This window comes from Sus scrofa, chromosome 13 (assembly GCF_054392235.1).
Source record: "Sus scrofa isolate SSC_HxYL_T2T_F1_AM1 chromosome 13, Sscrofa_HxYL_maternal_Yorkshire_Landrace_v2.0, whole genome shotgun sequence".
NCBI classification, from domain to species: domain Eukaryota; kingdom Metazoa; phylum Chordata; class Mammalia; order Artiodactyla; family Suidae; genus Sus; species Sus scrofa.
In genome coordinates, this window is record NC_139395.1 from 13,348,348 (window position 1) to 13,636,705 (window position 288,358).

Consider the following 288,358-nt stretch of genomic DNA (forward strand, 5'->3'; position numbering starts at 1 on the left):
CAGTGCATTCAGTCACACTGCATGGAATCCATTGCATTGAATCTGTATCAATTACATCAAGCGGCATCGAATACATTTCAATAATCGAGATACATTGCACCACTCTGCATAGAATCCACTGCATTCAATAATGCTGCATGGGATCCCCTGCATTCAATCAGGTACCTTTGGGCCACATTGCGTGAATCCTCTGCATTCCATCGGGATCCATTGCACAATGCTGCATGGAATATACGGCATTCAATTGGGATACATTCGCCACACTGCATGGAATCAACTGCATTCAATCACGCTGCATGGATTCCACTTCATTCACTCGGGATGCATTTCACAACGCTGCATCGGATCCAGTGCATTCAATCATGCTGCATGGTATCCACTGCATTCAATCGGAATCCATTGGGCCACACTGCGAGGAATCCACTGCATTCACTCTGGATGCATTTCACACTGCTTCATTGAATCCACTGCATTGAATCTTGATGCATGGATTGGTATCAATTACACCAAGCTGCATGGAATCCGCTTCATTCAATGGAGATACATTGCACCACTCTGATTAGAATCCACTGCATTCAATCACGCTGCATGGAATCCACTGCATTCAATCGGGATCCATTTCACAATGCTGCATTGAATCCACTGCATTGAATCTTGATGCATGGAATCCACTGCTCAATTGGTATCAATTACACAATGCTGCAGGGAATCCAATGCATTCAATCGGTATCCATTGCAGCATGCTGCATGGATTCCACTGCATCCAACCTGGATACACTGCCCCAGGCTGCATGCAATCCACTGCATTCACGCGTGATGCATTTCACAACGCAGCATGGAATCGACTGCATTCAATCATTCCGCATGGAATCCAGTGCATTCAATCAGGATCCATTGGGCCATGCTGCATGGAGGCCACTGCATTAAATCGAGATACAATGCACCACTCTGCATAGAATCCACTGCATTAAATCATGCTTCATGGAATCCCCTGCATTCAATCGGGATCCGTTGGGCCACACTGCATGGAATCCACGGCATTCACTCAGTATCCATTGCAGCATGCTGCATGGATTCCACTGCATCCAACCTGGATACATTGCCCCACGCTGCATGCAATCCACTGCGTTCACTCGGGATGCATTTCACAACGCTGCATGGAATCCAGTGCATTCAATCATGCCACATGGAATCCACAGCATTAAAACAGGATCCATTGGGCCAAGCTGCATGCAATCCACTGTATTCACTCTGGATGCATTTCACACTGCTGCATGGAATCCAGTGCATTCAGTCACACTGCATGGAATCCATTCCATTGAATCGGTATCAATTACATCAAGCGGCATCGCATACATTTCAATAATCGAGATACATTGCACCACTCTGCATAGAATCCACTGCATTCAATAATGCTGCATGGGATCCCCTGCATTCAATCAGGTACCTTTGGGCCACATTGCGTGAATCCTCTGCATTCCATCGGGATCCATTGCACAATGCTGCATGGAATATACGGCATTCAATTGGGATACATTCGCCACACTGCATGGAATCAACTGCATTCAATCACGCTGCATGGATTCCACTTCATTCACTCGGGATGCATTTCACAACGCTGCATCAGATCCAGTGCATTCAATCATGCTTCATGGAATCCACTGCATTCAATCGGGATCCATTGGGCCACACTGCAAGGTATCCACTGCATTCACTCTGGATGCATTTCACACTGCTTCATTGAATCCACTGCATTGAATCTTGATGCATGGATTGGTATCAATTACACCAAGCTGCATGGAATCCGCTTCATTCAATGGAGATACATTGCACCACTCTGATTAGAATCCACTGCATTCAATCACGCTGCATGGAATCCACTGCATTCAATCGGGATCCATTGGGCCACACTGCATGGAATCCAATGCATTCACTCGGGATCCATTTCACAACGCTGCATGGAATCCACTGCATTGAATCTTGATGCATGGAATCCACTGCTCAATTGGTATCAATTACACAATTCTGCAGGGAATCCACTGCATTCAATCGGTATCCATTGCCGCATGCTGCATGGATTCCACTGCATGCAACCTGGATACATTGCCCCACGCTGCATGCAATCCACTGCATTCACTCTGGATGTATTTCACAACGCTGCATGCAATCCACTGCATTCACTCTGGATGTATTTCACAACGCTGCATGGAATCCAGTGCATTCAATCATTCCGCATGTAATTCAGTGCATCAATCAAGACCAATTGGGCCATGCTGCATGGAATCCACTGCATTCAATCAGGATCCATTGGGCCATGCTGCATGGAAGCCACTGCATTCAATCGGGATCCATTGGGCTACACTGCATGGAATCCACTGCATTCAATCAGGATCCATTGTGCCAAGCTGCATGCAATCCACTGCATTCACTCCGGATGCATTTCACACTGCTGCATGGAGTCCAGTGCATTCAATCACACTGCATGGAATCCACTGCATTCAATCGGTATCAATTACACCAAGCTGCATGGAATCCACTTCATTCAATCGAGGTACATTGCACCACTCTGCATAGAATCCACTGCATTCAATCACACTGCATGGAATCCACTCCATTCAATCGGGATCCATTGGGCCACACTGCATGGACTCCACTGCATTCACTCGGGATCCATTTCACAACGCTGGATGGAAACCACTGCATTGAATCTTGATGCATGGAATCCACGGCCTTAAATTGTTATCAATTACACAATGCTGCATGGATTCCACTGCATGCAACCTGGTATCCATTGCAGCATGCTGCATGGATTCCACTGCATGCAACCTGGATACATTACCCCCTGCTGCATGCAATCCAGTGCATTCAATCTGGATCCATTGTGCTACGCTGCAATGAATCCACTGCATTCCATCGGGATCCATTTGGCCAAGCTGCATGTAATCCACTGCATTCACTCTGGATGAATTTCGCAATGCTGCATAGAATACAGTGCATTCAATCACACTGCATGGAATCCATGCATTCAATCGATATCAATTACACCAAGCTGCATGGAATCCACTTCATTCAATCTAGATACAATGCACCACTCTGCATTGAATCCACTACATTCAATCATGCTTCATGGAATCCACTCCATTCAATCGGGATCCATTGGGCCACACTGCATTGAATCCACTGCATTCACTCGGGATCCATTTCACAACGCTGCATTGAATCCACAGCATTGAATCTTGATGCATGGAATCCACTTCTTCCAATTGGTATCAATTACACAATGCTGCAGGGAATCCAATGCATTCAATCGGTATCCATTGCAGCATGCTGCATGGATTCCACTGCATCCAACCTGGATACACTGCCCCAGGCTGCATGCAATCCACTGCATTCACGCGTGATGCATTTCACAACGCAGCATGGAATCGACTGCATTCAATCATTCCGCATGGAATCCAGTGCATTCAATCAGGATCTATTAGGCCATGCTGCATGGAAGCCACTGCATTCAATCGTGTCCATTGTGGTACGCTGCATAGATTCCACTGCATTCAATCGGGATCTATTGGGCCAAGCTGCATGCAATCCACTGCAGTCACTCTGGATGCATTTCACACTGCTGAATGGAATCCAGTGCATTCAATCATACTGCATGGATCCCACTGCATTCAATCGGTATCAATTACACCAAGCTGCATTAATCCACTTCATTCAATCGAGATACAATGCACCACTCTGCATTGAATACACTGCATTGAAACACGCAGCATGGAATCCACTGAATTCAATCTGGTTCCATTGGGCCACACTGCATGGGATCCACTGCATTCAATCAGGTACCATTGGGCCACGTTGCATGGAACCCACAGCATTCCATTGGGATCCATTGCACCATGCTGCATGGAATATACCCCATTCAAGACGGATACATTTGCCAAAATTCATGGAATCCACTACATTCACTCGAGATGCATTTCACATCACTGCATTGAATCCACTGCATTCAATCGGGATCTATTACCCCACGCCTCATGCAATCCACTGCATTCACTCTGGATGCATTTCACACTGCTTCATTGAATCCACTGCATTGAATCTTGATGCATGGATTGGTATCAATTACACCAAGCTGCATGGAATCCGCTTCATTCAATGGAGATACATTGCACCACTCTGATTAGAATCCACTGCATTCAATCACGCTGCATGGAATCCACTGCATTCAATCGGGATCCATTGGGCCACACTGCATGGAATCCACTGCATTCACTCGGGATCCATTTCACAACGCTGCATGGAATCCACTGCATTGAATCTTGATGCATGGAATCCACTGCTCAATTGGTATCAATTACACAATTCTGCAGGGAATCCACTGCATTCAATCGGTATCCATTGCCACATGCTGCATGGATTCCACTGCATGCAACCTGGATACATTGCCCCACGCTGCATGCAATCCACTGCATTCACTCTGGATGTATTTCACAACGCTGCATGGAATCCAGTGCATTCAATCATTCCGCATGTAATTCAGTGCATCAATCAAGACCAATTGGGCCATGCTGCATGGAATCCACTGCATTCAATCTGGATCCATTGGGCCATGCTGCATGGAAGCAACTGCATTCAATCAGGATACATTGCACTACGCTGCATGGAATCCACTGCATTCAATCTGGGTCCATTGGGCCAAGCTGCATGCAATCCACTGCATTCACTCCGGATGCATTTCACACTGCTTCATGGAATCCAGTGCATTCAATCACACTGCATGAAATCCATTGCATTCAATCGGTATCAATTACACCAAGCTGCATGGAATCCACCTCATTCAACTGAGATATACTACAGCACTCTGCATAGAATCCACTGCATTCAATCGTGCTTCATGGAATCCCCTGCATTCAATCGGTATCCGTTGGGCCACACTGCATGGAATCCACGGCATTCACTCAGTATCCATTGCAGCATGCTGCATGGATTCCACTGCATCCAACCTGGATACATTGCCCCACGCTGCATGCAATCCACTGCGTTCACTCGGGATGCATTGCACAACGCTGCATGGAATCCAGTGCATTCAATCATGCCACATGGAATCCACAGCATTAAAACAGGATCCATTGGGCCAAGCTGCATGCAATCCACTGTATTCACTCTGGATGCATTTCACACTGCTGCATGGAATCCAGTGCATTCAGTCACACTGCATGGAATCCATTGCATTGAATCGGTATCAATTACATCAAGCGGCATCGCATACATTTCAATAATCGAGATACATTGCACCACTCTGCATAGAATCCACTGCATTCAATAATGCTGCATGGGATCCCCTGCATTCAATCAGGTACCTTTGGGCCACATTGCGTGAATCCTCTGCATTCCATCGGGATCCATTGCACAATGCTGCATGGAATATACGGCATTCAATTGGGATACATTCGCCACACTGCATGGAATCAACTGCATTCAATCACGCTGCATGGATTCCACTTCATTCACTCGGGATGCATTTCACAACGCTGCATCGGATCCAGTGCATTCAATCATGCTTCATGGAATCCACTGCATTCAATCGGGATCCATTGGGCCACACTGCAAGGAATCCACTGCATTCACTCTGGATGCATTTCACACTGCTTCATTGAATCCACTGCATTGAATCTTGATGCATGGAATCCACTGCATTCAATTGGTATCAATTACACCAAGCTGCATGGAATCCGCTTCATTCAATGGAGATACATTGCACCACTCTGATTAGAATCCACTGCATTCAATCACGCTGCATGGAATCCACTGCATTCAATCGGGATCCATTTCACAATGCTGCATTGAATCCACTGCATTGAATCTTGATGCATGGAATCCACTGCTCAATTGGTATCAATTACACAATTCTGCAGGGAATCCACTGCATTCAATCGGTATCTGTTGCAGCATGCTGCATGGATTCCACTGCATGCAACCTGGATACATTGCCCCACGCTGCATGCAATCCACTGCATTCACTCTGGATGTATTTCACAACGCTGCATGCAATCCACTGCATTCTCTCTGGATGTATTTCACAACGCTGCATGGAATCCAGTGCATTCAATCATTCCGCATGTAATTCAGTGCATCAATCAAGACCAATTGGGCCATGCTGCATGGAATCCACTGCATTCAATAAGGATCCATTGCGCCATGCTGCATGGAAGCCACTGCATTCAATCGGGATCCATTGGGCTACACTGCATGGAATCCACTGCATTCAATCAGGATCCATTGTGCCAAGCTGCATGCAATCCACTGCATTCACTCCGGATGCATTTCACACTGCTGCATGGAGTCCAGTGCATTCAATCACACTGCATGGAATCCACTGCATTCAATCGGGATCCATTTCACAATGCTGCATTGAATCCACTTCATTCAATCGAGATACATTGCACCACTCTGCATAGAATCCACTGCATTCAATCACACTGCATGGAATCCACTCCATTCAATCGGGATCCATTGGGCCACACTGCATGGACTCCACTGCATTCACTCGGGATCCATTTCACAACGCTGGATGGAAACCACTGCATTGAATCTTGATGCATGGAATCCACGGCCTTAAATTGTTATCAATTACACAATGCTGCATGGATTCCACTGCATGCAACCTGGTATCCATTGCAGCATGCTGCATGGATTCCACTGCATGCAACCTGGATACATTACCCCCCGCTGCATGCAATCCAGTGCATTCAATCTGGATCCATTGTGCTACGCTGCAATGAATCCACTGCATTCCATCGGGATCCATTTGGCCAAGCTGCATGTAATCCACTGCATTCACTCTGGATGCATTTTGCAATGCTGCATGGAATCCAGTGCATTCAATCACACTGCATGGAATCCATGCATTCAATCGATATCAATTACACCAAGCTGCATGGAATCCACTTCATTCAATCGAGATACAATGCACCACTCTGCATTGAATCCACTACATTCAATCATGCTTCATGGAATCCACTCCATTCAATCGGGATCCATTGGGCCACACTGCATGGACTCCACTGCATTCACTCGGGATCCATTTCACAACGCTGCATTGAATCCACAGCATTGATTCTTGATGCATGGAATCCACTTCTTCCAATTGGTATCAATTACACAATGCTGCAGGGAATCCAATGCATTCAATCGGTATCCATTGCAGCATGCTGCATGGATTCCACTGCATCCAACCTGGATACACTGCCCCAGGCTGCATGCAATCCACTGCATTCACGCGTGATGCATTTCACAACGCAGCATGGAATCGACTGCATTCAATCATTCCGCATGGAATCCAGTGCATTCAATCAGGATCCATTGGGCCATGCTGCATGGAGGCCACTGCATTAAATCGAGATACAATGCACCACTCTGCATAGAATCCACTGCATTAAATCATGCTTCATGGAATCCCCTGCATTCAATCGGGATCCGTTGGGCCACACTGCATGGAATCCACGGCATTCACTCAGTATCCATTGCAGCATGCTGCATGGATTCCACTGCATCCAACCTGGATACATTGCCCCACGCTGCATGCAATCCACTGCGTTCACTCGGGATGCATTTCACAACGCTGCATGGAATCCAGTGCATTCAATCATGCCACATGGAATCCACAGCATTAAAACAGGATCCATTGGGCCAAGCTGCATGCAATCCACTGTATTCACTCTGGATGCATTTCACACTGCTGCATGGAATCCAGTGCATTCAGTCACACTGCATGGAATCCATTGCATTGAATCTGTATCAATTACATCAAGCGGCATCGAATACATTTCAATAATCGAGATACATTGCACCACTCTGCATAGAATCCACTGCATTCAATAATGCTGCATGGGATCCCCTGCATTCAATCAGGTACCTTTGGGCCACATTGCGTGAATCCTCTGCATTCCATCGGGATCCATTGCACAATGCTGCATGGAATATACGGCATTCAATTGGGATACATTCGCCACACTGCATGGAATCAACTGCATTCAATCACGCTGCATGGATTCCACTTCATTCACTCGGGATGCATTTCACAACGCTGCATCGGATCCAGTGCATTCAATCATGCTGCATGGAATCCACTGCATTCAATCGGAATCCATTGGGCCACACTGCGAGGAATCCACTGCATTCACTCTGGATGCATTTCACACTGCTTCATTGAATCCACTGCATTGAATCTTGATGCATGGATTGGTATCAATTACACCAAGCTGCATGGAATCCGCTTCATTCAATGGAGATACATTGCACCACTCTGATTAGAATCCACTGCATTCAATCACGCTGCATGGAATCCACTGCATTCAATCGGGATCCATTTCACAATGCTGCATTGAATCCACTGCATTGAATCTTGATGCATGGAATCCACTGCTCAATTGGTATCAATTACACAATTCTGTAGGGAATCCACTGCATTCACGCGTGATGCATTTCACAACGCAGCATGGAATCGACTGCATTCAATCATTCCGCATGGAATCCAGTGCATTCAATCAGGATCCATTGGGCCATGCTGCATGGAGGCCACTGCATTAAATCGAGATACAATGCACCACTCTGCATAGAATCCACTGCATTAAATCATGCTTCATGGAATCCCCTGCATTCAATCGGGATCCGTTGGGCCACACTGCATGGAATCCACGGCATTCACTCAGTATCCATTGCAGCATGCTGCATGGATTCCACTGCATCCAACCTGGATACATTGCCCCACGCTGCATGCAATCCACTGCGTTCACTCGGGATGCATTTCACAACGCTGCATGGAATCCAGTGCATTCAATCATGCCACATGGAATCCACAGCATTAAAACAGGATCCATTGGGCCAAGCTGCATGCAATCCACTGTATTCACTCTGGATGCATTTCACACTGCTGCATGGAATCCAGTGCATTCAGTCACACTGCATGGAATCCATTGCATTGAATCTGTATCAATTACATCAAGCGGCATCGAATACATTTCAATAATCGAGATACATTGCACCACTCTGCATAGAATCCACTGCATTCAATAATGCTGCATGGGATCCCCTGCATTCAATCAGGTACCTTTGGGCCACATTGCGTGAATCCTCTGCATTCCATCGGGATCCATTGCACAATGCTGCATGGAATATACGGCATTCAATTGGGATACATTCGCCACACTGCATGGAATCAACTGCATTCAATCACGCTGCATGGATTCCACTTCATTCACTCGGGATGCATTTCACAACGCTGCATCGGATCCAGTGCATTCAATCATGCTGCATGGAATCCACTGCATTCAATCGGAATCCATTGGGCCACACTGCGAGGAATCCACTGCATTCACTCTGGATGCATTTCACACTGCTTCATTGAATCCACTGCATTGAATCTTGATGCATGGATTGGTATCAATTACACCAAGCTGCATGGAATCCGCTTCATTCAATGGAGATACATTGCACCACTCTGATTAGAATCCACTGCATTCAATCACGCTGCATGGAATCCACTGCATTCAATCGGGATCCATTTCACAATGCTGCATTGAATCCACTGCATTGAATCTTGATGCATGGAATCCACTGCTCAATTGGTATCAATTACACAATTCTGTAGGGAATCCACTGCATTCACGCGTGATGCATTTCACAACGCAGCATGGAATCGACTGCATTCAATCATTCCGCATGGAATCCAGTGCATTCAATCAGGATCCATTGGGCCATGCTGCATGGAGGCCACTGCATTAAATCGAGATACAATGCACCACTCTGCATAGAATCCACTGCATTAAATCATGCTTCATGGAATCCCCTGCATTCAATCGGGATCCGTTGGGCCACACTGCATGGAATCCACGGCATTCACTCAGTATCCATTGCAGCATGCTGCATGGATTCCACTGCATCCAACCTGGATACATTGCCCCACGCTGCATGCAATCCACTGCGTTCACTCGGAATGCATTGCACAACGCTGCATGGAATCCAGTGCATTCAATCATGCCACATGGAATCCACAGCATTAAAACAGGATCCATTGGGCCAAGCTGCATGCAATCCACTGTATTCACTCTGGATGCATTTCACACTGCTGCATGGAATCCAGTGCATTCAGTCACACTGCATGGAATCCATTCCATTGAATCGGTATCAATTACATCAAGCGGCATCGCATACATTTCAATAATCGAGATACATTGCACCACTCTGCATAGAATCCACTGCATTCAATAATGCTGCATGGGATCCCCTGCATTCAATCAGGTACCTTTGGGCCACATTGCGTGAATCCTCTGCATTCCATCGGGATCCATTGCACAATGCTGCATGGAATATACGGCATTCAATTGGGATACATTCGCCACACTGCATGGAATCAACTGCATTCAATCACGCTGCATGGATTCCACTTCATTCACTCGGGATGCATTTCACAACGCTGCATCGGATCCAGTGCATTCAATCATGCTTCATGGAATCCACTGCATTCAATCGGGATCCATTGGGCCACACTGCAAGGAATCCACTGCATTCACTCTGGATGCATTTCACACTGCTTCATTGAATCCACTGCATTGAATCTTGATGCATGGAATCCACTGCATTCAATTGGTATCAATTACACCAAGCTGCATGGAATCCGCTTCATTCAATGGAGATATATTGCACCACTCTGATTAGAATCCACTGCATTCAATCACGCTGCATGGAATCCACTGCATTCAATCGGGATCCATTTCACAATGCTGCATTGAATCCACTGCATTGAATCTTGATGCATGGAATCCACTGCTCAATTGGTATCAATTACACAATTCTGCAGGGAATCCACTGCATTCAATCGGTATCTGTTGCAGCATGCTGCATGGATTCCACTGCATGCAACCTGGATACATTGCCCCACGCTGCATGCAATCCACTGCATTCACTCTGGATGTATTTCACAACGCTGCATGCAATCCACTGCATTCTCTCTTTATGTATTTCACAACGCTGCATGGAATCCAGTGCATTCAATCATTCCGCATGTAATTCAGTGCATCAATCAAGACCAATTGGGCCATGCTGCATGGAATCCACTGCATTCAATCAGGATCCATTGCGCCATGCTGCATGGAAGCCACTGCATTCAATCGGGATCCATTGGGCTACACTGCATGGAATCCACTGCATTCAATCAGGATCCATTGTGCCAAGCTGCATGCAATCCACTGCATTCACTCCGGATGCATTTCACACTGCTGCATGGAGTCCAGTGCATTCAATCACACTGCATGGAATCCACTGCATTCAATCGGTATCAATTACACCAAGCTGCATGGAATCCACTTCATTCAATCGAGATACATTGCACCACTCTGCATAGAATCCACTGCATTCAATCACACTGCATGGAATCCACTCCATTCAATCGGGATCCATTGGGCCACACTGCATGGACTCCACTGCATTCACTCGGGATCCATTTCACAACGCTGGATGGAAACCACTGCATTGAATCTTGATGCATGGAATCCACGGCCTTAAATTGTTATCAATTACACAATGCTGCATGGATTCCACTGCATGCAACCTGGTATCCATTGCAGCATGCTGCATGGATTCCACTGCATGCAACCTGGATACATTACCCCCCGCTGCATGCAATCCAGTGCATTCAATCTGGATCCATTGTGCTACGCTGCAATGAATCCACTGCATTCCATCGGGATCCATTTGGCCAAGCTGCATGTAATCCACTGCATTCACTCTGGATGCATTTTGCAATGCTGCATGGAATCCAGTGCATTCAATCACACTGCATGGAATCCATGCATTCAATCGATATCAATTACACCAAGCTGCATGGAATCCACTTCATTCAATCGAGATACAATGCACCACTCTGCATTGAATCCACTACATTCAATCATGCTTCATGGAATCCACTCCATTCAATCGGGATCCATTGGGCCACACTGCATGGACTCCACTGCATTCACTCGGGATCCATTTCACAACGCTGCATTGAATCCACAGCATTGATTCTTGATGCATGGAATCCACTTCTTCCAATTGGTATCAATTACACAATGCTGCAGGGAATCCAATGCATTCAATCGGTATCCATTGCAGCATGCTGCATGGATTCCACTGCATCCAACCTGGATACACTGCCCCAGGCTGCATGCAATCCACTGCATTCACGCGTGATGCATTTCACAACGCAGCATGGAATCGACTGCATTCAATCATTCCGCATGGAATCCAGTGCATTCAATCAGGATCCATTGGGCCATGCTGCATGGAGGCCACTGCATTAAATCGAGATACAATGCACCACTCTGCATAGAATCCACTGCATTAAATCATGCTTCATGGAATCCCCTGCATTCAATCGGGATCCGTTGGGCCACACTGCATGGAATCCACGGCATTCACTCAGTATCCATTGCAGCATGCTGCATGGATTCCACTGCATCCAACCTGGATACATTGCCCCATGCTGCATGCAATCCACTGCGTTCACTCGGGATGCATTTCACAACGCTGCATGGAATCCAGTGCATTCAATCATGCCACATGGAATCCACAGCATTAAAACAGGATCCATTGGGCCAAGCTGCATGCAATCCACTGTATTCACTCTGGATGCATTTCACACTGCTGCATGGAATCCAGTGCATTCAGTCACACTGCATGGAATCCATTGCATTGAATCTGTATCAATTACATCAAGCGGCATCGAATACATTTCAATAATCGAGATACATTGCACCACTCTGCATAGAATCCACTGCATTCAATAATGCTGCATGGGATCCCCTGCATTCAATCAGGTACCTTTGGGCCACATTGCGTGAATCCTCTGCATTCCATCGGGATCCATTGCACAATGCTGCATGGAATATACGGCATTCAATTGGGATACATTCGCCACACTGCATGGAATCAACTGCATTCAATCACGCTGCATGGATTCCACTTCATTCACTCGGGATGCATTTCACAACGCTGCATCGGATCCAGTGCATTCAATCATGCTGCATGGAATCCACTGCATTCAATCGGAATCCATTGGGCCACACTGCGAGGAATCCACTGCATTCACTCTGGATGCATTTCACACTGCTTCATTGAATCCACTGCATTGAATCTTGATGCATGGATTGGTATCAATTACACCAAGCTGCATGGAATCCGCTTCATTCAATGGAGATACATTGCACCACTCTGATTAGAATCCACTGCATTCAATCACGCTGCATGGAATCCACTGCATTCAATCGGGATCCATTTCACAATGCTGCATTGAATCCACTGCATTGAATCTTGATGCATGGAATCCACTGCTCAATTGGTATCAATTACACAATTCTGTAGGGAATCCACTGCATTCACGCGTGATGCATTTCACAACGCAGCATGGAATCGACTGCATTCAATCATTCCGCATGGAATCCAGTGCATTCAATCAGGATCCATTGGGCCATGCTGCATGGAGGCCACTGCATTAAATCGAGATACAATGCACCACTCTGCATAGAATCCACTGCATTAAATCATGCTTCATGGAATCCCCTGCATTCAATCGGGATCCGTTGGGCCACACTGCATGGAATCCACGGCATTCACTCAGTATCCATTGCAGCATGCTGCATGGATTCCACTGCATCCAACCTGGATACATTGCCCCACGCTGCATGCAATCCACTGCGTTCACTCGGAATGCATTGCACAACGCTGCATGGAATCCAGTGCATTCAATCATGCCACATGGAATCCACAGCATTAAAACAGGATCCATTGGGCCAAGCTGCATGCAATCCACTGTATTCACTCTGGATGCATTTCACACTGCTGCATGGAATCCAGTGCATTCAGTCACACTGCATGGAATCCATTCCATTGAATCGGTATCAATTACATCAAGCGGCATCGAATACATTTCAATAATCGAGATACATTGCACCACTCTGCATAGAATCCACTGCATTCAATAATGCTGCATGGGATCCCCTGCATTCAATCAGGTACCTTTGGGCCACATTGCGTGAATCCTCTGCATTCCATCGGGATCCATTGCACAATGCTGCATGGAATATACGGCATTCAATTGGGATACATTCGCCACACTGCATGGAATCAACTGCATTCAATCACGCTGCATGGATTCCACTTCATTCACTCGGGATGCATTTCACAACGCTGCATCGGATCCAGTGCATTCAATCATGCTTCATGGAATCCACTGCATTCAATCGGGATCCATTGGGCCACACTGCAAGGAATCCACTGCATTCACTCTGGATGCATTTCACACTGCTTCATTGAATCCACTGCATTGAATCTTGATGCATGGAATCCACTGCATTCAATTGGTATCAATTACACCAAGCTGCATGGAATCCGCTTCATTCAATGGAGATACATTGCACCACTCTGATTAGAATCCACTGCATTCAATCACGCTGCATGGAATCCACTGCATTCAATCGGGATCCATTTCACAATGCTGCATTGAATCCACTGCATTGAATCTTGATTCATGGAATACACTGCTCAATTGGTATCAATTACACAATTCTGCAGGGAATCCACTGCATTCAATCGGTATCTGTTGCAGCATGCTGCATGGATTCCACTGCATGCAACCTGGATACATTGCCCCACGCTGCATGCAATCCACTGCATTCACTCTGGATGTATTTCACAACGCTGCATGCAATCCACTGCATTCTCTCTGGATGTATTTCACAACGCTGCATGGAATCCAGTGCATTCAATCATTCCGCATGTAATTCAGTGCATCAATCAAGACCAATTGGGCCATGCTGCATGGAATCCACTGCATTCAATCAGGATCCATTGCGCCATGCTGCATGGAATCCACTGCATTCAATCAGGATCCATTGCGCCATGCTGCATGGAATCCACTTCATTCAATCTAGATACAATGCACCACTCTGCATTGAATCCACTACATTCAATCATGCTTCATGGAATCCACTCCATTCAATCGGGATCCATTGGGCCACACTGCATTGAATCCACTGCATTCACTCGGGATCCATTTCACAACGCTGCATTGAATCCACAGCATTGATTCTTGATGCATGGAATCCACTTCTTCCAATTGGTATCAATTACACAATGCTGCAGGGAATCCAATGCATTCAATCGGTATCCATTGCAGCATGCTGCATGGATTCCACTGCATCCAACCTGGATACACTGCCCCAGGCTGCATGCAATCCACTGCATTCACGCGTGATGCATTTCACAACGCAGCATGGAATCGACTGCATTCAATCATTCCGCATGGAATCCAGTGCATTCAATCAGGATCCATTGGGCCATGCTGCATGGAGGCCACTGCATTAAATCGAGATACAATGCACCACTCTGCATAGAATCCACTGCATTAAATCATGCTTCATGGAATCCCCTGCATTCAATCGGGATCCGTTGGGCCACACTGCATGGAATCCACGGCATTCACTCAGTATCCATTGCAGCATGCTGCATGGATTCCACTGCATCCAACCTGGATACATTGCCCCACGCTGCATGCAATCCACTGCGTTCACTCGGAATGCATTGCACAACGCTGCATGGAATCCAGTGCATTCAATCATGCCACATGGAATCCACAGCATTAAAACAGGATCCATTGGGCCAAGCTGCATGCAATCCACTGTATTCACTCTGGATGCATTTCACACTGCTGCATGGAATCCAGTGCATTCAGTCACACGGCATGGAATCCATTCCATTGAATCGGTATCAATTACATCAAGCGGCATCGCATACATTTCAATAATCGAGATACATTGCACCACTCTGCATAGAATCCACTGCATTCAATAATGCTGCATGGGATCCCCTGCATTCAATCAGGTACCTTTGGGCCACATTGCGTGAATCCTCTGCATTCCATCGGGATCCATTGCACAATGCTGCATGGAATATACGGCATTCAATTGGGATACATTCGCCACACTGCATGGAATCAACTGCATTCAATCACGCTGCATGGATTCCACTTCATTCACTCGGGATGCATTTCACAACGCTGCATCGGATCCAGTGCATTCAATCATGCTTCATGGAATCCACTGCATTCAATCGGGATCCATTGGGCCACACTGCAAGGAATCCACTGCATTCACTCTGGATGCATTTCACACTGCTTCATTGAATCCACTGCATTGAATCTTGATGCATGGAATCCACTGCATTCAATTGGTATCAATTACACCAAGCTGCATGGAATCCGCTTCATTCAATGGAGATACATTGCACCACTCTGATTAGAATCCACTGCATTCAATCACGCTGCATGGAATCCACTGCATTCAATCGGGATCCATTTCACAATGCTGCATTGAATCCACTGCATTGAATCTTGATTCATGGAATACACTGCTCAATTGGTATCAATTACACAATTCTGCAGGGAATCCACTGCATTCAATCGGTATCTGTTGCAGCATGCTGCATGGATTCCACTGCATGCAACCTGGATACATTGCCCCACGCTGCATGCAATCCACTGCATTCACTCTGGATGTATTTCACAACGCTGCATGCAATCCACTGCATTCTCTCTGGATGTATTTCACAACGCTGCATGGAATCCAGTGCATTCAATCATTCCGCATGTAATTCAGTGCATCAATCAAGACCAATTGGGCCATGCTGCATGGAATCCACTGCATTCAATCAGGATCCATTGCGCCATGCTGCATGGAATCCACTGCATTCAATCAGGATCCATTGCGCCATGCTGCATGGAATCCACTTCATTCAATCTAGATACAATGCACCACTCTGCATTGAATCCACTACATTCAATCATGCTTCATGGAATCCACTCCATTCAATCGGGATCCATTGGGCCACACTGCATTGAATCCACTGCATTCACTCGGGATCCATTTCACAACGCTGCATTGAATCCACAGCATTGATTCTTGATGCATGGAATCCACTTCTTCCAATTGGTATCAATTACACAATGCTGCAGGGAATCCAATGCATTCAATCGGTATCCATTGCAGCATGCTGCATGGATTCCACTGCATCCAACCTGGATACACTGCCCCAGGCTGCATGCAATCCACTGCATTCACGCGTGATGCATTTCACAACGCAGCATGGAATCGACTGCATTCAATCATTCCGCATGGAATCCAGTGCATTCAATCAGGATCCATTGGGCCATGCTGCATGGAGGCCACTGCATTAAATCGAGATACAATGCACCACTCTGCATAGAATCCACTGCATTAAATCATGCTTCATGGAATCCCCTGCATTCAATCGGGATCCGTTGGGCCACACTGCATGGAATCCACGGCATTCACTCAGTATCCATTGCAGCATGCTGCATGGATTCCACTGCATCCAACCTGGATACATTGCCCCACGCTGCATGCAATCCACTGCGTTCACTCGGAATGCATTGCACAACGCTGCATGGAATCCAGTGCATTCAATCATGCCACATGGAATCCACAGCATTAAAACAGGATCCATTGGGCCAAGCTGCATGCAATCCACTGTATTCACTCTGGATGCATTTCACACTGCTGCATGGAATCCAGTGCATTCAGTCACACTGCATGGAATCCATTGCATTGAATCGGTATCAATTACATCAAGCGGCATCGCATACATTTCAATAATCGAGATACATTGCACCACTCTGCATAGAATCCACTGCATTCAATAATGCTGCATGGGATCCCCTGCATTCAATCAGGTACCTTTGGGCCACATTGCGTGAATCCTCTGCATTCCATCGGGATCCATTGCACAATGCTGCATGGAATATACGGCATTCAATTGGGATACATTCGCCACACTGCATGGAATCAACTGCATTCAATCACGCTGCATGGATTCCACTTCATTCACTCGGGATGCATTTCACAACGCTGCATCAGATCCAGTGCATTCAATCATGCTGCATGGAATCCACTGCATTCAATCGGGATCCATTGGGCCACACTGCAAGGAATCCACTGCATTCACTCTGGATGCATTTCACACTGCTTCATTGAATCCACTGCATTGAATCTTGATGCATGGATTGGTATCAATTACACCAAGCTGCATGGAATCCGCTTCATTCAATGGAGATACATTGCACCACTCTGATTAGAATCCACTGCATTCAATCACGCTGCATGGAATCCACTGCATTCAATCGGGATCCATTGGGCCACACTGCATGGAATCCACTGCATTCACTCGGGATCCATTTCACAACGCTGCATGGAATCCACTGCATTGAATCTTGATGCATGGAATCCACTGCTCAATTGGTATCAATTACACAATTCTGCAGGGAATCCACTGCATTCAATCGGTATTCATTGCCACATGCTGCATGGATTCCACTGCATGCAACCTGGATACATTGCCCCACGCTGCATGCAATCCACTGCATTCACTCTGGATGTATTTCACAACGCTGCATGGAATCCAGTGCATTCAATCATTCCGCATGTAATTCAGTGCATCAATCAAGACCAATTGGGCCATGCTGCATGGAATCCACTGCATTCAATCAGGATCCATTGCGCCATGCTGCATGGAAGCCACTGCATTCAATCGGGATCCATTGGGCTACACTGCATGGAATCCACTGCATTCAATCAGGATCCATTGTGCCAAGCTGCATGCAATCCACTGCATTCACTCCGGATGCATTTCACACTGCTGCATGGAGTCCAGTGCATTCAATCACACTGCATGGAATCCACTGCATTCAATCGGTATCAATTACACCAAGCTGCATGGAATCCACTTCATTCAATCGAGATACATTGCACCACTCTGCATAGAATCCACTGCATTCAATAATGCTGCATGGGATCCCCTGCATTCAATCAGGTACCTTTGGGCCACATTGCGTGAATCCTCTGCATTCCATCGGGATCCATTGCACAATGCTGCATGGAATATACAGCATTCAATTGGGATACATTCGCCACACTGCATGGAATCAACTGCATTCAATCACGCTGCATGGATTCCACTTCATTCACTCGGGATGCATTTCACAACGCTGCATCGGATCCAGTGCATTCAATCATGCTTCATGGAATCCACTGCATTCAATCGGGATCCATTGGGCCACACTGCAAGGAATCCACTGCATTCACTCTGGATGCATTTCACACTGCTTCATTGAATCCACTGCATTGAATCTTGATGCATGGAATCCACTGCATTCAATTGGTATCAATTACACCAAGCTGCATGGAATCCGCTTCATTCAATGGAGATACATTGCACCACTCTGATTAGAATCCACTGCATTCAATCACGCTGCATGGAATCCACTGCATTCAATCGGGATCCATTTCACAATGCTGCATTGAATCCACTGCATTGAATCTTGATGCATGGAATCCACTGCTCAATTGGTATCAATTACACAATTCTGCAGGGAATCCACTGCATTCAATCGGTATCTGTTGCAGCATGCTGCATGGATTCCACTGCATGCAACCTGGATACATTGCCCCACGCTGCATGCAATCCACTGCATTCACTCTGGATGTATTTCACAACGCTGCATGCAATCCACTGCATTCTCTCTTTATGTATTTCACAACGCTGCATGGAATCCAGTGCATTCAATCATTCCGCATGTAATTCAGTGCATCAATCAAGACCAATTGGGCCATGCTGCATGGAATCCACTGCATTCAATCAGGATCCATTGCGCCATGCTGCATGGAAGCCACTGCATTCAATCGGGATCCATTGGGCTACACTGCATGGAATCCACTGCATTCAATCAGGATCCATTGTGCCAAGCTGCATGCAATCCACTGCATTCACTCCGGATGCATTTCACACTGCTGCATGGAGTCCAGTGCATTCAATCACACTGCATGGAATCCACTGCATTCAATCGGTATCAATTACACCAAGCTGCATGGAATCCACTTCATTCAATCGAGATACATTGCACCACTCTGCATAGAATCCACTGCATTCAATCACACTGCATGGAATCCACTCCATTCAATCGGGATCCATTGGGCCACACTGCATGGACTCCACTGCATTCACTCGGGATCCATTTCACAACGCTGGATGGAAACCACTGCATTGAATCTTGATGCATGGAATCCACGGCCTTAAATTGTTATCAATTACACAATGCTGCATGGATTCCACTGCATGCAACCTGGTATCCATTGCAGCATGCTGCATGGATTCCACTGCATGCAACCTGGATACATTACCCCCCGCTGCATGCAATCCAGTGCATTCAATCTGGATCCATTGTGCTACGCTGCAATGAATCCACTGCATTCCATCGGGATCCATTTGGCCAAGCTGCATGTAATCCACTGCATTCACTCTGGATGCATTTTGCAATGCTGCATGGAATCCAGTGCATTCAATCACACTGCATGGAATCCATGCATTCAATCGATATCAATTACACCAAGCTGCATGGAATCCACTTCATTCAATCGAGATACAATGCACCACTCTGCATTGAATCCACTACATTCAATCATGCTTCATGGAATCCACTCCATTCAATCGGGATCCATTGGGCCACACTGCATGGACTCCACTGCATTCACTCGGGATCCATTTCACAACGCTGCATTGAATCCACAGCATTGATTCTTGATGCATGGAATCCACTTCTTCCAATTGGTATCAATTACACAATGCTGCAGGGAATCCAATGCATTCAATCGGTATCCATTGCAGCATGCTGCATGGATTCCACTGCATCCAACCTGGATACACTGCCCCAGGCTGCATGCAATCCACTGCATTCACGCGTGATGCATTTCACAACGCAGCATGGAATCGACTGCATTCAATCATTCCGCATGGAATCCAGTGCATTCAATCAGGATCCATTGGGCCATGCTGCATGGAGGCCACTGCATTAAATCGAGATACAATGCACCACTCTGCATAGAATCCACTGCATTAAATCATGCTTCATGGAATCCCCTGCATTCAATCGGGATCCGTTGGGCCACACTGCATGGAATCCACGGCATTCACTCAGTATCCATTGCAGCATGCTGCATGGATTCCACTGCATCCAACCTGGATACATTGCCCCACGCTGCATGCAATCCACTGCGTTCACTCGGAATGCATTTCACAACGCTGCATGGAATCCAGTGCATTCAATCATGCCACATGGAATCCACAGCATTAAAACAGGATCCATTGGGCCAAGCTGCATGCAATCCACTGTATTCACTCTGGATGCATTTCACACTGCTGCATGGAATCCAGTGCATTCAGTCACACTGCATGGAATCCATTGCATTGAATCTGTATCAATTACATCAAGCGGCATCGAATACATTTCAATAATCGAGATACATTGCACCACTCTGCATAGAATCCACTGCATTCAATAATGCTGCATGGGATCCCCTGCATTCAATCAGGTACCTTTGGGCCACATTGCGTGAATCCTCTGCATTCCATCGGGATCCATTGCACAATGCTGCATGTAATATACGGCATTCAATTGGGATACATTCGCCACACTGCATGGAATCAACTGCATTCAATCACGCTGCATGGATTCCACTTCATTCACTCGGGATGCATTTCACAACGCTGCATCGGATCCAGTGCATTCAATCATGCTGCATGGAATCCACTGCATTCAATCGGAATCCATTGGGCCACACTGCGAGGAATCCACTGCATTCACTCTGGATGCATTTCACACTGCTTCATTGAATCCACTGCATTGAATCTTGATGCATGGATTGGTATCAATTACACCAAGCTGCATGGAATCCGCTTCATTCAATGGAGATACATTGCACCACTCTGATTAGAATCCACTGCATTCAATCACGCTGCATGGAATCCACTGCATTCAATCGGGATCCATTTCACAATGCTGCATTGAATCCACTGCATTGAATCTTGATGCATGGAATCCACTGCTCAATTGGTATCAATTACACAATTCTGTAGGGAATCCACTGCATTCACGCGTGATGCATTTCACAACGCAGCATGGAATCGACTGCATTCAATCATTCCGCATGGAATCCAGTGCATTCAATCAGGATCCATTGGGCCATGCTGCATGGAGGCCACTGCATTAAATCGAGATACAATGCACCACTCTGCATAGAATCCACTGCATTAAATCATGCTTCATGGAATCCCCTGCATTCAATCGGGATCCGTTGGGCCACACTGCATGGAATCCACGGCATTCACTCAGTATCCATTGCAGCATGCTGCATGGATTCCACTGCATCCAACCTGGATACATTGCCCCACGCTGCATGCAATCCACTGCGTTCACTCGGAATGCATTGCACAACGCTGCATGGAATCCAGTGCATTCAATCATGCCACATGGAATCCACAGCATTAAAACAGGATCCATTGGGCCAAGCTGCATGCAATCCACTGTATTCACTCTGGATGCATTTCACACTGCTGCATGGAATCCAGTGCATTCAGTCACACTGCATGGAATCCATTGCATTGAATCGGTATCAATTACATCAAGCGGCATCGCATACATTTCAATAATCGAGATACATTGCACCACTCTGCATAGAATCCACTGCATTCAATAATGCTGCATGGGATCCCCTGCATTCAATCAGGTACCTTTGGGCCACATTGCGTGAATCCTCTGCATTCCATCGGGATCCATTGCACAATGCTGCATGGAATATACGGCATTCAATTGGGATACATTCGCCACACTGCATGGAATCAACTGCATTCAATCACGCTGCATGGATTCCACTTCATTCACTCGGGATGCATTTCACAACGCTGCATCGGATCCAGTGCATTCAATCATGCTTCATGGAATCCACTGCATTCAATCGGGATCCATTGGGCCACACTGCAAGGAATCCACTGCATTCACTCTGGATGCATTTCACACTGCTTCATTGAATCCACTGCATTGAATCTTGATGCATGGAATCCACTGCATTCAATTGGTATCAATTACACCAAGCTGCATGGAATCCGCTTCATTCAATGGAGATACATTGCACCACTCTGATTAGAATCCACTGCATTCAATCACGCTGCATGGAATCCACTGCATTCAATCGGGATCCATTTCACAATGCTGCATTGAATCCACTGCATTGAATCTTGATTCATGGAATACACTGCTCAATTGGTATCAATTACACAATTCTGCAGGGAATCCACTGCATTCAATCGGTATCTGTTGCAGCATGCTGCATGGATTCCACTGCATGCAACCTGGATACATTGCCCCACGCTGCATGCAATCCACTGCATTCACTCTGGATGTATTTCACAACGCTGCATGCAATCCACTGCATTCTCTCTGGATGTATTTCACAACGCTGCATGGAATCCAGTGCATTCAATCATTCCGCATGTAATTCAGTGCATCAATCAAGACCAATTGGGCCATGCTGCATGGAATCCACTGCATTCAATCAGGATCCATTGCGCCATGCTGCATGGAATCCACTGCATTCAATCAGGATCCATTGCGCCATGCTGCATGGAATCCACTTCATTCAATCTAGATACAATGCACCACTCTGCATTGAATCCACTACATTCAATCATGCTTCATGGAATCCACTCCATTCAATCGGGATCCATTGGGCCACACTGCATTGAATCCACTGCATTCACTCGGGATCCATTTCACAACGCTGCATTGAATCCACAGCATTGATTCTTGATGCATGGAATCCACTTCTTCCAATTGGTATCAATTACACAATGCTGCAGGGAATCCAATGCATTCAATCGGTATCCATTGCAGCATGCTGCATGGATTCCACTGCATCCAACCTGGATACACTGCCCCAGGCTGCATGCAATCCACTGCATTCACGCGTGATGCATTTCACAACGCAGCATGGAATCGACTGCATTCAATCATTCCGCATGGAATCCAGTGCATTCAATCAGGATCCATTGGGCCATGCTGCATGGAGGCCACTGCATTAAATCGAGATACAATGCACCACTCTGCATAGAATCCACTGCATTAAATCATGCTTCATGGAATCCCCTGCATTCAATCGGGATCCGTTGGGCCACACTGCATGGAATCCACGGCATTCACTCAGTATCCATTGCAGCATGCTGCATGGATTCCACTGCATCCAACCTGGATACATTGCCCCACGCTGCATGCAATCCACTGCGTTCACTCGGGATGCATTTCACAACGCTGCATGGAATCCAGTGCATTCAATCATGCCACATGGAATCCACAGCATTAAAACAGGATCCATTGGGCCAAGCTGCATGCAATCCACTGTATTCACTCTGGATGCATTTCACACTGCTGCATGGAATCCAGTGCATTCAGTCACACTGCATGGAATCCATTGCATTGAATCGGTATCAATTACATCAAGCGGCATCGCATACATTTCAATAATCGAGATACATTGCACCACTCTGCATAGAATCCACTGCATTCAATAATGCTGCATGGGATCCCCTGCATTCAATCAGGTACCTTTGGGCCACATTGCGTGAATCCTCTGCATTCCATCGGGATCCATTGCACAATGCTGCATGGAATATACGGCATTCAATTGGGATACATTCGCCACACTGCATGGAATCAACTGCATTCAATCACGCTGCATGGATTCCACTTCATTCACTCGGGATGCATTTCACAACGCTGCATCGGATCCAGTGCATTCAATCATGCTTCATGGAATCCACTGCATTCAATCGGGATCCATTGGGCCACACTGCAAGGAATCCACTGCATTCACTCTGGATGCATTTCACACTGCTTCATTGAATCCACTGCATTGAATCTTGATGCATGGAATCCACTGCATTCAATTGGTATCAATTACACCAAGCTGCATGGAATCCGCTTCATTCAATGGAGATACATTGCACCACTCTGATTAGAATCCACTGCATTCAATCACGCTGCATGGAATCCACTGCATTCAATCGGGATCCATTTCACAATGCTGCATTGACTCCACTGCATTGAATCTTGATTCATGGAATACACTGCTCAATTGGTATCAATTACACAATTCTGCAGGGAATCCACTGCATTCAATCGGTATCTGTTGCAGCATGCTGCATGGATTCCACTGCATGCAACCTGGATACATTGCCCCACGCTGCATGCAATCCACTGCATTCACTCTGGATGTATTTCACAACGCTGCATGCAATCCACTGCATTCTCTCTGGATGTATTTCACAACGCTGCATGGAATCCAGTGCATTCAATCATTCCGCATGTAATTCAGTGCATCAATCAAGACCAATTGGGCCATGCTGCATGGAATCCACTGCATTCAATCAGGATCCATTGCGCCATGCTGCATGGAAGCCACTGCATTCAATCGGGATCCATTGGGCTACACTGCATGGAATCCACTGCATTCAATCAGGATCCATTGTGCCAAGCTGCATGCAATCCACTGCATTCACTCCGGATGCATTTCACACTGCTGCATGGAGTCCAGTGCATTCAATCACACTGCATGGAATCCACTGCATTCAATCGGTATCAATTACACCAAGCTGCATGGAATCCACTTCATTCAATCGAGATACATTGCACCACTCTGCATAGAATCCACTGCATTCAATCACACTGCATGGAATCCACTCCATTCAATCGGGATCCATTGGGCCACACTGCATGGACTCCACTGCATTCACTCGGGATCCATTTCACAACGCTGGATGGAAACCACTGCATTGAATCTTGATGCATGGAATCCACGGCCTTAAATTGTTATCAATTACACAATGCTGCATGGATTCCACTGCATGCAACCTGGTATCCATTGCAGCATGCTGCATGGATTCCACTGCATGCAACCTGGATACATTACCCCCCGCTGCATGCAATCCAGTGCATTCAATCTGGATCCATTGTGCTACGCTGCAATGAATCCACTGCATTCCATCGGGATCCATTTGGCCAAGCTGCATGTAATCCACTGCATTCACTCTGGATGCATTTTGCAATGCTGCATGGAATCCAGTGCATTCAATCACACTGCATGGAATCCATGCATTCAATCGATATCAATTACACCAAGCTGCATGGAATCCACTTCATTCAATCGAGATACAATGCACCACTCTGCATTGAATCCACTACATTCAATCATGCTTCATGGAATCCACTCCATTCAATCGGGATCCATTGGGCCACACTGCATGGACTCCACTGCATTCACTCGGGATCCATTTCACAACGCTGCATTGAATCCACAGCATTGATTCTTGATGCATGGAATCCACTTCTTCCAATTGGTATCAATTACACAATGCTGCAGGGAATCCAATGCATTCAATCGGTATCCATTGCAGCATGCTGCATGGATTCCACTGCATCCAACCTGGATACACTGCCCCAGGCTGCATGCAATCCACTGCATTCACGCGTGATGCATTTCACAACGCAGCATGGAATCGACTGCATTCAATCATTCCGCATGGAATCCAGTGCATTCAATCAGGATCCATTGGGCCATGCTGCATGGAGGCCACTGCATTAAATCGAGATACAATGCACCACTCTGCATAGAATCCACTGCATTAAATCATGCTTCATGGAATCCCCTGCATTCAATCGGGATCCGTTGGGCCACACTGCATGGAATCCACGGCATTCACTCAGTATCCATTGCAGCATGCTGCATGGATTCCACTGCATCCAACCTGGATACATTGCCCCACGCTGCATGCAATCCACTGCGTTCACTCGGAATGCATTTCACAACGCTGCATGGAATCCAGTGCATTCAATCATGCCACATGGAATCCACAGCATTAAAACAGGATCCATTGGGCCAAGCTGCATGCAATCCACTGTATTCACTCTGGATGCATTTCACACTGCTGCATGGAATCCAGTGCATTCAGTCACACTGCATGGAATCCATTGCATTGAATCTGTATCAATTACATCAAGCGGCATCGAATACATTTCAATAATCGAGATACATTGCACCACTCTGCATAGAATCCACTGCATTCAATAATGCTGCATGGGATCCCCTGCATTCAATCAGGTACCTTTGGGCCACATTGCGTGAATCCTCTGCATTCCATCGGGATCCATTGCACAATGCTGCATGGAATATACGGCATTCAATTGGGATACATTCGCCACACTGCATGGAATCAACTGCATTCAATCACGCTGCATGGATTCCACTTCATTCACTCGGGATGCATTTCACAACGCTGCATCGGATCCAGTGCATTCAATCATGCTGCATGGAATCCACTGCATTCAATCGGAATCCATTGGGCCACACTGCGAGGAATCCACTGCATTCACTCTGGATGCATTTCACACTGCTTCATTGAATCCACTGCATTGAATCTTGATGCATGGATTGGTATCAATTACACCAAGCTGCATGGAATCCGCTTCATTCAATGGAGATACATTGCACCACTCTGATTAGAATCCACTGCATTCAATCACGCTGCATGGAATCCACTGCATTCAATCGGGATCCATTTCACAATGCTGCATTGAATCCACTGCATTGAATCTTGATGCATGGAATCCACTGCTCAATTGGTATCAATTACACAATTCTGTAGGGAATCCACTGCATTCACGCGTGATGCATTTCACAACGCAGCATGGAATCGACTGCATTCAATCATTCCGCATGGAATCCAGTGCATTCAATCAGGATCCATTGGGCCATGCTGCATGGAGGCCACTGCATTAAATCGAGATACAATGCACCACTCTGCATAGAATCCACTGCATTAAATCATGCTTCATGGAATCCCCTGCATTCAATCGGGATCCGTTGGGCCACACTGCATGGAATCCACGGCATTCACTCAGTATCCATTGCAGCATGCTGCATGGATTCCACTGCATCCAACCTGGATACATTGCCCCACGCTGCATGCAATCCACTGCGTTCACTCGGAATGCATTGCACAACGCTGCATGGAATCCAGTGCATTCAATCATGCCACATGGAATCCACAGCATTAAAACAGGATCCATTGGGCCAAGCTGCATGCAATCCACTGTATTCACTCTGGATGCATTTCACACTGCTGCATGGAATCCAGTGCATTCAGTCACACTGCATGGAATCCATTGCATTGAATCGGTATCAATTACATCAAGCGGCATCGCATACATTTCAATAATCGAGATACATTGCACCACTCTGCATAGAATCCACTGCATTCAATAATGCTGCATGGGATCCCCTGCATTCAATCAGGTACCTTTGGGCCACATTGCGTGAATCCTCTGCATTCCATCGGGATCCATTGCACAATGCTGCATGGAATATACGGCATTCAATTGGGATACATTCGCCACACTGCATGGAATCAACTGCATTCAATCACGCTGCATGGATTCCACTTCATTCACTCGGGATGCATTTCACAACGCTGCATCGGATCCAGTGCATTCAATCATGCTTCATGGAATCCACTGCATTCAATCGGGATCCATTGGGCCACACTGCAAGGAATCCACTGCATTCACTCTGGATGCATTTCACACTGCTTCATTGAATCCACTGCATTGAATCTTGATGCATGGAATCCACTGCATTCAATTGGTATCAATTACACCAAGCTGCATGGAATCCGCTTCATTCAATGGAGATACATTGCACCACTCTGATTAGAATCCACTGCATTCAATCACGCTGCATGGAATCCACTGCATTCAATCGGGATCCATTTCACAATGCTGCATTGAATCCACTGCATTGAATCTTGATTCATGGAATACACTGCTCAATTGGTATCAATTACACAATTCTGCAGGGAATCCACTGCATTCAATCGGTATCTGTTGCAGCATGCTGCATGGATTCCACTGCATGCAACCTGGATACATTGCCCCACGCTGCATGCAATCCACTGCATTCACTCTGGATGTATTTCACAACGCTGCATGCAATCCACTGCATTCTCTCTGGATGTATTTCACAACGCTGCATGGAATCCAGTGCATTCAATCATTCCGCATGTAATTCAGTGCATCAATCAAGACCAATTGGGCCATGCTGCATGGAATCCACTGCATTCAATCAGGATCCATTGCGCCATGCTGCATGGAATCCACTGCATTCAATCAGGATCCATTGCGCCATGCTGCATGGAATCCACTTCATTCAATCTAGATACAATGCACCACTCTGCATTGAATCCACTACATTCAATCATGCTTCATGGAATCCACTCCATTCAATCGGGATCCATTGGGCCACACTGCATTGAATCCACTGCATTCACTCGGGATCCATTTCACAACGCTGCATTGAATCCACAGCATTGATTCTTGATGCATGGAATCCACTTCTTCCAATTGGTATCAATTACACAATGCTGCAGGGAATCCAATGCATTCAATCGGTATCCATTGCAGCATGCTGCATGGATTCCACTGCATCCAACCTGGATACACTGCCCCAGGCTGCATGCAATCCACTGCATTCACGCGTGATGCATTTCACAACGCAGCATGGAATCGACTGCATTCAATCATTCCGCATGGAATCCAGTGCATTCAATCAGGATCCATTGGGCCATGCTGCATGGAGGCCACTGCATTAAATCGAGATACAATGCACCACTCTGCATAGAATCCACTGCATTAAATCATGCTTCATGGAATCCCCTGCATTCAATCGGGATCCGTTGGGCCACACTGCATGGAATCCACGGCATTCACTCAGTATCCATTGCAGCATGCTGCATGGATTCCACTGCATCCAACCTGGATACATTGCCCCACGCTGCATGCAATCCACTGCGTTCACTCGGGATGCATTTCACAACGCTGCATGGAATCCAGTGCATTCAATCATGCCACATGGAATCCACAGCATTAAAACAGGATCCATTGGGCCAAGCTGCATGCAATCCACTGTATTCACTCTGGATGCATTTCACACTGCTGCATGGAATCCAGTGCATTCAGTCACACTGCATGGAATCCATTGCATTGAATCGGTATCAATTACATCAAGCGGCATCGCATACATTTCAATAATCGAGATACATTGCACCACTCTGCATAGAATCCACTGCATTCAATAATGCTGCATGGGATCCCCTGCATTCAATCAGGTACCTTTGGGCCACATTGCGTGAATCCTCTGCATTCCATCGGGATCCATTGCACAATGCTGCATGGAATATACGGCATTCAATTGGGATACATTCGCCACACTGCATGGAATCAACTGCATTCAATCACGCTGCATGGATTCCACTTCATTCACTCGGGATGCATTTCACAACGCTGCATCGGATCCAGTGCATTCAATCATGCTTCATGGAATCCACTGCATTCAATCGGGATCCATTGGGCCACACTGCAAGGAATCCACTGCATTCACTCTGGATGCATTTCACACTGCTTCATTGAATCCACTGCATTGAATCTTGATGCATGGAATCCACTGCATTCAATTGGTATCAATTACACCAAGCTGCATGGAATCCGCTTCATTCAATGGAGATACATTGCACCACTCTGATTAGAATCCACTGCATTCAATCACGCTGCATGGAATCCACTGCATTCAATCGGGATCCATTTCACAATGCTGCATTGACTCCACTGCATTGAATCTTGATTCATGGAATACACTGCTCAATTGGTATCAATTACACAATTCTGCAGGGAATCCACTGCATTCAATCGGTATCTGTTGCAGCATGCTGCATGGATTCCACTGCATGCAACCTGGATACATTGCCCCACGCTGCATGCAATCCACTGCATTCACTCTGGATGTATTTCACAACGCTGCATGGAATCCAGTGCATTCAATCATTCCGCATGTAATTCAGTGCATCAATCAAGACCAATTGGGCCATGCTGCATGGAATCCACTGCATTCAATCAGGATCCATTGCGCCATGCTGCATGGAATCCACTGCATTCAATCAGGATCCATTGCGCCATGCTGCATGGAATCCACTTCATTCAATCGAGATACAATGCACCACTCTGCATTGAATCCACTACATTCAATCATGCTTCATGGAATCCACTCCATTCAATCGGGATCCATTGGGCCACACTGCATTGAATCCACTGCATTCACTCGGGATCCATTTCACAACGCTGCATTGAATCCACAGCATTGATTCTTGATGCATGGAATCCACTTCTTCCAATTGGTATCAATTACACAATGCTGCAGGGAATCCAATGCATTCAATCGGTATCCATTGCAGCATGCTGCATGGATTCCACTGCATCCAACCTGGATACACTGCCCCAGGCTGCATGCAATCCACTGCATTCACGCGTGATGCATTTCACAACGCAGCATGGAATCGACTGCATTCAATCATTCCGCATGGAATCCAGTGCATTCAATCAGGATCCATTGGGCCATGCTGCATGGAGGCCACTGCATTAAATCGAGATACAATGCACCACTCTGCATAGAATCCACTGCATTAAATCATGCTTCATGGAATCCCCTGCATTCAATCGGGATCCGTTGGGCCACACTGCATGGAATCCACGGCATTCACTCAGTATCCATTGCAGCATGCTGCATGGATTCCACTGCATCCAACCTGGATACATTGCCCCACGCTGCATGCAATCCACTGCGTTCACTCGGGATGCATTTCACAACGCTGCATGGAATCCAGTGCATTCAATCATGCCACATGGAATCCACAGCATTAAAACAGGATCCATTGGGCCAAGCTGCATGCAATCCACTGTATTCACTCTGGATGCATTTCACACTGCTGCATGGAATCCAGTGCATTCAGTCACACTGCATGGAATCCATTCCATTGAATCGGTATCAATTACATCAAGCGGCATCGCATACATTTCAATAATCGAGATACATTGCACCACTCTGCATAGAATCCACTGCATTCAATAATGCTGCATGGGATCCCCTGCATTCAATCAGGTACCTTTGGGCCACATTGCGTGAATCCTCTGCATTCCATCGGGATCCATTGCACAATGCTGCATGGAATATACGGCATTCAATTGGGATACATTCGCCACACTGCATGGAATCAACTGCATTCAATCACGCTGCATGGATTCCACTTCATTCACTCGGGATGCATTTCACAACGCTGCATCGGATCCAGTGCATTCAATCATGCTTCATGGAATCCACTGCATTCAATCGGGATCCATTGGGCCACACTGCAAGGAATCCACTGCATTCACTCTGGATGCATTTCACACTGCTTCATTGAATCCACTGCATTGAATCTTGATGCATGGAATCCACTGCATTCAATTGGTATCAATTACACCAAGCTGCATGGAATCCGCTTCATTCAATGGAGATACATTGCACCACTCTGATTAGAATCCACTGCATTCAATCACGCTGCATGGAATCCACTGCATTCAATCGGGATCCATTTCACAATGCTGCATTGAATCCACTGCATTGAATCTTGATTCATGGAATACACTGCTCAATTGGTATCAATTACACAATTCTGCAGGGAATCCACTGCATTCAATCGGTATCTGTTGCAGCATGCTGCATGGATTCCACTGCATGCAACCTGGATACATTGCCCCACGCTGCATGCAATCCACTGCATTCACTCTGGATGTATTTCACAACGCTGCATGGAATCCAGTGCATTCAATCATTCCGCATGTAATTCAGTGCATCAATCAAGACCAATTGGGCCATGCTGCATGGAATCCACTGCATTCAATCAGGATCCATTGCGCCATGCTGCATGGAATCCACTGCATTCAATCAGGATCCATTGCGCCATGCTGCATGGAATCCACTTCATTCAATCTAGATACAATGCACCACTCTGCATTGAATCCACTACATTCAATCATGCTTCATGGAATCCACTCCATTCAATCGGGATCCATTGGGCCACACTGCATTGAATCCACTGCATTCACTCGGGATCCATTTCACAACGCTGCATTGAATCCACAGCATTGATTCTTGATGCATGGAATCCACTTCTTCCAATTGGTATCAATTACACAATGCTGCAGGGAATCCAATGCATTCAATCGGTATCCATTGCAGCATGCTGCATGGATTCCACTGCATCCAACCTGGATACACTGCCCCAGGCTGCATGCAATCCACTGCATTCACGCGTGATGCATTTCACAACGCAGCATGGAATCGACTGCATTCAATCATTCCGCATGGAATCCAGTGCATTCAATCAGGATCCATTGGGCCATGCTGCATGGAGGCCACTGCATTAAATCGAGATACAATGCACCACTCTGCATAGAATCCACTGCATTAAATCATGCTTCATGGAATCCCCTGCATTCAATCGGGATCCGTTGGGCCACACTGCATGGAATCCACGGCATTCACTCAGTATCCATTGCAGCATGCTGCATGGATTCCACTGCATCCAACCTGGATACATTGCCCCACGCTGCATGCAATCCACTGCGTTCACTCGGAATGCATTGCACAACGCTGCATGGAATCCAGTGCATTCAATCATGCCACATGGAATCCACAGCATTAAAACAGGATCCATTGGGCCAAGCTGCATGCAATCCACTGTATTCACTCTGGATGCATTTCACACTGCTGCATGGAATCCAGTGCATTCAGTCACACTGCATGGAATCCATTCCATTGAATCGGTATCAATTACATCAAGCGGCATCGCATACATTTCAATAATCGAGATACATTGCACCACTCTGCATAGAATCCACTGCATTCAATAATGCTGCATGGGATCCCCTGCATTCAATCAGGTACCTTTGGGCCACATTGCGTGAATCCTCTGCATTCCATCGGGATCCATTGCACAATGCTGCATGGAATATACGGCATTCAATTGGGATACATTCGCCACACTGCATGGAATCAACTGCATTCAATCACGCTGCATGGATTCCACTTCATTCACTCGGGATGCATTTCACAACGCTGCATCAGATCCAGTGCATTCAATCATGCTTCATGGAATCCACTGCATTCAATCGGGATCCATTGGGCCACACTGCAAGGTATCCACTGCATTCACTCTGGATGCATTTCACACTGCTTCATTGAATCCACTGCATTGAATCTTGATGCATGGATTGGTATCAATTACACCAAGCTGCATGGAATCCGCTTCATTCAATGGAGATACATTGCACCACTCTGATTAGAATCCACTGCATTCAATCACGCTGCATGGAATCCACTGCATTCAATCGGGATCCATTGGGCCACACTGCATGGAATCCACTGCATTCACTCGGGATCCATTTCACAACGCTGCATGGAATCCACTGCATTGAATCTTGATGCATGGAATCCACTGCTCAATTGGTATCAATTACACAATTCTGCAGGGAATCCACTGCATTCAATCGGTATTCATTGCCACATGCTGCATGGATTCCACTGCATGCAACCTGGATACATTGCCCCACGCTGCATGCAATCCACTGCATTCACTCTGGATGTATTTCACAACGCTGCATGGAATCCAGTGCATTCAATCATTCCGCATGTAATTCAGTGCATCAATCAAGACCAATTGGGCCATGCTGCATGGAATCCACTGCATTCAATCAGGATCCATTGGGCCATGCTGCATGGAAGCCACTGCATTCAATCGGGATCCATTGGGCTACACTGCATGGAATCCACTGCATTCAATCAGGATCCATTGTGCCAAGCTGCATGCAATCCACTGCATTCACTCCGGATGCATTTCACACTGCTGCATGGAGTCCAGTGCATTCAATCACACTGCATGGAATCCACTGCATTCAATCGGTATCAATTACACCAAGCTGCATGGAATCCACTTCATTCAATCGAGATACATTGCACCACTCTGCATAGAATCCACTGCATTCAATCACACTGCATGGAATCCACTCCATTCAATCGGGATCCATTGGGCCACACTGCATGGACTCCACTGCATTCACTCGGGATCCATTTCACAACGCTGGATGGAAACCACTGCATTGAATCTTGATGCATGGAATCCACGGCCTTAAATTGTTATCAATTACACAATGCTGCATGGATTCCACTGCATGCAACCTGGTATCCATTGCAGCATGCTGCATGGATTCCACTGCATGCAACCTGGATACATTACCCCCTGCTGCATGCAATCCAGTGCATTCAATCTGGATCTATTGTGCTACGCTGCAATGAATCCACTGCATTCCATCGGGATACATTTGGCCAAGCTGCATGTAATCCACTGCATTCACTCTGGATGAATTTCGCAATGCTGCATAGAATACAGTGCATTCAATCACACTGCATGGAATCCATGCATTCAATCGATATCAATTACACCAAGCTGCATGGAATCCACTTCATTCAATCGAGATACAATGCACCACTCTGCATTGAATCCACTACATTCAATCATGCTTCATGGAATCCACTCCATTCAATCGGGATCCATTTGGCCACACTGCATTGAATCCACTGCATTCACTCGGGATCCATTTCACAACGCTGCATTGAATCCACAGCATTGATTCTTGATGCATGGAATCCACTTCTTCCAATTGGTATCAATTACACAATGCTGCAGGGAATCCAATGCATTCAATCGGTATCCATTGCAGCATGCTGCATGGATTCCACTGCATCCAACCTGGATACACTGCCCCAGGCTGCATGCAATCCACTGCATTCACGCATGATGCATTTCACAACGCAGCATGGAATCGACTGCATTCAATCATGCCACATGGAATCCAGTGCATTCAATCAGGATCTATTAGGCCATGCTGCATGGAAGCCACTGCATTCAATCGTGTCCATTGTGGTACGCTGCATAGATTCCACTGCATTCAATCGGGATCTATTGGGCCAAGCTGCATGCAATCCACTGCAGTCACTCTGGATGCATTTCACACTGCTGAATGGAATCCAGTGCATTCAATCATACTGCATGGATCCCACTGCATTCAATCGGTATCAATTACACCAAGCTGCATTAATCCACTTCATTCAATCGAGATACAATGCACCACTCTGCATTGAATCCACTGCATTGAAACACGCAGCATGGAATCCACTGAATTCAATCTGGTTCCATTGGGCCACACTGCATGGGATCCACTGCATTCAATCAGGTACCATTGGGCCACGTTGCATGGAACCCACAGCATTCCATTGGGATCCATTGCACCATGCTGCATGGAATATACCCCATTCAAGACGGATACATTTGCCAAAATTCATGGAATCCACTACATTCACTCGAGATGCATTTCACATCACTGCATTGAATCCACTGCATTCAATCGGGATCTATTACCCCACGCCTCATGCAATCCACTGCATTCACTCTGGATGCATTTCACACTGCTTCATTGAATCCACTGCATTGAATCTTGATGCATGGATTGGTATCAATTACACCAAGCTGCATGGAATCCGCTTCATTCAATCGGGATCCATTGGGCCACACTGCATGGAATCCACTGCATTCACTCGGGATCCATTTCACAACGCTGCATGGAATCCACGGCATTGAATCTTGATGCATGGAATCCACTGCTCAATTGGTATCAATTACACAATTCTGCAGGGAATCCACTGCATTCAATCGGTATCCATTGCCACATGCTGCATGGATTCCACTGCATGCAACCTGGATACATTGCCCCACGCTGCATGCAATCCACTGCATTCACTCTGGATGTATTTCACAACGCTGCATGGAATCCAGTGCATTCAATCATTCCGCATGTAATTCAGTGCATCAATCAAGACCAATTGGGCCATGCTGCATGGAATCCACTGCATTCAATCTGGATCCATTGGGCCATGCTGCATGGAAGCAACTGCATTCAATCGGGATACATTGCACTACGCTGCATGGAATCCACTGCATTCAATCTGGGTCCATTGGGCCAAGCTGCATGCAATCCACTGCATTCACTCCGGATGCATTTCACACTGCTGCATGGAATCCAGTGCATTCAATCACACTGCATGAAATCCATTGCATTCAATCGGTATCAATTACACCAAGCTGCATGGAATCCACCTCATTCAACTGAGATATACTACAGCACTCTGCATAGAATCCACTGCATTCAATCGTGCTTCATGGAATCCCCTGCATTCAATCGGTATCCGTTGGGCCACACTGCATGGAATCCACGGCATTCACTCAGTATCCATTGCAGCATGCTGCATGGATTCCACTGCATCCAACCTGGATACATTGCCCCACGCTGCATGCAATCCACTGCGTTCACTCGGGATGCATTGCACAACGCTGCATGGAATCCAGTGCATTCAATCATGCCACATGGAATCCACAGCATTAAAACAGGATCCATTGGGCCAAGCTGCATGCAATCCACTCTATTCACTCTGGATGCATTTCACACTGCTGCATGGAATCCAGTGCATTCAGTCACACTGCATGGAATCCATTGCATTGAATCGGTATCAATTACATCAAGCGGCATTGAATACATTTCAATAATCGAGATACATTGCACCACTCTGCATAGAATCCACTGCATTCAATAATGCTGCATGGGATCCCCTGCATTCAATCAGGTACCTTTGGGCCACATTGCGTGAATCCTCTGCATTCCATCGGGATCCATTGCACAATGCTGCATGGAATATACGGCATTCAATTGGGATACATTCGCCACACTGCATGGAATCAACTGCATTCAATCACGCTGCATGGATTCCACTTCATTCACTCGGGATGCATTTCACAACGCTGCATCGGATCCAGTGCATTCAATCATGCTTCATGGAATCCACTGCATTCAATCGGGATCCATTGGGCCACACTGCAAGGAATCCACTGCATTCACTCTGGATGCATTTCACACTGCTTCATTGAATCCACTGCATTGAATCTTGATGCATGGAATCCACTGCATTCAATTGGTATCAATTACACCAAGCTGCATGGAATCCGCTTCATTCAATGGAGATACATTGCACCACTCTGATTAGAATCCACTGCATTCAATCACGCTGCATGGAATCCACTGCATTCAATCGGGATCCATTTCACAATGCTGCATTGAATCCACTGCATTGAATCTTGATGCATGGAATCCACTGCTCAATTGGTATCAATTACACAATTCTGCAGGGAATCCACTGCATTCAATCGGTATCTGTTGCAGCATGCTGCATGGATTCCACTGCATGCAACCTGGATACATTGCCCCACGCTGCATGCAATCCACTGCATTCACTCTGGATGTATTTCACAACGCTGCATGCAATCCACTGCATTCTCTCTTTATGTATTTCACAACGCTGCATGGAATCCAGTGCATTCAATCATTCCGCATGTAATTCAGTGCATCAATCAAGACCAATTGGGCCATGCTGCATGGAATCCACTGCATTCAATCAGGATCCATTGCGCCATGCTGCATGGAAGCCACTGCATTCAATCGGGATCCATTGGGCTACACTGCATGGAATCCACTGCATTCAATCAGGATCCATTGTGCCAAGCTGCATGCAATCCACTGCATTCACTCCGGATGCATTTCACACTGCTGCATGGAGTCCAGTGCATTCAATCACACTGCATGGAATCCACTGCATTCAATCGGTATCAATTACACCAAGCTGCATGGAATCCACTTCATTCAATCGAGATACATTGCACCACTCTGCATAGAATCCACTGCATTCAATCACACTGCATGGAATCCACTCCATTCAATCGGGATCCATTGGGCCACACTGCATGGACTCCACTGCATTCACTCGGGATCCATTTCACAACGCTGGATGGAAACCACTGCATTGAATCTTGATGCATGGAATCCACGGCCTTAAATTGTTATCAATTACACAATGCTGCATGGATTCCACTGCATGCAACCTGGTATCCATTGCAGCATGCTGCATGGATTCCACTGCATGCAACCTGGATACATTACCCCCCGCTGCATGCAATCCAGTGCATTCAATCTGGATCCATTGTGCTACGCTGCAATGAATCCACTGCATTCCATCGGGATCCATTTGGCCAAGCTGCATGTAATCCACTGCATTCACTCTGGATGCATTTTGCAACGCTGCATGGGATCCAGTGCATTCAATCACACTGCATGGAATCCATGCATTCAATCGATATCAATTACACCAAGCTGCATGGAATCCACTTCATTCAATCGAGATACAATGCACCACTCTGCATTGAATCCACTACATTCAATCATGCTTCATGGAATCCACTCCATTCAATCGGGATCCATTGGGCCACACTGCATGGACTCCACTGCATTCACTCGGGATCCATTTCACAACGCTGCATTGAATCCACAGCATTGATTCTTGATGCATGGAATCCACTTCTTCCAATTGGTATCAATTACACAATGCTGCAGGGAATCCAATGCATTCAATCGGTATCCATTGCAGCATGCTGCATGGATTCCACTGCATCCAACCTGGATACACTGCCCCAGGCTGCATGCAATCCACTGCATTCACGCGTGATGCATTTCACAACGCAGCATGGAATCGACTGCATTCAATCATTCCGCATGGAATCCAGTGCATTCAATCAGGATCCATTGGGCCATGCTGCATGGAGGCCACTGCATTAAATCGAGATACAATGCACCACTCTGCATAGAATCCACTGCATTAAATCATGCTTCATGGAATCCCCTGCATTCAATCGGGATCCGTTGGGCCACACTGCATGGAATCCACGGCATTCACTCAGTATCCATTGCAGCATGCTGCATGGATTCCACTGCATCCAACCTGGATACATTGCCCAACGCTGCATGCAATCCACTGCGTTCACTCGGAATGCATTTCACAACGCTGCATGGAATCCACAGCATTGATTCTTGATGCATGGAATCCACTTCTTCCAATTGGTATCAATTACACAATGCTGCAGGGAATCCAATGCATTCAATCGGTATCCATTGCAGCATGCTGCATGGATTCCACTGCATCCAACCTGGATACACTGCCCCAGGCTGCATGCAATCCACTGCATTCACGCGTGATGCATTTCACAACGCAGCATGGAATCGACTGCATTCAATCATGCCACATGGAATCCAGTGCATTCAATCAGGGTTCATTGGGCCATGCTGCATGGAATCCAGTGCATTCAATCAGGATCTATTAGGCCATGCTGCATGGAAGCCACTGCATTCAATCGTGTCCATTGTGGTACGCTGCATAGATTCCACTGCATTCAATCGGGATCTATTGGGCCAAGCTGCATGCAATCCACTGCAGTCACTCTGGATGCATTTCACACTGCTGAATGGAATCCAGTGCATTCAATCATACTGCATGGATCCCACTGCATTCAATCGGTATCAATTACACCAAGCTGCATTAATCCACTTCATTCAATCGAGATACAATGCACCACTCTGCATTGAATCCACTGCATTGAAACACGCAGCATGGAATCCACTGAATTCAATCTGGTTCCATTGGGCCACACTGCATGGGATCCACTGCATTCAATCAGGTACCATTGGGCCACGTTGCATGGAACCCACAGCATTCCATTGGGATCCATTGCACCATGCTGCATGGAATATACCCCATTCAAGACGGATACATTTGCCAAAATTCATGGAATCCACTACATTCACTCGAGATGCATTTCACATCACTGCATTGAATCCACTGCATTCAATCGGGATCTATTACCCCACGCCTCATGCAATCCACTGCATTCACTCTGGATGCATTTCACACTGCTTCATTGAATCCACTGCATTGAATCTTGATGCATGGATTGGTATCAATTACACCAAGCTGCATGGAATCCGCTTCATTCAATGGAGATACATTGCACCACTCTGATTAGAATCCACTGCATTCAATCACGCTGCATGGAATCCACTGCATTCAATCGGGATCCATTGGGCCACACTGCATGGAATCCACTGCATTCACTCGGGATCCATTTCACAACGCTGCATGGAATCCACGGCATTGAATCTTGATGCATGGAATCCACTGCTCAATTGGTATCAATTACACAATTCTGCAGGGAATCCACTGCATTCAATCGGTATCCATTGCCACATGCTGCATGGATTCCACTGCATGCAACCTGGATACATTGCCCCACGCTGCATGCAATCCACTGCATTCACTCTGGATGTATTTCACAACGCTGCATGGAATCCAGTGCATTCAATCATTCCGCATGTAATTCAGTGCATCAATCAAGACCAATTGGGCCATGCTGCATGGACTCCACTGCATTCAATCTGGATCCATTGGGCCATGCTGCATGGAAGCAACTGCATTCAATCGGGATACATTGCACTACGCTGCATGGAATCCACTGCATTCAATCTGGGTCCATTGGGCCAAGCTGCATGCAATCCACTGCATTCACTCCGGATGCATTTCACACTGCTGCATGGAATCCAGTGCATTCAATCACACTGCATGAAATCCATTGCATTCAATCGGTATCAATTACACCAAGCTGCATGGAATCCACCTCATTCAACTGAGATATACTACAGCACTCTGCATAGAATCCACTGCATTCAATCGTGCTTCATGGAATCCCCTGCATTCAATCGGGATCCGTTGGGCCACACTGCATGGAATCCACGGCATTCACTCAGTATCCATTGCAGCATGCTGCATGGATTCCACTGCATCCAACCTGGATACATTGCCCCACGCTGCATGCAATCCACTGCGTTCACTCGGGATGCATTGCACAACGCTGCATGGAATCCAGTGCATTCAATCATGCCACATGGAATCCACAGCATTAAAACAGGATCCATTGGGCCAAGCTGCATGCAATCCACTGTATTCACTCTGGATGCATTTCACACTGCTGCATGGAATCCAGTGCATTCAGTCACACTGCATGGAATCCATTGCATTGAATCGGTATCAATTACATCAAGCGGCATTGAATACATTTCAATAATCGAGATACATTGCACCACTCTGCATAGAATCCACTGCATTCAATAATGCTGCATGGGATCCCCTGCATTCAATCAGGTACCTTTGGGCCACATTGCGTGAATCCTCTGCATTCCATCGGGATCCATTGCACAATGCTGCATGGAATATACGGCATTCAATTGGGATACATTCGCCACACTGCATGGAATCAACTGCATTCAATCACGCTGCATGGATTCCACTTCATTCACTCGGGATGCATTTCACAACGCTGCATCGGATCCAGTGCATTCAATCATGCTGCATGGAATCCACTGCATTCAATCGGGATCCATTGGGCCACACTGCAAGGAATCCACTGCATTCACTCTGGATGCATTTCACACTGCTTCATTGAATCCACTGCATTGAATCTTGATGCATGGAATCCACTGCATTCAATTGGTATCAATTACACCAAGCTGCATGGAATCCGCTTCATTCAATGGAGATACATTGCACCACTCTGATTAGAATCCACTGCATTCAATCACGCTGCATGGAATCCACTGCATTCAATCGGGATCCATTTCACAATGCTGCATTGAATCCACTGCATTGAATCTTGATTCATGGAATCCACTGCTCAATTGGTATCAATTACACAATTCTGCAGGGAATCCACTGCATTCAATCGGTATCTGTTGCAGCATGCTGCATGGATTCCACTGCATGCAACCTGGATACATTGCCCCACGCTGCATGCAATCCACTGCATTCACTCTGGATGTATTTCACAACGCTGCATGCAATCCACTGCATTCTCTCTGGATGTATTTCACAACGCTGCATGGAATCCAGTGCATTCAATCATTCCGCATGTAATTCAGTGCATCAATCAAGACCAATTGGGCCATGCTGCATGGAATCCACTGCATTCAATCAGGATCCATTGCGCCATGCTGCATGGAAGCCACTGCATTCAATCGGGATCCATTGGGCTACACTGCATGGAATCCACTGCATTCAATCAGGATCCATTGTGCCAAGCTGCATGCAATCCACTGCATTCACTCCGGATGCATTTCACACTGCTGCATGGAGTCCAGTGCATTCAATCACACTGCATGGAATCCACTGCATTCAATCGGTATCAATTACACCAAGCTGCATGGAATCCACTTCATTCAATCGAGATACATTGCACCACTCTGCATAGAATCCACTGCATTCAATCACACTGCATGGAATCCACTCCATTCAATCGGGATCCATTGGGCCACACTGCATGGACTCCACTGCATTCACTCGGGATCCATTTCACAACGCTGGATGGAAACCACTGCATTGAATCTTGATGCATGGAATCCACGGCCTTAAATTGTTATCAATTACACAATGCTGCATGGATTCCACTGCATGCAACCTGGTATCCATTGCAGCATGCTGCATGGATTCCACTGCATGCAACCTGGATACATTACCCCCCGCTGCATGCAATCCAGTGCATTCAATCTGGATCCATTGTGCTACGCTGCAATGAATCCACTGCATTCCATCGGGATCCATTTGGCCAAGCTGCATGTAATCCACTGCATTCACTCTGGATGCATTTTGCAACGCTGCATGGGATCCAGTGCATTCAATCACACTGCATGGAATCCATGCATTCAATCGATATCAATTACACCAAGCTGCATGGAATCCACTTCATTCAATCGAGATACAATGCACCACTCTGCATTGAATCCACTACATTCAATCATGCTTCATGGAATCCACTCCATTCAATCGGGATCCATTGGGCCACACTGCATGGACTCCACTGCATTCACTCGGGATCCATTTCACAACGCTGCATTGAATCCACAGCATTGATTCTTGATGCATGGAATCCACTTCTTCCAATTGGTATCAATTACACAATGCTGCAGGGAATCCAATGCATTCAATCGGTATCCATTGCAGCATGCTGCATGGATTCCACTGCATCCAACCTGGATACACTGCCCCAGGCTGCATGCAATCCACTGCATTCACGCGTGATGCATTTCACAACGCAGCATGGAATCGACTGCATTCAATCATTCCGCATGGAATCCAGTGCATTCAATCAGGATCCATTGGGCCATGCTGCATGGAGGCCACTGCATTAAATCGAGATACAATGCACCACTCTGCATAGAATCCACTGCATTAAATCATGCTTCATGGAATCCCCTGCATTCAATCGGGATCCGTTGGGCCACACTGCATGGAATCCACGGCATTCACTCAGTATCCATTGCAGCATGCTGCATGGATTCCACTGCATCCAACCTGGATACATTGCCCAAAGCTGCATGCAATCCACTGCGTTCACTCGGAATGCATTTCACAACGCTGCATGGAATCCACAGCATTGATTCTTGATGCATGGAATCCACTTCTTCCAATTGGTATCAATTACACAATGCTGCAGGGAATCCAATGCATTCAATCGGTATCCATTGCAGCATGCTGCATGGATTCCACTGCATCCAACCTGGATACACTGCCCCAGGCTGCATGCAATCCACTGCATTCACGCGTGATGCATTTCACAACGCAGCATGGAATCGACTGCATTCAATCATGCCACATGGAATCCAGTGCATTCAATCAGGGTCCATTGGGCCATGCTGCATGGAATCCAGTGCATTCAATCAGGATCTATTAGGCCATGCTGCATGGAAGCCACTGCATTCAATCGTGTCCATTGTGGTACGCTGCATAGATTCCACTGCATTCAATCGGGATCTATTGGGCCAAGCTGCATGCAATCCACTGCAGTCACTCTGGATGCATTTCACACTGCTGAATGGAATCCAGTGCATTCAATCATACTGCATGGATCCCACTGCATTCAATCGGTATCAATTACACCAAGCTGCATTAATCCACTTCATTCAATCGAGATACAATGCACCACTCTGCATTGAATCCACTGCATTGAAACACGCAGCATGGAATCCACTGAATTCAATCTGGTTCCATTGGGCCACACTGCATGGGATCCACTGCATTCAATCAGGTACCATTGGGCCACGTTGCATGGAACCCACAGCATTCCATTGGGATCCATTGCACCATGCTGCATGGAATATACCCCATTCAAGACGGATACATTTGCCAAAATTCATGGAATCCACTACATTCACTCGAGATGCATTTCACATCACTGCATTGAATCCACTGCATTCAATCGGGATCTATTACCCCACGCCTCATGCAACCCACTGCATTCACTCTGGATGCATTTCACACTGCTTCATTGAATCCACTGCATTGAATCTTGATGCATGGATTGGTATCAATTACACCAAGCTGCATGGACTCCGCTTCATTCAATGGAGATACATTGCACCACTCTGATTAGAATCCACTGCATTCAATCACGCTGCATGGAATCCACTGCATTCAATCGGTATCCATTGGGCCACACTGCATGGAATCCACTGCATTCACTCGGGATCCATTTCACAACGCTGCATGGAATCCACGGCATTGAATCTTGATGCATGGAATCCACTGCTCAATTGGTATCAATTACACAATTCTGCAGGGAATCCACTGCATTCAATCGGTATCCATTGCCACATGCTGCATGGATTCCACTGCATGCAACCTGGATACATTGCCCCACGCTGCATGCAATCCACTGCATTCACTCTGGATGTATTTCACAATGCTGCATGGAATCCAGTGCATTCAATCATTCCGCATGTAATTCAGTGCATCAATCAAGACCAATTGGGCCATGCTGCATGGACTCCACTGCATTCAATCTGGATCCATTGGGCCATGCTGCATGGAAGCAACTGCATTCAATCGGGATACATTGCACTACGCTGCATGGAATCCACTGCATTCAATCTGGGTCCATTGGGCCAAGCTGCATGCAATCCACTGCATTCACTCCGGATGCATTTCACACTGCTGCATGGAATCCAGTGCATTCAATCACACTGCATGAAATCCATTGCATTCAATCGGTATCAATTACACCAAGCTGCATGGAATCCACCTCATTCAACTGAGATATACTACAGCACTCTGCATAGAATCCACTGCATTCAATCGTGCTTCATGGAATCCCCTGCATTCAATCGGGATCCGTTGGGCCACACTGCATGGAATCCACGGCATTCACTCAGTATCCATTGCAGCATGCTGCATGGATTCCACTGCATCCAACCTGGATACATTGCCCCACGCTGCATGCAATCCACTGCGTTCACTCGGGATGCATTGCACAACGCTGCATGGAATCCAGTGCATTCAATCATGCCACATGGAATCCACAGCATTAAAACAGGATCCATTGGGCCAAGCTGCATGCAATCCACTGTATTCACTCTGGATGCATTTCACACTGCTGCATGGAATCCAGTGCATTCAGTCACACTGCATGGAATCCATTGCATTGAATCGGTATCAATTACATCAAGCGGCATTGAATACATTTCAATAATCGAGATACATTGCACCACTCTGCATAGAATCCACTGCATTCAATAATGCTGCATGGGATCCCCTGCATTCAATCAGGTACCTTTGGGCCACATTGCGTGAATCCTCTGCATTCCATCGGGATCCATTGCACAATGCTGCATGGAATATACGGCATTCAATTGGGATACATTCGCCACACTGCATGGAATCAACTGCATTCAATCACGCTGCATGGATTCCACTTCATTCACTCGGGATGCATTTCACAACGCTGCATCGGATCCAGTGCATTCAATCATGCTGCATGGAATCCACTGCATTCAATCGGGATCCATTGGGCCACACTGCAAGGAATCCACTGCATTCACTCTGGATGCATTTCACACTGCTTCATTGAATCCACTGCATTGAATCTTGATGCATGGAATCCACTGCATTCAATTGGTATCAATTACACCAAGCTGCATGGAATCCGCTTCATTCAGTGGAGATACATTGCACCACTCTGATTAGAATCCACTGCATTCAATCACGCTGCATGGAATCCACTGCATTCAATCGGGATCCATTTCACAATGCTGCATTGAATCCACTGCATTGAATCTTGATGCATGGAATCCACTGCTCAATTGGTATCAATTACACAATTCTGCAGGGAATCCACTGCATTCAATCGGTATCTGTTGCAGCATGCTGCATGGATTCCACTGCATGCAACCTGGATACATTGCCCCACGCTGCATGCAATCCACTGCATTCACTCTGGATGTATTTCACAACGCTGCATGCAATCCACTGCATTCTCTCTTTATGTATTTCACAACGCTGCATGGAATCCAGTGCATTCAATCATTCCGCATGTAATTCAGTGCATCAATCAAGACCAATTGGGCCATGCTGCATGGAATCCACTGCATTCAATCAGGATCCATTGCACCATGCTGCATGGAAGCCACTGCATTCAATCGGGATCCATTGGGCTACACTGCATGGAATCCACTGCATTCAATCAGGATCCATTGTGCCAAGCTGCATGCAATCCACTGCATTCACTCCGGATGCATTTCACACTGCTGCATGGAGTCCAGTGCATTCAATCACACTGCATGGAATCCACTGCATTCAATCGGTATCAATTACACCAAGCTGCATGGAATCCACTTCATTCAATCGAGATACATTGCACCACTCTGCATAGAATCCACTGCATTCAATCACACTGCATGGAATCCACTCCATTCAATCGGGATCCATTGGGCCACACTGCATGGACTCCACTGCATTCACTCGGGATCCATTTCACAACGCTGGATGGAAACCACTGCATTGAATCTTGATGCATGGAATCCACGGCCTTAAATTGTTATCAATTACACAATGCTGCATGGATTCCACTGCATGCAACCTGGTATCCATTGCAGCATGCTGCATGGATTCCACTGCATGCAACCTGGATACATTACCCCCCGCTGCATGCAATCCAGTGCATTCAATCTGGATCCATTGTGCTACGCTGCAATGAATCCACTGCATTCCATCGGGATCCATTTGGCCAAGCTGCATGTAATCCACTGCATTCACTCTGGATGCATTTTGCAATGCTGCATGGAATCCAGTGCATTCAATCACACTGCATGGAATCCATGCATTCAATCGATATCAATTACACCAAGCTGCATGGAATCCACTTCATTCAATCGAGATACAATGCACCACTCTGCATTGAATCCACTACATTCAATCATGCTTCATGGAATCCACTCCATTCAATCGGGATCCATTGGGCCACACTGCATGGACTCCACTGCATTCACTCGGGATCCATTTCACAACGCTGCATTGAATCCACAGCATTGATTCTTGATGCATGGAATCCACTTCTTCCAATTGGTATCAATTACACAATGCTGCAGGGAATCCAATGCATTCAATCGGTATCCATTGCAGCATGCTGCATGGATTCCACTGCATCCAACCTGGATACACTGCCCCAGGCTGCATGCAATCCACTGCATTCACGCGTGATGCATTTCACAACGCAGCATGGAATCGACTGCATTCAATCATTCCGCATGGAATCCAGTGCATTCAATCAGGATCCATTGGGCCATGCTGCATGGAGGCCACTGCATTAAATCGAGATACAATGCACCACTCTGCATAGAATCCACTGCATTAAATCATGCTTCATGGAATCCCCTGCATTCAATCGGGATCCGTTGGGCCACACTGCATGGAATCCACGGCATTCACTCAGTATCCATTGCAGCATGCTGCATGGATTCCACTGCATCCAACCTGGATACATTGCCCAACGCTGCATGCAATCCACTGCGTTCACTCGGGATGCATTTCACAACGCTGCATGGAATCCAGTGCATTCAATCATGCCACATGGAATCCACAGCATTAAAACAGGATCCATTGGGCCAAGCTGCATGCAATCCACTGTATTCACTCTGGATGCATTTCACACTGCTGCATGGAATCCAGTGCATTCAGTCACAGTGCATGGAATCCATTCCATTGAATCGGTATCAATTACATCAAGCGGCATCGCATACATTTCAATAATCGAGATACATTGCACCACTCTGCATAGAATCCACTGCATTCAATAATGCTGCATGGGATCCCCTGCATTCAATCAGGTACCTTTGGGCCACATTGCGTGAATCCTCTGCATTCCATCGGGATCCATTGCACAATGCTGCATGGAATATACGGCATTCAATTGGGATACATTCGCCACACTGCATGGAATCAACTGCATTCAATCACGCTGCATGGATTCCACTTCATTCACTCGGGATGCATTTCACAACGCTGCATCAGATCCAGTGCATTCAATCATGCTTCATGGAATCCACTGCATTCAATCGGGATCCATTGGGCCACACTGCAAGGTATCCACTGCATTCACTCTGGATGCATTTCACACTGCTTCATTGAATCCACTGCATTGAATCTTGATGCATGGATTGGTATCAATTACACCAAGCTGCATGGAATCCGCTTCATTCAATGGAGATACATTGCACCACTCTGATTAGAATCCACTGCATTCAATCACGCTGCATGGAATCCACTGCATTCAATCGGGATCCATTGGGCCACACTGCATGGAATCCACTGCATTCAATCGGGATCCATTTCACAATGCTGCATTGAATCCACTGCATTGAATCTTGATGCATGGAATCCACTGCTCAATTGGTATCAATTACACAATTCTGCAGGGAATCCACTGCATTCAATCGGTATCCATTGCCGCATGCTGCATGGATTCCACTGCATACAACCTGGATACATTGCCCCACGCTGCATGCAATCCACTGCATTCACTCTGGATGTATTTCACAACGCTGCATGCAATCCACTGCATTCACTCTGGATGTATTTCACAACGCTGCATGGAATCCAGTGCATTCAATCATTCCGCATGTAATTCAGTGCATCAATCAAGACCAATTGGGCCATGCTGCATGGAATCCACTGCATTCAATCAGGATCCATTGCGCCATGCTGCATGGAAGCCACTGCATTCAATCGGGATCCATTGGGCTACACTGCATGGAATCCACTGCATTCAATCAGGATCCATTGTGCCAAGCTGCATGCAATCCACTGCATTCACTCCGGATGCATTTCACACTGCTGCATGGAGTCCAGTGCATTCAATCACACTGCATGGAATCCACTGCATTCAATCGGTATCAATTACACCAAGCTGCATGGAATCCACTTCATTCAATCGAGATACATTGCACCACTCTGCATAGAATCCACTGCATTCAATCACACTGCATGGAATCCACTCCATTCAATCGGGATCCATTGGGCCACACTGCATGGACTCCACTGCATTCACTCGGGATCCATTTCACAACGCTGGATGGAAACCACTGCATTGAATCTTGATGCATGGAATCCACGGCCTTAAATTGTTATCAATTACACAATGCTGCATGGATTCCACTGCATGCAACCTGGTATCCATTGCAGCATGCTGCATGGATTCCACTGCATGCAACCTGGATACATTACCCCCCGCTGCATGCAATCCAGTGCATTCAATCTGGATCCATTGTGCTACGCTGCAATGAATCCACTGCATTCCATCGGGATCCATTTGGCCAAGCTGCATGTAATCCACTGCATTCACTCTGGATGCATTTTGCAATGCTGCATGGAATCCAGTGCATTCAATCACACTGCATGGAATCCATGCATTCAATCGATATCAATTACACCAAGCTGCATGGAATCCACTTCATTCAATCGAGATACAATGCACCACTCTGCATTGAATCCACTACATTCAATCATGCTTCATGGAATCCACTCCATTCAATCGGGATCCATTGGGCCACACTGCATGGACTCCACTGCATTCACTCGGGATCCATTTCACAACGCTGCATTGAATCCACAGCATTGATTCTTGATGCATGGAATCCACTTCTTCCAATTGGTATCAATTACACAATGCTGCAGGGAATCCAATGCATTCAATCGGTATCCATTGCAGCATGCTGCATGGATTCCACTGCATCCAACCTGGATACACTGCCCCAGGCTGCATGCAATCCACTGCATTCACGCGTGATGCATTTCACAACGCAGCATGGAATCGACTGCATTCAATCATTCCGCATGGAATCCAGTGCATTCAATCAGGATCCATTGGGCCATGCTGCATGGAGGCCACTGCATTAAATCGAGATACAATGCACCACTCTGCATAGAATCCACTGCATTAAATCATGCTTCATGGAATCCCCTGCATTCAATCGGGATCCGTTGGGCCACACTGCATGGAATCCACGGCATTCACTCAGTATCCATTGCAGCATGCTGCATGGATTCCACTGCATCCAACCTGGATACATTGCCCCACGCTGCATGCAATCCACTGCGTTCACTCGGAATGCATTTCACAACGCTGCATGGAATCCAGTGCATTCAATCATGCCACATGGAATCCACAGCATTAAAACAGGATCCATTGGGCCAAGCTGCATGCAATCCACTGTATTCACTCTGGATGCATTTCACACTGCTGCATGGAATCCAGTGCATTCAGTGACAGTGCATGGAATCCATTCCATTGAATCGGTATCAATTACATCAAGCGGCATCGCATACATTTCAATAATCGAGATACATTGCACCACTCTGCATAGAATCCACTGCATTCAATAATGCTGCATGGGATCCCCTGCATTCAATCAGGTACCTTTGGGCCACATTGCGTGAATCCTCTGCATTCCATCGGGATCCATTGCACAATGCTGCATGGAATATACGGCATTCAATTGGGATACATTCGCCACACTGCATGGAATCAACTGCATTCAATCATGCTGCATGGATTCCACTTCATTCACTAGGGATGCATTTCACAACGCTGCATCAGATCCAGTGCATTCAATCATGCTTCATGGAATCCACTGCATTCAATCGGGATCCATTGGGCCACACTGCAAGGTATCCACTGCATTCACTCTGGATGCATTTCACACTGCTTCATTGAATCCACTGCATTGAATCTTGATGCATGGATTGGTATCAATTACACCAAGCTGCATGGAATCCGCTTCATTCAATGGAGATACATTGCACCACTCTGATTAGAATCCACTGCATTCAATCACGCTGCATGGAATCCACTGCATTCAATCGGGATCCATTGGGCCACACTGCATGGAATCCACTGCATTCAATCGGGATCCATTTCACAATGCTGCATTGAATCCACTGCATTGAATCTTGATGCATGGAATCCACTGCTCAATTGGTATCAATTACACAATTCTGCAGGGAATCCACTGCATTCAATCGGTATCCATTGCCGCATGCTGCATGGATTCCACTGCATGCAACCTGGATACATTGCCCCACGCTGCATGCAATCCACTGCATTCACTCTGGATGTATTTCACAACGCTGCATGCAATCCACTGCATTCACTCTGGATGTATTTCACAACGCTGCATGGAATCCAGTGCATTCAATCATTCCGCATGTAATTCAGTGCATCAATCAAGACCAATTGGGCCATGCTGCATGGAATCCACTGCATTCAATCAGGATCCATTGCGCCATGCTGCATGGAAGCCACTGCATTCAATCGGGATCCATTGGGCTACACTGCATGGAATCCACTGCATTCAATCAGGATCCATTGTGCCAAGCTGCATGCAATCCACTGCATTCACTCCGGATGCATTTCACACTGCTGCATGGAGTCCAGTGCATTCAATCACACTGCATGGAATCCACTGCATTCAATCGGTATCAATTACACCAAGCTGCATGGAATCCACTTCATTCAATCGAGATACATTGCACCACTCTGCATAGAATCCACTGCATTCAATCACACTGCATGGAATCCACTCCATTCAATCGGGATCCATTGGGCCACACTGCATGGACTCCACTGCATTCACTCGGGATCCATTTCACAACGCTGGATGGAAACCACTGCATTGAATCTTGATGCATCGAATCCACGGCCTTAAATTGTTATCAATTACACAATGCTGCATGGATTCCACTGCATGCAACCTGGTATCCATTGCAGCATGCTGCATGGATTCCACTGCATGCAACCTGGATACATTACCCCCTGCTGCATGCAATCCAGTGCATTCAATCTGGATCTATTGTGCTACGCTGCAATGAATCCACTGCATTCCATCGGGATCCATTTGGCCAAGCTGCATGTAATCCACTGCATTCACTCTGGATGCATTTTGCAATGCTGCATGGAATCCAGTGCATTCAATCACACTGCATGGAATCCATGCATTCAATCGATATCAATTACACCAAGCTGCATGGAATCCACTTCATTCAATCGAGATACAATGCACCACTCTGCATTGAATCCACTACATTCAATCATGCTTCATGTAATCCACTCCATTCAATCGGGATCCATTGGGCCACACTGCATTGAATCCACTGCATTCACTCGGGATCCATTTCACAACGCTGCATTGAATCCACAGCATTGATTCTTGATGCATGGAATCCACTTCTTCCAATTGGTATCAATTACACAATGCTGCAGGGAATCCAATGCATTCAATCGGTATCCATTGCAGCATGCTGCATGGATTCCACTGCATCCAACCTGGATACACTGCCCCAGGCTGCATGCAATCCACTGCATTCACGCGTGATGCATTTCACAACGCAGCATGGAATCGACTGCATTCAATCATGCCACATGGAATCCAGTGCATTCAATCAGGATCTATTAGGCCATGCTGCCTGGAAGCCACTGCATTCAATCGTGTCCATTGTGGTACGCTGCATAGATTCCACTGCATTCAATCGGGATCTATTGGGCCAAGCTGCATTCAATCCACTGCAGTCACTCTGGATGCATTTCACACTGCTGAATGGAATCCAGTGCATTCAATCATACTGCATGGATCCCACTGCATTCAATCGGTATCAATTACACCAAGCTGCATTAATCCACTTCATTCAATCGAGATACAATGCACCACTCTGCATTGAATCCACTGCATTGAAACACGCAGCATGGAATCCACTGAATTCAATCTGGTTCCATTGGGCCACACTGCATGGGATCCACTGCATTCAATCAGGTACCATTGGGCCACGTTGCATGGAACCCACAGCATTCCATTGGGATCCATTGCACCATGCTGCATGGAATATACCCCATTCAAGACGGATACATTTGCCAAAATTCATGGAATCCACTACATTCACTCGAGATGCATTTCACATCACTGCATTGAATCCACTGCATTCAATCGGGATCTATTACCCCACGCCTCATGCAACCCACTGCATTCACTCTGGATGCATTTCACACTGCTTCATTGAATCCACTGCATTGAATCTTGATGCATGGATTGGTATCAATTACACCAAGCTGCATGGAATCCGCTTCATTCAATGGAGATACATTGCACCACTCTGATTAGAATCCACTGCATTCAATCACGCTGCATGGAATCCACTGCATTCAATCGGGATCCATTGGGCCACACTGCATGGAATCCACTGCATTCACTCGGGATCCATTTCACAACGCTGCATGGAATCCACTGCATTGAATCTTGATGCATGGAATCCACTGCTCAATTGGTATCAATTACACAATTCTGCAGGGAATCCACTGCATTCAATCGGTATCCATTGCCACATGCTGCATGGATTCCACTGCATGCAACCTGGATACATTGCCCCACGCTGCATGCAATCCACTGCATTCACTCTGGATGTATTTCACAACGCTGCATGGAATCCAGTGCATTCAATCATTCCGCATGTAATTCAGTGCATCAATCAAGACCAATTGGGCCATGCTGCATGGAATCCACTGCATTCAATCTGGATTCATTGGGCCATGCTGCATGGAAGCAACTGCATTCAATCGGGAAACATTGCACTACGCTGCATGGAATCCACTGCATTCAATCTGGATCCATTGGGCCAAGCTGCATGCAATCCACTGCATTCACTCCGGATGCATTTCACACTGCTGCATGGAATCCAGTGCATTCAATCACACTGCATGAAATCCATTGCATTCAATCGGTATCAATTACACCAAGCTGCATGGAATCCACCTCATTCAACTGAGATATACTACAGCACTCTGCATAGAATCCACTGCATTCAATCGTGCTTCATGGAATTCACTGCATTCAATCGGGATCCGTTGGGCCACACTGCATGGAATCCACGGCATTCACTCAGTATCCATTGCAGCATGCTGCATGGATTCCACTGCATCCAACCTGGATACATTGCCCCACGCTGCATGCAATCCACTGCATTCACTCGGGATGCATTGCACAACGCTGCATGGAATCCAGTGCATTCAATCATGCCACATGGAATCCACAGCATTAAAACAGGATCCATTGGGCCAAGCTGCATGCAATCCACTGTATTCACTCTGGATGCATTTCACACTGCTGCATGGAATCCAGTGCATTCAGTCACACTGCATGGAATCCATTGCATTGAATCGGTATCAATTACATCAAGCGGCATCGCATACATTTCAATAATCGAGATACATTGCACCACTCTGCATAGAATCCACTGCATTCAATAATGCTGCATGGGATCCCCTGCATTCAATCAGGTACCTTTGGGCCACATTGCGTGAATCCTCTGCATTCCATCGGGATCCATTGCACAATGCTGCATGGAATATACGGCATTCAATTGGGATACATTCGCCACACTGCATGGAATCAACTGCATTCAATCACGCTGCATGGATTCCACTTCATTCACTCGGGATGCATTTCACAACGCTGCATCGGATCCAGTGCATTCAATCATGCTTCATGGAATCCACTGCATTCAATCGGGATCCATTGGGCCACACTGCAAGGAATCCACTGCATTCACTCTGGATGCATTTCACACTGCTTCATTGAATCCACTGCATTGAATCTTGATGCATGGAATCCACTGCATTCAATTGGTATCAATTACACCAAGCTGCATGGAATCCGCTTCATTCAATGGAGATACATTGCACCACTCTGATTAGAATCCACTGCATTCAATCACGCTGCATGGAATCCACTGCATTCAATCGGGATCCATTTCACAATGCTGCATTGAATCCACTGCATTGAATCTGATTCATGGAATCCACTGCTCAATTGGTATCAATTACACAATTCTGCAGGGAATCCACTGCATTCAATCGGTATCTGTTGCAGCATGCTGCATGGATTCCACTGCATGCAACCTGGATACATTGCCCCACGCTGCATGCAATCCACTGCATTCACTCTGGATGTATTTCACAACGCTGCATGCAATCCACTGCATTCTCTCTGGATGTATTTCACAACGCTGCATGGAATCCAGTGCATTCAATCATTCCGCATGTAATTCAGTGCATCAATCAAGACCAATTGGGCCATGCTGCATGGAATCCACTGCATTCAATCAGGATCCATTGCGCCATGCTGCATGGAATCCACTGCATTCAATCAGGATCCATTGCGCCATGCTGCATGGAATCCACTTCATTCAATCTAGATACAATGCACCACTCTGCATTGAATCCACTACATTCAATCATGCTTCATGGAATCCACTCCATTCAATCGGGATCCATTGGGCCACACTGCATTGAATCCACTGCATTCACTCGGGATCCATTTCACAACGCTGCATTGAATCCACAGCATTGATTCTTGATGCATGGAATCCACTTCTTCCAATTGGTATCAATTACACAATGCTGCAGGGAATCCAATGCATTTAATCGGTATCCATTGCAGCATGCTGCATGGATTCCACTGCATCCAACCTGGATACACTGCCCCAGGCTGCATGCAATCCACTGCATTCACGCGTGATGCATTTCACAACGCAGCATGGAATCGACTGCATTCAATCATTCCGCATGGAATCCAGTGCATTCAATCAGGATCCATTGGGCCATGCTGCATGGAGGCCACTGCATTAAATCGAGATACAATGCACCACTCTGCATAGAATCCACTGCATTAAATCATGCTTCATGGAATCCCCTGCATTCAATCGGGATCCGTTGGGCCACACTGCATGGAATCCACGGCATTCACTCAGTATCCATTGCAGCATGCTGCATGGATTCCACTGCATCCAACCTGGATACATTGCCCCACGCTGCATGCAATCCACTGCGTTCACTCGGGATGCATTTCACAACGCTGCATGGAATCCAGTGCATTCAATCATGCCACATGGAATCCACAGCATTAAAACAGGATCCATTGGGCCAAGCTGCATGCAATCCACTGTATTCACTCTGGATGCATTTCACACTGCTGCATGGAATCCAGTGCATTCAGTCACACTGCATGGAATCCATTCCATTGAATCGGTATCAATTACATCAAGCGGCATCGCATACATTTCAATAATCGAGATACATTGCACCACTCTGCATAGAATCCACTGCATTCAATAATGCTGCATGGGATCCCCTGCATTCAATCAGGTACCTTTGGGCCACATTGCGTGAATCCTCTGCATTCCATCGGGATCCATTGCACAATGCTGCATGGAATATACGGCATTCAATTGGGATACATTCGCCACACTGCATGGAATCAACTGCATTCAATCACGCTGCATGGATTCCACTTCATTCACTCGGGATGCATTTCACAACGCTGCATCAGATCCAGTGCATTCAATCATGCTTCATGGAATCCACTGCATTCAATCGGGATCCATTGGGCCACACTGCAAGGTATCCACTGCATTCACTCTGGATGCATTTCACACTGCTTCATTGAATCCACTGCATTGAATCTTGATGCATGGATTGGTATCAATTACACCAAGCTGCATGGAATCCGCTTCATTCAATGGAGATACATTGCACCACTCTGATTAGAATCCACTGCATTCAATCACGCTGCATGGAATCCACTGCATTCAATCGGGATCCATTGGGCCACACTGCATGGAATCCAATGCATTCACTCGGGATCCATTTCACAAGGCTGCATGGAATCCACTGCATTGAATCTTGATGCATGGAATCCACTGCTCAATTGGTATCAATTACACAATTCTGCAGGGAATCCACTGCATTCAATCGGTATCCATTGCCGCATGCTTCATGGATTCCACTGCATGCAACCTGGATACATTGCCCCACGCTGCATGCAATCCACTGCATTCACTCTGGATGTATTTCACAACGCTGCATGCAATCCACTGCATTCACTCTGGATGTATTTCACAACGCTGCATGGAATCCAGTGCATTCAATCATTCCGCATGTAATTCAGTGCATCAATCAAGACCAATTGGGCCATGCTGCATGGAATCCACTGCATTCAATCAGGATCCATTGCGCCATGCTGCATGGAAGCCACTGCATTCAATCGGGATCCATTGGGCTACACTGCATGGAATCCACTGCATTCAATCAGGATCCATTGTGCCAAGCTGCATGCAATCCACTGCATTCACTCCGGATGCATTTCACACTGCTGCATGGAGTCCAGTGCATTCAATCACACTGCATGGAATCCACTGCATTCAATCGGTATCAATTACACCAAGCTGCATGGAATCCACTTCATTCAATCGAGATACATTGCACCACTCTGCATAGAATCCACTGCATTCAATCACACTGCATGGAATCCACTCCATTCAATCGGGATCCATTGGGCCACACTGCATGGACTCCACTGCATTCACTCGGGATCCATTTCACAACGCTGGATGGAAACCACTGCATTGAATCTTGATGCATGGAATCCACGGCCTTAAATTGTTATCAATTACACAATGCTGCATGGATTCCACTGCATGCAACCTGGTATCCATTGCAGCATGCTGCATGGATTCCACTGCATGCAACCTGGATACATTACCCCCTGCTGCATGCAATCCAGTGCATTCAATCTGGATCTATTGTGCTACGCTGCAATGAATCCACTGCATTCCATCGGGATCCATTTGGCCAAGCTGCATGTAATCCACTGCATTCACTCTGGATGCATTTTGCAATGCTGCATGGAATCCAGTGCATTCAATCACACTGCATGGAATCCATGCATTCAATCGATATCAATTACACCAAGCTGCATGGAATCCACTTCATTCAATCTAGATACAATGCACCACTCTGCATTGAATCCACTACATTCAATCATGCTTCATGGAATCCACTCCATTCAATCGGGATCCATTGGGCCACACTGCATTGAATCCACTGCATTCACTCGGGATCCATTTCACAACGCTGCATTGAATCCACAGCATTGAATCTTGATGCATGGAATCCACTTCTTCCAATTGGTATCAATTACACAATGCTGCAGGGAATCCAATGCATTCAATCGGTATCCATTGCAGCATGCTGCATGGATTCCACTGCATCCAACCTGGATACACTGCCCCAGGCTGCATGCAATCCACTGCATTCACGCGTGATGCATTTCACAACGCAGCATGGAATCGACTGCATTCAATCATTCCGCATGGAATCCAGTGCATTCAATCAGGATCTATTAGGCCATGCTGCATGGAAGCCACTGCATTCAATCGTGTCCATTGTGGTACGCTGCATAGATTCCACTGCATTCAATCGGGATCTATTGGGCCAAGCTGCATGCAATCCACTGCAGTCACTCTGGATGCATTTCACACTGCTGAATGGAATCCAGTGCATTCAATCATACTGCATGGATCCCACTGCATTCAATCGGTATCAATTACACCAAGCTGCATTAATCCACTTCATTCAATCGAGATACAATGCACCACTCTGCATTGAATCCACTGCATTGAAACACGCAGCATGGAATCCACTGAATTCAATCTGGTTCCATTGGGCCACACTGCATGGGATCCACTGCATTCAATCAGGTACCATTGGGCCACGTTGCATGGAACCCACAGCATTCCATTGGGATCCATTGCACCATGCTGCATGGAATATACCCCATTCAAGACGGATACATTTGCCAAAATTCATGGAATCCACTACATTCACTCGAGATGCATTTCACATCACTGCATTGAATCCACTGCATTCAATCGGGATCTATTACCCCACGCCTCATGCAATCCACTGCATTCACTCTGGATGCATTTCACACTGCTTCATTGAATCCACTGCATTGAATCTTGATGCATGGATTGGTATCAATTACACCAAGCTGCATGGAATCCGCTTCATTCAATGGAGATACATTGCACCACTCTGATTAGAATCCACTGCATTCAATCACGCTGCATGGAATCCACTGCATTCAATCGGGATCCATTGGGCCACACTGCATGGAATCCACTGCATTCACTCGGGATCCATTTCACAACGCTGCATGGAATCCACTGCATTGAATCTTGATGCATGGAATCCACTGCTCAATTGGTATCAATTACACAATTCTGCAGGGAATCCACTGCATTCAATCGGTATCCATTGCCACATGCTGCATGGATTCCACTGCATGCAACCTGGATACATTGCCCCACGCTGCATGCAATCCACTGCATTCACTCTGGATGTATTTCACAACGCTGCATGGAATCCAGTGCATTCAATCATTCCGCATGTAATTCAGTGCATCAATCAAGACCAATTGGGCCATGCTGCATGGAATCCACTGCATTCAATCTGGATCCATTGGGCCATGCTGCATGGAAGCAACTGCATTCAATCGGGATACATTGCACTACGCTGCATGGAATCCACTGCATTCAATCTGGGTCCATTGGGCCAAGCTGCATGCAATCCACTGCATTCACTCCGGATGCATTTCACACTGCTTCATGGAATCCAGTGCATTCAATCACACTGCATGAAATCCATTGCATTCAATCGGTATCAATTACACCAAGCTGCATGGAATCCACCTCATTCAACTGAGATATACTACAGCACTCTGCATAGAATCCACTGCATTCAATCGTGCTTCATGGAATCCCCTGCATTCAATCGGTATCCGTTGGGCCACACTGCATGGAATCCACGGCATTCACTCAGTATCCATTGCAGCATGCTGCATGGATTCCACTGCATCCAACCTGGATACATTGCCCCACGCTGCATGCAATCCACTGCGTTCACTCGGGATGCATTGCACAACGCTGCATGGAATCCAGTGCATTCAATCATGCCACATGGAATCCACAGCATTAAAACAGGATCCATTGGGCCAAGCTGCATGCAATCCACTGTATTCACTCTGGATGCATTTCACACTGCTGCATGGAATCCAGTGCATTCAGTCACACTGCATGGAATCCATTGCATTGAATCGGTATCAATTACATCAAGCGGCATCGCATACATTTCAATAATCGAGATACATTGCACCACTCTGCATAGAATCCACTGCATTCAATAATGCTGCATGGGATCCCCTGCATTCAATCAGGTACCTTTGGGCCACATTGCGTGAATCCTCTGCATTCCATCGGGATCCATTGCACAATGCTGCATGGAATGTACGGCATTCAATTGGGATACATTCGCCACACTGCATGGAATCAACTGCATTCAATCACGCTGCATGGATTCCACTTCATTCACTCGGGATGCATTTCACAACGCTGCATCGGATCCAGTGCATTCAATCATGCTTCATGGAATCCACTGCATTCAATCGGGATCCATTGGGCCACACTGCAAGGAATCCACTGCATTCACTCTGGATGCATTTCACACTGCTTCATTGAATCCACTGCATTGAATCTTGATGCATGGAATCCACTGCATTCAATTGGTATCAATTACACCAAGCTGCATGGAATCCGCTTCATTCAATGGAGATACATTGCACCACTCTGATTAGAATCCACTGCATTCAATCACGCTGCATGGAATCCACTGCATTCAATCGGGATCCATTTCACAATGCTGCATTGAATCCACTGCATTGAATCTTGATGCATGGAATCCACTGCTCAATTGGTATCAATTACACAATTCTGCAGGGAATCCACTGCATTCAATCGGTATCTGTTGCAGCATGCTGCATGGATTCCACTGCATGCAACCTGGATACATTGCCCCACGCTGCATGCAATCCACTGCATTCACTCTGGATGTATTTCACAACGCTGCATGCAATCCACTGCATTCTCTCTTTATGTATTTCACAACGCTGCATGGAATCCAGTGCATTCAATCATTCCGCATGTAATTCAGTGCATCAATCAAGACCAATTGGGCCATGCTGCATGGAATCCACTGCATTCAATCAGGATCCATTGCGCCATGCTGCATGGAAGCCACTGCATTCAATCGGGATCCATTGGGCTACACTGCATGGAATCCACTGCATTCAATCAGGATCCATTGTGCCAAGCTGCATGCAATCCACTGCATTCACTCCGGATGCATTTCACACTGCTGCATGGAGTCCAGTGCATTCAATCACACTGCATGGAATCCACTGCATTCAATCGGTATCAATTACACCAAGCTGCATGGAATCCACTTCATTCAATCGAGATACATTGCACCACTCTGCATAGAATCCACTGCATTCAATCACACTGCATGGAATCCACTCCATTCAATCGGGATCCATTGGGCCACACTGCATGGACTCCACTGCATTCACTCGGGATCCATTTCACAACGCTGGATGGAAACCACTGCATTGAATCTTGATGCATGGAATCCACGGCCTTAAATTGTTATCAATTACACAATGCTGCATGGATTCCACTGCATGCAACCTGGTATCCATTGCAGCATGCTGCATGGATTCCACTGCATGCAACCTGGATACATTACCCCCCGCTGCATGCAATCCAGTGCATTCAATCTGGATCCATTGTGCTACGCTGCAATGAATCCACTGCATTCCATCGGGATCCATTTGGCCAAGCTGCATGTAATCCACTGCATTCACTCTGGATGCATTTTGCAATGCTGCATGGAATCCAGTGCATTCAATCACACTGCATGGAATCCATGCATTCAATCGATATCAATTACACCAAGCTGCATGGAATCCACTTCATTCAATCGAGATACAATGCACCACTCTGCATTGAATCCACTACATTCAATCATGCTTCATGGAATCCACTCCATTCAATCGGGATCCATTGGGCCACACTGCATGGACTCCACTGCATTCACTCGGGATCCATTTCACAACGCTGCATTGAATCCACAGCATTGATTCTTGATGCATGGAATCCACTTCTTCCAATTGGTATCAATTACACAATGCTGCAGGGAATCCAATGCATTCAATCGGTATCCATTGCAGCATGCTGCATGGATTCCACTGCATCCAACCTGGATACACTGCCCCAGGCTGCATGCAATCCACTGCATTCACGCGTGATGCATTTCACAACGCAGCATGGAATCGACTGCATTCAATCATTCCGCATGGAATCCAGTGCATTCAATCAGGATCCATTGGGCCATGCTGCATGGAGGCCACTGCATTAAATCGAGATACAATGCACCACTCTGCATAGAATCCACTGCATTAAATCATGCTTCATGGAATCCCCTGCATTCAATCGGGATCCGTTGGGCCACACTGCATGGAATCCACGGCATTCACTCAGTATCCATTGCAGCATGCTGCATGGATTCCACTGCATCCAACCTGGATACATTGCCCCACGCTGCATGCAATCCACTGCGTTCACTCGGGATGCATTTCACAACGCTGCATGGAATCCAGTGCATTCAATCATGCCACATGGAATCCACAGCATTAAAACAGGATCCATTGGGCCAAGCTGCATGCAATCCACTGTATTCACTCTGGATGCATTTCACACTGCTGCATGGAATCCAGTGCATTCAGTCACACTGCATGGAATCCATTGCATTGAATCTGTATCAATTACATCAAGCGGCATCGAATACATTTCAATAATCGAGATACATTGCACCACTCTGCATAGAATCCACTGCATTCAATAATGCTGCATGGGATCCCCTGCATTCAATCAGGTACCTTTGGGCCACATTGCGTGAATCCTCTGCATTCCATCGGGATCCATTGCACAATGCTGCATGGAATATACGGCATTCAATTGGGATACATTCGCCACACTGCATGGAATCAACTGCATTCAATCACGCTGCATGGATTCCACTTCATTCACTCGGGATGCATTTCACAACGCTGCATCGGATCCAGTGCATTCAATCATGCTGCATGGAATCCACTGCATTCAATCGGAATCCATTGGGCCACACTGCGAGGAATCCACTGCATTCACTCTGGATGCATTTCACACTGCTTCATTGAATCCACTGCATTGAATCTTGATGCATGGATTGGTATCAATTACACCAAGCTGCATGGAATCCGCTTCATTCAATGGAGATACATTGCACCACTCTGATTAGAATCCACTGCATTCAATCACGCTGCATGGAATCCACTGCATTCAATCGGGATCCATTGGGCCACACTGCATGGAATCCACTGCATTCACTCGGGATCCATTTCACAACGCTGCATGGAATCCACTGCATTGAATCTTGATGCATGGAATCCACTGCTCAATTGGTATCAATTACACAATTCTGCAGGGAATCCACTGCATTCAATCGGTATCCATTGCCACATGCTGCATGGATTCCACTGCATGCAACCTGGATACATTGCCCCACGCTGCATGCAATCCACTGCATTCACTCTGGATGTATTTCACAACGCTGCATGGAATCCAGTGCATTCAATCATTCCGCATGTAATTCAGTGCATCAATCAAGACCAATTGGGCCATGCTGCATGGAATCCACTGCATTCAATCAGGATCCATTGGGCCATGCTGCATGGAAGCAACTGCATTCAATTGGGATACATTGCACTACGCTGCATGGAATCCACTGCATTCAATCTGGATCCATTGGGCCAAGCTGCATGCAATCCACTGCATTCACTCCGGATGCATTTCACACTGCTGCATGGAATCCAGTGCATTCAATCACACTGCATGGAATCCATTGCATTCAATCGGTATCAATTACACCAAGCTGCATGGAATCCACCTCATTCAACTGAGATATACTACAGCACTCTGCATAGAATCCACTGCATTCAATCGTGCTTCATGGAATTCACTGCATTCAATCGGGATCCGTTGGGCCACACTGCATGGAATCCACGGCATTCACTCAGTATCCATTGCAGCATGCTGCATGGATTCCACTGCATCCAACCTGGATACATTGCCCCACGCTGCATGCAATCCACTGCGTTCACTCGGGATGCATTTCACAACGCTGCATGGAATCCAGTGCATTCAATCATGCCACATGGAATCCACAGCATTAAAACAGGATCCATTGGGCCAAGCTGCATGCAATCCACTGTATTCACTCTGGATGCATTTCACACTGCTGCATGGAATCCAGTGCATTCAGTCACACTGCATGGAATCCATTGCATTGAATCGGTATCAATTACATCAAGCGGCATCGCATACATTTCAATAATCGAGATACATTGCACCACTCTGCATAGAATCCACTGCATTCAATAATGCTGCATGGGATCCCCTGCATTCAATCAGGTACCTTTGGGCCACATTGCGTGAATCCTCTGCATTCCATCAGGATCCATTGCACAATGCTGCATGGAATATACGGCATTCAATTGGGATACATTCGCCACACTGCATGGAATCAACTGCATTCAATCACGCTGCATGGATTCCACTTCATTCACTCGGGATGCATTTCACAACGCTGCATCGGATCCAGTGCATTCAATCATGCTGCATGGAATCCACTGCATTCAATCGGGATCCATTGGGCCACACTGCAAGGAATCCACTGCATTCACTCTGGATGCATTTCACACTGCTTCATTGAATCCACTGCATTGAATCTTGATGCATGGAATCCCCTGCATTCAATTGGTATCAATTACACCAAGCTGCATGGAATCCGCTTCATTCAGTGGAGATACATTGCACCACTCTGATTAGAATCCACTGCATTCAATCACGCTGCATGGAATCCACTGCATTCAATCGGGATCCATTGGGCCACACTGCATGGAATCCACTGCATTCACTCGGGATCCATTTCACAACGCTGCATTGAATCCACTGCATTGAATCTTGATGCATGGAATCCACTGCTCAATTGGTATCAATTACACAATTCTGCAGGGAATCCACTGCATTCAATCGGTATCCATTGCCACATGCTGCATGGATTCCACTGCATGCAACCTGGATACATTGCCCCACGCTGCATGCAATCCACTGCATTCACTCTGGATGTATTTCACAACGCTGCATGCAATCCACTGCATTCACTCTGGATGTATTTCACAACGCTGCATGGAATCCAGTGCATTCAATCATTCCGCATGTAATTCAGTGCATCAATCAAGACCAATTGGGCCATGCTGCATGGAATCCACTGCATTCAATCAGGATCCATTGCGCCATGCTGCATGGAAGCCACTGCATTCAATCGGGATCCATTGGGCTACACTGCATGGAATCCACTGCATTCAATCTGGATCCATTGTGCCAAGCTGCATGCAATCCACTGCATTCACTCCGGATGCATTTCACACTGCTGCATGGAGTCCAGTGCATTCAATCACACTGCATGGAATCCACTGCATTCAATCGGTATCAATTACCCCAAGCTGCATGGAATCCACTTCATTCAATCGAGATACATTGCACCACTCTGCATAGAATCCACTGCATTCAATCACACTGCATGGAATCCACTCCATTCAATCGGGATCCATTGGGCCACACTGCATGGACTCCACTGCATTCACTCGGGATCCATTTCACAACGCTGGATGGAAACCACTGCATTGAATCTTGATGCATGGAATCCACGGCCTTAAATTGTTATCAATTACACAATGCTGCATGGATTCCACTGCATGCAACCTGGTATCCATTGCAGCATGCTGCATGGATTCCACTGCATGCAACCTGGATACATTACCCCCTGCTGCATGCAATCCAGTGCATTCAATCTGGATCCATTGTGCTACGCTGCAATGAATCCACTGCATTCCATCGGGATCCATTTGGCCAAGCTGCATGTAATCCACTGCATTCACTCTGGATGCATTTTGCAACGCTGCATGGAATCCAGTGCATTCAATCACACTGCATGGAATCCATGCATTCAATCGCTATCAATTACACCAAGCTGCATGGAATCCACTTCATTCAATCGAGATACAATGCACCACTCTGCATTGAATCCACTACATTCAATCATGCTTCATGGAATCCACTCCATTCAATCGGGATCCATTGGGCCACACTGCATTGAATCCACTGCATTCACTCGGGATCCATTTCACAACGCTGCATTGAATCCACAGCATTGATTCTTGATGCATGGAATCCACTTCTTCCAATTGGTATCAATTACACAATGCTGCAGGGAATCCAATGCATTCAATCGGTATCCATTGCAGCATGCTGCATGGATTCCACTGCATCCAACCTGGATACACTGCCCCAGGCTGCATGCAATCCACTGCATTCACGCGTGATGCATTTCACAACGCAGCATGGAATCGACTGCATTCAATCATTCCGCATGGAATCCAGTGCATTCAATCAGGATCCATTGGGCCATGCTGCATGGAGGCCACTGCATTAAATCGAGATACAATGCACCACTCTGCATAGAATCCACTGCATTAAATCATGCTTCATGGAATCCCCTGCATTCAATCGGGATCTGTTGGGCCACACTGCATGGAATCCACGGCATTCACTCAGTATCCATTGCAGCATGCTGCATGGATTCCACTGCATCCAACCTGGATACATTGCCCCACACTGCATGCCATCCACTGCGTTCACTCGGGATGCATTTCACAACGCTGCATCGGATCCAGTGCATTCAATCATGCTTCATGGAATCCACTGCATTCAATCGGGATCCATTGGGCCACACTGCAAGGTATCCACTGCATTCACTCTGGATGCATTTCACACTGCTTCATTGAATCCACTGCATTGAATCTTGATGCATGGATTGGTATCAATTACACCAAGCTGCATGGAATCCGCTTCATTCAATGGAGATACATTGCACCACTCTGATTAGAATCCACTACATTCAATCACGCTGCATGGAATCCACTGCATTCAATCGGGATCCATTGGGCCACACTGCATGGAATCCACTGCATTCACTCGGGATCCATTTCACAACGCTGCATGGAATCCACTGCATTGAATCTTGATGCATGGAATCCACTGCTCAATTGGTATCAATTACACAATTCTGCAGGGAATCCACTGCATTCAATCGGTATCCATTGCCACATGCTGCATGGATTCCACTGCATGCAACCTGGATACATTGCCCCACGCTGCATGCAATCCACTGCATTCACTCTGGATGTATTTCACAACGCTGCATGGAATCCAGTGCATTCAATCATTCCGCATGTAATTCAGTGCATCAATCAAGACCAATTGGGCCATGCTGCATGGAATCCACTGCATTCAATCAGGATCCATTGCGCCATGCTGCATGGAAGCAACTGCATTCAATCGGGATACATTGCACTACGCTGCATGGAATCCACTGCATTCAATCTGGATCCATTGGGCCAAGCTGCATGTAATCCACTGCATTCACTCCGGATGCATTTCACACTGCTGCATGGAATCCAGTGCATTCAATCACACTGCATGGAATCCATTGCATTCAATCGGTATCAATTACACCAAGCTGCATGGAATCCACCTCATTCAACTGAGATATACTACAGCACTCTGCATAGAATCCACTGCATTCAATCGTGCTTCATGGAATTCACTGCATTCAATCGGGATCCGTTGGGCCACACTGCATGGAATCCACGGCATTCACTCAGTATCCATTGCAGCATGCTGCATGGATTCCACTGCATCCAACCTGGATACATTGCCCCACGCTGCATGCAATCCACTGCGTTCACTCGGGATGCATTTCACAACGCTGCATGGAATCCAGTGCATTCAATCATGCCACATGGAATCCACAGCATTAAAACAGGATCCATTGGGCCAAGCTGCATGCAATCCACTGTATTCACTCTGGATGCATTTCACACTGCTGCATGGAATCCATTGCATTGAATCGGTATCAATTACATCAAGCGGCATCGCATACATTTCAATAATCGAGATACATTGCACCACTCTGCATAGAATCCACTGCATTCAATAATGCTGCATGGGATCCCCTGCATTCAATCAGGTACCTTTGGGCCACATTGCGTGAATCCTCTGCATTCCATCGGGATCCATTGCACAATGCTGCATGGAATATACGGCATTCAATTGGGATACATTCGCCACACTGCATGGAATCAACTGCATTCAATCACGCTGCATGGATTCCACTTCATTCACTCGGGATGCATTTCACAACGCTGCATCGGATCCAGTGCATTCAATCATGCTTCATGGAATCCACTGCATTCAATCGGGATCCATTGGGCCACACTGCAAGGAATCCACTGCATTCACTCTGGATGCATTTCACACTGCTTCATTGAATCCACTGCATTGAATCTTGATGCATGGAATCCACTGCATTCAATTGGTATCAATTACACCAAGCTGCATGGAATCCGCTTCATTCAATGGAGATACATTGCACCACTCTGATTAGAATCCACTGCATTCAATCACGCTGCATGGAATCCACTGCATTCAATCGGGATCCATTGGGCCACACTGCATGGAATCCACTGCATTCACTCGGGATCCATTTCACAACGCTGCATTGAATCCACTGCATTGAATCTTGATGCATGGAATCCACTGCTCAATTGGTATCAATTACACAATTCTGCAGGGAATCCACTGCATTCAATCGGTATCCATTGCCACATGCTGCATGGATTCCACTGCATGCAACCTGGATACATTGCCCCACGCTGCATGCAATCCACTGCATTCACTCTGGATGTATTTCACAACGCTGCATGCAATCCACTGCATTCTCTCTTTATGTATTTCACAACGCTGCATGGAATCCAGTGCATTCAATCATTCCGCATGTAATTCAGTGCATCAATCAAGACCAATTGGGCCATGCTGCATGGAATCCACTGCATTCAATCAGGATCCATTGCGCCATGCTGCATGGAAGCCACTGCATTCAATCGGGATCCATTGGGCTACACTGCATGGAATCCACTGCATTCAATCAGGATCCATTGTGCCAAGCTGCATGCAACCCACTGCATTCACTCCGGATGCATTTCACACTGCTGCATGGAGTCCAGTGCATTCAATCACACTGCATGGAATCCACTGCATTCAATCGGTATCAATTACACCAAGCTGCATGGAATCCACTTCATTCAATCGAGATACATTGCACCACTCTGCATAGAATCCACTGCATTCAATCACACTGCATGGAATCCACTCCATTCAATCGGGATCCATTGGGCCACACTGCATGGACTCCACTGCATTCACTCGGGATCCATTTCACAACGCTGGATGGAAACCACTGCATTGAATCTTGATGCATGGAATCCACGGCCTTAAATTGTTATCAATTACACAATGCTGCATGGATTCCACTGCATGCAACCTGGTATCCATTGCAGCATGCTGCATGGATTCCACTGCATGCAACCTGGATACATTACCCCCCGCTGCATGCAATCCAGTGCATTCAATCTGGATCCATTGTGCTACGCTGCAATGAATCCACTGCATTCCATCGGGATCCATTTGGCCAAGCTGCATGTAATCCACTGCATTCACTCTGGATGAATTTCGCAATGCTGCATAGAATACAGTGCATTCAATCACACTGCATGGAATCCATGCATTCAATCGATATCAATTACACCAAGCTGCATGGAATCCACTTCATTCAATCTAGATACAATGCACCACTCTGCATTGAATCCACTACATTCAATCATGCTTCATGGAATCCACTCCATTCAATCGGGATCCATTGGGCCACACTGCATTGAATCCACTGCATTCACTCGGGATCCATTTCACAACGCTGCATTGAATCCACAGCATTGATTCTTGATGCATGGAATCCACTTCTTCCAATTGGTATCAATTACACAATGCTGCAGGGAATCCAATGCATTCAATCGGTATCCATTGCAGCATGCTGCATGGATTCCACTGCATCCAACCTGGATACACTGCCCCAGGCTGCATGCAATCCACTGCATTCACGCGTGATGCATTTCACAACGCAGCATGGAATCGACTGCATTCAATCATTCCGCATGGAATCCAGTGCATTCAATCAGGATCCATTGGGCCATGCTGCATGGAGGCCACTGCATTAAATCGAGATACAATGCACCACTCTGGATAGAATCCACTGCATTAAATCATGCTTCATGGAATCCCCTGCATTCAATCGGGATCCGTTGGGCAACACTGCATGGAATCCACGGCATTCACTCAGTATCCATTGCAGCATGCTGCATGGATTCCACTGCATCCAACCTGGATACATTGCCCCACACTGCATGCAATCCACTGCGTTCACACGGGATGCATTTCACAACGCTGCATCGGATCCAGTGCATTCAATCATGCTTCAAGGAATCCACTGCATTCAATCGGGATCCATTGGGCCACACTGCAAGGTATCCACTGCATTCACTCTGGATGCATTTCACACTGCTTCATTGAATCCACTGCATTGAATCTTGATGCATGGATTTGTATCAATTACACCAAGCTGCATGGAATCCGCTTCATTCAATGGAGATACATTGCACCACTCTGATTAGAATCCACTACATTCAATCACGCTGCATGGAATCCACTGCATTCAATCGGGATCCATTGGGCCACACTGCATGGAATCCACTGCATTCACCCGGGATCCATTTCACAACGCTGCATGGAATCCACTGCATTGAATCTTGATGCATGGAATCCACTGCTCTATTGGTATCAATTACACAATTCTGCAGGGAATCCACTGCATTCAATCGGTATCCATTGCCACATGCTGCATGGATTCCACTGCATGCAACCTGGATACATTGCCCCACGCTGCATGCAAACCACTGCATTCACTCTGGATGTATTTCACAACGCTGCATGGAATCCAGTGCATTCAATCATTCCGCATGTAATTCAGTGCATCAATCAAGACCAATTGGGCCATGCTGCATGGAATCCACTGCATTCAATCAGGATCCATTGCGCCATGCTGCATGGAAGCAACTGCATTCAATTGGGATACATTGCACTACCCTGCATGGAATCCACTGCATTCAATCTGGATCCATTGGGCCAAGCTGCATGTAATCCACTGCATTCACTCCGGATGCATTTCACACTGCTGCATGGAGTCCAGTGCATTCAATCACACTGCATGGAATCCATTGCATTCAATCGGTATCAATTACACCAAGCTGCATGGAATCCACCTCATTCAACTGAGATATACTACAGCACTCTGCATAGAATCCACTGCATTCAATCGTGCTTCATGGAATTCACTGCATTCAATCGGGATCCGTTGGGCCACACTGCATGGAATCCACGGCATTCACTCAGTATCCATTGCAGCATGCTGCATGGATTCCACTGCATCCAACCTGGATATATTGCCCCACCCTGCATGCAATCCACTGCGTTCACTCGGGATGCATTTCACAACGCTGCATGGAATCCAGTGCATTCAATCATGCCACATGGAATCCACAGCATTAAAACAGGATCCATTGGGCCAAGCTGCATGCAATCCACTGTATTCACTCTGGATGCATTTCACACTGCTGCATGGAATCCAGTGCATTCAGTCACACTGCATGGAATCCATTGCATTGAATCGGTATCAATTACATCAAGCGGCATCGCATACATTTCAATAATCGAGATACATTGCACCACTCTGCATAGAATCCACTGCATTCAATAATGCTGCATGGGATCCCCTGCATTCAATCAGGTACCTTTGGGCCACATTGCGTGAATCCTCTGCATTCCATCAGGATCCATTGCACAATGCTGCATGGAATATACGGCATTCAATTGGGATACATTCGCCACACTGCATGGAATCAACTGCATTCAATCACGCTGCATGGATTCCACTTCATTCACTCGGGATGCATTTCACAACGCTGCATCGGATCCAGTGCATTCAATCACGCTTCATGGAATCCACTGCATTCAATCGGGATCCATTGGGCCACACTGCAAGGAATCCACTGCATTCACTCTGGATGCATTTCACACTGCTTCATTGAATCCACTGCATTGAATCTTGATGCATGGAATCCACTGCATTCAATTGGTATCAATTACACCAAGCTGCATGGAATCCGCTTCATTCAATGGAGATACATTGCACCACTCTGATTAGAATCCACTGCATTCAATCACGCTGCATGGAATCCACTGCATTCAATCGGGATCCATTTCACAATGCTGCATTGAATCCACTGCATTGAATCTTGATGCATGGAATCCACTGCTCAATTGGTATCAATTACACAATTCTGCAGGGACTCCACTGCATTCAATCGGTATCTGTTGCAGCATGCTGCATGGATTCCACTGCATGCAACCTGGATACATTGCCCCACGCTTCATGCAATCCACTTCATTCAATCGAGATACATTGCACCACTCTGCATAGAATCCACTGCATTCAATCACACTGCATGGAATCCACTCCATTCAATCGGGATCCATTGGGCCACACTGCATGGACTCCACTGCATTCACTCGGGATCCATTTCACAACGCTGGATGGAAACCACTGCATTGAATCTTGATGCATGGAATCCACGGCCTTAAATTGTTATCAATTACACAATGCTGCATGGATTCCACTGCATGCAACCTGGTATCCATTGCAGCATGCTGCATGGATTCCACTGCATGCAACCTGGATACATTACCCCCCGCTGCATGCAATCCAGTGCATTCAATCTGGATCCATTGTGCTACGCTGCAATGAATCCACTGCATTCCATCGGGATCCATTTGGCCAAGCTGCATGTAATCCACTGCATTCACTCTGGATGAATTTCGCAATGCTGCATAGAATACAGTGCATTCAATCACACTGCATGGAATCCATGCATTCAATCGATATCAATTACACCAAGCTGCATGGAATCCACTTCATTCAATCGAGATACAATGCACCACTCTGCATTGAATCCACTACATTCAATCATGCTTCATGGAATCCACTCCATTCAATCGGGATCCATTGGGCCACACTGCATTGAATCCACTGCATTCACTCGGGATCCATTTCACAACGCTGCATTGAATCCACAGCATTGATTCTTGATGCATGGAATCCACTTCTTCCAATTGGTATCAATTACACAATGCTGCAGGGAATCCAATGCATTCAATCGGTATCCATTGCAGCATGCTGCATGGATTCCACTGCATCCAACCTGGATACACTGCCCCAGGCTGCATGCAATCCACTGCATTCACGCGTGATGCATTTCACAACGCAGCATGGAATCGACTGCATTCAATCATGCCGCATGGAATCCAGTGCATTCAATCAGGATCCATTGGGCCATGCTGCATGGAGGCCACTGCATTAAATCGAGATACAATGCACCACTCTGCATAGAATCCACTGCATTAAATCGTGCTTCATGGAATCCCCTGCATTCAATCGGGATCCGTTGGGCCACACTGCATGGAATCCACGGCATTCACTCAGTATCCATTGCAGCATGCTGCATGGATTCCACTGCATCCAACCTGGATACATTGCCCCACGCTGCATGCAATCCACTGCGTTCACTCGGGATGCATTTCACAACGCTGCATCTGATCCAGTGCATTCAATCATGCTTCATGGAATCCACTGCATTCAATCGGGATCCATTGGGCCACACTGCAAGGTATCCACTGCATTCACTCTGGATGCATTTCACACTGCTTCATTGAATCCACTGCATTGAATCTTGATGCATGGATTGGTATCAATTACACCAAGCTGCATGGAATCCGCTTCATTCAATGGAGATACATTGCACCACTCTGATTAGAATCCACTGCATTCAATCACGCTGCATGGAATCCACTGCATTCAATCGGGATCCATTGGGCCACACTGCATGGAATCCACTGCATTCACTCGGGATCCATTTCACAACGCTGCATGGAATCCACTGCATTGAATCTTGATGCATGGAATCCACTGCTCAATTGGTATCAATTACACAATTCTGCAGGGAATCCACTGCATTCAATCGGTATCCATTGCCACATGCTGCATGGATTCCACTGCATGCAACCTGGATACATTGCCCCACGCTGCATGCAATCCACTGCATTCACTCTGGATGTATTTCACAACGCTGCATGGAATCCAGTGCATTCAATCATTCCGCATGTAATTCAGTGCATCAATCAAGACCAATTGGGCCATGCTGCATGGAATCCACTGCATTCAATCTGGATCCATTGGGCCATGCTGCATGGAAGCAACTGCATTCAATCGGGATACATTGCACTACGCTGCATGGAATCCACTGCATTCAATCTGGATCCATTGGGCCAAGCTGCATGTAATCCACTGCATTCACTCCGGATGCATTTCACACTGCTGCATGGAATCCAGTGCATTCAATCACACTGCATGGAATCCATTGCATTCAATCGGTATCAATTACACCAAGCTGCATGGAATCCACCTCATTCAACTGAGATATACTACAGCACTCTGCATAGAATCCACTGCATTCAATCGTGCTTCATGGAATTCACTGCATTCAATCGGGATCCGTTGGGCCACACTGCATGGAATCCACGGCATTCACTCAGTATCCATTGCAGCATGCTGCATGGATTCCACTGCATCCAACCTGGATACATTGCCCCACGCTGCATGCAATCCACTGCGTTCACTCGGGATGCATTTCACAACGCTGCATGGAATCCAGTGCATTCAATCATGCCACATGGAATCCACAGCATTAAAACAGGATCCATTGGGCCAAGCTGCATGCAATCCACTGTATTCACTCTGGATGCATTTCACACTGCTGCATGGAATCCAGTGCATTCAGTCACACTGCATGGAATCCATTGCATTGAATCGGTATCAATTACATCAAGCGGCATCGAATACATTTCAATAATCGAGATACATTGCACCACTCTGCATAGAATCCACTGCATTCAATAATGCTGCATGGGATCCCCTGCATTCAATCAGGTACCTTTGGGCCACATTGCGTGAATCCTCTGCATTCCATCAGGATCCATTGCACAATGCTGCATGGAATATACGGCATTCAATTGCTATACATTCGCCACACTGCATGGAATCAACTGCATTCAATCACGCTGCATGGATTCCACTTCATTCACTCGGGATGCATTTCACAACGCTGCATCGGATCCAGTGCATTCAATCATGCTGCATGGAATCCACTGCATTCAATCGGGATCCATTGGGCCACACTGCAAGGAATCCACTGCATTCACTCTGGATGCATTTCACACTGCTTCATTGAATCCCCTGCATTGAATCTTGATGCATGGAATCCACTGCATTCAATTGGTATCAATTACACCAAGCTGCATGGAATCCGCTTCATTCAATGGAGATACATTGCACCACTCTGATTAGAATCCACTGCATTCAATCACGCTGCATGGAATCCACTGCATTCAATCGGGATCCATTTCACAATGCTGCATTGAATCCACTGCATTGAATCTTGATGCATGGAATCCACTGCTCAATTGGTATCAATTACACAATTCTGCATGGAATCCACTGCATTCAATCGGTATCTGTTGCAGCATGCTGCATGGATTCCACTGCATGCAACCTGGATACATTGCCCCACGCTGCATGCAATCCACTGCATTCACTCTGGATGTATTTCACAACGCTGCATGCAATCCACTGCATTCTCTCTTTATGTATTTCACAACGCTGCATGGAATCCAGTGCATTCAATCATTCCGCATGTAATTCAGTGCATCAATCAAGACCAATTGGGCCATGCTGCATGGAATCCACTGCATTCAATCAGGATCCATTGCGCCATGCTGCATGGAAGCCACTGCATTCAATCGGGATCCATTGGCCTACACTGCATGGAATCCACTGCATTCAATCAGGATCCATTGTGCCAAGCTGCATGCAATCCACTGCATTCACTCCGGATGCATTTCACACTGCTGCATGGAGTCCAGTGCATTCAATCACACTGCATGGAATCCACTGCATTCAATCGGTATCAATTACACCAAGCTGCATGGAATCCACTTCATTCAATCGAGATACATTGCACCACTCTGCATAGAATCCACTGCATTCAATCACACTGCATGGAATCCACTCCATTCAATCGGGATCCATTGGGCCACACTGCATGGACTCCACTGCATTCACTCGGGATCCATTTCACAACGCTGGATGGAAACCACTGCATTGAATCTTGATGCATGGAATCCACGGCCTTAAATTGTTATCAATTACACAATGCTGCATGGATTCCACTGCATGCAACCTGGTATCCATTGCAGCATGCTGCATGGATTCCACTGCATGCAACCTGGATACATTACCCCCCGCTGCATGCAATCCAGTGCATTCAATCTGGATCCATTGTGCTACGCTGCAATGAATCCACTGCATTCCATCGGGATCCATTTGGCCAAGCTGCATGTAATCCACTGCATTCACTCTGGATGCATTATGCAACGCTGCATGGAATCCAGTGCATTCAATCACACTGCATGGAATCCATGCATTCAATCGATATCAATTACACCAAGCTGCATGGAATCCACTTCATTCAATCGAGATACAATGCACCTCTCTGCATTGAATCCACTACATTCAATCATGCTTCATGGAATCCACTCCATTCAATCGGGATCCATTGGGCCACACTGCATGGACTCCACTGCATTCACTCGGGATCCATTTCACAACGCTGCATTGAATCCACAGCATTGATTCTTGATGCATGGAATCCACTTCTTCCAATTGGTATCAATTACACAATGCTGCAGGGAATCCAATGCATTCAATCGGTATCCATTGCAGCATGCTGCATGGATTCCACTGCATCCAACCTGGATACACTGCCCCAGGCTGCATGCAATCCACTGCATTCACGCGTGATGCATTTCACAACGCAGCATGGAATCGACTGCATTCAATCATTCCGCATGGAATCCAGTGCATTCAATCAGGATCCATTGGGCCATGCTGCATGGAGGCCACTGCATTCAATCGAGATACAATGCACCACTCTGCATAGAATCCACTGCATTCAATCATGCTTCATGGAATCCCCTGCATTCAATCGGGATCCGTTGGGCCACACTGCATGGAATCCACGGCATTCACTCAGTATCCATTGCAGCATGCTGCATGGATTCCACTGCATCCAACCTGGATACATTGCCCCACGCTGCATGCAATCCACTGCGTTCACTCGGAATGCATTGCACAACGCTGCATGGAATCCAGTGCATTCAATCATGCCACATGGAATCCACAGCATTAAAACAGGATCCATTGGGCCAAGCTGCATGCAATCCACTGTATTCACTCTGGATGCATTTCACACTGCTGCATGGAATCCAGTGCATTCAGTCACACTGCATGGAATCCATTGCATTGAATCGGTATCAATTACATCAAGCGGCATCGCATACATTTCAATAATCGAGATACATTGCACCACTCTGCATAGAATCCACTGCATTCAATAATGCTGCATGGGATCCCCTGCATTCAATCAGGTACCTTTGGGCCACATTGCGTGAATCCTCTGCATTCCATCGGGATCCATTGCACAATGCTGCATGGAATATACGGCATTCAATTGGGATACATTCGCCACACTGCATGGAATCAACTGCATTCAATCACGCTGCATGGATTCCACTTCATTCACTCGGGATGCATTTCACAACGCTGCATCAGATCCAGTGCATTCAATCATGCTTCATGGAATCCACTGCATTCAATCGGGATCCATTGGGCCACACTGCAAGGAATCCACTGCATTCACTCTGGATGCATTTCACACTGCTTCATTGAATCCACTGCATTGAATCTTGATGCATGGATTGGTATCAATTACACCAAGCTGCATGGAATCCGCTTCATTCAATGGAGATACATTGCACCACTCTGATTAGAATCCACTGCATTCAATCACGCTGCATGGAATCCACTGCATTCAATCGGGATCCATTGGGCCACACTGCATGGAATCCACTGCATTCACTCGGGATCCATTTCACAACGCTGCATGGAATCCACTGCATTGAATCTTGATGCATGGAATCCACTGCTCAATTGGTATCAATTACACAATTGTGCAGGGAATCCACTGCATTCAATCGGTATCTGTTGCCGCATGCTGCATGGATTCCACTGCATGCAACCTGGATACATTGCCCCACGCTGCATGCAATCCACTGCATTCACTCTGGATGTATTTCACAACGCTGCATGCAATCCACTGCATTCACTCTGGATGTATTTCACAACGCTGCATGGAATCCAGTGCATTCAATCATTCCGCATGTAATTCAGTGCATCAATCAAGACCAATTGGGCCATGCTGCATGGAATCCACTGCATTCAATCAGGATCCATTGCGCCATGCTGCATGGAAGCCACTGCATTCAATCGGGATCCATTGGGCTACACTGCATGGAATCCACTGCATTCAATCAGGATCCATTGTGCCAAGCTGCATGCAATCCACTGCATTCACTCCGGATGCATTTCACACTGCTGCATGGAGTCCAGTGCATTCAATCACACTGCATGGAATCCACTGCATTCAATCGGTATCAATTACACCAAGCTGCATGGAATCCACTTCATTCAATCGAGATACATTGCACCACTCTGCATAGAATCCACTGCATTCAATCACACTGCATGGAATCCACTCCATTCAATCGGGATCCATTGGGCCACACTGCATGGACTCCACTGCATTCACTCGGGATCCATTTCACAACGCTGGATGGAAACCACTGCATTGAATCTTGATGCATGGAATCCACGGCCTTAAATTGTTATCAATTACACAATGCTGCATGGATTCCACTGCATGCAACCTGGTATCCATTGCAGCATGCTGCATGGATTCCACTGCATGCAACCTGGATACATTACCCCCCGCTGCATGCAATCCAGTGCATTCAATCTGGGTCTATTGTGCTACGCTGCAATGAATCCACTGCATTCCATCGGGATCCATTTGGCCAAGCTGCATGTAATCCACTGCATTCACTCTGGATGAATTTCGCAATGCTGCATAGAATACAGTGCATTCAATCACACTGCATGGAATCCATGCATTCAATCGATATCAATTACACCAAGCTGCATGGAATCCACTTCATTCAATCGAGATACAATGCACCACTCTGCATTGAATCCACTACATTCAATCATGCTTCATGGAATCCACTCCATTCAATCGGGATCCATTTGGCCACACTGCATTGAATCCACTGCATTCACTCGGGATCCATTTCACAACGCTGCATTGAATCCACAGCATTGATTCTTGATGCATGGAATCCACTTCTTCCAATTGGTATCAATTACACAATGCTGCAGGGAATCCAATGCATTCAATCGGTATCCATTGCAGCATGCTGCATGGATTCCACTGCATCCAACCTGGATACACTGCCCCAGGCTGCATGCAATCCACTGCATTCACGCGTGATGCATTTCACAACGCAGCATGGAATCGACTGCATTCAATCATTCCACATGGAATCCAGTGCATTCAATCAGGATCTATTAGGCCATGCTGCATGGAAGCCACTGCATTCAATCGTGTCCATTGTGGTACGCTGCATAGATTCCACTGCATTCAATCGGGATCTATTGGGCCAAGCTGCATGCAATCCACTGCAGTCACTCTGGATGCATTTCACACTGCTGAATGGAATCCAGTGCATTCAATCATACTGCATGGATCCCACTGCATTCAATCGGTATCAATTACACCAAGCTGCATTAATCCACTTCATTCAATCGAGATACAATGCACCACTCTGCATTGAATCCACTGCATTGAAACACGCAGCATGGAATCCACTGAATTCAATCTGGTTCCATTGGGCCACACTGCATGGGATCCACTGCATTCAATCAGGTACCATTGGGCCACGTTGCATGGAACCCACAGCATTCCATTGGGATCCATTGCACCATGCTGCATGGAATATACCCCATTCAAGACGGATACATTTGCCAAAATTCATGGAATCCACTACATTCACTCGAGATGCATTTCACATCACTGCATTGAATCCACTGCATTCAATCGGGATCTATTACCCCACGCCTCATGCAATCCACTGCATTCACTCTGGATGCATTTCACACTGCTTCATTGAATCCACTGCATTGAATCTTGATGCATGGATTGGTATCAATTACACCAAGCTGCATGGAATCCGCTTCATTCAATGGAGATACATTGCACCACTCTGATTAGAATCCACTGCATTCAATCACGCTGCATGGAATCCACTGCATTCAATCGGGATCCATTGGGCCACACTGCATGGAATCCACTGCATTCACTCGGGATCCATTTCACAACGCTGCATGGAATCCACTGCATTGAATCTTGATGCATGGAATCCACTGCTCAATTGGTATCAATTACACAATTCTGCAGGGAATCCACTGCATTCAATCGGTATCCATTGCCACATGCTGCATGGATTCCACTGCATGCAACCTGGATACATTGCCCCACGCTGCATGCAATCCACTGCATTCACTCTGGATGTATTTCACAACGCTGCATGGAATCCAGTGCATTCAATCATTCCGCATGTAATTCAGTGCATCAATCAAGACCAATTGGGCCATGCCGCATGGAATCCACTGCATTCAATCAGGATCCATTGGGCCATGCTGCATGGAAGCAACTGCATTCAATCGGGATACATTGCACTACGCTGCATGGAATCCACTGCATTCAATCTGGATCCATTGGGCCAAGCTGCATGCAATCCACTGCATTCACTCCAGATGCATTTCACACTGCTGCATGGAATCCAGTGCATTCAATCACACTGCATGAAATCCATTGCATTCAATCGGTATCAATTACACCAAGCTGCATGGAATCCACCTCATTCAACTGAGATATACTACAGCACTCTGCATAGAATCCACTGCATTCAATCGTGCTTCATGGAATTCACTGCATTCAATCGGGATCCGTTGGGCCACACTGCATGCAATCCACGGCATTCACTCAGTATCCATTGCAGCATGCTGCATGGATTCCACTGCATCCAACCTGGATACATTGCCCCACGCTGCATGCAATCCACTGCGTTCACTCGGGATGCATTGCACAACGCTGCATGGAATCCAGTGCATTCAATCATGCCACATGGAATCCACAGCATTAAAACAGGATCCATTGGGCCAAGCTGCATGCAATCCACTGTATTCACTCTGGATGCATTTCACACTGCTGCATGGAATCCAGTGCATTCAGTCACACTGCATGGAATCCATTGCATTGAATCGGTATCAATTACATCAAGCGGCATCGAATACATTTCAATAATCGAGATACACTGCACCACTCTGCATAGAATCCACTGCATTCAATAATGCTGCATGGGATCCCCTGCATTCAATCAGGTACCTTTGGGCCACATTGCGTGAATCCTCTGCATTCCATCGGGATCCATTGCACAATGCTGCATGGAATATACGGCATTCAATTGGGATACATTCGCCACACTGCATGGAATCAACTGCATTCAATCATGCTGCATGGAATCCACTGCATTCAATCGGGATCCATTGGGCCACACTGCAAGGAATCCACTGCATTCACTCTGGATGCATTTCACACTGCTTCATTGAATCCACTGCATTGAATCTTGATGCATGGAATCCCCTGCATTCAATTGGTATCAATTACACCAAGCTGCATGGAATCCGCTTCATTCAATGGAGATACATTGCACCATTCTGATTAGAATCCACTGCATTCAATCACGCTGCATGGAATCCACTGCATTCAATCGGGATCCATTTCACAATGCTGCATTGAATCCACTGCATTGAATCTTGATGCATGGAATCCACTGCTCAATTGGTATCAATTACACAATTCTGCAGGGAATCCACTGCATTCAATCGGTATCTGTTGCAGCATGCTGCATGGATTCCACTGCATGCAACCTGGATACAATGCCCCACGCTGCATGCAATCCACTGCATTCACTCTGGATGTATTTCACAACGCTGCATGCAATCCACTGCATTCTCTCTTTATGTATTTCACAACGCTGCATGGAATCCAGTGCATTCAATCATTCCGCATGTAATTCAGTGCATCAATCAAGACCAATTGGGCCATGCTGCATGGAATCCACTGCATTCAATCAGGATCCATTGCGCCATGCTGCATGGAAGCCACTGCATTCAATCGGGATCCATTGGGCTACACTGCATGGAATCCACTGCATTCAATCAGGATCCATTGTGCCAAGCTGCATGCAATCCACTGCATTCACTCCGGATGCATTTCACATTGCTGCATGGAGTCCAGTGCATTCAATCACACTGCATGGAATCCACTGCATTCAATCGGTATCAATTACCCCAAGCTGCATGGAATCCACTTCATTCAATCGAGATACATTGCACCACTCTGCATAGAATCCACTGCATTCAATCACACTGCATGGAATCCACTCCATTCAATCGGGATCCATTGGGCCACACTGCATGGACTCCACTGCATTCACTCGGGATCCATTTCACAACGCTGGATGGAAACCACTGCATTGAATCTTGATGCATGGAATCCACGGCCTTAAATTGTTATCAATTACACAATGCTGCATGGATTCCACTGCATGCAACCTGGTATCCATTGCAGCATGCTGCATGGATTCCACTGCATGCAACCTGGATACATTACCCCCCGCTGCATGCAATCCAGTGCATTCAATCTGGATCCATTGTGCTACGCTGCAACGAATCCACTGCATTCCATCGGGATCCATTTGGCCAAGCTGCATGTAATCCACTGCATTCACTCTGGATGCATTTTGCAACGCTGCATGGAATCCAGTGCATTCAATCACACTGCATGGAATCCATGCATTCAATCGATATCAATTACACCAAGCTGCATGGAATCCACTTCATTCAATCGAGATACAATGCACCACTCTGCATTGAATCCACTACATTCAATCATGCTTCATGGAATCCACTCCATTCAATCGGGATCCATTGGGCCACACTGCATTGAATCCACTGCATTCACTCGGGATCCATTTCACAACGCTGCATTGAATCCACAGCATTGATTCTTGATGCATGGAATCCACTTCTTCCAATTGGTATCAATTACACAATGCTGCAGGGAATCCAATGCATTCAATCGGTATCCATTGCAGCATGCTGCATGGATTCCACTGCATCCAACCTGGATACACTGCCCCAGGCTGCATGCAATCCACTGCATTCACGCGTGATGCATTTCACAACGCAGCATGGAATCGACTGCATTCAATCATTCCGCATGGAATCCAGTGCATTCAATCAGGATCCATTGGGCCATGCTGCATGGAGGCCACTGCATTAAATCGAGATACAATGCACCACTCTGCATAGAATCCACTGCATTCAATCATGCTTCATGGAATCCCCTGCATTCAATCGGGATCCGTTGGGCCACACTGCATGGAATCCACGGCATTCACTCAGTATCCATTGCAGCATGCTGCATGGATTCCACTGCATCCAACCTGGATACATTGCCCCACGCTGCATGCAATCCACTGCGTTCACTCGGAATGCATTTCACAACGCTGCATGGAATCCAGTGCATTCAATCATGCCACATGGAATCCACAGCATTAAAACAGGATCCATTGGGCCAAGCTGCATGCAATCCACTGTATTCACTCTGGATGCATTTCACACTGCTGCATGGAATCCAGTGCATTCAGTCACACTGCATGGAATCCATTCCATTGAATCGGTATCAATTACATCAAGCGGCATCGCATACATTTCAATAATCGAGATACATTGCACCACTCTGCATAGAATCCACTGCATTCAATAATGCTGCATGGGATCCCCTGCATTCAATCAGGTACCTTTGGGCCACATTGCGTGAATCCTCTGCATTCCATCGGGATCCATTGCACAATGCTGCATGGAATATACGGCATTCAATTGGGATACATTCGCCACACTGCATGGAATCAACTGCATTCAATCACGCTGCATGGATTCCACTTCATTCACTCGGGATGCATTTCACAACGCTGCATCGGATCCAGTGCATTCAATCATGCTTCATGGAATCCACTGCATTCAATCGGAATCCATTGGGCCACACTGCGAGGAATCCACTGCATTCACTCTGGATGCATTTCACACTGCTTCATTGAATCCACTGCATTGAATCTTGATGCATGGATTGGTATCAATTACACCAAGCTTCATGGAATCCGCTTCATTCAATGGAGATACATTGCACCACTCTGATTAGAATCCACTGCATTCAATCACGCTGCATGGAATCCACTACATAAAATCGGGATCCATTGGGCCACACTGCATGGAATCCACTGCATTCACTCGGGATCCATTTCACAACGCTGCATGGAATCCACTGCATTGAATCTTGATGCATGGAATCCACTGCTCAATTGGTATCAATTACACAATTCTGCAGGGAATCCACTGCATTCAATCGGTATCCATTGCCACATGCTGCATGGATTCCACTGCATGCAACCTGGATACATTGCCCCACGCTGCATGCAATCCACTGCATTCACTCTGGATGTATTTCACAACGCTGCATGGAATCCAGTGCATTCAATCATTCCGCATGTAATTCAGTGCATCAATCAAGACCAATTGGGCCATGCTGCATGGAATCCACTGCATTCAATCAGGATCCATTGGGCCATGCTGCATGGAAGCAACTGCATTCAATTGGGATACATTGCACTACGCTGCATGGAATCCACTGCATTCAATCTGGATCCATTGGGCCAAGCTGCATGCAATCCACTGCATTCACTCCGGATGCATTTCACACTGCTGCATGGAAGCCAGTGCATTCAATCACACTGCATGGAATCCATTGCATTCAATCTGTATCAATTACACCAAGCTGCATGGAATCCACCTCATTCAACTGAGATATACTACAGCACTCTGCATAGAATCCACTGCATTCAATCGTGCTTCATGGAATTCACTGCATTCAATCGGGATCCGTTGGGCCACACTGCATGGAATCCACGGCATTCACTCAGTATCCATTGCAGCATGCTGCATGGATTCCACTGCATCCAACCTGGATACATTGCCCCACGCTGCATGCAATCCACTGCGTTCACTCGGAATGCATTTCACAACGCTGCATGGAATCCAGTGCATTCAATCATGCCACATGGAATCCACAGCATTAAAACAGGATCCATTGGGCCAAGCTGCATGCAATCCACTGTATTCACTCTGGATGCATTTCACACTGCTGCATGGAATCCAGTGCATTCAGTCACACTGCATGGAATCCATTGCATTGAATCGGTATCAATTACATCAAGCGGCATCGAATACATTTCAATAATCGAGATACATTGCACCACTCTGCATAGAATCCACTGCATTCAATAATGCTGCATGGGATCCCCTGCATTCAATCAGGTACCTTTGGGCCACATTGCGTGAATCCTCTGCATTCCATCGGGATCCATTGCACAATGCTGCATGGAATATACGGCATTCAATTGGGATACATTCGCCACACTGCATGGAATCAACTGCATTCAATCACGCTGCATGGATTCCACTTCATTCACTCGGGATGCATTTCACAACGCTGCATCGGATCCAGTGCATTCAATCATGCTGCATGGAATCCACTGCATTCAATCGGGATCCATTGGGCCACACTGCAAGGAATCCACTGCATTCACTCTGGATGCATTTCACACTGCTTCATTGAATCCACTGCATTGAATCTTGATGCATGGAATCCCCTGCATTCAATTGGTATCAATTACACCAAGCTGCATGGAATCCGCTTCATTCAGTGGAGATACATTGCACCACTCTGATTAGAATCCACTGCATTCAATCACGCTGCATGGAATCCACTGCATTCAATCGGGATCCATTTCACAATGCTGCATTGAATCCACTGCATTGAATCTTGATGCATGGAATCCACTGCTCAATTGGTATCAATTACACAATTCTGCAGGGAATCCACTGCATTCAATCGGTATCTGTTGCAGCATGCTGCATGGATTCCACTGCATGCAACCTGGATACATTGCCCCACGCTGCATGCAATCCACTGCATTCACTCTGGATGTATTTCACAACGCTGCATGCAATCCACTGCATTCACTCTGGATGTATTTCACAACGCCGCATGGAATCCAGTGCATTCAATCATTCCGCATGTAATTCAGTGCATCAATCAAGACCAATTGGGCCATGCTGCATGGAATCCACTGCATTCAATCAGGATCCATTGCGCCATGCTGCATGGAAGCCACTGCATTCAATCGGGATCCATTGGGCTACACTGCATGGAATCCACTGCATTCAATCAGGATCCATTGTGCCAAGCTGCATGCAATCCACTGCATTCACTCCGGATGCATTTCACACTGCTGCATGGAGTCCAGTGCATTCAATCACACTGCATGGAATCCACTGCATTCAATCGGTATCAATTACACCAAGCTGCATGGAATCCACTTCATTCAATCCAGATACATTGCACCACTCTGCATAGAATCCACTGCATTCAATCACACTGCATGGAATCCACTCCATTCAATCGGGATCCATTGGGCCACACTGCATGGACTCCACTGCATTCACTCGGGATCCATTTCACAACGCTGGATGGAAACCACTGCATTGAATCTTGATGCATGGAATCCACGGCCTTAAATTGTTATCAATTACACAATGCTGCATGGATTCCACTGCATGCAACCTGGTATCCATTGCAGCATGCTGCATGGATTCCACTGCATGCAACCTGGATACATTACCCCCCGCTGCATGCAATCCAGTGCATTCAATCTGGATCCATTGTGCTACGCTGCAACGAATCCACTGCATTCCATCGGGATCCATTTGGCCAAGCTGCATGTAATCCACTGCATTCACTCTGGATGCATTTTGCAACGCTGCATGGAATCCAGTGCATTCAATCACACTGCATGGAATCCATGCATTCAATCGATATCAATTACACCAAGCTGCATGGAATCCACTTCATTCAATCGAGATACAATGCACCACTCTGCATTGAATCCACTACATTCAATCATGCTTCATGGAATCCACTCCATTCAATCGGGATCCATTGGGCCACACTGCATTGAATCTACTGCATTCACTCGGGATCCATTTCACAACGCTGCATTGAATCCACAGCATTGATTCTTGATGCATGGAATCCACTTCTTCCAATTGGTATCAATTACACAATGCTGCAGGGAATCCAATGCATTCAATCGGTATCCATTGCAGCATGCTGCATGGATTCCACTGCATCCAACCTGGATACACTGCCCCAGGCTGCATGCAATCCACTGCATTCACGCGTGATGCATTTCACAACGCAGCATGGAATCGACTGCATTCAATCATTCCGCATGGAATCCAGTGCATTCAATCAGGATCCATTGGGCCATGCTGCATGGAGGCCACTGCATTAAATCGAGATACAATGCACCACTCTGCATAGAATCCACTGCATTAAATCATGCTTCATGGAATCCCCTGCATTCAATCGGGATCCGTTGGGCCACACTGCATGGAATCCACGGCATTCACTCAGTATCCATTGCAGCATGCTGCATGGATTCCACTGCATCCAACCTGGATACATTGCCCCACGCTGCATGCAATCCACTGCGTTCACTCGGAATGCATTTCACAACGCTGCATGGAATCCAGTGCATTCAATCATGCCACATGGAATCCACAGCATTAAAACAGGATCCATTGGGCCAAGCTGCATGCAATCCACTGTATTCACTCTGGATGCATTTCACACTGCTGCATGGAATCCAGTGCATTCAGTCACACTGCATGGAATCCATTGCATTGAATCGGTATCAATTACATCAAGCGGCATCGCATACATTTCAATAATCGAGATACATTGCACCACTCTGCATAGAATCCACTGCATTCAATAATGCTGCATGGGATCCCCTGCATTCAATCAGGTACCTTTGGGCCACATTGCGTGAATCCTCTGCATTCCATCGGGATCCATTGCACAATGCTGCATGGAATATACGGCATTCAATTGGGATACATTCGCCACACTGCATGGAATCAACTGCATTCAATCACGCTGCATGGATTCCACTTCATTCACTCGGGATGCATTTCACAACGCTGCATCGGATCCAGTGCATTCAATCATGCTTCATGGAATCCACTGCATTCAATCGGGATCCATTGGGCCACACTGCAAGGAATCCACTGCATTCACTCTGGATGCATTTCACACTGCTTCATTGAATCCACTGCATTGAATCTTGATGCATGGATTGGTATCAATTACACCAAGCTTCATGGAATCCGCTTCATTCAATGGAGATACATTGCACCACTCTGATTAGAATCCACTGCATTCAATCACGCTGCATGGAATCCACTGCATTCAATCGGGATCCATTGGGCCACACTGCATGGAATCCACTGCATTCACTCGGGATCCATTTCACAACGCTGCATGGAATCCACTGCATTGAATCTTGATGCATGGAATCCACTGCTCAATTGGTATCAATTACACAATTCTGCAGGGAATCCACTGCATTCAATCGGTATCCATTGCCACATGCTGCATGGATTCCACTGCATGCAACCTGGATACATTGCCCCACGCTGCATGCAATCCACTGCATTCACTCTGGATGTATTTCACAACGCTGCATGGAATCCAGTGCATTCAATCATTCCGCATGTAATTCAGTGCATCAATCAAGACCAATTGGGCCATGCTGCATGGAATCCACTGCATTCAATCAGGATCCATTGCGCCATGCTGCATGGAAGCAACTGCATTCAATTGGGATACATTGCACTACGCTGCATGGAATCCACTGCATTCAATCTGGATCCATTGGGCCAAGCTGCATGCAATCCACTGCATTCACTCCGGATGCATTTCACACTGCTGCATGGAAGCCAGTGCATTCAATCACACTGCATGGAATCCATTGCATTCAATCTGTATCAATTACACCAAGCTGCATGGAATCCACCTCATTCAACTGAGATATACTACAGCACTCTGCATAGAATCCACTGCATTCAATCGTGCTTCATGGAATTCACTGCATTCAATCGGGATCCGTTGGGCCACACTGCATGGAATCCACGGCATTCACTCAGTATCCATTGCAGCATGCTGCATGGATTCCACTGCATCCAACCTGGATACATTGCCCCACGCTGCATGCAATCCACTGCATTCACTCGGGATGCATTGCACAACGCTGCATGGAATCCAGTGCATTCAATCATGCCACATGGAATCCACAGCATTAAAACAGGATCCATTGGGCCAAGCTGCATGCAATCCACTGTATTCACTCTGGATGCATTTCACACTGCTGCATGGAATCCAGTGCATTCAGTCACACTGCATGGAATCCATTGCATTGAATCGGTATCAATTACATCAAGCGGCATCGAATACATTTCAATAATCGAGATACATTGCACCACTCTGCATAGAATCCACTGCATTCAATAATGCTGCATGGGATCCCCTGCATTCAATCAGTTACCTTTGGGCCACATTGCGTGAATCCTCTGCATTCCATCAGGATCCATTGCACAATGCTGCATGGAATATACGGCATTCAATTGGGATACATTCGCCACACTGCATGGAATCAACTGCATTCAATCACGCTGCATGGATTCCACTTCATTCACTCGGGATGCATTTCACAACGCTGCATCGGATCCAGTGCATTCAATCACGCTGCATGGAATCCACTGCATTCAATCGGGATCCATTGGGCCACACTGCATGGAATCCACTGCATTCACTCGGGATCCATTTCACAACGCTGCATGGAATCCACTGCATTGAATCTTGATGCATGGAATCCACTGCTCAATTGGTATCAATTACACAATTCTGCAGGGAATCCACTGCATTCAATCGGTATCCATTGCCACATGCTGCATGGATTCCACTGCATGCAACCTGGATACATTGCCCCACGCTGCATGCAATCCACTGCATTCACTCTGGATGTATTTCACAACGCTGCATGGAATCCACTGCATTCAATCAGGATCCATTGGGCCATGCTGCATGGAAGCAACTGCATACAATTGGGATACATTGCACTACGCTGCATGGAATCCACTGCATTCAATCTGGATCCATTGGGCCAAGCTGCATGCAATCCACTGCATTCACTCCGGATGCATTTCACACTGCTGCATGGAATCCAGTGCATTCAGTCACACTGCATGGAATCCATTGCATTGAATCGGTATCAATTACATCAAGCGGCATCGAATACATTTCAATAATCGAGATACATTGCACCACTCTGCATAGAATCCACTGCATTCAATAATGCTGCATGGGATCCCCTGCATTCAATCAGGTACCTTTGGGCCACATTGCGTGAATCCTCTGCATTCCATCAGGATCCATTGCACAATGCTGCATGGAATATACGGCATTCAATTGGGATACATTCGCCACACTGCATGGAATCAACTGCATTCAATCACGCTGCATGGATTCCACTTCATTCACTCGGGATGCATTTCACAACGCTGCATCGGATCCAGTGCATTCAATCATGCTGCATGGAATCCACTGCATTCAATCGGGATCCATTGGGCCACACTGCAAGGAATCCACTACATTCACTCTGGATGCATTTCACACTGCTTCATTGAATCCACTGCATTGAATCTTGATGCATGGAATCCCCTGCATTCAATTGGTATCAATTACACCAAGCTGCATGGAATCCGCTTCATTCAGTGGAGATACATTGCACCACTCTGATTAGAATCCACTGCATTCAATCACGCTGCATGGAATCCACTGCATTCAATCGGGATCCATTTCACAATGCTGCATTGAATCCACTGCATTGAATCTTGATGCATGGAATCCACTGCTCAATTGGTATCAATTACACAATTCTGCAGGGAATCCACTGCATTCAATCGGTATCTGTTGCAGCATGCTGCATGGATTCCACTGCATGCAACCTGGATACATTGCCCCACGCTGCATGCAATCCACTGCATTCACTCTGGATGTATTTCACAACGCTGCATGCAATCCACTGCATTCACTCTGGATGTATTTCACAACGCTGCATGGAATCCAGTGCATTCAATCATTCCGCATGTAATTCAGTGCATCAATCAAGACCAATTGGGCCATGCTGCATGGAATCCACTGCATTCAATCAGGATCCATTGCGCCATGCTGCATGGAAGCCACTGCATTCAATCGGGATCCATTGGGCTACACTGCATGGAATCCACTGCATTCAATCAGGATCCATTGTGCCAAGCTGCATGCAATCCACTGCATTCACTCCGGATGCATTTCACACTGCTGCATGGAGTCCAGTGCATTCAATCACACTGCATGGAATCCACTGCATTCAATCGGTATCAATTACACCAAGCTGCATGGAATCCACTTCATTCAATCGAGATACATTGCACCACTCTGCATAGAATCCACTGCATTCAATCACACTGCATGGAATCCACTCCATTCAATCGGGATCCATTGGGCCACACTGCATGGACTCCACTGCATTCACTCGGGATCCATTTCACAACGCTGGATGGAAACCACTGCATTGAATCTTGATGCATGGAATCCACGGCCTTAAATTGTTATCAATTACACAATGCTGCATGGAGTCCACTGCATGCAACCTGGTATCCATTGCAGCATGCTGCATGGATTCCACTGCATGCAACCTGGATACATTACCCCCTGCTGCATGCAATCCAGTGCATTCAATCTGGATCCATTGTGCTACGCTGCAATGAATCCACTGCATTCCATCGGGATCCATTTGGCCAAGCTGCATGTAATCCACTGCATTCACTCTGGATGCATTTTGCAACGCTGCATGGAATCCAGTGCATTCAATCACACTGCATGGAATCCATGCATTCAATCGATATCAATTACACCAAGCTGCATGGAATCCACTTCATTCAATCGAGATACAATGCACCACTCTGCATTGAATCCACTACATTCAATCATGCTTCATGGAATCCACTCCATTCAATCGGGATCCATTGGGCCACACTGCATGGACTCCACTGCATTCACTCGGGATCCATTTCACAACGCTGCATTGAATCCACAGCATTGATTCTTGATGCATGGAATCCACTTCTTCCAATTGGTATCAATTACACAATGCTGCAGGGAATCCAATGCATTCAATCGGTATCCATTGCAGCATGCTGCATGGATTCCACTGCATCCAACCTGGATACACTGCCCCAGGCTGCATGCAATCCACTGCATTCACGCGTGATGCATTTCACAACGCAGCATGGAATCGACTGCATTCAATCATTCCGCATGGAATCCAGTGCATTCAATCAGGATCCATTGGGCCATGCTGCATGGAGGCCACTGCATTAAATCGAGATACAATGCACCACTCTGCATAGAATCCACTGCATTCAATCATGCTTCATGGAATCCACTGCATTCAATCGGGATCCGTTGGGCCACACTGCATGCAATCCACGGCATTCACTCAGTATCCATTGCAGCATGCTGCATGGATTCCACTGCATCCAACCTGGATACATTGCCCAACGCTGCATGCAATCCACTGCGTTCACTCGGAATGCATTTCACAACGCTGCATGGAATCCAGTGCATTCAATCATGCCACATGGAATCCACAGCATTAAAACAGGATCCATTGGGCCAAGCTGCATGCAATCCACTGTATTCACTCTGGATGCATTTCACACTGCTGCATGGAATCCAGTGCATTCAGTCACACTGCATGGAATCCATTGCATTGAATCGGTATCAATTACATCAAGCGGCATCGCATACATTTCAATAATCGAGATACATTGCACCACTCTGCATAGAATCCACTGCATTCAATAATGCTGCATGGGATCCCCTGCATTCAATCAGGTACCTTTGGGCCACATTGCGTGAATCCTCTGCATTCCATCGGGATCCATTGCACAATGCTGCATGGAATATACGGCATTCAATTGGGATACATTCGCCACACTGCATGGAATCAACTGCATTCAATCACGCTGCATGGATTCCACTTCATTCACTCGGGATGCATTTCACAACGCTGCATCAGATCCAGTGCATTCAATCATGCTTCATGGAATCCACTGCATTCAATCGGGATCCATTGGGCCACACTGCAAGGAATCCACTGCATTCACTCTGGATGCATTTCACACTGCTTCATTGAATCCACTGCATTGAATCTTGATGCATGGATTGGTATCAATTACACCAAGCTGCATGGAATCCGCTTCATTCAATGGAGATACATTGCACCACTCTGCTTAGAATCCACTGCATTCAATCACGCTGCATGGAATCCACTGCATTCAATCGGGATCCATTGGGCCACACTGCATGGAATCCACTGCATTCACTCGGGATCCATTTCACAACGCTGCATGGAATCCACTGCATTGAATCTTGATGCATGGAATCCACTGCTCAATTGGTATCAATTACACAATTGTGCAGGGAATCCACTGCATTCAATCGGTATCTGTTGCAGCATGCTGCATGGATTCCACTGCATGCAACCTGGATACATTGCCCCACGCTGCATGCAATCCACTGCATTCACTCTGGATGTATTTCACAACGCTGCATGCAATCCACTTCATTCACTCTGGATGTATTTCACAACGCTGCATGGAATCCAGTGCATTCAATCATTCCGCATGTAATTCAGTGCATCAATCAAGACCAATTGGGCCATGCTGCATGGAATCCACTGCATTCAATCAGGATCCATTGCGCCATGCTGCATGGAAGCCACTGCATTCAATCGGGATCCATTGGGCTACACTGCATGGAATCCACTGCATTCAATCAGGATCCATTGTGCCAAGCTGCATGCAATCCACTGCATTCACTCCGGATGCATTTCACACTGCTGCATGGAGTCCAGTGCATTCAATCACACTGCATGGAATCCACTGCATTCAATCGGTATCAATTACACCAAGCTGCATGGAATCCACTTCATTCAATCGAGATACATTGCACCACTCTGCATAGAATCCACTGCATTCAATCACACTGCATGGAATCCACTCCATTCAATCGGGATCCATTGGGCCACACTGCATGGACTCCACTGCATTCACTCGGGATCCATTTCACAACGCTGGATGGAAACCACTGCATTGAATCTTGATGCATGGAATCCACGGCCTTAAATTGTTATCAATTACACAATGCTGCATGGATTCCACTGCATGCAACCTGGTATCCATTGCAGCATGCTGCATGGATTCCACTGCATGCAACCTGGATACATTACCCCCCGCTGCATGCAATCCAGTGCATTCAATCTGGATCTATTGTGCTACGCTGCAATGAATCCACTGCATTCCATCGGGATCCATTTGGCCAAGCTGCATGTAATCCACTGCATTCACTCTGGATGAATTTCGCAATGCTGCATGGAATCCAGTGCATTCAATCACACTGCATGGAATCCATGCATTCAATCGATATCAATTACACCAAGCTGCATGGAATCCACTTCATTCAATCGAGATACAATGCACCACTCTGCATTGAATCCACTACATTCAATCATGCTTCATGGAATCCACTCCATTCAATCGGGATCCATTGGGCCACACTGCATTGAATCCACTGCATTCACTCGGGATCCATTTCACAACGCTGCATTGAATCCACAGCATTGATTCTTGATGCATGGAATCCACTTCTTCCAATTGGTATCAATTACACAATGCTGCAGGGAATCCAATGCATTCAATCGGTATCCATTGCAGCATGCTGCATGGATTCCACTGCATCCAACCTGGATACACTGCCCCAGGCTGCATGCAATCCACTGCATTCACGCGTGATGCATTTCACAACGCAGCATGGACTCGACTGCATTCAATCATGCCACATGGAATCCAGTGCATTCAATCAGGATCTATTAGGCCATGCTGCATGGAAGCCACTGCATTCAATCGTGTCCATTGTGGTACGCTGCATAGATTCCACTGCATTCAATCGGGATCTATTGGGCCAAGCTGCATGCAATCCACTGCAGTCACTCTGGATGCATTTCACACTGCTGAATGGAATCCAGTGCATTCAATCATACTGCATGGATCCCACTGCATTCAATCGGTATCAATTACACCAAGCTGCATTAATCCACTTCATTCAATCGAGATACAATGCACCACTCTGCATTGAATCCACTGCATTGAAACACGCAGCATGGAATCCACTGAATTCAATCTGGTTCCATTGGGCCACACTGCATGGGATCCACTGCATTCAATCAGGTACCATTGGGCCACGTTGCATGGAACCCACAGCATTCCATTATGATCCATTGCACCATGCTGCATGGAATATACCCCATTCAAGACGGATACATTTGCCAAAATTCATGGAATCCACTACATTCACTCGAGATGCATTTCACATCACTGCATTGAATCCACTGCATTCAATCGGGATCTATTACCCCACGCCTCATGCAATCCACTGCATTCACTCTGGATGCATTTCACACTGCTTCATTGAATCCACTGCATTGAATCTTGATGCATGGATTGGTATCAATTACACCAAGCTGCATGGAATCCGCTTCATTCAATGGAGATACATTGCACCACTCTGATTAGAATCCACTGCATTCAATCACGCTGCATGGAATCCACTGCATTCAATCGGGATCCATTGGGCCACACTGCATGGAATCCACTGCATTCACTCGGGATCCATTTCACAACGCTGCATGGAATCCACTGCATTGAATCTTGATGCATGGAATCCACTGCTCAATTGGTATCAATTACACAATTCTGCAGGGAATCCACTGCATTCAATCGGTATCCATTGCCACATGCTGCATGGATTCCACTGCATGCAACCTGGATACATTGCCCCACGCTGCATGCAATCCACTGCATTCACTCTGGATGTATTTCACAACGCTGCATGCAATCCAGTGCATTCAATCATTCCGCATGTAATTCAGTGCATCAATCAAGACCAATTGGGCCATGCTGCATGGAATCCACTGCATTCAATCAGGATCCATTGGGCCATGCTGCATGGAAGCAACTGCATTCAATCGGGATACATTGCACTACGCTGCATGGAATCCACTGCATTCAATCTGGATCCATTGGGCCAAGCTGCATGCAATCCACTGCATTCACTCCGGATGCATTTCACACTGCTGCATGGAATCCAGTGCATTCAATCACACTGCATGAAATCCATTGCATTCAATCGGTATCAATTACACCAAGCTGCATGGAATCCACCTCATTCAACTGAGATATACTACAGCACTCTGCATAGAATCCACTGCATTCAATCGTGCTTCATGGAATTCACTGCATTCAATCGGGATCCGTTGGGCCACACTGCATGGAATCCACGGCATTCACTCAGTATCCATTGCAGCATGCTGCATGGATTCCACTGCATCCAACCTGGATACATTGCCCCACGCTGCATGCAATCCACTGCGTTCACTCGGGATGCATTGCACAACGCTGCATGGAATCCAGTGCATTCAATCATGCCACATGGAATCCACAGCATTAAAACAGGATCCATTGGGCCAAGCTGCATGCAATCCACTGTATTCACTCTGGATGCATTTCACACTGCTGCATGGAATCCAGTGCATTCAGTCACACTGCATGGAATCCATTCCATTGAATCGGTATCAATTACATCAAGCGGCATCGAATACATTTCAATAATCGAGATACATTGCACCACTCTGCATAGAATCCACTGCATTCAATAATGCTGCATGGGATCCCCTGCATTCAATCAGGTACCTTTGGGCCACATTGCGTGAATCCTCTGCATTCCATCGGGATCCATTGCACAATGCTGCATGGAATATACGGCATTCAATTGGGATACATTCGCCACACTGCATGGAATCAACTGCATTCAATCATGCTGCATGGAATCCACTGCATTCAATCGGGATCCATTGGGCCACACTGCAAGGAATCCACTGCATTCACTCTGGATGCATTTCACACTGCTTCATTGAATCCACTGCATTGAATCTTGATGCATGGAATCCCCTGCATTCAATTGGTATCAATTACACCAAGCTGCATGGAATCCGCTTCATTCAATGGAGATACATTGCACCACTCTGATTAGAATCCACTGCATTCAATCACGCTGCATGGAATCCACTGCATTCAATCGGGATCCATTTCACAATGCTGCATTGAATCCACTGCATTGAATCTTGATGCATGGAATCCACTGCTCAATTGGTATCAATTACACAATTCTGCAGGGAATCCACTGCATTCAATCGGTATCTGTTGCAGCATGCTGCATGGATTCCACTGCATGCAACCTGGATACATTGCCCCACGCTGCATGCAATCCACTGCATTCACTCTGGATGTATTTCACAACGCTGCATGCAATCCACTGCATTCTCTCTGGATGTATTTTACAACGCTGCATGGAATCCAGTGCATTCAATCATTCCGCATGTAATTCAGTGCATCAATCAAGACCAATTGGGCCATGCTGCATGGAATCCACTGCATTCAATCAGGATCCATTGCGCCATGCTGCATGGAAGCCACTGCATTCAATCGGGATCCATTGGGCTACACTGCATGGAATCCACTGCATTCAATCAGGATCCATTGTGCCAAGCTGCATGCAATCCACTGCATTCACTCCGGATGCATTTCACACTGCTGCATGGAGTCCAGTGCATTCAATCACACTGCATGGAATCCACTGCATTCAATCGGTATCAATTACACCAAGCTGCATGGAATCCACTTCATTCAATCGAGATACATTGCACCACTCTGCATAGAATCCACTGCATTCAATCACACTGCATGGAATCCACTCCATTCAATCGGGATCCATTGGGCCACACTGCATGGACTCCACTGCATTCACTCGGGATCCATTTCACAACGCTGGATGGAAACCACTGCATTGAATCTTGATGCATGGAATCCACGGCCTTAAATTGTTATCAATTACACAATGCTGCATGGATTCCACTGCATGCAACCTGGTATCCATTGCAGCATGCTGCATGGATTCCACTGCATGCAACCTGGATACATTACCCCCCGCTGCATGCAATCCAGTGCATTCAATCTGGATCCATTGTGCTACGCTGCAATGAATCCACTGCATTCCATCGGGATCCATTTGGCCAAGCTGCATGTAATCCACTGCATTCACTCTGGATGCATTTTGCAACGCTGCATGGAATCCAGTGCATTCAATCACACTGCATGGAATCCATGCATTCAATCGATATCAATTACACCAAGCTGCATGGAATCCACTTCATTCAATCGAGATACAATGCACCACTCTGCATTGAATCCACTACATTCAATCATGCTTCATGGAATCCACTCCATTCAATCGGGATCCATTGGGCCACACTGCATGGACTCCACTGCATTCACTCGGGATCCATTTCACAACGCTGCATTGAATCCACAGCATTGATTCTTGATGCATGGAATCCACTTCTTCCAATTGGTATCAATTACACAATGCTGCAGGGAATCCAATGCATTCAATCGGTATCCATTGCAGCATGCTGCATGGATTCCACTGCATCCAACCTGGATACACTGCCCCAGGCTGCATGCAATCCACTGCATTCACGCGTGATGCATTTCACAACGCAGCATGGAATCGACTGCATTCAATCATTCCGCATGGAATCCAGTGCATTCAATCAGGATCCATTGGGCCATGCTGCATGGAGGCCACTGCATTAAATCGAGATACAATGCACCACTCTGCATAGAATCCACTGCATTAAATCATGCTTCATGGAATCCCCTGCATTCAATCGGGATCCGTTGGGCCACACTGCATGGAATCCACGGCATTCACTCAGTATCCATTGCAGCATGCTGCATGGATTCCACTGCATCCAACCTGGATACATTGCCCCACGCTGCATGCAATCCACTGCGTTCACTCGGAATGCATTTCACAACGCTGCATGGAATCCAGTGCATTCAATCATGCCACATGGAATCCACAGCATTAAAACAGGATCCATTGGGCCAAGCTGCATGCAATCCACTGTATTCACTCTGGATGCATTTCACACTGCTGCATGGAATCCAGTGCATTCAGTCACACTGCATGGAATCCATTCCATTGAATCGGTATCAATTACATCAAGCGGCATCGCATACATTTCAATAATCGAGATACATTGCACCACTCTGCATAGAATCCACTGCATTCAATAATGCTGCATGGGATCCCCTGCATTCAATCAGGTACCTTTGGGCCACATTGCGTGAATCCTCTGCATTCCATCGGGATCCATTGCACAATGCTGCATGGAATATACGGCATTCAATTGGGATACATTCGCCACACTGCATGGAATCAACTGCATTCAATCACGCTGCATGGATTCCACTTCATTCACTCGGGATGCATTTCACAACGCTGCATCGGATCCAGTGCATTCAATCATGCTTCATGGAATCCACTGCATTCAATCGGGATCCATTGGGCCACACTGCAAGGAATCCACTGCATTCACTCTGGATGCATTTCACACTGCTTCATTGAATCCACTGCATTGAATCTTGATGCATGGATTGGTATCAATTACACCAAGCTGCATGGAATCCGCTTCATTCAATGGAGATACATTGCACCACTCTGATTAGAATCCACTGCATTCAATCACGCTGCATGGAATCCACTGCATTCAATCGGGATCCATTGGGCCACACTGCATGGAATCCACTGCATTCACTCGGGATCCATTTCACAACGCTGCATGGAATCCACTGCATTGAATCTTGATGCATGGAATCCACTGCTCAATTGGTATCAATTACACAATTCTGCAGGGAATCCACTGCATTCAATCGGTATCCATTGCCACATGCTGCATGGATTCCACTGCATGCAACCTGGATACATTGCCCCACGCTGCATGCAATCCACTGCATTCACTCTGGATGTATTTCACAACGCTGCATGGAATCCAGTGCATTCAATCATTCCGCATGTAATTCAGTGCATCAATCAAGACCAATTGGGCCATGCTGCATGGAATCCACTGCATTCAATCAGGATCCATTGGGCCATGCTGCATGGAAGCAACTGCATTCAATCGGGATCCATTGCACTACGCTGCATGGAATCCACTGCATTCAATCTGGATCCATTGGGCCAAGCTGCATGCAATCCACTGCATTCACTCCGGATGCATTTCACACTGCTGCATGGAATCCAGTGCATTCAATCACACTGCATGAAATCCATTGCATTCAATCGGTATCAATTACACCAAGCTGCATGGAATCCACCTCATTCAACTGAGATATACTACAGCACTCTGCATAGAATCCACTGCATTCAATCGTGCTTCATGGAATTCACTGCATTCAATCGGGATCCGTTGGGCCACACTGCATGCAATCCACGGCATTCACTCAGTATCCATTGCAGCATGCTGCATGGATTCCACTGCATCCAACCTGGATACATTGCCCCACGCTGCATGCAATCCACTGCGTTCACTCGGGATGCATTGCACAACGCTGCATGGAATCCAGTGCATTCAATCATGCCACATGGAATCCACAGCATTAAAACAGGATCCATTGGGCCAAGCTGCATGCAATCCACTGTATTCACTCTGGATGCATTTCACACTGCTGCATGGAATCCAGTGCATTCAGTCACACTGCATGGAATCCATTCCATTGAATCGGTATCAATTACATCAAGCGGCATCGAATACATTTCAATAATCGAGATACATTGCACCACTCTGCATAGAATCCACTGCATTCAATAATGCTGCATGGGATCCCCTGCATTCAATCAGGTACCTTTGGGCCACATTGCGTGAATCCTCTGCATTCCATCGGGATCCATTGCACAATGCTGCATGGAATATACGGCATTCAATTGGGATACATTCGCCACACTGCATGGAATCAACTGCATTCAATCATGCTGCATGGAATCCACTGCATTCAATCGGGATCCATTGGGCCACACTGCAAGGAATCCACTGCATTCACTCTGGATGCATTTCACACTGCTTCATTGAATCCACTGCATTGAATCTTGATGCATGGAATCCCCTGCATTCAATTGGTATCAATTACACCAAGCTGCATGGAATCCGCTTCATTCAATGGAGATACATTGCACCACTCTGATTAGAATCCACTGCATTCAATCACGCTGCATGGAATCCACTGCATTCAATCGGGATCCATTTCACAATGCTGCATTGAATCCACTGCATTGAATCTTGATGCATGGAATCCACTGCTCAATTGGTATCAATTACACAATTCTGCAGGGAATCCACTGCATTCAATCGGTATCTGTTGCAGCATGCTGCATGGATTCCACTGCATGCAACCTGGATACATTGCCCCACGCTGCATGCAATCCACTGCATTCACTCTGGATGCATTTTGCAACGCTGCATGGAATCCAGTGCATTCAATCACACTGCATGGAATCCATGCATTCAATCGATATCAATTACACCAAGCTGCATGGAATCCACTTCATTCAATCGAGATACAATGCACCACTCTGCATTGAATCCACTACATTCAATCATGCTTCATGGAATCCACTCCATTCAATCGGGATCCATTGGGCCACACTGCATTGAATCTACTGCATTCACTCGGGATCCATTTCACAACGCTGCATTGAATCCACAGCATTGATTCTTGATGCATGGAATCCACTTCTTCCAATTGGTATCAATTACACAATGCTGCAGGGAATCCAATGCATTCAATCGGTATCCATTGCAGCATGCTGCATGGATTCCACTGCATCCAACCTGGATACACTGCCCCAGGCTGCATGCAATCCACTGCATTCACGCGTGATGCATTTCACAACGCAGCATGGAATCGACTGCATTCAATCATTCCGCATGGAATCCAGTGCATTCAATCAGGATCCATTGGGCCATGCTGCATGGAGGCCACTGCATTAAATCGAGATACAATGCACCACTCTGCATAGAATCCACTGCATTAAATCATGCTTCATGGAATCCCCTGCATTCAATCGGGATCCGTTGGGCCACACTGCATGGAATCCACGGCATTCACTCAGTATCCATTGCAGCATGCTGCATGGATTCCACTGCATCCAACCTGGATACATTGCCCCACGCTGCATGCAATCCACTGCGTTCACTCGGAATGCATTTCACAACGCTGCATGGAATCCAGTGCATTCAATCATGCCACATGGAATCCACAGCATTAAAACAGGATCCATTGGGCCAAGCTGCATGCAATCCACTGTATTCACTCTGGATGCATTTCACACTGCTGCATGGAATCCAGTGCATTCAGTCACACTGCATGGAATCCATTCCATTGAATCGGTATCAATTACATCAAGCGGCATCGCATACATTTCAATAATCGAGATACATTGCACCACTCTGCATAGAATCCACTGCATTCAATAATGCTGCATGGGATCCCCTGCATTCAATCAGGTACCTTTGGGCCACATTGCGTGAATCCTCTGCATTCCATCGGGATCCATTGCACAATGCTGCATGGAATATACGGCATTCAATTGGGATACATTCGCCACACTGCATGGAATCAACTGCATTCAATCACGCTGCATGGATTCCACTTCATTCACTCGGGATGCATTTCACAACGCTGCATCGGATCCAGTGCATTCAATCATGCTTCATGGAATCCACTGCATTCAATCGGGATCCATTGGGCCACACTGCAAGGAATCCACTGCATTCACTCTGGATGCATTTCACACTGCTTCATTGAATCCACTGCATTGAATCTTGATGCATGGAATCCACTGCATTCAATTGGTATCAATTACACCAAGCTGCATGGAATCCGCTTCATTCAATGGAGATACATTGCACCATTCTGATTAGAATCCACTGCATTCAATCACGCTGCATGGAATCCACTGCATTCAATCGGGATCCATTTCACAATGCTGCTTTGAATCCACTGCATTGAATCTTGATGCATGGAATCCACTGCGCAATTGGTATCAATTACACAATTCTGCAGGGAATCCACTGCATTCAATCGGTATCTGTTGCAGCATGCTGCATGGATTCCACTGCATGCAACCTGGATACATTGCCCCACGCTGCATGCAATCCACTGCATTCACTCTGGATGTATTTCACAACGCTGCATGCAATCCACTGCATTCTCTCTTTATGTATTTCACAACGCTGCATGGAATCCAGTGCATTCAATCATTCCGCATGTAATTCAGTGCATCAATCAAGACCAATTGGGCCATGCTGCATGGAAGCCACTGCATTCAATCGGGATCCATTGGGCTACACTGCATGGAATCCACTGCATTCAATCAGGATCCATTGTGCCAAGCTGCATGCAATCCACTGCATTCACTCCGGATGCATTTCACATTGCTGCATGGAGTCCAGTGCATTCAATCACACTGCATGGAATCCACTGCATTCAATCGGTATCAATTACCCCAAGCTGCATGGAATCCACTTCATTCAATCGAGATACATTGCACCACTCTGCATAGAATCCACTGCATTCAATCACACTGCATGGAATCCACTCCATTCAATCGGGATCCATTGGGCCACACTGCATGGACTCCACTGCATTCACTCGGGATCCATTTCACAACGCTGGATGGAAACCACTGCATTGAATCTTGATGCATGGAATCCACGGCCTTAAATTGTTATCAATTACACAATGCTGCATGGATTCCACTGCATGCAACCTGGTATCCATTGCAGCATGCTGCATGGATTCCACTGCATGCAACCTGGATACATTACCCCCCGCTGCATGCAATCCAGTGCATTCAATCTGGATCCATTGTGCTACGCTGCAACGAATCCACTGCATTCCATCGGGATCCATTTGGCCAAGCTGCATGTAATCCACTGCATTCACTCTGGATGCATTTTGCAACGCTGCATGGAATCCAGTGCATTCAATCACACTGCATGGAATCCATGCATTCAATCGATATCAATTACACCAAGCTGCATGGAATCCACTTCATTCAATCTAGATACAATGCACCACTCTGCATTGAATCCACTACATTCAATCATGCTTCATGGAATCCACTCCATTCAATCGGGATCCATTGGGCCACACTGCATTGAATCCACTGCATTCACTCGGGATCCATTTCACAATGCTGCATTGAATCCACAGCATTGATTCTTGATGCATGGAATCCACTTCTTCCAATTGGTATCAATTACACAATGCTGCAGGGAATCCAATGCATTCAATCGGTATCCATTGCAGCATGCTGCATGGATTCCACTGCATCCAACCTGGATACACTGCCCCAGGCTGCATGCAATCCACTGCATTCACGCGTGATGCATTTCACAACGCAGCATGGAATCGACTGCATTCAATCATTCCGCATGGAATCCAGTGCATTCAATCAGGATCCATTGGGCCATGCTGCATGGAGGCCACTGCATTAAATCGAGATACAATGCACCACTCTGCATAGAATCCACTGCATTCAATCATGCTTCATGGAATCCCCTGCATTCAATCGGGATCCGTTGGGCCACACTGCATGGAATCCACGGCATTCACTCAGTATCCATTGCAGCATGCTGCATGGATTCCACTGCATCCAACCTGGATACATTGCCCCACGCTGCATGCAATCCACTGCGTTCACTCGGAATGCATTTCACAATGCTGCATGGAATCCAGTGCATTCAATCATGCCACATGGAATCCACAGCATTAAAACAGGATCCATTGGGCCAAGCTGCATGCAATCCACTGTATTCACTCTGGATGCATTTCACACTGCTGCATGGAATCCAGTGCATTCAGTCACACTGCATGGAATCCATTCCATTGAATCGGTATCAATTACATCAAGCGGCATCGCATACATTTCAATAATCGAGATACATTGCACCACTCTGCATAGAATCCACTGCATTCAATAATGCTGCATGGGATCCCCTGCATTCAATCAGGTACCTTTGGGCCACATTGCGTGAATCCTCTGCATTCCATCGGGATCCATTGCACAATGCTGCATGGAATATACGGCATTCAATTGGGATACATTCGCCACACTGCATGGAATCAACTGCATTCAATCACGCTGCATGGATTCCACTTCATTCACTCGGGATGCATTTCACAACGCTGCATCGGATCCAGTGCATTCAATCATGCTTCATGGAATCCACTGCATTCAATCGGAATCCATTGGGCCACACTGCGAGGAATCCACTGCATTCACTCTGGATGCATTTCACACTGCTTCATTGAATCCACTGCATTGAATCTTGATGCATGGATTGGTATCAATTACACCAAGCTTCATGGAATCCGCTTCATTCAATGGAGATACATTGCACCACTCTGATTAGAATCCACTGCATTCAATCACGCTGCATGGAATCCACTGCATTCAATCGGGATCCATTGGGCCACACTGCATGGAATCCACTGCATTCACTCGGGATCCATTTCACAACGCTGCATGGAATCCACTGCATTGAATCTTGATGCATGGAATCCACTGCTCAATTGGTATCAATTACACAATTCTGCAGGGAATCCACTGCATTCAATCGGTATCCATTGCCACATGCTGCATGGATTCCACTGCATGCAACCTGGATATATTGCCCCACGCTGCATGCAATCCACTGCATTCACTCTGGATGTATTTCACAACGCTGCATGGAATCCAGTGCATTCAATCATTCCGCATGTAATTCAGTGCATCAATCAAGACCAATTGGGCCATGCTGCATGGAATCCACTGCATTCAATCTGGATCCATTGGGCCATGCTGCATGGAAGCAACTGCATTCAATCGGGATCCATTGCACTACGCTGCATGGAATCCACTGCATTCAATCTGGATCCATTGGGCCAAGCTGCATGCAATCCACTGCATTCACTCCGGATGCATTTCACACTGCTGCATGGAAGCCAGTGCATTCAATCACACTGCATGGAATCCATTGCATTCAATCTGTATCAATTACACCAAGCTGCATGGAATCCACCTCATTCAACTGAGATATACTACAGCACTCTGCATAGAATCCACTGCATTCAATCGTGCTTCATGGAATTCACTGCATTCAATCGGGATCCGTTGGGCCACACTGCATGGAATCCACGGCATTCACTCAGTATCCATTGCAGCATGCTGCATGGATTCCACTGCATCCAACCTGGATACATTGCCCCACGCTGCATGCAATCCACTGCGTTCACTCGGGATGCATTTCACAACGCTGCATGGAATCCAGTGCATTCAATCATGCCACATGGAATCCACAGCATTAAAACAGGATCCATTGGGCCAAGCTGCATGCAATCCACTGTATTCACTCTGGATGCATTTCACACTGCTGCATGGAATCCAGTGCATTCAGTCAGGATCCATTGTGCCAAGCTGCATGCAACCCACTGCATTCACTCCGGATGCATTTCACACTGCTGCATGGAGTCCAGTGCATTCAATCACACTGCATGGAATCCACTGCATTCAATCGGTATCAATTACACCAAGCTGCATGGAATCCACTTCATTCAATCCAGATACATTGCACCACTCTGCATAGAATCCACTGCATTCAATCACACTGCATGGAATCCACTCCATTCAATCGGGATCCATTGGGCCACACTGCATGGACTCCACTGCAGTCACTCGGGATCCATTTCACAACGCTGGATGGAAACCACTGCATTGAATCTTGATGCATGGAATCCACGGCCTTAAATTGTTATCAATTACACAATGCTGCATGGATTCCACTGCATGCAACCTGGTATCCATTGCAGCATGCTGCATGGATTCCACTGCATGCAACCTGGATACATTACCCCCCGCTGCATGCAATCCAGTGCATTCAATCTGGATCTATTGTGCTACGCTGCAATGAATCCACTGCCTTCCATCGGGATCCATTTGGCCAAGCTGCATGTAATCCACTGCATTCACTCTGGATGAATTTCGCAATGCTGCATAGAATCCAGTGCATTCAATCACACTGCATGGAATCCATGCATTCAATCGATATCAATTACACCAAGCTGCATGGAATCCACTTCATTCAATCGAGATACAATGCACCACTCTGCATTGAATCCACTACATTCAATCATGCTTCATGGAATCCACTCCATTCAATCGGGATCCATTGGGCCACACTGCATTGAATCCACTGCATTCACTCGGGATCCATTTCACAACGCTGCATTGAATCCACAGCATTGATTCTTGATGCATGGAATCCACTTCTTCCAATTGGTATCAATTACACAATGCTGCAGGGAATCCAATGCATTCAATCGGTATCCATTGCAGCATGCTGCATGGATTCCACTGCATCCAACCTGGATACACTGCCCCAGGCTGCATGCAATCCACTGCATTCACGCGTGATGCATTTCACAACGCAGCATGGACTCGACTGCATTCAATCATGCCACATGGAATCCAGTGCATTCAATCAGGATCTATTAGGCCATGCTGCATGGAAGCCACTGCATTCAATCGTGTCCATTGTGGTACGCTGCATAGATTCCACTGCATTCAATCGGGATCTATTGGGCCAAGCTGCATGCAATCCACTGCAGTCACTCTGGATGCATTTCACACTGCTGAATGGAATCCAGTGCATTCAATCATACTGCATGGATCCCACTGCATTCAATCGGTATCAATTACACCAAGCTGCATTAATCCACTTCATTCAATCGAGATACAATGCACCACTCTGCATTGAATCCACTGCATTGAAACACGCAGCATGGAATCCACTGAATTCAATCTGGTTCCATTGGGCCACACTGCATGGGATCCACTGCATTCAATCAGGTACCATTGGGCCACGTTGCATGGAACCCACAGCATTCCATTATGATCCATTGCACCATGCTGCATGGAATATACCCCATTCAAGACGGATACATTTGCCAAAATTCATGGAATCCACTACATTCACTCGAGATGCATTTCACATCACTGCATTGAATCCACTGCATTCAATCGGGATCTATTACCCCACGCCTCATGCAATCCACTGCATTCACTCTGGATGCATTTCACACTGCTTCATTGAATCCACTGCATTGAATCTTGATGCATGGATTGGTATCAATTACACCAAGCTGCATGGAATCCGCTTCATTCAATGGAGATACATTGCACCACTCTGATTAGAATCCACTGCATTCAATCACGCTGCATGGAATCCACTGCATTCAATCGGGATCCATTGGGCCACACTGCATGGAATCCACTGCATTCACTCGGGATCCATTTCACAACGCTGCATGGAATCCACTGCATTGAATCTTGATGCATGGAATCCACTGCTCAATTGGTATCAATTACACAATTCTGCAGGGAATCCACTGCATTCAATCGGTATCCATTGCCACATGCTGCATGGATTCCACTGCATGCAACCTGGATACATTGCCCCACGCTGCATGCAATCCACTGCATTCACTCTGGATGTATTTCACAACGCTGCATGCAATCCAGTGCATTCAATCATTCCGCATGTAATTCAGTGCATCAATCAAGACCAATTGGGCCATGCTGCATGGAATCCACTGCATTCAATCAGGATCCATTGGGCCATGCTGCATGGAAGCAACTGCATTCAATCGGGATACATTGCACTACGCTGCATGGAATCCACTGCATTCAATCTGGATCCATTGGGCCAAGCTGCATGCAATCCACTGCATTCACTCCGGATGCATTTCACACTGCTGCATGGAATCCAGTGCATTCAATCACACTGCATGAAATCCATTGCATTCAATCGGTATCAATTACACCAAGCTGCATGGAATCCACCTCATTCAACTGAGATATACTACAGCACTCTGCATAGAATCCACTGCATTCAATCGTGCTTCATGGAATTCACTGCATTCAATCGGGATCCGTTGGGCCACACTGCATGCAATCCACGGCATTCACTCAGTATCCATTGCAGCATGCTGCATGGATTCCACTGCATCCAACCTGGATACATTGCCCCACGCTGCATGCAATCCACTGCGTTCACTCGGGATGCATTGCACAACGCTGCATGGAATCCAGTGCATTCAATCATGCCACATGGAATCCACAGCATTAAAACAGGATCCATTGGGCCAAGCTGCATGCAATCCACTGTATTCACTCTGGATGCATTTCACACTGCTGCATGGAATCCAGTGCATTCAGTCACACTGCATGGAATCCATTGCATTGAATCGGTATCAATTACATCAAGCGGCATCGAATACATTTCAATAATCGAGATACATTGCACCACTCTGCATAGAATCCACTGCATTCAATAATGCTGCATGGGATCCCCTGCATTCAATCAGGTACCTTTGGGCCACATTGCGTGAATCCTCTGCATTCCATCGGGATCCATTGCACAATGCTGCATGGAATATACGGCATTCAATTGGGATACATTCGCCACACTGCATGGAATCAACTGCATTCAATCATGCTGCATGGAATCCACTGCATTCAATCGGGATCCATTGGGCCACACTGCAAGGAATCCACTGCATTCACTCTGGATGCATTTCACACTGCTTCATTGAATCCACTGCATTGAATCTTGATGCATGGAATCCCCTGCATTCAATTGGTATCAATTACACCAAGCTGCATGGAATCCGCTTCATTCAATGGAGATACATTGCACCACTCTGATTAGAATCCACTGCATTCAATCACGCTGCATGGAATCCACTGCATTCAATCGGGATCCATTTCACAATGCTGCATTGAATCCACTGCATTGAATCTTGATGCATGGAATCCACTGCTCAATTGGTATCAATTACACAATTCTGCAGGGAATCCACTGCATTCAATCGGTATCTGTTGCAGCATGCTGCATGGATTCCACTGCATGCAACCTGGATACATTGCCCCACGCTGCATGCAATCCACTGCATTCACTCTGGATGTATTTCACAACGCTGCATGCAATCCACTGCATTCTCTCTGGATGTATTTTACAACGCTGCATGGAATCCAGTGCATTCAATCATTCCGCATGTAATTCAGTGCATCAATCAAGACCAATTGGGCCATGCTGCATGGAATCCACTGCATTCAATCAGGATCCATTGCGCCATGCTGCATGGAAGCCACTGCATTCAATCGGGATCCATTGGGCTACACTGCATGGAATCCACTGCATTCAATCAGGATCCATTGTGCCAAGCTGCATGCAATCCACTGCATTCACTCCGGATGCATTTCACACTGCTGCATGGAGTCCAGTGCATTCAATCACACTGCATGGAATCCACTGCATTCAATCGGTATCAATTACACCAAGCTGCATGGAATCCACTTCATTCAATCGAGATACATTGCACCACTCTGCATAGAATCCACTGCATTCAATCACACTGCATGGAATCCACTCCATTCAATCGGGATCCATTGGGCCACACTGCATGGACTCCACTGCATTCACTCGGGATCCATTTCACAACGCTGGATGGAAACCACTGCATTGAATCTTGATGCATGGAATCCACGGCCTTAAATTGTTATCAATTACACAATGCTGCATGGATTCCACTGCATGCAACCTGGTATCCATTGCAGCATGCTGCATGGATTCCACTGCATGCAACCTGGATACATTACCCCCCGCTGCATGCAATCCAGTGCATTCAATCTGGATCCATTGTGCTACGCTGCAATGAATCCACTGCATTCCATCGGGATCCATTTGGCCAAGCTGCATGTAATCCACTGCATTCACACTGGATGCATTATGCAACGCTGCATGGAATCCAGTGCATTCAATCACACTGCATGGAATCCATGCATTCAATCGATATCAATTACACCAAGCTGCATGGAATCCACTTCATTCAATCGAGATACAATGCACCTCTCTGCATTGAATCCACTACATTCAATCATGCTTCATGGAATCCACTCCATTCAATCGGGATCCATTGGGCCACACTGCATGGACTCCACTGCATTCACTCGGGATCCATTTCACAACGCTGCATTGAATCCACAGCATTGATTCTTGATGCATGGAATCCACTTCTTCCAATTGGTATCAATTACACAATGCTGCAGGGAATCCAATGCATTCAATCGGTATCCATTGCAGCATGCTGCATGGATTCCACTGCATCCAACCTGGATACACTGCCCCAGGCTGCATGCAATCCACTGCATTCACGCGTGATGCATTTCACAACGCAGCATGGAATCGACTGCATTCAATCATTCCGCATGGAATCCAGTGCATTCAATCAGGATCCATTGGGCCATGCTGCATGGAGGCCACTGCATTAAATCGAGATACAATGCACCACTCTGCATAGAATCCACTGCATTAAATCATGCTTCATGGAATCCCCTGCATTCAATCGGGATCCGTTGGGCCACACTGCATGGAATCCACGGCATTCACTCAGTATCCATTGCAGCATGCTGCATGGATTCCACTGCATCCAACCTGGATACATTGCCCCACGCTGCATGCAATCCACTGCGTTCACTCGGAATGCATTTCACAACGCTGCATGGAATCCAGTGCATTCAATCATGCCACATGGAATCCACAGCATTAAAACAGGATCCATTGGGCCAAGCTGCATGCAATCCACTGTATTCACTCTGGATGCATTTCACACTGCTGCATGGAATCCAGTGCATTCAGTCACACTGCATGGAATCCATTCCATTGAATCGGTATCAATTACATCAAGCGGCATCGCATACATTTCAATAATCGAGATACATTGCACCACTCTGCATAGAATCCACTGCATTCAATAATGCTGCATGGGATCCCCTGCATTCAATCAGGTACCTTTGGGCCACATTGCGTGAATCCTCTGCATTCCATCGGGATCCATTGCACAATGCTGCATGGAATATACGGCATTCAATTGGGATACATTCGCCACACTGCATGGAATCAACTGCATTCAATCACGCTGCATGGATTCCACTTCATTCACTCGGGATGCATTTCACAACGCTGCATCGGATCCAGTGCATTCAATCATGCTTCATGGAATCCACTGCATTCAATCGGGATCCATTGGGCCACACTGCAAGGAATCCACTGCATTCACTCTGGATGCATTTCACACTGCTTCATTGAATCCACTGCATTGAATCTTGATGCATGGATTGGTATCAATTACACCAAGCTGCATGGAATCCGCTTCATTCAATGGAGATACATTGCACCACTCTGATTAGAATCCACTGCATTCAATCACGCTGCATGGAATCCACTGCATTCAATCGGGATCCATTGGGCCACACTGCATGGAATCCACTGCATTCACTCGGGATCCATTTCACAACGCTGCATGGAATCCACTGCATTGAATCTTGATGCATGGAATCCACTGCTCAATTGGTATCAATTACACAATTCTGCAGGGAATCCACTGCATTCAATCGGTATCCATTGCCACATGCTGCATGGATTCCACTGCATGCAACCTGGATATATTGCCCCACGCTGCATGCAATCCACTGCATTCACTCTGGATGTATTTCACAACGCTGCATGGAATCCAGTGCATTCAATCATTCCGCATGTAATTCAGTGCATCAATCAAGACCAATTGGGCCATGCTGCATGGAATCCACTGCATTCAATCAGGATCCATTGGGCCATGCTGCATGGAAGCAACTGCATTCAATCGGGATCCATTGCACTACGCTGCATGGAATCCACTGCATTCAATCTGGATCCATTGGGCCAAGCTGCATGCAATCCACTGCATTCACTCCGGATGCATTTCACACTGCTGCATGGAATCCAGTGCATTCAATCACACTGCATGAAATCCATTGCATTCAATCGGTATCAATTACACCAAGCTGCATGGAATCCACCTCATTCAACTGAGATATACTACAGCACTCTGCATAGAATCCACTGCATTCAATCGTGCTTCATGGAATTCACTGCATTCAATCGGGATCCGTTGGGCCACACTGCATGCAATCCACGGCATTCACTCAGTATCCATTGCAGCATGCTGCATGGATTCCACTGCATCCAACCTGGATACATTGCCCCACGCTGCATGCAATCCACTGCGTTCACTCGGGATGCATTGCACAACGCTGCATGGAATCCAGTGCATTCAATCATGCCACATGGAATCCACAGCATTAAAACAGGATCCATTGGGCCAAGCTGCATGCAATCCACTGTATTCACTCTGGATGCATTTCACACTGCTGCATGGAATCCAGTGCATTCAGTCACACTGCATGGAATCCATTCCATTGAATCGGTATCAATTACATCAAGCGGCATCGAATACATTTCAATAATCGAGATACATTGCACCACTCTGCATAGAATCCACTGCATTCAATAATGCTGCATGGGATCCCCTGCATTCAATCAGGTACCTTTGGGCCACATTGCGTGAATCCTCTGCATTCCATCGGGATCCATTGCACAATGCTGCATGGAATATACGGCATTCAATTGGGATACATTCGCCACACTGCATGGAATCAACTGCATTCAATCATGCTGCATGGAATCCACTGCATTCAATCGGGATCCATTGGGCCACACTGCAAGGAATCCACTGCATTCACTCTGGATGCATTTCACACTGCTTCATTGAATCCACTGCATTGAATCTTGATGCATGGAATCCCCTGCATTCAATTGGTATCAATTACACCAAGCTGCATGGAATCCGCTTCATTCAATGGAGATACATTGCACCACTCTGATTAGAATCCACTGCATTCAATCACGCTGCATGGAATCCACTGCATTCAATCGGGATCCATTTCACAATGCTGCATTGAATCCACTGCATTGAATCTTGATGCATGGAATCCACTGCTCAATTGGTATCAATTACACAATTCTGCAGGGAATCCACTGCATTCAATCGGTATCTGTTGCAGCATGCTGCATGGATTCCACTGCATGCAACCTGGATACATTGCCCCACGCTGCATGCAATCCACTGCATTCACTCTGGATGTATTTCACAACGCTGCATGCAATCCACTGCATTCTCTCTTTATGTATTTCACAACGCTGCATGGAATCCAGTGCATTCAATCATTCCGCATGTAATTCAGTGCATCAATCAAGACCAATTGGGCCATGCTGCATGGAATCCACTGCATTCAATCAGGATCCATTGCGCCATGCTGCATGGAAGCCACTGCATTCAATCGGGATCCATTGGGCTACACTGCATGGAATCCACTGCATTCAATCAGGATCCATTGTGCCAAGCTGCATGCAATCCACTGCATTCACTCCGGATGCATTTCACACTGCTGCATGGAGTCCAGTGCATTCAATCACACTGCATGGAATCCACTGCATTCAATCGGTATCAATTACACCAAGCTGCATGGAATCCACTTCATTCAATCGAGATACATTGCACCACTCTGCATAGAATCCACTGCATTCAATCACACTGCATGGAATCCACTCCATTCAATCGGGATCCATTGGGCCACACTGCATGGACTCCACTGCATTCACTCGGGATCCATTTCACAATGCTGGATGGAAACCACTGCATTGAATCTTGATGCATGGAATCCACGGCCTTAAATTGTTATCAATTACACAATGCTGCATGGATTCCACTGCATGCAACCTGGTATCCATTGCAGCATGCTGCATGGATTCCACTGCATGCAACCTGGATACATTACCCCCCGCTGCATGCAATCCAGTGCATTCAATCTGGATCCATTGTGCTACGCTGCAATGAATCCACTGCATTCCATCGGGATCCATTTGGCCAAGCTGCATGTAATCCACTGCATTCACTCTGGATGAATTTTGCAACGCTGCATGGAATCCAGTGCATTCAATCACACTGCATGGAATCCATGCATTCAATCGATATCAATTACACCAAGCTGCATGGAATCCACTTCATTCAATCGAGATACAATGCACCACTCTGCATTGAATCCACTACATTCAATCATGCTTCATGGAATCCACTCCATTCAATCGGGATCCATTGGGCCACACTGCATGGACTCCACTGCATTCACTCGGGATCCATTTCACAACGCTGCATTGAATCCACAGCATTGATTCTTGATGCATGGAATCCACTTCTTCCAATTGGTATCAATTACACAATGCTGCAGGGAATCCAATGCATTCAATCGGTATCCATTGCAGCATGCTGCATGGATTCCACTGCATCCAACCTGGATACACTGCCCCAGGCTGCATGCAATCCACTGCATTCACGCGTGATGCATTTCACAACGCAGCATGGAATCGACTGCATTCAATCATTCCGCATGGAATCCAGTGCATTCAATCAGGATCCATTGGGCCATGCTGCATGGAGGCCACTGCATTAAATCGAGATACAATGCACCACTCTGCATAGAATCCACTGCATTAAATCATGCTTCATGGAATCCCCTGCATTCAATCGGGATCCGTTGGGCCACACTGCATGGAATCCACGGCATTCACTCAGTATCCATTGCAGCATGCTGCATGGATTCCACTGCATCCAACCTGGATACATTGCCCCACGCTGCATGCAATCCACTGCGTTCACTCGGAATGCATTTCACAACGCTGCATGGAATCCAGTGCATTCAATCATGCCACATGGAATCCACAGCATTAAAACAGGATCCATTGGGCCAAGCTGCATGCAATCCACTGTATTCACTCTGGATGCATTTCACACTGCTGCATGGAATCCAGTGCATTCAGTCACACTGCATGGAATCCATTCCATTGAATCGGTATCAATTACATCAAGCGGCATCGCATACATTTCAATAATCGAGATACATTGCACCACTCTGCATAGAATCCACTGCATTCAATAATGCTGCATGGGATCCCCTGCATTCAATCAGGTACCTTTGGGCCACATTGCGTGAATCCTCTGCATTCCATCGGGATCCATTGCACAATGCTGCATGGAATATGCGGCATTCAATTGGGATACATTCGCCACACTGCATGGAATCAACTGCATTCAATCACGCTAAATGGATTCCACTTCATTCACTCGGGATGCATTTCACAACGCTGCATCGGATCCAGTGCATTCAATCATGCTTCATGGAATCCACTGCATTCAATCGGGATCCATTGGGCCACACTGCAAGGAATCCACTGCATTCACTCTGGATGCATTTCACACTGCTTCATTGAATCCACTGCATTGAATCTTGATGCATGGATTGGTATCAATTACACCAAGCTGCATGGAATCCGCTTCATTCAATGGAGATACATTGCACCACTCTGATTAGAATCCACTGCATTCAATCACGCTGCATGGAATCCACTGCATTCAATCGGGATCCATTGGGCCACACTGCATGGAATCCACTGCATTCACTCGGGATCCATTTCACAACGCTGCATGGAATCCACTGCATTGAATCTTGATGCATGGAATCCACTGCTCAATTGGTATCAATTACACAATTCTGCAGGGAATCCACTGCATTCAATCGGTATCCATTGCCACATGCTGCATGGATTCCACTGCATGCAACCTGGATATATTGCCCCACGCTGCATGCAATCCACTGCATTCACTCTGGATGTATTTCACAACGCTGCATGGAATCCAGTGCATTCAATCATTCCGCATGTAATTCAGTGCATCAATCAAGACCAATTGGGCCATGCTGCATGGAATCCACTGCATTCAATCTGGATCCATTGGGCCATGCTGCATGGAAGCAACTGCATTCAATCGGGATCCATTGCACTACGCTGCATGGAATCCACTGCATTCAATCTGGATCCATTGGGCCAAGCTGCATGCAATCCACTGCATTCACTCCGGATGCATTTCACACTGCTGCATGGAAGCCAGTGCATTCAATCACACTGCATGGAATCCATTGCATTCAATCTGTATCAATTACACCAAGCTGCATGGAATCCACCTCATTCAACTGAGATATACTACAGCACTCTGCATAGAATCCACTGCATTCAATCGTGCTTCATGGAATTCACTGCATTCAATCGGGATCCGTTGGGCCACACTGCATGGAATCCACGGCATTCACTCAGTATCCATTGCAGCATGCTGCATGGATTCCACTGCATCCAACCTGGATACATTGCCCCACGCTGCATGCAATCCACTGCGTTCACTCGGGATGCATTTCACAACGCTGCATGGAATCCAGTGCATTCAATCATGCCACATGGAATCCACAGCATTAAAACAGGATCCATTGGGCCAAGCTGCATGCAATCCACTGTATTCACTCTGGATGCATTTCACACTGCTGCATGGAATCCAGTGCATTCAGTCACAGTGCATGGAATCCATTGCATTGAATCGGTATCAATTACATCAAGCGGCATCGAATACATTTCAATAATCGAGATACATTGCACCACTCTGCATAGAATCCACTGCATTCAATAATGCTGCATGGGATCCCCTGCATTCAATCAGGTACCTTTGGGCCACATTGCGTGAATCCTCTGCATTCCATCAGGATCCATTGCACAATGCTGCATGGAATATACGGCATTCAATTGGGATACATTCGCCACACTGCATGGAATCAACTGCATTCAATCACGCTGCATGGATTCCACTTCATTCACTCGGGATGCATTTCACAACGCTGCATCGGATCCAGTGCATTCAATCATGCTTCATGGAATCCACTGCATTCAATCGGGATCCATTGGGCCACACTGCAAGGAATCCACTGCATTCACTCTGGATGCATTTCACACTGCTTCATTGAATCCACTGCATTGAATCTTGATGCATGGAATCCCCTGCATTCAATTGGTATCAATTACACCAAGCTGCATGGAATCCGCTTCATTCAGTGGAGATACATTGCACCACTCTGATTAGAATCCACTGCATTCAATCACGCTGCATGGAATCCACTGCATTCAATCGGGATCCATTTCACAATGCTGCATTGAATCCACTGCATTGAATCTTGATGCATGGAATCCACTGCTCAATTGGTATCAATTACACAATTCTGCAGGGAATCCACTTCATTCAATCGGTATCTGTTGCAGCATGCTGCATGGATTCCACTGCATGCAACCTGGATACATTGCCCCACGCTGCATGCAATCCACTGCATTCACTCTGGATGTATTTCACAACGCTGCATGCAATCCACTGCATTCACTCTGGATGTATTTCACAACGCTGCATGGAATCCAGTGCATTCAATCATTCCGCATGTAATTCAGTGCATCAATCAAGACCAATTGGGCCATGCTGCATGGAATCCACTGCATTCAATCAGGATCCATTGCGCCATGCTGCATGGAAGCCACTGCATTCAATCGGGATCCATTGGGCTACACTGCATGGAATCCACTGCATTCAATCAGGATCCATTGTGCCAAGCTGCATGCAACCCACTGCATTCACTCCGGATGCATTTCACACTGCTGCATGGAGTCCAGTGCATTCAATCACACTGCATGGAATCCACTGCATTCAATCGGTATCAATTACACCAAGCTGCATGGAATCCACTTCATTCAATCGAGATACATTGCACCACTCTGCATAGAATCCACTGCATTCAATCACACTGCATGGAATCCACTCCATTCAATCGGGATCCATTGGGCCACACTGCATGGACTCCACTGCATTCACTCGGGATCCATTTCACAACGCTGGATGGAAACCACTGCATTGAATCTTGATGCATGGAATCCACGGCCTTAAATTGTTATCAATTACACAATGCTGCATGGATTCCACTGCATGCAACCTGGTATCCATTGCAGCATGCTGCATGGATTCCACTGCATGCAACCTGGATACATTACCCCCCGCTGCATGCAATCCAGTGCATTCAATCTGGATCCATTGTGCTACGCTGCAATGAATCCACTGCATTCCATCGGGATCCATTTGGCCAAGCTGCATGTAATCCACTGCATTCACTCTGGATGCATTTTGCAACGCTGCATGGAATCCAGTGCATTCAATCACACTGCATGGAATCCATGCATTCAATCGATATCAATTACACCAAGCTGCATGGAATCCACTTCATTCAATCGAGATACAATGCACCACTCTGCATTGAATCCACTACATTCAATCATGCTTCATGGAATCCACTCCATTCAATCGGGATCCATTGGGCCACACTGCATGGACTCCACTGCATTCACTCGGGATCCATTTCACAACGCTGCATTGAATCCACAGCATTGATTCTTGATGCATGGAATCCACTTCTTCCAATTGGTATCAATTACACAATGCTGCAGGGAATCCAATGCATTCAATCGGTATCCATTGCAGCATGCTGCATGGATTCCACTGCATCCAACCTGGATACACTGCCCCAGGCTGCATGCAATCCACTGCATTCACGCGTGATGCATTTCACAACGCAGCATGGAATCGACTGCATTCAATCATTCCGCATGGAATCCAGTGCATTCAATCAGGATCCATTGGGCCATGCTGCATGGAGGCCACTGCATTAAATCGAGATACAATGCACCACTCTGCATAGAATCCACTGCATTCAATCATGCTTCATGGAATCCCCTGCATTCAATCGGGATCCGTTGGGCCACACTGCATGGAATCCACGGCATTCACTCAGTATCCATTGCAGCATGCTGCATGGATTCCACTGCATCCAACCTGGATTCATTGCCCCACGCTGCATGCAATCCACTGCGTTCACTCGGAATGCATTTCACAACGCTGCATGGAATCCAGTGCATTCAATCATGCCACATGGAATCCACAGCATTAAAACAGGATCCATTGGGCCAAGCTGCATGCAATCCACTGTATTCACTCTGGATGCATTTCACACTGCTGCATGGAATCCAGTGCATTCAGTCACACTGCATGGAATCCATTCCATTGAATCGGTATCAATTACATCAAGCGGCATCGCATACATTTCAATAATCGAGATACATTGCACCACTCTGCATAGAATCCACTGCATTCAATAATGCTGCATGGGATCCCCTGCATTCAATCAGGTACCTTTGGGCCACATTGCGTGAATCCTCTGCATTCCATCGGGATCCATTGCACAATGCTGCATGGAATATACGGCATTCAATTGGGATACATTCGCCACACTGCATGGAATCAACTGCATTCAATCACGCTGCATGGATTCCACTTCATTCACTCGGGATGCATTTCACAACGCTGCATCGGATCCAGTGCATTCAATCATGCTTCATGGAATCCACTGCATTCAATCGGGATCCATTGGGCCACACTGCAAGGAATCCACTGCATTCACTCTGGATGCATTTCACACTGCTTCATTGAATCCACTGCATTGAATCTTGATGCATGGATTGGTATCAATTACACCAAGCTGCATGGAATCCGCTTCATTCAATGGAGATACATTGCACCACTCTGATTAGAATCCACTGCATTCAATCACGCTGCATGGAATCCACTGCATTCAATCGGGATCCATTGGGCCACACTGCATGGAATCCACTGCATTCACTCGGGATCCATTTCACAACGCTGCATGGAATCCACTGCATTGAATCTTGATGCATGGAATCCACTGCTCAATTGGTATCAATTACACAATTCTGCAGGGAATCCACTGCATTCAATCGGTATCCATTGCCACATGCTGCATGGATTCCACTGCATGCAACCTGGATATATTGCCCCACGCTGCATGCAATCCACTGCATTCACTCTGGATGTATTTCACAACGCTGCATGGAATCCAGTGCATTCAATCATTCCGCATGTAATTCAGTGCATCAATCAAGACCAATTGGGCCATGCTGCATGGAATCCACTGCATTCAATCTGGATCCATTGGGCCATGCTGCATGGAAGCAACTGCATTCAATCGGGATCCATTGCACTACGCTGCATGGAATCCACTGCATTCAATCTGGATCCATTGGGCCAAGCTGCATGCAATCCACTGCATTCACTCCGGATGCATTTCACACTGCTGCATGGAAGCCAGTGCATTCAATCACACTGCATGGAATCCATTGCATTCAATCTGTATCAATTACACCAAGCTGCATGGAATCCACCTCATTCAACTGAGATATACTACAGCACTCTGCATAGAATCCACTGCATTCAATCGTGCTTCATGGAATTCACTGCATTCAATCGGGATCCGTTGGGCCACACTGCATGGAATCCACGGCATTCACTCAGTATCCATTGCAGCATGCTGCATGGATTCCACTGCATCCAACCTGGATACATTGCCCCACGCTGCATGCAATCCACTGCGTTCACTCGGGATGCATTTCACAACGCTGCATGGAATCCAGTGCATTCAATCATGCCACATGGAATCCACAGCATTAAAACAGGATCCATTGGGCCAAGCTGCATGCAATCCACTGTATTCACTCTGGATGCATTTCACACTGCTGCATGGAATCCAGTGCATTCAGTCACAGTGCATGGAATCCATTGCATTGAATCGGTATCAATTACATCAAGCGGCATCGAATACATTTCAATAATCGAGATACATTGCACCACTCTGCATAGAATCCACTGCATTCAATAATGCTGCATGGGATCCCCTGCATTCAATCAGGTACCTTTGGGCCACATTGCGTGAATCCTCTGCATTCCATCAGGATCCATTGCACAATGCTGCATGGAATATACGGCATTCAATTGGGATACATTCGCCACACTGCATGGAATCAACTGCATTCAATCACGCTGCATGGATTCCACTTCATTCACTCGGGATGCATTTCACAACGCTGCATCGGATCCAGTGCATTCAATCATGCTTCATGGAATCCACTGCATTCAATCGGGATCCATTGGGCCACACTGCAAGGAATCCACTGCATTCACTCTGGATGCATTTCACACTGCTTCATTGAATCCACTGCATTGAATCTTGATGCATGGAATCCCCTGCATTCAATTGGTATCAATTACACCAAGCTGCATGGAATCCGCTTCATTCAGTGGAGATACATTGCACCACTCTGATTAGAATCCACTGCATTCAATCACGCTGCATGGAATCCACTGCATTCAATCGGGATCCATTTCACAATGCTGCATTGAATCCACTGCATTGAATCTTGATGCATGGAATCCACTGCTCAATTGGTATCAATTACACAATTCTGCAGGGAATCCACTTCATTCAATCGGTATCTGTTGCAGCATGCTGCATGGATTCCACTGCATGCAACCTGGATACATTGCCCCACGCTGCATGCAATCCACTGCATTCACTCTGGATGTATTTCACAACGCTGCATGCAATCCACTGCATTCACTCTGGATGTATTTCACAACGCTGCATGGAATCCAGTGCATTCAATCATTCCGCATGTAATTCAGTGCATCAATCAAGACCAATTGGGCCATGCTGCATGGAATCCACTGCATTCAATCAGGATCCATTGCGCCATGCTGCATGGAAGCCACTGCATTCAATCGGGATCCATTGGGCTACACTGCATGGAATCCACTGCATTCAATCAGGATCCATTGTGCCAAGCTGCATGCAACCCACTGCATTCACTCCGGATGCATTTCACACTGCTGCATGGAGTCCAGTGCATTCAATCACACTGCATGGAATCCACTGCATTCAATCGGTATCAATTACACCAAGCTGCATGGAATCCACTTCATTCAATCCAGATACATTGCACCACTCTGCATAGAATCCACTGCATTCAATCACACTGCATGGAATCCACTCCATTCAATCGGGATCCATTGGGCCACACTGCATGGACTCCACTGCATTCACTTGGGATCCATTTCACAACGCTGGATGGAAACCACTGCATTGAATCTTGATGCATGGAATCCACGGCCTTAAATTGTTATCAATTACACAATGCTGCATGGATTCCACTGCATGCAACCTGGTATCCATTGCAGCATGCTGCATGGATTCCACTGCATGCAACCTGGATACATTACCCCCCGCTGCATGCAATCCAGTGCATTCAATCTGGATCCATTGTGCTACGCAGCAACGAATCCACTGCATTCCATCGGGATCCATTTGGCCAAGCTGCATGTAATCCACTGCATTCACTCTGGATGCATTTTGCAACGCTGCATGGAATCCAGTGCATTCAATCACACTGCATGGAATCCATGCATTCAATCGATATCAATTACACCAAGCTGCATGGAATCCACTTCATTCAATCGAGATACAATGCACCACTCTGCATTGAATCCACTACATTCAATCATGCTTCATGGAATCCACTCCATTCAATCGGGATCCATTGGGCCACACTGCATTGAATCCACTGCATTCACTCGGGATCCATTTCACAACGCTGCATTGAATCCACAGCATTGATTCTTGATGCATGGAATCCACTTCTTCCAATTGGTATCAATTACACAATGCTGCAGGGAATCCAATGCATTCAATCGGTATCCATTGCAGCATGCTGCATGGATTCCACTGCATCCAACCTGGATACACTGCCCCAGGCTGCATGCAATCCACTGCATTCACGCGTGATGCATTTCACAACGCAGCATGGAATCGACTGCATTCAATCATTCCGCATGGAATCCAGTGCATTCAATCAGGATCCATTGGGCCATGCTGCATGGAGGCCACTGCATTAAATCGAGATACAATGCACCACTCTGCATAGAATCCACTGCATTCAATCATGCTTCATGGAATCCCCTGCATTCAATCGGGATCCGTTGGGCCACACTGCATGGAATCCACGGCATTCACTCAGTATCCATTGCAGCATGCTGCATGGATTCCACTGCATCCAACCTGGATACATTGCCCCACGCTGCATGCAATCCACTGCGTTCACTCGGAATGCATTTCACAACGCTGCATGGAATCCAGTGCATTCAATCATGCCACATGGAATCCACAGCATTAAAACAGGATCCATTGGGCCAAGCTGCATGCAATCCACTGTATTCACTCTGGATGCATTTCACACTGCTGCATGGAATCCAGTGCATTCAGTCACACTGCATGGAATCCATTCCATTGAATCGGTATCAATTACATCAAGCGGCATCACATACATTTCAATAATCGAGATACATTGCACCACTCTGCATAGAATCCACTGCATTCAATAATGCTGCATGGGATCCCCTGCATTCAATCAGGTACCTTTGGGCCACATTGCGTGAATCCTCTGCATTCCATCGGGATCCATTGCACAATGCTGCATGGAATATACGGCATTCAATTGGGATACATTCGCCACACTGCATGGAATCAACTGCATTCAATCACGCTGCATGGATTCCACTTCATTCACTCGGGATGCATTTCACAACGCTGCATCGGATCCAGTGCATTCAATCATGCTTCATGGAATCCACTGCATTCAATCGGAATCCATTGGGCCACACTGCGAGGAATCCACTGCATTCACTCTGGATGCATTTCACACTGCTTCATTGAATCCACTGCATTGAATCTTGATGCATGGATTGGTATCAATTACACCAAGCTGCATGGAATCCGCATCATTCAATGGAGATACATTGCACCACTCTGATTAGAATCCACTGCATTCAATCACGCTGCATGGAATCCACTGCATTCAATCGGGATCCATTGGGCCACACTGCATGGAATCCACTGCATTCACTCGGGATCCATTTCACAACGCTGCATGGAATCCACTGCATTGAATCTTGATGCATGGAATCCACTGCTCAATTGGTATCAATTACACAATTCTGCAGGGAATCCACTGCATTCAATCGGTATCCATTGCCACATGCTGCATGGATTCCACTGCATGCAACCTGGATACATTGCCACACGCTGCATGCAATCCACTGCATTCACTCTGGATGTATTTCACAACGCTGCATGGAATCCACTGCATTCAATCAGGATCCATTGGGCCATGCTGCATGGAAGCAACTGCATTCAATTGGGATACATTGCACTACGCTGCATGGAATCCACTGCATTCAATCTGGATCCATTGGGCCAAGCTGCATGCAATCCACTGCATTCACTCCGGATGCATTTCACACTGCTGCATGGAATCCAGTGCATTCAGTCACACTGCATGGAATCCATTGCATTGAATCGGTATCAATTACATCAAGCGGCATTGAATACATTTCAATAATCGAGATACATTGCACCACTCTGCATAGAATCCACTGCATTCAATAATGCTGCATGGGATCCCCTGCATTCAATCAGGTACCTTTGGGCCACATTGCGTGAATCCTCTGCATTCCATCAGGATCCATTGCACAATGCTGCATGGAATATACGGCATTCAATTGGGATACATTCGCCACACTGCATGGAATCAACTGCATTCAATCACGCTGCATGGATTCCACTTCATTCACTCGGGATGCATTTCACAACGCTGCATCGGATCCAGTGCATTCAATCATGCTGCATGGAATCCACTGCATTCAATCGGGATCCATTGGGCCACACTGCAAGGAATCCACTGCATTCACTCTGGATGCATTTCACACTGCTTCATTGAATCCACTGCATTGAATCTTGATGCATGGAATCCCCTGCATTCAATTGGTATCAATTACACCAAGCTGCATGGAATCCGCTTCATTCAGTGGAGATACATTGCACCACTCTGATTAGAATCCACTGCATTCAATCACGCTGCATGGAATCCACTGCATTCAATCGGGATCCATTTCACAATGCTGCATTGAATCCACTGCATTGAATCTTGATGCATGGAATCCACTGCTCAATTGGTATCAATTACACAATTCTGCAGGGAATCCACTGCATTCAATCGGTATCTGTTGCCGCATGCTGCATGGATTCCACTGCATGCAACCTGGATACATTGCCCCACGCTGCATGCAATCCACTGCATTCACTCTGGATGTATTTCACAACGCTGCATGCAATCCACTGCATTCACTCTGGATGTATTTCACAACGCTGCATGGAATCCAGTGCATTCAATCATTCCGCATGTAATTCAGTGCATCAATCAAGACCAATTGGGCCATGCTGCATGGAATCCACTGCATTCAATCAGGATCCATTGCGCCATGCTGCATGGAAGCCACTGCATTCAATCGGGATCCATTGGGCTACACTGCATGGAATCCACTGCATTCAATCAGGATCCATTGTGCCAAGCTGCATGCAATCCACTGCATTCACTCCGGATGCATTTCACACTGCTGCATGGAGTCCAGTGCATTCAATCACACTGCATGGAATCCACTGCATTCAATCGGTATCAATTACACCAAGCTGCATGGAATCCACTTCATTCAATCGAGATACATTGCACCACTCTGCATAGAATCCACTGCATTCAATCACACTGCATGGAATCCACTCCATTCAATCGGGATCCATTGGGCCACACTGCATGGACTCCACTGCATTCACTCGGGATCCATTTCACAACGCTGGATGGAAACCACTGCATTGAATCTTGATGCATGGAATCCACGGCCTTAAATTGTTATCAATTACACAATGCTGCATGGATTCCACTGCATGCAACCTGGTATCCATTGCAGCATGCTGCATGGATTCCACTGCATGCAACCTGGATACATTACCCCCTGCTGCATGCAATCCAGTGCATTCAATCTGGATCCATTGTGCTACGCTGCAATGAATCCACTGCATTCCATCGGGATCCATTTGGCCAAGCTGCATGTAATCCACTGCATTCACTCTGGATGCATTTTGCAACGCTGCATGGAATCCAGTGCATTCAATCACACTGCATGGAATCCATGCATTCAATCGATATCAATTACACCAAGCTGCATGGAATCCACTTCATTCAATCGAGATACAATGCACCACTCTGCATTGAATCCACTACATTCAATCATGCTTCATGGAATCCACTCCATTCAATCGGGATCCATTGGGCCACACTGCATGGACTCCACTGCATTCACTCGGGATCCATTTCACAACGCTGCATTGAATCCACAGCATTGATTCTTGATGCATGGAATCCACTTCTTCCAATTGGTATCAATTACACAATGCTGCAGGGAATCCAATGCATTCAATCGGTATCCATTGCAGCATGCTGCATGGATTCCACTGCATCCAACCTGGATACACTGCCCCAGGCTGCATGCAATCCACTGCATTCACGCGTGATGCATTTCACAACGCAGCATGGAATCGACTGCATTCAATCATTCCGCATGGAATCCAGTGCATTCAATCAGGATCCATTGGGCCATGCTGCATGGAGGCCACTGCATTAAATCGAGATACAATGCACCACTCTGCATAGAATCCACTGCATTCAATCATGCTTCATGGAATCCCCTGCATTCAATCGGGATCCGTTGGGCCACACTGCATGCAATCCACGGCATTCACTCAGTATCCATTGCAGCATGCTGCATGGATTCCACTGCATCCAACCTGGATACATTGCCCAACGCTGCATGCAATCCACTGCGTTCACTCGGAATGCATTTCACAACGCTGCATGGAATCCAGTGCATTCAATCATGCCACATGGAATCCACAGCATTAAAACAGGATCCATTGGGCCAAGCTGCATGCAATCCACTGTATTCACTCTGGATGCATTTCACACTGCTGCATGGAATCCAGTGCATTCAGTCACACTGCATGGAATCCATTGCATTGAATCGGTATCAATTACATCAAGCGGCATCGCATACATTTCAATAATCGAGATACATTGCACCACTCTGCATAGAATCCACTGCATTCAATAATGCTGCATGGGATCCCCTGCATTCAATCAGGTACCTTTGGGCCACATTGCGTGAATCCTCTGCATTCCATCGGGATCCATTGCACAATGCTGCATGGAATATACGGCATTCAATTGGGATACATTCGCCACACTGCATGGAATCAACTGCATTCAATCACGCTGCATGGATTCCACTTCATTCACTCGGGATGCATTTCACAACGCTGCATCAGATCCAGTGCATTCAATCATGCTTCATGGAATCCACTGCATTCAATCGGGATCCATTGGGCCACACTGCAAGGAATCCACTGCATTCACTCTGGATGCATTTCACACTGCTTCATTGAATCCACTGCATTGAATCTTGATGCATGGATTGGTATCAATTACACCAAGCTGCATGGAATCCGCTTCATTCAATGGAGATACATTGCACCACTCTGATTAGAATCCACTGCATTCAATCACGCTGCATGGAATCCACTGCATTCAATCGGGATCCATTGGGCCACACTGCATGGAATCCACTGCATTCACTCGGGATCCATTTCACAACGCTGCATGGAATCCACTGCATTGAATCTTGATGCATGGAATCCACTGCTCAATTGGTATCAATTACACAATTCTGCAGGGAATCCACTGCATTCAATCGGTATCTGTTGCCGCATGCTGCATGGATTCCACTGCATGCAACCTGGATACATTGCCCCACGCTGCATGCAATCCACTGCATTCACTCTGGATGTATTTCACAACGCTGCATGCAATCCACTTCATTCACTCTGGATGTATTTCACAACGCTGCATGGAATCCACTGCATTCAATCAGGATCCATTGGGCCATGCTGCATGGAAGCAACTGCATTCAATTGGGATACATTGCACTACGCTGCATGGAATCCACTGCATTCAATCTGGATCCATTGGGCCAAGCTGCATGCAATCCACTGCATTCACTCCGGATGCATTTCACACTGCTGCATGGAATCCAGTGCATTCAGTCACACTGCATGGAATCCATTGCATTGAATCGGTATCAATTACATCAAGCGGCATCGAATACATTTCAATAATCGAGATACATTGCACCACTCTGCATAGAATCCACTGCATTCAATAATGCTGCATGGGATCCCCTGCATTCAATCAGGTACCTTTGGGCCATATTGCGTGAATCCTCTGCATTCCATCAGGATCCATTGCACAATGCTGCATGGAATATACGGCATTCAATTGGGATACATTCGCCACACTGCATGGAATCAACTGCATTCAATCACGCTGCATGGATTCCACTTCATTCACTCGGGATGCATTTCACAACGCTGCATCGGATCCAGTGCATTCAATCATGCTGCATGGAATCCACTGCATTCAATCGGGATCCATTGGGCCACACTGCAAGGAATCCACTGCATTCACTCTGGATGCATTTCACACTGCTTCATTGAATCCACTGCATTGAATCTTGATGCATGGAATCCCCTGCATTCAATTGGTATCAATTACACCAAGCTGCATGGAATCCGCTTCATTCAGTGGAGATACATTGCACCACTCTGATTAGAATCCACTGCATTCAATCACGCTGCATGGAATCCACTGCATTCAATCGGGATCCATTTCACAATGCTGCATTGAATCCACTGCATTGAATCTTGATGCATGGAATCCACTGCTCAATTGGTATCAATTACACAATTCTGCAGGGAATCCACTGCATTCAATCGGTATCTGTTGCCGCATGCTGCATGGATTCCACTGCATGCAACCTGGATACATTGCCCCACGCTGCATGCAATCCACTGCATTCACTCTGGATGTATTTCACAACGCTGCATGCAATCCACTGCATTCACTCTGGATGTATTTCACAACGCTGCATGGAATCCAGTGCATTCAATCATTCCGCATGTAATTCAGTGCATCAATCAAGACCAATTGGGCCATGCTGCATGGAATCCACTGCATTCAATCAGGATCCATTGCGCCATGCTGCATGGAAGCCACTGCATTCAATCGGGATCCATTGGGCTACACTGCATGGAATCCACTGCATTCAATCAGGATCCATTGTGCCAAGCTGCATGCAATCCACTGCATTCACTCCGGATGCATTTCACACTGCTGCATGGAGTCCAGTGCATTCAATCACACTGCATGGAATCCACTGCATTCAATCGGTATCAATTACACCAAGCTGCATGGAATCCACTTCATTCAATCGAGATACATTGCACCACTCTGCATAGAATCCACTGCATTCAATCACACTGCATGGAATCCACTCCATTCAATCGGGATCCATTGGGCCACACTGCATGGACTCCACTGCATTCACTCGGGATCCATTTCACAATGCTGGATGGAAACCACTGCATTGAATCTTGATGCATGGAATCCACGGCCTTAAATTGTTATCAATTACACAATGCTGCATGGATTCCACTGCATGCAACCTGGTATCCATTGCAGCATGCTGCATGGATTCCACTGCATGCAACCTGGATACATTACCCCCTGCTGCATGCAATCCAGTGCATTCAATCTGGATCCATTGTGCTACGCTGCAATGAATCCACTGCATTCCATCGGGATCCATTTGGCCAAGCTGCATGTAATCCACTGCATTCACTCTGGATGCATTTTGCAACGCTGCATGGAATCCAGTGCATTCAATCACACTGCATGGAATCCATGCATTCAATCGATATCAATTACACCAAGCTGCATGGAATCCACTTCATTCAATCGAGATACAATGCACCACTCTGCATTGAATCCACTACATTCAATCATGCTTCATGGAATCCACTCCATTCAATCGGGATCCATTGGGCCACACTGCATGGACTCCACTGCATTCACTCGGGATCCATTTCACAACGCTGCATTGAATCCACAGCATTGATTCTTGATGCATGGAATCCACTTCTTCCAATTGGTATCAATTACACAATGCTGCAGGGAATCCAATGCATTCAATCGGTATCCATTGCAGCATGCTGCATGGATTCCACTGCATCCAACCTGGATACACTGCCCCAGGCTGCATGCAATCCACTGCATTCACGCGTGATGCATTTCACAACGCAGCATGGAATCGACTGCATTCAATCATTCCGCATGGAATCCAGTGCATTCAATCAGGATCCATTGGGCCATGCTGCATGGAGGCCACTGCATTAAATCGAGATACAATGCACCACTCTGCATAGAATCCACTGCATTCAATCATGCTTCATGGAATCCCCTGCATTCAATCGGGATCCGTTGGGCCACACTGCATGCAATCCACGGCATTCACTCAGTATCCATTGCAGCATGCTGCATGGATTCCACTGCATCCAACCTGGATACATTGCCCAACGCTGCATGCAATCCACTGCGTTCACTCGGAATGCATTTCACAACGCTGCATGGAATCCAGTGCATTCAATCATGCCACATGGAATCCACAGCATTAAAACAGGATCCATTGGGCCAAGCTGCATGCAATCCACTGTATTCACTCTGGATGCATTTCACACTGCTGCATGGAATCCAGTGCATTCAGTCACACTGCATGGAATCCATTGCATTGAATCGGTATCAATTACATCAAGCGGCATCGCATACATTTCAATAATCGAGATACATTGCACCACTCTGCATAGAATCCACTGCATTCAATAATGCTGCATGGGATCCCCTGCATTCAATCAGGTACCTTTGGGCCACATTGCGTGAATCCTCTGCATTCCATCGGGATCCATTGCACAATGCTGCATGGAATATACGGCATTCAATTGGGATACATTCGCCACACTGCATGGAATCAACTGCATTCAATCACGCTGCATGGATTCCACTTCATTCACTCGGGATGCATTTCACAACGCTGCATCCGATCCAGTGCATTCAATCATGCTTCATGGAATCCACTGCATTCAATCGGGATCCATTGGGCCACACTGCAAGGAATCCACTGCATTCACTCTGGATGCATTTCACACTGCTTCATTGAATCCACTGCATTGAATCTTGATGCATGGATTGGTATCAATTACACCAAGCTGCATGGAATCCGCTTCATTCAATGGAGATACATTGCACCACTCTGATTAGAATCCACTGCATTCAATCACGCTGCATGGAATCCACTGCATTCAATCGGGATCCATTGGGCCACACTGCATGGAATCCACTGCATTCACTCGGGATCCATTTCACAACGCTGCATGGAATCCACTGCATTGAATCTTGATGCATGGAATCCACTGCTCAATTGGTATCAATTACACAATTCTGCAGGGAATCCACTGCATTCAATCGGTATCTGTTGCCGCATGCTGCATGGATTCCACTGCATGCAACCTGGATACATTGCCCCACGCTGCATGCAATCCACTGCATTCACTCTGGATGTATTTCACAACGCTGCATGCAATCCACTTCATTCACTCTGGATGTATTTCACAACGCTGCATGGAATCCAGTGCATTCAATCATTCCGCATGTAATTCAGTGCATCAATCAAGACCAATTGGGCCATGCTGCATGGAATCCACTGCATTCAATCAGGATCCATTGCGCCATGCTGCATGGAAGCCACTGCATTCAATCGGGATCCATTGGGCTACACTGCATGGAATCCACTGCATTCAATCAGGATCCATTGTGCCAAGCTGCATGCAATCCACTGCATTCACTCCGGATGCATTTCACACTGCTGCATGGAGTCCAGTGCATTCAATCACACTGCATGGAATCCACTGCATTCAATCGGTATCAATTACACCAAGCTGCATGGAATCCACTTCATTCAATCGAGATACATTGCACCACTCTGCATAGAATCCACTGCATTCAATCACACTGCATGGAATCCACTCCATTCAATCGGGATCCATTGGGCCACACTGCACGGACTCCACTGCATTCACTCGGGATCCATTTCACAACGCTGGATGGAAACCACTGCATTGAATCTTGATGCATGGAATCCACGGCCTTAAATTGTTATCAATTACACAATGCTGCATGGATTCCACTGCATGCAACCTGGTATCCATTGCAGCATGCTGCATGGATTCCACTGCATGCAACCTGGATACATTACCCCCCGCTGCATGCAATCCAGTGCATTCAATCTGGATCCATTGTGCTACGCTGCAATGAATCCACTGCATTCCATCGGGATCCATTTGGCCAAGCTGCATGTAATCCACTGCATTCACTCTGGATGAATTTCGCAATGCTGCATAGAATACAGTGCATTCAATCACACTGCATGGAATCCATGCATTCAATCGATATCAATTACACCAAGCTGCATGGAATCCACTTCATTCAATCGAGATAAAATGCACCACTCTGCATTGAATCCCCTACATTCAATCATGCTTCATGGAATCCACTCCATTCAATCGGGATCCATTGGGCCACACTGCATTGAATCCACTGCATTCACTCGGGATCCATTTCACAACGCTGCATTGAATCCACAGCATTGATTCTTGATGCATGGAATCCACTTCTTCCAATTGGTATCAATTACACAATGCTGCAGGGAATCCAATGCATTCAATCGGTATCCATTGCAGCATGCTGCATGGATTCCACTGCATCCAACCTGGATACACTGCCCCAGGCTGCATGCAATCCACTGCATTCACGCGTGATGCATTTCACAACGCAGCATGGACTCGACTGCATTCAATCATGCCACATGGAATCCAGTGCATTCAATCAGGATCTATTAGGCCATGCTGCATGGAAGCCACTGCATTCAATCGTGTCCATTGTGGTACGCTGCATAGATTCCACTGCATTCAATCGGGATCTATTGGGCCAAGCTGCATGCAATCCACTGCAGTCACTCTGGATGCATTTCACACTGCTGAATGGAATCCAGTGCATTCAATCATACTGCATGGATCCCACTGCATTCAATCGGTATCAATTACACCAAGCTGCATTAATCCACTTCATTCAATCGAGATACAATGCACCACTCTGCATTGAATCCACTGCATTGAAACACGCAGCATGGAATCCACTGAATTCAATCTGGTTCCATTGGGCCACACTGCATGGGATCCACTGCATTCAATCAGGTACCATTGGGCCACGTTGCATGGAACCCACAGCATTTTATTGGGATCCATTGCACCATGCTGCATGGAATATACCCCATTCAAGAAGGATACATTTGCCAAAATTCATGGAATCCACTATATTCACTCGAGATGCATTTCACATCACTGCATTGAATCCACTGCATTCAATCGGGATCTATTACCCCACGCCTCATGCAATCCACTGCATTCACTCTGGATGCATTTCACACTGCTTCATTGAATCCACTGCATTGAATCTTGATGCATGGATTGGTATCAATTACACCAAGCTGCATGGAATCCGCTTCATTCAATGGAGATACATTGCACCACTCTGATTAGAATCCACTGCATTCAATCACGCTGCATGGAATCCACTGCATTCAATCGGGATCCATTGGGCCACACTGCATGGAATCCACTGCATTCACTCGGGATCCATTTCACAACGCTGCATGGAATCCACTGCATTGAATCTTGATGCATGGAATCCACTGCTCAATTGGTATCAATTACACAATTCTGCAGGGAATCCACTGCATTCAATCGGTATCCATTGCCACATGCTGCATGGATTCCACTGCATGCAACCTGGATACATTGCCCCACGCTGCATGCAATCCACTGCATTCACTCTGGATGTATTTCACAACGCTGCATGCAATCCAGTGCATTCAATCATTCCGCATGTAATTCAGTGCATCAATCAAGACCAATTGGGCCATGCTGCATGGAATCCACTGCATTCAATCTGGATCCATTGGGCCATGCTGCATGGAAGCAACTGCATTCAATCGGGATACATTGCACTACGCTGCATGGAATCCACTGCATTCAATCTGGATCCATTGGGCCAAGCTGCATGCAATCCACTGCATTCACTCCGGATGCATTTCACACTGCTGCATGGAATCCAGTGCATTCAATCACACTGCATGAAATCCATTGCATTCAATCGGTATCAATTACACCAAGCTGCATTGAATCCACCTCATTCAACTGAGATATACTACAGCACTCTGCATAGAATCCACTGCATTCAATCGTGCTTCATGGAATTCACTGCATTCAATCGGGATCCGTTGGGCCACACTGCATGGAATCCACGGCATTCACTCAGTATCCATTGCAGCATGCTGCATGGATTCCACTGCATCCAACCTGGATACATTGCCCCACGCTGCATGCAATCCACTGCGTTCACTCGGGATGCATTGCACAACGCTGCATGGAATCCAGTGCATTCAATCATGCCACATGGAATCCACAGCATTAAAACAGGATCCATTGGGCCAAGCTGCATGCAATCCACTGTATTCACTCTGGATGCATTTCACACTGCTGCATGGAATCCAGTGCATTCAGTCACACTGCATGGAATCCATTGCATTGAATCGGTATCAATTACATCAAGCGGCATCGAATACATTTCAATAATCGAGATACATTGCACCACTCTGCATAGAATCCACTGCATTCAATAATGCTGCATGGGATCCCCTGCATTCAATCAGGTACCTTTGGGCCACATTGCGTGAATCCTCTGCATTCCATCGGGATCCATTGCACAATGCTGCATGGAATATACGGCATTCAATTGGGATACATTCGCCACACTGCATGGAATCAACTGCATTCAATCATGCTGCATGGAATCCACTGCATTCAATCGGGATCCATTGGGCCACACTGCAAGGAATCCACTGCATTCACTCTGGATGCATTTCACACTGCTTCATTGAATCCACTGCATTGAATCTTGATGCATGGAATCCACTGCTCAATTGGTATCAATTACACAATTCTGCAGGGAATCCACTGCATTCAATCGGTATCTGTTGCAGCATGCTGCATGGATTCCACTGCATGCAACCTGGATACATTGCCCCACGCTGCATGCAATCCACTGCATTCACTCTGGATGTATTTCACAACGCTGCATGCAATCCACTGCATTCTCTCTTTATGTATTTCACAACGCTGCATGGAATCCAGTGCATTCAATCATTCCGCATGTAATTCAGTGCATCAATCAAGACCAATTGGGCCATGCTGCATGGAATCCACTGCATTCAATCAGGATCCATTGCGCCATGCTGCATGGAAGCCACTGCATTCAATCGGGATCCATTGGGCTACACTGCATGGAATCCACTGCATTCAATCAGGATCCATTGTGCCAAGCTGCATGCAATCCACTGCATTCACTCCGGATGCATTTCACATTGCTGCATGGAGTCCAGTGCATTCAATCACACTGCATGGAATCCACTGCATTCAATCGGTATCAATTACCCCAAGCTGCATGGAATCCACTTCATTCAATCGAGATACATTGCACCACTCTGCATAGAATCCACTGCATTCAATCACACTGCATGGAATCCACTCCATTCAATCGGGATCCATTGGGCCACACTGCATGGACTCCACTGCATTCACTCGGGATCCATTTCACAACGCTGGATGGAAACCACTGCATTGAATCTTGATGCATGGAATCCACGGCCTTAAATTGTTATCAATTACACAATGCTGCATGGATTCCACTGCATGCAACCTGGTATCCATTGCAGCATGCTGCATGGATTCCACTGCATGCAACCTGGATACATTACCCCCCGCTGCATGCAATCCAGTGCATTCAATCTGGATCCATTGTGCTACGCTGCATGGATTCCAGTGCATTCCATCGGGATCCATTTGGCCAAGCTGCATGTAATCCACTGCATTCACTCTGGATGCATTTTGCAACGCTGCATGGAATCCAGTGCATTCAATCACACTGCATGGAATCCATGCATTCAATCGATATCAATTACACCAAGCTGCATGGAATCCACTTCATTCAATCGAGATACAATGCACCACTCTGCATTGAATCCACTACATTCAATCATGCTTCATGGAATCCACTCCATTCAATCGGGATCCATTGGGCCACACTGCATGGACTCCACTGCATTCACTCGGGATCCATTTCACAACGCTGCATTGAATCCACAGCATTGATTCTTGATGCATGGAATCCACTTCTTCCAATTGGTATCAATTACACAATGCTGCAGGGAATCCAATGCATTCAATCGGTATCCATTGCAGCATGCTGCATGGATTCCACTGCATCCAACCTGGATACACTGCCCCAGGCTGCATGCAATCCACTGCATTCACGCGTGATGCATTTCACAACGCAGCATGGAATCGATTGCATTCAATCATTCCGCATGGAATCCAGTGCATTCAATCAGGATCCATTGGGCCATGCTGCATGGAGGCCACTGCATTAAATCGAGATACAATGCACCACTCTGCATAGAATCCACTGCATTAAATCATGCTTCATGGAATCCCCTGCATTCAATCGGGATCCGTTGGGCCACACTGCATGGAATCCACGGCATTCACTCAGTATCCATTGCAGCATGCTGCATGGATTCCACTGCATCCAACCTGGATACATTGCCCCACGCTGCATGCAATCCACTGCGTTCACTCGGAATGCATTTCACAACGCTGCATGGAATCCAGTGCATTCAATCATGCCACATGGAATCCACAGCATTAAAACAGGATCCATTGGGCCAAGCTGCATGCAATCCACTGTATTCACTCTGGATGCATTTCACACTGCTGCATGGAATCCAGTGCATTCAGTCACACTGCATGGAATCCATTCCATTGAATCGGTATCAATTACATCAAGCGGCATCGCATACATTTCAATAATCGAGATACATTGCACCACTCTGCATAGAATCCACTGCATTCAATAATGCTGCATGGGATCCCCTGCATTCAATCAGGTACCTTTGGGCCACATTGCGTGAATCCTCTGCATTCCATCGGGATCCATTGCACAATGCTGCATGGAATATACGGCATTCAATTGGGATACATTCGCCACACTGCATGGAATCAACTGCATTCAATCACGCTGCATGGATTCCACTTCATTCACTCGGGATGCATTTCACAACGCTGCATCGGATCCAGTGCATTCAATCATGCTTCATGGAATCCACTGCATTCAATCGGGATCCATTGGGCCACACTGCAAGGTATCCACTGCATTCACTCTGGATGCATTTCACACTGCTTCATTGAATCCACTGCATTGAATCTTGATGCATGGATTGGTATCAATTACACCAAGCTGCATGGAATCCGCTTCATTCAATGGAGATACATTGCACCACTCTGATTAGAATCCACTGCATTCAATCACGCTGCATGGAATCCACTGCATTCAATCGGGATCCATTGGGCCACACTGCATGGAATCCACTGCATTCACTCGGGATCCATTTCACAACGCTGCATGGAATCCACTGCATTGAATCTTGATGCATGGAATCCACTGCTCAATTGGTATCAATTACACAATTCTGCAGGGAATCCACTGCATTCAATCGGTATCCATTGCCACATGCTGCATGGATTCCACTGCATGCAACCTGGATACATTGCCCCACGCTGCATGCAATCCACTGCATTCACTCTGGATGTATTTCACAACGCTGCATGGAATCCAGTGCATTCAATCATTCCGCATGTAATTCAGTGCATCAATCAAGACCAATTGGGCCATGCTGCATGGAATCCACTGCATTCAATCAGGATCCATTGGGCCATGCTGCATGGAAGCAACTGCATTCAATTGGGATACATTGCACTACGCTGCATGGAATCCACTGCATTCAATCTGGATCCATTGGGCCAAGCTGCATGCAATCCACTGCATTCACTCCGGATGCATTTCACACTGCTGCATGGAAGCCAGTGCATTCAATCACACTGCATGGAATCCATTGCATTCAATCTGTATCAATTACACCAAGCTGCATGGAATCCACCTCATTCAACTGAGATATACTACAGCACTCTGCATAGAATCCACTGCATTCAATCGTGCTTCATGGAATTCACTGCATTCAATCGGGATCCGTTGGGCCACACTGCATGGAATCCACGGCATTCACTCAGTATCCATTGCAGCATGCTGCATGGATTCCACTGCATCCAACCTGGATACATTGCCCCACGCTGCATGCAATCCACTGCGTTCACTCGGGATGCATTTCACAACGCTGCATGGAATCCAGTGCATTCAATCATGCCACATGGAATCCACAGCATTAAAACAGGATCCATTGGGCCAAGCTGCATGCAATCCACTGTATTCACTCTGGATGCATTTCACACTGCTGCATGGAATCCAGTGCATTCAGTCACACTGCATGGAATCCATTGCATTGAATCGGTATCAATTACATCAAGCGGCATCGAATACATTTCAATAATCGAGATACATTGCACCACTCTGCATAGAATCCACTGCATTCAATAATGCTGCATGGGATCCCCTGCATTCAATCAGGTACCTTTGGGCCACATTGCGTGAATCCTCTGCATTCCATCAGGATCCATTGCACAATGCTGCATGGAATATACGGCATTCAATTGGGATACATTCGCCACACTGCATGGAATCAACTGCATTCAATCACGCTGCATGGATTCCACTTCATTCACTCGGGATGCATTTCACAACGCTGCATCGGATCCAGTGCATTCAATCATGCTGCATGGAATCCACTGCATTCAATCGGGATCCATTGGGCCACACTGCAAGGAATCCACTGCATTCACTCTGGATGCATTTCACACTGCTTCATTGAATCCACTGCATTGAATCTTGATGCATGGAATCCCCTGCATTCAATTGGTATCAATTACACCAAGCTGCATGGAATCCGCTTCATTCAGTGGAGATACATTGCACCACTCTGATTAGAATCCACTGCATTCAATCACGCTGCATGGAATCCACTGCATTCAATCGGGATCCATTTCACAATGCTGCATTGAATCCACTGCATTGAATCTTGATGCATGGAATCCACTGCTCAATTGGTATCAATTACACAATTCTGCAGGGAATCCACTGCATTCAATCGGTATCTGTTGCAGCATGCTGCATGGATTCCACTGCATGCAACCTGGATACATTGCCCCACGCTGCATGCAATCCACTGCATTCACTCTGGATGTATTTCACAACGCTGCATGCAATCCACTGCATTCACTCTGGATGTATTTCACAACGCTGCATGGAATCCAGTGCATTCAATCATTCCGCATGTAATTCAGTGCATCAATCAAGACCAATTGGGCCATGCTGCATGGAATCCACTGCATTCAATCAGGATCCATTGCGCCATGCTGCATGGAAGCCACTGCATTCAATCGGGATCCATTGGGCTACACTGCATGGAATCCACTGCATTCAATCAGGATCCATTGTGCCAAGCTGCATGCAATCCACTGCATTCACTCCGGATGCATTTCACACTGCTGCATGGAGTCCAGTGCATTCAATCACACTGCATGGAATCCACTGCATTCAATCGGTATCAATTACACCAAGCTGCATGGAATCCACTTCATTCAATCCAGATACATTGCACCACTCTGCATAGAATCCACTGCATTCAATCACACTGCATGGAATCCACTCCATTCAATCGGGATCCATTGGGCCACACTGCATGGACTCCACTGCATTCACTCGGGATCCATTTCACAACGCTGGATGGAAACCACTGCATTGAATCTTGATGCATGGAATCCACGGCCTTAAATTGTTATCAATTACACAATGCTGCATGGATTCCACTGCATGCAACCTGGTATCCATTGCAGCATGCTGCATGGATTCCACTGCATGCAACCTGGATACATTACCCCCCGCTGCATGCAATCCAGTGCATTCAATCTGGATCCATTGTGCTACGCTGCATGGATTCCAGTGCATTCCATCGGGATCCATTTGGCCAAGCTGCATGTAATCCACTGCATTCACTCTGGATGCATTTTGCAACGCTGCATGGAATCCAGTGCATTCAATCACACTGCATGGAATCCATGCATTCAATCGATATCAATTACACCAAGCTGCATGGAATCCACTTCATTCAATCGAGATACAATGCACCACTCTGCATTGAATCCACTACATTCAATCATGCTTCATGGAATCCACTCCATTCAATCGGGATCCATTGGGCCACACTGCATGGACTCCACTGCATTCACTCGGGATCCATTTCACAACGCTGCATTGAATCCACAGCATTGATTCTTGATGCATGGAATCCACTTCTTCCAATTGGTATCAATTACACAATGCTGCAGGGAATCCAATGCATTCAATCGGTATCCATTGCAGCATGCTGCATGGATTCCACTGCATCCAACCTGGATACACTGCCCCAGGCTGCATGCAATCCACTGCATTCACGCGTGATGCATTTCACAACGCAGCATGGAATCGATTGCATTCAATCATTCCGCATGGAATCCAGTGCATTCAATCAGGATCCATTGGGCCATGCTGCATGGAGGCCACTGCATTAAATCGAGATACAATGCACCACTCTGCATAGAATCCACTGCATTAAATCATGCTTCATGGAATCCCCTGCATTCAATCGGGATCCGTTGGGCCACACTGCATGGAATCCACGGCATTCACTCAGTATCCATTGCAGCATGCTGCATGGATTCCACTGCATCCAACCTGGATACATTGCCCCACGCTGCATGCAATCCACTGCGTTCACTCGGAATGCATTTCACAACGCTGCATGGAATCCAGTGCATTCAATCATGCCACATGGAATCCACAGCATTAAAACAGGATCCATTGGGCCAAGCTGCATGCAATCCACTGTATTCACTCTGGATGCATTTCACACTGCTGCATGGAATCCAGTGCATTCAGTCACACTGCATGGAATCCATTCCATTGAATCGGTATCAATTACATCAAGCGGCATCGCATACATTTCAATAATCGAGATACATTGCACCACTCTGCATAGAATCCACTGCATTCAATAATACTGCATGGGATCCCCTGCATTCAATCAGGTACCTTTGGGCCACATTGCGTGAATCCTCTGCATTCCATCGGGATCCATTGCACAATGCTGCATGGAATATACGGCATTCAATTGGGATACATTCGCCACACTGCATGGAATCAACTGCATTCAATCACGCTGCATGGATTCCACTTCATTCACTCGGGATGCATTTCACAACGCTGCATCGGATCCAGTGCATTCAATCATGCTTCATGGAATCCACTGCATTCAATCGGGATCCATTGGGCCACACTGCAAGGTATCCACTGCATTCACTCTGGATGCATTTCACACTGCTTCATTGAATCCACTGCATTGAATCTTGATGCATGGATTGGTATCAATTACACCAAGCTGCATGGAATCCGCTTCATTCAATGGAGATACATTGCACCACTCTGATTAGAATCCACTGCATTCAATCACGCTGCATGGAATCCACTGCATTCAATCGGGATCCATTGGGCCACACTGCATGGAATCCACTGCATTCACTCGGGATCCATTTCACAACGCTGCATGGAATCCACTGCATTGAATCTTGATGCATGGAATCCACTGCTCAATTGGTATCAATTACACAATTCTGCAGGGAATCCACTGCATTCAATCGGTATCCATTGCCACATGCTGCATGGATTCCACTGCATGCAACCTGGATACATTGCCCCACGCTGCATGCAATCCACTGCATTCACTCTGGATGTATTTCACAACGCTGCATGGAATCCAGTGCATTCAATCATTCCGCATGTAATTCAGTGCATCAATCAAGACCAATTGGGCCATGCTGCATGGAATCCACTGCATTCAATCAGGATCCATTGGGCCATGCTGCATGGAAGCAACTGCATTCAATTGGGATACATTGCACTACGCTGCATGGAATCCACTGCATTCAATCTGGATCCATTGGGCCAAGCTGCATGCAATCCACTGCATTCACTCCGGATGCATTTCACACTGCTGCATGGAAGCCAGTGCATTCAATCACACTGCATGGAATCCATTGCATTCAATCTGTATCAATTACACAAAGCTGCATGGAATCCACCTCATTCAACTGAGATATACTACAGCACTCTGCATAGAATCCACTGCATTCAATCGTGCTTCATGGAATTCACTGCATTCAATCGGGATCCGTTGGGCCACACTGCATGGAATCCACGGCATTCACTCAGTATCCATTGCAGCATGCTGCATGGATTCCACTGCATCCAACCTGGATACATTGCCCCACGCTGCATGCAATCCACTGCGTTCACTCGGGATGCATTTCACAACGCTGCATGGAATCCAGTGCATTCAATCATGCCACATGGAATCCACAGCATTAAAACAGGATCCATTGGGCCAAGCTGCATGCAATCCACTGTATTCACTCTGGATGCATTTCACACTGCTGCATGGAATCCAGTGCATTCAGTCACACTGCATGGAATCCATTGCATTGAATCGGTATCAATTACATCAAGCGGCATCGAATACATTTCAATAATCGAGATACATTGCACCACTCTGCATAGAATCCACTGCATTCAATAATGCTGCATGGGATCCCCTGCATTCAATCAGGTACCTTTGGGCCACATTGCGTGAATCCTCTGCATTCCATCAGGATCCATTGCACAATGCTGCATGGAATATACGGCATTCAATTGGGATACATTCGCCACACTGCATGGAATCAACTGCATTCAATCACGCTGCATGGATTCCACTTCATTCACTCGGGATGCATTTCACAACGCTGCATCGGATCCAGTGCATTCAATCATGCTGCATGGAATCCACTGCATTCAATCGGGATCCATTGGGCCACACTGCAAGGAATCCACTGCATTCACTCTGGATGCATTTCACACTGCTTCATTGAATCCACTGCATTGAATCTTGATGCATGGAATCCCCTGCATTCAATTGGTATCAATTACACCAAGCTGCATGGAATCCGCTTCATTCAGTGGAGATACATTGCACCACTCTGATTAGAATCCACTGCATTCAATCACGCTGCATGGAATCCACTGCATTCAATCGGGATCCATTTCACAATGCTGCATTGAATCCACTGCATTGAATCTTGATGCATGGAATCCACTGCTCAATTGGTATCAATTACACAATTCTGCAGGGAATCCACTGCATTCAATCGGTATCTGTTGCAGCATGCTGCATGGATTCCACTGCATGCAACCTGGATACATTGCCCCACGCTGCATGCAATCCACTGCATTCACTCTGGATGTATTTCACAACGCTGCATGCAATCCACTGCATTCACTCTGGATGTATTTCACAACGCTGCATGGAATCCAGTGCATTCAATCATTCCGCATGTAATTCAGTGCATCAATCAAGACCAATTGGGCCATGCTGCATGGAATCCACTGCATTCAATCAGGATCCATTGCGCCATGCTGCATGGAAGCCACTGCATTCAATCGGGATCCATTGGGCTACACTGCATGGAATCCACTGCATTCAATCAGGATCCATTGTGCCAAGCTGCATGCAATCCACTGCATTCACTCCGGATGCATTTCACATTGCTGCATGGAGTCCAGTGCATTCAATCACACTGCATGGAATCCACTGCATTCAATCGGTATCAATTACACCAAGCTGCATGGAATCCACTTCATTCAATCCAGATACATTGCACCACTCTGCATAGAATCCACTGCATTCAATCACACTGCATGGAATCCACTCCATTCAATCGGGATCCATTGGGCCACACTGCATGGACTCCACTGCATTCACTCGGGATCCATTTCACAACGCTGGATGGAAACCACTGCATTGAATCTTGATGCATGGAATCCACGGCCTTAAATTGTTATCAATTACACAATGCTGCATGGATTCCACTGCATGCAACCTGGTATCCATTGCAGCATGCTGCATGGATTCCACTGCATGCAACCTGGATACATTACCCCCCGCTGCATGCAATCCAGTGCATTCAATCTGGATCCATTGTGCTACGCAGCAACGAATCCACTGCATTCCATCGGGATCCATTTGGCCAAGCTGCATGTAATCCACTGCATTCACTCTGGATGCATTTTGCAACGCTGCATGGAATCCAGTGCATTCAATCACACTGCATGGAATCCATGCATTCAATCGATATCAATTACACCAAGCTGCATGGAATCCACTTCATTCAATCGAGATACAATGCACCACTCTGCATTGAATCCACTACATTCAATCATGCTTCATGGAATCCACTCCATTCAATCGGGATCCATTGGGCCACACTGCATTGACTCCACTGCATTCACTCGGGATCCATTTCACAACGCTGCATTGAATCCACAGCATTGATTCTTGATGCATGGAATCCACCTCTTCCAATTGGTATCAATTACACAATGCTGCAGGGAATCCAATGCATTCAATCGGTATCCATTGCAGCATGCTGCATGGATTCCACTGCATCCAACCTGGATACACTGCCCCAGGCTGCATGCAATCCACTGCATTCACGCGTGATGCATTTCACAACGCAGCATGGAATCGATTGCATTCAATCATTCCGCATGGAATCCAGTGCATTCAATCAGGATCCATTGGGCCATGCTGCATGGAGGCCACTGCATTAAATCGAGATACAATGCACCACTCTGCATAGAATCCACTGCATTAAATCATGCTTCATGGAATCCCCTGCATTCAATCGGGATCCGTTGGGCCACACTGCATGGAATCCACGGCATTCACTCAGTATCCATTGCAGCATGCTGCATGGATTCCACTGCATCCAACCTGGATACATTGCCCCACGCTGCATGCAATCCACTGCGTTCACTCGGGATGCATTTCACAACGCTGCATGGAATCCAGTGCATTCAATCATGCCACATGGAATCCACAGCATTAAAACAGGATCCATTGGGCCAAGCTGCATGCAATCCACTGTATTCACTCTGGATGCATTTCACACTGCTGCATGGAATCCAGTGCATTCAGTCACACTGCATGGAATCCATTCCATTGAATCGGTATCAATTACATCAAGCGGCATCGCATACATTTCAATAATCGAGATACATTGCACCACTCTGCATAGAATCCACTGCATTCAATAATGCTGCATGGGATCCCCTGCATTCAATCAGGTACCTTTGGGCCACATTGCGTGAATCCTCTGCATTCCATCGGGATCCATTGCACAATGCTGCATGGAATATACGGCATTCAATTGGGATACATTCGCCACACTGCATGGAATCAACTGCATTCAATCACGCTGCATGGATTCCACTTCATTCACTCGGGATGCATTTCACAACGCTGCATCGGATCCAGTGCATTCAATCATGCTTCATGGAATCCACTGCATTCAATCGGAATCCATTGGGCCACACTGCGAGGAATCCACTGCATTCACTCTGGATGCATTTCACACTGCTTCATTGAATCCACTGCATTGAATCTTGATGCATGGATTGGTATCAATTACACCAAGCTGCATGGAATCCGCATCATTCAATGGAGATACATTGCACCACTCTGATTAGAATCCACTGCATTCAATCACGCTGCATGGAATCCACTGCATTCAATCGGGATCCATTGGGCCACACTGCATGGAATCCACTGCATTCACTCGGGATCCATTTCACAACGCTGCATGGAATCCACTGCATTGAATCTTGATGCATGGAATACACTGCTCAATTGGTATCAATTACACAATTCTGCAGGGAATCCACTGCATTCAATCGGTATCCATTGCCACATGCTGCATGGATTCCACTGCATGCAACCTGGATACATTGCCCCACGCTGCATGCAATCCACTGCATTCACTCTGGATGTATTTCACAACGCTGCATGGAATCCACTGCATTCAATCAGGATCCATTGGGCCATGCTGCATGGAAGCAACTGCATTCAATTGGGATACATTGCACTACGCTGCATGGAATCCACTGCATTCAATCTGGATCCATTGGGCCAAGCTGCATGTAATCCACTGCATTCACTCCGGATGCATTTCACACTGCTGCATGGAATCCAGTGCATTCAATCATGCCACATGGAATCCACAGCATTAAAACAGGATCCATTGGGCCAAGCTGCATGCAATCCACTGTATTCACTCTGGATGCATTTCACACTGCTGCATGGAATCCAGTGCATTCAGTCACACTGCATGGAATCCATTCCATTGAATCGGTATCAATTACATCAAGCGGCATCGCATACATTTCAATAATCGAGATACATTGCACCACTCTGCATAGAATCCACTGCATTCAATAATGCTGCATGGGATCCCCTGCATTCAATCAGGTACCTTTGGGCCACATTGCGTGAATCCTCTGCATTCCATCGGGATCCATTGCACAATGCTGCATGGAATATACGGCATTCAATTGGGATACATTCGCCACACTGCATGGAATCAACTGCATTCAATCACGCTGCATGGATTCCACTTCATTCACTCGGGATGCATTTCACAACGCTGCATCGGATCCAGTGCATTCAATCATGCTTCATGGAATCCACTGCATTCAATCGGAATCCATTGGGCCACACTGCGAGGAATCCACTGCATTCACTCTGGATGCATTTCACACTGCTTCATTGAATCCACTGCATTGAATCTTGATGCATGGATTGGTATCAATTACACCAAGCTGCATGGAATCCGCATCATTCAATGGAGATACATTGCACCACTCTGATTAGAATCCACTGCATTCAATCACGCTGCATGGAATCCACTGCATTCAATCGGGATCCATTGGGCCACACTGCATGGAATCCACTGCATTCACTCGGGATCCATTTCACAACGCTGCATGGAATCCACTGCATTGAATCTTGATGCATGGAATACACTGCTCAATTGGTATCAATTACACAATTCTGCAGGGAATCCACTGCATTCAATCGGTATCCATTGCCACATGCTGCATGGATTCCACTGCATGCAACCTGGATACATTGCCCCACGCTGCATGCAATCCACTGCATTCACTCTGGATGTATTTCACAACGCTGCATGGAATCCACTGCATTCAATCAGGATCCATTGGGCCATGCTGCATGGAAGCAACTGCATTCAATTGGGATACATTGCACTACGCTGCATGGAATCCACTGCATTCAATCTGGATCCATTGGGCCAAGCTGCATGTAATCCACTGCATTCACTCCGGATGCATTTCACACTGCTGCATGGAATCCAGTGCATTCAGTCACACTGCATGGAATCCATTGCATTGAATCCGTATCAATTACATCAAGCGGCATCGAATACATTTCAATAATCGAGATACATTGCACCACTCTGCATAGAATCCACTGCATTCAATAATGCTGCATGGGATCCCCTGCATTCAATCAGGTACCTTTGGGCCACATTGCGTGAATCCTCTGCATTCCATCAGGATCCATTGCACAATGCTGCATGGAATATACGGCATTCAATTGGGATACATTCGCCACACTGCATGGAATCAACTGCATTCAATCACGCTGCATGGATTCCACTTCATTCACTCGGGATGCATTTCACAAAGCTGCATCGGATCCAGTGCATTCAATCATGCTGCATGGAATCCACTGCATTCAATCGGGATCCATTGGGCCACACTGCAAGGAATCCACTGCATTCACTCTGGATGCATTTCACACTGCTTCATTGAATCCACTGCATTGAATCTTGATGCATGGAATCCCCTGCATTCAATTGGTATCAATTACACCAAGCTGCATGGAATCCGCTTCATTCAGTGGAGATACATTGCACCACTCTGATTAGAATCCACTGCATTCAATCACGCTGCATGGAATCCACTGCATTCAATCGGGATCCATTTCACAATGCTGCATTGATTCCACTGCATTGAATCTTGATGCATGGAATCCACTGCTCAATTGGTATCAATTACACAATTCTGCAGGGAATCCACTGCATTCAATCGGTATCTGTTGCAGCATGCTGCATGGATTCCACTGCATGCAACCTGGATACATTGCCCCACGCTGCATGCAATCCACTGCATTCACTCTGGATGTATTTCACAACGCTGCATGCAATCCACTGCATTCACTCTGGATGTATTTCACAACGCTGCATGGAATCCAGTGCATTCAATCATTCCGCATGTAATTCAGTGCATCAATCAAGACCAATTGGGCCATGCTGCATGGAATCCACTGCATTCAATCAGGATCCATTGCGCCATGCTGCATGGAAGCCACTGCATTCAATCGGGATCCATTGGGCTACACTGCATGGAATCCACAGCATTCAATCAGGATCCATTGTGCCAAGCTGCATGCAATCCACTGCATTCACTCCGGATGCATTTCACATTGCTGCATGGAGTCCAGTGCATTCAATCACACTGCATGGAATCCACTGCATTCAATCGGTATCAATTACACCAAGCTGCATGGAATCCACTTCATTCAATCCAGATACATTGCACCACTCTGCATAGAATCCACTGCATTCAATCACACTGCATGGAATCCACTCCATTCAATCGGGATCCATTGGGCCACACTGCATGGACTCCACTGCATTCACTCGGGATCCATTTCACAACGCTGGATGGAAACCACTGCATTGAATCTTGATGCATGGAATCCACGGCCTTAAATTGTTATCAATTACACAATGCTGCATGGATTCCACTGCATGCAACCTGGTATCCATTGCAGCATGCTGCATGGATTCCACTGCATGCAACCTGGATACATTACCCCCCGCTGCATGCAATCCAGTGCATTCAATCTGGATCCATTGTGCTACGCTGCAACGAATCCACTGCATTCCATCGGGATCCATTTGGCCAAGCTGCATGTAATCCACTGCATTCACTCTGGATGCATTTTGCAACGCTGCATGGAATCCAGTGCATTCAATCACACTGCATGGAATCCATGCATTCAATCGATATCAATTACACCAAGCTGCATGGAATCCACTTCATTCAATCGAGATACAATGCACCACTCTGCATTGAATCCACTACATTCAATCATGCTTCATGGAATCCACTCCATTCAATCGGGATCCATTGGGCCACACTGCATTGAATCCACTGCATTCACTCGGGATCCATTTCACAACGCTGCATTGAATCCACAGCATTGATTCTTGATGCATGGAATCCACTTCTTCCAATTGGTATCAATTACACAATGCTGCAGGGAATCCAATGCATTCAATCGGTATCCATTGCAGCATGCTGCATGGATTCCACTGCATCCAACCTGGATACACTGCCCCAGGCTGCATGCAATCCACTGCATTCACGCGTGATGCATTTCACAACGCAGCATGGAATCGACTGCATTCAATCATGCCGCATGGAATCCAGTGCATTCAATCAGGATCCATTGGGCCATGCTGCATGGAGGCCACTGCATTAAATCGAGATACAATGCACCACTCTGCATAGAATCCACTGCATTAAATCATGCTTCATGGAATCCCCTGCATTCAATCGGGATCCGTTGGGCCACACTGCATGGAATCCACGGCATTCACTCAGTATCCATTGCAGCATGCTGCATGGATTCCACTGCATCCAACCTGGATACATTGCCCCACGCTGCATGCAATCCACTGCGTTCACTCGGAATGCATTTCACAACGCTGCATGGAATCCAGTGCATTCAATCATGCCACATGGAATCCACAGCATTAAAACAGGATCCATTGGGCCAAGCTGCATGCAATCCACTGTATTCACTCTGGATGCATTTCACACTGCTGCATGGAATCCAGTGCATTCAGTCACACTGCATGGAATCCATTGCATTGAATCGGTATCAATTACATCAAGCGGCATCGCATACATTTCAATAATCGAGATACATTGCACCACTCTGCATAGAATCCACTGCATTCAATAATGCTGCATGGGATCCCCTGCATTCAATCAGGTACCTTTGGGCCACATTGCGTGAATCCTCTGCATTCCATCGGGATCCATTGCACAATGCTGCATGGAATATACGGCATTCAATTGGGATACATTCGCCACACTGCATGGAATCAACTGCATTCAATCACGCTGCATGGATTCCACTTCATTCACTCGGGATGCATTTCACAACGCTGCATCGGATCCAGTGCATTCAATCATGCTTCATGGAATCCACTGCATTCAATCGGAATCCATTGGGCCACACTGCGAGGAATCCACTGCATTCACTCTGGATGCATTTCACACTGCTTCATTGAATCCACTGCATTGAATCTTGATGCATGGATTGGTATCAATTACACCAAGCTGCATGGAATCCGCATCATTCAATGGAGATACATTGCACCACTCTGATTAGAATCCACTGCATTCAATCACGCTGCATGGAATCCACTGCATTCAATCGGGATCCATTGGGCCACACTGCATGGAATCCACTGCATTCACTCGGGATCCATTTCACAACGCTGCATGGAATCCACTGCATTGAATCTTGATGCATGGAATCCACTGCTCAATTGGTATCAATTACACAATTCTGCAGGGAATCCACTGCATTCAATCGGTATCCATTGCCACATGCTGCATGGATTCCACTGCATGCAACCTGGATACATTGCCCCACGCTGCATGCAATCCACTGCATTCACTCTGGATGTATTTCACAACGCTGCATGGAATCCAGTGCATTCAATCATTCCGCATGTAATTCAGTGCATCAATCAAGACCAATTGGGCCATGCTGCATGGAATCCACTGCATTCAATCAGGATCCATTGCGCCATGCTGCATGGAAGCAACTGCATTCAATCGGGATACATTGCACTACGCTGCATGGAATCCACTGCATTCAATCTGGATCCATTGGGCCAACCTGCATGTAATCCACTGCATTCACTCCGGATGCATTTCACACTGCTGCATGGAATCCAGTGCATTCAATCACACTGCATGGAATCCATTGCATTCAATCGGTATCAATTACACCAAGCTGCATGGAATCCACCTCATTCAACTGAGATATACTACAGCACTCTGCATAGAATCCACTGCATTCAATCGTGCTTCATGGAATTCACTGCATTCAATCGGGATCCGTTGGGCCACACTGCATGGAATCCACGGCATTCACTCAGTATCCATTGCAGCATGCTGCATGGATTCCACTGCATCCAACCAGGATACATTGCCCCACGCTGCATGCAATCCACTGCGTTCACTCGGGATGCATTTCACAACGCTGCATGGAATCCAGTGCATTCAATCATGCCACATGGAATCCACAGCATTAAAACAGGATCCATTGGGCCAAGCTGCATGCAATCCACTGTATTCACTCTGGATGCATTTCACACTGCTGCATGGAATCCAGTGCATTCAGTCACACTGCATGGAATCCATTCCATTGAATCGGTATCAATTACATCAAGCGGCATCGAATACATTTCAATAATCGAGATACATTGCACCACTCTGCATAGAATCCACTGCATTCAATAATGCTGCATGGGATCCCCTGCATTCAATCAGGTACCTTTGGGCCACATTGCGTGAATCCTCTGCATTCCATCGGGATCCATTGCACAATGCTGCATGGAATATACGGCATTCAATTGGGATACATTCGCCACACTGCATGGAATCAACTGCATTCAATCACGCTGCATGGATTCCACTTCATTCACTCGGGATGCATTTCACAACGCTGCATCGGATCCAGTGCATTCAATCATGCTTCATGGAATCCACTGCATTCAATCGGAATCCATTGGGCCACACTGCAAGGAATCCACTGCATTCACTCTGGATGCATTTCACACTGCTTCATTGAATCCACTGCATTGAATCTTGATGCATGGAATCCACTGCATTCAATTGGTATCAATTACACCAAGCTGCATGGAATCCGCTTCATTCAATGGAGATACATTGCACCACTCTGATTAGAATCCACTGCATTCAATCACGCTGCATGGAATCCACTGCATTCAATCGGGATCCATTTCACAATGCTGCATTGAATCCACTGCATTGAATCTTGATGCATGGAATCCACTGCTCAATTGGTATCTATTACACAATTCTGCAGGGAATCCACTGCATTCAATCGGTATCTGTTGCAGCATGCTGCATGGATTCCACTGCATGCAACCTGGATACATTACCCCCCGCTGCATGCAATCCAGTGCATTCAATCTGAATCCATTGTGCTACGCTGCAACGAATCCACTGCATTCCATCGGGATCCATTTGGCCAAGCTGCATGTAATCCACTGCATTCACTCTGGATGCATTTTGCAACGCTGCATGGAATCCAGTGCATTCAATCACACTGCATGGAATCCATGCATTCAATCGATATCAATTACACCAAGCTGCATGGAATCCACTTCATTCAATCGAGATACAATGCACCACTCTGCATTGAATCCACTACATTCAATCATGCTTCATGGAATCCACTCCATTCAATCGGGATCCATTGGGCCACACTGCATTGAATCCACTGCATTCACTCGGGATCCATTTCACAACGCTGCATTGAATCCACAGCATTGATTCTTGATGCATGGAATCCACTTCTTCCAATTGGTATCAATTACACAATGCTGCAGGGAATCCAATGCATTCAATCGGTATCCATTGCAGCATGCTGCATGGATTCCACTGCATCCAACCTGGATACACTGCCCCAGGCTGCATGCAATCCACTGCATTCACGCGTGATGCATTTCACAACGCAGCATGGAATCGACTGCATTCAATCATGCCGCATGGAATCCAGTGCATTCAATCAGGATCCATTGGGCCATGCTGCATGGAGGCCACTGCATTAAATCGAGATACAATGCACCACTCTGCATAGAATCCACTGCATTAAATCATGCTTCATGGAATCCCCTGCATTCAATCGGGATCCGTTGGGCCACACTGCATGGAATCCACGGCATTCACTCAGTATCCATTGCAGCATGCTGCATGGATTCCACTGCATCCAACCTGGATACATTGCCCCACGCTGCATGCAATCCACTGCGTTCACTCGGAATGCATTTCACAACGCTGCATGGAATCCAGTGCATTCAATCATGCCACATGGAATCCACAGCATTAAAACAGGATCCATTGGGCCAAGCTGCATGCAATCCACTGTATTCACTCTGGATGCATTTCACACTGCTGCATGGAATCCAGTGCATTCAGTCACACTGCATGGAATCCATTCCATTGAATCGGTATCAATTACATCAAGCGGCATCGCATACATTTCAATAATCGAGATACATTGCACCACTCTGCATAGAATCCACTGCATTCAATAATGCTGCATGGGATCCCCTGCATTCAATCAGGTACCTTTGGGCCACATTGCGTGAATCCTCTGCATTCCATCGGGATCCATTGCACAATGCTGCATGGAATATACGGCATTCAATTGGGATACATTCGCCACACTGCATGGAATCAACTGCATTCAATCACGCTGCATGGATTCCACTTCATTCACTCGGGATGCATTTCACAACGCTGCATCGGATCCAGTGCATTCAATCATGCTTCATGGAATCCACTGCATTCAATCGGGATCCATTGGGCCACACTGCGAGGAATCCACTGCATTCACTCTGGATGCATTTCACACTGCTTCATTGAATCCACTGCATTGAATCTTGATGCATGGATTGGTATCAATTACACCAAGCTGCATGGAATCCGCATCATTCAATGGAGATACATTGCACCACTCTGATTAGAATCCACTGCATTCAATCACGCTGCATGGAATCCACTGCATTCACTCGGGATCCATTTCACAACGCTGCATGGAATCCACTGCATTGAATCTTGATGCATGGAATTCACTGCTCAATTGGTATCAATTACACAATTCTGCAGGGAATCCACTGCATTCAATCGGTATCCATTGCCACATGCTGCATGGATTCCTCTGCATGCAACCTGGATACATTGCCCCACGCTGCATGCAATCCACTGCATTCACTCTGGATGTATTTCACAACGCTGCATGGAATCCAGTGCATTCAATCATTCCGCATGTAATTCAGTGCATCAATCAAGACCAATTGGGCCATGCTGCATGGAATCCACTGCATTCAATCAGGATCCATTGCGCCATGCTGCATGGAAGCAACTGCATTCAATCGGGATACATTGCACTACGCTGCATGGAATCCACTGCATTCAATCTGGATCCATTGGGCCAACCTGCATGTAATCCACTGCATTCACTCCGGATGCATTTCACACTGCTGCATGGAATCCAGTGCATTCAATCACACTGCATGGAATCCATTGCATTCAATCGGTATCAATTACACCAAGCTGCATGGAATCCACCTCATTCAACTGAGATATACTACAGCACTCTGCATAGAATCCACTGCATTCAATCGTGCTTCATGGAATTCACTGCATTCAATCGGGATCCGTTGGGCCACACTGCATGGAATCCACGGCATTCACTCAGTATCCATTGCAGCATGCTGCATGGATTCCACTGCATCCAACCTGGATACATTGCCCCACGCTGCATGCAATCCACTGCGTTCACTCGGGATGCATTTCACAACGCTGCATGGAATCCAGTGCATTCAATCATGCCACATGGAATCCACAGCATTAAAACAGGATCCATTGGGCCAAGCTGCATGCAATCCACTGTATTCACTCTGGATGCATTTCACACTGCTGCATGGAATCCAGTGCATTCAGTCACACTGCATGGAATCCATTGCATTGAATCGGTATCAATTACATCAAGCGGCATCGAATACATTTCAATAATCGAGATACATTGCACCACTCTGCATAGAATCCACTGCATTCAATAATGCTGCATGGGATCCCCTGCATTCAATCAGGTACCTTTGGGCCACATTGCGTGAATCCTCTGCATTCCATCAGGATCCATTGCACAATGCTGCATGGAATATACGGCATTCAATTGGGATACATTCGCCACACTGCATGGAATCAACTGCATTCAATCACGCTGCATGGATTCCACTTCATTCACTCGGGATGCATTTCACAACGCTGCATCGGATCCAGTGCATTCAATCATGCTTCATGGAATCCACTGCATTCAATCGGGATCCATTGGGCCACACTGCAAGGAATCCACTGCATTCACTCTGGATGCATTTCACACTGCTTCATTGAATCCACTGCATTGAATCTTGATGCATGGATTGGTATCAATTACACCAAGCTGCATGGAATCCGCTTCATTCAATGGAGATACATTGCACCACTCTGATTAGAATCCACTGCATTCAATCACGCTGCATGGAATCCACTGCATTCAATCGGGATCCATTTCACAATGCTGCATTGAATCCACTGCATTGAATCTTGATGCATGGAATCCACTGCTCAATTGGTATCAATTACACAATTCTGCAGGGAATCCACTGCATTCAATCGGTATCTGTTGCAGCATGCTGCATGGATTCCACTGCATGCAACCTGGATACATTGGCCCACGCTGCATGCAATCCACTGCATTCACTCTGGATGTATTTCACAACGCTGCATGCAATCCACTGCATTCACTCTGGATGTATTTTACAACGCTGCATGGAATCCAGTGCATTCAATCATTCCGCATGTAATTCAGTGCATCAATCAAGACCAATTGGGCCATGCTGCATGGAATCCACTGCATTCAATCAGGATCCATTGCGCCATGCTGCATGGAAGCCACTGCATTCAATCGGGATCCATTGGGCTACACTGCATGGAATCCACTGCATTCAATCAGGATCCATTTTGCCAAGCTGCATGCAACCCACTGCATTCACTCCGGATGCATTTCACACTGCTGCATGGAGTCCAGTGCATTCAATCACACTGCATGGAATCCACTGCATTCAATCGGTATCAATTACACCAAGCTGCATGGAATCCACTTCATTCAATCGAGATACATTGCACCACTCTGCATAGAATCCACTGCATTCAATCACACTGCATGGAATCCACTCCATTCAATCGGGATCCATTGGGCCACACTGCATGGACTCCACTGCATTCACTCGGGATCCATTTCACAACGCTGGATGGAAACCACTGCATTGAATCTTGATGCATGGAATCCACGGCCTTAAATTGGTATCAATTACACAATGCTGCATGGATTCCACTGCATGCAACCTGGTATCCATTGCAGCATGCTGCATGGATTCCACTGCATGCAACCTGGATACATTACCCCCTGCTGCATGCAATCCAGTGCATTCAATCTGGATCCATTGTGCTACGCTGCAATGAATCCACTGCATTCCATCGGGATCCATTTGGCCAAGCTGCATGTAATCCACTGCATTCACTCTGGATGAATTTCGCAATGCTGCATAGAATACAGTGCATTCAATCACACTGCATGGAATCCATGCATTCAATCGATATCAATTACACCAAGCTGCATGGAATCCACTTCATTCAATCGAGATACAATGCACCACTCTGCATTGAATCCACTACATTCAATCATGCTTCATGGAATCCACTCCATTCAATCGGGATCCATTGGGCCACACTGCATTGAATCCACTGCATTCACTCGGGATCCATTTCACAACGCTGCATTGAATCCACAGCATTGATTCTTGATGCATGGAATCCACTTCTTCCAATTGGTATCAATTACACAATGCTGCAGGGAATCCAATGCATTCAATCGGTATCCATTGCAGCATGCTGCATGGATTCCACTGCATCCAACCTGGATACACTGCCCCAGGCTGCATGCAATCCACTGCATTCACGCGTGATGCATTTCACAACGCAGCATGGAATCGACTGCATTCAATCATTCCGCATGGAATCCAGTGCATTCAATCAGGATCCATTGGGCCATGCTGCATGGAGGCCACTGCATTAAATCGAGATACAATGCACCACTCTGCATAGAATCCACTGCATTAAATCATGCTTCATGGAATCCCCTGCATTCAATCGGGATCCGTTGGGCCACACTGCATGGAATCCACGGCATTCACTCAGTATCCATTGCAGCATGCTGCATGGATTCCACTGCATCCAACCTGGATACATTGCCCCACGCTGCATGCAATCCACTGCGTTCACTCGGGATGCATTTCACAACGCTGCATCGGATCCAGTGCATTCAATCATGCTTCATGGAATCCACTGCATTCAATCGGAATCCATTGGGCCACACTGCAAGGTATCCACTGCATTCACTCTGGATGCATTTCACACTGCTTCATTGAATCCACTGCATTGAATCTTGATGCATGGATTGGTATCAATTACACCAAGCTGCATGGAATCCGCTTCATTCAATGGAGATACATTGCACCACTCTGCTTAGAATCCACTGCATTCAATCACGCTGCATGGAATCCACTGCATTCAATCGGGATCCATTGGGCCACACTGCATGGAATCCACTGCATTCACTCGGGATCCATTTCACAACGCTGCATGGAATCCACTGCATTGAATCTTGATGCATGGAATCCACTGCTCAATTGGTATCAATTACACAATTCTGCAGGGAATCCACTGCATTCAATCGGTATCCATTGCCACATGCTGCATGGATTCCACTGCATGCAACCTGGATACATTGCCCCACGCTGCATGCAATCCACTGCATTCACTCTGGATGTATTTCACAACGCTGCATGGAATCCAGTGCATTCAATCATTCCGCATGTAATTCAGTGCATCAATCAAGACCAATTGGGCCATGCTGCATGGAATCCACTGCATTCAATCTGGATCCATTGGGCCATGCTGCATGGAAGCAACTGCATTCAATCGGGATACATTGCACTACGCTGCATGGAATCTACTGCATTCAATCTGGATCCATTGGGCCAACCTGCATGTAATCCACTGCATTCACTCCGGATGCATTTCACACTGCTGCATGGAATCCAGTGCATTTAATCACACTGCATGGAATCCATTGCATTCAATCGGTGTCAATTACACCAAGCTGCATGGAATCCACCTCATTCAACTGAGATATACTACAGCACTCTGCATAGAATCCACTGCATTCAATCGTGCTTCATGGAATTCACTGCATTCAATCGGGATCCGTTGGGCCACACTGCATGGAATCCACGGCATTCACTCAGTATCCATTGCAGCATGCTGCATGGATTCCACTGCATCCAACCTGGATACATTGCCCCACGCTGCATGCAATCCACTGCGTTCACTCGGAATGCATTTCACAACGCTGCATGGAATCCAGTGCATTCAATCATGCCACATGGAATCCACAGCATTAAAACAGGATCCATTGGGCCAAGCTGCATGCAATCCACTGTATTCACTCTGGATGCATTTCACACTGCTGCATGGAATCCAGTGCATTCAGTCACACTGCATGGAATCCATTCCATTGAATCGGTATCAATTACATCAAGCGGCATCGCATACATTTCAATAATCGAGATACATTGCACCACTCTGCATAGAATCCACTGCATTCAATAATGCTGCATGGGATCCCCTGCATTCAATCAGGTACCTTTGGGCCACATTGCGTGAATCCTCTGCATTCCATCGGGATCCATTGCACAATGCTGCATGGAATATACGGCATTCAATTGGGATACATTCGCCACACTGCATGGAATCAACTGCATTCAATCACGCTGCATGGATTCCACTTCATTCACTCGGGATGCATTTCACAACGCTGCATCGGATCCAGTGCATTCAATCATGCTTCATGGAATCCACTGCATTCAATCGGAATCCATTGGGCCACACTGCGAGGAATCCACTGCATTCACTCTGGATGCATTTCACACTGCTTCATTGAATCCACTGCATTGAATCTTGATGCATGGATTGGTATCAATTACACCAAGCTGCATGGAATCCGCATCATTCAATGGAGATACATTGCACCACTCTGATTAGAATCCACTGCATTCAATCACGCTGCATGGAATCCACTGCATTCACTCGGGATCCATTTCACAACGCTGCATGGAATCCACTGCATTGAATCTTGATGCATGGAATTCACTGCTCAATTGGTATCAATTACACAATTCTGCAGGGAATCCACTGCATTCAATCGGTATCCATTGCCACATGCTGCATGGATTCCTCTGCATGCAACCTGGATACATTGCCCCACGCTGCATGCAATCCACTGCATTCACTCTGGATGTATTTCACAACGCTGCATGGAATCCAGTGCATTCAATCATTCCGCATGTAATTCAGTGCATCAATCAAGACCAATTGGGCCATGCTGCATGGAATCCACTGCATTCAATCAGGATCCATTGCGCCATGCTGCATGGAAGCAACTGCATTCAATCGGGATACATTGCACTACGCTGCATGGAATCCACTGCATTCAATCTGGATCCATTGGGCCAACCTGCATGTAATCCACTGCATTCACTCCGGATGCATTTCACACTGCTGCATGGAATCCAGTGCATTCAATCACACTGCATGGAATCCATTGCATTCAATCGGTATCAATTACACCAAGCTGCATGGAATCCACCTCATTCAACTGAGATATACTACAGCACTCTGCATAGAATCCACTGCATTCAATCGTGCTTCATGGAATTCACTGCATTCAATCGGGATCCGTTGGGCCACACTGCATGGAATCCACGGCATTCACTCAGTATCCATTGCAGCATGCTGCATGGATTCCACTGCATCCAACCTGGATACATTGCCCCACGCTGCATGCAATCCACTGCGTTCACTCGGGATGCATTTCACAACGCTGCATCGGATCCAGTGCATTCAATCATGCTTCATGGAATCCACTGCATTCAATCGGAATCCATTGGGCCACACTGCAAGGTATCCACTGCATTCACTCTGGATGCATTTCACACTGCTTCATTGAATCCACTGCATTGAATCTTGATGCATGGATTGGTATCAATTACACCAAGCTGCATGGAATCCGCTTCATTCAATGGAGATACATTGCACCACTCTGCTTAGAATCCACTGCATTCAATCACGCTGCATGGAATCCACTGCATTCAATCGGGATCCATTGGGCCACACTGCATGGAATCCACTGCATTCACTCGGGATCCATTTCACAACGCTGCATGGAATCCACTGCATTGAATCTTGATGCATGGAATCCACTGCTCAATTGGTATCAATTACACAATTCTGCAGGGAATCCACTGCATTCAATCGGTATCCATTGCCACATGCTGCATGGATTCCACTGCATGCAACCTGGATACATTGCCCCACGCTGCATGCAATCCACTGCATTCACTCTGGATGTATTTCACAACGCTGCATGGAATCCAGTGCATTCAATCATTCCGCATGTAATTCAGTGCATCAATCAAGACCAATTGGGCCATGCTGCATGGAATCCACTGCATTCAATCTGGATCCATTGGGCCATGCTGCATGGAAGCAACTGCATTCAATCGGGATACATTGCACTACGCTGCATGGAATCTACTGCATTCAATCTGGATCCATTGGGCCAACCTGCATGTAATCCACTGCATTCACTCCGGATGCATTTCACACTGCTGCATGGAATCCAGTGCATTTAATCACACTGCATGGAATCCATTGCATTCAATCGGTGTCAATTACACCAAGCTGCATGGAATCCACCTCATTCAACTGAGATATACTACAGCACTCTGCATAGAATCCACTGCATTCAATCGTGCTTCATGGAATTCACTGCATTCAATCGGGATCCGTTGGGCCACACTGCATGGAATCCACGGCATTCACTCAGTATCCATTGCAGCATGCTGCATGGATTCCACTGCATCCAACCTGGATACATTGCCCCACGCTGCATGCAATCCACTGCATTCACTCGGGATGCATTTCACAACGCTGCATGGAATCCAGTGCATTCAATCATGCCACATGGAATCCACAGCATTAAAACAGGATCCATTGGGCCAAGCTGCATGCAATCCACTGTATTCACTCTGGATGCATTTCACACTGCTGCATGGAATCCAGTGCATTCAGTCACACTGCATGGAATCCATTGCATTGAATCGGTATCAATTACATCAAGCGGCATCGAATACATTTCAATAATCGAGATACATTGCACCACTCTGCATAGAATCCACTGCATTCAATAATGCTGCATGGGATCCCCTGCATTCAATCAGGTACCTTTGGGCCACATTGCGTGAATCCTCTGCATTCCATCAGGATCCATTGCACAATGCTGCATGGAATATACGGCATTCAATTGGGATACATTCGCCACACTGCATGGAATCAACTGCATTCAATCACGCTGCATGGATTCCACTTCATTCACTCGGGATGCATTTCACAACGCTGCATCGGATCCAGTGCATTCAATCATGCTTCATGGAATCCACTGCATTCAATCGGGATCCATTGGGCCACACTGCAAGGAATCCACTGCATTCACTCTGGATGCATTTCACACTGCTTCATTGAATCCACTGCATTGAATCTTGATGCATGGAATCCACTGCATTCAATTGGTATCAATTACACCAAGCTGCATGGAATCCGCTTCATTCAATGGAGATACATTGCACCACTCTGATTAGAATCCACTGCATTCAATCACGCTGCATGGAATCCACTGCATTCAATCGGGATCCATTTCACAATGCTGCATTGAATCCACTGCATTGAATCTTGATGCATGGAATCCACTGCTCAATTGGTATCAATTACACAATTCTGCAGGGAATCCACTGCATTCAATCGGTATCTGTTGCAGCATGCTGCATGGATTCCACTGCATGCAACCTGGATACATTGCCCCACGCTGCATACAATCCACTTCATTCAATCGAGATACATTGCACCACTCTGCATAGAATCCACTGCATTCAATCACACTGCATGGAATCCACTCCATTCAATCGGGATCCATTGGGCCACACTGCATGGACTCCACTGCATTCACTTGGGATCCATTTCACAACGCTGGATGGAAACGACTGCATTGAATCTTGATGCATGGAATCCACGGCCTTAAATTGTTATCAATTACACAATGCTGCATGGATTCCACTGCATGCCACCTGGTATCCATTGCAGCATGCTGCATGGATTCCACTGCATGCAACCTGGATACATTACCCCCCGCTGCATGCAATCCAGTGCATTCAATCTGGATCCATTGTGCTACGCTGCAATGAATCCACTGCATTCCATCGGGATCGATTTGGCCAAGCTGCATGTAATCCACTGCATTCACTCTGGATGAATTTCGCAATGCTGCATAGAATACAGTGCATTCAATCACACTGCATGGAATCCATGCATTCAATCGATATCAATTACACCAAGCTGCATGGAATCCACTTCATTCAATCGAGATACAATGCACCACTCTGCATTGAATCCACTACATTCAATCATGCTTCATGGAATCCACTCCATTCAATCGGGATCCATTGGGCCACACTGCATTGAATCCACTGCATTCACTCGGGATCCATTTCACAACACTGCATTGAATCCACAGCATTGATTCTTGATGCATGGAATCCACTTCTTCCAATTGGTATCAATTACACAATGCTGCAGGGAATCCAATGCATTCAATCGGTATCCATTGCAGCATGCTGCATGGATTCCACTGCATCCAACCTGGATACATTGCCCCACGCTGCATGCAATCCACTGCGTTCACTCGGGATGCATTTCACAACGCTGCATCGGATCCAGTGCATTCAATCATGCTTCATGGAATCCACTGCATTCAATCGGGATCCATTGGGCCACAATGCAAGGTATCCACTGCATTCACTCTGGATGCATTTCACACTGCTTCATTGAATCCACTGCATTGAATCTTGATGCATGGATTGGTATCAATTACACCAAGCTGCATGGAATCCGCTTCATTCAATGGAGATACATTGCACCACTCTGTTTAGAATCCACTGCATTCAATCACGCTGCATGGAATCCACTGCATTCAATCGGGATCCATTGGGCCACACTGCATGGAATCCACTGCATTCACTCGGGATCCATTTCACAACGCTGCATGGAATCCACTGCATTGAATCTTGATGCATGGAATCCACTGCTCAATTGGTATCAATTACACAATTCTGCAGGGAATCCACTGCATTCAATCGGTATCCATTGCCACATGCTGCATGGATTCCACTGCATGCAACCTGGATACATTGCCCCACGCTGCATGCAATCCACTGCATTCACTCTGGATGTATTTCACAACGCTGCATGGAATCCAGTGCATTCAATCATTCCGCATGTAATTCAGTGCATCAATCAAGACCAATTGGGCCATGCTGCATGGAATCCACTGCATTCAATCTGGATCCATTGGGCCATGCTGCATGGAAGCAACTGCATTCAATCGGGATACATTGCACTACGCTGCATGGAATCCACTGCATTCAATCTGGATCCATTGGGCCAAGCTGCATGTAATCCACTGCATTCACTCCGGATGCATTTCACACTACTGCATGGAATCCAGTGCATTCAATCACGCTGCATGGAATCCATTGCATTCAATCGGTATCAATTACACCAAGCTGCATGGAATCCACCTCATTCAACTGAGATATACTACAGCACTCTGCATAGAATCCACTGCATTCAATCGTGCTTCATGGAATTCACTGCATTCAATCGGGATCCGTTGGGCCACACTGCATGGAATCCACGGCATTCACTCAGTATCCATTGCAGCATGCTGCATGGATTCCACTGCATCCAACCTGGATACATTGCCCCACGCTGCATGCAATCCACTGCGTTCACTCGGGATGCATTTCACAACGCTGCATGGAATCCAGTGCATTCAATCATGCCACATGGAATCCACAGCATTAAAACAGGATCCATTGGGCCAAGCTGCATGCAATCCACTGTATTCACTCTGGATGCATTTCACACTGCTGCATGGAATCCAGTGCATTCAGTCACACTGCATGGAATCCATTGCATTGAATCGGTATCAATTACATCAAGCGGCATCGAATACATTTCAATAATCGAGATACATTGCACCACTCTGCATAGAATCCACTGCATTCAATAATGCTGCATGGGATCCCCTGCATTCAATCAGGTACCTTTGGGCCACATTGCGTGAATCCTCTGCATTCCATCAGGATCCATTGCACAATGCTGCATGGAATATACGGCATTCAATTGGGATACATTCGCCACACTGCATGGAATCAACTGCATTCAATCACGCTGCATGGATTCCACTTCATTCACTCGGGATGCATTTCACAACGCTGCATCGGATCCAGTGCATTCAATCATGCTGCATGGAATCCACTGCATTCAATCGGGATCCATTGGGCCACACTGCAAGGAATCCACTGCATTCACTCTGGATGCATTTCACACTGCTTCATTGAATCCCCTGCATTGAATCTTGATGCATGGAATCCACTGCATTCAATTGGTATCAATTACACCAAGCTGCATGGAATCCGCTTCATTCAATGGAGATACATTGCACCACTCTGATTAGAATCCACTGCATTCAATCACGCTGCATGGAATCCACTGCATTCAATCGGGATCCATTTCACAATGCTGCATTGAATCCACTGCATTGAATCTTGATGCATGGAATCCACTGCTCAATTGGTATCAATTACACAATTCTGCAGGGAATCCACTGCATTCAATCGGTATCTGTTGCAGCATGCTGCATGGATTCCACTGCATGCAACCTGGATACATTGCCCCACGCTGCATGCAATCCACTGCATTCACTCTGGATGTATTTCACAACGCTGCATGCAATCCACTGCATTCTCTCTTTATGTATTTCACAACGCTGCATGGAATCCAGTGCATTCAATCATTCCGCATGTAATTCAGTGCATCAATCAAGACCAATTGGGCCATGCTGCATGGAATCCACTGCATTCAATCAGGATCCATTGCGCCATGCTGCATGGAAGCCACTGCATTCAATCGGGATCCATTGGCCTACACTGCATGGAATCCACTGCATTCAATCAGGATCCATTGTGCCAAGCTGCATGCAATCCACTGCATTCACTCCGGATGCATTTCACACTGCTGCATGGAGTCCAGTGCATTCAATCACACTGCATGGAATCCACTGCATTCAATCGGTATCAATTACACCAAGCTGCATGGAATCCACTTCATTCAATCGAGATACATTGCACCACTCTGCATAGAATCCACTGCATTCAATCACACTGCATGGAATCCACTCCATTCAATCGGGATCCATTGGGCCACACTGCATGGACTCCACTGCATTCACTCGGGATCCATTTCACAACGCTGGATGGAAACCACTGCATTGAATCTTGATGCATGGAATCCACGGCCTTAAATTGTTATCAATTACACAATGCTGCATGGATTCCACTGCATGCAACCTGGTATCCATTGCAGCATGCTGCATGGATTCCACTGCATGCAACCTGGATACATTACCCCCCGCTGCATGCAATCCAGTGCATTCAATCTGGATCCATTGTGCTACGCTGCAATGAATCCACTGCATTCCATCGGGATCCATTTGGCCAAGCTGCATGTAATCCACTGCATTCACTCTGGATGCATTATGCAACGCTGCATGGAATCCAGTGCATTCAATCACACTGCATGGAATCCATGCATTCAATCGATATCAATTACACCAAGCTGCATGGAATCCACTTCATTCAATCGAGATACAATGCACCTCTCTGCATTGAATCCACTACATTCAATCATGCTTCATGGAATCCACTCCATTCAATCGGGATCCATTGGGCCACACTGCATGGACTCCACTGCATTCACTCGGGATCCATTTCACAACGCTGCATTGAATCCACAGCATTGATTCTTGATGCATGGAATCCACTTCTTCCAATTGGTATCAATTACACAATGCTGCAGGGAATCCAATGCATTCAATCGGTATCCATTGCAGCATGCTGCATGGATTCCACTGCATCCAACCTGGATACACTGCCCCAGGCTGCATGCAATCCACTGCATTCACGCGTGATGCATTTCACAACGCAGCATGGAATCGACTGCATTCAATCATTCCGCATGGAATCCAGTGCATTCAATCAGGATCCATTGGGCCATGCTGCATGGAGGCCACTGCATTAAATCGAGATACAATGCACCACTCTGCATAGAATCCACTGCATTCAATCATGCTTCATGGAATCCCCTGCATTCAATCGGGATCCGTTGGGCCACACTGCATGGAATCCACGGCATTCACTCAGTATCCATTGCAGCATGCTGCATGGATTCCACTGCATCCAACCTGGATACATTGCCCCACGCTGCATGCAATCCACTGCGTTCACTCGGAATGCATTTCACAACGCTGCATGGAATCCAGTGCATTCAATCATGCCACATGGAATCCACAGCATTAAAACAGGATCCATTGGGCCAAGCTGCATGCAATCCACTGTATTCACTCTGGATGCATTTCACACTGCTGCATGGAATCCAGTGCATTCAGTCACACTGCATGGAATCCATTCCATTGAATCGGTATCAATTACATCAAGCGGCATCGCATACATTTCAATAATCGAGATACATTGCACCACTCTGCATAGAATCCACTGCATTCAATAATGCTGCATGGGATCCCCTGCATTCAATCAGGTACCTTTGGGCCACATTGCGTGAATCCTCTGCATTCCATCGGGATCCATTGCACAATGCTGCATGGAATATACGGCATTCAATTGGGATACATTCGCCACACTGCATGGAATCAACTGCATTCAATCACGCTGCATGGATTCCACTTCATTCACTCGGGATGCATTTCACAACGCTGCATCAGATCCAGTGCATTCAATCATGCTTCATGGAATCCACTGCATTCAATCGGGATCCATTGGGCCACACTGCAAGGAATCCACTGCATTCACTCTGGATGCATTTCACACTGCTTCATTGAATCCACTGCATTGAATCTTGATGCATGGATTGGTATCAATTACACCAAGCTGCATGGAATCCGCTTCATTCAATGGAGATACATTGCACCACTCTGATTAGAATCCACTGCATTCAATCACGCTGCATGGAATCCACTGCATTCAATCGGGATCCATTGGGCCACACTGCATGGAATCCACTGCATTCACTCGGGATCCATTTCACAACGCTGCATGGAATCCACTGCATTGAATCTTGATGCATGGAATCCACTGCTCAATTGGTATCAATTACACAATTCTGCAGGGAATCCACTGCATTCAATCGGTATCTGTTGCCGCATGCTGCATGGATTCCACTGCATGCAACCTGGATACATTGCCCCACGCTGCATGCAATCCACTGCATTCACTCTGGATGTATTTCACAACGCTGCATGCAATCCACTGCATTCACTCTGGATGTATTTCACAACGCTGCATGGAATCCAGTGCATTCAATCATTCCGCATGTAATTCAGTGCATCAATCAAGACCAATTGGGCCATGCTGCATGGAATCCACTGCATTCAATCAGGATCCATTGCGCCATGCTGCATGGAAGCCACTGCATTCAATCGGGATCCATTGGGCTACACTGCATGGAATCCACTGCATTCAATCAGGATCCATTGTGCCAAGCTGCATGCAATCCACTGCATTCACTCCGGATGCATTTCACACTGCTGCATGGAGTCCAGTGCATTCAATCACACTGCATGGAATCCACTGCATTCAATCGGTATCAATTACACCAAGCTGCATGGAATCCACTTCATTCAATCGAGATACATTGCACCACTCTGCATAGAATCCACTGCATTCAATCACACTGCATGGAATCCACTCCATTCAATCGGGATCCATTGGGCCACACTGCATGGACTCCACTGCATTCACTCGGGATCCATTTCACAACGCTGGATGGAAACCACTGCATTGAATCTTGATGCATGGAATCCACGGCCTTAAATTGTTATCAATTACACAATGCTGCATGGATTCCACTGCATGCAACCTGGTATCCATTGCAGCATGCTGCATGGATTCCACTGCATGCAACCTGGATACATTACCCCCTGCTGCATGCAATCCAGTGCATTCAATCTGGATCCATTGTGCTACGCTGCAATGAATCCACTGCATTCCATCGGGATCCATTTGGCCAAGCTGCATGTAATCCACTGCATTCACTCTGGATGAATTTCGCAATGCTGCATAGAATACAGTGCATTCAATCACACTGCATGGAATCCATGCATTCAATCGATATCAATTACACCAAGCTGCATGGAATCCACTTCATTCAATCTAGATACAATGCACCACTCTGCATTGAATCCACTACATTCAATCATGCTTCATGGAATCCACTCCATTCAATCGGGATCCATTTGGCCACACTGCATTGAATCCACTGCATTCACTCGGGATCCATTTCACAACGCTGCATTGAATCCACAGCATTGATTCTTGATGCATGGAATCCACTTCTTCCAATTGGTATCAATTACACAATGCTGCAGGGAATCCAATGCATTCAATCGGTATCCATTGCAGCATGCTGCATGGATTCCACTGCATCCAACCTGGATACACTGCCCCAGGCTGCATGCAATCCACTGCATTCACGCGTGATGCATTTCACAACGCAGCATGGAATCGACTGCATTCAATCATGCCACATGGAATCCAGTGCATTCAATCAGGATCTATTAGGCCATGCTGCATGGAAGCCACTGCATTCAATCGTGTCCATTGTGGTACGCTGCATAGATTCCACTGCATTCAATCGGGATCTATTGGGCCAAGCTGCATGCAATCCACTGCAGTCACTCTGGATGCATTTCACACTGCTGAATGGAATCCAGTGCATTCAATCATACTGCATGGATCCCACTGCATTCAATCGGTATCAATTACACCAAGCTGCATTAATCCACTTCATTCAATCGAGATACAATGCACCACTCTGCATTGAATCCACTGCATTGAAACACGCAGCATGGAATCCACTGAATTCAATCTGGTTCCATTGGGCCACACTGCATGGGATCCACTGCATTCAATCAGGTACCATTGGGCCACGTTGCATGGAACCCACAGCATTCCATTGGGATCCATTGCACCATGCTGCATGGAATATACCCCATTCAAGACGGATACATTTGCCAAAATTCATGGAATCCACTACATTCACTCGAGATGCATTTCACATCACTGCATTGAATCCACTGCATTCAATCGGGATCTATTACCCCACGCCTCATGCAATCCACTGCATTCACTCTGGATGCATTTCACACTGCTTCATTGAATCCACTGCATTGAATCTTGATGCATGGATTGGTATCAATTACACCAAGCTGCATGGAATCCGCTTCATTCAATGGAGATACATTGCACCACTCTGATTAGAATCCACTGCATTCAATCACGCTGCATGGAATCCACTGCATTCAATCGGGATCCATTGGGCCACACTGCATGGAATCCACTGCATTCACTCGGGATCCATTTCACAACGCTGCATGGAATCCACTGCATTGAATCTTGATGCATGGAATCCACTGCTCAATTGGTATCAATTACACAATTCTGCAGGGAATCCACTGCATTCAATCGGTATCCATTGCCACATGCTGCATGGATTCCACTGCATGCAACCTGGATACATTGCCCCACGCTGCATGCAATCCACTGCATTCACTCTGGATGTATTTCACAACGCTGCATGGAATCCAGTGCATTCAATCATTCCGCATGTAATTCAGTGCATCAATCAAGACCAATTGGGCCATGCTGCATGGAATCCACTGCATTCAATCAGGATCCATTGGGCCATGCTGCATGGAAGCAACTGCATTCAATCGGGATACATTGCACTACGCTGCATGGAATCCACTGCATTCAATCTGGATCCATTGGGCCAAGCTGCATGCAATCCACTGCATTCACTCCGGATGCATTTCACACTGCTGCATGGAATCCAGTGCATTCAATCACACTGCATGAAATCCATTGCATTCAATCGGTATCAATTACACCAAGCTGCATGGAATCCACCTCATTCAACTGAGATATACTACAGCACTCTGCATAGAATCCACTGCATTCAATCGTGCTTCATGGAATTCACTGCATTCAATCGGGATCCGTTGGGCCACACTGCATGCAATCCACGGCATTCACTCAGTATCCATTGCAGCATGCTGCATGGATTCCACTGCATCCAACCTGGATACATTGCCCCACGCTGCATGCAATCCACTGCGTTCACTCGGGATGCATTGCACAACGCTGCATGGAATCCAGTGCATTCAATCATGCCACATGGAATCCACAGCATTAAAACAGGATCCATTGGGCCAAGCTGCATGCAATCCACTGTATTCACTCTGGATGCATTTCACACTGCTGCATGGAATCCAGTGCATTCAGTCACACTGCATGGAATCCATTGCATTGAATCGGTATCAATTACATCAAGCGGCATCGAATACATTTCAATAATCGAGATACACTGCACCACTCTGCATAGAATCCACTGCATTCAATAATGCTGCATGGGATCCCCTGCATTCAATCAGGTACCTTTGGGCCACATTGCGTGAATCCTCTGCATTCCATCGGGATCCATTGCACAATGCTGCATGGAATATACGGCATTCAATTGGGATACATTCGCCACACTGCATGGAATCAACTGCATTCAATCATGCTGCATGGAATCCACTGCATTCAATCGGGATCCATTGGGCCACACTGCAAGGAATCCACTGCATTCACTCTGGATGCATTTCACACTGCTTCATTGAATCCACTGCATTGAATCTTGATGCATGGAATCCCCTTCATTCAATTGGTATCAATTACACCAAGCTGCATGGAATCCGCTTCATTCAATGGAGATACATTGCACCATTCTGATTAGAATCCACTGCATTCAATCACGCTGCATGGAATCCACTGCATTCAATCGGGATCCATTTCACAATGCTGCATTGAATCCACTGCATTGAATCTTGATGCATGGAATCCACTGCTCAATTGGTATCAATTACACAATTCTGCAGGGAATCCACTGCATTCAATCGGTATCTGTTGCAGCATGCTGCATGGATTCCACTGCATGCAACCTGGATACATTGCCCCACGCTGCATGCAATCCACTGCATTCACTCTGGATGTATTTCACAACGCTGCATGCAATCCACTGCATTCTCTCTTTATGTATTTCACAACGCTGCATGGAATCCAGTGCATTCAATCATTCCGCATGTAATTCAGTGCATCAATCAAGACCAATTGGGCCATGCTGCATGGAATCCACTGCATTCAATCAGGATCCATTGCGCCATGCTGCATGGAAGCCACTGCATTCAATCGGGATCCATTGGGCTACACTGCATGGAATCCACTGCATTCAATCAGGATCCATTGTGCCAAGCTGCATGCAATCCACTGCATTCACTCCGGATGCATTTCACATTGCTGCATGGAGTCCAGTGCATTCAATCACACTGCATGGAATCCACTGCATTCAATCGGTATCAATTACCCCAAGCTGCATGGAATCCACTTCATTCAATCGAGATACATTGCACCACTCTGCATAGAATCCACTGCATTCAATCACACTGCATGGAATCCACTCCATTCAATCGGGATCCATTGGGCCACACTGCATGGACTCCACTGCATTCACTCGGGATCCATTTCACAACGCTGGATGGAAACCACTGCATTGAATCTTGATGCATGGAATCCACGGCCTTAAATTGTTATCAATTACACAATGCTGCATGGATTCCACTGCATGCAACCTGGTATCCATTGCAGCATGCTGCATGGATTCCACTGCATGCAACCTGGATACATTACCCCCCGCTGCATGCAATCCAGTGCATTCAATCTGGATCCATTGTGCTACGCTGCAACGAATCCACTGCATTCCATCGGGATCCATTTGGCCAAGCTGCATGTAATCCACTGCATTCACTCTGGATGCATTTTGCAACGCTGCATGGAATCCAGTGCATTCAATCACACTGCATGGAATCCATGCATTCAATCGATATCAATTACACCAAGCTGCATGGAATCCACTTCATTCAATCGAGATACAATGCACCACTCTGCATTGAATCCACTACATTCAATCATGCTTCATGGAATCCACTCCATTCAATCGGGATCCATTGGGCCACACTGCATTGAATCCACTGCATTCACTCGGGATCCATTTCACAACGCTGCATTGAATCCACAGCATTGATTCTTGATGCATGGAATCCACTTCTTCCAATTGGTATCAATTACACAATGCTGCAGGGAATCCAATGCATTCAATCGGTATCCATTGCAGCATGCTGCATGGATTCCACTGCATCCAACCTGGATACACTGCCCCAGGCTGCATGCAATCCACTGCATTCACGCGTGATGCATTTCACAACGCAGCATGGAATCGACTGCATTCAATCATTCCGCATGGAATCCAGTGCATTCAATCAGGATCCATTGGGCCATGCTGCATGGAGGCCACTGCATTAAATCGAGATACAATGCACCACTCTGCATAGAATCCACTGCATTCAATCATGCTTCATGGAATCCCCTGCATTCAATCGGGATCCGTTGGGCCACACTGCATGGAATCCACGGCATTCACTCAGTATCCATTGCAGCATGCTGCATGGATTCCACTGCATCCAACCTGGATACATTGCCCCACGCTGCATGCAATCCACTGCGTTCACTCGGAATGCATTTCACAACGCTGCATGGAATCCAGTGCATTCAATCATGCCACATGGAATCCACAGCATTAAAACAGGATCCATTGGGCCAAGCTGCATGCAATCCACTGTATTCACTCTGGATGCATTTCACACTGCTGCATGGAATCCAGTGCATTCAGTCACACTGCATGGAATCCATTCCATTGAATCGGTATCAATTACATCAAGCGGCATCGCATACATTTCAATAATCGAGATACATTGCACCACTCTGCATAGAATCCACTGCATTCAATAATGCTGCATGGGATCCCCTGCATTCAATCAGGTACCTTTGGGCCACATTGCGTGAATCCTCTGCATTCCATCGGGATCCATTGCACAATGCTGCATGGAATATACGGCATTCAATTGGGATACATTCGCCACACTGCATGGAATCAACTGCATTCAATCACGCTGCATGGATTCCACTTCATTCACTCGGGATGCATTTCACAACGCTGCATCGGATCCAGTGCATTCAATCATGCTTCATGGAATCCACTGCATTCAATCGGAATCCATTGGGCCACACTGCGAGGAATCCACTGCATTCACTCTGGATGCATTTCACACTGCTTCATTGAATCCACTGCATTGAATCTTGATGCATGGATTGGTATCAATTACACCAAGCTTCATGGAATCCGCTTCATTCAATGGAGATACATTGCACCACTCTGATTAGAATCCACTGCATTCAATCACGCTGCATGGAATCCACTGCATAAAATCGGGATCCATTGGGCCACACTGCATGGAATCCACTGCATTCACTCGGGATCCATTTCACAACGCTGCATGGAATCCACTGCATTGAATCTTGATGCATGGAATCCACTGCTCAATTGGTATCAATTACACAATTCTGCAGGGAATCCACTGCATTCAATCGGTATCCATTGCCACATGCTGCATGGATTCCACTGCATGCAACCTGGATACATTGCCCCACGCTGCATGCAATCCACTGCATTCACTCTGGATGTATTTCACAACGCTGCATGGAATCCAGTGCATTCAATCATTCCGCATGTAATTCAGTGCATCAATCAAGACCAATTGGGCCATGCTGCATGGAATCCACTGCATTCAATCAGGATCCATTGGGCCATGCTGCATGGAAGCAACTGCATTCAATTGGGATACATTGCACTACGCTGCATGGAATCCACTGCATTCAATCTGGATCCATTGGGCCAAGCTGCATGCAATCCACTGCATTCACTCCGGATGCATTTCACACTGCTGCATGGAAGCCAGTGCATTCAATCACACTGCATGGAATCCATTGCATTCAATCTGTATCAATTACACCAAGCTGCATGGAATCCACCTCATTCAACTGAGATATACTACAGCACTCTGCATAGAATCCACTGCATTCAATCGTGCTTCATGGAATTCACTGCATTCAATCGGGATCCGTTGGGCCACACTGCATGGAATCCACGGCATTCACTCAGTATCCATTGCAGCATGCTGCATGGATTCCACTGCATCCAACCTGGATACATTGCCCCACGCTGCATGCAATCCACTGCGTTCACTCGGGATGCATTTCACAACGCTGCATGGAATCCAGTGCATTCAATCATGCCACATGGAATCCACAGCATTAAAACAGGATCCATTGGGCCAAGCTGCATGCAATCCACTGTATTCACTCTGGATGCATTTCACACTGCTGCATGGAATCCAGTGCATTCAGTCACACTGCATGGAATCCATTGCATTGAATCGGTATCAATTACATCAAGCGGCATCGAATACATTTCAATAATCGAGATACATTGCACCACTCTGCATAGAATCCACTGCATTCAATAATGCTGCATGGGATCCCCTGCATTCAATCAGGTACCTTTGGGCCACATTGCGTGAATCCTCTGCATTCCATCGGGATCCATTGCACAATGCTGCATGGAATATACGGCATTCAATTGGGATACATTCGCCACACTGCATGGAATCAACTGCATTCAATCACGCTGCATGGATTCCACTTCATTCACTCGGGATGCATTTCACAACGCTGCATCGGATCCAGTGCATTCAATCATGCTGCATGGAATCCACTGCATTCAATCGGGATCCATTGGGCCACACTGCAAGGAATCCACTGCATTCACTCTGGATGCATTTCACACTGCTTCATTGAATCCACTGCATTGAATCTTGATGCATGGAATCCCCTGCATTCAATTGGTATCAATTACACCAAGCTGCATGGAATCCGCTTCATTCAGTGGAGATACATTGCACCACTCTGATTAGAATCCACTGCATTCAATCACGCTGCATGGAATCCACTGCATTCAATCGGGATCCATTTCACAATGCTGCATTGAATCCACTGCATTGAATCTTGATGCATGGAATCCACTGCTCAATTGGTATCAATTACACAATTCTGCAGGGAATCCACTGCATTCAATCGGTATCTGTTGCAGCATGCTGCATGGATTCCACTGCATGCAACCTGGATACATTGCCCCACGCTGCATGCAATCCACTGCATTCACTCTGGATGTATTTCACAACGCTGCATGCAATCCACTGCATTCACTCTGGATGTATTTCACAACGCTGCATGGAATCCAGTGCATTCAATCATTCCGCATGTAATTCAGTGCATCAATCAAGACCAATTGGGCCATGCTGCATGGAATCCACTGCATTCAATCAGGATCCATTGCGCCATGCTGCATGGAAGCCACTGCATTCAATCGGGATCCATTGGGCTACACTGCATGGAATCCACTGCATTCAATCAGGATCCATTGTGCCAAGCTGCATGCAACCCACTGCATTCACTCCGGATGCATTTCACACTGCTGCATGGAGTCCAGTGCATTCAATCACACTGCATGGAATCCACTGCATTCAATCGGTATCAATTACACCAAGCTGCATGGAATCCACTTCATTCAATCCAGATACATTGCACCACTCTGCATAGAATCCACTGCATTCAATCACACTGCATGGAATCCACTCCATTCAATCGGGATCCATTGGGCCACACTGCATGGACTCCACTGCATTCACTCGGGATCCATTTCACAACGCTGGATGGAAACCACTGCATTGAATCTTGATGCATGGAATCCACGGCCTTAAATTGTTATCAATTACACAATGCTGCATGGATTCCACTGCATGCAACCTGGTATCCATTGCAGCATGCTGCATGGATTCCACTGCATGCAACCTGGATACATTACCCCCCGCTGCATGCAATCCAGTGCATTCAATCTGGATCCATTGTGCTACGCTGCAACGAATCCACTGCATTCCATCGGGATCCATTTGGCCAAGCTGCATGTAATCCACTGCATTCACTCTGGATGCATTTTGCAACGCTGCATGGAATCCAGTGCATTCAATCACACTGCATGGAATCCATGCATTCAATCGATATCAATTACACCAAGCTGCATGGAATCCACTTCATTCAATCGAGATACAATGCACCACTCTGCATTGAATCCACTACATTCAATCATGCTTCATGGAATCCACTCCATTCAATCGGGATCCATTGGGCCACACTGCATTGAATCCACGGCATTCACTCGGGATCCATTTCACAACGCTGCATTGAATCCACAGCATTGATTCTTGATGCATGGAATCCACTTCTTCCAATTGGTATCAATTACACAATGCTGCAGGGAATCCAATGCATTCAATCGGTATCCATTGCAGCATGCTGCATGGATTCCACTGCATCCAACCTGGATACACTGCCCCAGGCTGCATGCAATCCACTGCATTCACGCGTGATGCATTTCACAACGCAGCATGGAATCGACTGCATTCAATCATTCCGCATGGAATCCAGTGCATTCAATCAGGATCCATTGGGCCATGCTGCATGGAGGCCACTGCATTAAATCGAGATACAATGCACCACTCTGCATAGAATCCACTGCATTAAATCATGCTTCATGGAATCCCCTGCATTCAATCGGGATCCGTTGGGCCACACTGCATGGAATCCACGGCATTCACTCAGTATCCATTGCAGCATGCTGCATGGATTCCACTGCATCCAACCTGGATACATTGCCCCACGCTGCATGCAATCCACTGCGTTCACTCGGAATGCATTTCACAACGCTGCATGGAATCCAGTGCATTCAATCATGCCACATGGAATCCACAGCATTAAAACAGGATCCATTGGGCCAAGCTGCATGCAATCCACTGTATTCACTCTGGATGCATTTCACACTGCTGCATGGAATCCAGTGCATTCAGTCACACTGCATGGAATCCATTCCATTGAATCGGTATCAATTACATCAAGCGGCATCGCATACATTTCAATAATCGAGATACATTGCACCACTCTGCATAGAATCCACTGCATTCAATAATGCTGCATGGGATCCCCTGCATTCAATCAGGTACCTTTGGGCCACATTGCGTGAATCCTCTGCATTCCATCGGGATCCATTGCACAATGCTGCATGGAATATACGGCATTCAATTGGGATACATTCGCCACACTGCATGGAATCAACTGCATTCAATCACGCTGCATGGATTCCACTTCATTCACTCGGGATGCATTTCACAACGCTGCATCGGATCCAGTGCATTCAATCATGCTTCATGGAATCCACTGCATTCAATCGGGATCCATTGGGCCACACTGCAAGGAATCCACTGCATTCACTCTGGATGCATTTCACACTGCTTCATTGAATCCACTGCATTGAATCTTGATGCATGGAATCCACTGCATTCAATTGGTATCAATTACACCAAGCTGCATGGAATCCGCTTCATTCAATGGAGATACATTGCACCATTCTGATTAGAATCCACTGCATTCAATCACGCTGCATGGAATCCACTGCATTCAATCGGGATCCATTTCACAATGCTGCTTTGAATCCACTGCATTGAATCTTGATGCATGGAATCCACTGCGCAATTGGTATCAATTACACAATTCTGCAGGGAATCCACTGCATTCAATCGGTATCTGTTGCAGCATGCTGCATGGATTCCACTGCATGCAACCTGGATACATTGCCCCACGCTGCATGCAATCCACTGCATTCACTCTGGATGTATTTCACAACGCTGCATGCAATCCACTGCATTCTCTCTTTATGTATTTCACAACGCTGCATGGAATCCAGTGCATTCAATCATTCCGCATGTAATTCAGTGCATCAATCAAGACCAATTGGGCCATGCTGCATGGAAGCCACTGCATTCAATCGGGATCCATTGGGCTACACTGCATGGAATCCACTGCATTCAATCAGGATCCATTGTGCCAAGCTGCATGCAATCCACTGCATTCACTCCGGATGCATTTCACATTGCTGCATGGAGTCCAGTGCATTCAATCACACTGCATGGAATCCACTGCATTCAATCGGTATCAATTACCCCAAGCTGCATGGAATCCACTTCATTCAATCGAGATACATTGCACCACTCTGCATAGAATCCACTGCATTCAATCACACTGCATGGAATCCACTCCATTCAATCGGGATCCATTGGGCCACACTGCATGGACTCCACTGCATTCACTCGGGATCCATTTCACAACGCTGGATGGAAACCACTGCATTGAATCTTGATGCATGGAATCCACGGCCTTAAATTGTTATCAATTACACAATGCTGCATGGATTCCACTGCATGCAACCTGGTATCCATTGCAGCATGCTGCATGGATTCCACTGCATGCAACCTGGATACATTACCCCCCGCTGCATGCAATCCAGTGCATTCAATCTGGATCCATTGTGCTACGCTGCAACGAATCCACTGCATTCCATCGGGATCCATTTGGCCAAGCTGCATGTAATCCACTGCATTCACTCTGGATGCATTTTGCAACGCTGCATGGAATCCAGTGCATTCAATCACACTGCATGGAATCCATGCATTCAATCGATATCAATTACACCAAGCTGCATGGAATCCACTTCATTCAATCTAGATACAATGCACCACTCTGCATTGAATCCACTACATTCAATCATGCTTCATGGAATCCACTCCATTCAATCGGGATCCATTGGGCCACACTGCATTGAATCCACTGCATTCACTCGGGATCCATTTCACAATGCTGCATTGAATCCACAGCATTGATTCTTGATGCATGGAATCCACTTCTTCCAATTGGTATCAATTACACAATGCTGCAGGGAATCCAATGCATTCAATCGGTATCCATTGCAGCATGCTGCATGGATTCCACTGCATCCAACCTGGATACACTGCCCCAGGCTGCATGCAATCCACTGCATTCACGCGTGATGCATTTCACAACGCAGCATGGAATCGACTGCATTCAATCATTCCGCATGGAATCCAGTGCATTCAATCAGGATCCATTGGGCCATGCTGCATGGAGGCCACTGCATTAAATCGAGATACAATGCACCACTCTGCATAGAATCCACTGCATTCAATCATGCTTCATGGAATCCCCTGCATTCAATCGGGATCCGTTGGGCCACACTGCATGCAATCCACGGCATTCACTCAGTATCCATTGCAGCATGCTGCAAGGATTCCACTGCATCCAACCTGGATACATTGCCCCACGCTGCATGCAATCCACTGCGTTCACTCGGAATGCATTTCACAATGCTGCATGGAATCCAGTGCATTCAATCATGCCACATGGAATCCACAGCATTAAAACAGGATCCATTGGGCCAAGCTGCATGCAATCCACTGTATTCACTCTGGATGCATTTCACACTGCTGCATGGAATCCAGTGCATTCAGTCACACTGCATGGAATCCATTCCATTGAATCGGTATCAATTACATCAAGCGGCATCGCATACATTTCAATAATCGAGATACATTGCACCACTCTGCATAGAATCCACTGCATTCAATAATGCTGCATGGGATCCCCTGCATTCAATCAGGTACCTTTGGGCCACATTGCGTGAATCCTCTGCATTCCATCGGGATCCATTGCACAATGCTGCATGGAATATACGGCATTCAATTGGGATACATTCGCCACACTGCATGGAATCAACTGCATTCAATCACGCTGCATGGATTCCACTTCATTCACTCGGGATGCATTTCACAACGCTGCATCGGATCCAGTGCATTCAATCATGCTTCATGGAATCCACTGCATTCAATCGGAATCCATTGGGCCACACTGCGAGGAATCCACTGCATTCACTCTGGATGCATTTCACACTGCTTCATTGAATCCACTGCATTGAATCTTGATGCATGGATTGGTATCAATTACACCAAGCTGCATGGAATCCGCTTCATTCAATGGAGATACATTGCACCACTCTGATTAGAATCCACTGCATTCAATCACGCTGCATGGAATCCACTGCATTCAATCGGGATCCATTGGGCCACACTGCATGGAATCCACTGCATTCACTCGGGATCCATTTCACAACGCTGCATGGAATCCACTGCATTGAATCTTGATGCATGGAATCCACTGCTCAATTGGTATCAATTACACAATTCTGCAGGGAATCCACTGCATTCAATCGGTATCCATTGCCACATGCTGCATGGATTCCACTGCATGCAACCTGGATACATTGCCCCACGCTGCATGCAATCCACTGCATTCACTCTGGATGTATTTCACAACGCTGCATGGAATCCAGTGCATTCAATCATTCCGCATGTAATTCAGTGCATCAATCAAGACCAATTGGGCCATGCTGCATGGAATCCACTGCATTCAATCAGGATCCATTGGGCCATGCTGCATGGAAGCAACTGCATTCAATTGGGATACATTGCACTACGCTGCATGGAATCCACTGCATTCAATCTGGATCCATTGGGCCAAGCTGCATGCAATCCACTGCATTCACTCCGGATGCATTTCACACTGCTGCATGGAAGCCAGTGCATTCAATCACACTGCATGGAATCCATTGCATTCAATCTGTATCAATTACACCAAGCTGCATGGAATCCACCTCATTCAACTGAGATATACTACAGCACTCTGCATAGAATCCACTGCATTCAATCGTGCTTCATGGAATTCACTGCATTCAATCGGGATCCGTTGGGCCACACTGCATGGAATCCACGGCATTCACTCAGTATCCATTGCAGCATGCTGCATGGATTCCACTGCATCCAACCTGGATACATTGCCCCACGCTGCATGCAATCCACTGCATTCACTCGGGATGCATTGCACAACGCTGCATGGAATCCAGTGCATTCAATCATGCCACATGGAATCCACAGCATTAAAACAGGATCCATTGGGCCAAGCTGCATGCAATCCACTGTATTCACTCTGGATGCATTTCACACTGCTGCATGGAATCCAGTGCATTCAGTCACACTGCATGGAATCCATTGCATTGAATCGGTATCAATTACATCAAGCGGCATCGAATACATTTCAATAATCGAGATACATTGCACCACTCTGCATAGAATCCACTGCATTCAATAATGCTGCATGGGATCCCCTGCATTCAATCAGTTACCTTTGGGCCACATTGCGTGAATCCTCTGCATTCCATCAGGATCCATTGCACAATGCTGCATGGAATATACGGCATTCAATTGGGATACATTCGCCACACTGCATGGAATCAACTGCATTCAATCACGCTGCATGGATTCCACTTCATTCACTCGGGATGCATTTCACAACGCTGCATCGGATCCAGTGCATTCAATCACGCTGCATGGAATCCACTGCATTCAATCGGGATCCATTGGGCCACACTGCATGGAATCCACTGCATTCACTCGGGATCCATTTCACAACGCTGCATGGAATCCACTGCATTGAATCTTGATGCATGGAATCCACTGCTCAATTGGTATCAATTACACAATTCTGCAGGGAATCCACTGCATTCAATCGGTATCCATTGCCACATGCTGCATTGATTCCACTGCATGCAACCTGGATACATTGCCCCACGCTGCATGCAATCCACTGCATTCACTCTGGATGTATTTCACAACGCTGCATGGAATCCACTGCATTCAATCAGGATCCATTGGGCCATGCTGCATGGAAGCAACTGCATTCAATTGGGATACATTGCACTACGCTGCATGGAATCCACTGCATTCAATCTGGATCCATTGGGCCAAGCTGCATGCAATCCACTGCATTCACTCCGGATGCATTTCACACTGCTGCATGGAATCCAGTGCATTCAGTCACACTGCATGGAATCCATTGCATTGAATCGGTATCAATTACATCAAGCGGCATTGAATACATTTCAATAATCGAGATACATTGCACCACTCTGCATAGAATCCACTGCATTCAATAATGCTGCATGGGATCCCCTGCATTCAATCAGGTACCTTTGGGCCACATTGCGTGAATCCTCTGCATTCCATCAGGATCCATTGCACAATGCTGCATGGAATATACGGCATTCAATTGGGATACATTCGCCACACTGCATGGAATCAACTGCATTCAATCACGCTGCATGGATTCCACTTCATTCACTCGGGATGCATTTCACAACGCTGCATCGGATCCAGTGCATTCAATCATGCTTCATGGAATCCACTGCATTCAATCGGGATCCATTGGGCCACACTGCAAGGAATCCACTACATTCACTCTGGATGCATTTCACACTGCTTCATTGAATCCACTGCATTGAATCTTGATGCATGGAATCCCCTGCATTCAATTGGTATCAATTACACCAAGCTGCATGGAATCCGCTTCATTCAGTGGAGATACATTGCACCACTCTGATTAGAATCCACTGCATTCAATCACGCTGCATGGAATCCACTGCATTCAATCGGGATCCATTTCACAATGCTGCATTGAATCCACTGCATTGAATCTTGATGCATGGAATCCACTGCTCAATTGGTATCAATTACACAATTCTGCAGGGAATCCACTGCATTCAATCGGTATCTGTTGCAGCATGCTGCATGGATTCCACTGCATGCAACCTGGATACATTGCCCCACGCTGCATGCAATCCACTGCATTCACTCTGGATGTATTTCACAACGCTGCATGCAATCCACTGCATTCACTCTTGATGTATTTCACAACGCTGCATGGAATCCAGTGCATTCAATCATTCCGCATGTAATTCAGTGCATCAATCAAGACCAATTGGGCCATGCTGCATGGAATCCACTGCATTCAATCAGGATCCATTGCGCCATGCTGCATGGAAGCCACTGCATTCAATCGGGATCCATTGGGCTACACTGCATGGAATCCACTGCATTCAATCAGGATCCATTGTGCCAAGCTGCATGCAATCCACTGCATTCACTCCGGATGCATTTCACACTGCTGCATGGAGTCCAGTGCATTCAATCACACTGCATGGAATCCACTGCATTCAATCGGTATCAATTACACCAAGCTGCATGGAATCCACTTCATTCAATCGAGATACATTGCACCACTCTGCATAGAATCCACTGCATTCAATCACACTGCATGGAATCCACTCCATTCAATCGGGATCCATTGGGCCACACTGCATGGACTCCACTGCATTCACTCGGGATCCATTTCACAACGCTGGATGGAAACCACTGCATTGAATCTTGATGCATGGAATCCACGGCCTTAAATTGTTATCAATTACACAATGCTGCATGGAGTCCACTGCATGCAACCTGGTATCCATTGCAGCATGCTGCATGGATTCCACTGCATGCAACCTGGATACATTACCCCCTGCTGCATGCAATCCAGTGCATTCAATCTGGATCCATTGTGCTACGCTGCAATGAATCCACTGCATTCCATCGGGATCCATTTGGCCAAGCTGCATGTAATCCACTGCATTCACTCTGGATGCATTTTGCAACGCTGCATGGAATCCAGTGCATTCAATCACACTGCATGGAATCCATGCATTCAATCGATATCAATTACACCAAGCTGCATGGAATCCACTTCATTCAATCGAGATACAATGCACCACTCTGCATTGAATCCACTACATTCAATCATGCTTCATGGAATCCACTCCATTCAATCGGGATCCATTGGGCCACACTGCATGGACTCCACTGCATTCACTCGGGATCCATTTCACAACGCTGCATTGAATCCACAGCATTGATTCTTGATGCATGGAATCCACTTCTTCCAATTGGTATCAATTACACAATGCTGCAGGGAATCCAATGCATTCAATCGGTATCCATTGCAGCATGCTGCATGGATTCCACTGCATCCAACCTGGATACACTGCCCCAGGCTGCATGCAATCCACTGCATTCACGCGTGATGCATTTCACAACGCAGCATGGAATCGACTGCATTCAATCATTCCGCATGGAATCCAGTGCATTCAATCAGGATCCATTGGGCCATGCTGCATGGAGGCCACTGCATTAAATCGAGATACAATGCACCACTCTGCATAGAATCCACTGCATTCAATCATGCTTCATGGAATCCCCTGCATTCAATCGGGATCCGTTGGGCCACACTGCATGGAATCCACGGCATTCACTCAGTATCCATTGCAGCATGCTGCATGGATTCCACTGCATCCAACCTGGATACATTGCCCCACGCTGCATGCAATCCACTGCGTTCACTCGGAATGCATTTCACAACGCTGCATGGAATCCAGTGCATTCAATCATGCCACATGGAATCCACAGCATTAAAACAGGATCCATTGGGCCAAGCTGCATGCAATCCACTGTATTCACTCTGGATGCATTTCACACTGCTGCATGGAATCCAGTGCATTCAGTCACACTGCATGGAATCCATTCCATTGAATCGGTATCAATTACATCAAGCGGCATCGCATACATTTCAATAATCGAGATACATTGCACCACTCTGCATAGAATCCACTGCATTCAATAATGCTGCATGGGATCCCCTGCATTCAATCAGGTACCTTTGGGCCACATTGCGTGAATCCTCTGCATTCCATCGGGATCCATTGCACAATGCTGCATGGAATATACGGCATTCAATTGGGATACATTCGCCACACTGCATGGAATCAACTGCATTCAATCACGCTGCATGGATTCCACTTCATTCACTCGGGATGCATTTCACAACGCTGCATCAGATCCAGTGCATTCAATCATGCTTCATGGAATCCACTGCATTCAATCGGGATCCATTGGGCCACACTGCAAGGAATCCACTGCATTCACTCTGGATGCATTTCACACTGCTTCATTGAATCCACTGCATTGAATCTTGATGCATGGATTGGTATCAATTACACCAAGCTGCATGGAATCCGCTTCATTCAATGGAGATACATTGCACCACTCTGCTTAGAATCCACTGCATTCAATCACGCTGCATGGAATCCACTGCATTCAATCGGGATCCATTGGGCCACACTGCATGGAATCCACTGCATTCACTCGGGATCCATTTCACAACGCTGCATGGAATCCACTGCATTGAATCTTGATGCATGGAATCCACTGCTCAATTGGTATCAATTACACAATTGTGCAGGGAATCCACTGCATTCAATCGGTATCTGTTGCAGCATGCTGCATGGATTCCACTGCATGCAACCTGGATACATTGCCCCACGCTGCATGCAATCCACTGCATTCACTCTGGATGTATTTCACAACGCTGCATGCAATCCACTTCATTCACTCTGGATGTATTTCACAACGCTGCATGGAATCCAGTGCATTCAATCATTCCGCATGTAATTCAGTGCATCAATCAAGACCAATTGGGCCATGCTGCATGGAATCCACTGCATTCAATCAGGATCCATTGCGCCATGCTGCATGGAAGCCACTGCATTCAATCGGGATCCATTGGGCTACACTGCATGGAATCCACTGCATTCAATCAGGATCCATTGTGCCAAGCTGCATGCAATCCACTGCATTCACTCCGGATGCATTTCACACTGCTGCATGGAGTCCAGTGCATTCAATCACACTGCATGGAATCCACTGCATTCAATCGGTATCAATTACACCAAGCTGCATGGAATCCACTTCATTCAATCGAGATACATTGCACCACTCTGCATAGAATCCACTGCATTCAATCACACTGCATGGAATCCACTCCATTCAATCGGGATCCATTGGGCCACACTGCATGGACTCCACTGCATTCACTCGGGATCCATTTCACAACGCTGGATGGAAACCACTGCATTGAATCTTGATGCATGGAATCCACGGCCTTAAATTGTTATCAATTACACAATGCTGCATGGATTCCACTGCATGCAACCTGGTATCCATTGCAGCATGCTGCATGGATTCCACTGCATGCAACCTGGATACATTACCCCCCGCTGCATGCAATCCAGTGCATTCAATCTGGATCTATTGTGCTACGCTGCAATGAATCCACTGCATTCCATCGGGATCCATTTGGCCAAGCTGCATGTAATCCACTGCATTCACTCTGGATGAATTTCGCAATGCTGCATAGAATCCAGTGCATTCAATCACACTGCATGGAATCCATGCATTCAATCGATATCAATTACACCAAGCTGCATGGAATCCACTTCATTCAATCGAGATACAATGCACCACTCTGCATTGAATCCACTACATTCAATCATGCTTCATGGAATCCACTCCATTCAATCGGGATCCATTGGGCCACACTGCATTGAATCCACTGCATTCACTCGGGATCCATTTCACAACGCTGCATTGAATCCACAGCATTGATTCTTGATGCATGGAATCCACTTCTTCCAATTGGTATCAATTACACAATGCTGCAGGGAATCCAATGCATTCAATCGGTATCCATTGCAGCATGCTGCATGGATTCCACTGCATCCAACCTGGATACACTGCCCCAGGCTGCATGCAATCCACTGCATTCACGCGTGATGCATTTCACAACGCAGCATGGACTCGACTGCATTCAATCATGCCACATGGAATCCAGTGCATTCAATCAGGATCTATTAGGCCATGCTGCATGGAAGCCACTGCATTCAATCGTGTCCATTGTGGTACGCTGCATAGATTCCACTGCATTCAATCGGGATCTATTGGGCCAAGCTGCATGCAATCCACTGCAGTCACTCTGGATGCATTTCACACTGCTGAATGGAATCCAGTGCATTCAATCATACTGCATGGATCCCACTGCATTCAATCGGTATCAATTACACCAAGCTGCATTAATCCACTTCATTCAATCGAGATACAATGCACCACTCTGCATTGAATCCACTGCATTGAAACACGCAGCATGGAATCCACTGAATTCAATCTGGTTCCATTGGGCCACACTGCATGGGATCCACTGCATTCAATCAGGTACCATTGGGCCACGTTGCATGGAACCCACAGCATTCCATTGGGATCCATTGCACCATGCTGCATGGAATATACCCCATTCAAGACGGATACATTTGCCAAAATTCATGGAATCCACTACATTCACTCGAGATGCATTTCACATCACTGCATTGAATCCACTGCATTCAATCGGGATCTATTACCCCACGCCTCATGCAATCCACTGCATTCACTCTGGATGCATTTCACACTGCTTCATTGAATCCACTGCATTGAATCTTGATGCATGGATTGGTATCAATTACACCAAGCTGCATGGAATCCGCTTCATTCAATGGAGATACATTGCACCACTCTGATTAGAATCCACTGCATTCAATCACGCTGCATGGAATCCACTGCATTCAATCGGGATCCATTGGGCCACACTGCATGGAATCCACTGCATTCACTCGGGATCCATTTCACAACGCTGCATGGAATCCACTGCATTGAATCTTGATGCATGGAATCCACTGCTCAATTGGTATCAATTACACAATTCTGCAGGGAATCCACTGCATTCAATCGGTATCCATTGCCACATGCTGCATGGATTCCACTGCATGCAACCTGGATACATTGCCCCACGCTGCATGCAATCCACTGCATTCACTCTGGATGTATTTCACAACGCTGCATGGAATCCAGTGCATTCAATCATTCCGCATGTAATTCAGTGCATCAATCAAGACCAATTGGGCCATGCTGCATGGAATCCACTGCATTCAATCAGGATCCATTGCGCCATGCTGCATGGAAGCAACTGCATTCAATCGGGATACATTGCACTACGCTGCATGGAATCCACTGCATTCAATCTGGATCCATTGGGCCAAGCTGCATGCAATCCACTGCATTCACTCCGGATGCATTTCACACTGCTGCATGGAATCCAGTGCATTCAATCACACTGCATGAAATCCATTGCATTCAATCGGTATCAATTACACCAAGCTGCATGGAATCCACCTCATTCAACTGAGATATACTACAGCACTCTGCATAGAATCCACTGCATTCAATCGTGCTTCATGGAATTCACTGCATTCAATCGGGATCCGTTGGGCCACACTGCATGCAATCCACGGCATTCACTCAGTATCCATTGCAGCATGCTGCATGGATTCCACTGCATCCAACCTGGATACATTGCCCCACGCTGCATGCAATCCACTGCGTTCACTCGGGATGCATTGCACAACGCTGCATGGAATCCAGTGCATTCAATCATGCCACATGGAATCCACAGCATTAAAACAGGATCCATTGGGCCAAGCTGCATGCAATCCACTGTATTCACTCTGGATGCATTTCACACTGCTGCATGGAATCCAGTGCATTCAGTCACACTGCATGGAATCCATTGCATTGAATCGGTATCAATTACATCAAGCGGCATCGAATACATTTCAATAATCGAGATACATTGCACCACTCTGCATAGAATCCACTGCATTCAATAATGCTGCATGGGATCCCCTGCATTCAATCAGGTACCTTTGGGCCACATTGCGTGAATCCTCTGCATTCCATCGGGATCCATTGCACAATGCTGCATGGAATATACGGCATTCAATTGGGATACATTCGCCACACTGCATGGAATCAACTGCATTCAATCATGCTGCATGGAATCCACTGCATTCAATCGGGATCCATTGGGCCACACTGCAAGGAATCCACTGCATTCACTCTGGATGCATTTCACACTGCTTCATTGAATCCACTGCATTGAATCTTGATGCATGGAATCCCCTGCATTCAATTGGTATCAATTACACCAAGCTGCATGGAATCCGCTTCATTCAATGGAGATACATTGCACCACTCTGATTAGAATCCACTGCATTCAATCACGCTGCATGGAATCCACTGCATTCAATCGGGATCCATTTCACAATGCTGCATTGAATCCACTGCATTGAATCTTGATGCATGGAATCCACTGCTCAATTGGTATCAATTACACAATTCTGCAGGGAATCCACTGCATTCAATCGGTATCTGTTGCAGCATGCTGCATGGATTCCACTGCATGCAACCTGGATACATTGCCCCACGCTGCATGCAATCCACTGCATTCACTCTGGATGTATTTCACAACGCTGCATGCAATCCACTGCATTCTCTCTTTATGTATTTCACAACGCTGCATGGAATCCAGTGCATTCAATCATTCCGCATGTAATTCAGTGCATCAATCAAGACCAATTGGGCCATGCTGCATGGAATCCACTGCATTCAATCAGGATCCATTGCGCCATGCTGCATGGAAGCCACTGCATTCAATCGGGATCCATTGGGCTACACTGCATGGAATCCACTGCATTCAATCAGGATCCATTGTGCCAAGCTGCATGCAATCCACTGCATTCACTCCGGATGCATTTCACACTGCTGCATGGAGTCCAGTGCATTCAATCACACTGCATGGAATCCACTGCATTCAATCGGTATCAATTACACCAAGCTGCATGGAATCCACTTCATTCAATCGAGATACATTGCACCACTCTGCATAGAATCCACTGCATTCAATCACACTGCATGGAATCCACTCCATTCAATCGGGATCCATTGGGCCACACTGCATGGACTCCACTGCATTCACTCGGGATCCATTTCACAACGCTGGATGGAAACCACTGCATTGAATCTTGATGCATGGAATCCACGGCCTTAAATTGTTATCAATTACACAATGCTGCATGGATTCCACTGCATGCAACCTGGTATCCATTGCAGCATGCTGCATGGATTCCACTGCATGCAACCTGGATACATTACCCCCCGCTGCATGCAATCCAGTGCATTCAATCTGGATCCATTGTGCTACGCTGCAATGAATCCACTGCATTCCATCGGGATCCATTTGGCCAAGCTGCATGTAATCCACTGCATTCACTCTGGATGAATTTTGCAACGCTGCATGGAATCCAGTGCATTCAATCACACTGCATGGAATCCATGCATTCAATCGATATCAATTACACCAAGCTGCATGGAATCCACTTCATTCAATCGAGATACAATGCACCACTCTGCATTGAATCCACTACATTCAATCATGCTTCATGGAATCCACTCCATTCAATCGGGATCCATTGGGCCACACTGCATGGACTCCACTGCATTCACTCGGGATCCATTTCACAACGCTGCATTGAATCCACAGCATTGATTCTTGATGCATGGAATCCACTTCTTCCAATTGGTATCAATTACACAATGCTGCAGGGAATCCAATGCATTCAATCGGTATCCATTGCAGCATGCTGCATGGATTCCACTGCATCCAACCTGGATACACTGCCCCAGGCTGCATGCAATCCACTGCATTCACGCGTGATGCATTTCACAACGCAGCATGGAATCGACTGCATTCAATCATTCCGCATGGAATCCAGTGCATTCAATCAGGATCCATTGGGCCATGCTGCATGGAGGCCACTGCATTAAATCGAGATACAATGCACCACTCTGCATAGAATCCACTGCATTAAATCATGCTTCATGGAATCCCCTGCATTCAATCGGGATCCGTTGGGTCACACTGCATGGAATCCACGGCATTCACTCAGTATCCATTGCAGCATGCTGCATGGATTCCACTGCATCCAACCTGGATACATTGCCCCACGCTGCATGCAATCCACTGCGTTCACTCGGAATGCATTTCACAACGCTGCATGGAATCCAGTGCATTCAATCATGCCACATGGAATCCACAGCATTAAAACAGGATCCATTGGGCCAAGCTGCATGCAATCCACTGTATTCACTCTGGATGCATTTCACACTGCTGCATGGAATCCAGTGCATTCAGTCACACTGCATGGAATCCATTGCATTGAATCGGTATCAATTACATCAAGCGGCATCGCATACATTTCAATAATCGAGATACATTGCACCACTCTGCATAGAATCCACTGCATTCAATAATGCTGCATGGGATCCCCTGCATTCAATCAGGTACCTTTGGGCCACATTGCGTGAATCCTCTGCATTCCATCGGGATCCATTGCACAATGCTGCATGGAATATACGGCATTCAATTGGGATACATTCGCCACACTGCATGGAATCAACTGCATTCAATCACGCTGCATGGATTCCACTTCATTCACTCGGGATGCATTTCACAACGCTGCATCGGATCCAGTGCATTCAATCATGCTTCATGGAATCCACTGCTCAATTGGTATCAATTACACAATTCTGCAGGGAATCCACTGCATTCAATCGGTATCCATTGCCGCATGCTGCATGGATTCCACTGCATCCAACCTGGATACATTGCCCCACGCTGCATGCAATCCACTGCGTTCACTCGGGATGCATTGCACAACGCTGCATGGAATCCAGTGCATTCAATCATGCCACATGGAATCCACAGCATTAAAACAGGATCCATTGGGCCAAGCTGCATGCAATCCACTGTATTCACTCTGGATGCATTTCACACTGCTGCATGGAATCCAGTGCATTCAGTCACACTGCATGGAATCCATTCCATTGAATCGGTATCAATTACATCAAGCGGCATCGCATACATTTCAATAATCGAGATACATTGCACCACTCTGCATAGAATCCACTGCATTCAATAATGCTGCATGGGATCCCCTGCATTCAATCAGGTACCTTTGGGCCACATTGCGTGAATCCTCTGCATTCCATGGGGATCCATTGCACAATGCTGCATGGAATATACGGCATTCAATTGGGATACATTCGCCACACTGCATGGAATCAACTGCATTCAATCACGCTGCATGGATTCCACTTCATTCACTCGGGATGCATTTCACAACGCTGCATCGGATCCAGTGCATTCAATCATGTTTCATGGAATCCACTGCATTCAATCGGGATCCATTGGGCCACACTGCAAGGAATCCACTGCATTCACTCTGGATGCATTTCACACTGCTTCATTGAATCCACTGCATTGAATCTTGATGCATGGAATCCACTGCATTCAATTGGTATCAATTACACCAAGCTGCATGGAATCCGCTTCATTCAATGGAGATACATTGCACCACTCTGATTAGAATCCACTGCATTCAATCACGCTGCATGGAATCCACTGCATTCAATCGGGATCCATTTCACAATGCTGCATTGAATCCACTGCATTGAATCTTGATTCATGGAATCCACTGCTCAATTGGTATCAATTACACAATTCTGCAGGGAATCCACTGCATTCAATCGGTATCTGTTGCAGCATGCTGCATGGATTCCACTGCATGCAACCTGGATACATTGCCCCACGCTGCATGCAATCCACTGCATTCACTCTGGATGTATTTCACAACGCTGCATGCAATCCACTGCATTCTCTCTGGATGTATTTCACAACGCTGCATGGAATCCAGTGCATTCAATCATTCCGCATGTAATTCAGTGCATCAATCAAGACCAATTGGGCCATGCTGCATGGAATCCACTGCATTCAATCAGGATCCATTGCGCCATGCTGCATGGAATCCACTGCATTCAATCAGGATCCATTGCGCCATGCTGCATGGAATCCACTTCATTCAATCTAGATACAATGCACCACTCTGCATTGAATCCACTACATTCAATCATGCTTCATGGAATCCACTCCATTCAATCGGGATCCATTGGGCCACACTGCATTGAATCCACTGCATTCACTCGGGATCCATTTCACAACGCTGCATTGAATCCACAGCATTCATTCTTGATGCATGGAATCCACTTCTTCCAATTGGTATCAATTACACAATGCTGCAGGGAATCCAATGCATTCAATCGGTATCCATTGCAGCATGCTGCATGGATTCCACTGCATCCAACCTGGATACACTGCCCCAGGCTGCATGCAATCCACTGCATTCACGCGTGATGCATTTCACAACGCAGCATGGAATCGACTGCATTCAATCATTCCGCATGGAATCCAGTGCATTCAATCAGGATCCATTGGGCCATGCTGCATGGAGGCCACTGCATTAAATCGAGATACAATGCACCACTCTGCATAGAATCCACTGCATTCAATCATGCTTCATGGAATCCCCTGCATTCAATCGGGATCCGTTGGGCCACACTGCATGGAATCCACGGCATTCACTCAGTATCCATTGCAGCATGCTGCATGGATTCCACTGCATCCAACCTGGATACATTGCCCCACACTGCATGCAATCCACTGCGTTCACTCGGGATGCATTGCACAACGCTGCATGGAATCCAGTGCATTCAATCATGCCACATGGAATCCACAGCATTAAAACAGGATCCATTGGGCCAAGCTGCATGCAATCCACTGTATTCACTCTGGATGCATTTCACACTGCTGCATGGAATCCAGTGCATTCAGTCACACTGCATGGAATCCATTCCATTGAATCGGTATCAATTACATCAAGCGGCATCGCATACATTTCAATAATCGAGATACATTGCACCACTCTGCATAGAATCCACTGCATTCAATAATGCTGCATGGGATCCCCTGCATTCAATCAGGTACCTTTGGGCCACATTGCGTGAATCCTCTGCATTCCATCGGGATCCATTGCACAATGCTGCATGGAATATACGGCATTCAATTGGGATACATTCGCCACACTGCATGGAATCAACTGCATTCAATCACGCTGCATGGATTCCACTTCATTCACTCGGGATGCATTTCACAACGCTGCATCAGATCCAGTGCATTCAATCATGCTTCATGGAATCCACTGCATTCAATCGGGATCCATTGGGCCACACTGCAAGGTATCCACTGCATTCACTCTGGATGCATTTCACACTGCTTCATTGAATCCACTGCATTGAATCTTGATGCATGGATTGGTATCAATTACACCAAGCTGCATGGAATCCGCTTCATTCAATGGAGATACATTGCACCACTCTGATTAGAATCCACTGCATTCAATCACGCTGCATGGAATCCACTGCATTCAATCGGGATCCATTGGGCCACACTGCATGGAATCCAATGCATTCACTCGGGATCCATTTCACAACGCTGCATGGAATCCACTGCATTGAATCTTGATGCATGGAATCCACTGCTCAATTGGTATCAATTACACAATTCTGCAGGGAATCCACTGCATTCAATCGGTATCCATTGCCGCATGCTGCATGGATTCCACTGCATGCAACCTGGATACATTGCCCCACGCTGCATGCAATCCACTGCATTCACTCTGGATGTATTTCACAACGCTGCATGCAATCCACTGCATTCACTCTGGATGTATTTCACAACGCTGCATGGAATCCAGTGCATTCAATCATTCCGCATGTAATTCAGTGCATCAATCAAGACCAATTGGGCCATGCTGCATGGAATCCACTGCATTCAATCAGGATCCATTGCGCCATGCTGCATGGAAGCCACTGCATTCAATCGGGATCCATTGGGCTACACTGCATGGAATCCACTGCATTCTATCTGGATCCATTGTGCCAAGCTGCATGCAACCCACTGCATTCACTCCGGATGCATTTCACACTGCTGCATGGAGTCCAGTGCATTCAATCACACTGCATGGAATCCACTGCATTCAATCGGTATCAATTACACCAAGCTGCATGGAATCCACTTCATTCAATCGAGATACATTGCACCACTCTGCATAGAATCCACTGCATTCAATCACACTGCATGGAATCCACTCCATTCAATCGGGATCCATTGGGCCACACTGCATGGACTCCACTGCATTCACTCGGGATCCATTTCACAACGCTGGATGGAAACCACTGCATTGAATCTTGATGCATGGAATCCACGGCCTTAAATTGTTATCAATTACACAATGCTGCATGGATTCCACTGCATGCAACCTGGTATCCATTGCAGCATGCTGCATGGATTCCACTGCATGCAACCTGGATACATTACCCCCAGCTGCATGCAATCCAGTGCATTCAATCTGGATCTATTGTGCTACGCTGCAATGAATCCACTGCATTCCATCGGGATCCATTTGGCCAAGCTGCATGTAATCCACTGCATTCACTCTGGATGCATTTCGCAACGCTGCATGGAATCCAGTGCATTCAATCACACTGCATGGAATCCATGCATTCAATCGATATCAATTACACCAAGCTGCATGGAATCCACTTCATTCAATCGAGATACAATGCACCACTCTGCATTGAATCCACTACATTCAATCATGCTTCATGGAATCCACTCCATTCAATCGGGATCCATTGGGCCACACTGCATTGAATCCACTGCATTCACTCGGGATCCATTTCACAATGCTGCATTGAATCCACAGCATTGATTCTTGATGCATGGAATCCACTTCTTCCAATTGGTATCAATTACACAATGCTGCAGGGAATCCAATGCATTCAATCGGTATCCATTGCAGCATGCTGCATGGATTCCACTGCATCCAACCTGGATACACTGCCCCAGGCTGCATGCAATCCACTGCATTCACGCGTGATGCATTTCACAACGCAGCATGGAATCGACTGCATTCAATCATTCCGCATGGAATCCAGTGCATTCAATCAGGATCTATTAGGCCATGCTGCCTGGAAGCCACTGCATTCAATCGTGTCCATTGTGGTACGCTGCATAGATTCCACTGCATTCAATCGGGATCTATTGGGCCAAGCTGCATGCAATCCTCTGCAGTCACTCTGGATGCATTTCACACTGCTGAATGGAATCCAGTGCATTCAATCATACTGCATGGATCCCACTGCATTCAATCGGTATCAATTACACCAAGCTGCATTAATCCACTTCATTCAATCGAGATACAATGCACCACTCTGCATTGAATACACTGCATTGAAACACGCAGCATGGAATCCACTGAATTCAATCTGGTTCCATTGGGCCACACTGCATGGGATCCACTGCATTCAATCAGGTACCATTGGGCCACGTTGCATGGAACCCACAGCATTCCATTGGGATCCATTGCACCATGCTGCATGGAATATACCCCATTCAAGACGGATACATTTGCCAAAATTCATGGAATCCACTACATTCACTCGAGATGCATTTCACATCACTGCATTGAATCCACTGCATTCAATCGGGATCTATTACCCCACGCCTCATGCAATCCACTGCATTCACTCTGGATGCATTTCACACTGCTTCATTGAATCCACTGCATTGAATCTTGATGCATGGATTGGTATCAATTACACCAAGCTGCATGGAATCCGCTTCATTCAATGGAGATACATTGCACCACTCTGATTAGAATCCACTGCATTCAATCACGCTGCATGGAATCCACTGCATTCAATCGGGATCCATTGGGCCACACTGCATGGAATCCACTGCATTCACTCGGGATCCATTTCACAACGCTGCATGGAATCCACTGCATTGAATCTTGATGCATGGAATCCACTGCTCAATTGGTATCAATTACACAATTCTGCAGGGAATCCACTGCATTCAATCGGTATCCATTGCCACATGCTGCATGGATTCCACTGCATGCAACCTGGATACATTGCCCCACGCTGCATGCAATCCACTGCATTCACTCTGGATGTATTTCACAACGCTGCATGGAATCCAGTGCATTCAATCATTCCGCATGTAATTCAGTGCATCAATCAAGACCAATTGGGCCATGCTGCATGGAATCCACTGCATTCAATCTGGATCCATTGGGCCATGCTGCATGGAAGCAACTGCATTCAATCGGGATACATTGCACTACGCTGCATGGAATCCACTGCATTCAATCTGGGTCCATTGGGCCAAGCTGCATGCAATCCACTGCATTCACTCCGGATGCATTTCACACTGCTGCATGGAATCCAGTGCATTCAATCACACTGCATGAAATCCATTGCATTCAATCGGTATCAATTACACCAAGCTGCATGGAATCCACCTCATTCAACTGAGATATACTACAGCACTCTGCATAGAATCCACTGCATTCAATCGTGCTTCATGGAATCCCCTGCATTCAATCGGTATCCGTTGGGCCACACTGCATGGAATCCACGGCATTCACTCAGTATCCATTGCAGCATGCTGCATGGATTCCACTGCATCCAACCTGGATACATTGCCCCACGCTGCATGCAATCCACTGCGTTCACTCGGGATGCATTGCACAACGCTGCATGGAATCCAGTGCATTCAATCATGCCACATGGAATCCACAGCATTAAAACAGGATCCATTGGGCCAAGCTGCATGCAATCCACTGTATTCACTCTGGATGCATTTCACACTGCTGCATGGAATCCAGTGCATTCAGTCACACTGCATGGAATCCATTCCATTGAATCGGTATCAATTACATCAAGCGGCATCGCATACATTTCAATAATCGAGATACATTGCACCACTCTGCATAGAATCCACTGCATTCAATAATGCTGCATGGGATCCCCTGCATTCAATCAGGTACCTTTGGGCCACATTGCGTGAATCCTCTGCATTCCATGGGGATCCATTGCACAATGCTGCATGGAATATACGGCATTCAATTGGGATACATTCGCCACACTGCATGGAATCAACTGCATTCAATCACGCTGCATGGATTCCACTTCATTCACTCGGGATGCATTTCACAACGCTGCATCGGATCCAGTGCATTCAATCATGCTTCATGGAATCCACTGCATTCAATCGGGATCCATTGGGCCACACTGCAAGGAATCCACTGCATTCACTCTGGATGCATTTCACACTGCTTCATTGAATCCACTGCATTGAATCTTGATGCATGGAATCCACTGCATTCAATTGGTATCAATTACACCAAGCTGCATGGAATCCGCTTCATTCAATGGAGATACATTGCACCACTCTGATTAGAATCCACTGCATTCAATCACGCTGCATGGAATCCACTGCATTCAATCGGGATCCATTTCACAATGCTGCATTGAATCCACTGCATTGAATCTTGATTCATGGAATCCACTGCTCAATTGGTATCAATTACACAATTCTGCAGGGAATCCACTGCATTCAATCGGTATCTGTTGCAGCATGCTGCATGGATTCCACTGCATGCAACCTGGATACATTGCCCCACGCTGCATGCAATCCACTGCATTCACTCTGGATGTATTTCACAACGCTGCATGCAATCCACTGCATTCACTCTGGATGTATTTCACAACGCTGCATGGAATCCAGTGCATTCAATCATTCCGCATGTAATTCAGTGCATCAATCAAGACCAATTGGGCCATGCTGCATGGAATCCACTGCATTCAATCAGGATCCATTGCGCCATGCTGCATGGAATCCACTGCATTCAATCAGGATCCATTGCGCCATGCTGCATGGAATCCACTTCATTCAATCTAGATACAATGCACCACTCTGCATTGAATCCACTACATTCAATCATGCTTCATGGAATCCACTCCATTCAATCGGGATCCATTGGGCCACACTGCATTGAATCCACTGCATTCACTCGGGATCCATTTCACAACGCTGCATTGAATCCACAGCATTGATTCTTGATGCATGGAATCCACTTCTTCCAATTGGTATCAATTACACAATGCTGCAGGGAATCCAATGCATTCAATCGGTATCCATTGCAGCATGCTGCATGGATTCCACTGCATCCAACCTGGATACACTGCCCCAGGCTGCATGCAATCCACTGCATTCACGCGTGATGCATTTCACAACGCAGCATGGAATCGACTGCATTCAATCATTCCGCATGGAATCCAGTGCATTCAATCAGGATCCATTGGGCCATGCTGCATGGAGGCCACTGCATTAAATCGAGATACAATGCACCACTCTGCATAGAATCCACTGCATTAAATCATGCTTCATGGAATCCCCTGCATTCAATCGGGATCCGTTGGGCCACACTGCATGGAATCCACGGCATTCACTCAGTATCCATTGCAGCATGCTGCATGGATTCCACTGCATCCAACCTGGATACATTGCCCCACGCTGCATGCAATCCACTGCGTTCACTCGGGATGCATTTCACAACGCTGCATGGAATCCAGTGCATTCAATCATGCCACATGGAATCCACAGCATTAAAACAGGATCCATTGGGCCAAGCTGCATGCAATCCACTGTATTCACTCTGGATGCATTTCACACTGCTGCATGGAATCCAGTGCATTCAGTCACACTGCATGGAATCCATTCCATTGAATCGGTATCAATTACATCAAGCGGCATCGCATACATTTCAATAATCGAGATACATTGCACCACTCTGCATAGAATCCACTGCATTCAATAATGCTGCATGGGATCCCCTGCATTCAATCAGGTACCTTTGGGCCACATTGCGTGAATCCTCTGCATTCCATCGGGATCCATTGCACAATGCTGCATGGAATATACGGCATTCAATTGGGATACATTCGCCACACTGCATGGAATCAACTGCATTCAATCACGCTGCATGGATTCCACTTCATTCACTCGGGATGCATTTCACAACTCTGCATCAGATCCAGTGCATTCAATCATGCTTCATGGAATCCACTGCATTCAATCGGGATCCATTGGGCCACACTGCAAGGTATCCACTGCATTCACTCTGGATGCATTTCACACTGCTTCATTGAATCCACTGCATTGAATCTTGATGCATGGATTGGTATCAATTACACCAAGCTGCATGGAATCCGCTTCATTCAATGGAGATACATTGCACCACTCTGATTAGAATCCACTGCATTCAATCACGCTGCATGGAATCCACTGCATTCAATCGGGATCCATTGGGCCACACTGCATGGAATCCAATGCATTCACTCGGGATCCATTTCACAACGCTGCATGGAATCCACTGCATTGAATCTTGATGCATGGAATCCACTGCTCAATTGGTATCAATTACACAATTCTGCAGGGAATCCACTGCATTCAATCGGTATCCATTGCCGCATGCTGCATGGATTCCACTGCATGCAACCTGGATACATTGCCCCACGCTGCATGCAATCCACTGCATTCACTCTGGATGTATTTCACAACGCTGCATGCAATCCACTGCATTCACTCTGGATGTATTTCACAACGCTGCATGGAATCCAGTGCATTCAATCATTCCGCATGTAATTCAGTGCATCAATCAAGACCAATTGGGCCATGCTGCATGGAATCCACTGCATTCAATCAGGATCCATTGCGCCATGCTGCATGGAAGCCACTGCATTCAATCGGGATCCATTGGGCTACACTGCATGGAATCCACTGCATTCTATCTGGATCCATTGTGCCAAGCTGCATGCAACCCACTGCATTCACTCCGGATGCATTTCACACTGCTGCATGGAGTCCAGTGCATTCAATCACACTGCATGGAATCCACTGCATTCAATCGGTATCAATTACACCAAGCTGCATGGAATCCACTTCATTCAATCGAGATACATTGCACCACTCTGCATAGAATCCACTGCATTCAATCACACTGCATGGAATCCACTCCATTCAATCGGGATCCATTGGGCCACACTGCATGGACTCCACTGCATTCACTCGGGATCCATTTCACAACGCTGGATGGAAACCACTGCATTGAATCTTGATGCATGGAATCCACGGCCTTAAATTGTTATCAATTACACAATGCTGCATGGATTCCACTGCATGCAACCTGGTATCCATTGCAGCATGCTGCATGGATTCCACTGCATGCAACCTGGATACATTACCCCCCGCTGCATGCAATCCAGTGCATTCAATCTGGATCCATTGTGCTACGCTGCAATGAATCCACTGCATTCCATCGGGATCCATTTGGCCAAGCTGCATGTAATCCACTGCATTCACTCTGGATGCATTTCGCAACGCTGCATGGAATCCAGTGCATTCAATCACACTGCATGGAATCCATGCATTCAATCGATATCAATTACACCAAGCTGCATGGAATCCACTTCATTCAATCGAGATACAATGCACCACTCTGCATTGAATCCACTACATTCAATCATGCTTCATGGAATCCACTCCATTCAATCGGGATCCATTGGGCCCCACTGCATTGAATCCACTGCATTCACTCGGGATCCATTTCACAACGCTGCATTGAATCCACAGCATTGATTCTTGATGCATGGAATCCACTTCTTCCAATTGGTATCAATTACACAATGCTGCAGGGAATCCAATGCATTCAATCGGTATCCATTGCAGCATGCTGCATGGATTCCACTGCATCCAACCTGGATACACTGCCCCAGGCTGCATGCAATCCACTGCATTCACGCGTGATGCATTTCACAACGCAGCATGGAATCGACTGCATTCAATCATTCCGCATGGAATCCAGTGCATTCAATCAGGATCTATTAGGCCATGCTGCATGGAAGCCACTGCATTCAATCGTGTCCATTGTGGTACGCTGCATAGATTCCACTGCATTCAATCGGGATCTATTGGGCCAAGCTGCATGCAATCCACTGCAGTCACTCTGGATGCATTTCACACTGCTGAATGGAATCCAGTGCATTCAATCATACTGCATGGATCCCACTGCATTCAATCGGTATCAATTACACCAAGCTGCATTAATCCACTTCATTCAATCGAGATACAATGCACCACTCTGCATTGAATACACTGCATTGAAACACGCAGCATGGAATCCAGTGAATTCAATCTGGTTCCATTGGGCCACACTGCATGGGATCCACTGCATTCAATCAGGTACCATTGGGCCACGTTGCATGGAACCCACAGCATTCCATTGGGATCCATTGCACCATGCTGCATGGAATATACCCCATTCAAGACGGATACATTTGCCAAAATTCATGGAATCCACTACATTCACTCGAGATGCATTTCACATCACTGCATTGAATCCACTGCATTCAATCGGGATCTATTACCCCACGCCTCATGCAATCCACTGCATTCACTCTGGATGCATTTCACACTGCTTCATTGAATCCACTGCATTGAATCTTGATGCATGGATTGGTATCAATTACACCAAGCTGCATGGAATCCGCTTCATTCAATGGAGATACATTGCACCACTCTGATTAGAATCCACTGCATTCAATCACGCTGCATGGAATCCACTGCATTCAATCGGGATCCATTGGGCCACACTGCATGGAATCCACTGCATTCACTCGGGATCCATTTCACAACGCTGCATGGAATCCACTGCATTGAATCTTGATGCATGGAATCCACTGCTCAATTGGTATCAATTACACAATTCTGCAGGGAATCCACTGCATTCAATCGGTATCCATTGCCACATGCTGCATGGATTCCACTGCATGCAACCTGGATACATTGCCCCACGCTGCATGCAATCCACTGCATTCACTCTGGATGTATTTCACAACGCTGCATGGAATCCAGTGCATTCAATCATTCCGCATGTAATTCAGTGCATCAATCAAGACCAATTGGGCCATGCTGCATGGAATCCACTGCATTCAATCTGGATCCATTGGGCCATGCTGCATGGAAGCAACTGCATTCAATCGGGATACATTGCACTACGCTGCATGGAATCCACTGCATTCAATCTGGGTCCATTGGGCCAAGCTGCATGCAATCCACTGCATTCACTCCGGATGCATTTCACACTGCTGCATGGAATCCAGTGCATTCAATCACACTGCATGAAATCCATTGCATTCAATCGGTATCAATTACACCAAGCTGCATGGAATCCACCTCATTCAACTGAGATATACTACAGCACTCTGCATAGAATCCACTGCATTCAATCGTGCTTCATGGAATCCCCTGCATTCAATCGGTATCCGTTGGGCCACACTGCATGGAATCCACGGCATTCACTCAGTATCCATTGCAGCATGCTGCATGGATTCCACTGCATCCAACCTGGATACATTGCCCCACGCTGCATGCAATCCACTGCGTTCACTCGGGATGCATTGCACAACGCTGCATGGAATCCAGTGCATTCAATCATGCCACATGGAATCCACAGCATTAAAACAGGATCCATTGGGCCAAGCTGCATGCAATCCACTGTATTCACTCTGGATGCATTTCACACTGCTGCATGGAATCCAGTGCATTCAGTCACACTGCATGGAATCCATTCCATTGAATCGGTATCAATTACATCAAGCGGCATCGCATACATTTCAATAATCGAGATACATTGCACCACTCTGCATAGAATCCACTGCATTCAATAATGCTGCATGGGATCCCCTGCATTCAATCAGGTACCTTTGGGCCACATTGCGTGAATCCTCTGCATTCCATGGGGATCCATTGCACAATGCTGCATGGAATATACGGCATTCAATTGGGATACATTCGCCACACTGCATGGAATCAACTGCATTCAATCACGCTGCATGGATTCCACTTCATTCACTCGGGATGCATTTCACAACGCTGCATCGGATCCAGTGCATTCAATCATGCTTCATGGAATCCACTGCATTCAATCGGGATCCATTGGGCCACACTGCAAGGAATCCACTGCATTCACTCTGGATGCATTTCACACTGCTTCATTGAATCCACTGCATTGAATCTTGATGCATGGAATCCACTGCATTCAATTGGTATCAATTACACCAAGCTGCATGGAATCCGCTTCATTCAATGGAGATACATTGCACCACTCTGATTAGAATCCACTGCATTCAATCACGCTGCATGGAATCACTGCATTCAATCGGGATCCATTTCACAATGCTGCATTGAATCCACTGCATTGAATCTTGATTCATGGAATCCACTGCTCAATTGGTATCAATTACACAATTCTGCAGGGAATCCACTGCATTCAATCGGTATCTGTTGCAGCATGCTGCATGGATTCCACTGCATGCAACCTGGATACATTGCCCCACGCTGCATGCAATCCACTGCATTCACTCTGGATGTATTTCACAACGCTGCATGCAATCCACTGCATTCTCTCTGGATGTATTTCACAACGCTGCATGGAATCCAGTGCATTCAATAATTCCGCATGTAATTCAGTGCATCAATCAAGACCAATTGGGCCATGCTGCATGGAATCCACTGCATTCAATCAGGATCCATTGCGCCATGCTGCATGGAATCCACTGCATTCAATCAGGATCCATTGCGCCATGCTGCATGGAATCCACTTCATTCAATCTAGATACAATGCACCACTCTGCATTGAATCCACTACATTCAATCATGCTTCATGGAATCCACTCCATTCAATCGGGATCCATTGGGCCACACTGCATTGAATCCACTGCATTCACTCGGGATCCATTTCACAACGCTGCATTGAATCCACAGCATTGATTCTTGATGCATGGAATCCACTTCTTCCAATTGGTATCAATTACACAATGCTGCAGGGAATCCAATGCATTCAATCGGTATCCATTGCAGCATGCTGCATGGATTCCACTGCATCCAACCTGGATACACTGCCCCAGGCTGCATGCAATCCACTGCATTCACGCGTGATGCATTTCACAACGCAGCATGGAATCGACTGCATTCAATCATTCCGCATGGAATCCAGTGCATTCAATCAGGATCCATTGGGCCATGCTGCATGGAGGCCACTGCATTAAATCGAGATACAATGCACCACTCTGCATAGAATCCACTGCATTCAATCATGCTTCATGGAATCCCCTGCATTCAATCGGGATCCGTTGGGCCACACTGCATGGAATCCACGGCATTCACTCAGTATCCATTGCAGCATGCTGCATGGATTCCACTGCATCCAACCTGGATACATTGCCCCACGCTGCATGCAATCCACTGCGTTCACTCGGGATGCATTGCACAACGCTGCATGGAATCCAGTGCATTCAATCATGCCACATGGAATCCACAGCATTAAAACAGGATCCATTGGGCCAAGCTGCATGCAATCCACTGTATTCACTCTGGATGCATTTCACACTGCTGCATGGAATCCAGTGCATTCAGTCACACTGCATGGAATCCATTCCATTGAATCGGTATCAATTACATCAAGCGGCATCGCATACATTTCAATAATCGAGATACATTGCACCACTCTGCATAGAATCCACTGCATTCAATAATGCTGCATGGGATCCCCTGCATTCAATCAGGTACCTTTGGGCCACATTGCGTGAATCCTCTGCATTCCATCGGGATCCATTGCACAATGCTGCATGGAATATACGGCATTCAATTGGGATACATTCGCCACACTGCATGGAATCAACTGCATTCAATCACGCTGCATGGATTCCACTTCATTCACTCGGGATGCATTTCACAACGCTGCATCAGATCCAGTGCATTCAATCATGCTTCATGGAATCCACTGCATTCAATCGGGATCCATTGGGCCACACTGCAAGGTATCCACTGCATTCACTCTGGATGCATTTCACACTGCTTCATTGAATCCACTGCATTGAATCTTGATGCATGGATTGGTATCAATTACACCAAGCTGCATGGAATCCGCTTCATTCAATGGAGATACATTGCACCACTCTGATTAGAATCCACTGCATTCAATCACGCTGCATGGAATCCACTGCATTCAATCGGGATCCATTGGGCCACACTGCATGGAATCCACTGCATTCACTCGGGATCCATTTCACAACGCTGCATGGAATCCACTGCATTGAATCTTGATGCATGGAATCCACTGCTCAATTGGTATCAATTACACAATTCTGCAGGGAATCCACTGCATTCAATCGGTATCCATTGCCGCATGCTGCATGGATTCCACTGCATGCAACCTGGATACATTGCCCCACGCTGCATGCAATCCACTGCATTCACTCTGGATGTATTTCACAACGCTGCATGCAATCCACTGCATTCACTCTGGATGTATTTCACAACGCTGCATGGAATCCAGTGCATTCAATCATTCCGCATGTAATTCAGTGCATCAATCAAGACCAATTGGGCCATGCTGCATGGAATCCACTGCATTCAATCAGGATCCATTGCGCCATGCTGCATGGAAGCCACTGCATTCAATCGGGATCCATTGGGCTACACTGCATGGAATCCACTGCATTCAATCTGGATCCATTGTGCCAAGCTGCATGCAATCCACTGCATTCACTCCGGATGCATTTCACACTGCTGCATGGAGTCCAGTGCATTCAATCACACTGCATGGAATCCACTGCATTCAATCGGTATCAATTACACCAAGCTGCATGGAATCCACTTCATTCAATCGAGATACATTGCACCACTCTGCATAGAATCCACTGCATTCAATCACACTGCATGGAATCCACTCCATTCAATCGGGATCCATTGGGCCACACTGCATGGACTCCACTGCATTCACTCGGGATCCATTTCACAACGCTGGATGGAAACCACTGCATTGAATCTTGATGCATGGAATCCACGGCCTTAAATTGTTATCAATTACACAATGCTGCATGGATTCCACTGCATGCAACCTGGTATCCATTGCAGCATGCTGCATGGATTCCACTGCATGCAACCTGGATACATTACCCCCTGCTGCATGCAATCCAGTGCATTCAATCTGGATCCATTGTGCTACGCTGCAATGAATCCACTGCATTCCATCGGGATCCATTTGGCCAAGCTGCATGTAATCCACTGCATTCACTCTGGATGAATTTCGCAATGCTGCATAGAATACAGTGCATTCAATCACACTGCATGGAATCCATGCATTCAATCGATATCAATTACACCAAGCTGCATGGAATCCACTTCATTCAATCTAGATACAATGCACCACTCTGCATTGAATCCACTACATTCAATCATGCTTCATGGAATCCACTCCATTCAATCGGGATCCATTGGGCCACACTGCATTGAATCCACTGCATTCACTCGGGATCCATTTCACAACGCTGCATTGAATCCACAGCATTGAATCTTGATGCATGGAATCCACTTCTTCCAATTGGTATCAATTACACAATGCTGCAGGGAATCCAATGCATTCAATCGGTATCCATTGCAGCATGCTGCATGGATTCCACTGCATCCAACCTGGATACACTGCCCCAGGCTGCATGCAATCCACTGCATTCACGCGTGATGCATTTCACAACGCAGCATGGAATCGACTGCATTCAATCATTCCGCATGGAATCCAGTGCATTCAATCAGGATCTATTAGGCCATGCTGCATGGAAGCCACTGCATTCAATCGTGTCCATTGTGGTACGCTGCATAGATTCCACTGCATTCAATCGGGATCTATTGGGCCAAGCTGCATGCAATCCACTGCAGTCACTCTGGATGCATTTCACACTGCTGAATGGAATCCAGTGCATTCAATCATACTGCATGGATCCCACTGCATTCAATCGGTATCAATTACACCAAGCTGCATTAATCCACTTCATTCAATCGAGATACAATGCACCACTCTGCATTGAATACACTGCATTGAAACACGCAGCATGGAATCCAGTGAATTCAATCTGGTTCCATTGGGCCACACTGCATGGGATCCACTGCATTCAATCAGGTACCATTGGGCCACGTTGCATGGAACCCACAGCATTCCATTGGGATCCATTGCACCATGCTGCATGGAATATACCCCATTCAAGACGGATACATTTGCCAAAATTCATGGAATCCACTACATTCACTCGAGATGCATTTCACATCACTGCATTGAATCCACTGCATTCAATCGGGATCTATTACCCCACGCCTCATGCAATCCACTGCATTCACTCTGGATGCATTTCACACTGCTTCATTGAATCCACTGCATTGAATCTTGATGCATGGAATCCACTGCATTCAATTGGTATCAATTACACCAAGCTGCATGGAATCCGCTTCATTCAATGGAGATACATTGCACCACTCTGATTAGAATCCACTGCATTCAATCACGCTGCATGGAATCCACTGCATTCAATCGGGATCCATTTCACAATGCTGCATTGAATCCACTGCATTGAATCTTGATGCATGGAATCCACTGCTCAATTGGTATCAATTACACAATTCTGCAGGGAATCCACTGCATTCAATCGGTATCTGTTGCAGCATGCTGCATGGATTCCACTGCATGCAACCTGGATACATTGCCCCACGCTGCATGCAATCCACTGCATTCACTCTGGATGTATTTCACAACGCTGCATGCAATCCACTGCATTCTCTCTTTATGTATTTCACAACGCTGCATGGAATCCAGTGCATTCAATCATTCCGCATGTAATTCAGTGCATCAATCAAGACCAATTGGGCCATGCTGCATGGAATCCACTGCATTCAATCAGGATCCATTGCGCCATGCTGCATGGAAGCCACTGCATTCAATCGGGATCCATTGGGCTACACTGCATGGAATCCACTGCATTCAATCAGGATCCATTGTGCCAAGCTGCATGCAATCCACTGCATTCACTCCGGATGCATTTCACACTGCTGCATGGAGTCCAGTGCATTCAATCACACTGCATGGAATCCACTGCATTCAATCGGTATCAATTACACCAAGCTGCATGGAATCCACTTCATTCAATCGAGATACATTGCACCACTCTGCATAGAATCCACTGCATTCAATCACACTGCATGGAATCCACTCCATTCAATCGGGATCCATTGGGCCACACTGCATGGACTCCACTGCATTCACTCGGGATCCATTTCACAACGCTGGATGGAAACCACTGCATTGAATCTTGATGCATGGAATCCACGGCCTTAAATTGTTATCAATTACACAATGCTGCATGGATTCCACTGCATGCAACCTGGTATCCATTGCAGCATGCTGCATGGATTCCACTGCATGCAACCTGGATACATTACCCCCCGCTGCATGCAATCCAGTGCATTCAATCTGGATCCATTGTGCTACGCTGCAATGAATCCACTGCATTCCATCGGGATACATTTGGCCAAGCTGCATGTAATCCACTGCATTCACTCTGGATGCATTTTGCAATGCTGCATGGAATCCAGTGCATTCAATCACACTGCATGGAATCCATGCATTCAATCGATATCAATTACACCAAGCTGCATGGAATCCACTTCATTCAATCGAGATACAATGCACCACTCTGCATTGAATCCACTACATTCAATCATGCTTCATGGAATCCACTCCATTCAATCGGGATCCATTGGGCCACACTGCATGGACTCCACTGCATTCACTCGGGATCCATTTCACAACGCTGCATTGAATCCACAGCATTGATTCTTGATGCATGGAATCCACTTCTTCCAATTGGTATCAATTACACAATGCTGCAGGGAATCCAATGCATTCAATCGGTATCCATTGCAGCATGCTGCATGGATTCCACTGCATCCAACCTGGATACACTGCCCCAGGCTGCATGCAATCCACTGCATTCACGCGTGATGCATTTCACAACGCAGCATGGAATCGACTGCATTCAATCATTCCGCATGGAATCCAGTGCATTCAATCAGGATCCATTGGGACATGCTGCATGGAGGCCACTGCATTAAATCGAGATACAATGCACCACTCTGCATAGAATCCACTGCATTCAATCATGCTTCATGGAATCCCCTGCATTCAATCGGGATCCGTTGGGCCACACTGCATGGAATCCACGGCATTCACTCAGTATCCATTGCAGCATGCTGCATGGATTCCACTGCATCCAACCTGGATACATTGCCCCACGCTGCATGCAATCCACTGCGTTCACTCGGGATGCATTTCACAACGCTGCATGGAATCCAGTGCATTCAATCATGCCACATGGAATCCACAGCATTAAAACAGGATCCATTGGGCCAAGCTGCATGCAATCCACTGTATTCACTCTGGATGCATTTCACACTGCTGCATGGAATCCAGTGCATTCAGTCACACTGCATGGAATCCATTGCATTGAATCGGTATCAATTACATCAAGCGGCATCGCATACATTTCAATAATCGAGATACATTGCACCACTCTGCATAGAATCCACTGCATTCAATAATGCTGCATGGGATCCCCTGCATTCAATCAGGTACCTTTGGGCCACATTGCGTGAATCCTCTGCATTCCATCGGGATCCATTGCACAATGCTGCATGGAATATACGGCATTCAATTGGGATACATTCGCCACACTGCATGGAATCAACTGCATTCAATCACGCTGCATGGATTCCACTTCATTCACTCGGGATGCATTTCACAACGCTGCATCGGATCCAGTGCATTCAATCATGCTGCATGGAATCCACTGCATTCAATCGGAATCCATTGGGCCACACTGCGAGGAATCCACTGCATTCACTCTGGATGCATTTCACACTGCTTCATTGAATCCACTGCATTGAATCTTGATGCATGGATTGGTATCAATTACACCAAGCTGCATGGAATCCGCTTCATTCAATGGAGATACATTGCACCACTCTGATTAGAATCCACTGCATTCAATCACGCTGCATGGAATCCACTGCATTCAATCGGGATCCATTGGGCCACACTGCATGGAATCCACTGCATTCACTCGGGATCCATTTCACAACGCTGCATGGAATCCACTGCATTGAATCTTGATGCATGGAATCCACTGCTCAATTGGTATCAATTACACAATTCTGCAGGGAATCCACTGCATTCAATCGGTATCCATTGCCACATGCTGCATGGATTCCACTGCATGCAACCTGGATACATTGCCCCACGCTGCATGCAATCCACTGCATTCACTCTGGATGTATTTCACAACGCTGCATGCAATCCAGTGCATTCAATCATTCCGCATGTAATTCAGTGCATCAATCAAGACCAATTGGGCCATGCTGCATGGAATCCACTGCATTCAATCAGGATCCATTGGGCCATGCTGCATGGAAGCAACTGCATTCAATCGGGATACATTGCACTACGCTGCATGGAATCCACTGCATTCAATCTGGATCCATTGGGCCAAGCTGCATGCAATCCACTGCATTCACTCCGGATGCATTTCACACTGCTGCATGGAATCCAGTGCATTCAATCACACTGCATGAAATCCATTGCATTCAATCGGTATCAATTACACCAAGCTGCATGGAATCCACCTCATTCAACTGAGATATACTACAGCACTCTGCATAGAATCCACTGCATTCAATCGTGCTTCATGGAATTCACTGCATTCAATCGGGATCCGTTGGGCCACACTGCATGCAATCCACGGCATTCACTCAGTATCCATTGCAGCATGCTGCATGGATTCCACTGCATCCAACCTGGATACATTGCCCCACGCTGCATGCAATCCACTGCGTTCACTCGGGATGCATTGCACAACGCTGCATGGAATCCAGTGCATTCAATCATGCCACATGGAATCCACAGCATTAAAACAGGATCCATTGGGCCAAGCTGCATGCAATCCACTGTATTCACTCTGGATGCATTTCACACTGCTGCATGGAATCCAGTGCATTCAGTCACACTGCATGGAATCCATTGCATTGAATCGGTATCAATTACATCAAGCGGCATCGAATACATTTCAATAATCGAGATACATTGCACCACTCTGCATAGAATCCACTGCATTCAATAATGCTGCATGGGATCCCCTGCATTCAATCAGGTACCTTTGGGCCACATTGCGTGAATCCTCTGCATTCCATCAGGATCCATTGCACAATGCTGCATGGAATATACGGCATTCAATTGGGATACATTCGCCACACTGCATGGAATCAACTGCATTCAATCACGCTGCATGGATTCCACTTCATTCACTTGGGATGCATTTCACAACGCTGCATCGGATCCAGTGCATTCAATCATGCTGCATGGAATCCACTGCATTCAATCGGGATCCATTGGGCCACACTGCAAGGAATCCACTGCATTCACTCTGGATGCATTTCACACTGCTTCATTGAATCCACTGCATTGAATCTTGATGCATGGAATCCCCTGCATTCAATTGGTATCAATTACACCAAGCTGCATGGAATCCGCTTCATTCAATGGAGATACATTGCACCACTCTGATTAGAATCCACTGCATTCAATCATGCTGCATGGAATCCACTGCATTCAATCGGGATCCATTTCACAATGCTGCATTGAATCCACTGCATTGAATCTTGATGCATGGAATCCACTGCTCAATTGGTATCAATTACACAATTCTGCAGGGAATCCACTGCATTCAATCGGTATCCATTGCCGCATGCTGCATGGATTCCACTGCATGCAACCTGGATACATTGCCCCACGCTGCATGCAATCCACTGCATTCACTCTGGATGTATTTCACAACGCTGCATGCAATCCACTGCATTCACTCTGGATGTATTTCACAACGCTGCATGGAATCCAGTGCATTCAATCATTCCGCATGTAATTCAGTGCATCAATCAAGACCAATTGGGCCATGCTGCATGGAATCCACTGCATTCAATCAGGATCCATTGCGCCATGCTGCATGGAAGCCACTGCATTCAATCGGGATCCATTGGGCTACACTGCATGGAATCCACTGCATTCAATCAGGATCCATTGTGCCAAGCTGCATGCAACCCACTGCATTCACTCCGGATGCATTTCACACTGCTGCATGGAGTCAAGTGCATTCAATCACACTACATGGAATCCACTGCATTCAATCGGTATCAATTACACCAAGCTGCATGGAATCCACTTCATTCAATCGAGATACATTGCACCACTCTGCATAGAATCCACTGCATTCAATCACACTGCATGGAATCCACTCCATTCAATCGGGATCCATTGGGCCACACTGCATGGACTCCACTGCATTCACTCGGGATCCATTTCACAACGCTGGATGGAAACCACTGCATTGAATCTTGATGCATGGAATCCACGGCCTTAAATTGTTATCAATTACACAATGCTGCATGGATTCCACTGCATGCAACCTGGTATCCATTGCAGCATGCTGCATGGATTCCACTGCATGCAACCTGGATACATTACCCCCTGCTGCATGCAATCCAGTGCATTCAATCTGGATCCATTGTGCTACGCTGCAATGAATCCACTGCATTCCATCGGGATCCATTTGGCCAAGCTGCATGTAATCCACTGCATTCACTCTGGATGAATTTCGCAATGCTGCATAGAATACAGTGCATTCAATCACACTGCATGGAATCCATGCATTCAATCGATATCAATTACACCAAGCTGCATGGAATCCACTTCATTCAATCGAGATACAATGCACCACTCTGCATTGAATCCACTACATTCAATCATGCTTCATGGAATCCACTCCCTTCAATCGGGATCCATTGGGCCACACTGCATTGAATCCACTGCATTCACTCGGGATCCATTTCACAACGCTGCATTGAATCCACAGCATTGATTCTTGATGCATGGAATCCACTTCTTCCAATTGGTATCAATTACACAATGCTGCAGGGAATCCAATGCATTCAATCGGTATCCATTGCAGCATGCTGCATGGATTCCACTGCATCCAACCTGGATACACTGCCCCAGGCTGCATGCAATCCACTGCATTCACGCGTGATGCATTTCACAACGCAGCATGGAATCGACTGCATTCAATCATTCCGCATGGAATCCAGTGCATTCAATCAGGATCCATTGGGCCATGCTGCATGGAGGCCACTGCATTAAATCGAGATACAATGCACCACTCTGCATAGAATCCACTGCATTAAATCATGCTTCATGGAATCCCCTGCATTCAATCGGGATCTGTTGGGCCACACTGCATGGAATCCACGGCATTCACTCAGTATCCATTGCAGCATGCTGCATGGATTCCACTGCATCCAACCTGGATACATTGCCCCACACTGCATGCAATCCACTGCGTTCACTCGGGATGCATTTCACAACGCTGCATCGGATCCAGTGCATTCAATCATGCTTCATGGAATCCACTGCATTCAATCGGGATCCATTGGGCCACACTGCAAGGTATCCACTGCATTCACTCTGGATGCATTTCACACTGCTTCATTGAATCCACTGCATTGAATCTTGATGCATGGATTGGTATCAATTACACCAAGCTGCATGGAATCCGCTTCATTCAATGGAGATACATTGCACCACTCTGATTAGAATCCACTGCATTCAATCACGCTGCATGGAATCCACTGCATTCAATCGGGATCCATTGGGCCACACTGCATGGAATCCACTGCATTCACTCGGGATCCATTTCACAACGCTGCATGGAATCCACTGCATTGAATCTTGATGCATGGAATCCACTGCTCAATTGGTATCAATTACACAATTCTGCAGGGAATCCACTGCATTCAATCGGTATCCATTGCCACATGCTGCATGGATTCCACTGCATGCAACCTGGATACATTGCCCCACGCTGCATGCAATCCACTGCATTCACTCTGGATGTATTTCACAACGCTGCATGGAATCCAGTGCATTCAATCATTCCGCATGTAATTCAGTGCATCAATCAAGACCAATTGGGCCATGCTGCATGGAATCCACTGCATTCAATCTGGATCCATTGGGCCATGCTGCATGGAAGCAACTGCATTCAATCGGGATACATTGCACTACGCTGCATGGAATCCACTGCATTCAATCTGGATCCATTGGGCCAAGCTGCATGTAATCCACTGCATTCACTCCGGATGCATTTCACACTGCTGCATGGAATCCAGTGCATTCAATCACACTGCATGGAATCCATTGCATTCAATCGGTATCAATTACACCAAGCTGCATGGAATCCACCTCATTCAACTGAGATATACTACAGCACTCTGCATAGAATCCACTGCATTCAATCGTGCTTCATGGAATCCCCTGCATTCAATCGGTATCCGTTGGGCCACACTGCATGGAATCCACGGCATTCACTCAGTATCCATTGCAGCATGCTGCATGGATTCCACTGCATCCAACCTGGATACATTGCCCCACGCTGCATGCAATCCACTGCGTTCACTCGGGATGCATTGCACAACGCTGCATGGAATCCAGTGCATTCAATCATGCCACATGGAATCCACAGCATTAAAACAGGATCCATTGGGCCAAGCTGCATGCAATCCACTGTATTCACTCTGGATGCATTTCACACTGCTGCATGGAATCCAGTGCATTCAGTCACACTGCATGGAATCCATTCCATTGAATCGGTATCAATTACATCAAGCGGCATCGCATACATTTCAATAATCGAGATACATTGCACCACTCTGCATAGAATCCACTGCATTCAATAATGCTGCATGGGATCCCCTGCATTCAATCAGGTACCTTTGGGCCACATTGCGTGAATCCTCTGCATTCCATGGGGATCCATTGCACAATGCTGCATGGAATATACGGCATTCAATTGGGATACATTCGCCACACTGCATGGAATCAACTGCATTCAATCACGCTGCATGGATTCCACTTCATTCACTCGGGATGCATTTCACAACGCTGCATCGGATCCAGTGCATTCAATCATGCTTCATGGAATCCACTGCATTCAATCGGGATCCATTGGGCCACACTGCAAGGAATCCACTGCATTCACTCTGGATGCATTTCACACTGCTTCATTGAATCCACTGCATTGAATCTTGATGCATGGAATCCACTGCATTCAATTGGTATCAATTACACCAAGCTGCATGGAATCCGCTTCATTCAATGGAGATACATTGCACCACTCTGATTAGAATCCACTGCATTCAATCACGCTGCATGGAATCCACTGCATTCAATCGGGATCCATTTCACAATGCTGCATTGAATCCACTGCATTGAATCTTGATGCATGGAATCCACTGCTCAATTGGTATCAATTACACAATTCTGCAGGGAATCCACTGCATTCAATCGGTATCTGTTGCAGCATGCTGCATGGATTCCACTGCATGCAACCTGGATACATTGCCCCACGCTGCATGCAATCCACTGCATTCACTCTGGATGTATTTCACAACGCTGCATGCAATCCACTGCATTCTCTCTGGATGTATTTCACAACGCTGCATGGACTCCAGTGCATTCAATCATTCCGCATGTAATTCAGTGCATCAATCAAGACCAATTGGGCCATGCTGCATGGAATCCACTGCATTCAATCAGGATCCATTGCGCCATGCTGCATGGAAGCCACTGCATTCAATCGGGATCCATTGGGCTACACTGCATGGAATCCACTGCATTCAATCAGGATCCATTGTGCCAAGCTGCATGCAATCCACTGCATTCACTCCGGATGCATTTCACACTGCTGCATGGAGTCCAGTGCATTCAATCACACTGCATGGAATCCACTGCATTCAATCGGTATCAATTACACCAAGCTGCATGGAATCCACTTCATTCAATCGAGATACATTGCACCACTCTGCATAGAATCCACTGCATTCAATCACACTGCATGGAATCCACTCCATTCAATCGGGATCCATTGGGCCACACTGCATGGACTCCACTGCATTCACTCGGGATCCATTTCACAACGCTGGATGGAAACCACTGCATTGAATCTTGATGCATGGAATCCACGGCCTTAAATTGTTATCAATTACACAATGCTGCATGGATTCCACTGCATGCAACCTGGTATCCATTGCAGCATGCTGCATGGATTCCACTGCATGCAACCTGGATACATTACCCCCCGCTGCATGCAATCCAGTGCATTCAATCTGGATCCATTGTGCTACGCTGCAATGAATCCACTGCATTCCATCGGGATACATTTGGCCAAGCTGCATGTAATCCACTGCATTCACTCTGGATGCATTTTGCAATGCTGCATGGAATCCAGTGCATTCAATCACACTGCATGGAATCCATGCATTCAATCGATATCAATTACACCAAGCTGCATGGAATCCACTTCATTCAATCGAGATACAATGCACCACTCTGCATTGAATCCACTACATTCAATCATGCTTCATGGAATCCACTCCATTCAATCGGGATCCATTGGGCCACACTGCATGGACTCCACTGCATTCACTCGGGATCCATTTCACAACGCTGCATTGAATCCACAGCATTGATTCTTGATGCATGGAATCCACTTCTTCCAATTGGTATCAATTACACAATGCTGCAGGGAATCCAATGCATTCAATCGGTATCCATTGCAGCATGCTGCATGGATTCCACTGCATCCAACCTGGATACACTGCCCCAGGCTGCATGCAATCCACTGCATTCACGCGTGATGCATTTCACAACGCAGCATGGAATCGACTGCATTCAATCATTCCGCATGGAATCCAGTGCATTCAATCAGGATCCATTGGGACATGCTGCATGGAGGCCACTGCATTAAATCGAGATACAATGCACCACTCTGCATAGAATCCACTGCATTCAATCATGCTTCATGGAATCCCCTGCATTCAATCGGGATCCGTTGGGCCACACTGCATGGAATCCACGGCATTCACTCAGTATCCATTGCAGCATGCTGCATGGATTCCACTGCATCCAACCTGGATACATTGCCCCACGCTGCATGCAATCCACTGCGTTCACTCGGGATGCATTTCACAACGCTGCATGGAATCCAGTGCATTCAATCATGCCACATGGAATCCACAGCATTAAAACAGGATCCATTGGGCCAAGCTGCATGCAATCCACTGTATTCACTCTGGATGCATTTCACACTGCTGCATGGAATCCAGTGCATTCAGTCACACTGCATGGAATCCATTGCATTGAATCGGTATCAATTACATCAAGCGGCATCGCATACATTTCAATAATCGAGATACATTGCACCACTCTGCATAGAATCCACTGCATTCAATAATGCTGCATGGGATCCCCTGCATTCAATCAGGTACCTTTGGGCCACATTGCGTGAATCCTCTGCATTCCATCGGGATCCATTGCACAATGCTGCATGGAATATACGGCATTCAATTGGGATACATTCGCCACACTGCATGGAATCAACTGCATTCAATCACGCTGCATGGATTCCACTTCATTCACTCGGGATGCATTTCACAACGCTGCATCGGATCCAGTGCATTCAATCATGCTGCATGGAATCCACTGCATTCAATCGGAATCCATTGGGCCACACTGCGAGGAATCCACTGCATTCACTCTGGATGCATTTCACACTGCTTCATTGAATCCACTGCATTGAATCTTGATGCATGGATTGGTATCAATTACACCAAGCTGCATGGAATCCGCTTCATTCAATGGAGATACATTGCACCACTCTGATTAGAATCCACTGCATTCAATCACGCTGCATGGAATCCACTGCATTCAATCGGGATCCATTGGGCCACACTGCATGGAATCCACTGCATTCACTCGGGATCCATTTCACAACGCTGCATGGAATCCACTGCATTGAATCTTGATGCATGGAATCCACTGCTCAATTGGTATCAATTACACAATTCTGCAGGGAATCCACTGCATTCAATCGGTATCCATTGCCACATGCTGCATGGATTCCACTGCATGCAACCTGGATACATTGCCCCACGCTGCATGCAATCCACTGCATTCACTCTGGATGTATTTCACAACGCTGCATGGAATCCAGTGCATTCAATCATTCCGCATGTAATTCAGTGCATCAATCAAGACCAACTGGGCCATGCTGCATGGAATCCACTGCATTCAATCAGGATCCATTGGGCCATGCTGCATGGAAGCAACTGCATTCAATTGGGATACATTGCACTACGCTGCATGGAATCCACTGCATTCAATCTGGATCCATTGGGCCAAGCTGCATGCAATCCACTGCATTCACTCCGGATGCATTTCACACTGCTGCATGGAATCCAGTGCATTCAATCACACTGCATGGAATCCATTGCATTCAATCGGTATCAATTACACCAAGCTGCATGGAATCCACCTCATTCAACTGAGATATACTACAGCACTCTGCATAGAATCCACTGCATTCAATCGTGCTTCATGGAATTCACTGCATTCAATCGGGATCCGTTGGGCCACACTGCATGGAATCCACGGCATTCACTCAGTATCCATTGCAGCATGCTGCATGGATTCCACTGCATCCAACCTGGATACATTGCCCCACGCTGCATGCAATCCACTGCGTTCACTCGGGATGCATTTCACAACGCTGCATGGAATCCAGTGCATTCAATCATGCCACATGGAATCCACAGCATTAAAACAGGATCCATTGGGCCAAGCTGCATGCAATCCACTGTATTCACTCTGGATGCATTTCACACTGCTGCATGGAATCCAGTGCATTCAGTCACACTGCATGGAATCCATTGCATTGAATCGGTATCAATTACATCAAGCGGCATAGAATACATTTCAATAATCGAGATACATTGCACCACTCTGCATAGAATCCACTGCATTCAATAATGCTGCATGGGATCCCCTGCATTCAATCAGGTACCTTTGGGCCACATTGCGTGAATCCTCTGCATTCCATCAGGATCCATTGCACAATGCTGCATGGAATATACGGCATTCAATTGGGATACATTCGCCACACTGCATGGAATCAACTGCATTCAATCACGCTGCATGGATTCCACTTCATTCACTTGGGATGCATTTCACAACGCTGCATCGGATCCAGTGCATTCAATCATGCTGCATGGAATCCACTGCATTCAATCGGGATCCATTGGGCCACACTGCAAGGAATCCACTGCATTCACTCTGGATGCATTTCACACTGCTTCATTGAATCCACTGCATTGAATCTTGATGCATGGAATCCCCTGCATTCAATTGGTATCAATTACACCAAGCTGCATGGAATCCGCTTCATTCAGTGGAGATACATTGCACCACTCTGATTAGAATCCACTGCATTCAATCACGCTGCATGGAATCCACTGCATTCAATCGGGATCCATTTCACAATGCTGCATTGAATCCACTGCATTGAATCTTGATGCATGGAATCCACTGCTCAATTGGTATCAATTACACAATTCTGCAGGGAATCCACTGCATTCAATCGGTATCCATTGCCGCATGCTGCATGGATTCCACTGCATGCAACCTGGATACATTGCCCCACGCTGCATGCAATCCACTGCATTCACTCTGGATGTATTTCACAACGCTGCATGCAATCCACTGCATTCACTCTGGATGTATTTCACAACGCTGCATGGAATCCAGTGCATTCAATCATTCCGCATGTAATTCAGTGCATCAATCAAGACCAATTGGGCCATGCTGCATGGAATCCACTGCATTCAATCAGGATCCATTGCGCCATGCTGCATGGAAGCCACTGCATTCAATCGGGATCCATTGGGCTACACTGCATGGAATCCACTGCATTCAATCAGGATCCATTGTGCCAAGCTGCATGCAACCCACTGCATTCACTCCGGATGCATTTCACACTGCTGCATGGAGTCAAGTGCATTCAATCACACTACATGGAATCCACTGCATTCAATCGGTATCAATTACACCAAGCTGCATGGAATCCACTTCATTCAATCGAGATACATTGCACCACTCTGCATAGAATCCACTGCATTCAATCACACTGCATGGAATCCACTCCATTCAATCGGGATCCATTGGGCCACACTGCATGGACTCCACTGCATTCACTCGGGATCCATTTCACAACGCTGGATGGAAACCACTGCATTGAATCTTGATGCATGGAATCCACGGCCTTAAATTGTTATCAATTACACAATGCTGCATGGATTCCACTGCATGCAACCTGGTATCCATTGCAGCATGCTGCATGGATTCCACTGCATGCAACCTGGATACATTACCCCCTGCTGCATGCAATCCAGTGCATTCAATCTGGATCCATTGTGCTACGCTGCAATGAATCCACTGCATTCCATCGGGATCCATTTGGCCAAGCTGCATGTAATCCACTGCATTCACTCTGGATGAATTTCGCAATGCTGCATAGAATACAGTGCATTCAATCACACTGCATGGAATCCATGCATTCAATCGATATCAATTACACCAAGCTGCATGGAATCCACTTCATTCAATCTAGATACAATGCACCACTCTGCATTGAATCCACTACATTCAATCATGCTTCATGGAATCCACTCCCTTCAATCGGGATCCATTGGGCCACACTGCATTGAATCCACTGCATTCACTCGGGATCCATTTCACAACGCTGCATTGAATCCACAGCATTGATTCTTGATGCATGGAATCCACTTCTTCCAATTGGTATCAATTACACAATGCTGCAGGGAATCCAATGCATTCAATCGGTATCCATTGCAGCATGCTGCATGGATTCCACTGCATCCAACCTGGATACACTGCCCCAGGCTGCATGCAATCCACTGCATTCACGCGTGATGCATTTCACAACGCAGCATGGAATCGACTGCATTCAATCATTCCGCATGGAATCCAGTGCATTCAATCAGGATCCATTGGGCCATGCTGCATGGAGGCCACTGCATTAAATCGAGATACAATGCACCACTCTGCATAGAATCCACTGCATTAAATCATGCTTCATGGAATCCCCTGCATTCAATCGGGATCTGTTGGGCCACACTGCATGGAATCCACGGCATTCACTCAGTATCCATTGCAGCATGCTGCATGGATTCCACTGCATCCAACCTGGATACATTGCCCCACACTGCATGCAATCCACTGCGTTCACTCGGGATGCATTTCACAACGCTGCATCGGATCCAGTGCATTCAATCATGCTTCATGGAATCCACTGCATTCAATCGGGATCCATTGGGCCACACTGCAAGGTATCCACTGCATTCACTCTGGATGCATTTCACACTGCTTCATTGAATCCACTGCATTGAATCTTGATGCATGGATTGGTATCAATTACACCAAGCTGCATGGAATCCGCTTCATTCAATGGAGATACATTGCACCACTCTGATTAGAATCCACTGCATTCAATCACGCTGCATGGAATCCACTGCATTCAATCGGGATCCATTGGGCCACACTGCATGGAATCCACTGCATTCACTCGGGATCCATTTCACAACGCTGCATGGAATCCACTGCATTGAATCTTGATGCATGGAATCCACTGCTCAATTGGTATCAATTACACAATTCTGCAGGGAATCCACTGCATTCAATCGGTATCCATTGCCACATGCTGCATGGATTCCACTGCATGCAACCTGGATACATTGCCCCACGCTGCATGCAATCCACTGCATTCACTCTGGATGTATTTCACAACGCTGCATGGAATCCAGTGCATTCAATCATTCCGCATGTAATTCAGTGCATCAATCAAGACCAATTGGGCCATGCTGCATGGAATCCACTGCATTCAATCTGGATCCATTGGGCCATGCTGCATGGAAGCAACTGCATTCAATCGGGATACATTGCACTACGCTGCATGGAATCCACTGCATTCAATCTGGATCCATTGGGCCAAGCTGCATGTAATCCACTGCATTCACTCCGGATGCATTTCACACTGCTGCATGGAATCCAGCGCATTCAATCACACTGCATGGAATCCATTGCATTCAATCGGTATCAATTACACCAAGCTGCATGGAATCCACCTCATTCAACTGAGATATACTACAGCACTCTGCATAGAATCCACTGCATTCAATCGTGCTTCATGGAATTCACTGCATTCAATCGGGATCCGTTGGGCCACACTGCATGGAATCCACGGCATTCACTCAGTATCCATTGCAGCATGCTGCATGGATTCCACTGCATCCAACCTGGATACATTGCCCCACGCTGCATGCAATCCACTGCGTTCACTCGGGATGCATTTCACAACGCTGCATGGAATCCAGTGCATTCAATCATGCCACATGGAATCCACAGCATTAAAACAGGATCCATTGGGCCAAGCTGCATGCAATCCACTGTATTCACTCTGGATGCATTTCACACTGCTGCATGGAATCCAGTGCATTCAGTCACACTGCATGGAATCCATTGCATTGAATCGGTATCAATTACATCAAGCGGCATCGAATACATTTCAATAATCGAGATACATTGCACCACTCTGCATAGAATCCACTGCATTCAATAATGCTGCATGGGATCCCCTGCATTCAATCAGGTACCTTTGGGCCACATTGCGTGAATCCTCTGCATTCCATCAGGATCCATTGCACAATGCTGCATGGAATATACTGCATTCAATTGGGATACATTCGCCACACTGCATGGAATCAACTGCATTCAATCACGCTGCATGGATTCCACTTCATTCACTCGGGATGCATTTCACAACGCTGCATCGGATCCAGTGCATTCAATCATGCTTCATGGAATCCACTGCATTCAATCGGGATCCATTGGGCCACACTGCAAGGAATCCACTGCATTCACTCTGGATGCATTTCACACTGCTTCATTGAATCCACTGCATTGAATCTTGATGCATGGAATCCACTGCATTCAATTGGTATCAATTACACCAAGCTGCATGGAATCCGCTTCATTCAATGGAGATACATTGCACCACTCTGATTAGAATCCACTGCATTCAATCACGCTGCATGGAATCCACTGCATTCAATCGGGATCCATTTCACAATGCTGCATTGAATCCACTGCATTGAATCTTGATGCATGGAATCCACTGCTCAATTGGTATCAATTACACAATTCTGCAGGGAATCCACTGCATTCAATCGGTATCTGTTGCAGCATGCTGCATGGATTCCACTGCATGCAACCTGGATACATTGCCCCACGCTGCATGCAATCCACTGCATTCACTCTGGATGTATTTCACAACGCTGCATGCAATCCACTGCATTCTCTCTTTATGTATTTCACAACGCTGCATGGAATCCAGTGCATTCAATCATTCCGCATGTAATTCAGTGCATCAATCAAGACCAATTGGGCCATGCTGCATGGAATCCACTGCATTCAATCAGGATCCATTGCGCCATGCTGCATGGAAGCCACTGCATTCAATCGGGATCCATTGGGCTACACTGCATGGAATCCACTGCATTCTATCAGGATCCACTGTGCCAAGCTGCATGCAACCCACTGCATTCACTCCGGATGCATTTCACACTGCTGCATGGAGTCAAGTGCATTCAATCACACTGCATGGAATCCACTGCATTCAATCGGTATCAATTACACCAAGCTGCATGGAATCCACTTCATTCAATCGAGATACATTGCACCACTCTGCATAGAATCCACTGCATTCAATCACACTGCATGGAATCCACTCCATTCAATCGGGATCCATTGGGCCACACTGCATGGACTCCACTGCATTCACTCGGGATCCATTTCACAACGCTGGATGGAAACCACTGCATTGAATCTTGATGCATGGAATCCACGGCCTTAAATTGTTATCAATTACACAATGCTGCATGGATTCCACTGCATGCAACCTGGTATCCATTGCAGCATGCTGCATGGATTCCACTGCATGCAACCTGGATACATTACCCCCCGCTGCATGCAATCCAGTGCATTCAATCTGGATCCATTGTGCTACGCTGCAATGAATCCACTGCATTCCATCGGGATCCATTTGGCCAAGCTGCATGTAATCCACTGCATTCACTCTGGATGAATTTCGCAATGCTGCATAGAATACAGTGCATTCAATCACACTGCATGGAATCCATGCATTCAATCGATATCAATTACACCAAGCTGCATGGAATCCACTTCATTCAATCGAGATACAATGCACCACTCTGCATTGAATCCACTACATTCAATCATGCTTCATGGAATCCACTCCATTCAATCGGGATCCATTGGGCCACACTGCATGGACTCCACTGCATTCACTCGGGATCCATTTCACAACGCTGCATTGAATCCACAGCATTGATTCTTGATGCATGGAATCCACTTCTTCCAATTGGTATCAATTACACAATGCTGCAGGGAATCCAATGCATTCAATCGGTATCCATTGCAGCATGCTGCATGGATTCCACTGCATCCAACCTGGATACACTGCCCCAGGCTGCATGCAATCCACTGCATTCACGCGTGATGCATTTCACAACGCAGCATGGAATCGACTGCATTCAATCATTCCGCATGGAATCCAGTGCATTCAATCAGGATCCATTGGGCCATGCTGCATGGAGGCCACTGCATTAAATCGAGATACAATGCACCACTCTGCATAGAATCCACTGCATTAAATCATGCTTCATGGAATCCCCTGCATTCAATCGGGATCCGTTGGGCAACACTGCATGGAATCCACGGCATTCACTCAGTATCCATTGCAGCATGCTGCATGGATTCCACTGCATCCAACCTGGATACATTGCCCCACGCTGCATGCAATCCACTGCGTTCACTCGGGATGCATTTCACAACGCTGTATCGGATCCAGTGCATTCAATCATGCTTCATGGAATCCACTGCATTCAATCGGGATCCATTGGGCCACACTGCAAGGTATCCACTGCATTCACTCTGGATGCATTTCACACTGCTTCATTGAATCCACTGCATTGAATCTTGATGCATGGATTGGTATCAATTACACCAAGCTGCATGGAATCCGCTTCATTCAATGGAGATACATTGCACCACTCTGATTAGAATCCACTACATTCAATCACGCTGCATGGAATCCACTGCATTCACCCGGGATCCAATTCACAACGCTGCATGGAATCCACTGCATTGAATCTTGATGCATGGAATCCACTGCTCTATTGGTATCAATTACACAATTCTGCAGGGAATCCACTGCATTCAATCGGTATCCATTGCCACATGCTGCATGGATTCCACTGCATGCAACCTGGATACATTGCCCCACACTGCATGCAAACCACTGCATTCACTCTGGATGTATTTCACAACGCTGCATGGAATCCAGTGCATTCAATCATTCCGCATGAAATTCAGTGCATCAATCAAGACCAATTGGGCCATGCTGCATGGAATCCACTGCATTCAATCAGGATCCATTGCGCCATGCTGCATGGAAGCAACTGCATTCAATCGGGATACATTGCACTACCCTGCATGGAATCCACTGCATTCAATCTGGATCCATTGGGCCAAGCTGCATGTAATCCACTGCATTCACTCCGGATGCATTTCACACTGCTGCATGGAATCCAGTGCATTCAATCACACTGCATGGAATCCATTGCATTCAATCGGTATCAATTACACCAAGCTGCATGGAATCCACCTCATTCAACTGAGATATACTACAGCACTCTGCATAGAATCCACTGCATTCAATCGTGCTTCATGGAATTCACTGCATTCAATCGGGATCCGTTGGGCCACACTGCATGGAATCCACGGCATTCACTCAGTATCCATTGCAGCATGCTGCATGGATTCCACTGCATCCAACCTGGATACATTGCCCCACGCTGCATGCAATCCACTGCGTTCACTCGGGATGCATTTCACAACGCTGCATGGAATCCAGTGCATTCAATCATGCCACATGGAATCCACAGCATTAAAACAGGATCCATTGGGCCAAGCTGCATGCAATCCACTGTATTCACTCTGGATGCATTTCACACTGCTGCATGGAATCCAGTGCATTCAGTCACACTGCATGGAATCCATTGCATTGAATCAGTATCAATTACATCAAGCGGCATCGAATACATTTCAATAATCGAGATACATTGCACCACTCTGCATAGAATCCACTGCATTCAATAATGCTGCATGGGATCCCCTGCATTCAATCAGGTACCTTTGGGCCACATTGCGTGAATCCTCTGCATTCCATCAGGATCCATTGCACAATGCTGCATGGAATATACGGCATTCAATTGGGATACATTCGCCACACTGCATGGAATCAACTGCATTCAATCACGCTGCATGGATTCCACTTCATTCACTCGGGATGCATTTCACAACGCTGCATCGGATCCAGTGCATTCAATCACGCTTCATGGAATCCACTGCATTCAATCGGGATCCATTGGGCCACACTGCAAGGAATCCACTGCATTCACTCTGGATGCATTTCACACTGCTTCATTGAATCCACTGCATTGAATCTTGATGCATGGAATCCACTGCATTCAATTGGTATCAATTACACCAAGCTGCATGGAATCCGCTTCATTCAATGGAGATACATTGCACCACTCTGATTAGAATCCACTGCATTCAATCACGCTGCATGGAATCCACTGCATTCAATCGGGATCCATTTCACAATGCTGCATTGAATCCACTGCATTGAATCTTGATGCATGGAATCCACTGCTCAATTGGTATCAATTACACAATTCTGCAGGGAATCCACTGCATTCAATCGGTATTTGTTGCAGCATGCTGCATGGATTCCACTGCATGCAACCTGGATACATTGCCCCACGCTGCATGCAATCCACTTCATTCAATCGAGATACATTGCACCACTCTGCATAGAATCCACTGCATTCAATCACACTGCATGGAATCCACTCCATTCAATCGGGATCCATTGGGCCACACTGCATGGACTCCACTGCATTCACTCGGGATCCATTTCACAACGCTGGATGGAAACCACTGCATTGAATCTTGATGCATGGAATCCACGGCCTTAAATTGTTATCAATTACACAATGCTGCATGGATTCCACTGCATGCAACCTGGTATCCATTGCAGCATGCTGCATGGATTCCACTGCATGCAACCTGGATACATTACCCCCTGCTGCATGCAATCCAGTGCATTCAATCTGGATCCATTGTGCTACGCTGCAATGAATCCACTGTATTCCATCGGGATCCATTTGGCCAAGCTGCATGTAATCCACTGCATTCACTCTGGATGAATTTCGCAATGCTGCATAGAATACAGTGCATTCAATCACACTGCATGGAATCCATGCATTCAATCGATATCAATTACACCAAGCTGCATGGAATCCACTTCATTCAATCTAGATACAATGCACCACTCTGCATTGAATCCACTACATTCAATCATGCTTCATGGAATCCACTCCATTCAATCGGGATCCATTGGGCCACACTGCATTGAATCCACTGCATTCACTCGGGATCCATTTCACAACGCTGCATTGAATCCACAGCATTGATTCTTGATGCATGGAATCCACTTCTTCCAATTGGTATCAATTACACAATGCTGCAGGGAATCCAATGCATTCAATCGGTATCCATTGCAGCATGCTGCATGGATTCCACTGCATCCAACCTGGATACACTGCCCCAGGCTGCATGCAATCCACTGCATTCACGCGTGATGCATTTCACAACGCAGCATGGAATCGACTGCATTCAATCATTCCGCATGGAATCCAGTGCATTCAATCAGGATCCATTGGGCCATGCTGCATGGAGGCCACTGCATTAAATCGAGATACAATGCACCACTCTGCATAGAATCCACTACATTAAATCGTGCTTCATGGAATCCCCTGCATTCAATCGGGATCCGTTGGGCCACACTGCATGGAATCCACGGCATTCACTCAGTATCCATTGCAGCATGCTGCATGGATTCCACTGCATCCAACCTGGATACATTGCCCCACGCTGCATGCAATCCACTGCGTTCACTCGGGATGCATTTCACAACGCTGCATCGGATCCAGTGCATTCAATCATGCTTCATGGAATCCACTGCATTCAATCGGGATCCATTGGGCCACACTGCAAGGTATCCACTGCATTCACTCTGGATGCATTTCACACTGCTTCATTGAATCCACTGCATTGAATCTTGATGCATGGATTGGTATCAATTACACCAAGCTGCATGGAATCCGCTTCATTCAATGGAGATACATTGCACCACTCTGATTAGAATCCACTGCATTCAATCACGCTGCATGGAATCCACTGCATTCAATCGGGATCCATTGGGCCACACTGCATGGAATCCACTGCATTCACTCGGGATCCATTTCACAACGCTGCATGGAATCCACTGCATTGAATCTTGATGCATGGAATCCACTGCTCAATTGGTATCAATTACACAATTCTGCAGGGATTCCACTGCATTCAATCGGTATCCATTGCCACATGCTGCATGGATTCCACTGCATGCAACCTGGATACATTGCCCCACGCTGCATGCAATCCACTGCATTCACTCTGGATGTATTTCACAACGCTGCATGGAATCCAGTGCATTCAATCATTCCGCATGTAATTCAGTGCATCAATCAAGACCAATTGGGCCATGCTGCATGGAATCCACTGCATTCAATCTGGATCCATTGGGCCATGCTGCATGGAAGCAACTGCATTCAATCGGGATACATTGCACTACGCTGCATGGAATCCACTGCATTCAATCTGGATCCATTGGGCCAAGCTGCATGTAATCCACTGCATTCACTCCGGATGCATTTCACACTGCTGCATGGAATCCAGTGCATTCAATCACACTGCATGGAATCCATTGCATTCAATCGGTATCAATTACACCAAGCTGCATGGAATCCACCTCATTCAACTGAGATATACTACAGCACTCTGCATAGAATCCACTGCATTCAATCGTGCTTCATGGAATTCACTGCATTCAATCGGGATCCGTTGGGCCACACTGCATGGAATCCACGGCATTCACTCAGTATCCATTGCAGCATGCTGCATGGATTCCACTGCATCCAACCTGGATACATTGCCCCACGCTGCATGCAATCCACTGCGTTCACTCGGGATGCATTTCACAACGCTGCATGGAATCCAGTGCATTCAATCATGCCACATGGAATCCACAGCATTAAAACAGGATCCATTGGGCCAAGCTGCATTCAATCCACTGTATTCACTCTGGATGCATTTCACACTGCTGCATGGAATCCAGTGCATTCAATCCTGCCACATGGAATCCACAGCATTAAAACAGGATCCATTGGGCCAAGCTGCATGCAATCCACTGTATTCACTCTGGATGCATTTCACACTGCTGCATGGAATCCAGTGCATTCAGTCACACTGCATGGAATCATTGCATTGAATCGGTATCAATTACATCAAGCGGCATCGAATACATTTCAATAATCGTAATACATTGCACCACTCTGCATAGAATCCACTGCATTCAATAATGCTGCATGGGATCCCCTGCATTCAATCAGGTACCTTTGGGCCACATTGCGTGAATCCTCTGCATTCCATCGGGATCCATTGCACAATGCTGCATGGAATATACGGCATTCAATTGGGATACATTCGCCACACTGCATGGAATCAACTGCATTCAATCACGCTGCATGGATTCCACTTCATTCACTCGGGATGCATTTCACAATGCTGCATCGGATCCAGTGCATTCAATCATGCTTCATGGAATCCACTGCATTCAATCGGGATCCATTGGGCCACACTGCAAGGAATCCACTGCATTCACTCTGGATGCATTTCACACTGCTTCATTGAATCCACTGCATTGAATCTTGATGCATGGAATCCACTGCATTCAATTGGTATCAATTACACCAAGCTGCATGGAATCCGCTTCATTCAATGGAGATACATTGCACCACTCTGATTAGAATCCACTGCATTCAATCATGCTGCATGGAATCCACTGCATTCAATCGGGATCCATTTCACAATGCTGCATTGAATCCACTGCATTGAATCTTGATGCATGGAATCCACTGCTCAATTGGTATCAATTACACAATTCTGCAGGGAATCCACTGCATTCAATCGGTATCTGTTGCAGCATGCTGCATGGATTCCACTGCATGCAACCTGGATACATTGCCCCACGCTGCATGCAATCCACTGCATTCACTCTGGATGTATTTCACAACGCTGCATGCAATCCACTGCATTCACTCTGGATGTATTTCACAACGCTGCATGGAATCCAGTGCATTCAATCATTCCGCATGTAATTCAGTGCATCAATCAAGACCAATTGGGCCATGCTGCATGGAATCCACTGCATTCAATCAGGATCCATTGCGCCATGCTGCATGGAAGCCACTGCATTCAATGGGGATCCATTGGGCTACACTGCATGGAATCCACTGCATTCAATCAGGATCCATTGTGCCAAGCTGCATGCAATCCACTGCATTCACTCCGGATGCATTTCACACTGCTGCATGGAGTCCAGTGCATTCAATCACACTGCATGGAATCCACTGCATTCAATCGGTATCAAATACACCAAGCTGCATGAAATCCACTTCATTCAATTGAGATACATTGCACCACTCTGCATAGAATCCACTGCATTCAATCACACTGCATGGAATCCACTCCATTCAATCGGGATCCATTGGGCCACACTGCATGGACTCCACTGCATTCACTCGGGATCCATTTCACAACGCTGGATGGAAACCACTGCATTGAATCTTGATGCATGGAATCCACGGCCTTAAATTTTTATCAATTACACAATGCTGCATGGATTCCACTGCATGCAACCTGGTATCCATTGCAGCATGCTGCATGGATTCCACTGCATGCAACCTGGATACATTACCCCCTGCTGCATGCAATCCAGTGCATTCAATCTGGATCTATTGTGCTACGCTGCAATGAATCCACTGCATTCCATCGGGATCCATTTGGCCAAGCTGCATGTAATCCACTGCATTCACTCTGGATGAATTTCGCAATGCTGCATAGAATACAGTGCATTCAATCACACTGCATGGAATCCATGCATTCAATCGATATCAATTACACCAAGCTGCATGGAATCCACTTCATTCAATCTAGATACAATGCACCACTCTGCATTGAATCCACTACATTCAATCATGCTTCATGGAATCCACTCCATTCAATCGGGATCCATTGGGCCACACTGCATTGAATCCACTGCTTTCACTCGGGATCCATTTCACAACGCTGCATTGAATCCACAGCATTGATTCTTGATGCATGGAATCCACTTCTTCCAATTGGTATCAATTACACAATGCTGCAGGGAATCCAATGCATTCAATCGGTATCCATTGCAGCATGCTGCATGGATTCCACTGCATCCAACCTGGATACACTGCCCCAGGCTGCATGCAATCCACTGCATTCACGCGTGATGCATTTCACAACGCAGCATGGAATCGACTGCATTCAATCATTCCGCATGGAATCCAGTGCATTCAATCAGGATCCATTGGGCCATGCTGCATGGAGGCCACTGCATTAAATCGAGATACAATGCACCACTCTGCATAGAATCCACTGCATTAAATCATGCTTCATGGAATCCCCTGCATTCAATCGGGATCCGTTGGGCCACACTGCATGGAATCCACGGCATTCACTCAGTATCCATTGCAGCATGCTGCATGGATTCCACTGCATCCAACCTGGATACATTGCCCCACGCTGCATGCAATCCACTGCGTTCACTCGGGATGCATTTCACAACGCTGCATGGAATCCAGTGCATTCAATCATGCCACATGGAATCCACAGCATTAAAACAGGATCCATTGGGCCAAGCTGCATGCAATCCACTGTATTCACTCTGGATGCATTTCACACTGCTGCATGGAATCCAGTGCATTCAGTCACACTGCATGGAATCCATTGCATTGAATCGGTATCAATTACATCAAGCGGCATCGAATACATTTCAATAATCGAGATACATTGCACCACTCTGCATAGAATCCACTGCATTCAATAATGCTGCATGGGATCCCCTGCATTCAATCAGGTACCTTTGGGCCACATTGCGTGAATCCTCTGCATTCCATCGGGATCCATTGCACAATGCTGCATGGAATATACGGCATTCAATTGGGATACATTCGCCACACTGCATGGAATCAACTGCATTCAATCATGCTGCATGGAATCCACTGCATTCAATCGGGATCCATTGGGCCACACTGCAAGGAATCCACTGCATTCACTCTGGATGCATTTCACACTGCTTCATTGAATCCACTGCATTGAATCTTGATGCATGGAATCCACTGCATTCAATTGGTATCAATTACACCAAGCTGCATGGAATCCGCTTCATTCAGTGGAGATACATTGCACCACTCTGATTAGAATCCACTGCATTCAATCACGCTGCATGGAATCCACTGCATTCAATCGGGATCCATTTCACAATGCTGCATTGAATCCACTGCATTGAATCTTGATGCATGGAATCCACTGCTCAATTGGTATCAATTACACAATTCTGCAGGGAATCCACTGCATTCAATCGGTATCTGTTGCAGCATGCTGCATGGATTCCACTGCATGCAACCTGGATACATTGCCCCACGCTGCATGCAATCCACTGCATTCACTCTGGATGTATTTCACAACGCTGCATGCAATCCACTGCATTCACTCTGGATGTATTTCACAACGCTGCATGGAATCCAGTGCATTCAATCATTCCGCATGTAATTCAGTGCATCAATCAAGACCAATTGGGCCATGCTGCATGGAATCCACTGCATTCAATCAGGATCCATTGCGCCATGCTGCATGGAAGCCACTGCATTCAATCGGGATCCATTGGGCTACACTGCATGGAATCCACTGCATTCAATCAGGATCCATTGTGCCAAGCTGCATGCAATCCACTGCATTCACTCCGGATGCATTTCACACTGCTGCATGGAGTCCAGTGCATTCAATCACACTGCATGGAATCCACTGCATTCAATCAGTATCAATTACACCAAGCTGCATGGAATCCACTTCATTCAATCCAGATACATTGCACCACTCTGCATAGAATCCACTGCATTCAATCACACTGCATGGAATCCACTCCATTCAATCGGGATCCATTGGGCCACACTGCATGGACTCCACTGCATTCCCTCGGGATCCATTTCACAACGCTGGATGGAAACCACTGCATTGAATCTTGATGCATGGAATCCACGGCCTTAAATTGTTATCAATTACACAATGCTGCATGGATTCCACTGCATGCAACCTGGTATCCATTGCAGCATGCTGCATGGATTCCACTGCATGCAACCTGGATACATTACCCCCTGCTGCATGCAATCCAGTGTATTCAATCTGGATCCATTGTGCTACGCTGCAATGAATCCACTGCATTCCATCGGGATCCATTTGGCCAAGCTGCATGTAATCCACTGCATTCACTCTGGATGAATTTCGCAATGCTGCATAGAATACAGTGCATTCAATCACACTGCATGGAATCCATGCATTCAATCGATATCAATTACACCAAGCTGCATGGAATCCACTTCATTCAATCGAGATACAATGCACCACTCTGCATTGAATCCACTACATTCAATCATGCTTCATGGAATCCACTCCATTCAATCGGGATCCATTGGGCCACACTGCATTGAATCCACTGCATTCACTTGGGATCCATTTCACAACGCTGCATTGAATCCACAGCATTGATTCTTGATGCATGGAATCCACTTCTTCCAATTGGTATCAATTACACAATGCTGCAGGGAATCCAATGCATTCATTCGGTATCCATTGCAGCATGCTGCATGGATTCCACTGCATCCAACCTGGATACACTGCCCCAGGCTGCATGCAATCCACTGCATTCACGCGTGATGCATTTCACAACGCAGCATGGAATCGACTGCATTAAATCATTCCGCATGGAATCCAGTGCATTCAATCAGGATCCATTGGGCCATGCTGCATGGAGGCCACTGCATTAAATCGAGATACAATGCACCACTATGCATAGAATCCACTGCATTAAATCATGCTTCATGGAATCCCCTGCATTCAATCGGGATCTGTTGGGCCACACTGCATGGAATCCACGGCATTCACTCAGTATCCATTGCAGCATGCTGCATGGATTCCACTGCATCCAACCTGGATACATTGCCCCACACTGCATGCAATCCACTGCATTCACTCGGGATGCATTTCACAACGCTGCATCGGATCCAGTGCATTCAATCATGCTTCATGGAATCCACTGCATTCAATCGGGATCCATTGGGCCACACTGCAAGGTATCCACTGCATTCACTCTGGATGCATTTCACACTGCTTCATTGAATCCACTGCATTGAATCTTGATGCATGGATTGGTATCAATTACACCAAGCTGCATGGAATCCGCTTCATTCAATGGAGATACATTGCACCACTCTGATTAGAATCCACTGCATTCAATCACGCTGCATGGAATCCACTGCATTCAATCGGGATCCATTGGGCCACACTGCATGGAATCCACTGCATTCAATCGGGATCCATTTCACAACGCTGCATTGAATCCACTGCATTGAATCTTGATGCATGGAATCCACTGCTCAATTGGTATCAATTACACAATTCTGCACGGAATCCACTGCATTCAATCGGTATCCATTGCCGCATGCTGCATGGATTCCACTGCATGCAACCTGGATACATTGCCCCACGCTGCATGCAATCCACTGCATTCACTCTGGATGTATTTCACAACGCTGCATGCAATCCAGTGCATTCAATCATTCCGCATGTAATTCAGTGCATCAATCAAGACCAATTGGGCCATGCTGCATGGAATCCACTGCATTCAATCAGGATCCATTGCGCCATGCTGCATGGAAGCCACTGCATTCAATCGGGATCCATTGGGCTACACTGCATGGAATCCACTGCATTCAATCAGGATCCATTGTGCCAAGCTGCATGCAATCCACTGCATTCACTCCGGATGCATTTCACACTGCTGCATGGAGTCCAGTGCATTCAATCACACTGCATGGAATCCACTGCATTCAATCGGTATCAATTACACCAAGCTGCATGGAATCCACTTCATTCAATCGAGATACATTGCACCACTCTGCATAGAATCCACTGCATTCAATCACACTGCATGGAATCCACTCCATTCAATCGGGATCCATTGGGCCACACTGCATGGACTCCACTGCATTCACTCGGGATCCATTTCACAACGCTGGATGGAAACCACTGCATTGAATCTTGATGCATGGAATCCACGGCCTTAAATTGTTATCAATTACACAATGCTGCATGGATTCCACTGCATGCAACCTGGATACATTACCCCCTGCTGCATGCAATCCAGTGCATTCAATCTGGATCCATTGTGCTACGCTGCAATGAATCCACTGCATTCCATCGGGATCCATTTGGCCAAGCTGCATGTAATCCACTGCATTCACTCTGGATGCATTTTGCAATGCTGCATGGAATCCAGTGCATTCAATCACACTGCATGGAATCCATGCATTCAATCAATATCAATTACACCAAGCTGCATGGAATCCACTTCATTCAATCGAGATACAATGCACCACTCTGCATTGAATCCACTACATTCAATCATGCTTCATGGAATCCACTCCATTCAATCGGGATCCATTGGGCCACACTGCATTGAATCCACTGCATTCACTCGGGATCCATTTCACAACGCTGCATTGAATCCACAGCATTGATTCTTGATGCATGGAATCCACTTCTTCCAATTGGTATCAATTACACAATGCTGCAGGGAATCCAATGCATTCAATCGGTATCCATTGCAGCATGCTGCATGGATTCCACTGCATCCAACCTGGATACACTGCCCCAGGCTGCATGCAATCCACTGCATTCACGCGTGATGCATTTCACAACGCAGCATGGAATCGACTGCATTCAATCATGCCACATGGAATCCAGTGCATTCAATCAGGATCCATTGGGCCATGCTGCATGGAATCCAGTGCATTCAATCAGGATCTATTAGGCCATGCTGCATGGAAGCCACTGCATTCAATCGTGTCCATTGTGGTACGCTGCATAGATTCCACTGCATTCAATCGGGATCTATTGGGCCAAGCTGCATGCAATCCACTGCAGTCACTCTGGATGCATTTCACACTGCTGAATGGAATCCAGTGCATTCAATCATACTGCATGGATCCCACTGCATTCAATCGGTATCAATTACACCAAGCTGCATTAATCCACTTCATTCAATCGAGATACAATGCACCACTCTGCATTGAATCCACTGCATTGAAACACGCAGCATGGAATCCACTGAATTCAATCTGGTTCCATTGGGCCACACTGCATGGGATCCACTGCATTCAATCAGGTACCATTGGGCCACGTTGCATGGAACCCACAGCATTCCATTGGGATCCATTGCACCATGCTGCATGGAATATACCCCATTCAAGACGGATACATTTGCCAAAATTCATGGAATCCACTACATTCACTCGAGATGCATTTCACATCACTGCATTGAATCCACTGCATTCAATCGGGATCTATTACCCCACGCCTCATGCAATCCACTGCATTCACTCTGGATGCATTTCACACTGCTTCATTGAATCCACTGCATTGAATCTTGATGCATGGATTGGTATCAATTACACCACGCTGCATGGAATCCGCTTCATTCAATGGAGATACATTGCACCACTCTGATTAGAATCCACTGCATTCAATCACGCTGCATGGAATCCACTGCATTCAATCGGGATCCATTGGGCCACACTGCATGGAATCCACTGCATTCACTCGGGATCCATTTCACAACGCTGCATGGAATCCACGGCATTGAATCTTGATGCATGGAATCCACTGCTCAATTGGTATCAATTACACAATTCTGCAGGGAATCCACTGCATTCAATCGGTATCCATTGCCACATGCTGCATGGATTCCACTGCATGCAACCTGGATACATTGCCCCACGCTGCATGCAATCCACTGCATTCACTCTGGATGTATTTCACAACGCTGCATGGAATCCAGTGCATTCAATCATTCCGCATGTAATTCAGTGCATCAATCAAGACCAATTGGGCCATGCTGCATGGAATCCACTGCATTCAATCTGGATCCATTGGGCCATGCTGCATGGAAGCAACTGCATTCAATCGGGATACATTGCACTACGCTGCATGGAATCCACTGCATTCAATCTGGGTCCATTGGGCCAAGCTGCATGCAATCCACTGCATTCACTCCGGATGCATTTCACACTGCTGCATGGAATCCAGTGCATTCAATCACACTGCATGAAATCCATTGCATTCAATCGGTATCAATTACACCAAGCTGCATGGAATCCACCTCATTCAACTGAGATATACTACAGCACTCTGCATAGAATCCACTGCATTCAATCGTGCTTCATGGAATCCCCTGCATTCAATCGGGATCCGTTGGGCCACACTGCATGGAATCCACGGCATTCACTCAGTATCCATTGCAGCATGCTGCATGGATTCCACTGCATCCAACCTGGATACATTGCCCCACGCTGCATGCAATCCACTGCGTTCACTCGGGATGCATTGCACAACGCTGCATGGAATCCAGTGCATTCAATCATGCCACATGGAATCCACAGCATTAAAACAGGATCCATTGGGCCAAGCTGCATGCAATCCACTGTATTCACTCTGGATGCATTTCACACTGCTGCATGGAATCCAGTGCATTCAGTCACACTGCATGGAATCCATTGCATTGAATCGGTATCAATTACATCAAGCGGCATTGAATACATTTCAATAATCGAGATACATTGCACCACTCTGCATAGAATCCACTGCATTCAATAATGCTGCATGGGATCCCCTGCATTCAATCAGGTACCTTTGGGCCACATTGCGTGAATCCTCTGCATTCCATCGGGATCCATTGCACAATGCTGCATGGAATATACGGCATTCAATTGGGATACATTCGCCACACTGCATGGAATCAACTGCATTCAATCACGCTGCATGGATTCCACTTCATTCACTCGGGATGCATTTCACAACGCTGCATCGGATCCAGTGCATTCAATCATGCTTCATGGAATCCACTGCATTCAATCGGGATACATTGGGCCACACTGCAAGGTATCCACTGCATTCACTCTGGATGCATTTCACACTGCTTCATTGAATCCACTGCATTGAATCTTGATGCATGGAATCCACTGCATTCAATTGGTATCAATTACACCAAGCTGCATGGAATCCGCTTCATTCAATGGAGATACATTGCACCACTCTGATTAGAATCCACTGCATTCAATCACGCTGCATGGAATCCACTGCATTCAATCGGGATCCATTTCACAATGCTGCATTGAATCCACTGCATTGAATCTTGATTCATGGAATCCACTGCTCAATTGGTATCAATTACACAATTCTGCAGGGAATCCACTGCATTCAATCGGTATCTGTTGCAGCATGCTGCATGGATTCCACTGCATGCAACCTGGATACATTGCCCCACGCTGCATGCAATCCACTGCATTCACTCTGGATGTATTTCACAACGCTGCATGCAATCCACTGCATTCTCTCTGGATGTATTTCACAACGCTGCATGGAATCCAGTGCATTCAATCATTCCGCATGTAATTCAGTGCATCAATCAAGACCAATTGGGCCATGCTGCATGGAATCCACTGCATTCAATCAGGATCCATTGCGCCATGCTGCATGGAAGCCACTGCATTCAATCGGGATCCATTGGGCTACACTGCATGGAATCCACTGCATTCAATCAGGATCCATTGTGCCAAGCTGCATGCAATCCACTGCATTCACTCCGGATGCATTTCACACTGCTGCATGGAGTCCAGTGCATTCAATCACACTGCATGGAATCCACTGCATTCAATCGGTATCAATTACACCAAGCTGCATGGAATCCACTTCATTCAATCGAGATACATTGCACCACTCTGCATAGAATCCACTGCATTCAATCACACTGCATGGAATCCACTCCATTCAATCGGGATCCATTGGGCCACACTGCATGGACTCCACTGCATTCACTCGGGATCCATTTCACAACGCTGGATGGAAACCACTGCATTGAATCTTGATGCATGGAATCCACGGCCTTAAATTGTTATCAATTACACAATGCTGCATGGATTCCACTGCATGCAACCTGGTATCCATTGCAGCATGCTGCATGGATTCCACTGCATGCAACCTGGATACATTACCCCCCGCTGCATGCAATCCAGTGCATTCAATCTGGATCCATTGTGCTACGCTGCAATGAATCCACTGCATTCCATCGGGATCCATTTGGCCAAGCTGCATGTAATCCACTGCATTCACTCTGGATGCATTTTGCAATGCTGCATGGAATCCAGTGCATTCAATCACACTGCATGGAATCCATGCATTCAATCGATATCAATTACACCAAGCTGCATGGAATCCACTTCATTCAATCGAGATACAATGCACCACTCTGCATTGAATCCACTACATTCAATCATGCTTCATGTAATCCACTCCATTCAATCGGGATCCATTGGGCCACACTGCATTGAATCCACTGCATTCACTCGGGATCCATTTCACAACGCTGCATTGAATCCACAGCATTGATTCTTGATGCATGGAATCCACTTCTTCCAATTGGTATCAATTACACAATGCTGCAGGGAATCCAATGCATTCAATCGGTATCCATTGCAGCATGCTGCATGGATTCCACTGCATCCAACCTGGATACACTGCCCCAGGCTGCATGCAATCCACTGCATTCACGCGTGATGCATTTCACAACGCAGCATGGAATCGACTGCATTCAATCATTCCGCATGGAATCCAGTGCATTCAATCAGGATCCATTGGGCCATGCTGCATGGAGGCCACTGCATTAAATCGAGATACAATGCACCACTCTGCATAGAATCCACTGCATTAAATCATGCTTCATGGAATCCCCTGCATTCAATCGGGATCCGTTGGGCCACACTGCATGGAATCCACGGCATTCACTCAGTATCCATTGCAGCATGCTGCATGGATTCCACTGCATCCAACCTGGATACATTGCCCCACGCTGCATGCAATCCACTGCGTTCACTCGGGATGCATTTCACAACGCTGCATCTGATCCAGTGCATTCAATCATGCCACATGGAATCCACAGCATTAAAACAGGATCCATTGGGCCAAGCTGCATGCAATTCACTGTATTCACTCTGGATTCATTTCACACTGCTGCATGGAATCCAGTGCATTCAGTCACAGTGCATGGAATCCATTCCATTGAATCGGTATCAATTACATCAAGCGGCATCGCATACATTTCAATAATCGAGATACATTGCACCACTCTGCATAGAATCCACTGCATTCAATAATGCTGCATGGGATCCCCTGCATTCAATCAGGTACCTTTGGGCCACATTGCGTGAATCCTCTGCATTCCATCGGGATCCATTGCACAATGCTGCATGGAATATACGGCATTCAATTGGGATACATTCGCCACACTGCATGGAATCAACTGCATTCAATCACGCTGCATGGATTCCACTTCATTCACTCGGGATGCATTTCACAACGCTGCATCAGATCCAGTGCATTCAATCATGCTTCATGGAATCCACTGCATTCAATCGGGATCCATTGGGCCACACTGCAAGGTATCCACTGCATTCACTCTGGATGCATTTCACACTGCTTCATTGAATCCACTGCATTGAATCTTGATGCATGGATTGGTATCAATTACACCAAGCTGCATGGAATCCGCTTCATTCAATGGAGATACATTGCACCACTCTGATTAGAATCCACTGCATTCAATCACGCTGCATGGAATCCACTGCATTCAATCGGGATCCATTGGGCCACACTGCATGGAATCCACTGCATTCAATCGGGATCCATTTCACAATGCTGCATGGAATCCACTGCATTGAATCTTGATGCATGGAATCCACTGCTCAATTGGTATCAATTACACAATTCTGCAGGGAATCCACTGCATTCAATCGGTATCCATTGCCGCATGCTGCATGGATTCCACTGCATGCAACCTGGATACATTGCCCCACGCTGCATGCAATCCACTGCATTCACTCTGGATGTATTTCACAACGCTGCATGCAATCCACTGCATTCACTCTGGATGTATTTCACAACGCTGCATGGAATCCAGTGCATTCAATCATTCCGCATGTAATTCAGTGCATCAATCAAGACCAATTGGGCCATGCTGCATGGAATCCACTGCATTCAATCAGGATCCATTGCGCCATGCTGCATGGAAGCCACTGCATTCAATCGGGATCCATTGGGCTACACTGCATGGAATCCACTGCATTCAATCAGGATCCATTGTGCCAAGCTGCATGCAATCCACTGCATTCACTCCGGATGCATTTCACACTGCTGCATGGAGTCCAGTGCATTCAATCACACTGCATGGAATCCACTGCATTCAATCGGTATCAATTACACCAAGCTGCATGGAATCCACTCCATTCAATCGGGATCCATTGGGCCACACTGCATGGACTCCACTGCATTCACTCGGGATCCATTTCACAACGCTGGATGGAAACCACTGCATTGAATCTTGATGCATGGAATCCACGGCCTTAAATTGTTATCAATTACACAATGCTGCATGGATTCCACTGCATGCAACCTGGTATCCATTGCAGCATGCTGCATGGATTCCACTGCATGCAACCTGGATACATTACCCCCTGCTGCATGCAATCCAGTGCATTCAATCTGGATCTATTGTGCTACGCTGCAATGAATCCACTGCATTCCATCGGGATCCATTTGGCCAAGCTGCATGTAATCCACTGCATTCACTCTGGATGCATTTTGCAATGCTGCATGGAATCCAGTGCATTCAATCACACTGCATGGAATCCATGCATTCAATCGATATCAATTACACCAAGCTGCATGGAATCCACTTCATTCAATCGAGATACAATGCACCACTCTGCATTGAATCCACTACATTCAATCATGCTTCATGTAATCCACTCCATTCAATCGGGATCCATTGGGCCACACTGCATTGAATCCACTGCATTCACTCGGGATCCATTTCACAACGCTGCATTGAATCCACAGCATTGATTCTTGATGCATGGAATCCACTTCTTCCAATTGGTATCAATTACACAATGCTGCAGGGAATCCAATGCATTCAATCGGTATCCATTGCAGCATGCTGCATGGATTCCACTGCATCCAACCTGGATACACTGCCCCAGGCTGCATGCAATCCACTGCATTCACGCGTGATGCATTTCACAACGCAGCATGGAATCGACTGCATTCAATCATGCCACATGGAATCCAGTGCATTCAATCAGGATCTATTAGGCCATGCTGCCTGGAAGCCACTGCATTCAATCGTGTCCATTGTGGTACGCTGCATAGATTCCACTGCATTCAATCGGGATCTATTGGGCCAAGCTGCATGCAATCCACTGCAGTCACTCTGGATGCATTTCACACTGCTGAATGGAATCCAGTGCATTCAATCATACTGCATGGATCCCACTGCATTCAATCGGTATCAATTACACCAAGCTGCATTAATCCACTTCATTCAATCGAGATACAATGCACCACTCTGCATTGAATCCACTGCATTGAAACACGCAGCATGGAATCCACTGAATTCAATCTGGTTCCATTGGGCCACACTGCATGGGATCCACTGCATTCAATCAGGTACCATTGGGCCACGTTGCATGGAACCCACAGCATTCCATTGGGATCCATTGCACCATGCTGCATGGAATATACCCCATTCAAGACGGATACATTTGCCAAAATTCATGGAATCCACTATATTCACTCGAGATGCATTTCACATCACTGCATTGAATCCACTGCATTCAATCGGGATCTATTACCCCACGCCTCATGCAACCCACTGCATTCACTCTGGATGCATTTCACACTGCTTCATTGAATCCACTGCATTGAATCTTGATGCATGGATTGGTATCAATTACACCAAGCTGCATGGAATCCGCTTCATTCAATGGAGATACATTGCACCACTCTGATTAGAATCCACTGCATTCAATCACGCTGCATGGAATCCACTGCATTCAATCGGGATCCATTGGGCCACACTGCATGGAATCCACTGCATTCACTCGGGATCCATTTCACAACGCTGCATGGAATCCACTGCATTGAATCTTGATGCATGGAATCCACTGCTCAATTGGTATCAATTACACAATTCTGCAGGGAATCCACTGCATTCAATCGGTATCCATTGCCACATGCTGCATGGATTCCACTGCATGCAACCTGGATACATTGCCCCACGCTGCATGCAATCCACTGCATTCACTCTGGATGTATTTCACAACGCTGCATGGAATCCAGTGCATTCAATCATTCCGCATGTAATTCAGTGCATCAATCAAGACCAATTGGGCCATGCTGCATGGAATCCACTGCATTCAATCTGGATTCATTGGACCATGCTGCAAGGAAGCAACTGCATTCAATCGGGATACATTGCACTACGCTGCATGGAATCCACTGCATTCAATCTGGATCCATTGGGCCAAGCTGCATGCAATCCACTGCATTCACTCCGGATGCATTTCACACTGCTGCATGGAATCCAGTGCATTCAATCACACTGCATGAAATCCATTGCATTCAATCGGTATCAATTACACCAAGCTGCATGGAATCCACCTCATTCAACTGAGATATACTACAGCACTCTGCATAGAATCCACTGCATTCAATCGTGCTTCATGGAATTCACTGCATTCAATCGGGATCCGTTGGGCCACACTGCATGGAATCCACGGCATTCACTCAGTATCCATTGCAGCATGCTGCATGGATTCCACTGCATCCAACCTGGATACATTGCCCCACGCTGCATGCAATCCACTGCGTTCACTCGGGATGCATTGCACAACGCTGCATGGAATCCAGTGCATTCAATCATGCCACATGGAATCCACAGCATTAAAACAGGATCCATTGGGCCAAGCTGCATGCAATCCACTGTATTCACTCTGGATGCATTTCACACTGCTGCATGGAATCCAGTGCATTCAGTCACACTGCATGGAATCCATTCCATTGAATCGGTATCAATTACATCAAGCGGCATCGCATACATTTCAATAATCGAGATACATTGCACCACTCTGCATAGAATCCACTGCATTCAATAATGCTGCATGGGATCCCCTGCATTCAATCAGGTACCTTTGGGCCACATTGCGTGAATCCTCTGCATTCCATCGGGATCCATTGCACAATGCTGCATGGAATATACGGCATTCAATTGGGATACATTCGCCACACTGCATGGAATCAACTGCATTCAATCACGCTGCATGGATTCCACTTCATTCACTCGGGATGCATTTCACAACGCTGCATCGGATCCAGTGCATTCAATCATGCTTCATGGAATCCACTGCATTCAATCGGGATCCATTGGGCCACACTGCAAGGAATCCACTGCATTCACTCTGGATGCATTTCACACTGCTTCATTGAATCCACTGCATTGAATCTTGATGCATGGAATCCACTGCATTCAATTGGTATCAATTACACCAAGCTGCATGGAATCCGCTTCATTCAATGGAGATACATTGCACCACTCTGATTAGAATCCACTGCATTCAATCACGCTGCATGGAATCCACTGCATTCAATCGGGATTCATTTCACAATGCTGCATTGAATCCACTGCATTGAATCTTGATTCATGGAATCCACTGCTCAATTGGTATCAATTACACAATTCTGCAGGGAATCCACTGCATTCAATCGGTATCTGTTGCAGCATGCTGCATGGATTCCACTGCATGCAACCTGGATACATTGCCCCACGCTGCATGCAATCCACTGCATTCACTCTGGATGTATTTCACAACGCTGCATGCAATCCACTGCATTCTCTCTGGATGTATTTCACAACGCTGCATGGAATCCAGTGCATTCAATCATTCCGCATGTAATTCAGTGCATCAATCAAGACCAATTGGGCCATGCTGCATGGAATCCACTGCATTCAATCAGGATCCATTGCGCCATGCTGCATGGAATCCACTGCATTCATTCAGGATCCATTGCGCCATGCTGCATGGAATCCACTTCATTCAATCTAGATACAATGCACCACTCTGCATTGAATCCACTACATTCAATCATGCTTCATGGAATCCACTCCATTCAATCGGGATCCATTGGGCCAAGCTGCATGTAATCCACTGCATTCACTCTGGATGAATTTCGCAATGCTGCATGGAATCCAGTGCATTCAATCACACTGCATGGAATCCATGCATTCAATCGATATCAATTACACCAAGCTGCATGGAATCCACTTCATTCAATCGAGATACAATGCACCACTCTGCATTGAATCCACTACATTCAATCATGCTTCATGGAATCCACTCCATTCAATCGGGATCCATTGGGCCACACTGCATTGAATCCACTGCATTCACTCGGGATCCATTTGACAATGCTGCATTGAATCCACAGCATTGATTCTTGATGCATGGAATCCACTTCTTCCAATTGGTATCAATTACACAATGCTGCAGGGAATCCAATGCATTCAATCGGTATCCATTGCAGCATGCTGCATGGATTCCACTGCATCCAACCTGGATACACTGCCCCAGGCTGCATGCAATCCACTGCATTCACGCGTGATGCATTTCACAACGCAGCATGGAATCGACTGCATTCAATCATTCCGCATGGAATCCAGTGCATTCAATCAGGATCCATTGGGCCATGCTGCATGGAGGCCACTGCATTAAATCGAGATACAATGCACCACTCTGCATAGAATCAACTGCATTAAATCATGCTTCATGGAATCCCCTGCATTCAATCGGGATCCGTTGGGCCACACTGCATGGAATCCACGGCATTCACTCAGTATCCATTGCAGCATGCTGCATGGATTCCACTGCATCCAACCTGGATACATTGCCCCACGCTGCATGCAATCCACTGCGTTCACTCGGAATGCATTTCACAACGCTGCATGGAATCCAGTGCATTCAATCATGCCACATGGAATCCACAGCATTAAAACAGGATCCATTGGGCCAAGCTGCATGCAATCCACTGTATTCACTCTGGATGCATTTCACACTGCTGCATGGAATCCAGTGCATTCAGTCACACTGCATGGAATCCATTCCATTGAATCGGTATCAATTACATCAAGCGGCATCGCATACATTTCAATAATCGAGATACATTGCACCACTCTGCATAGAATCCACTGCATTCAATAATGCTGCATGGGATCCCCTGCATTCAATCAGGTACCTTTGGGCCACATTGCGTGAATCCTCTGCATTCCATCGGGATCCATTGCACAATGCTGCATGGAATATACGGCATTCAATTGGGATACATTCGCCACACTGCATGGAATCAACTGCATTCAATCACGCTGCATGGATTCCACTTCATTCACTCGGGATGCATTTCACAACGCTGCATCAGATCCAGTGCATTCAATCATGCTTCATGGAATCCACTGCATTCAATCGGGATCCATTGGGCCACACTGCAAGGTATCCACTGCATTCACTCTGGATGCATTTCACACTGCTTCATTGAATCCACTGCATTGAATCTTGATGCATGGATTGGTATCAATTACACCAAGCTGCATGGAATCCGCTTCATTCAATGGAGATACATTGCACCACTCTGATTAGAATCCACTGCATTCAATCACGCTGCATGGAATCCACTGCATTCAATCGGGATCCATTGGGCCACACTGCATGGAATCCAATGCATTCACTCGGGATCCATTTCACAACACTGCATGGAATCCACTGCATTGAATCTTGATGCATGGAATCCACTGCTCAATTGGTATCAATTACACAATTCTGCAGGGAATCCACTGCATTCAATCGGTATCCATTGCCGCATGCTGCATGGATTCCACTGCATGCAACCTGGATACATTGCCCCACGCTGCATGCAATCCACTGCATTCACTCTGGATGTATTTCACAACGCTGCATGCAATCCACTGCATTCACTCTGGATGTATTTCACAACGCTGCATGGAATCCAGTGCATTCAATCATTCCGCATGTAATTCAGTGCATCAATCAAGACCAATTGGGCCATGCTGCATGGAATCCACTGCATTCAATCAGGATCCATTGCGCCATGCTGCATGGAAGCCACTGCATTCAATCGGGATCCATTGGGCTACACTGCATGGAATCCACTGCATTCTATCTGGATCCATTGTGCCAAGCTGCATGCAACCCACTGCATTCACTCCGGATGCATTTCACACTGCTGCATGGAGTCCAGTGCATTCAATCACACTGCATGGAATCCACTGCATTCAATCGGTATCAATTACACCAAGCTGCATGGAATCCACTTCATTCAATCGAGATACATTGCACCACTCTGCATAGAATCCACTGCATTCAATCACACTGCATGGAATCCACTCCATTCAATCGGGATCCATTGGGCCACACTGCATGGACTCCACTGCATTCACTCGGGATCCATTTCACAACGCTGGATGGAAACCACTGCATTGAATCTTGATGCATGGAATCCACGGCCTTAAATTGTTATCAATTACACAATGCTGCATGGATTCCACTGCATGCAACCTGGTATCCATTGCAGCATGCTGCATGGATTCCACTGCATGCAACCTGGATACATTACCCCCAGCTGCATGCAATCCAGTGCATTCAATCTGGATCTATTGTGCTACGCTGCAATGAATCCACTGCATTCCATCGGGATCCATTTGGCCAAGCTGCATGTAATCCACTGCATTCACTCTGGATGCATTTCGCAACGCTGCATGGAATCCAGTGCATTCAATCACACTGAATGGAATCCATGCATTCAATCGATATCAATTACACCAAGCTGCATGGAATCCACTTCATTCAATCGAGATACAATGCACCACTCTGCATTGAATCCACTACATTCAATCATGCTTCATGGAATCCACTCCATTCAATCGGGATCCATTGGGCCACACTGCATTGAATCCACTGCATTCACTCGGGATCCATTTCACAACGCTGCATTGAATCCACAGCATTGATTCTTGATGCATGGAATCCACTTCTTCCAATTGGTATCAATTACACAATGCTGCAGGGAATCCAATGCATTCAATCGGTATCCATTGCAGCATGCTGCATGGATTCCACTGCATCCAACCTGGATACACTGCCCCAGGCTGCATGCAATCCACTGCATTCACGCGTGATGCATTTCACAACGCAGCATGGAATCGACTGCATTCAATCATTCCGCATGGAATCCAGTGCATTCAATCAGGATCTATTAGGCCATGCTGCATGGAAGCCACTGCATTCAATCGTGTCCATTGTGGTACGCTGCATAGATTCCACTGCATTCAATCGGGATCTATTGGGCCAAGCTGCATGCAATCCACTGCAGTCACTCTGGATGCATTTCACACTGCTGAATGGAATCCAGTGCATTCAATCATACTGCATGGATCCCACTGCATTCAATCGGTATCAATTACACCAAGCTGCATTAATCCACTTCATTCAATCGAGATACAATGCACCACTCTGCATTGAATACACTGCATTGAAACACGCAGCATGGAATCCAGTGAATTCAATCTGGTTCCATTGGGCCACACTGCATGGGATCCACTGCATTCAATCAGGTACCATTGGGCCACGTTGCATGGAACCCACAGCATTCCATTGGGATCCATTGCACCATGCTGCATGGAATATACCCCATTCAAGACGGATACATTTGCCAAAATTCATGGAATCCACTACATTCACTCGAGATGCATTTCACATCACTGCATTGAATCCACTGCATTCAATCGGGATCTATTACCCCACGCCTCATGCAATCCACTGCATTCACTCTGGATGCATTTCACACTGCTTCATTGAATCCACTGCATTGAATCTTGATGCATGGATTGGTATCAATTACACCAAGCTGCATGGAATCCGCTTCATTCAATGGAGATACATTGCACCACTCTGATTAGAATCCACTGCATTCAATCACGCTGCATGGAATCCACTGCATTCAATCGGGATCCATTGGGCCACACTGCATGGAATCCACTGCATTCACTCGGGATCCATTTCACAACGCTGCATGGAATCCACTGCATTGAATCTTGATGCATGGAATCCACTGCTCAATTGGTATCAATTACACAATTCTGCAGGGAATCCACTGCATTCAATCGGTATCCATTGCCACATGCTGCATGGATTCCACTGCATGCAACCTGGATACATTGCCCCACGCTGCATGCAATCCACTGCATTCACTCTGGATGTATTTCACAACGCTGCATGGAATCCAGTGCATTCAATCATTCCGCATGTAATTCAGTGCATCAATCAAGACCAATTGGGCCATGCTGCATGGAATCCACTGCATTCAATCTGGATCCATTGGGCCATGCTGCATGGAAGCAACTGCATTCAATCGGGATACATTGCACTACGCTGCATGGAATCCACTGCATTCAATCTGGGTCCATTGGGCCAAGCTGCATGCAATCCACTGCATTCACTCCGGATGCATTTCACACTGCTGCATGGAATCCAGTGCATTCAATCACACTGCATGAAATCCATTGCATTCAATCGGTATCAATTACACCAAGCTGCATGGAATCCACCTCATTCAACTGAGATATACTACAGCACTCTGCATAGAATCCACTGCATTCAATCGTGCTTCATGGAATCCCCTGCATTCAATCGGTATCCGTTGGGCCACACTGCATGGAATCCACGGCATTCACTCAGTATCCATTGCAGCATGCTGCATGGATTCCACTGCATCCAACCTGGATACATTGCCCCACGCTGCATGCAATCCACTGCGTTCACTCGGGATGCATTGCACAACGCTGCATGGAATCCAGTGCATTCAATCATGCCACATGGAATCCACAGCATTAAAACAGGATCCATTGGGCCAAGCTGCATGCAATCCACTGTATTCACTCTGGATGCATTTCACACTGCTGCATGGAATCCAGTGCATTCAGTCACACTGCATGGAATCCATTCCATTGAATCGGTATCAATTACATCAAGCGGCATCGCATACATTTCAATAATCGAGATACATTGCACCACTCTGCATAGAATCCACTGCATTCAATAATGCTGCATGGGATCCCCTGCATTCAATCAGGTACCTTTGGGCCACATTGCGTGAATCCTCTGCATTCCATGGGGATCCATTGCACAATGCTGCATGGAATATACGGCATTCAATTGGGATACATTCGCCACACTGCATGGAATCAACTGCATTCAATCACGCTGCATGGATTCCACTTCATTCACTCGGGATGCATTTCACAACGCTGCATCGGATCCAGTGCATTCAATCATGCTTCATGGAATCCACTGCATTCAATCGGGATCCATTGGGCCACACTGCAAGGAATCCACTGCATTCACTCTGGATGCATTTCACACTGCTTCATTGAATCCACTGCATTGAATCTTGATGCATGGAATCCACTGCATTCAATTGGTATCAATTACACCAAGCTGCATGGAATCCGCTTCATTCAATGGAGATACATTGCACCACTCTGATTAGAATCCACTGCATTCAATCACGCTGCATGGAATCCACTGCATTCAATCGGGATCCATTTCACAATGCTGCATTGAATCCACTGCATTGAATCTTGATTCATGGAATCCACTGCTCAATTGGTATCAATTACACAATTCTGCAGGGAATCCACTGCATTCAATCGGTATCTGTTGCAGCATGCTGCATGGATTCCACTGCATGCAACCTGGATACATTGCCCCACGCTGCATGCAATCCACTGCATTCACTCTGGATGTATTTCACAACGCTGCATGCAATCCACTGCATTCACTCTGGATGTATTTCACAACGCTGCATGGAATCCAGTGCATTCAATCATTCCGCATGTAATTCAGTGCATCAATCAAGACCAATTGGGCCATGCTGCATGGAATCCACTGCATTCAATCAGGATCCCATGCGCCATGCTGCATGGAATCCACTGCATTCAATCAGGATCCATTGCGCCATGCTGCATGGAATCCACTTCATTCAATCTAGATACAATGCACCACTCTGCATTGAATCCACTACATTCAATCATGCTTCATGGAATCCACTCCATTCAATCGGGATCCATTGGGCCACACTGCATTGAATCCACTGCATTCACTCGGGATCCATTTCACAACGCTGCATTGAATCCACAGCATTCATTCTTGATGCATGGAATCCACTTCTTCCAATTGGTATCAATTACACAATGCTGCAGGGAATCCAATGCATTCAATCGGTATCCATTGCAGCATGCTGCATGGATTCCACTGCATCCAACCTGGATACACTGCCCCAGGCTGCATGCAATCCACTGCATTCACGCGTGATGCATTTCACAACGCAGCATGGAATCGACTGCATTCAATCATTCCGCATGGAATCCAGTGCATTCAATCAGGATCCATTGGGCCATGCTGCATGGAGGCCACTGCATTAAATCGAGATACAATGCACCACTCTGCATAGAATCCACTGCATTCAATCATGCTTCATGGAATCCCCTGCATTCAATCGGGATCCGTTGGGCCACACTGCATGGAATCCACGGCATTCACTCAGTATCCATTGCAGCATGCTGCATGGATTCCACTGCATCCAACCTGGATACATTGCCCCACGCTGCATGCAATCCACTGCGTTCACTCGGGATGCATTGCACAACGCTGCATGGAATCCAGTGCATTCAATCATGCCACATGGAATCCACAGCATTAAAACAGGATCCATTGGGCCAAGCTGCATGCAATCCACTGTATTCACTCTGGATGCATTTCACACTGCTGCATGGAATCCAGTGCATTCAGTCACACTGCATGGAATCCATTCCATTGAATCGGTATCAATTACATCAAGCGGCATCGCATACATTTCAATAATCGAGATACATTGCACCACTCTGCATAGAATCCACTGCATTCAATAATGCTGCATGGGATCCCCTGCATTCAATCAGGTACCTTTGGGCCACATTGCGTGAATCCTCTGCATTCCATCGGGATCCATTGCACAATGCTGCATGGAATATACGGCATTCAATTGGGATACATTCGCCACACTGCATGGAATCAACTGCATTCAATCACGCTGCATGGATTCCACTTCATTCACTCGGGATGCATTTCACAACGCTGCATCAGATCCAGTGCATTCAATCATGCTTCATGGAATCCACTGCATTCAATCGGGATCCATTGGGCCACACTGCAAGGTATCCACTGCATTCACTCTGGATGCATTTCACACTGCTTCATTGAATCCACTGCATTGAATCTTGATGCATGGATTGGTATCAATTACACCAAGCTGCATGGAATCCGCTTCATTCAATGGAGATACATTGCACCACTCTGATTAGAATCCACTGCATTCAATCACGCTGCATGGAATCCACTGCATTCAATCGGGATCCATTGGGCCACACTGCATGGAATCCACTGCATTCACTCGGGATCCATTTCACAACGCTGCATGGAATCCACTGCATTGAATCTTGATGCATGGAATCCACTGCTCAATTGGTATCAATTACACAATTCTGCAGGGAATCCACTGCATTCAATCGGTATCCATTGCCGCATGCTGCATGGATTCCACTGCATGCAACCTGGATACATTGCCCCACGCTGCATGCAATCCACTGCATTCACTCTGGATGTATTTCACAACGCTGCATGCAATCCACTGCATTCACTCTGGATGTATTTCACAACGCTGCATGGAATCCAGTGCATTCAATCATTCCGCATGTAATTCAGTGCATCAATCAAGACCAATTGGGCCATGCTGCATGGAATCCACTGCATTCAATCAGGATCCATTGCGCCATGCTGCATGGAAGCCACTGCATTCAATCGGGATCCATTGGGCTACACTGCATGGAATCCACTGCATTCAATCAGGATCCATTGTGCCAAGCTGCATGCAATCCACTGCATTCACTCCGGATGCATTTCACACTGCTGCATGGAGTCCAGTGCATTCAATCACACTGCATGGAATCCACTGCATTCAATCGGTATCAATTACACCAAGCTGCATGGAATCCACTTCATTCAATCGAGATACATTGCACCACTCTGCATAGAATCCACTGCATTCAATCACACTGCATGGAATCCACTCCATTCAATCGGGATCCATTGGGCCACACTGCATGGACTCCACTGCATTCACTCGGGATCCATTTCACAACGCTGGATGGAAACCACTGCATTGAATCTTGATGCATGGAATCCACGGCCTTAAATTGTTATCAATTACACAATGCTGCATGGATTCCACTGCATGCAACCTGGTATCCATTGCAGCATGCTGCATGGATTCCACTGCATGCAACCTGGATACATTACCCCCTGCTGCATGCAATCCAGTGCATTCAATCTGGATCCATTGTGCTACGCTGCAATGAATCCACTGCATTCCATCGGGATCCATTTGGCCAAGCTGCATGTAATCCACTGCATTCACTCTGGATGAATTTCGCAATGCTGCATAGAATACAGTGCATTCAATCACACTGCATGGAATCCATGCATTCAATCGATATCAATTACACCAAGCTGCATGGAATCCACTTCATTCAATCTAGATACAATGCACCACTCTGCATTGAATCCACTACATTCAATCATGCTTCATGGAATCCACTCCATTCAATCGGGATCCATTGGGCCACACTGCATTGAATCCACTGCATTCACTCGGGATCCATTTCACAACGCTGCATTGAATCCACAGCATTGAATCTTGATGCATGGAATCCACTTCTTCCAATTGGTATCAATTACACAATGCTGCAGGGAATCCAATGCATTCAATCGGTATCCATTGCAGCATGCTGCATGGATTCCACTGCATCCAACCTGGATACACTGCCCCAGGCTGCATGCAATCCACTGCATTCACGCGTGATGCATTTCACAACGCAGCATGGAATCGACTGCATTCAATCATTCCGCATGGAATCCAGTGCATTCAATCAGGATCTATTAGGCCATGCTGCATGGAAGCCACTGCATTCAATCGTGTCCATTGTGGTACGCTGCATAGATTCCACTGCATTCAATCGGGATCTATTGGGCCAAGCTGCATGCAATCCACTGCAGTCACTCTGGATGCATTTCACACTGCTGAATGGAATCCAGTGCATTCAATCATACTGCATGGATCCCACTGCATTCAATCGGTATCAATTACACCAAGCTGCATTAATCCACTTCATTCAATCGAGATACAATGCACCACTCTGCATTGAATACACTGCATTGAAACACGCAGCATGGAATCCAGTGAATTCAATCTGGTTCCATTGGGCCACACTGCATGGGATCCACTGCATTCAATCAGGTACCATTGGGCCACGTTGCATGGAACCCACAGCATTCCATTGGGATCCATTGCACCATGCTGCATGGAATATACCCCATTCAAGACGGATACATTTGCCAAAATTCATGGAATCCACTACATTCACTCGAGATGCATTTCACATCACTGCATTGAATCCACTGCATTCAATCGGGATCTATTACCCCACGCCTCATGCAATCCACTGCATTCACTCTGGATGCATTTCACACTGCTTCATTGAATCCACTGCATTGAATCTTGATGCATGGATTGGTATCAATTACACCACGCTGCATGGAATCCGCTTCATTCAATGGAGATACATTGCACCACTCTGATTAGAATCCACTGCATTCAATCACGCTGCATGGAATCCACTGCATTCAATCGGGATCCATTGGGCCACACTGCATGGAATCCACTGCATTCACTCGGGATCCATTTCACAACGCTGCATGGAATCCACTGCATTGAATCTTGATGCATGGAATCCACTGCTCAATTGGTATCAATTACACAATTCTGCAGGGAATCCACTGCATTCAATCGGTATCCATTGCCACATGCTGCATGGATTCCACTGCATGCAACCTGGATACATTGCCCCACGCTGCATGCAATCCACTGCATTCACTCTGGATGTATTTCACAACGCTGCATGGAATCCAGTGCATTCAATCATTCCGCATGTAATTCAGTGCATCAATCAAGACCAATTGGGCCATGCTGCATGGAATCCACTGCATTCAATCTGGATCCATTGGGCCATGCTGCATGGAAGCAACTGCATTCAATCGGGATACATTGCACTACGCTGCATGGAATCCACTGCATTCAATCTGGGTCCATTGGGCCAAGCTGCATGCAATCCAGTGCATTCACTCCGGATGCATTTCACACTGCTGCATGGAATCCAGTGCATTCAATCACACTGCATGAAATCCATTGCATTCAATCGGTATCAATTACACCAAGCTGCATGGAATCCACCTCATTCAACTGAGATATACTACAGCACTCTGCATAGAATCCACTGCATTCAATCGTGCTTCATGGAATCCCCTGCATTCAATCGGTATCCGTTGGGCCACACTGCATGGAATCCACGGCATTCACTCAGTATCCATTGCAGCATGCTGCATGGATTCCACTGCATCCAACCTGGATACATTGCCCCACGCTGCATGCAATCCACTGCGTTCACTCGGGATGCATTGCACAACGCTGCATGGAATCCAGTGCATTCAATCATGCCACATGGAATCCACAGCATTAAAACAGGATCCATTGGGCCAAGCTGCATGCAATCCACTGTATTCACTCTGGATGCATTTCACACTGCTGCATGGAATCCAGTGCATTCAGTCACACTGCATGGAATCCATTGCATTGAATCGGTATCAATTACATCAAGCGGCATCGCATACATTTCAATAATCGAGATACATTGCACCACTCTGCATAGAATCCACTGCATTCAATAATGCTGCATGGGATCCCCTGCATTCAATCAGGTACCTTTGGGCCACATTGCGTGAATCCTCTGCATTCCATCGGGATCCATTGCACAATGCTGCATGGAATATACGGCATTCAATTGGGATACATTCGCCACACTGCATGGAATCAACTGCATTCAATCACGCTGCATGGATTCCACTTCATTCACTCGGGATGCATTTCACAACGCTGCATCGGATCCAGTGCATTCAATCATGCTTCATGGAATCCACTGCATTCAATCGGGATCCATTGGGCCACACTGCAAGGAATCCACTGCATTCACTCTGGATGCATTTCACACTGCTTCATTGAATCCACTGCATTGAATCTTGATGCATGGAATCCACTGCATTCAATTGGTATCAATTACACCAAGCTGCATGGAATCCGCTTCATTCAATGGAGATACATTGCACCACTCTGATTAGAATCCACTGCATTCAATCACGCTGCATGGAATCCACTGCATTCAATCAGGATCCATTTCACAATGCTGCATTGAATCCACTGCATTGAATCTTGATGCATGGAATCCACTGCTCAATTGGTATCAATTACACAATTCTGCAGGGAATCCACTGCATTCAATCGGTATCTGTTGCAGCATGCTGCATGGATTCCACTGCATGCAACCTGGATACATTGCCCCACGCTGCATGCAATCCACTGCATTCACTCTGGATGTATTTCACAACGCTGCATGCAATCCACTGCATTCTCTCTTTATGTATTTCACAACGCTGCATGGAATCCAGTGCATTCAATCATTCCGCATGTAATTCAGTGCATCAATCAAGACCAATTGGGCCATGCTGCATGGAATCCACTGCATTCAATCAGGATCCATTGCGCCATGCTGCATGGAAGCCACTGCATTCAATCGGGATCCATTGGGCTACACTGCATGGAATCCACTGCATTCAATCAGGATCCATTGTGCCAAGCTGCATGCAATCCACTGCATTCACTCCGGATGCATTTCACACTGCTGCATGGAGTCCAGTGCATTCAATCACACTGCATGGAATCCACTGCATTCAATCGGTATCAATTACACCAAGCTGCATGGAATCCACTTCATTCAATCGAGATACATTGCACCACTCTGCATAGAATCCACTGCATTCAATCACACTGCATGGAATCCACTCCATTCAATCGGGATCCATTGGGCCACACTGCATGGACTCCACTGCATTCACTCGGGATCCATTTCACAACGCTGGATGGAAACCACTGCATTGAATCTTGATGCATGGAATCCACGGCCTTAAATTGTTATCAATTACACAATGCTGCATGGATTCCACTGCATGCAACCTGGTATCCATTGCAGCATGCTGCATGGATTCCACTGCATGCAACCTGGATACATTACCCCCCGCTGCATGCAATCCAGTGCATTCAATCTGGATCCATTGTGCTACGCTGCAATGAATCCACTGCATTCCATCGGGATCCATTTGGCCAAGCTGCATGTAATCCACTGCATTCACTCTGTATGCATTTTGCAATGCTGCATGGAATCCAGTGCATTCAATCACACTGCATGGAATCCATGCATTCAATCGATATCAATTACACCAAGCTGCATGGAATCCACTTCATTCAATCGAGATACAATGCACCACTCTGCATTGAATCCACTACATTCAATCATGCTTCATGGAATCCACTCCATTCAATCGGGATCCATTGGGCCACACTGCATGGACTCCACTGCATTCACTCGGGATCCATTTCACAACGCTGCATTGAATCCACAGCATTGATTCTTGATGCATGGAATCCACTTCTTCCAATTGGTATCAATTACACAATGCTGCAGGGAATCCAATGCATTCAATCGGTATCCATTGCAGCATGCTGCATGGATTCCACTGCATCCAACCTGGATACACTGCCCCAGGCTGCATGCAATCCACTGCATTCACGCGTGATGCATTTCACAACGCAGCATGGAATCGACTGCATTCAATCATTCCGCATGGAATCCAGTGCATTCAATCAGGATCCATTGGGCCATGCTGCATGGAGGCCACTGCATTAAATCGAGATACAATGCACCACTCTGCATAGAATCCACTGCATTAAATCATGCTTCATGGAATCCCCTGCATTCAATCGGGATCCGTTGGGCCACACTGCATGGAATCCACGGCATTCACTCAGTATCCATTGCAGCATGCTGCATGGATTCCACTGCATCCAACCTGGATACATTGCCCCACGCTGCATGCAATCCACTGCGTTCACTCGGGATGCATTTCACAACGCTGCATGGAATCCAGTGCATTCAATCATGCCACAATGAATCCACAGCATTTAAACAGGATCCATTGGGCCAAGCTGCATGCAATCCACTGTATTCACTCTGGATGCATTTCACACTGCTGCATGGAATCCAGTGCATTCAGTCACACTGCATGGAATCCATTCCATTGAATCGGTATCAATTACATCAAGCGGCATAGAATACATTTCAATAATCGAGATACATTGCACCACTCTGCATAGAATCCACTGCATTCAATAATGCTGCATGGGATCCCCTGCATTCAATCAGGTACCTTTGGGCCACATTGCGTGAATCCTCTGCATTCCATCAGGATCCATTGCACAATGCTGCATGGAATATACGGCATTCAATTGGGATACATTCGCCACACTGCATGGAATCAACTGCATTCAATCACGCTGCATGGATTCCACTTCATTCACTTGGGATGCATTTCACAACGCTGCATCGGATCCAGTGCATTCAATCATGCTGCATGGAATCCACTGCATTCAATCGGGATCCATTGGGCCACACTGCAAGGAATCCACTGCATTCACTCTGGATGCATTTCACACTGCTTCATTGAATCCACTGCATTGAATCTTGATGCATGGAATCCCCTGCATTCAATTGGTATCAATTACACCAAGCTGCATGGAATCCGCTTCATTCAGTGGAGATACATTGCACCACTCTGATTAGAATCCACTGCATTCAATCACGCTGCATGGAATCCACTGCATTCAATCGGGATCCATTTCACAATGCTGCATTGAATCCACTGCATTGAATCTTGATGCATGGAATCCACTGCTCAATTGGTATCAATTACACAATTCTGCAGGGAATCCACTGCATTCAATCGGTATCCATTGCCGCATGCTGCATGGATTCCACTGCATGCAACCTGGATACATTGCCCCACGCTGCATGCAATCCACTGCATTCACTCTGGATGTATTTCACAACGCTGCATGCAATCCACTGCATTCACTCTGGATGTATTTCACAACGCTGCATGGAATCCAGTGCATTCAATCATTCCGCATGTAATTCAGTGCATCAATCAAGACCAATTGGGCCATGCTGCATGGAATCCACTGCATTCAATCAGGATCCATTGGGCCATGCTGCATGGAAGCAACTGCATTCAATTGGGATACATTGCACTACGCTGCATGGAATCCACTGCATTCAATCTGGATCCATTGGGCCAAGCTGCATGCAATCCACTGCATTCACTCCGGATGCATTTCACACTGCTGCATGGAATCCAGTGCATTCAATCACACTGCATGGAATCCATTGCATTCAATCGGTATCAATTACACCAAGCTGCATGGAATCCACCTCATTCAACTGAGATATACTACAGCACTCTGCATAGAATCCACTGCATTCAATCGTGCTTCATGGAATTCACTGCATTCAATCGGGATCCGTTGGGCCACACTGCATGGAATCCACGGCATTCACTCAGTATCCATTGCAGCATGCTGCATGGATTCCACTGCATCCAACCTGGATACATTGCCCCACGCTGCATGCAATCCACTGCGTTCACTCGGGATGCATTTCACAACGCTGCATGGAATCCAGTGCATTCAATCATGCCACATGGAATCCACAGCATTAAAACAGGATCCATTGGGCCAAGCTGCATGCAATCCACTGTATTCACTCTGGATGCATTTCACACTGCTGCATGGAATCCAGTGCATTCAGTCACACTGCATGGAATCCATTGCATTGAATCGGTATCAATTACATCAAGCGGCATAGAATACATTTCAATAATCGAGATACATTGCACCACTCTGCATAGAATCCACTGCATTCAATAATGCTGCATGGGATCCCCTGCATTCAATCAGGTACCTTTGGGCCACATTGCGTGAATCCTCTGCATTCCATCAGGATCCATTGCACAATGCTGCATGGAATATACGGCATTCAATTGGGATACATTCGCCACACTGCATGGAATCAACTGCATTCAATCACGCTGCATGGATTCCACTTCATTCACTTGGGATGCATTTCACAACGCTGCATCGGATCCAGTGCATTCAATCATGCTGCATGGAATCCACTGCATTCAATCGGGATCCATTGGGCCACACTGCAAGGAATCCACTGCATTCACTCTGGATGCATTTCACACTGCTTCATTGAATCCACTGCATTGAATCTTGATGCATGGAATCCCCTGCATTCAATTGGTATCAATTACACCAAGCTGCATGGAATCCGCTTCATTCAGTGGAGATACATTGCACCACTCTGATTAGAATCCACTGCATTCAATCACGCTGCATGGAATCCACTGCATTCAATCGGGATCCATTTCACAATGCTGCATTGAATCCACTGCATTGAATCTTGATGCATGGAATCCACTGCTCAATTGGTATCAATTACACAATTCTGCAGGGAATCCACTGCATTCAATCGGTATCCATTGCCGCATGCTGCATGGATTCCACTGCATGCAACCTGGATACATTGCCCCACGCTGCATGCAATCCACTGCATTCACTCTGGATGTATTTCACAACGCTGCATGCAATCCACTGCATTCACTCTGGATGTATTTCACAACGCTGCATGGAATCCAGTGCATTCAATCATTCCGCATGTAATTCAGTGCATCAATCAAGACCAATTGGGCCATGCTGCATGGAATCCACTGCATTCAATCAGGATCCATTGCGCCATGCTGCATGGAAGCCACTGCATTCAATCGGGATCCATTGGGCTACACTGCATGGAATCCACTGCATTCAATCAGGATCCATTGTGCCAAGCTGCATGCAACCCACTGCATTCACTCCGGATGCATTTCACACTGCTGCATGGAGTCAAGTGCATTCAATCACACTACATGGAATCCACTGCATTCAATCGGTATCAATTACACCAAGCTGCATGGAATCCACTTCATTCAATCGAGATACATTGCACCACTCTGCATAGAATCCACTGCATTCAATCACACTGCATGGAATCCACTCTATTCAATCGGGATCCATTGGGCCACACTGCATGGACTCCACTGCATTCACTCGGGATCCATTTCACAACGCTGGATGGAAACCACTGCATTGAATCTTGATGCATGGAATCCACGGCCTTAAATTGTTATCAATTACACAATGCTGCATGGATTCCACTGCATGCAACCTGGTATCCATTGCAGCATGCTGCATGGATTCCACTGCATGCAACCTGGATACATTACCCCCTGCTGCATGCAATCCAGTGCATTCAATCTGGATCCATTGTGCTACGCTGCAATGAATCCACTGCATTCCATCGGGATCCATTTGGCCAAGCTGCATGTAATCCACTGCATTCACTCTGGATGAATTTCGCAATGCTGCATAGAATACAGTGCATTCAATCACACTGCATGGAATCCATGCATTCAATCGATATCAATTACACCAAGCTGCATGGAATCCACTTCATTCAATCGAGATACAATGCACCACTCTGCATTGAATCCACTACATTCAATCATGCTTCATGGAATCCACTCCATTCAATCGGGATCCATTGGGCCACACTGCATTGAATCCACTGCATTCACTCGGGATCCATTTCACAACGCTGCATTGAATCCACAGCATTGATTCTTGATGCATGGAATCCACTTCTTCCAATTGGTATCAATTACACAATGCTGCAGGGAATCCAATGCATTCAATCGGTATCCATTGCAGCATGCTGCATGGATTCCACTGCATCCAACCTGGATACACTGCCCCAGGCTGCATGCAATCCACTGCATTCACGCGTGATGCATTTCACAACGCAGCATGGAATCGACTGCATTCAATCATTCCGCATGGAATCCAGTGCATTCAATCAGGATCCATTGGGCCATGCTGCATGGAGGCCACTGCATTAAATCGAGATACAATGCACCACTCTGCATAGAATCCACTGCATTAAATCATGCTTCATGGAATCCCCTGCATTCAATCGGGATCTGTTGGGCCACACTGCATGGAATCCACGGCATTCACTCAGTATCCATTGCAGCATGCTGCATGGATTCCACTGCATCCAACCTGGATACATTGCCCCACACTGCATGCAATCCACTGCGTTCACTCGGGATGCATTTCACAACGCTGCATCGGATCCAGTGCATTCAATCATGCTTCATGGAATCCACTGCTTTCAATCGGGATCCATTGGGCCACACTGCAAGGAATCCACTGCATTCACTCTGGATGCATTTCACACTGCTTCATTGAATCCACTGCATTGAATCTTGATGCATGGATTGGTATCAATTACACCAAGCTGCATGGAATCCGCTTCATTCAATGGAGATACATTGCACCACTCTGATTAGAATCCACTGCATTCAATCACGCTGCATGGAATCCACTGCATTCAATCGGGATCCATTGGGCCACACTGCATGGAATCCACTGCATTCACTCGGGATCCATTTCACAACGCTGCATGGAATCCACTGCATTGAATCTTGATGCATGGAATCCACTGCTCAATTGGTATCAATTACACAATTGTGCAGGGAATCCACTGCATTCAATCGGTATCCATTGCCACATGCTGCATGGATTCCACTGCATGCAACCTGGATACATTGCCCCACGCTGCATGCAATCCACTGCATTCACTCTGGATGTATTTCACAACGCTGCATGGAATCCAGTGCATTCAATCATTCCGCATGTAATTCAGTGCATCAATCAAGACCAATTGGGCCATGCTGCATGGAATCCACTGCATTCAATCTGGATCCATTGGGCCATGCTGCATGGAAGCAACTGCATTCAATCGGGATACATTGCACTACGCTGCATGGAATCCACTGCATTCAATCTGGATCCATTGGGCCAAGCTGCATGTAATCCACTGCATTCACTCCGGATGCATTTCACACTGCTGCATGGAATCCAGTGCATTCAATCACACTGCATGGAATCCATTGCATTCAATCGGTATCAATTACACCAAGCTGCATGGAATCCACCTCATTCAACTGAGATATACTACAGCACTCTGCATAGATTCCACTGCATTCAATCGTGCTTCATGGAATTCACTGCATTCAATCGGGATCCGTTGGGCCACACTGCATGGAATCCACGGCATTCACTCAGTATCCATTGCAGCATGCTGCATGGATTCCACTGCATCCAACCTGGATACATTGCCCCACGCTGCATGCAATCCACTGCGTTCACTCGGGATGCATTTCACAACGCTGCATGGAATCCAGTGCATTCAATCATGCCACATGGAATCCACAGCATTAAAACAGGATCCATTGGGCCAAGCTGCATGCAATCCACTGTATTCACTCTGGATGCATTTCACACTGCTGCATGGAATCCAGTGCATTCAGTCACACTGCATGGAATCCATTGCATTGAATCGGTATCAATTACATCAAGCGGCATCGAATACATTTCAATAATCGAGATACATTGCACCACTCTGCATAGAATCCACTGCATTCAATAATGCTGCATGGGATCCCCTGCATTCAATCAGGTACCTTTGGGCCACATTGCGTGAATCCTCTGCATTCCATCAGGATCCATTGCACAATGCTGCATGGAATATACGGCATTCAATTGGGATACATTCGCCACACTGCATGGAATCAACTGCATTCAATCACGCTGCATGGATTCCACTTCATTCACTCGGGATGCATTTCACAACGCTGCATCGGATCCAGTGCATTCAATCATGCTTCATGGAATCCACTGCATTCAATCGGGATCCATTGGGCCACACTGCAAGGAATCCACTGCATTCACTCTGGATGCATTTCACACTGCTTCATTGAATCCACTGCATTGAATCTTGATGCATGGAATCCACTGCATTCAATTGGTATCAATTACACCAAGCTGCATGGAATCCGCTTCATTCAATGGAGATACATTGCACCACTCTGATTAGAATCCACTGCATTCAATCACGCTGCATGGAATCCACTGCATTCAATCGGGATCCATTTCACAATGCTGCATTGAATCCACTGCATTGAATCTTGATGCATGGAATCCACTGCTCAATTGGTATCAATTACACAATTCTGCAGGGAATCCACTGCATTCAATCGGTATCTGTTGCAGCATGCTGCATGGATTCCACTGCATGCAACCTGGATACATTGGCCCACGCTGCATGCAATCCACTGCATTCACTCTGGATGTATTTCACAACGCTGCATGCAATCCACTGCATTCTCTCTTTATGTATTTCACAACGCTGCATGGAATCCAGTGCATTCAATCATTCCGCATGTAATTCAGTGCATCAATCAAGACCAATTGGGCCATGCTGCATGGAATCCACTGCATTCAATCAGGATCCATTGCGCCATGCTGCATGGAAGCCACTGCATTCAATCGGGATCCATTGGGCTACACTGCATGGAATCCACTGCATTCTATCAGGATCCATTGTGCCAAGCTGCATGCAACCCACTGCATTCACTCCGGATGCATTTCACACTGCTGCATGGAGTCCAGTGCATTCAATCACACTGCATGGAATCCACTGCATTCAATCGGTATCAATTACACCAAGCTGCATGGAATCCACTTCATTCAATCGAGATACATTGCACCACTCTGCATAGAATCCACTGCATTCAATCACACTGCATGGAATCCACTCCATTCAATCGGGATCCATTGGGCCACACTGCATGGACTCCACTGCATTCACTCGGGATCCATTTCACAACGCTGGATGGAAACCACTGCATTGAATCTTGATGCATGGAATCCACGGCCTTAAATTGTTATCAATTACACAATGCTGCATGGATTCCACTGCATGCAACCTGGTATCCATTGCAGCATGCTGCATGGATTCCACTGCATGCAACCTGGATACATTACCCCCCGCTGCATGCAATCCAGTGCATTCAATCTGGATCCATTGTGCTACGCTGCAATGAATCCACTGCATTCCATCGGGATCCATTTGGCCAAGCTGCATGTAATCCACTGCATTCACTCTGGATGACTTTCGCAATGCTGCATAGAATACAGTGCATTCAATCACACTGCATGGAATCCATGCATTCAATCGATATCAATTACACCAAGCTGCATGGAATCCACTTCATTCAATCGAGATACAATGCACCACTCTGCATTGAATCCACTACATTCAATCATGCTTCATGGAATCCACTCCATTCAATCGGGATCCATTGGGCCACACTGCATTGAATCCACTGCATTCACTCGGGATCCATTTCACAACGCTGCATTGAATCCACAGCATTGATTCTTGATGCATGGAATCCACTTCTTCCAATTGGTATCAATTACACAATGCTGCAGGGAATCCAATGCATTCAATCGGTATCCATTGCAGCATGCTGCATGGATTCCACTGCATCCAACCTGGATACACTGCCCCAGGCTGCATGCAATCCACTGCATTCACGCGTGATGCATTTCACAACGCAGCATGGAATCGACTGCATTCAATCATTCCGCATGGAATCCAGTGCATTCAATCAGGATCCATTGGGCCATGCTGCATGGAGGCCACTGCATTAAATCGAGATACAATGCACCACTCTGCATAGAATCCACTGCATTAAATCATGCTTCATGGAATCCCCTGCATTCAATCGGGATCCGTTGGGCAACACTGCATGGAATCCACGGCATTCACTCAGTATCCATTGCAGCATGCTGCATGGATTCCACTGCATCCAACCTGGATACATTGCCCCACGCTGCATGCAATCCACTGCGTTCACTCGGGATGCATTTCACAACGCTGCATCGGATCCAGTGCATTCAATCATGCTTCATGGAATCCACTGCATTCAATCGGGATCCATTGGGCCACACTGCAAGGTATCCACTGCATTCACTCTGGATGCATTTCACACTGCTTCATTGAATCCACTGCATTGAATCTTGATGCATGGATTGGTATCAATTACACCAAGCTGCATGGAATCCGCTTCATTCAATGGAGATACATTGCACCACTCTGATTAGAATCCACTACATTCAATCACGCTGCATGGAATCCACTGCATTCACCCGGGATCCAATTCACAACGCTGCATGGAATCCACTGCATTGTATCTTGATGCATGGAATCCACTGCTCTATTGGTATCAATTACACAATTCTGCAGGGAATCCACTGCATTCAATCGGTATCCATTGCCACATGCTGCATGGATTCCACTGCATGCAACCTGGATACATTGCCCCACACTGCATGCAAACCACTGCATTCACTCTGGATGTATTTCACAACGCTGCATGGAATCCAGTGCATTCAATCATTCCGCATGTAATTCAGTGCATCAATCAAGACCAATTGGGCCATGCTGCATGGAATCCACTGCATTCAATCAGGATCCATTGCGCCATGCTGCATGGAAGCAACTGCATTCAATCGGGATACATTGCACTACCCTGCATGGAATCCACTGCATTCAATCTGGATCCATTGGGCCAAGCTGCATGTAATCCACTGCATTCACTCCGGATGCATTTCACACTGCTGCATGGAATCCAGTGCATTCAATCACACTGCATGGAATCCATTGCATTCAATCGGTATCAATTACACCAAGCTGCATGGAATCCACCTCATTCAACTGAGATATACTACAGCACTCTGCATAGAATCCACTGCATTCAATCGTGCTTCATGGAATTCACTGCATTCAATCGGGATCCGTTGGGCCACACTGCATGGAATCCACGGCATTCACTCAGTATCCATTGCAGCATGCTGCATGGATTCCACTGCATCCAACCTGGATACATTGCCCCACGCTGCATGCAATCCACTGCGTTCACTCGGGATGCATTTCACAACGCTGCATGGAATCCAGTGCATTCAATCATGCCACATGGAATCCACAGCATTAAAACAGGATCCATTGGGCCAAGCTGCATGCAATCCACTGTATTCACTCTGGATGCATTTCACACTGCTGCATGGAATCCAGTGCATTCAGTCACACTGCATGGAATCCATTGCATTGAATCAGTATCAATTACATCAAGCGGCATCGAATACATTTCAATAATCGAGATACATTGCACCACTCTGCATAGAATCCACTGCATTCAATAATGCTGCATGGGATCCCCTGCATTCAATCAGGTACCTTTGGGCCACATTGCGTGAATCCTCTGCATTCCATCAGGATCCATTGCACAATGCTGCATGGAATATACGGCATTCAATTGGGATACATTCGCCACACTGCATGGAATCAACTGCATTCAATCACGCTGCATGGATTCCACTTCATTCACTCGGGATGCATTTCACAACGCTGCATCGGATCCAGTGCATTCAATCACGCTTCATGGAATCCACTGCATTCAATCGGGATCCATTGGGCCACACTGCAAGGAATCCACTGCATTCACTCTGGATGCATTTCACACTGCTTCATTGAATCCACTGCATTGAATCTTGATGCATGGAATCCACTGCATTCAATTGGTATCAATTACACCAAGCTGCATGGAATCCGCTTCATTCAATGGAGATACATTGCACCACTCTGATTAGAATCCACTGCATTCAATCACGCTGCATGGAATCCACTGCATTCAATCGGGATCCATTTCACAATGCTGCATTGAATCCACTGCATTGAATCTTGATGCATGGAATCCACTGCTCAATTGGTATCAATTACACAATTCTGCAGGGAATCCACTGCATTCAATCGGTATTTGTTGCAGCATGCTGCATGGATTCCACTGCATGCAACCTGGATACATTGCCCCACGCTGCATGCAATCCACTTCATTCAATCGAGATACATTGCACCACTCTGCATAGAATCCACTGCATTCAATCACACTGCATGGAATCCACTCCATTCAATCGGGATCCATTGGGCCACACTGCATGGACTCCACTGCATTCACTCGGGATCCATTTCACAACGCTGGATGGAAACCACTGCATTGAATCTTGATGCATGGAATCCACGGCCTTAAATTGTTATCAATTACACAATGCTGCATGGATTCCACTGCATGCAACCTGGTATCCATTGCAGCATGCTGCATGGATTCCACTGCATGCAACCTGGATACATTACCCCCTGCTGCATGCAATCCAGTGCATTCAATCTGGATCCATTGTGCTACGCTGCAATGAATCCACTGTATTCCATCGGGATCCATTTGGCCAAGCTGCATGTAATCCACTGCATTCACTCTGGATGAATTTCGCAATGCTGCATAGAATACAGTGCATTCAATCACACTGCATGGAATCCATGCATTCAATCGATATCAATTACACCAAGCTGCATGGAATCCACTTCATTCAATCTAGATACAATGCACCACTCTGCATTGAATCCACTACATTCAATCATGCTTCATGGAATCCACTCCATTCAATCGGGATCCATTGGGCCACACTGCATTGAATCCACTGCATTCACTCGGGATCCATTTCACAACGCTGCATTGAATCCACAGCATTGATTCTTGATGCATGGAATCCACTTCTTCCAATTGGTATCAATTACACAATGCTGCAGGGAATCCAATGCATTCAATCGGTATCCATTGCAGCATGCTGCATGGATTCCACTGCATCCAACCTGGATACACTGCCCCAGGCTGCATGCAATCCACTGCATTCACGCGTGATGCATTTCACAACGCAGCATGGAATCGACTGCATTCAATCATTCCGCATGGAATCCAGTGCATTCAATCAGGATCCATTGGGCCATGCTGCATGGAGGCCACTGCATTAAATCGAGATACAATGCACCACTCTGCATAGAATCCACTACATTAAATCGTGCTTCATGGAATCCCCTGCATTCAATCGGGATCCGTTGGGCCACACTGCATGGAATCCACGGCATTCACTCAGTATCCATTGCAGCATGCTGCATGGATTCCACTGCATCCAACCTGGATACATTGCCCCACGCTGCATGCAATCCACTGCGTTCACTCGGGATGCATTTCACAACGCTGCATCGGATCCAGTGCATTCAATCATGCTTCATGGAATCCACTGCATTCAATCGGGATCCATTGGGCCACACTGCAAGGTATCCACTGCATTCACTCTGGATGCATTTCACACTGCTTCATTGAATCCACTGCATTGAATCTTGATGCATGGATTGGTATCAATTACACCAAGCTGCATGGAATCCGCTTCATTCAATGGAGATACATTGCACCACTCTGATTAGAATCCACTGCATTCAATCACGCTGCATGGAATCCACTGCATTCAATCGGGATCCATTGGGCCACACTGCATGGAATCCACTGCATTCACTCGGGATCCATTTCACAACGCTGCATGGAATCCACTGCATTGAATCTTGATGCATGGAATCCACTGCTCAATTGGTATCAATTACACAATTCTGCAGGGAATCCACTGCATTCAATCGGTATCCATTGCCACATGCTGCATGGATTCCACTGCATGCAACCTGGATACATTGCCCCACGCTGCATGCAATCCACTGCATTCACTCTGGATGTATTTCACAACGCTGCATGGAATCCAGTGCATTCAATCATTCCGCATGTAATTCAGTGCATCAATCAAGACCAATTGGGCCATGCTGCATGGAATCCACTGCATTCAATCTGGATCCATTGGGCCATGCTGCATGGAAGCAACTGCATTCAATCGGGATACATTGCACTACGCTGCATGGAATCCACTGCATTCAATCTGGATCCATTGGGCCAAGCTGCATGTAATCCACTGCATTCACTCCGGATGCATTTCACACTGCTGCATGGAATCCAGTGCATTCAATCACACTGCATGGAATCCATTGCATTCAATCGGTATCAATTACACCAAGCTGCATGGAATCCACCTCATTCAACTGAGATATACTACAGCACTCTGCATAGAATCCACTGCATTCAATCGTGCTTCATGGAATTCACTGCATTCAATCGGGATCCGTTGGGCCACACTGCATGGAATCCACGGCATTCACTCAGTATCCATTGCAGCATGCTGCATGGATTCCACTGCATCCAACCTGGATACATTGCCCCACGCTGCATGCAATCCACTGCGTTCACTCGGGATGCATTTCACAACGCTGCATGGAATCCAGTGCATTCAATCATGCCACATGGAATCCACAGCATTAAAACAGGATCCATTGGTCCAAGCTGCATGCAATCCACTGTATTCACTCTGGATGCATTTCACACTGCTGCATGGAATCCAGTGCATTCAGTCACACTGCATGGAATCCATTGCATTGAATCGGTATCAATTACATCAAGCGGCATCGAATACATTTCAATAATCGAGATACATTGCTCCACTCTGCATAGAATCCACTGCATTCAATAATGCTGCATGGGATCCCCTGCATTCAATCAGGTACCTTTGGGCCACATTGCGTGAATCCTCTGCATTCCATGGGGATCCATTGCACAATGCTGCATGGAATATACGGCATTCAATTGGGATACATTCGCCACACTGCATGGAATCAACTGCATTCAATCACGCTGCATGGATTCCACTTCATTCACTCGGGATGCATTTCACAACGCTGCATCGGATCCAGTGCATTCAATCATGCTTCATGGAATCCACTGCATTCAATCGGAATCCATTGGGCCACACTGCAAGGAATCCACTGCATTCACTCTGGATGCATTTCACACTGCTTCATTGAATCCACTGCATTGAATCTTGATGCATGGAATCCACTGCATTCAATTGGTATCAATTACACCAAGGTGCATGGAATCCGCTTCATTCAATGGAGATACATTGCACCACTCTGATTAGAATCCACTGCATTCAATCACGCTGCATGGAATCCACTGCATTCAATCGGGATCCATTTCACAATGCTGCATTGAATCCACTGCATTGAATCTTGATGCATGGAATCCACTGCTCAATTGGTATCAATTACACAATTCTGCAGGGAATCCACTGCATTCAATCGGTATCTGTTGCAGCATGCTGCATGGATTCCACTGCATGCAACTTGGATACATTGCCCCACGCTGCATGCAATCCACTGCATTCACTCTGGATGTATTTCACAACGCTGCATGCAATCCACTGCATTCTCTCTTTATGTATTTCACAACGCTGCATGGAATCCAGTGCATTCAATCATTCCGCATGTAATTCAGTGCATCAATCAAGACCAATTGGGCCATGCTGCATGGAATCCACTGCATTCAATCAGGATCCATTGCGCCATGCTGCATGGAAGCCACTGCATTCAATCGGGATCCATTGGGCTACACTGCATGGAATCCACTGCATTCTATCAGGATCCATTGTGCCAAGCTGCATGCAATCCACTGCATTCACTCCGGATGCATTTCACACTGCTGCATGGAGTCCAGTGCATTCAATCACACTGCATGGAATCCACTGCATTCAATCGGTATCAATTACACCAAGCTGCATGGAATCCACTTCATTCAATCGAGATACATTGCACCACTCTGCATAGAATCCACTGCATTCAATCACACTGCATGGAATCCACTCCATTCAATCGGGATCCATTGGGCCACACTGCATGGACTCCACTGCATTCACTCGGGATCCATTTCACAACGCTGGATGGAAACCACTGCATTGAATCTTGATGCATGGAATCCACGGCCTTAAATTGTTATCAATTACACAATGCTGCATGGATTCCACTGCATGCAACCTGGTATCCATTGCAGCATGCTGCATGGATTCCACTGCATGCAACCTGGATACATTACCCCCCGCTGCATGCAATCCAGTGCATTCAATCTGGATCCATTGTGCTACGCTGCAATGAATCCACTGCATTCCATCGGGATCCATTTGGCCAAGCTGCATGTAATCCACTGCATTCACTCTGGATGACTTTCGCAATGCTGCATAGAATACAGTGCATTCAATCACACTGCATGGAATCCATGCATTCAATCGATATCAATTACACCAAGCTGCATGGAATCCACTTCATTCAATCTAGATAAAATGCACCACTCTGCATTGAATCCACTACATTCAATCATGCTTCATGGAATCCACTCCATTCAATCGGGATCCATTGGGCCACACTGCATTGAATCCACTGCATTCACTCGGGATCCATTTCACAACGCTGCATTGAATCCACAGCATTGATTCTTGATGCATGGAATCCACTTCTTCCAATTGGTATCAATTACACAATGCTGCAGGGAATCCAATGCATTCAATCGGTATCCATTGCAGCATGCTGCATGGATTCCACTGCATCCAACCTGGATACACTGCCCCAGGCTGCATGCAATCCACTGCATTCACGCGTGATGCATTTCACAACGCAGCATGGAATCGACTGCATTCAATCATTCCGCATGGAATCCAGTGCATTCAATCAGGATCCATTGGGCCATGCTGCATGGAGGCCACTGCATTAAATCGAGATACAATGCACCACTCTGCATAGAATCCACTGCATTAAATCATGCTTCATGGAATCCCCTGCATTCAATCGGGATCCGTTGGGCCACACTGCATGGAATCCACGGCATTCACTCAGTATCCATTGCAGCATGCTGCATGGATTCCACTGCATCCAACCTGGATACATTGCCCCACGCTGCATGCAATCCACTGCGTTCACTCGGGATGCATTTCACAACGCTGTATCGGATCCAGTGCATTCAATCATGCTTCATGGAATCCACTGCATTCAATCGGGATCCATTGGGCCACACTGCAAGGTATCCACTGCATTCACTCTGGATGCATTTCACACTGCTTCATTGAATCCACTGCATTGAATCTTGATGCATGGATTGGTATCAATTACACCAAGCTGCATGGAATCCGCTTCATTCAATGGAGATACATTGCACCACTCTGATTAGAATCCACTACATTCAATCACGCTGCATGGAATCCACTGCATTCAATCGGGATCCATTGGGCCACACTGCATGGAATCCACTGCATTCACTCGGGATCCATTTCACAACGCTGCATGGAATCCACTGCATTGAATCTTGATGCATGGAATCCACTGCTCAATTGGTATCAATTACACAATTCTGCAGGGAATCCACTGCATTCAATCGGTATCCATTGCCACATGCTGCATGGATTCCACTGCATGCAACCTGGATACATTGCCCCACGCTGCATGCAATCCACTGCATTCACTCTGGATGTATTTCACAACGCTGCATGGAATCCAGTGCATTCAATCATTCCGCATGTAATTCAGTGCATCAATCAAGACCAATTGGGCCATGCTGCATGGAATCCACTGCATTCAATCAGGATCCATTGCGCCATGCTGCATGGAAGCAACTGCATTCAATCGGGATACATTGCACTACGCTGCATGGAATCCACTGCATTCAATCTGGATCCATTGGGCCAACCTGCATGTAATCCACTGCATTCACTCCGGATGCATTTCACACTGCTGCATGGAATCCAGTGCATTCAATCACACTGCATGGAATCCATTGCATTCAATCGGTATCAATTACACCAAGCTGCATGGAATCCACCTCATTCAACTGAGATATACTACAGCACTCTGCATAGAATCCACTGCATTCAATCGTGCTTCATGGAATTCACTGCATTCAATCGGGATCCGTTGGGCCACACTGCATGGAATCCACGGCATTCACTCAGTATCCATTGCAGCATGCTGCATGGATTCCACTGCATCCAACCTGGATACATTGCCCCACGCTGCATGCAATCCACTGCGTTCACTCGGGATGCATTTCACAACGCTGCATGGAATCCAGTGCATTCAATCATGCCACATGGAATCCACAGCATTAAAACAGGATCCATTGGGCCAAGCTGCATGCAATCCACTGTATTCACTCTGGATGCATTTCACACTGCTGCATGGAATCCAGTGCATTCAGTCACACTGCATGGAATCCATTGCATTGAATCGGTATCAATTACATCAAGCGGCATCGAATACATTTCAATAATCGAGATACATTGCACCACTCTGCATAGAATCCACTGCATTCAATAATGCTGCATGGGATCCCCTGCATTCAATCAGGTACCTTTGGGCCACATTGCGTGAATCCTCTGCATTCCATCAGGATCCATTGCACAATGCTGCATGGAATATACGGCATTCAATTGGGATACATTCGCCACACTGCATGGAATCAACTGCATTCAATCACGCTGCATGGATTCCACTTCATTCACTCGGGATGCATTTCACAACGCTGCATCGGATCCAGTGCATTCAATCATGCTTCATAGAATCCACTGCATTCAATCGGAATCCATTGGGCCACACTGCAAGGAATCCACTGCATTCACTCTGGATGCATTTCACACTGCTTCATTGAATCCACTGCATTGAATCTTGATGCATGGAATCCACTGCATTCAATTGGTATCAATTACACCAAGGTGCATGGAATCCGCTTCATTCAATGGAGATACATTGCACCACTCTGATTAGAATCCACTGCATTCAATCACGCTGCATGGAATCCACTGCATTCAATCGGGATCCATTTCACAATGCTGCATTGAATCCACTGCATTGAATCTTGATGCATGGAATCCACTGCTCAATTGGTATCAATTACACAATTCTGCAGGGAATCCACTGCATTCAATCGGTATCTGTTGCAGCATGCTGCATGGATTCCACTGCATGCAACCTGGATACATTGGCCCACGCTGCATGCAATCCACTGCATTCACTCTGGATGTATTTCACAACGCTGCATGCAATCCACTGCATTCTCTCTTTATGTATTTCACAACGCTGCATGGAATCCAGTGCATTCAATCATTCCGCATGTAATTCAGTGCATCAATCAAGACCAATTGGGCCATGCTGCATGGAATCCACTGCATTCAATCAGGATCCATTGCGCCATGCTGCATGGAAGCCACTGCATTCAATCGGGATCCATTGGGCTACACTGCATGGAATCCACTGCATTCAATCAGGATCCATTGTGCCAAGCTGCATGCAACCCACTGCATTCACTCCGGATGCATTTCACACTGCTGCATGGAGTCCAGTGCATTCAATCACACTGCATGGAATCCACTGCATTCAATCGGTATCAATTACACCAAGCTGCATGGAATCCACTTCATTCAATCGAGATACATTGCACCACTCTGCATAGAATCCACTGCATTCAATCACACTGCATGGAATCCACTCCATTCAATCGGGATCCATTGGGCCACACTGCATGGACTCCACTGCATTCACTCGGGATCCATTTCACAATGCTGCATTGAATCCACAGCATTGATTCTTGATGCATGGAATCCACTTCTTCCAATTGGTATCAATTACAAAATGCTGCAGGGAATCCAATGCATTCAATCGGTATCCATTGCAGCATGCTGCATGGATTCCACTGCATCCAACCTGGATACACTGCCCCAGGCTGCATGCAATCCACTGCATTCACGCGTGATGCATTTCACAACGCAGCATGGAATCGACTGCATTCAATCATTCCGCATGGAATCCAGTGCATTCAATCAGGATCCATTGGTCCATGCTGCATGGAGGCCACTGCATTAAATCGAGATACAATGCACCACTCTGCATAGAATCCACTGCATTAAATCATGCTTCATGGAATCCCCTGCATTCAATCGGGATCCGTTGGGCCACACTGCATGCAATCCACAGCATTCACTCAGTATCCATTGCAGCATGCTGCATGGATTCCACTGCATCCAACCTGGATACATTGCCCCACGCTGCATGCAATCCACTGCGTTCACTCGGGATGCATGTCACAACGCTGCATCGGATCCAGTGCATTCAATCATGCTTCATGGAATCCACTGCATTCAATCGGGATCCATTGGGCCACACTGCAAGGTATCCACTGCATTCACTCTGGATGCATTTCACACTGCTTCATTGAATCCACTGCATTGAATCTTGATGCATGGATTGGTATCAATTACACCAAGGTGCATGGAATCCGCTTCATTCAATGGAGATACATTGCACCACTCTGCTTAGAATCCACTGCATTCAATCACGCTGCATGGAATTCACTGCATTCAATCGGGATCCATTGGGCCACACTGCATGGAATCCACTGCATTCACTCGGGATCCATTTCACAACGCTGCATGGAATCCACTGCATTGAATCTTGATGCATGGAATCCACTGCTCAATTGGTATCAATTACACAATTCTGCAGGGAATCCACTGCATTCAATCGGTATCCATTGCCACATGCTGCATGGATTCCACTGCATGCAACCTGGATACATTGCCCCACGCTGCATGCAATCCACTGCATTCACTCTGGATGTATTTCACAACGCTGCATGGAATCCAGTGCATTCAATCATTCCGCATGTAATTCAGTGCATCAATCAAGACCAATTGGGCCATGCTGCATGGAATCCACTGCATTCAATCTGGATCCATTGGGCCATGCTGCATGGAAGCAACTGCATTCAATCGGGATACATTGCACTACGCTGCATGGAATCCACTGCATTCAATCTGGATCCATTGGGCCAACCTGCATGTAATCCACTGCATTCACTCCGGATGCATTTCACACTGCTGCATGGAATCCAGTGCATTCAATCACACTGCATGGAATCCATTGCATTCAATCGGTATCAATTACACCAAGCTGCATGGAATCCACCTCATTCAACTGAGATATACTACAGCACTCTGCATAGAATCCACTGCATTCAATCGTGCTTCATGGAATTCACTGCATTCAATCGGGATCCGTTGGGCCACACTGCATGGAATCCACGGCATTCACTCAGTATCCATTGCAGCATGCTGCATGGATTCCACTGCATCCAACCTGGATACATTGCCCCACGCTGCATGCAATCCACTGCGTTCACTCGGGATGCATTGCACAACGCTGCATGGAATCCAGTGCATTCAATCATGCCACATGGAATCCACAGCATTAAAACAGGATCCATTGGGCCAAGCTGCATGCAATCCACTGTATTCACTCTGGATGCATTTCACACTGCTGCATGGAATCCAGTGCATTCAGTCACACTGCATGGAATCCATTGCATTGAATCGGTATCAATTACATCAAGCGGCATCGAATACATTTCAATAATCGAGATACATTGCACCACTCTGCATAGAATCCACTGCATTCAATAATGCTGCATGGGATCCCCTGCATTCAATCAGGTACCTTTGGGCCACATTGCGTGAATCCTCTGCATTCCATCAGGATCCATTGCACAATGCTGCATGGAATATACGGCATTCAATTGGGATACATTCGCCACACTGCATGGAATCAACTGCATTCAATCACGCTGCATGGATTCCACTTCATTCACTCGGGATGCATTTCACAACGCTGCATCGGATCCAGTGCATTCAATCATGCTTCATGGAATCCACTGCATTCAATCGGGATCCATTGGGCCACACTGCAAGGAATCCACTGCATTCACTCTGGATGCATTTCACACTGCTTCATTGAATCCACTGCATTGAATCTTGATGCATGGAATCCACTGCATTCAATTGGTATCAATTACACCAAGCTGCATGGAATCCGCTTCATTCAATGGAGATACATTGCACCACTCTGATTAGAATCCACTGCATTCAATCACGCTGCATGGAATCCACTGCATTCAATCGGGATCCATTTCACAATGCTGCATTGAATCCACTGCATTGAATCTTGATGCATGGAATCCACTGCTCAATTGGTATCAATTACACAATTCTGCAGGGAATCCACTGCATTCAATCGGTATCTGTTGCAGCATGCTGCATGGATTCCACTGCATGCAACCTGGATACATTGCCCCACGCTGCATGCAATCCACTGCATTCACTCTGGATGTATTTCACAACGCTGCATGCAATCCACTGCATTCTCTCTGGATGTATTTCACAACGCTGCATGGAATCCAGTGCATTCAATCATTCCGCATGTAATTCAGTGCATCAATCAAGACCAATTGGGCCATGCTGCATGGAATCCACTGCATTCAATCAGGATCCATTGTGCCATGCTGCATGGAATCCACTGCATTCAATCAGGATCCATTGCGCCATGCTGCATGGAATCCACTTCATTCAATCTAGATACAATGCACCACTCTGCATTGAATCCACTACATTCAATCATGCTTCATGGAATCCACTCCATTCAATCGGGATCCATTGGGCCACACTGCATTGAATCCACTGCATTCACTCGGGATCCATTTCACAACGCTGCATTGAATCCACAGCATTGATTCTTGATGCATGGAATCCACTTCTTCCAATTGGTATCAATTACACAATGCTGCAGGGAATCCAATGCATTCAATCGGTATCCATTGCAGCATGCTGCATGGATTCCACTGCATCCAACCTGGATACACTGCCCCAGGCTGCATGCAATCCACTGCATTCACGCGTGATGCATTTCACAACGCAGCATGGAATCGACTGCATTCAATCATTCCGCATGGAATCCAGTGCATTCAATCAGGATCCATTGGGCCATGCTGCATGGAGGCCACTGCATTAAATCGAGATACAATGCACCACTCTGCATAGAATCCACTGCATTAAATCATGCTTCATGGAATCCCCTGCATTCAATCGGGATCCGTTGGGCCACACTGCATGGAATCCACGGCATTCACTCAGTATCCATTGCAGCATGCTGCATGGATTCCACTGCATCCAACCTGGATACATTGCCCCACGCTGCATGCAATCCACTGCGTTCACTCGGGATGCATTTCACAACGCTGCATGGAATCCAGTGCATTCAATCATGCCACATGGAATCCACAGCATTAAAACAGGATCCATTGGGCCAAGCTGCATGCAATCCACTGTATTCACTCTGGATGCATTTCACACTGCTGCATGGAATCCAGTGCATTCAGTCACACTGCATGGAATCCATTCCATTGAATCGGTATCAATTACATCAAGCGGCATCGCATACATTTCAATAATCGAGATACATTGCACCACTCTGCATAGAATCCACTGCATTCAATAATGCTGCATGGGATCCCCTGCATTCAATCAGGTACCTTTGGGCCACATTGCGTGAATCCTCTGCATTCCATCGGGATCCATTGCACAATGCTGCATGGAATATACGGCATTCAATTGGGATACATTCGCCACACTGCATGGAATCAACTGCATTCAATCACGCTGCATGGATTCCACTTCATTCACTCGGGATGCATTTCACAACGCTGTATCAGATCCAGTGCATTCAATCATGCTTCATGGAATCCACTGCATTCAATCGGGATCCATTGGGCCACACTGCAAGGAATCCACTGCATTCACTCTGGATGCATTTCACACTGCTTCATTGAATCCACTGCATTGAATCTTGATGCATGGATTGGTATCAATTACACCAAGCTGCATGGAATCCGCTTCATTCAATGGAGATACATTGCACCACTCTGATTAGAATCCACTGCATTCAATCACGCTGCATGGAATCCACTGCATTCAATCGGGATCCATTGGGCCACACTGCATGGAATCCAATGCATTCACTCGGGATCCATTTCACAACGCTGCATGGAATCCACTGCATTGAATCTTGATGCATGGAATCCACTGCTCAATTGGTATCAATTACACAATTCTGCAGGGAATCCACTGCATTCAATCGGTATCCATTGCCGCATGCTGCATGGATTCCACTGCATGCAACCTGGATACATTGCCCCACGCTGCATGCAATCCACTGCATTCACTCTGGATGTATTTCACAACGCTGCATGCAATCCACTGCATTCACTCTGGATGTATTTCACAACGCTGCATGGAATCCAGTGCATTCAATCATTCCGCATGTAATTCAGTGCATCAATCAAGACCAATTGGGCCATGCTGCATGGAATCCACTGCATTCAATCAGGATCCATTGCGCCATGCTGCATGGAAGCCACTGCATTCAATCGGGATCCATTGGGCTACACTGCATGGAATCCACTGCATTCAATCAGGATCCATTGTGCCAAGCTGCATGCAATCCACTGCATTCACTCCGGATGCATTTCACACTGCTGCATGGAGTCCAGTGCATTCAATCACACTGCATGGAATCCACTGCATTCAATCGGTATCAATTACACCAAGCTGCATGGAATCCACTTCATTCAATCGAGATACATTGCACCACTCTGCATAGAATCCACTGCATTCAATCACACTGCATGGAATCCACTCCATTCAATCGGGATCCATTGGGCCACACTGCATGGACTCCACTGCATTCACTCGGGATCCATTTCACAACGCTGGATGGAAACCACTGCATTGAATCTTGATGCATGGAATCCACGGCCTTAAATTGTTATCAATTACACAATGCTGCATGGATTCCACTGCATGCAACCTGGTATCCATTGCAGCATGCTGCATGGATTCCACTGCATGCAACCTGGATACATTACCCCCTGCTGCATGCAATCCAGTGCATTCAATCTGGATCCATTGTGCTACGCTGCAATGAATCCACTGCATTCCATCGGGATCCATTTGGCCAAGCTGCATGTAATCCACTGCATTCACTCTGGATGAATTTCGCAATGCTGCATAGAATACAGTGCATTCAATCACACTGCATGGAATCCATGCATTCAATCGATATCAATTACACCAAGCTGCATGGAATCCACTTCATTCAATCTAGATACAATGCACCACTCTGCATTGAATCCACTACATTCAATCATGCTTCATGGAATCCACTCCATTCAATCGGGATCCATTGGGCCACACTGCATTGAATCCACTGCATTCACTCGGGATCCATTTCACAACGCTGCATTGAATCCACAGCATTGAATCTTGATGCATGGAATCCACTTCTTCCAATTGGTATCAATTACACAATGCTGCAGGGAATCCAATGCATTCAATCGGTATCCATTGCAGCATGCTGCATGGATTCCACTGCATCCAACCTGGATACACTGCCCCAGGCTGCATGCAATCCACTGCATTCACGCGTGATGCATTTCACAACGCAGCATGGAATCGACTGCATTCAATCATTCCGCATGGAATCCAGTGCATTCAATCAGGATCTATTAGGCCATGCTGCATGGAAGCCACTGCATTCAATCGTGTCCATTGTGGTACGCTGCATAGATTCCACTGCATTCAATCGTGATCTATTGGGCCAAGCTGCATGCAATCCACTGCAGTCACTCTGGATTCATTTCACACTGCTGAATGGAATCCAGTGCATTCAATCATACTGCATGGATCCCACTGCATTCAATCGGTATCAATTACACCAAGCTGCATTAATCCACTTCATTCAATCGAGATACAATGCACCACTCTGCATTGAATACACTGCATTGAAACACGCAGCATGGAATCCAGTGAATTCAATCTGGTTCCATTGGGCCACACTGCATGGGATCCACTGCATTCAATCAGGTACCATTGGGCCACGTTGCATGGAACCCACAGCATTCCATTGGGATCCATTGCACCATGCTGCATGGAATATACCCCATTCAAGACGGATACATTTGCCAAAATTCATGGAATCCACTACATTCACTCGAGATGCATTTCACATCACTGCATTGAATCCACTGCATTCAATCGGGATCTATTACCCCACGCCTCATGCAATCCACTGCATTCACTCTGGATGCATTTCACACTGCTTCATTGAATCCACTGCATTGAATCTTGATGCATGGATTGGTATCAATTACACCAAGCTGCATGGAATCCGCTTCATTCAATGGAGATACATTGCACCACTCTGATTAGAATCCACTGCATTCAATCATGCTGCATGGAATCCACTGCATTCAATCGGGATCCATTGGGCCACACTGCATGGAATCCACTGCATTCACTCGGGATCCATTTCACAACGCTGCATGGAATCCACTGCATTGAATCTTGATGCATGGAATCCACTGCTCAATTGGTATCAATTACACAATTCTGCAGGGAATCCACTGCATTCAATCGGTATCCATTGCCACATGCTGCATGGATTCCACTGCATGCAACCTGGATACATTGCCCCACGCTGCATGCAATCCACTGCATTCACTCTGGATGTATTTCACAACGCTGCATGGAATCCAGTGCATTCAATCATTCCGCATGTAATTCAGTGCATCAATCAAGACCAATTGGGCCATGCTGCATGGAATCCACTGCATTCAATCAGGATCCATTGGGCCATGCTGCATGGAAGCAACTGCATTCAATTGGGATACATTGCACTACGCTGCATGGAATCCACTGCATTCAATCTGGGTCCATTGGGCCAGGCTGCATGCAATCCACTGCATTCACTCCGGATGCATTTCACACTGCTGCATGGAATCCAGTGCATTCAATCACACTGCATGAAATCCATTGCATTCAATCGGTATCAATTACACCAAGCTGCATGGAATCCACCTCATTCAACTGAGATATACTACAGCACTCTGCATAGAATCCACTGCATTCAATCGTGCTTCATGGAATCCCCTGCATTCAATCGGTATCCGTTGGGCCACACTGCATGGAATCCACGGCATTCACTCAGTATCCATTGCAGCATGCTGCATGGATTCCACTGCATCCAACCTGGATACATTGCCCCACGCTGCATGCAATCCACTGCGTTCACTCGGGATGCATTGCACAACGCTGCATGGAATCCAGTGCATTCAATCATGCCACATGGAATCCACAGCATTAAAACAGGATCCATTGGGCCAAGCTGCATGCAATCCACTGTATTCACTCTGGATGCATTTCACACTGCTGCATGGAATCCAGTGCATTCAGTCACACTGCATGGAATCCATTGCATTGAATCTGTATCAATTACATCAAGCGGCATCGCATACATTTCAATAATCGAGATACATTGCACCACTCTGCATAGAATCCACTGCATTCAATAATGCTGCATGGGATCCCCTGCATTCAATCAGGTACCTTTGGGCCACATTGCGTGAATCCTCTGCATTCCATCGGGATCCATTGCACAATGCTGCATGGAATATACGGCATTCAATTGGGATACATTCGCCACACTGCATGGAATCAACTGCATTCAATCACGCTGCATGGATTCCACTTCATTCACTCGGGATGCATTTCACAACGCTGCATCGGATCCAGTGCATTCAATCATGCTTCATGGAATCCACTGCATTCAATCGGGATCCATTGGGCCACACTGCAAGGAATCCACTGCATTCACTCTGGATGCATTTCACACTGCTTCATTGAATCCACTGCATTGAATCTTGATGCATGGAATCCACTGCATTCAATTGGTATCAATTACACCAAGCTGCATGGAATCCGCTTCATTCAATGGAGATACATTGCACCACTCTGATTAGAATCCACTGCATTCAATCACGCTGCATGGAATCCACTGCATTCAATCGGGATCCATTTCACAATGCTGCATTGAATCCACTGCATTGAATCTTGATGCATGGAATCCACTGCTCAATTGGTATCAATTACACAATTCTGCAGGGAATCCACTGCATTCAATCGGTATCTGTTGCAGCATGCTGCATGGATTCCACTGCATGCAACCTGGATACATTGCCCCACGCTGCATGCAATCCACTGCATTCACTCTGGATGTATTTCACAACGCTGCATGCAATCCACTGCATTCTCTCTTTATGTATTTCACAACGCTGCATGGAATCCAGTGCATTCAATCATTCCGCATGTAATTCAGTGCATCAATCAAGACCAATTGGGCCATGCTGCATGGAATCCACTGCATTCAATCAGGATCCATTGCGCCATGCTGCATGGAAGCCACTGCATTCAATCGGGATCCATTGGGCTACACTGCATGGAATCCACTGCATTCAATCAGGATCCATTGTGCCAAGCTGCATGCAATCCACTGCATTCACTCCGGATGCATTTCACACTGCTGCATGGAGTCCAGTGCATTCAATCACATTGCATGGAATCCACTGCATTCAATCGGTATCAATTACACCAAGCTGCATGGAATCCACTTCATTCAATCGAGATACATTGCACCACTCTGCATAGAATCCACTGCATTCAATCACACTGCATGGAATCCACTCCATTCAATCGGGATCCATTGGGCCACACTGCATGGACTCCACTGCATTCACTCGGGATCCATTTCACAACGCTGGATGGAAACCACTGCATTGAATCTTGATGCATGGAATCCACGGCCTTAAATTGTTATCAATTACACAATGCTGCATGGATTCCACTGCATGCAACCTGGTATCCATTGCAGCATGCTGCATGGATTCCACTGCATGCAACCTGGATACATTACCCCCCGCTGCATGCAATCCAGTGCATTCAATCTGGATCCATTGTGCTACGCTGCAATGAATCCACTGCATTCCATCGGGATCCATTTGGCCAAGCTGCATGTAATCCACTGCATTCCCTCTGGATGCATTTTGCAATGCTGCATGGAATCCAGTGCATTCAATCACACTGCATGGAATCCATGCATTCAATCCATATCAATTACACCAAGCTGCATGGAATCCACTTCATTCAATCGAGATACAATGCACCACTCTGCATTGAATCCACTACATTCAATCATGCTTCATGGAATCCACTCCATTCAATCGGGATCCATTGGGCCACACTGCATTGAATCCACTGCATTCACTCGGGATCCATTTCACAACGCTGCATTGAATCCACAGCATTGATTCTTGATGCATGGAATCCACTTCTTCCAATTGGTATCAATTACACAATGCTGCAGGGAATCCAATGCATTCAATCGGTATCCATTGCAGCATGCTGCATGGATTCCACTGCATCCAACCTGGATACACTGCCCCAGGCTGCATGCAATCCACTGCATTCACGCGTGATGCATTTCACAACGCAGCATGGAATCGACTGCATTCAATCATTCCGCATGGAATCCAGTGCATTCAATCAGGATCCATTGGGCCATGCTGCATGGAGGCCACTGCATTAAATCGAGATACAATGCACCACTCTGCATAGAATCCACTGCATTAAATCATGCTTCATGGAATCCCCTGCATTCAATCGGGATCCGTTGGGCCACACTGCATGGAATCCACGGCATTCACTCAGTATCCATTGCAGCATGCTGCATGGATTCCACTGCATCCAACCTGGATACATTGCCCCACGCTGCATGCAATCCACTGCGTTCACTCGGGATGCATTTCACAACGCTGCATGGAATCCAGTGCATTCAATCATGCCACATGGAATCCACAGCATTAAAACAGGATCCATTGGGCCAAGCTGCATGCAATCCACTGTATTCACTCTGGATGCATTTCACA